The 288358-nt window shown below is 37.3% G+C and overlaps 6 protein-coding genes and 1 long non-coding RNA gene across 14 annotated transcripts; 3 read left to right on the forward strand and 4 right to left on the reverse strand.

The window, feature by feature from the left end:
- Positions 1-2894: 2894 nt before the first annotated feature.
- On the reverse strand, positions 2895-7140 carry LOC109056087 (glucose-induced degradation protein 4 homolog). Of its 2 annotated transcripts, none has more exons than XM_042720855.1 (6): positions 6735-7140; positions 6241-6300; positions 5070-5177; positions 4832-4933; positions 3593-3723; positions 2895-3501 (listed from the first exon to the last, which is right to left on the reverse strand). In XM_042720855.1, the coding sequence occupies exons 1-6, from the start codon at positions 6909-6911 to the stop codon at positions 3438-3440; spliced, it is 642 nt and encodes a 213-aa protein (XP_042576789.1). In that variant the 5' UTR covers positions 6912-7140; the 3' UTR covers positions 2895-3437. The 2 variants fall into 2 exon arrangements, with proteins under 2 accessions (XP_042576789.1, XP_042576788.1); XM_042720854.1 differs by having other exon boundaries at positions 6723-7129.
- Positions 7141-7553: 413 nt separating this feature from the next.
- Positions 7554-11796, reverse strand: drc3 (dynein regulatory complex subunit 3). Its single transcript, XM_042720856.1, is given in 13 exon segments — positions 7554-7825; positions 7986-8117; positions 8280-8403; positions 8496-8566; positions 9317-9448; positions 9552-9726; positions 9820-9932; positions 10082-10205; positions 10385-10527; positions 10677-10843; positions 10917-11033; positions 11256-11445; positions 11646-11796. Coding segments are annotated over 12 exon segments (1563 nt in total). The 5' UTR covers positions 11410-11445; positions 11646-11796; the 3' UTR covers positions 7554-7714.
- A 434-nt stretch (positions 11797-12230) lies between these two features.
- LOC109056083 (TOM1-like protein 2) lies at positions 12231-42563 on the forward strand. Of its 6 annotated transcripts, XM_042720848.1 has the most exons (17): positions 12231-12344; positions 23731-23815; positions 27779-27857; positions 28163-28312; positions 29201-29335; positions 29429-29590; positions 31233-31349; positions 31839-31972; positions 32200-32242; positions 32440-32448; positions 33149-33332; positions 33480-33594; positions 33698-33773; positions 35704-35769; positions 38964-39023; positions 40855-40891; positions 41491-42563. In XM_042720848.1, exons 1-17 carry the CDS (start codon positions 12293-12295, stop codon positions 41637-41639), a joined length of 1653 nt encoding a protein of 550 aa, XP_042576782.1. In that variant the 5' UTR covers positions 12231-12292; the 3' UTR covers positions 41640-42563. The 6 variants fall into 6 exon arrangements, with proteins under 6 accessions (XP_042576782.1, XP_042576784.1, XP_042576783.1 ...); XM_042720850.1 differs by lacking the exon at positions 35704-35769; XM_042720849.1 differs by lacking the exon at positions 32440-32448 and having other exon boundaries at positions 12232-12344.
- A 3200-nt stretch (positions 42564-45763) lies between these two features.
- LOC109056082 (sterol regulatory element-binding protein 1-like) lies at positions 45764-65032 on the forward strand. 2 transcript variants are annotated; one of them, XM_042720858.1, is made up of 19 exons: positions 45764-45885; positions 50988-51500; positions 53573-53754; positions 53852-53998; positions 54189-54407; positions 54582-54696; positions 55350-55504; positions 55678-55855; positions 55939-56123; positions 56218-56479; positions 57578-57744; positions 59060-59228; positions 59338-59446; positions 59655-59764; positions 60033-60165; positions 61496-61661; positions 62943-63125; positions 63764-63875; positions 64667-65032. In XM_042720858.1, exons 2-19 carry the CDS (start codon positions 50990-50992, stop codon positions 64885-64887), a joined length of 3324 nt encoding a protein of 1107 aa, XP_042576792.1. In that variant the 5' UTR covers positions 45764-45885; positions 50988-50989; the 3' UTR covers positions 64888-65032. The 2 variants fall into 2 exon arrangements, with proteins under 2 accessions (XP_042576792.1, XP_042576791.1); XM_042720857.1 differs by lacking the exon at positions 45764-45885 and adding an exon at positions 46188-46640.
- A 3391-nt stretch (positions 65033-68423) lies between these two features.
- On the reverse strand, positions 68424-116762 carry LOC109079991 (retinoic acid-induced protein 1). Its single transcript, XM_042720860.1, has 5 exons — positions 116634-116762; positions 74321-80074; positions 73795-73888; positions 73067-73116; positions 68424-69194 (listed from the first exon to the last, which is right to left on the reverse strand). The coding sequence occupies exons 2-5, from the start codon at positions 80054-80056 to the stop codon at positions 69171-69173; spliced, it is 5904 nt and encodes a 1967-aa protein (XP_042576794.1). The 5' UTR covers positions 80057-80074; positions 116634-116762; the 3' UTR covers positions 68424-69170.
- A 9832-nt stretch (positions 116763-126594) lies between these two features.
- fam20ca (FAM20C golgi associated secretory pathway kinase a) lies at positions 126595-187258 on the reverse strand. Its single transcript, XM_042720861.1, has 10 exons — positions 186166-187258; positions 183519-183700; positions 178804-178882; positions 143644-143736; positions 140112-140227; positions 137735-137915; positions 137364-137473; positions 131833-131914; positions 130330-130389; positions 126595-128634 (listed from the first exon to the last, which is right to left on the reverse strand). Exons 1-10 carry the CDS (start codon positions 186717-186719, stop codon positions 128370-128372), a joined length of 1722 nt encoding a protein of 573 aa, XP_042576795.1. The 5' UTR covers positions 186720-187258; the 3' UTR covers positions 126595-128369.
- A 3552-nt stretch (positions 187259-190810) lies between these two features.
- On the forward strand, positions 190811-192841 carry LOC122136893. Its single transcript, XR_006154381.1, has 3 exons — positions 190811-190842; positions 192167-192282; positions 192483-192841. It is a non-coding gene; the product is annotated as an uncharacterized LOC122136893 (long non-coding RNA).
- The last annotated feature ends 95517 nt before the right edge of the window (positions 192842-288358 follow it).

Here is a 288358-nt window from a genome sequence, read left to right on the forward strand (position 1 = left end):
TTTACAAAATACAAATAAGTGGAGACATCGGAAATCTTTTCTTTGTACTTTTGCCAATCAAATAAATTGTAAAGAGAACGGACAATTCAATTATTGTTTAAAAAGTGGTGCATAATGTGTAGATGGTATTCAGTATACTGTATAAATCATAGTCCATGTACTAAAGAGATGATACTACGCCATCTAGTGGTTAAGAGAGTCGCTTGCATTCCTTTATGTGTAATACATCAAGAGTAACCCAAATAAATCACTTTCATTTCATTTTCCGTCTGCAGTTTGTGCAAACTATAAAAAAAGGTCAATCAATGTCCTGAACTCACACACACACACACACACACACACACACACAAACACACCTCCAGATCAATACAGGCTTTATTTTCTTATCGTTTTCTGCCAATAAAAAGATCACTCATAATTATAGAGAATGAAATTATTTGTGTACACCACAAACAGCCCTATTATGTACATTCCCTCCTGTACTGTAACAGCATGTGCAGTGGCCTTTCATTTGCTTAGCATTTCTTTAAATAATATTGACCTCCAGGAAGCAGATTATTAGGCGCAGCACACAAACATCTTACGTCCTCATAAACACTTCTTTGTGACCACATTTCTGGTTTTAAGGACAATAAAAGAACGCAAACAGGAAAAGATGTCACATTTACACATATTTGCAAAACATGTTAATTATTGGGTGTGTTTTAGACATTTTGCATTAGAGTTAATTTGCAGCAATAGTGGAATTTGGCCATGGGATGAGCCAAAATAAAAAAAATTCTATGTACAAAATGTCATTAGGAGATCTAAACATAGCTAGGTTGAAATGTGGCATGAACCTGTTGTTAAACACTTGCTAGTCTACAATTAAAAAGGAGGTTTGGTGGATGAGGTACAGCAATCTTTCATTTTAAACTCCTTTTCGTAACTCTCTCTTTCTGTACAGAGCTTAAAACGAATTATTATAAAAGTGGTTTAAAGACAAATCTGACTTTTAAGGCAAAGGGTTTGACTAAAGCTTAGATGGATGCATCTGGGTTTTGTATCTTAAATGTGTCTCCCAATCTTTTAGCACCTCGCGAGAGGTTCCTTAAAGCCTCAGCCATTACATTGTGTGCGTTGTTAGGCTGTAAGGTAGATCACCAGAGCTGCCGTAGCATCAGATCACGGCTGTCAAAAATTGCGCCTCGAGGCTGATGGGTAGTTTAAAATACAGTGTTGTCCACCATCTGGACTGTTTGCTTTGAAAAGTCTTCCTGAGCCCTCCAATAAAAACACTTGCTTATTCATTATGACATCTTCTGCAAGGACTGAAAGCCACGATACGCTTCTGCAGTCTTGCGTTCCGACACGCCACGTGACATTGGTGCCAATACCAATCAATACTCTCTGAGCTATCAATATTAAAGTGAACAAGTGAGAAGTGATTATTCTCAAACCTAAGAGACTCGTAAGGAAGCCTGTTTCCACCTCAGAATAATAATAATAATAAAGTTAATTGCGAATTTTTAAAACACTATTCTGACTTTATTTCTCTCAGTTCCAACTTTTTATTTTCTCAGAGAAAAAGTCATAATTATGAGATGTTCATTTAGAATTCCGGGAAACAAAAATTTAGAATTGTAAATTTAAAATTCAAACGAAAAAAGTTATTGCAAATTGCAAGATTCTAATTCCAAATTCTGGGACAAAAAGTGGGAATTGCGAGATACATACTCGGAATTCCAAGGAAAAAATCTGACTTTTTCTTTCCTTGAATTCTAAGATATAAACTTGAAATTCCAAGGAAAAAAAAATTAATTGCGAGATGTTAACTTTGAATTCCGAGATAAAGTCAAAATTGCAAGATATAAACTAAAAATTATTGGATTTGATTGTTGGAGCAAAAAAATAAATAAATATATTAATTGTGAGATTCTGTGTTTTGAGATAATATGATTTAAAAAAATTAATTTATTTAAATTTAATTCTGAGATATAAATTTGAAATTCTGAGGAAAAACTCAAAGCTGTATGATATAAACTTGTATTTACAAGGGAAAAAAATAGAATTGCGAGATGTTAACTATGAATTCTGAGAAAAAAAAAAAAAGTCAGAATTGCAAGATACAGGTTTGGAAATGTCAAAATCGCGAGATGTAAACTTCCAAAATTCAAAGGAAAAAGGTAATTTGAAAGATGTTAACTCTGAATTTTTGGGGAAAAAGTCAGAATTGCGAGATACAGACTCAGAATTCCAAGAAAAAATTCTGACTTTTTCTTTCCTGGAATTCCAAGATATAAATTAGAAATTCTGAGGTAAAAATTCAAAGCTATGAGATATAAACTTGAATTTCCAAGGAAAAAATTTGAATTTCAAGATTTTAAATCTGAATTCTGAGAAAAAAAAAAAGTCAGAATTGCAAGATAACAGATTTGGAATTGCAAGAAAAAAATCTGAATTGAGAAATGTTAACTAAAAATTTCAAGAAATACACTCAGATTTGCCCGAAATAAATTAAGAATTGCGTAATAAAAAAAAGTCAATTACCTTCATGTTCACATAGCATGGTGGAAACAGGCTTCCATATACTTGAGATTCTTATAAGCTGAGATTTTTCAGGTTGCATAGCAAAACAAGGAGCGTAAAACTACCGACAGATTTTTTTTCCAAACTCAGAAAGAAATGTTTCATCAAAAGCAGCTTTACAAATAGCTTTACCACCATGGGATAATATATATATATACCTCTTTCCAAAACACCTGACTCCATTTCATCTCATAATAAAAAATATATCACACGTAGAAGCGAAGGTTCCAGCTGCTATATATGTGACTTTTGATGATACACCTTACGTTAATAAAAAAACAACGTCTGAGGGCCAAGCAAGCCGCAGACAAGAGCAACTCTTCATATCCATCATATCGCACACTGTATCTTTAATACGTCTTCAACAGACGTCCCAGTGTCTGTATACAGCGTCCCGCTCACAGTCTTTTCATACAGAATGATTAAAAATAAATTAAAACAAATTTCAAAACTTCTAGATTGGCCATGCTCTTTTATCAAATTACAAGGCAAAAAAAAAATGAGACAAATATCCCCATTGGCTCTTCCAACCAGGCAGGGCAAAGAAAAACTGTGATTTTAATCCCCAAACCTTAAGGATAAAAATAGTTTTCTAAGATGATCGGAGGACAGAGGCGTTAAAAACTCCGAAACATAAAAGGAAAAACAAAACGCTAATACTGCTGCGAATCCCCGAATCCCACTCGCTTGCTCGGCTTGTGTAGAGAGTCTCCTGAAAGAGTTCCTTCCTCCGTCATCTGCACCTCCGGTTATTCTTTCACTGAGGGGAGAGGACAGCCGAGTCCTGGGCATAATCATTACACAGTTCCTCTCGTCCTCTCATGTCCATTTCCTCTGTCCGCTGTAGATTCACCTCGAGGACTTCAGTGTCACCGGAACTCGTAGATGGGTGCGCTGTGTTCAGGGACGTGTGTGAGGTTCAAAGACTGATACCTGATAAGAACAGGATTAAAACTGGGTTTTTGAGGTGATATATATTGAAAATTTATAATAAAATAAAATAAATTTTTTTTTAATTCTATACCATTCAGAGCTTCTGTGGTAGTAGTAGCCCTCTATGGTGGCTGTAGACTTCTGGAAACAGATGTAGTAGAAGCCAGCGAAGGAAGCACCGCTGATATCTTTGATTGTGTGATCTGGAACTAAGAACTGTTCCTGAAACAAACAAACACAACATTTGATTTAAATACACAATTTCACTATTTATTTAACTTCTATGGATGCGTAGATATACACTACCATTCAAATGTTTGGAGTCAGTAAGATTTTTCGGAAGAAGTCTCTTATGTTCACCAAGGCTGGATTTATTTGATTACAAAATACAGTAATATTGTGAAATATTATTACAATTTAAAATGACTGTTTTCTATTTCTATATATTTGAAAATGTAATTTATTCCTGTGACACAAAGCTGAATTTTATAGCATCATTGCTTCAGTCTTCAGTGTCACATGATTCTTTAGAAATCATAATAATATGCTGATTTGCTGCTCAAAAAACATTTCTTATAATTACCAATTACAGTTGTGCTGCCTAATATTGATACATAAAAATTTTGGATCAATATATAACGTTTATAAGAACAGCATTTATTTGATATACAAATCTTTTGTAATCTTACAAATGCCTTTACTGTCACTATTGATCAACTTAAAGGGATACTCCACCCCAAAATGAAAATTGTCATTGATCACTTACCCCCATATCGTTCCAAAGCCATAAAAGCTTACATCCACGCCACAAGGATGCGCTGTTTTCTTTCAAATCAAAGCTAAATACACGTAGAAACAGCGCATCCTTGTGGCGTGGATGATACAGAAGAGTATACGCAGCATACGGTGATGTGGAGAGACACAGAGGAGACTGTTGACAAAGGAATTGTTGAATGAAGTCGCTATTTTTGTTTTCTTCTCTTACAAAAAGTATTCCCATCACTTCATATAACCCAGATTGCACGTCTGACGACAGATGGAGTAATCTGATGACGACTTTCATACCTTTTATGGACCTTGAGACTGTTATTTATTTGGTAGTCTATGGGACAGTCACAGGCCTCCCGGTTTTCATCCAAAATATCTTAAATTGTGTTCTGAAGACAGAATGAAGCTTTTACGGGTTTTCATTTTCATTTTGGGGTGAAATATTCCTTTAATGCATCCTTGCTGAATAAAAGTATCTTTCAAACATCAAGTGAAAATCTTACTGAGCCCAAACGTTTAACAGTACTGCATAATATGGTTTTATTCATAAAATATAGTCTACCTTCCACCGCATGAAGACGTAGTCACTGTTCTTTAGTTCTTCATAGTCGAAATCATCCGAATTAAAGCTTTTTGCGTACTGATAAAATGCTTGAAACTTCCCCTGAGGAAAAAGAAGAGAAGAACAGATTTAGCAGATCAGGTTCTACTCACATCTGAGTCATGATGCATAATGATTCATAATCATAATTTGCATAGAGCATTATGCTCACACACTGAATCATGACATTATTTATTACCCAGTGTTTTCGGTCGACATCCTCATCCGCATCCCATTTCCTGGTTAAAAAAGGCCGTTTCTTGCTTATGATCTCCCCAGCAAAGAATGTAGTAAGCGTGGGATATTCCTACAGAGAGCAGGAGAGCGGGATGAGTAATGCTTTCCCTTGATCTGACACACATTTCTGACAGTCACACTAATTATTCTCCAAAAAGAAATGTAAAGATCATCAAACCAAATGAATCAAACCAAACCATTCTTCCTTGTCTCATGACATTTTGATGTTTTAATAGCGTTTCTTATTTAAACTTAAGTATAGCATTAAAGTTGGTTAAGTCCAATTTATTTTCATTAATCAGTTCAAAGTGTCCATTTAAAATAAGTAATTCAGTCTCTGATTTAGTGGTTTAATTGCACCAAATGTTTACTTAAGTATTCATGTAATATTTTTATATACTAGAATGTTTTAATAAAAATACTCTATATTATATTTTTTTTGCATAAACTCATACTTTCAGCAAGAATATGTTAAATTATATTCAGCTTTATAATTCTGTAATAAATTACATATTCTAATTGAAAATAAATATTTTATATTGTATTTTAAATGAATACTGACATAAAAATTATTAAATATCATTCTTTTAAATTTTTAGGTTAAACAATGAAAACCAACAATTCCTTGATTTTTTTTTTACAAATTTTCTCTTCTTCTTTTTTTTTTTTTTTTTTTTTTTTTACATTTTGAATCTGCTTGTCTGGAGTTATAGATGGCTGGACTGGAGGAAAAAAAAGAAATACCCTTTTATGCAATTTCAGGGAAACGAGTTATCAAGATATCAATTGTCATATCGGTTTTATAATTCCTTGACACACTATAACTGAGCTGCAGATCAATACAACGGTTTAAAGTGTATGTAGGCTTCTGTATCTTGATGAAATCATTGACTATCAGTGTGAGGACAGCAGCACTTTAAAGATCCGCGTCCAGACTCACCATGCACTGCTCCAGTATCGCAGACAAACCACAAGACCACAGAAGCAGAAACTCTCAGACAAACAAAAGTGTTTTTTGTTTATCTCACATCCTGTCATCATACACTGACCACCAGCGACTAAATACCACATTACAGATTTAGTAAACAGGTCACAGTATGATGATGCAGTCAGTGACCATGGGTTTGTCTCACCTCCGTCAGACCTTTGATCTTGAGGTATCCACACAGGTACGAGTCCTCCATGGTCACGTGCTGTGGGTCCAAAGCAAAGGTTTTTAATCAAATCAATGATGAACAGATCTGCAAATGTGCAATAACGTTCAATAAAACTATTAGAAAGTGCTAACCTGGCCTCAAACATGAAGTTATGACACTCAAATGGGTAACTGATCCATACTGACTGTAACTCCAGATTCACTGACATACAGTATTAGAAATGTTTATGTTTCACACATAAATGTCACACACATACCAGTGCATGTAAACTACCTAGACAGCAGTTCTGGACATAGTACTACCTAGCAGACTGCCTACTTACAAACAAACAAACAACATTTTCACCGTGAGCTCTCCAAGTTACCTAGACAGCACAGTCATTTGGATTCGCAGGTGTGTTGAACTCCAGAATGCTGCCTAGCTAGGGAGCTCACTCGTTGCTAAGCATACATGTTTACCTGCAGAACTACCTCGACATCATAGGAGTTTCCTTTGCTCTTCTGGTAGCCGCGGAACTGGGAGCCGCTGTAGAGCAGAGAGGTGTTGACGCCGGGCTGCTGGGTATTGATCGGTGGGGGCGGAACGAGAGAGGCCGAGGCCAAGCAGGCCAGCGGCGAGCCCTGACAGCAGTCGGTACGGACCGGCATGATCGATCGCTTCGGCGGGGCTCTCCCCGAGCTCAAGCGGCCGAGCGGCGCTTATCTGACGCGCTGGAACGGGAGAAAACGCGACACTGACAGCGCGAATCGTAAGTTTCGGAGTTTCTCCCGCAGGACGCGCGGTTACGTCCCTTCACAGCAGAATGAGGGCGCTCAACGGCGAGTCATGTGACCCAGCATGCTGTTAACTGATTGGATGACGGACGTCGAGTAACAATGACGCTGGATGCTCATTGGCTGCTTTGGGAAAAGCATGAAGGGATTTGTAGTTCTAACGTTGCTCGATGGAAGCGCTAGTTTAGACATATAGGGAGTCGTTAATGTTCTAGATGTGACAGCGGTTTCTAAACAACGAATTTGCCAGTGAAACATGTTTAACGGTCGTCAGTTTGCGTAAACATATAAGCAGTAACATTCTTGTTGGTATTATGATATTTTTTAATGTGTGATATTTTGATAAACAAAGTACATGAAACACATTTCTCGCAGAAAGGATTGTGTTAGCTATGGGAACTTAGGGAAATTTAGATACGTGTAATTGTAATACTAAATGTATATATATATATATAGCTGCGTACACCCCATTTGAGAAATGCCCTTTTATGAACAGCTCTCTCTTACAGTCAATAAATGGAATTGCTGTAACACTGGAACTTCCCTGTAGATGGCGGCATTGCATAAAATACAAAAAAACATTAAAACTAATGCATCGCAGTGTATACAGATGCATACTTGTTTACTAACAGCTATGTTATTTTTTTTTTTTTAATGAATCTGACTTGAGAAACATTTTAATGGTGCTCAGACATTCGCATGTCCTCCAGCTCATCCTTCACGTAACTAACGTAGTTACGGATCTCTGAGACGCGCTTGCGATTCCTCTTCACTTCTTCATCATGTATCTATTAACACAAACAAAAAGATTCCAACATTTACATTTTATTTAATAATACAAATCTTTGTGAGGGCAGCTGTGTGGTAGGCTGCACTGTGACCAAACAGTATAATATAATATAATTGTTAATGTCTAAAAGCACAGGAAGTGTGTTCATGATCACATACTGATTTCAGCAGTCCGCTCATCCAGCTGTTGATCCGTGTCAGTAGCTCATCCTCCCTGTTATCAATCTTCAGCAGGTGGGTGTCGTGGGAAGCACTGACTGCATTGGTTACTGTGTCTTTATCTACCAACAGCTACATACCAGCATAAGAAATGAGGACAAAGCAGCAATCAATACTAAAATATGTGTCTGGGACATAAATAGTTGCCATGACTTCTTCTTCATTCTTCATAATGAATAAACACAAATTTTTTTTTGTTTCTACGTTATGTGATCAAGACTTTTTTCCACTGACCATGGCCATATCATCAGGTATTTCCTCCTCTAGCTCATTCTTGACCACCTTCTCCAGTGTTGCCAAGGCAATCTCAAGCTGTTGTTCATGGTGCTGGTTCTCCAGGTCTCGGCACTGTGCAAATGTGTGCCTGAGTCAAAGAAGAATTTCTGAATAAATGCATTTGTGTGTGTGTGTGTGTGTGTGTGTCTTTAGGATTTGTTGAAAAAAGGATATATCCCTTGCACATATTCAATAAACCCTCCAACCATGTCTGAGATGTTCCTCTCAAAGTCTTTGAAGATGTCTAAAAAAAGCAGATTTGTGAAACTTCTGTTGGGTTACTGTGTTACGAAATGGTCCATATACAGGAATATTTCTCTCAAAAATTTAAATTTGCTAAAAAAAATAATAAATACTCACCCTCAATCCATCCAGATGTACATGAGTTTGTTTCTTTACAAGATTTGGAGAAATTTAGCGTAACATCACTTTCTCACCAATGGATACTCTGCAGTGAATGGGTGCCGTCAGAATGAGAGTCCAAACAGCTGATAAAAACATCACAATAATCCACGCCACTCCAGTCCATCAATTAACATCTTGTGAAGATGCATGTTTGTAATAAATAAATCAATCAAGATGTCCTCTATCCATAATATTGCTTTCTCCGGTGAAAGTCATCTCGTCTGAATCAGGAGAGAAATATGCAAAGATCAAGCACTGTCAAAAACAGTCCAATCAAACACACAGCTTTTCGCTTCACAAGGTATCACTTGATGGACTGGAGAGGTGTGAATTGCTTGTGGATTATTGTGATGTTTTTATCAGATGTTTGGACTCTCATTCTGACGGCACCCATTCACTGCAGTGAATCCATTGGTGATCAAGTTGGACAGTGATTGGTTTGTAAGGGTTTTTTTTGTTAATTTATCAAAATGTTTTATGTCTTGGATGGCCTGAGGGTGAGTACATTTTCACTAAATGTTTACATTTTGGGGTCAACAATTCCTGTAACAATATATGTCTATAGTTTTTTTTTATTTTTTTATTCTGACCTCCAGTTGGTCCACCAGCTGCAGTTCCAGACTCATGAGGGTTTCAGAGAGCTGGCTGGCCTGCTCCTGACAGGAACTGATGTTGTCTTCAAGTAGCTCGACATCCGTGATCTGCTGCATCTCCACTATTTTCTGCAATAGAACGGAATTCCATTTGTGAGCATTTTGTTGTGTCCAGCTGGTGAGAAACTGCTTGTATCATTTTCCCAGCTTGCCTGAGGGAGAAGAAACTAACCTGCCTCCTGGAGCTTTCAAAGTCAGCTGCTATCTGTGCCGCTTTCTGCCGATTGTCAGCCACTGCCTCATGGGAACAGGTAAAAAAGGATTCCACCTCAGCCGTTCTCTGAGCATGCTGAGTCAAACCCGCATCAAATATCTGCACACACAGAGCCTCCATTTTGCCTTTAAATGTACATGGATTGTCAAGGTAAATGGACTGTTTTGAGGCCTTTCAGTATTTTTAATAGCAGTTCTATTTTATTTGACATTCCTGACAAGGATATGACTCAAGCAACGCTTCCATTCCAGGGAGGAGAGCCAGTTTCTCCCCATCAGGATCTTCATCAAACATGCTGTCAAAGAGCTGAGGTCCATTCAAGAACTCCACGAACGCATCCTGTAAAAGAAGGAAGCAATATTTATTCACCAGTGTGAAGAGTATATATTAGTCCGGAAGAAAAGTATATAAAAAGTATAAAAAGTCTAAATCTGAATTATGAATCCTAGAACATTAAAGACCTTTATCTAAATGGTAATGGTGGCCACCTTGTGCAGCTGAAGTTCCTCGTTGCTGATCTTCTGAGCCTCCATTGCTTGCTGTTCCTGCAGCTCATTTTGTTGCATTGCCTCAACTGCATACTTATACTTTGTATTGGCAGTTTCACGCTATATACATGTAAAATATATTCATTATAAACAGAACTAAAATATAATAAGAATAAAAGAACAACATTAGGACAAATGTTAATCTATCCTTTGTGAAAAACAAGTGTGCTTAATTTTGGTGAAATTTTTATATTTTATTTGTGAAAATTTAAAGTGTGATTAATTGTACTGAACGTGTTCTAATTTAAATAAAGCAGTCTGTAGTCCAGATAAACTAAGTCTGGAAGATACGCTGTCACAAATGTCTTGTAGCTTTCTTCCTCACAGATGGGGTTTCCAGCAAGATTGAGAGTGCGTAAATGCTTAAACTTTCTTAGGTATAACACCTGCGAGATTGGATATGATTTTATCAGGTTTATGTTCGAGTGACATTCATGGATGAATTAGATTAATTGGATAAGTGGATAGCTGCATATGATGAAATCAAACACTCTTTAATCACACAAATTTATCATTTAAAATACAGCTGGCCTACATTTTCAAGTTGAGCGATTGCATTGTTTCCAAAAGAGAGGATGTGCAGGTTTTGCAGCGTATCCAGGTTTTCAATGACAGAAATGCGGTTGTTGAATAAACTCAAGTCCTGAAGTTTCACAAGAGCCTCCAGTCCTTCAATCACTTGAATATTATTAAAAGACAAATCTGAGGAATGCAAGAATTACAGATTATTAGTGTCCGCATCTGTTTTGATCTCAATAAGACAACCTGAACTCACCAAGCCAGACCAAATTAGTGAGGTTTTCTAATCCTTCAATCCTCTCAATAACGTTATTATCCAGCTGAAGTTTTGTTAATGAGGTGAAATGCCACAGGTGGAAAATCTTCAGGATGTCTACAAAAACACATCAATATAATTATATTTTGGGAACCATATTTTTGTACCATTTTCTCATTAATCAGTTCTCATTAATGTAATGTGAAAACATATATAATTTCTCTTGATTTTGGGGTAAAAATGCTTAAAGATAAATAAATACATATCCACAAATGTATATTGAATATTAAGTGAATTAGTTTAATAAAATGATAGAGTTTAGATCAGTGAAGTTCATACTCCTGTAGTCTAGTCTCAGTTGTAGCACGTCTTCATACTGGATGCCCTCTTTCTTGGATATATCTCCAGCTTGTCCCTGAGGTCCCTGTTCCTCAATTGCTTGTTTTAGCATCTCCTCATCTATTACTTTAGGCTCATCCTGTTGCCAGTTCATTTTCCACTGCTTCTGGTGACTGGAGCCGTTTATTACCTGCAAAACACACACACATGGCCTACGGAGATCAGAAGCGCGTCGACGCGGGATCTAGTGCATGTAAACCAATTGCTTATTTTGGAGACCCGTCATCATAAAATGAGTCAAAACCAGTATCAGTCATCATTTCAAAGTTTTTTTTCTTTCTCTGTATTAAAAGCTCATATTTGGTAATAAACTCTCAGTTGAAAACAGACCTGTCTGGAACAAGCACACGTCTGATGGATTGGACACCAACGCAGTTGCTTAGCAACCGCAAACTACCGCTCGCAACTTCCGGAGATTTTAGCGAGCTAAAATAATAAATAGAATTTCGTTACTTTGATTTATTTTATTTTTTATTTATTTAACCTGATTTTAATTATTTGATATGATAGTAGTAACTTTCTGTGGCATCAATGTATCACTTGTTTATTTATTTATTTAGTTAGTTAGTTAAAATGAACCATACAGCGATATTTTTTCGAGTAAGACTTTATTTACATTTGTAAGGTCCTTCATGGACCTAAAAGCAAATGTGTGGATTTATTAGAAATACGATACCCGTCACACAATATGCACCAAATGTTGACGATATAAAGCAAACATGCGCATAAATTCATTTCAACTGGACTTTATGTTTTTATAAGGTCGTTTCCGTACGTTTTCGCCCTCCTATGGTTTTCGCACATATTAGAGCCTTTTTAAGAGAAACTTGATTCCCGTGATGGACAGGAGTATTGACCAATCAATTAAAAGTTTTGCTTGTTTAGACCAATCACACAGCGCTCTGGGCGGGGCTTAGCGCGCTGTCCGCCAGCCTCTCTCTCTCTGTGTGTGTCGGCGGATTGTTGTTGTCATCAAGATGGAGTTCTTGTTGGGGAATCCGTACAGCACTCCCGTTGGCCAGTGCATTGGTGAGTTAGCGGCTTATAATAGCTTCTTCATCTTCTTCTTTGTGTGTTTTTATAATAGTTAATGGGCCATATTCATCCACTGCTCGTGTTAAAATGCTTTAAATGTGTGTATTAGCTAGCAGCATCATACAGTCAGCACTGTTAGCTAAATTAGATGATGTGCTAGCCAGTTTCTTCATCCGGTGTAAACACACATATGTTACTAGGAAACTCTATTCATTTGTTTTCATCATTGGAAAATTCATAACTAGGGAGTGAGAGTGTTTCGCCGGCAGATTTATACTCGGTAGCAGTCTGAGTAGGACCGAAAGGAGAAACTGAAGTCTCTGTCTGACTCTGGACTCAATCAGATCACCTTCGCTTAGGTTAGGACATTGATAACATTTAGTGTGTGGATTTGGACTCAATCAGATCACCTTCGCTTGGGTTTGGAAACTCTGTTTATATATCTCATTTTGATTACCCTCACACATGTAATACTTTGTTTAGTGCTGTAATGCATCGGTTTGACAGTTTGTCGTTATACTGCTGAGGGATGAAACAATACATGTTTTTATATACATAATACATATTTTTTCTATAGTTTTAACCTAAGATCTTGAAGTTGAAAAGTTAATGTTCGTTTGATTTGTTGACAGCTAGGCCTAGTTTAATTGCTTTCACTAATAGTTGAGGTGCAGATTTATTGATGAATGAAAACCAGTTTGTGTTGACATGTCTGGTCCTGAAATTGGTAACAAGCGTCATAAAGCAGCAGTGAACCGGTCATGTGACTTTGGATTTGTTGACAGTGCAGGGTGTGCACACATGTAGCATCTTTGACCACTGTGACTTGGCTTTGTCCCTGTTTTACATGAGCGCTTATACGAGGAAATCTATGTTTGGCAGTATGTTTGCATTTGAAAGTTTTTATTGTGTGTTTGCGGTGTGTGCATTTGACTGGAGTTCCTAGGTAGCATTAAAATCTCTGAGACCAGATTAAATTGTATGATTTGTCTGTATCTTAAACAGTGGTGTTCTGTATGCCTTACAAATGCATGCTGCACATCAGCACCACAGTTTTTAATACAAGATCAGATGATTTGGAAACTTATGTTCAGCTGAAAGAATAGTTTCTCTTTGTGCTGTAGGACATTGATCAATACAGGGCAGTTTTAGAAGTGTATTATGAGCTTTTTTTTTATCAGTGTTGAAGTGCAGTCACGTTTACTGTTGCTCTGCAACATTTTGTGGGTGAAATCTAGTCATTTCAATAGAAATCTGCACCTTCGGGAGTTTCGTGTGAGGCCGAAAAAGTTCCCCATGCAGATGTCATGCAAATTTGCAGCATTGACCAATAGACATCTGCTTGGTTTAAAACGTAAAAGTGACTTACATGTGAGCTGTGCTTCCTACATCAGAATCAGAATCAGAAAGAGCTTTATTGCAAAGACAACAACAACAAACAGAGAAAAAAATAAATAAAAAATTGCAAATAAATAAATTGTATGAACAGTTGTGATGATAATGATAGATGATAATGGAATAGAATAGAGTAAGATGCAGAGATGTACTTGGATGGAGGGGTAACAAATAAATATAAGGATATTGCACATTTTGATTGCATAAGTGGGGAACATTTAACTGTTCATGAGGTAGATTGCCTGGGGGAAGAAACTGTTCTTGTGCCTGACTGTCCTGGTATTTGCGGCTCTGAAGCGCCGGCCAGATGGCAAAAGTTCAAATATGGGGTAACTTGGATGTGAGGGATCCAGAGTGTTTTTCTGAGCCCTTTTCCTCACTCTGGATGTATACAGTTCTTGAAGGGTGGGCAGGGGAGCACCAATAATCCTTTCATCAGTCCGAACCATTCTCTGTAGTCTTCTGATGTTTGATTTTGTAGCTGAACCAAACCAGACAGTTATTGAAGTGCACAGGACAGACTCGGTGACGGCTGAGTAGAACTGTTTCAGCAGCTCCTGTGGCAGGTTAAACTTCCTCAGCTGGCGAAGGAAGTACAACCTTTGTTGGGCCTTTTTAACAATGGAGTCAATGTGATTGTCCCACTTCAGGTCCTGAGAGATGGTGGTTCCCAGGAATCTGAATGACTCCACTGCAGCCACAGTGCTGACTATGATGGTGACTGGGGGGTTTCTCCTGAAGTCCACGATCATCTCCACTGTTTTGAGAGTGTTCAGCTCCTTGTCTGTAAGCAGACTCATCACCGTCCTGGATGAGGTCGATGACTGTCGTGTCATCTGCAAACTTCAGGAGCTTGACAGAGGGGTCTTTAGAGGTGCAGTCGTTGGTGTACAGTGAGAAGAGCAGTGGGGAGAGAACATATCCCTGAGGGGCACCAGTGTTGGTGGAGTTTGTTTTGTTTGATTTTGTGTATCTGTCAGAAAGCTGGTGATCCACCGACAGATAAAGCTAGGAACAGAGAGCTGGGTCAGTTTGGTCTGGAGGACTGTTGGGATGAGGGTGTTGAAAGCCGAACTAAAGTCCACAAACAGGATCCTCACGTAAGTCCCTGTTTTGTCCAGATGTTGCAGGATGAGCAAACTGCAGGGGGTCCAGTAAGGGTCCAGTGATGTCCTTCAGATAAGCCAGAACCAGTTTTTCAAACGACTTCATGACGACAGACATTAGAGCCACAGGTCTGTAGTCGTTAAGTCCTGTTATCTTGGGTTTCTTTGGAATGGGGATGATGATGGAGCGTTTGAAGCAGGAAGGCACTTCACACAACTCCAGAGATCTGTTGAAGATCTGTGAAAAGATGGGGGCCAGCTGGTCAGCACAGGTTTTCAGACAGGCTGGTTTTACATTGCTATGCTATTGACAATATAGGCCTATAATTGGTATTTTTTTGCCTACGTGATATTACGTCTGACTCCACTTTTAAGGTATGACAACATTTAGGAGCAGTTGGGAGTTTCAGGAAATAGCTGGTCATGCAAATTTGCTTTGTTGAGCAACAAAAATCTGCTTGGTTTAAAAATGACTTCTGTGTGAGCTGTGCTTTATACATTGCTAATGTTATAATAAACAATGTGCCTTTTTTGGCCTGCAAAGTTTTGCTAATGTGACCAAACCTTGAGGCCAAAACATGCTCTCAAGCATGCAAATCCAGACGTGAATGCTTAGCGTTATATTGCAATTATATTATTTTATTCTTCAGTTTTATTTTAATCAACTATAACTATGTATCATGTTCAAATGTTGAAATAAGAATCCCTCCTTTGGTTTTGAGAGCCAAGACCATGTTGATGTTAATTTATTAACTATCACCCAGCAAGATGTGAGAAAATGACAAGTTTAGGAAAAGACTATTAAATAAAATCGAAGCGAACAAAGTCTCTCTCAGCTGTCGCCGCATCATAAGTAGGTAAGAGGGTGAATTGTGTTATGGACACTCTGATTTGATTTTGGTAACAATTTGCAAACAATGGCTCACTATTTCTCAGCACCACATGTCTTGCCTCAGGCCTGTAGGTCATAAGTTGATCCAGCAGGTTCAGGATGTGCTGACCACAGGACAACATCCTCCTAATAGATGAGCATTTCATTATGAGTCAGGTATTGGTTTTTTTTCCCCATGACTCAGCTCTTGTACAGGACTGTTGTAAGAACAGAGTCTTCAATTAGTAGAGGAGACAAAGTGACAGTAGTACCGACTTTGGTAGCTTTCAGTACTGAAATTTTAAAAATGTCCATTTTCCACTAAGATTTGAGCGCTGTTGAGTGGATTCTTAAACACCGCTGATTGGCCAATATATTCACGCGCTCAACACATTTGACTGTGATTGGCTACAATGATCATCGCTTCACGCTCTTCACCGAGCGCTCACACAGAAACACACAGGAGCATTTGAAAGCAGGCGTCTGTCAGCAGATCTCTAATATATCTGCACATAGACGGATCCGCTGACAGACGCCTGCTTTCAAATGCTTCTGTGTGTTTCTGTGTGAGCGCTTTCTTCAAAAATAGTGGAGTGTTCCTTTAAGAAAGTTTTTGTTTAAGATGAATTTTTTTTTTATTGTTAATTTTTTTTTTGATTCCTTAATGAATAGAAAAAGTAGCATAAATCAGTTTAAACATCAATTTAATGAATTCTTGCTGAATATAAGTATTAATTTCTTTACAAAAAGAGAAAAGAAAAAAAAAAGTACAGACTCTAAAGTTGGATTGTAGTGTATGTATGAATGAGGAATGCAACACCAAAAATGTGGTACTAATATGGACAAGGCACACTTCAGAGTTCCTGATTAATTCCCTGTGTCATCAGAAGTAGCAGCTCTGAAATAGATAAAGCTGTCACAATAACAGAGTCAATACCAGTAAACACAGCAAAAAAATATTAATATAAGCTTTTAATGCAAAGAAATATAATGGAGATCCTTGTAGTTTTGTCACATAAGTCTAGACTGTTGGGAAAGAACTTAACTACCAAACTGAACCAGTCTCACAGATACTGTAGAAAGACTGTTGTCAGCTTACTTTTTAAGTTTTAATATTAGATGGACCTCTTTTCTGATGGACCTCTGAGGTCACTTGAAATGGTTTCCTCAGACATGTCTTGCTGTCATTTTGAGCTATAGCATGTTCTGTAAGGACACTTTGTTAATGTGGTGATAACAAGATTATGTTTGTCCTCAGGGAGATTAAAGGATGATGGTAAAAGCGTTGGGTCCCGTCCTTTCAGACCAAAGTGGATGTTATTCAGGTCTGAATCTGGCCCACCGAGGCATGAACTTTTAAGGAAGGAAAACACTTAATGAGGCTTCACATAAATAGCTTTGGAATCTGAAGTGTTTGTTAAGCGTTTAGCATGTTTAAAATATTTTGCTGGCAGCCAACTTTCTTTTGAAATCATAAACTTTAATTAAATAAATAATTCAACTTCTTTATGAAATCCAATATGAAACTACTTGAGCTACATACTAGCCGATTTAAACCTCATGATCCTAACATTTCACAAAATCACAAACTTGTTGTTCACGAGTCTGTGACTGGAAGTAATGACTTGTGGTCAGTGTTGTTATTGTTAACTAAAACTGAAACTGTTAAAAATAGTTTTGGTTATTAAAATAAAACTGAAATGATATATAAATATTAGATGAAAAACTTAGCCTAAATGAATATTAGAAATGTTGCTTTGTAACTATACTGAAAAGAAAAATAATTATAAAAATAAAAGATGATTGAATATATGAATAAATATTAGCATATAAATAATACTTAAGTTACACTGCTTTCCATCAGTTCATTCAGTGATGGATTTGATAGACTTAATTAGAAGCGTAACATGAATTTGTCAGTCTTTTTGACCAGTTCATTAAAAAAAGGATCAAGAGTCATTCATGAGTCTCTCTGTATGTTCAGCAGTTCCAGCAGCACTACTGATGAACGTTAGGTTTGGCTGTATGGCCGTGGGGTGTTTGGCAGAGGTTGGTACGGCCGGTGCACGTGAGCTGAGCTGAGTACTCGTTATTTCCCGCCGCAGGGCTTTACTCAGCCATGTGTCTTGCCTGTTTCCCGCTCGCTTTCTCTACCTGTCTAACATTTTCCAGCACACAATATTGTCCAGTTCTTATTATTTTCTTGCTCTTGTTCATTGACTTATTGCCTTGGGTCTTCCACGCCACAAATCTTCTTGAGGAGATTACTGGAGGATTTTCCATAAGAAGTTGCTTGGTTTGTTAACGGAATATTCTGGGTTCAGCTCAAGTGAAGCTAAGTTGACAGCATTTGTGGCCTTATACTGATTACAGCAAGCAAATATTTCAATCTCTCCCTCTTTTTCCTAATAAAAAAACTAAAATGTAGATTCCATGGTTGTAAATGAGGATTTAAAAGCAGAAATGTGAATTATAATATTATTAAAGCACATTAATTCTTCTGTTAAAATGTGTATTATTTGAGTTGTAAAGCTGTTTAAGTAATTTTTACAGCTGTTTATATATATATATATTTATATATATATATATATATATATATATATATTTATATAATCTATAATCTGTATAAGAAAATGGTATATTCAAAAGTTTGAGGTCAGAAAGGTGTTGAAAGAAATCTCTTATCCTCACCAAAGTTGCATTTATTTGATCAAAAATACAGTAAAAATAGTAATATTGTCAGATATTATACAAAATCTGTATAAGATAATATCGGTTTTATATAGACATTATACATTTTTTAATAATAAATATAATTATATAATGTCTATATTAAAATTTATATAATAGAATCGTACAAAATATAATATATTTTAAAATATATTCCAGCAAAACTCAGTTTTCCTTTTCATGTGCTGATGTGGTTCTCATTTCATACAGTTGTTATTATTATCAATATTAAAAACAGTTGTGCTGCTTAATACTTTTGCATTCGCTTAAAGAAAAATCTATCTATCTCCATTTATTAAGAGTCCACTCAATCAAAATGTTCAAGCTTCAAGAAGTTAGTAAAGAAATTGTAAAAATAAAACATGAATTAAGCGGTTTCGTTCAATTCTTCTGAAGAGACACAGTCAGTGCGTATGTGTTATTAAATTAAACCCGTTTATTATGTAAAGTGATCATGTCTCTTCAGAACACTTGGATAAAACCGCTCGATTCATATGCTTTATTTTTACTATCTCTTTATTAACTTCTTGTTTGGAATGTACTTTCAATGGACGGAAATCTCTCTGTTTTCAATAAAAATATCTTCATTTTCTCTTGGGTTTGGAAAGACATAAGGGTGAGAAAATAATGACAGAAAAATTTTGCAAGTAGATATGGAGCTAACACTCTTCTTTCAAGCTAGTCATCTCAAAATGTCCAAATATTGAGATATCAGCTGTACTTATGGTTTTCCAGTTTTGTTTAGTTGTAGTGAAGCACACTTCTTCCTGTTTCCTGTACGCACTCTCAAGGTGAGACTGCAGCCTTTTCAGCCGAAGTCTCCTTAAAACGGCTCCCAGCCAACCTGCAGGTGAAGCAGACATGCTGTAGGACAGGAGAAGAAGAAGAGTGCTGCTGGGAACTCTGTTCTTGTGTCTGGTGAGCAGCAGTCTTCTCTCCGCCTCGTCACATCTGTCAGTTTGACAGAAGAGCAGCTCAGGGGTATGAATAAGGCATGAAGTATTTCCTGCGGCTCTGCAGACTACAGGAAGAGGCCTCACCCAGCCATGAAAGCGGTGTTATGCTCCAGACACTTCCCAGTTTGCCGAGCGAAAGTTCACTGGTACTGCCAAGCTGATGTCCAGTGCTGTGGATTGATGGGAGTTTTGGTCCAGTTGTAAAAGACACTTTGGTGTAGTCTGTATATTTGAAGAAGCCACCCAAAACTGAACATTTGCTGAAAATGTAAACAGCCTCAGGCCATCCAAGGTGTAGATGAGTTTGTTTCTTCATAGTTATTCCAAACTTTTGAACATATTTTAGATATGAGGATAAAATCTACACCAGCTGTGAAGAGATTGAACTGCTGCATGCTCTACATTTGGTTGTTGTTTCACACATCTGTGGTCAGACACCCTGTAGTGACTCAAATCAAACTTGGAAGCTAGCAGATGTTGTAGCCTGATGTTGTATGTATGTTACCAAAATGCAGACTTTGCAGAAACACATTTGATTATATCTTGATAAACAGAAGTTTCAGTAGCTATGCTTCCATCCAAAGTTACGAATTAAACATAGGCGCAAAATTGTAAAATCGCATAAAACAGTTGCGAATAAACCACAGTTTTCATCCAATGAGTTAAAGAGAACAAAATCGTCACTTCCTGATATCCTTGCACTAAATATCACAAAGAAAAATGAAATTTGCTTCCATAGAAGGCACTGTATGTAATAATTTTTTTCACTGAGGACTTGTTATGAGGTCATGTTATTTTGGTGTCGGCGGTCTTAGTGCACTTAGCAAGAATTTTGTCAATGCTTCATATACACACATTGGTTCATCTATATAGGCCTAGTTCACCTATACATGCTCATTTTATTTTGACCTCATTATCTGAATATTGTGACAGTTGTTACCTTTAGGGTCAATCTAAACTGAATTCCTAACTAACTAACTAACTAACAACCATATTTTTTGTTTGTTTTCTGATTGTTTTTGTTTTTTAATATAGTTTTGTTATGTAATTTTTTAATTCTGAGAGAAAAGGTTAGAATTTTGAGATATAAACTTGCAATTTTGAAAAAAATTCTCAAAATTGTGGGATGAAAATTATTTTGTATACCATGGTGTAAACAAGCTTCCTTAATATATATGTGTATATATATATATATGTATATATATATATATATATATATGTGTATATATATATATATATGTATATATATATATATATATATATATTGTCCACTTAATGAGGTCTTATAGAATCTCATGGATTTTCCCTCAAAATCAGCCTAGAAACTGTCAAAAAACGTTTGTGTCCATTGGTAAAACTCTCAGCACAATTTTTCAGTGGTGTGGAGTGTACAGGAAACAGAGGTTGTTTTGAGTTCGGAATGAGGTTTAGAGGCAGATGGTCAGATTGTGAACATGTCATCCGCTCGCTCAGTTCTCCTTTGCTGTGTTTCGTCATCTGTCCCCACCCTTATTCTGAGTCACTCACCGGGAAAGCAAAGCCAGCTTCATGTTGAGCCACAGTAAAATCTCACTCAGGGGTATCCTCAATAAAACCATGTTTTTTTCTGTGGCAACACAGAGAGGTGAAAGCACATTTTAGCTGCAAGCTCTTATGTGCGAGAATCACACCCATGTTACTTCACACCTAATTTCAAAAGATTGTGACACTAGATCTTATTTCACCACAGTTTCCTAAAAGTAACTGTAAATGTTTAAATAATTTTGAAACACCTGTTGGTGAATTCTGTGTTCTTAAAGTACTCGCTGTCTCATTGTGTCTTTTCTACCAAAAGAACACCTTGGAGTTTGACTTGAAGCCTTATCTGTGCTACTGTTGTGTAAGCAGTGAGGAAATGACATCTGACAATTAAGTAATAATCCAGGGCAGGCCTGGTCAATTCAGGTCAAGCCTCCACACAGATGGACAGCAGTAAAGTTGAAATCTCTTCTGCTAGACGCTGATCTTTTCTTATAGTGTTTCAGAAAGAAGCAGTAATGGGGAGTAAACTGAAAGTTGCGTGTTACTTTAGTATCATTGAGATTTTATCTAGTTTTTATTAAGAGTTTGAATTTAAAATTTTCATTTTCCTTTTACATTCATTTTTATATTTTTTTTGTTATTTGTCTAATGTCTATATAGTTGTATTTTTTTATTTCAGTTGTAGTTTCAGTTATTTTAGTACATCAGGTTAAACTAAAATTAAAATGAGAAATATTACCGTGAAAAGTAGCTGAAATAAAAATAACTGCATATTTTTTTAGATTTTATTTCAGTTTACTTTTACTTTACTTTTTTGTGAAATTTAAATATATAACTATAATAATATACTAATATAGCACTTGAATATCATTATTCTTTTGTTGGTTTTGATTGCTTTTATTGTCCTCATTTGTAAGTCTCTTTGGATAAAAGCGTCTGCTAAATGACAAAATTTAAATAGAATGTAAATGTAAATAACAAAACTAAATTTGAATTTTAAAACTAGCACACAAATCAATTAAATAAGTAACACAAATAAAAGAAATCTCTCAATATAAACAAAATAAGGCTTTGTCTGTGCTCTTTTCCATTTAAAATTAGAGTCAACCACTGCATTTTAATCAAGATTTAATCCAAACAAAGATGCTGCACACGCAACACGAGCAGTTTTTAATCTTGATTAGATTTGATTTGAAGGCAGAGTGGGTTTGGTTTGAGTTTTGTTTTGTTATACTTTAAATTATATTATTTGAATGTAATCAGGATTAAATTTGAAGCAGATGCAGATTCACTCTCTGCCAGCAGATGGTGCTTAAAGCGTTTCTTGGTTTCTGCTGTAAACAAAGCAGCGCTGCACTTATGAACTTTAATATGCATTATACAGTGGCAAGACAAAATACCATCTAAACTTTTCTAAAGACAGTAAGTTTCCCCTCAGGCATACATTCATATAAACTCCTCTAATTGAATCGCAATTTGTTTAGAATCTCACCGATTTGAATCGTCACATATTTGAATCGATTTTCAACTGGCTCACGGTTAATCGTTACATCCCTCATCTTAGGTAATTTCAATATTTAATAACACGTTGTTGAAATAAAAAGTTGCAACTGTTATTTAATGAACTAATGGTTATGTTTTTAAACAAAGATTAATAACTTCTGTAGCAAATGTAGCTATTGCTCATTGTGAATGCTAATTCATTAACTAAGGTTAACTAATGAGATCTTATTGTAAAGTGTTACTTATTTATCTTTATAATTATTTTGTCTGTGTGACATTTTTTACTTTATTCTTTTTTTGTGTCTTTCTGTGTGACATTTTTTACTTTGTTATTTTTTTGTTGTTTTGTTATAAGAAAAGAGTTATTAAATCTGTTATACTTTGACAACACTTTTTTGGCAACTAAATGTCAATATCGTGATAATACTGTACACCGTGATAAAAGCATTTGCAAATAATAGCAACATGAAAATTTTTGAGAAAGTTATCTGATTAATATCATAGGATGTGTCATAGAACAGGCTTCAGTTTTTTGGCTTGAAGTCACTTAGCTTCACCTCAGGCAGCTATTCCTTTTTAGATGCTTTTTTTTTAATAACATTGCTGTATCATAATCATAATCTAACAGTGTTCTTATCAGGTTTCCATGTCATTTTTTTTAACATTCATTTTTATAACAGTCTTCAGATATTATCATTATCTCCATTACTCGTACTCGTTTTTGAAACCTATCGATGATCGAAATGAGTAATTGCCAAAAATGCCCATCCCTAATTTATTTACATATTTGTTTGTTTTAATGGAGTGCATGAGATGCAGCAGTTACAATGCAACCATCATGATTATGGACAAAGAAGATAAAACACATAGCGAATATAACCAAACTGCTTTTATATTTAACATCAAAACACATTTCAGATTACTCAAGTTTAGTTCTTTCAAATGTGACAGATTATATAAATTGAAATGTATAATAGAATGATATTTCTATAAATACACATGGTTGTATTATATTTAAAAAAATATATATATTAAATGAATATATTATATTTATTTACAGGAGTGTCTTATCTCATCATACCTCAAACTACTGCAGTATACGTTTCATCAGTGTTTGATGACATTGCAAGGTGGTGTGAATTTTGCCAGGTGCCGTGACCGTCATGTGGCTGGAGCTCATAATTAATTTGTTACGCTGTGTTGCGCCACCAGGATTAAATGTTTTGTCTTGCGTGTGTTTGTTTGTGTCAGTAATTGAGACGGCCTGCTGATCAGTGTGTGTGGTTTGTTTCTCACAGAGAAAGCCACAGATGGCTCCCTGCAGAATGAAGACTGGACACTCAACATGGAGATCTGTGACATCATTAATGAGACAGAGGAAGGGTGAGAGAGCAGCACACAAACACACACTCGCACACAGCGCCTCCTGATGACTCACAGTGACTCTCACTGACTCATTCAGTACGACACTGAGCCGTCTGAGCTGCAGACTGACTGGGAATGTGCTGGCGTAGCGTTGTACTTCATTCTAATGGGTTCTCACAGTCCCACGTGGCCCTGTTTAAAGTGGACTTCAAGAAGCATAAAACCTCTATGACTCTCTTTCTTTTTTCTGCAGTTTTGTCTATACAGTGAAAGTATTTTTTTGCTTTATAGAATAAAGAAATAATCTTAAATGTACAATCTTGGAAGACAACAACTGTTAGGGTAAACATTTTTATTTCTCTTATGCTCACCAAGGCTGTATTAATTTGACCAAAAATACAATAAAACAGTAATATTGTGAAATATTATTAAAATTTTAAAATAACTATTCTCTGTTTGAATGTATTTTCAAATGTAATTTATTCTTGCGATGACAAAGCTGAATTTTCAGCATCATTACTCCAATCTTCAGTGTCACATGATCCTTCAGAAATCATTCTTATATGCTGATTTGCTGCTCAAAAAAACATTTATTATTATTACTACCAATGTTGAAAACGGTTGTTCTGCTTCATATTTTGTCAGAACCGTAATGTATCTGTTTTTAGTGCTATCAAATGATTAATCCCGATTAATCGCATCAAAAATAAGAGTGTTTGTTTACATAATATATGTGTGTGTACTTTGTATATTTATTTTGTATATATAAATTGATTAAACTAATAACTATATTTTTTTTTTATGTATTTTTTGTGTTGCAAATTGGTGGATTTTTTGTAGTTTTTTTGAATATTTTTTAAAATAACTTAAATTTTTTTTTTTGAATTTTTTTTGGGTTTGAAATTCGTGGAAAATTTCCGGTATTTTCTGGAAATTTTTCACCTTTTTTGCAACTAGGGCTGGGCGATGGAAATTTTTCACCTGTCACGCGCATTCGTCAGTAATGCCTTCCTGATTTTACTGCTAAATCGCCATCACCTGCTTTCAAATGGAGTGGCATTTAATAGACAGATTCAGCTGCGATAATGTACCGATATTGCGTAGCTTGTAAATCTACGGCTCTGTCTATCAAATGCCACTCCATTTGAAAGCAGTGATGCCACATTAGCGCTAATCAGGGAACCGGCTTTACTGACGAAATGCACGTGACAATCGCATGCGATATATCGCCCAGCCCTATTTGCGACCCTAAATATATACTTGCATGTTTGTGTATTTATTTACATTTTAAATATACACCGTACACACCCATATATTATCTAAGCAAAAACTTTTATTTTGGATGTGATTAATTGCGATTTATTATTTGACAGCACTAATTGTTTTAAGGGTTTCTTCATGAATAGAAAGCTCAAAAGAAAAGCATTTATTTGAACAAATCTTTTTTTTAATATTACAAATGCCTTCACTGTCACATTTGATCAATTTAATGCATCTTTTCTAAATAAAAGTATTAATAACTTTTACTTAAATAAAAACAAGAATCTTACCGATCCCAAAACTTTTGAAAGGTAGTGAATGTAGTCAAGTAACCAGCTAGATGAAAGTAGTCACAGTCCACTTGCAGTTATATATTTGCAGTTATATTTGGTAACTGTGTCTCTGCTGACCACTTGTGATTGGATCACCTGAGATTAATGTTCATACTAGGTATAAACAGAGCCTTTACACAGAGTCACAGTGCTGTTCCAACTACATATGATTCTTCACTTTCTCTTTTTCTCTCACACACTACAGGCTTGTCTCTGTTCTGTGGGAGGACTCTGTGGTGCTCTACTCTGTTTGGGCTGTTTTTTTCTTGGTGCTTTCAAAGTTGAGGGTGTTTTAAAAAATGTAAACAATCTTTCCTGTTTTTTAATGATGCATTCCATTATTTGCAAATCGCCTCTTTAAGCAGATTATGCCAGACTAACCATACATTTGGACTAGAATAGTGCGGTCTTAGGCTATAATATTGATAGAAAGTGGATTTAAGTAGTCATTATTCCAATTGCCACATTCTGTCCCATGCAGTTTTGATTGCCACTTCTGCTATTTTGTACTTCCCAAAATGCAAGAGAGTATTACTATAGCTCCTCCTCTCTGGTAGTCTTTTCTGCACATGATGGCTATATCTGAAGTCACATACTTCCCTAGTATGGAGTAGGCGAAAAACAGTATGTGAAAAGACTATTCATTAACAGTAGGTGAAACCTAACCAGATGACAACATGCTTCCGGCGAGATCCGAATCTGATTAACATTTTCCTACAGGATTTGTGAATTGCAGTGAAGCAGCACACATGACAATGACAACATAGAAAATGTAATACATCTGTATTTCATTCATAATAAATGCATTCATATTAAAAATAACATACTTTTTAGTGGTTGCGAATTACTTACTTATTCAAAATTAGTACTACTGAGGGAGTATGCAATTTGAGTGTGAGCAAATTTCTTTTTAAGACAAGTCAGTTGGCAGACAGCTTCATGACAGTCCTTATCAAAAATGCTGATTGTTTCTTTTAACTAAGGTGCAATATTGAGCATCATTTCTCCTATTCATTTTTACAGTTAAATTGCCTCTACATCGAGTTCAGTTTTTAGTCGCTGATGTTGTTGTTCTTGCTTACGAAAGCTTATAAAAAGATGACCTGGGAGCTTTGATCCCACCATGGGAAAAAACAAAGCTGGGAGCGGAGTTGATGAACTTCCTGTCAATGAATTACAGTGTGTTTTTGTAAGAGGGCTTTCAGAAGTGGCGCTTTGGTGGTGTCTAGTCAGATTGAGTCTTTTAATTCCTATCTTGAGCTCACAGAGTGCTCTGCTAAATTGCATGTTATAAAATGGATAGTTATAATCCTGGATACTGATTGGTCAATCCAGTCATGCTGAAATACACAACACCGAAGCGTCTATGATGCAAAACAGCAGCTTTTTACAGTAGCTACTTGTAGGGGTTTGTTCAAATCCTTAACCCTGAGTCTGAGCAATACAACTAAAATGGTTAATACGTGGTACAGCTACTTCAACAGAGTATGTTCATATCAATAGCTCTTTAAAGCCTGTTCACACCAAGAGCGATAACTATAGAAGTAATTATAAAAGCGATAGTTCAGCCAAAAATGTAAATTCTGTCATTAATTTATCACCCTCATGTCATTCCAAACCCATAAGACCTTCTTAGTTCATCTTCTGAACACAAATTAAGATATTTTTGATGAAATCCGAGAGCTTTCTGACCCTCCATAGACAGCAACACAACTGACATGTTTATGGTGTAGTTAGGTAGTGAGGTAGTTGTTAAGTTAGTACATTTTTAATATGTTGTTTATGAATAATATTATGAAGCTACGACAATACTTTTTGTGTGCAAAAAAAAAAAAAATAATAATAATGATTTTATTTGGCAGTTTCTTCTCCTCTGTGTCAGTCTTCGATCCGACAGTCTGCGTTTGGGAATTTTGTGTGAAGGCGAAAGATTTTCCCACAGATTTTTCTTAAAGATTTGTCTTGTTGATTTGCCATGTTAATCCACAGAAATCTTGGTTTGAAAAGTGACTTCCTAGTGACGTTACATTCTTTACAATAGACACCTTTTTTTCTTGTGAAATTTGCCAAAATTTTGCTAATGTAACTACAAGTGTCTCACTTTAAAAAATATAAATAAAATACGATAAAAGAGAACAGTGAAGTCCACACCACAACTATAAACAATTTTTAAGAGCATGTTTTTTCCCAACCGATGAATGTTAAAAACACTGACAGCCAATCCAAATTCATTCAAAGTGCCGGCTGTAGTGTTGACAGAACATAACTGAAGCTTACTCTTAGAATAAATATACTGTTAAGTTCTGTTGTGCGTGTGAGAATATAGTTATCGTTGTAGTTATTCTTGGTCAGCTGTTGTCTTAATCATCTAAACTGTGTGCCCCCACAGGCCTAAAGATGCCATGCGTGCGGTGAAAAAGAGACTCAACGGCAACAGGAACTTCCGTGAAGTGATGCTGGCTCTCACCGTGAGTGACAGTGTGCTGGACATTCTCTCACTTACACATAAACCCTTGTGTTCATACTGTCAGAAATGAAGGCGGAGGAGCAAAATCTGGTGTTTTGTCTGGTGCTTTGCACCATTAATAGTTAATGACTACTAAGTACTTTGTAAACCCCACCTTCAGGCCTGCCGGAGGCTATTTTGACATTTAAAGAAGGTATTTTGTGAGGATTTGAATGCATTACGCTCCTGTTTTTTGTGGTCATCAGGGAGCTTCAGCTTGTCTGAATAATCAATAATCTTAGCTGCTTGTATAATTGTCTTTTCTAGGTGCTGGAGACTTGCGTGAAAAACTGTGGCCACCGTTTTCACGTCCACGTCGCCAATAGAGATTTCATCGAAGGTGTCTTGGTGAAGATCATCACTCCGAAGACCAACCCTCCTGCTATAGTACAGGACAAAGTGCTGTCACTGATTCAGGTGAACTGAGTGAGGCAGACGGCCCAACCCAGATTACAAACTTCCTTCTTATCTCTTCCTCTGTTTCTGCAATAAATCCGTTCAGAATCGGTGCGGGCTGGAAACTAGGTCTGATGGACTTGGTCTGTGAGGCTGCTTGCAATTGCATTAATTCTAGTTGACTGGAAGACATTACTGAATCATATAAGTCGCTTTGGATAAAAGCGTCTGCTAAATGACTAAATATAAATGTGGTCTTTATAACTACCACTATTAGACAACAAGTGTATCCCTGACCTACAGAGCATATTTTCCGCCAAATTTGGCAATTATAAACATTTTCTAACCTAGTGTTTTTTCAACCAGGGACCCAGGGCCCAATAGGGGGCCTCAGCAAACTTCCAAGGGGGTCTTAAGATTACTTAAAATTATTTAAAGACAAAACAAGCTAAAAACGACAACAACAAAAACAAGTTATTTCTTATATTAATTCACCCTTAAAATTTGTGGAAGTAGTAGATATTTTCAAAATACTTATCTAATAAGTCACGTAAAACTCATGGTGCATTTTAATATTGTTGTGAACAGAGGAGGGACCAGAAATCAAAAAAGTTGATAAATAACCTGCTCTAACCTTTTCCATCTGCTTGGACCTCAATGATTTCCACTTGTGTTCTGTAAATTTATCAAGAATGGTCATTGGCAAGAGTGATTAACAAAATTCAGTGTGCACATGCATTGAGTTGTGAGATCCTTTTACCTGCTAAAAACCTTGAATTGCTAATGGTTGAAAACTTTACCTGATAATGTCGTTAAGTGTAAATTAGGAGTCACTTCCTGTGAGATGGCTCTTGAATAGTTCCACTATACATTAACCAATCACCTCTCTGTCTTTGTGTTTCGGCCCAGGCTTGGGCAGATGCGTTCAGGAGCAGCCCAGACCTCACTGGAGTCGTGCACATTTACGAGGATTTGAAGAGGAAAGGAGTTGAGTTCCCCATGGCAGACCTGGATGCTTTGTCACCCATCCACACACCACAGCGGGTGAGAAACACACAACACTCACAGGGTTAAGTAGTGGGTTCTTCAGTAAGTTTTCATCCATTTCGCTTCATCCTTTCTTGTGTGTCATTCTAGGGAGTCCCAGAGGTAGATCCAGGCACACACAAGTACAAAGCGCCTGCTCAGCCCAGCACAGCATCTCAAACGGCCTCTAAACCTGCAGCTGCTGCAACAGCTGACTTCAACCCCACCCAGATCCCACCTGTATCGGGACCCATCACAGCAAACCCAGAGCAGGTCACACTCACCTCAGAATAGACTTTGCTGTATTCAGTGCTAATATTAAGTGTTTTGTGAAATTTTTTGAAAACCATTTTACTGAATTAATGAATTTACTTACTACATGTTTTCTGTTACAAGATTTTTGTGATGTGCAATTCGGGTGTTTTTATTTGTTAGAGTGACACAAAAAAGCTGTGCAAGTAATCTAAAGCGATAACGCGAAAGAAATATTCACTTCACTTTTGGTGTGCACACACAATTACAGCTAAAAACAATTTATTGTATTTATTGAATAATGCTTTAGAAATAATCTTAATCTGAGACATTTTCCTAACTTCCATGCAAAAGTTTGGGGCATTAAGATTTTTGTTTTAAAAAAATGAATACTCTTATTCAGCAAGGATGCGATAAATTGATCAAAAGTGACAGTAAAGACATATATATATATATATATATATATATATATATATATATATATATATATATATACATATATATATATACCATTTTATATTTATATATGTTCGAGTGACACAAAAAAAGTTTGGAAACGCTATTTTTAATGTTTTTGAAAGAGTCAAGCCTGCATTTATTTCTACAGAAAAAAAAGTAATATTGTGAAATATTATTACAATTTAAAAGAATTGTTTTTAAATTTATTTCTTTAAATTATCATTTATTTCTGTTGCAAAGCTGTGCACTTTAGAAATCATTCTAATATGGTGATTCATTATCAAATTGGAAACAGTTCTGCTGCTTAATAAAACAACTTTTTTAGGATACTTTGATGAATTGTAAAAAAAATAAAATAAAAAAAAGAAGCTATGTTTTTTAGAAATATTTTTGTAATAACTATACACTACTGGTCAGTAATTTGGGGTCAGTAATTTTTTTTTCTTTCTTTTTTTTAAATTCAATACTTTTATTCAGCAAGGATGTGTTAAAAAGTGATGTAAAGAAAATATATTATTAGAATGTTTTTTTTATTTTGAATATATGCAGTTCTTTTTAACCTTTTATGCATCAAATTAAAAAAAAAAAAAAAACTGTTTCCAACACTCATAATAAATCTTAGAATGATTTCTAAATGATCATGTGATAGTGGATGTTACATGTGATCTGGAGTAAAATGCTGAAAAATTCAGCTTTGCATCACAGAATAAATTATTTTTTGAAAGTATATTCAAATAGAAAATATTTTAAGTTGTAATAATATTTGTATACTGTTTTTTCTGTATTTTGATCAAATAAATGCAGCTTGATGAGCAGAAGAGACTTCTTTCAAAAACAAAAATAGTAATGTTTACAACTTTTGGTCTGTACAGCATGTAATATATATATATATATATATATTTAAATATTTTGTATCACAGTATCAAAGTATCATTTCTACAAAAATATTAAGCTTCAACAGTTTACAGCATTTGACAATAATAAGAAAAGTTTCTTGAGCAGCAAATCAGCATATAAGAGTGATTTCTGAAGAATCATGTGACACTGAAGACTGAAGTTATGACGCTGGAAATTCAGCTTTGCATCACAGGAATAAATGACATTTTACAATATATTCACCTAAAAGCAGTTATTTTAAATTGTAGAATTATTTCACAATATTACTGCTTTTGCTGATTCTGAAGTGTTTTGTTTCTGTCTACAGATCGCAAGGCTGAGAAGTGAGCTGGACATTGTGCGTGGGAATATTAAAGTGATGTCGGAGATGCTGACAGAGATGGTGCCAGGCCAAGAAGACACCTCTGATCTTGAGCTACTCCAGGTCCGAGAGTTTTCCCACTGCACTCAAATCTTTTGTACAGAGAATATGCGTATAAATGATGCCATATGTTCACTTAGAGAAGTTGAACACAAATGAAATCCAATGGATCTGTGGCCCAGCACATAGCATAGCTTCTCGGACATATTGAGCTGTGGTGCTCATGTTGGCTATATGTGTTCTAATCCAGCATGCAACATCCCATTCTCCTTTCTTTTCAACAAAATGTTCCATGTTCTTAATACTCACCACTACAATAAAAGACCATTGTGAAATTTTTTTTAAAAAGTCCAGATATTTTTCATCTAAACATCACCACAAGGGGGTGTAACGATACAGTGTTTTAAAACAGAGAACCACCTCATCTACTGCATGCCTATGATTCTGTACATCATATAGGTCTCTATGTACATTATTACATCCTTTCTATACTCCACTGGGAAAATGTTCCATAATAATCTATTCTAGACTAATAAGAATAACTTGTGTCAGGAGCTGAACAGGACGTGTCGAGCCATGCAGCACAGGGTAGTGGAGCTCATCTCTCGCGTGTCTAACGAAGAGGTCACCGAAGAGCTGCTACACGTCAACGATGATTTAAACAACATCTTCCTGCGCTACGAGAGGTGAGAAGAGGTGTCCGTCACAAAAAGTTTCCCTCGTCAGGCTTTATCTGACAGCTCTGAGAGGAAGCTCTGACTTAACGTCTCCGCACTCAGCTCAGGCTTCCCTTTGATTTCCCTTCCTTTGCTTTAGAGCAGAGCGCACAGGGTCTAAAAACACATTAACATTTCTTTCATCTCCATAGTGAAGAGTGTTTTTGATGTCTCACCGGTGCTCTGTGTTCTAACAGGTATGAGAGATACAGAGTAGGCAGAGCCACACAAAAGAACGGGGTGAGTTTGATACTGCGGTACTGCCTTCTTAACACAAAATACTGTCTGTATCATTTTAAAAAAAGTTCATCTTTTATTTGTTTGTCTTTGTTGTTGAGTATTTTATTGTTTCTTGTATGGTACATATATGCCCTGTGATAATATTTGTCTGTTAAGTGCATGCTCTTTTTTTTTGTTATTGTTTGCATGATGCTTAGCTGAAAGAGGCAAGTATGATGAATCATTGTTGTGTAGATGTGAGTGAAGTAGAATGGTAATCAGCTCTAGAGATTTAGACCCTAGAAATAAAACTATTGTTTCTCATTGTCTTCATTACTTTTCCTGTTCAGTACAGATGTTATATGCCTTGAATCTCTAGCAATTTTAACAGTTTAACCATTAAAAAAAAAAAGATCTCAAACTCTAGTTTAACCATTAAAAAAAAAAAAAAAAGATCTCAAACTCTTTAGTCTGAGAGAAGTGTAATCCTCACCTGTGTATGAGAATTTGCAGATTTATTATATTATATATCTATATATATATATATATATATATATATATATATATATATATATATATATATATATATATATATATATATATATATATATATATATATTTTAATATATATTATATGAATATTTTAAACTTACATAATTTATTTTTGTTATTGTTTTAATTGTATTATGTTTTTATTTTATTTTATTTTTTCTTCTATATATTAATCTCAAATTAAGCTGAAATATTCATCTAAAATAAAATTGCTTAAAAAATGCAATGATATTCAAGAACTATTTAATGAAAGGGACTATTTTCCCCCCATTTCTGAATCAAGCTGTATTATTTATTATGCCACTATATAACAGGTGAAGTAAGAGAGTTGGTTTGATTCTGATTGATAACTACGTGTGTATTGTGAATGCACAGGTCCTGAATGAGGCTTCAGAGGAGGATAATCTAATAGATTTGGACCCTGCTTCTCCAGCAGTGGTCACTCCTCGGGTCAGCACTACACCCACTCGTACACCCACATCCACCCTGCAGCCTCCTGCTCCTGCTCCTGCTGCTGCTGCTGCTGCTGCATCACTCTCCACACAGCTGGCAGGACTTGGTGAGGGTCTCACGCGCACATCTTAATTAGGATGACAGTATAGACTAAATACAGCCAATAAATCAGTTAATTTAAAACCATATACATAAACAAAAGTATTTAACATGATTTTTTTTATGACTTCGTCATGATTAACTCCCGGTAGAGTGGGTGCAGACAGTGTCAGCAGCACTCTCAGCTCTCTGACCGCTCACAACCCTCAGGACGACTTTGACATGTTCGCCCACACCAGGTCCAGCTCTCTGGCTGACCAGCGCAAAAAGTGAGTGCCATTTCCACACCACTATAAACAACACTATTAACATTTTATGTTAAACCACATAAAAAAACAACAACTCTAAACTATTTTCTCTGCTTATTTCCAGCGTTAAATACGAGGAACCTCAGGCTCTGGAGGGCCTGGCGTCTGCTTTAGACATCAGACAGCAAAATGCCACTGGGGTGAGTTTCTTACTGCATGTATATTGATAGTGATGAAGGGTTTGTGTTTTGTGGGGTGCTAATGGCTGACGAGACTCTCTGATCACTGCATGTTATTACTTAACTTAGACCGCACTGTTTCTCAGAAGATGGGCACTCGCACTAGTTTTGAATGGCAACTTTAACACATTTCTAGTCCTCTGCCTTTGCATGTCATTCGTTGTCACTTTTGGCATAAAAATGCTCCTGTTCTCATGTATTGGCACTATGAAGTCTTTATGAAAGAATATAAGTTGCTGCCTTCATAAGACCATAGTGCTATGTATATTCCTTGTAAAATGTCACTGCAATAATTGTTGCTGTAATTCAAATGTGATGATTGGTATTAGCCATCATTCAGCTTAATGCCAAAAAAGTTGTTCTAAGTTTCAAAGCTGTCTCTGGGGTAATACCACAAGCTAAAAGGTACATCTTTGTGCTGTATTGTCCCCAAAATTGCACATATTAGTACTTAAAAAGAAGTACATATTAGTACATTTTGAAAGAAGATGTGTCTGTGGTGTTATAACAAGATATAAATTTTGAAACTGTAACACAGTTTCAGGGTCAGTGACAAATAAGGGTGTCCACAATAAAGAAAAGGAAAATCTTTGTCATGGTTACACCACATAACTTTTTGAGAACGTTTTTCAAATATTTTGTTTTGTAATAAATAATATATAATAGTTAAATAATAAAATAAATAAATAAAAAATAACACATACATATAATTATTAAAGCTTATGGAAAGTTATTTAATAAGGTTTTCATTCTTTTGAAGAGATAGTTCACCTAAAAATGAAAATTCTGTCATTAATTACTCACCCTCATGTCATTCCAAACCCATAAGAATTCGCAAGACCTTCGTACAAATTAAGATATTTTGGATAAAATCTGAGAGCTTTCTGACCCTCCATAGACAGCAACACAACTGACACGATCAAGGCACAGAAAGTTAGTAAGGACATTGTTAAAATAGTCCATGTGACATCAGTGGTTCAAGAGAAGAAATTGCTGAATTAAGTTATTTTTGTTTTCTATGCGCACAAAGTGTTCTCGTAGCTTCATAATATTACAGTTGAAGCACATGATGAGGGTCAGAAAGCTCTCGGATTTCATCCAGAATATCTTAATTTATGTTCAGAAGATGAACGAAGGTCTTATGGGTATGGAACGACATGAGGGTGAGTAATTAATGCAGAATTTTATTTTTGGGTGTAAACTATCCCTTTAAGAATTTTATTCTTTTAACAATGCTTTTGTATCACAGGACAGTTGTATCATCTTGGCAAAAAAAAAAAAAAAAAACCTTCACACTGAATTTAAACTGAATTTACACATGATCATCCTCAAGTCAAGTGGTGTGTTCAAGTTATTGTGTGCATCATTTTATATTTATTTATGAATAAATGAATAGATCTGGGCACAAAAGGAGCACCAACTTATTGACCCTTAAATAAAATCCCTTAATATTATATTAGTGGTGTTTGCTAAGGCAGTTTAAGGCAGCTTACTCAGTTTTTAACTTTAACACAAAAGCATGTTTTTGAAAAAACTTAATATTAAGAATTATGAAATCTTCAAGAGTGATATTAGGAAATCATTATAGACTGATTGTATCTCTGGTACCAGACAATCATGTGCTGAAATCAGCCAAAGTTACATAACGGACGTGGTTTAGAAGTGCAATTCATAGCAATCAGCCCATGGGTCAAAGTTTACACCTCTTTTTTCCTCCTCTTTGTCTGTTTGTTTTTCCACTCCATCTACCTTAGTTCATTGACTCAAAGTTACTTTCTCTTGCCTTAAATGACACCCGATTCAGTTCTCCTGAAGATGGAGGCGTATTTATTTGTGGTGGGTGCTTTTGTTCTTCTTCACATCTGTAAGGTGTTTTCTGTTGTTGATTTAGCCGAATGTAAAAGGTCCTAACGCTGAGTTGGAGCCCATAGACAGCTGGCTCATTACCCAAGGAATGGTGAGGATTTCACCAGAACCACTGTCCCCTCTGTGTCCACCCACATCCGTCCACTCAGCCCAGACCTCGATCTCCATCCCTTACCTCCCACCACCACTAAAACACACCCACAGTAAAAGGGAGAGGCGCTCTCTCACAGCCTGCTGCGATTTGATATGAGGAGGAGCCGCTCGCATGTGTTAAGAGATCAGCCAAACATGAAAAATCTGGCTTTATTTACTCGCCCTCATGTCGTTCCAAAGCTCTGTGCTGTGATTTTCCCAAGAAAACAGCTCTTACATGAGAGTTTTTAATGAAAACAGCTGTCAAACTCTACAGAAGCACTAGAAATGTATATAGTGCAACAGTTGGGTTAAATAAGTAAAAACTACACATTTTCTCTATAGGAAAATGGATTTTTAACTGATGAACGTTTAAATGAAAACTTCACTCAAAAATGAAAATGCATTCACCCTACATCCAAGATGTAGATGAGTTTGTTTCTTCATCGGAACAGATTTAGAGAAATTTAGCATTACATCACTTGCTCATCAGTGGAGTGAATGGGTGCCGTCAGAATGAGAGTCCAAACAGCTGATAAACACATCATAATAATCCACACCACTCCAGTTCATCAATCAACATCTTACGAATGGAAAAACTGTGTTTGTAAGAGACAAATTCATTATTAAGACAACTTCAAACTATTATTTTTTGCTATTGAAGTTGTTTTATCTGAATCAGGAGAGAATTATGCAAAGATAAAGCAACATTTACAACAGTTTTAAACAAATATGAATTTTGATATGAGATGACAACAGGGGACTTTTTCACTGGAGAAAGTGTTTGGATTATTTTGCTCAGAAATGATGGTTTAAAGTTAAAACGCCTTAATGATGGATTTGTTTTTTACAAACATGCAGCTGTTCTGTTCACAAGATGTCAATTAATGGACTGGAGTCATGTGGATTACTTGTGAATTATTGTGATGTTTTTATTAGCTGTTTAGACTCTTACTCTGATGGCACCCATTCACTGCACAGGATCCATTGGTGACCAAGTCATGTTTTTATTTTTCATTGTATGTAAAAAGCAGCTTTTTTTTTTCATTTTCTGTGATATATTTGATCTTGTGAGTCCTTTTCTAGGCTCTTCTCTTTGCTCTGTCCCTTTTACTGTGAATTTCTTCATCACCTAATTTTCATTGATCATCACAGGTAGGAAACCCTTGCTTTTTTCAGGGTAAAAGTAGTAGATTTCATCTTATCTGTTTCATTTCACACACTGGCTAGACCCTGGACTTTAACATGAATTAGCACAGTTATAACCGGCCCATGGAAGGTTCTGGATCCTGTGTTCTGTACAGCTCCAAATTCAGGGTTTCAAAAGACGTTCACACTGATAGAAATTCGCAGTAGGAAAGTTCCCTGAAGTCATTCGTTTTTATTGAGAGCTGCTGATTCTACGTAACATGTGCAACAGTGATTGCAGTGTGGATGTGTCTAGTGGTGCAACAGTTTAATTTTATGCAGATGAGATGCAACACCAATAAGAAATTAAGATCTTTCTCCTACAGGAGAATGTTAGTTTTAGTGTTCAGCCCATCAATAACATTACGGCAGTATAATGAACACCAAAAATGCACTACCGTTCAAAAGTTTAGTGTTTTAATGCTTTCTTTTGCTCACACAGGCTGCCTTTATTTGATCAGAAATATGTTTAAATTTATTTGGCAATAAGGTTTATATGTTTAGGCTGATTTTATTTGTTTTTAAATTTTTATATAGTTTAATTAAATATTTTTACAATTTAAAATAGTTTTCTATTTGGATGTATTTTTTGAATTGTTATTCCAGTCTTCAGTGTCACATGATCTTCAGAAATCATTCTAACATACTGATTTGCTGCTCAAGAAACATTTCTTATTATCAATGTTGAAAATAGTTGTATGGCTAAATATTTTTATGGAAACATCTTTTTTTTAGGATTTTTTGATGAATAGAAAGTTTAAAAGAACAGCCTTTATTTGAAATAGAAATCTTGTGTAACATTAGACACATCTTTACTGTCACTCTGATTAATTCAATGCATCTTTGCTGAATAAATGTATATAATCAGTAAATAAATAAATCTTAGTGACCCCAAACTTTTGAAGGGTAGTGTAAATAAAAACGCTGTCAGTGTGAATACACTTAATGCTTGTCCAGTAGTTTGGTTCTTCATATCTTAAACTGGACAGCTGTGTGGTCAGAGCCTTTCCATTTACATGATCTCCATCATCACTACTATTAACAGTAACAGAGAAAAACTCCTCCTCACCTCATTAATTCACAACATCTAATTGAAATGGAACTCCTCTTCTCACATTTGTAGTTTAGCAGATTTAACTTAACCAAAATAACCAAAAAATATAACCTGGGACGAAATAAATATGAATGAATGGGTATTTTTTATTGGAAGTCCTCTTCTCACATTTGTAGTTTATTATATTATATTATATTATTATATTATATTATATTATATTATATTATATTATATTATCCTCCACGTTTGGCTGCTTTTATTATTTCTTTGCTCATTGCAAACATTAAAATAAATAAATTACGTACACATACTTACTAAGACATTACATAAGAAATTTACATTTTCTTTTTGTAAAGAAATTCATACATTGCTACAATAACATAAGAAATGACACTGCAAACTTCTTGTGGCAGTTCTATTTGATTTTCAAAAAAAATAAATAATAATTACTATGTAATGTACAAAAAGTACAAACAATTCTGTCCTGTCCAGCAGAAATAGATGGAGAAATGTTCACTGTAGGGGGAGCTCTAGTGCCGCTGTTCTCTTGTTGCTGTCTTATCAAGCTCTGATTAGGGAGCTTCTCTCACAGAATCTCTTTCACCATAATCCTATATTCTTAATGATAAACACTTCTGCATTCATTCAGCAGCTTCACACTGCATCTCTCCCTCAGTGTCTTTTCATTTTTCACTGTCACAGCATGTGAAGCAGTGTTGCTCCAGCTCTATGTGCAAGTGTGTGGAGTGCGTGTTTTGGCTCGGTTTGACATTGATTGGATTTTTCTGTTGTTGTTATTTTCCTCTCAGAGCTTCTGGTGATTTTATTGTTTGTGTTTTTGTTTGTCGGGGGGGTTTTTGTTCTTTCGTGGCTTTGGGGGTCTTTGGTTTGTCCATGGCTTTGCTCCATAGATCCCCGTATCGCAGTCCTCTGTCATGGATGACATTGAGGAGTGGCTCTGTGCTGATGTGGTGAGACTTCTTTACCTTGATTTCATTCGCTCTGTTTTTGTTTCCATGGTAACATCACGTCAAATCTTACTCCCTTTCATTTAACCAAGTCTGTTTGGTTCTATTTTCGGATTTTTATCCCACCTCAGTACTATACTAATCATTCATTTCCACCAATCATGTTGTCAGTCCACCATATGCCACTCATTCACATGATACTAATGAACATTAACTAGGGATAAATTATTAGCAGTTTAAGATGTGGTGAAGCTCCAGTCTGTGGTGTTGGAGTAACTCATGAGCGTGTTCAGACGCACAGAAGAGTGATGTTGTTGAATGTTGCAGTTCACTGGTGCCGGATGCTTTCTCTCATCTGTTGTTATATGTCATCTTATGGAGTTGTTTGTGTACCGATATTCAAAGAGCTGTGTAGTTTGTTGAAGTCAGTAAATGTGATGTGAGATAAGTCCATTGAACAGTGTTGGGGAAGTTACTTGACGCAAACTACAGGGATTCAGAATTTTCCCGAATGTTGTTATGGTATAAAACTCAGCGATGTTTGTTTTTAAATAGCCAATACTTATTTAGTCATAATACCTCGGACCTAAACAGAATTATGTAGAGTTTTAAGCAAACTCCAAATTCATTCAAATTTACGAAATTTTTAAAAACAGAAGGATGTGAGCATTTGCTGACAAAGCTGATCCAAAAATGTCCAATAAGTTGATTTATTTGGCCTGGTTTTTGAAAAAGTAGTTAGAAATACTACAAGTTACCAGTTACATTGAAGCTATTTAAATGTATGTGTCTTGTTAGGTAATTGTCAGATAAAATATAGCAATTAAAAAAAAAAAGCATAGTATTTTTAATTTTTAAATTTTTTGTATTTTGGATTATGTTTTTTTATTTATTTATTTATTTATTTATTTTTATGAATTACATTTATTCAGCAAGGACATATTAGCTTAACCCAAAAGTGACAGTAAACACATTTATAATGTTACAAAACATTTCTATTTCAAATAAATGCTATTCATTAAAGTATCCTGAAAAATTTTATCAATGATTTCCACAAAAATGTGAAGCAGCACAACTGATTTGAACGTTGATAATAATAATACAAGTTTCTTGAGCAGCAAATAAGTATATTAGAATGATTTCTGAAGGATCATGTGACACTGACGACTAGAGAAATTATGCTGAAAATTCAGCTTTGTGCATCACAAGAATAAATTATATTTGAAAACATATTGCAATATTACTGATTTTACTGTATTTTTGATCAAATAAATGCACCCTTGTTAAACATAAGAGACTTTCATAAAAATTAAAAATCTTACCAAGCCCAAATTTTGAACAGTAGTGTAAATATACATAGAGCTGGTATTTGGCAAATCTAAACAGTAGAATTAAAATAAAAATAAAAAATAAAACCTTGACCTGATGCTCACTGAAGACAGAACTGAGTGATTTACTGAAATAAAACCATTTCTCAAAAGTACATATGACATAAGTGAATGCGTTTGGTCACGCTACACTTGTATTTGTTGGATGTTACCGGAAAAGCTAGACTATTTAAAAAACATCTTAACTATTGTCACACTTCGTTAAGTTAGTGCCATCACTTTCAGTGAGTTTCTCCCCAACACTGATCTATTGTCATAAATAATAAGGAAAATGCATACATACATATGTACCTTTGTTTATAAAAATGTCACGCTGTAAATGGTTTTCCAGCAGAATGGTAGGTACTTGTTCATTCTGTGTTTTTATGGCACAATGTGGTGTATAAGTAAGAAAACTGACTGGTCTGATGTGTTAATAATTTTTTTCTCTTTACTTCCATAAACAGAAGGGTGAAGAGGCCGAGGAAGGAGTCACGAGTGAAGGTACAGTGTGAGAGCTAAAAATGTGGATTTATCTGTATAAGGGTACATTACAGAAATATTCAAATTAGTGCCGTCAAACGATTAATCGCGATGATGGTAGAGTGTGAGAGATATCAGTTTTTGTTTACATGTTTATATTTATTGTTTATATTGATTGATTATATTTAATGATTATATTTAAGTTTATATTTTAGTTTTTTTTTTATATGTATTTATATATGATATAAATTATATGAATATAAATGTATACATGTAAATATTTTCAAAGTATATGCTGTATGTTTGAGTTTTTATTTATACATAGTAAATATACACGATACACACACATATATTATGTAAACAAAAAATATTTTGGATGTGATTCATCGCAATTAATTGTTTGACCGCAATTAAAATACTTTTTCAAATTTGCTTTAACTATATAAAGCATACTGTACCATATTTGATATTCAAATTTTTTAAGGACTCTGAGTTCACATTCATCTAAACATTTAACAAACAGATCCATTTGGAATGAATAGATTTTTCGGACTATTATTTCATGGCAAGCTTTAAACTCATGAATGCAGTTGACAGTTGTTCTCCTGATGTCTGTTTAGAGTTTGACAAGTTCTTAGAGGAGCGGGCCAAAGCCGCAGACCAGGCTTCACCGCTGGCCGCCGCCGGAGAGCCCAGACCTCCAGTGAGCACGTCTAGCAGCAACCGCAGGAGGACACAGCAGACGGAGGACAATCTCTTTGCCTTGTAGAACAGTGACGGGACAGATGCTCTCGCTGGTGACCGCAACCACATTCCCTCCGGCGCTCCACCTGTTCCTTTACAAACCTACTGATGTTATACGGCAGCAAGACCCCTGTCTAATATCCCCCCCCCCACCCGCCTGATAGAGCACTGTGAGAATCCAGCTTCATAACCGCAGACTTTGAGCTGAACGGCGCAGTCAAGCGATGGCTTAAGCAAACATGTAGCCAAAATGATTCTCTTTAGAGAGCTTGCGTCTTTCATTCCTGTCAAATAGTAGTCGAATAGAGCTGATTGGTTTGGTATTTATCGTTCATTAATCAACTAAGGCTCTTTAAGTTTCTCATTCCATGAGGTGAGGTATTCATTTGGGTCAGTTCTTCTGAGTCAGCTATGGATTGTGATTCAATTTGTCTCTGTGGTAAATAGAGCAAGGAAATGTTGGATCTTAATCAGGCGTAGGAGCCCATAGACAGTGGGTCGTCGCTCGTGATTGGCTGTCATGTTTATGAGGCTCTAGTGAAGAAAAGTGGCTATATTCTTGTAATCATCATGTGCGGATTACCAAAGACAGAAGAAGAAACCTGTTTTCCATCGATAAAGGTTTTTGTAAAAATATTTTGACTCTTTCCAAAGAGTTGCGGTTTTACGGTTTTAAAGGCACCGTTTGAGGGCATTTTAAAGCGTAGATCAGTTTAGTGATCCAAAAACATTTGCTTTGAAAAAATGCATCCTAATTTTGCTTATGATGTAGGATTTACTGGAACAGGCTCATTTAAAAACAAATGTCAGATTTCATCAGTAAATATTTTGATCTCTACAAAGCTGTTTTCAACATTGATGATAATAATAATAATAAAAAATAGTTTCAGCTATTTTCAAAACTGTTTTCAACATTGATAATAATAATAATAATATTTTTCAGCTGTTTTCAAAACAGTTTTCAACATTATTATTAATAATAATAAAAAATATATTTCAGCTGTATTCAAAACAGTTTTCAACATTATTCATTATAATAATTTATATTTTCAGCTGTTTTCAAAACAGTTTTAACATTGTTATTATTATTAAGAATAATAAATATTTTTCAGCTGTTTTCAAAACAGTTTTCAACATTAATAATAATATTAATAATAAATATTTTAAATTGTTTTTTTAAATTTTTTTAAAATTGGTTTTAAAAATTGTTATTATTATTAATATTTTTATTATTATTTTTTTTTATTATCATCACAGTTTTGTATGAACTGTGGTTATTATTATTATTTTTTTATTTCTTGAGCAGCAAATAATCATGATTTCTGAAGAAATAAATTACATTTTGAAATGTATTAAAATAAAAAGTTATTTTAAATTGTAATGATATTTCACAATATTTCTGTTTTATTGTATTTTTTTTAATCGAATAAATGTGGACTTTTGAGTGTAAGGGACTTCTTTCAAAAACATAAAAATAATTAAAAAAAAAAAATAGGTGAATCCAACCCTAAAGTCATAATGTTAAAAATGTTTACACCACCAGTATTTACACTTTTCAGAGCAATTAACCTACAAAAAATTATTTAGAATTTACTCATAATTAACTTCTAGCTTACCTAAAGACTCCACATATTTAAACTGATGGAGGGAAAAAAATCGGCTTCATTTGCTTGATACAATATATCATTTCTGAAATGTCTCCTTTTTTGGGGTTATATGAAATATGACAGACATTTCTTCATAAAACTCGCCCTCTTACTGTATCTTTCTGTCAGATTCCTATTTAAGGATTGATTTCAGTCAGCAAAAATTGCCAGATTTGGCAGTGAAGTTAGGAAATAAATGGATATTTTGCTTTGTCCTAATTCTTGCTAGACCTAACCAAGAATTATATTAGCCTAATGGCGTTTGTAAAATATGTATCCATACATATACAAAAATGTGTATATACAATAGAAAATTGTGTATAGTACTTAAAGTTTGTATTAAATTTGGTGTAAAAAATCTAAATGTTTAATTGCACCCCCCCCCCCCCCTTTTTTTTTTTGGTCATGAAAGATTTTATGCCATGTGCTTTCAGGGCTTTGCAGGATCGCCAGTGGTTCTCATTCCAGTCCGTTTACAGTCACTAACAGCTGTACAGTACAGCTCTCCATTGGAATCATGCTAAATGTTGTGCTGCTATCTTCCCAACAACCTGAGGAAGATGTTCACTTCAGTCTTATATGTATATAAAGTACCTGCAGCTAGATCAAGCATGATGCATTTTAAACTCCAAAACCTCAATTGTTAAGCGTCTAATGATGGGAAGGGCTTACATTTTGTTGCCAGTTATACAAACAAACCTCCATCAATCCCCCTAAATCAGTACATCAGCAGATAAACGTGTAAAACACTGGAGGGCCGTATGCTTTACTTGAATATAAGGCACAAGTCACTGTGGTTTTGATTGAAATGAAATTGCAGCATGTTCAGGAATCAATAATGGCCTGATTTCTTAGCCAAGGCCATTTGAAAGATAGCCATTTGGTTACGCCATACTCTAATAACAGTCATTACTGTTAATCTAAAAAACCTGCAATATCTATTTTTGTTTCCTGCCTTCTAATTTCTTGTAAGAAGACCTGTTGGTAATATCTGGCTTGTTCTAAAGAGCTCTGCTTTCATCCGGTGGCAGTCATTATTTGGATTAACTGCTTAAGTGAATGTTGCCATGTGATATTAAAAGTCTTGAGTATTTTGATTATTTATCTCATAATGTCTTAAATGTATTTTAGAATAATGAAATGTAATACATTTTCCTATTGTCAGATTCATTGTTTAATCCAAACTATTTTATTAAAGTGATTCATTTGCTTAATGCAAACATTTCCCTGCGTGATTCATTTTAACAAACTCAAAAAAATATTCAGTTATATCCAGTTTTTTTTTAAATATATATAGCTACTAGTGCTCTTTCCATTGTTATTTTGCAACGTGGAAGTAAGCTATTTTCTGTGAAAGTATGAGACATCCGAATTATTAAACGGTAAAAGTATTTGCGCTACAGACTAGTGTGTTTATGATTAGGATGGTAAATTAAAACAATGTGTTAACAAATACGGACTATTTTTGTACAGCTACCGGAAGTCTGGCACACAACTCACAAATGGCCACGCACTTGTGTTAAAAAATGTCGGTCAAAATTAAAGAATGTTTTTGATAAACCACGTGTAGCTACTAATAGAATTGAAAATTACACGTCTACAATGCAATAATAAAAACTAAAACAGAATATTAGACGTGTAGCTTGTTTTGTGGTTTGTGGTTGTTTATTTTAATTTGTAATAATTATAATTAAACGTATTAGCAGCGTTGATTATGTTAACAACAACAATAATATAATGCTAGTTTGCGTTTAAATTATGTTCTAGTATTAGCTACAGGAGTGTCTTTAAGCACTGATTGGCTTCATGGAGAAAAGCCTGAAGGCTCGGGACTCTTTTGGCTCCTTCAGCAAACACTTCGTGCATGTATTTCAGAGTTTTTTTCCTGCAGGCAGTGTTACTCTCGGTCACTGACCCACTTCCCCTCAGTGTGCTGATACGAGTTCAGTGACACAGCATTATTTAACTTTGTAAACACAGAGTCAAATAATCATTTAGGCCAGATCAATCCATCCTATTTATAATAAGTTCTTGATCAATTTGTGGGCGTATGTTTTCATTGTTTAGTGTATAATATAATTTGTGCATATATTGGATGCATTTCATTTGTTTTATATAAGAACGTGTTTTTTATATATTTTTATGTATATGTTTTCATATTTTTTTATATATTATAATTTGTTATATTTATATATATATAATCATTTAATTTGTTTTATATAAGAACGTTTTTATATATATATAAATTTATCAGATTATTTCAGTTTTATTTAAAATAAATACCCATTTGGGTTTATTACCCTTTTTCTATGAGAAATACATGATGTAATCACGGAGCCCCGCGTGTGACGTCACATCACCCCACTCGCTCTCTGGCTGTCTATTGGTCGTTTTCTCTGGTTCTACAGGCGGAGTCCTCACTGCGGCTCAGACAAACTTGACCGCGCAGCGTCCTCCTCTGCGCAGCTCTGATTGGCTGACGGAGACAAGCCCACTGACCATGCCGTTGCCGACTGAGATTTTGTAAACAAAAAGGGGCTGTTTATTCGGCGCTTTACAGTGAAAATATGTCGAATACTTATATTCTTTCAACACATATTGACTCTCAGCGTATTAATTAAACAGGTCAGTATAACTATTAACGTGTTTCAATAGCTGACAAATACTTTTAAACATTTAGAAACTTGAAACATGTAATACGATAATAAGATATGGGGGGAAAAACTAAAACAAAAATAATAATAACAATCCAAAACATACTCTATTTTAAGTAAAACAAATTACTCTAATTACTTAATAGTCAACCTCAAAAAAGTGACTTTAATTACAGTTTCGTATCTTCCCAACTTTACATAACAGGATACTTGAATGGCAGAACCGAGAGCGCGCACGTCCCGTGAAAGAGCGTCTGCTAAAAGAGCGCGTTCTGATTGGTCGAGCGGCGTGTCAATCACTCACAGCGCGCTAGGGGTTGTCTGGCTCTCGCTGTTAGCATGCTAATGTGTAAAGCAGCAAACTCTTAAGTCAACTTTGCCTTGTGCGGCAGCATGGAAACGAACGCGAGCAGGTAGTTGACTGAATCAGCAACAAAGTTGAATTCATCGAAAATTAAGCGGACGGATCCTACGAAACGCAGCCAACAAATGTCCGGGCATATTTGCTCTCCCGACAAGTGCAAGAAGTTCCTAGTTTACATGGAATAACGCTTGCTGTGCTGTGTGTGTGTCGCCGGGACTTTAATACTTCTGAAGTCAGCTTGAAAGAGCATTTGAGGACGATGAATCTGTCTTTTGACGACCCGTCACTGGACACCCTGGACTCCAGTTTGTCTTTACACGATCCGAGTGATATCGACACGGCTCTGCTCAGTGACATTGATGGTAAGAGATCGTTTGTTTACACTCGCAGTGCTGGTTGTCAGGCCGGACGAAGTGAATTGTGTGTTTGTAGTTTAGGGACGGATACATCTTTACACGCACGTGTTGTTATGGTCAGATGTGTTGGTGTTGTCATAAGTATGTGAGTGTTTGTTAAGAGGTGAGAGTAGAGGATGCCCGGGTGCGTTATTTGCACATGGTTATTGTTGCTTTGTGTGTTAGATCTCGTTAAAAAGTGTCTTAGATTAGTGACAGTGTTCATTGTCCGGCAGAAAAAGTAGCACCGAGAGCGGCCCCGCCCCCCTCCAGCTTCACGTGGGGTTACTCTCGGCCATTCCCTCACATTCTGACCCAGCGACACAGTTCCGTTATGATACACATTTAAGACCTAAAACATAAAACTGACAGGTGAAACTTCAGCAGATGTGTATGTCATGCCAAAATGTGGTTTAGAAAATGTTTCGGCACTGAATTATCCTCAAAGTGCGAATATGCCTCCCTGTGTGTATTTGTTTACTGTTATATTCATTGCATTGTTATAGCTTTTTGTATTGATATTAGTAATGGTTTAGTCGTAAATGTATAGTGAATGTATGTGAGGTGACCGACAGTAACCCTGCGCTGAAGCGGACTGTGTCCGATAGTAACCTCATAGCGAGGCGCTTTCCAGGCCTCTGATTGGCTGAGCGCGATCACCTCATACAAACAGTGCTTGTGCACGCTGAAGAAGTCTTATGTTTTATTGGGTCTCATCACATGTATGTATGCAAAACACATTTTGAGCAGTGAAAAAAAAAAAGTGTGTGTACATATATTTATGTGTGTGTGTGCATGTGTTATTATAAATGTTGAAAACGGTTTGGAAAACAATTGAAAATATTTATTATTATTATTATTAATATTGAAAACTGTTTTGAAAACAGCTGAAATATATATATTATTATTATTATTATTTTTATTATTAATGTTGAAAACTGTTTTAAAAACAGCTGAAATAAAATATTATTATTATATTATTATAATAATAATATATAATGGTGAAAACCGTTTTGAAAACAGCTGAAAATATTTATTTATTATTATTATTATTATTATTATTATTAATAATAATAATAATAATAATAATAATAATAATAATGGTGAAAACTGTTTTAAAAACAGCTGGAAAATTTATAATTTTATTATTATTATTAATAATAATATAAATGTTGAAAACAGTTTTGAAAACAGCTGAAAATATTATTATTATTATTATTATTATATTATTATTATTATTACCGTTTTATTGAAAATTATATTATTATTAATGTTGAAAACCGTTTTGAAACCAGCTGAAAAAAATATATATGTATATGTGTGTGTGCATATGTGTATATATTTACCCTGTTGGGAATTATCTTTCTCTTTTATCTTTACTCTTTTGGAGAGTTACTTGGGAAATGTATAAAAAAATAAGTTTTCTTTTGACCTCCCCCCCCCCAATTTAAGCAATTACCGTTTATGTAATATAAGTAACATTTATCACATTTATATTACATTATATGTAATATGTCATTTTTAAAAAATTTTTTATCTCATATGTTATTTTTATTATTTTTTTTTTTTAAGATAATAATAATGTTGTTGTTTATGTTACATTATATGTAATATGTCATTTATAATAATAATAATAATAATAATAATAATTGTATTATTTAATAAAAAAAATAATGTGGTGATTATAATTATGCTTTGTTCCAGTTGTCCCTTTAGGGTGTGTCTAGAGTAAATTGTCTATTAAAGTCAAGATAATTAAAATGTCATTATGCTGGCACAATTAGATGAATTTGATTATGTGATCTTGATAAATGGTCACCCAGTGATATCATTAATTATCAAACTTTAATTTCCTCAGTGTTTTTGTAGCCTGCAGGTTTCTGAGTTACATAATCAGTAGTTCAAACATTTGAGGTGTCATGATTTCCTCTAATGAATGTATTTTATTCATTGGGCTGAAGGAGATTGTGAGGCGAATAATCTTGACCAGGCTGTGTCTCTGTCCTTGTTCGAGAGGATTTGCAGTGAATGATGAAACTCTGTAATGGGGCACTCTGCAGTCAGATCAGCGTCTCCAGCCTACAGCTGAATTAAAGCCAGGCTGCATGAGCTGAATTGGTTTAGTGCAGATGTGGGATCAGACCCGATGAGTGTGAAAATGAATGCTCTGTAGATCTCACAGGCCTATTGTGTGCTATGTGTGTTATACTGATCATCAACTCTGTTCATATTATTAAAGTTAAAGCATTTCTTGGATATTCAAGGAAGAATGATCACAGTTGTGGCCAAGTATATTTCACATTAAAAAGGGCTTATTTAAATAAATGTTTAAATAAATATATGGCACCTTCATAGAATTGGCAAAAACAAACCCCCACAAAAAGTGCCCATATAATGTCACGGGCATTTTTTTTATTTTTTTTTTATTTTTTTTTTTTTTTTTTTTTTTTTTTATGGCTGGTGGATGGTGTATGGGATACTTATTTTAATAGCCAGTAACTTTTAGTTTACCTCATAGCCTGGCAAAACAACAACTTGTACCATAAAAGAAAGCAATGAAGACGCTTTTAAAATGGTTGAATTCAAAATACTTCCTCTGCAAACAACTCATGGTTCAGAAAGAAAATAAAATGCATTATGTGCTTATTGTGTGCCAAGATGATCTGCTTCATGCTATTATTGCAAGCCAGGCAGGGGATTTTAAGAACATTTTGTTGGACAAAAATGTGGGCAAGATGAGTCATCTGTATTTTTGGTCCGTTTTCCTAGAAGTGAAATCTTTTATTTTAATCAGAAAGGACAGATTAAATTAATAGAAAAAGTGACAGTAAAGACATTTCTAATGTTACAAAAGAATTCTATTTCAAATAAATGCTGATGTTTTAAACGTTCTATTTATCAAATAGGCTAAATCTATTTCATCAGGTGGCAAACCAATTTCTTAAGTACTATAAAAGTCTAAGTTATTTTGTAGTTACAGTCATTTAATAGGTGGTAGTTTATTGTTCGTATGTAATTGCATTGGAAGTTATATGTTATTTTGTAGTTACAGTCATTTAATTGCAATATTTTATTTTTCTGCGATATATATTGCGATATGAAATCTAATCTAATTTTTTCTTACAAACAAAAAATGGGGTGAGCACACTTACATTCTCATTTTAAATGATTAAAAACAGTCAGAGTATTATTTAAATTAGAGTTAATTATTGTGTTTGTAACTTTAGGATATGGTTTGAATTGTTAACATATTAACTAACATGAACTTACACGAGCAATACTTTTGTTACTATATTTATTAATCTTTGTTTGTCTTAGTTTATAAAAACACAGCTGTTCATTGTTTGGTAATGTTACTTCACAGTGCATTAACTATGTTAACAAATACTGTACAACTTTTGATTTCAACAATGAAGGCTATAGCCTAAATGTTGAAATAACAATGTTGTAGAAGTGCAGTTTAGTAATAGTAAATGTATGTTAATGTAGTTAAATAGTTTAATAAATAGAACATTATTGTAAAGTGTTACAGATTTTTTTATACACCAATTCAGACGTCTCGTGAGTTCAGTGTTGGACAGGTCAGTTGTTTAAACCATTCATTAAATTGAATCGGTTCAAAGGAATCATTAGTTCGCGAATCAGACGTGTACGGCACGCGTTGTGTAATTATCTCGGCAGTTTAGGATATCGCACAATATTTGACAACAAAGAAAACATTTAATCTCTGGATAGTTTTTTTTTTTCGACACCATCGTGTCAATTGATTTTGATTAATATGCGCGAGGGAGAGAGAGCAAGACAGCGCTCGTGTTGTTTGAAGACGGTGAAGGTGAGCCTCACTCTCTCTCTCCTCGTTCTTATATGCGCCCTGTTAAACTGACAGGACTTAAAAACACATGCAAATGATAAACTTTCACTCTATGATGGTTAAGCTGTGCAATTAATCCGCGGATCACATTCGTCAAGGGCCGTGGAGCAGCTGGCCCGTAAGGTTAATGAATAACGGATCAACTACGACAGCCTACATCGCACATCCTGCGATGTGACTATCGTGGATTCGATACATCGCGATATGGATGCTTAAACGACACATCGTGCAGCCCTAATTTGTTTTGATTGATTTATTTGGTTGTTGTTTTTTTTTAGTTTTTATTTGCATGCGGTTTTATTGGATTGATGTGGGTGATAAATCATATCCTTTTTAAGTTCATGCATTCCCTGGGAATAAAACCTATGATCGTGGTGTTGCTTTTAAACACTTGGAGGAACCCATTGCTCACTGTATCCGTCTCTGTTTCCATGTTTTAACAGATATGCTCCAGTTTATCAACAACCAGGACATAGAGTTTGGAGGGCTGTTCGATCACCCTACATTTCCTGCCCCCGCAGCTCCCACGCAGGACCTCTCAGTCCTGCCCCACTCCAGCCCTTCCTCTCCTCCACCCAGCTCTTCTACACCCACCAAAACCTCCTCCATCCTCAGCAGCAGCCCCCACCTGGATGCCCTGCTGGGACCCCCCATCACCCGAAGCTCCTCCATCCCGGACAAGGTGTTCCACCCTCCCACTTTCCAGCAGTCTCCTTTGGCACAGCTGACCTCCACCCCCGCGAACCCCACCACACTACAGACCACGCAGCCCAAAGCTCAGCCTGCTCCATCTCCCAGCCTCCATCCTTCCACCCCGCCAGCCCCGATCCAAGCTGTCCCAGCTGGGAAGAGTCCTTCCTTTGGTGCTACCCAGCAGGCCCTCTTCAGCTCACCGACACCCCAACCACAGCAGCAGCAGCCCGTGGTCACTTACCCCAACCAGAACGGTTATACTGGTAAGTTTTATTATGTAAAAAAAAACAATATGATCAGTAAGTGGGCACTTACATCAACTAAAAATGGACATACTTACATTTTAGCTTTTCATTTACACAACACCACCATTTTGGGGTCCTGAAAACTTTTGAAAACATGTTTTAAAGTGCAATTTTTTTAAAACAGTACTATTATTGTCTATGTGTAAACTACAAAAATGATGAAAACTGTGACGTCATGTGAATGCATATTACATGTTCAGTCTGTAGGTATGTGTGCAAACTTTGATGTAATTTGATTCGTTATTTGATTTCATTTTTTATGTTTTGTTTGTAGGTGTGTGTTGTTTTTATTGGTGTTTTTATCATCAACTACCCTGTACGCGAAGCTTTTAAAAATATCAAAGGAAAAACTTTTTCAGTTTTTAGTACATTGTTGTGTAAACATCGTAAGTCTAAATCATGGTAACATTTTTTTTTTTTTTTACTGTAACTCCTCAAAATAATTTCATCAATTTCAATTCATTGTTTAAGTTATACATGACTAGACAACTAAAGTTGGCAGCTAGACAACATCTTTAAAATGGAATTGAAAAAAAAGACAGTAACTGATTTCAAGTTTTTAAGATAAAATTAGGTAACATTTTTGTGCAGTATGTTTTTGACATTGTTTTTTTAACATGTGGCCAAACACAGCACTTTTAAGAGACAAATCTCTAATTTGTGTGCAAGATCTACCAGTGAAAGTAAAACTGCAAGAAGGAACTTTCAGAAACATGCCATGTTAGACTTATCTTACCATAAATGTGTAAGTTACATCTATTGGCACTTCATCTCAAAGGGTGTAAATCACAGCTAACTGAGAAGCTAATTGTTCACACTTTTTAGTAGTTGTCTTTAACAAGTAACTACTATGTAAATAAAGCATTGGTACAGTGAGGGCGAAGTGACTCGCTCTAATGTTTTACATGTTTCTTATACCAGTAGGAAAGCTGAATAGCCTCCCAATAAAGTGGGTATAAAATTAATTTTTTCTAAATACTTCACACTTTAATTTTGATTCATTGGCCTTTTAAACAGTAAAGTGTTAATGTGACTTCAGACAGTAGAAACGCTTACAAAAACTAAACATTCAATATTGAACATTGGCACCAAATAAAAAGTCAAATTAAAGTCCATTTTCTAAGAAGTGTGAAAATGCTCTCTTGCTTTCTTATACTTGATAATAATAAGTTATACTTGCTAACAATGTGTAAGAACATTTGTTGGCTCAGCAATAGTGTTTAAATTAGCATTTGTTCTAGTGTTATCATATTATCACAGTCATTTTTAAATCAGTGCAGTGCTTACATATTTAATTGAACGGTTGAATCAGATGTGTGCTTTTATGAAAGCATGTGCTTATGACTCACGAAAACACTTTATAGTAACTAGATTAAATGTTGTCATTAATCTTTTTTAATTAACGATTTATGTGTTCTTTCCTGTAATGATTATACATGTTGTTCATGAGTAATGCACGGTATGAACATTGTTCATGACTACCACTATTACTAAGACTGTAAAATGCATCACCTTTGATCAGTCATATGTCAGAAGAGGTAATTTAAGTTCAAGGTGTAGACGGTGAAGTCACTGTTGTCAGTCCTGGAAAGCTAGTGAACTTTTACCGTACATTGTGTTCACGTGTAAAGCTGCCCAGTCCACATTCTTTCTTTGTATATGGTTTTATAATGTCCTTTTATACTGCTTATCGTTTTTATACCTTAGGTAATGTCACCACCAGGCCAAAGAGAGAATACAACATCACACTAGTGTAGATTAAAGTTCAGTCAGGGTGAACTGAGTTATGAATCAGCGGATCCTCTGCAGTGAATGGGTGCCGTCAGAATGAGAGTCCAAACAACTGATTAAAAATATCACAATATCTTCCTCATTGTTGGTGTGTTCACCTATCAGTAGATTTCAAACAATAGTAATATTTCCTCCAGGGTGGAACAAAGGCTGGTTAAGATTTCTGCCTGAATGCTATTCGTTGTTTTAGTGCAACTTCTTGCCTTTCTTTCCTCTCATGATCTGATTGGTTCTTGCAGCTGTCACCCAGCAGAGCTCCCCTCAGCCAATCTCGAGTCTATCCACATCTCTACAGAACGTTCAGCCAATGGCCATCCAAGCCCAGGTGCAGAGCCTCTCGGCTTCGCCAATCCTGACCACCTCGTCCAGCCCTCCAACACAGACCATCTCCCCTCAGGTTCAGCAGGTTCAGCAGGTTCCTGTAAGTGCTGTTATTGGCCTGCTGATGCCCACATGCACAATAACTTACATTTACAGTCTTAATTGTGTGCACTAAGCGTTCTTCATGTGTTTTGCAGGTTTTGTTGCAGCCGCAGTTCATTAAGGCAGACTCTCTCTTACTCACAACTCTAAAGCCTGATGCATGTATGGTAACAACAGTCGCGTCACCCTGCATCACATCGCTGGCTACATCCACGGCACCAGTCCAGAACACCTCACTGCAGGTACACAAACACAGATTTGCTTCAGTTTGTTGTTTTGTTCTTGGTGTGAACTAACAATGTCAAATTTTAACCATGCAGAAGTATCATTTTTGTTTATTTATTTGAAATTTTCTCACTTTTTTTTTCTTCCCTAATGCATTTCTGAAGACCTTGGTTTTTATTTAGTGGATCTGTACATCTCTTGTCTCAGGCACTAATGAGTGGAGGCACCATCCTGACCACCGTTCCGCTGGTGGTGGACACAGAGAAGCTGCCCATCAATCGCATCACCATCAGCGGGAAACTAGGCGGCCAGCCGCACAAGGGCGAGAAACGCACAGCCCATAACGCCATTGAAAAACGCTACCGCTCTTCCATCAATGACAAGATCATTGAGCTCAAAGACCTGGTGGCTGGGACAGAAGCTAAGGTGGAGCCAAAACCCAATTAAATAACTGGTCATAACTGGTTTCCTCATCTTAGTGACTTTAACCACATGAGTTTAACTAGATGAGCTATCCTAGATTAGACGAATTGTAGATCTTATTTTAACCTGGAAGATGCGTTTAACATCATTATAAGATGAATTTTTTGTCTTATACAGCTCAATAAGTCGGCCGTGTTGCGGAAAGCCATTGACTTCATTCGCTACCTTCAGCAGTCCAACCAAAAACTAAAGCAGGAGAACATGGCACTCAAAATGTCCATTCAGAAGAACAGTAAGTTCTGTTTAAATGTATATTAAAAGCAATATGATTTAATATGTTGAGTGCCCTTTTGACCCTCTATAAGTAGGACTAGCTTAAGGCGCATTTTTATATGTAGCCTAATTCATAATTACTTCTGTTGTCTTTGATTATATGGTTAAAGTACTGAATGTACTGACAATCTTTGTCGTTCTATAGAAACAGCATGCATATAATATATATTTATTTAAGTTATTAATTATTTATTTATATATAATTGAGTTTTAGTACATTTAATTCTATAGAAAACTTTAAATGTATTATCAAATAACACATTACAAATAAATGATAATCAAGTAACTCACATTTGCTTTAGTATGCAAATCAACATTAAAAAAAAAGTGTAGTTTAAAGCATGACAAAAGTTTATTAAAATATGATGTATAAAAACCTCTAATTTGACATTATTACAAAGTGCACTTAAGTGTAAAGAATTATAGTCATGCAAGTGTCTCTCTTTAAGTACACCTAAAAGGCCCTTTATTCTAGTAATATATTATCTGAAAGTACGTTTTTCTTAAAGTATACTTTTAAGATTTGAAGTCTCAAAAGTGCACATTCAGTACAGTTAAGCTCATGGGGAGCGTGGTTCTCTTTGCATTGACTTGTCTCTTCTCCTCCTCAAGAGTCTCTGAAGGACCTTGTGATCATGGAGGTGGATGTGAAACCAGAAATCCCCACCCCTCCAGCATCAGATGTCGGCTCGCCTCAATCCAGCGGCCCCTTCTCGCACCACGGCAGTGACTCAGAGTCAGACAGCCCGATGGAAGAAGACAACAAGGTAGCATAGATCCTCCAGAGCTCCTATCATGCCTTTAATGAATTGGCTTCGGTCATGAAGTAATTGGATGTGTTAGTGTGCGGTGGATAATTCGATTGCTTGTGGTCAAGAACTTGGAAGAATAACCATGTAATGATCTAACGCCAATTTCTGTTTCCTGTTCTCTCTATTAGCCTGTGGTTGAGAGGGCTGGAGGAATGCTGGACCGCTCGCGCATGGCTCTGTGTGCCTTCACCCTGCTCTTCCTATCCTTTAATCCATTGGCGTCTCTGCTGTGTGGTGGCTGGAGCAGCTCTGGGACGACTGTCTCTGGACACACAGGAAGGAGTATGCTGGCAGTGCAGGATGCAGGTGCTAATACTCCCGATATGTTCAGAGTAGCGTCCCATCCCTATCTAAATGCTAACAATGCATTCTTGCTTTGATACGTGTAGCCGAGTCTTGGGGTTGGTTGGATTGGATGTTGCCCACTCTTCTGGTGTGGCTGTTGAACGGTGTTCTGGTCGCTGGAGTTTTGATCCGCCTGCTCGTGTATGGAGAACCTGTGACCAGACCTCACTCAGAATCATCTGTCCTCTTCTGGAGACACCGCAAACAGGCCGATCTGGATCTAGCCAGGGTATAAAATGCTTTCTTGCACTCATCTCTTATTGATATGGAGGTCAAAGTCCACCAGGCCATCTGATATCTGTCTGTCTAATGGTTTTCTGCAGGGCGACTTTGCTCAGGCCTCTCAGAACCTCTGGACGTGTCTCAAAGCTCTTGCTCGCCCTCTGCCCACGTCTCAGCTGGACCTGACCTGTGCTGTGCTGTGGTCCGCCCTGCGTCTGTGTCTGCAGAGACTGTGGGTGGGCCGCTGGCTAGCCAGCCGTGCCGGAGCCATCCGTTCCAATCGCCCCCTACAGGAAGATGCCCGTAAGAGCTGCCGTGACGCCGCCTTGGTCTACCATCGTCTACACCAACTCCACATGACCGGTAAGTCACTGTAGCATATAGAGGAATCAGGTAACCTTGTGAAGAGCAACTGTTAGGCCACCTTTTTCACCTTATCTCCAACAGTTTTCGCCCCTTAGTTCACTATAGTATAATGAATATATGCATATATCCACACAAACGTATGATGGCCAACATGTTTGAAAGAAAACTGTGGTTTTCTAGAGCTAATCATCGCAAATAATCATTTAACAATTATAAAACTAATTATTTTGGGCACAATGATTCTATATTGCAATTTTTACAGAAGAATACATAGCCCCGGACATGATATATGGAGAGAGAAAATAAAATATATTGTGGCCACGAATTAAGAAATTATTATCACTAGTTGCTTGTAAATTGTTCCCTTCTTTAAGTTAAGTTATGGTCACATTGTACTACGTTTTCCTTGTTTTAATGTAGTTAAATTATGGCCATGATTGAACTAAAACAAGAACAAATGATTAAATCTTGAGAATGAATTAGTACAATGTAGCCACTTAAAATGAGGAAACAAATGAATAAATTAGTTCAAAAGATTCATCTTCTTTTTTTTTTCTCTCAGCATGTCATATGTGGAGTGTCTTGAAAGAATAACGTTTAGTTAAAAAATTGGTATTTCTCACTTTTCGCTAATAGTTTTTTATTTGAATGCATCACATCCAGTCAGGTGGTTGTTTAGTTACAAATATAGTTCAAATATTTTTCTAAATTTTTATTTAAGTTTTTAATTTTTTTAGTACATCAAGTTGAATCTAATTTTAATGTGAAATGATTCCTTCAACTTGTTGACTTTTTTTGTATTTCTGATAACATTTATTTAAAGCAAAAAATTTTTTTCTTCTGGTTTTAGTTTCAGCTAACTATAATAACCCTGTAACTGAAGCTCAAATTGGACCCCAAAATTCTGTATATTTATTCATATGATCGCAGCTCTGTGCTGCTCCTGAATGACTTATGGTCTGTTATTTGTTATTTGTCAGCGACAGCTTTAGAACATTAAGTTCTTCTGCAGGAAACCGTGGCACACCTTAATCAGACATAACACATGATAAATCTTCTAGCCATTCATCGTATTTGCTCATGATGTGTGTGCAGGCAAGCTCGGAGGAAGCCACCTCTCTGCAATCCACATGGCACTGAGCGCTCTCAACCTGGCCGAGTGTGCAGGAGACTGTCTCCCTGTTGCCACACTGGCAGAAATCTATGTGTCTGCAGCCCTACGGGTTAAAACCAGCCTTCCCCGCCTACTTCACTTCACTACTGTTAGTACACACAAGTGCACACTCACAGCCCTGATCCAAAACCTAGCCAGCAGCTCTGCTGTCTACTGCATGCAAATATTTACAAAGATCGAACCACAAAAGCAAGTGTACATGGGAAGCAATTGACTCAGAGTTAAGTCTATATACTTCCACATCACAGTTAAGACATACTTAAGACAGTTAAGTATATGTCAATTTTTGCAAGTATGCTTAGGTATGTACACAGTTCACGTGACATACATCTTCTCATCAGCACAGTGTGTGCTAGGTGTGGGCGATATATCGGAAGACACGATTAACCAGTAGAAATTTCTCAACTGGTAGAGATTTTTGACTATCGTCTCTACAGTTACACACTAACGTGACGTTGCTGTGCTACGCGGTCACAGAAACATTGTTAGCATGTGTCTTTAAACAATGCAGTTTAAAAACAAGTGATTTTAAGCCGATGAATCTGCAGGGAAATAGAACTGATTTTGGTATGTACACGCACAGTCTGAGAGACTGTTTCTGAGCGCTGTCAGTGAGCACACGTGAAGTTGGTGCTCATAGAGCATGGGAGTATTGAACGTTATTTTGAAGTTGTTTTTTCCACTCTATAGGCTTAAACAGTTAAATACACACACTTGTAGGCCTATGTCAAAATGCCCATCTTTGCAAGTATCCTTGTAAACAGTAATTTAGGTCTTTAGTGAAAGCAAAAAGCTTAGAAACACACACAAAAAAAAACATTGTGTAACAGTATATTGGATCCGGGCAGCTCTTTTAGTGTGAGAGGTGTGTTATTTTTGTTGTGTGTGTTTTTTGTTTTTATAAAAAAAAAAGAGAGAGAATATCTCGCTGTTCTTTTGGTATATATCTTTTTTAATTTAACTTTTATGAGGAGAAACAGTGAAGAATGTGCAGTGTTTTTATACATTTGTCCACTTTTTTGATTCATTGCAGTGATTTTTTTTTTTTTATGAGTAATTTTCATTATTAAATGAATTTGACTTGAAATCAACATTTCTCTCACATGGACTTAGGTTCATTTTTTAGATTTTGTGCCAAGGAAACATGCAGTGCTGCCTTAGACTTCGGCCAAAATGTGATATCTTAGAAGTGCACTTGGCAACATTAGTGTGCATGTGACACCTAAAATGCTGGCTTGGTAGGAAGCTCACTAGGTTTTAGAACAGCAACAGACTCGGTCTTTTCATACAGTACAGTTATTTGAATGGCACTTACTTTCATATTAGTTTGATAGTGCATGCATATTCTGATGTGGGCTGCATATGGTAAGTGGAGATATGACTTTTATATTTTCTGTCCTCAGCGTGTGTTCTTGAGCAGCGCTCGGCAGGCCTGTCTGTCGCCCAGTGGCAGCGTCCCTCCTGCCATGCAGTGGTTGTGTCACCCGCTGGGTCATCGTTTCTTTGTGGACGAGGACTGGTCCATTCGCAGCACCCCTAAAGAGAGCATCTACAGCCAGGCGGGAAACTCAGGTCAGCGCCATACAGACAAAAGCAGGCTGAAGGGATCATGTGTTTATTAAAGTGCTCCTGCTAACAATTCCCAGGGCTCACCCTTGTGTGTTTTTGTGTTTGTCTGTAGTTGACCCGCTGGCTCAGGTGACCCAGGCGTTCCGCGAGCATCTGTTGGAAAAGGCCCTGTACTGCGTGGCACAGCCGCGAGGCGACAAGAGCCTCTCTGATGGAGATGGGTGGGTGATCATTCTCAATGCTAGTTTACACACAATCTCATCTAGGCTGCTGTAGGAAATAGAGCTGCACTGCTTCCTAGACCTGCTAATAAAGAGTTATGCAACTTTTCTACACCTTTTATAATGTTTTGATATCTGATTTCACCTGAATCGGTCTTATAATTGTATAATCAGAGCTGATTTGTGTTGTGTGTGTGTTTTTTGACAGTGAATACTCAGACTCTCTGGAATACCTGCAGTTGCTCACCAGCGCCTCAGACGCAGCAGGAGCCACGACACAGTCCTTCGCCATCGGATCAAACATGGCCACTGTCACAGGTCAGCTCTCAATGAAATTCTGCTCTGACACCGTGTGTTGTTTTGAGGACTCCTGGATCATCTTAGCGATATCAGAGAATAAGATTTCAGACGAGTCACTGCTGGGCTCTGTTTGTACAGCTCAGATAAGTTTGTGTTCAGCTCAGCACATTTCACATCACACTGCGTTCATCTCAGCGTGTTTCCACTCAAGCAGATGTTAGTTGGGGGAATGAAGGACAGTTTGTGAGTGTGTGTGTGTGATCACCATTGTGTCCTTGACCTCCAGGATGTGACCCTCACTCCAAATGGTGGTCATCGGTTGTCGTGGTGATCATTAATTGGCTCCAGGGAGATGACGTGGCGGCAGAGAGATTGTACCCGGCGGTGGAGCACTTGCCACGCAGCCTTCAGACCGCTGAGTGAGTGACATGTGTCAGTCAAAAATAAAAGTAGTATTATTTTATAAAGGATCTAATTGGTTGAATGGTTCATCAAGTTCACACAGGTTTCCTGGTAGTAGTTCATCATGTTGTGTGGACAAACATAATGTTGTGTTGTTTTAGTATTGTTGTCTGGACAAACAATATTTAAATTAAATTACAAAATTGCAATTAAATTAAAATTTTAAGTTTGTTTTTTGTAAAAACAAACTTTTAATATGTTTGATAAGTTTGTAGTTAAATTTAATGTTTTTGTTGTGTTTTTTATTTTTATAATGTTTTATAATTTTATGTTTGTATCTGTTTCTGCACAACTGGTTTGAACATTGATTATAAAATAATCAATATATTATTATATTATTCTAGTGTAATTTACATGTTGTTGTTGTTGTTATTATTATTATTATTATTATTATTATTATTATTATTATATTATTATTATTATTATTTAATATTTTAAGTTTTTAAACTTTAAATCTGTTGGATTAAATTTGTTTTATAAATTGCATGGAATGTATTTGTTTTTTTTTTTTTTATTTTATTTTTTTTTTTTTGTTATAATTAATTTATTTTAATTTATTATTTTTTTCTATTTTTTTATTTTTTGTTTTTGTTTAATTTTTTTATTTGTTTTTGTTTGTGTTTTTACTTTTTTAATGTAATATTAGCATTTTACTGCTGCTTTATTTCAAATAACGAAAACAAATTTTAATAGTTATAATTTTATCATTTTAAGTTTAGTTACCAATAACAACACAGATGTCACAAGGTGTGTGTGTATACATATAGTTTTGACATTTGAAGAATTTTGGTTGAAAAGTGGGATTGTGCTGTCTTTCTTTAAAACAAACACTGCTTATGTTTTAATGTTTTTATTTCATTTATAATATATTTTAAATACTATATTATGTTTTATTTTTTTAATACTGTATATAATACTGTAATGCTATATTTTTAATACTTTCTCTCTTTTATATATTATTTTTATTTTTATTATTATTATTATTATGGTGGTCTCTCCAGGAAAAGCTGTGTTGAATTCATCTCGTAATGCCACTCTCAGACTATATTTACTTTTAAAAATATTATTAGCACAAGTAAACAAAGATGGAATTGGTTGTAAAGAGACTGCAGAGTTATCAGTTGCTCTCATCAGAGTGGCTTTTCCTGGCGAATTAGTCTTTGTGGATACAACCGCATTTATCTTTCCACTCGCCGTCCGGGAATAATGCTTGGTTTGATGTGCATTTTGTGTGGGTTTATTGCTTTTAGCTCTGTCTGTGCTAAGCACATCCTGTTTGTGTTGCAGGAGTCCACTGCCCAAAGCCTGTCTTAACACTTTCAAAGCGGTGCGCTCCCTGCTGGCCAAACCAGAGAGCTACCAGCTCAGCCTCAGCTACTGTGAGAAAGCCAGCGGCCTGTTCAGAGACAGCCTCAACCTCGGCCCACACTACAGCACCAGCACACTAGACAAGGTAGATGCGCACATGCACTGTGTTCTGGGGAGCTGTTAGTTTGCGCTGCGTGTTTTGTCTTGGACAGGGCTGTAGTGCATTGTAGTTGCATTGCATGTGCCACAACTGTGCAATGTTCCTGCAGTGCAATACAGAGCTGGACCGCAGTGACTCCTCAACACACTGTTGTTGTTTTTTAATTACTTTTAATTAACCGGTCCCAGGGTGATGCATGAAGTCAGTTCTCCTCAAGTTCACACAGACGTCATGGAAGTAGTTCATGATGTCGTTTTTGACATTCACAAAACAGTGCTATCTTTATTATTTATATGATATTGTAGATATATGATTTTAACTTTTCATTAAAAATTATAGTTGTGGAAATGTTGTTTTTGTCATTTTTATTTCTATTAAACATTAATTTCAGTTTTATTTTTAATAATTTTTTTCAGTTGTTCCGTCATTTCTCATTTTCATTTAAGTGTTTAATTTTAAGTTATTCATTCTTTTTTATGTTCGCTTTATTTCAGTTTAAAAAATCGATTTTTAATAGTTTATTAACAATAACAACGCTGGCGCAAAGTGTCACAATACTTTATCTTGAACAATATCTTTTGTTTTATCACAGTGTTTTAGTTGAAAAATGTGTGCTGTCTTTCTTTAAAATAAACAGTTTATGTTTTTAATATTTTAATAACAATAATAAGTTTATAAGGTAATAAAACCATAATTATTTATATATTTGTTCTATTATTATTATCAAAATAGTTTATTATAAGTATTATTAAATTTTAAATGTAAACTTTCCAAAACCATTTATACACTTAAGTGTCTTAATATGTTTGTATATTTCCTTTTCAGTAAAATTGTCATGATTAAATGTTGTTCAAAAGGCATTTAGTTTCATTTTAAGTAAAGAAAATTCAACTCAAATGAATGAGTGAATTCAATAATTTTATATATTTTTTATTTTATATTTTGTTGTTAAAAAGGCTTTTATTTTAATTTTAATTTAAGTTAATTTAAAAATACATACGGGGGGTGGGGGGTGGGGGGGGGTATTTGGGTGTTTGGAAGCGCCTAATTATAATGATATTAAACCGATGTCAACACATCATTTGTATAACAACACTTAACACATTAACCTGTTCCTTATTTAAGCATGTTGTTTTTTGCTGTCTCACACACACACACACACACACACACACACACACACACACACACACACACACACACACACACACACAGATGGTATTAGTGCTTTTGTTTTGAGGTTGTCTGATTTGTCTGTCTGTGCTGTAGCTGGTGCAGTTGCTGCTGTGTGATCTGTTGTTGGTGACGCGCACTAATGTGTGGCGGGAGCAGCAGGTGGCGTCTCAGCAGAGCTCCTCGACAGCCGCCTCGCCGGCAGAGCTGCAGGGTTTCCAGCAGGACCTCAGCTCGCTCCGCAAGCTCACCCAGAGCTTCAGACCAGCCATGCGCAGGGTGAGAGGCCAGAGTCCACACTAACAACATGACCTGCTCATATTTATGTCTCGGGTTCATTGAACTAAGAAATTATCTATTTGAGCAAACCATTGCACACAACTTGTCCTGGGTCAGGCAGTGTGATCAAAATCTTATATAACCATCAAACAGTATATACCCACGCTCTGTCTCAGACACAATATATATTATTTTTTCTTTTTTTCTTTATATATATATATATGTGTGTGTGTATATATGTATGTATGTGTATATATATGTATGTATATGTATGTGTTTTATATATATATATATATATATATATATATATATATATATATATATATATATATATATATATATATATATATATATATAAACAAATATAAATATATTTAATAAATATAAATACATTTATTTATTTATCAGCTTTTTATATTTATATTTTACTTTTTATGTTTTTATTGTCCGTTGTTTGTGATTTATTTTTTTTAAGTGTGTAAATAACACTACATACATTATTTGATTTGTTTTTTTTAAAGGTTTTTTGAATATGTTTGACATCAAAGGCAGGTTATTTTCTTGGTTTAACAGCCGTTCTGCAGGCAGGGTAATTTAGTGTGGTTTAACACAGTCGCTCTGTTTTTGTGTCTCTGCAGTTGTTCCTGCATGAAGCCACAGCTCGGCTGATGGCGGGAGCCAGTCCAACACGCACACACCAGCTCTTGGACCGCAGTCTGCGCCGCCGCGCCACATCTGGAAGCAGAACAGGTGAACATGCAGAGCATTTCCAAGCAGTTTTGATATTTAAAATGTCTTTATTTGAATCAAATTGATAACATCTGAGAATTTTGTCCAATTTTCCAGTCATGTGTTGTTTTTGTTTATATTTTCAATTCATTTGATGTGTTTTTTTTTTTTTTAGTATCACTACAGTATTAGTATTATTATTATTATTATTTTATCATATCACTACAGTTGAAAAGTTTGGGGTCAGTAATTATCATATCACTACAGTTGAAAAGTTTGGGGTCAGTAAGATTATTATTGTGTGTGTGTTTATATATACATATTAAATATATACAGCGCACACACACACATTATGTTCAAACTTATTTTGGATGCGATTAATTATATTATATTATATTATATTATATTAATTATATTATATTATATTATATTATATTATATTAATGCTACCATTCATGGGATTAGTTATTTATTTATTTTTTAAGAAATATATTTTACCAAATTGCTAAATAAAAACATAATCATGCATATAATGTATAATCATGTTATATATATTATATAAATGGTATTTTACAGTGAGAAAAAAAAGGGTTTTTAAAAAAAAAAAAAATAAGTGCAGGTCACAACGTTATTACACTTGACAGTTTGATTTGAGTAACATCATCATTCTGTCATTATTCCAAATTAATTTCAATCAAGTCATTGTGTTGCAGTTCCTAATGAAGTTATCACCCAAAAGATGAGGACCTTGTTGTTGTTGTTAGTTTGCTCCCTACTTACATTTACTCTTATGTATGTGTGTGATTGCGCAGAGGAGTGTGAGATGCATCCAGGCCAGCGGGAGCAGGCAGAGGCCGTGATGCTGGCGTGCCGCTACCTGCCCCCTTACTTCCTGTCAGCTCCGGGCCAGAGGGTGGGCATGCTGGTGGACGCCGCCCGGACACTGGAGAAACTAGGCGACAAACGCACCCTCCACGACTGCCCACAGATGATCATCAAACTGGGCAGCGGAACGACCGTCACGTCCACCTAACCGACCACACACACTAAAGAGCACTTTACCAAACACACCCCAACACGCTCTTTATTTCAGGCCTCAGTCAGTATCATCAAACAATGCCAAGACTGTTTCGAATCTCCCCAACAATTCACAGCAGCATATTCAGAACCAATGACGAGATGCATCCCCAACAATTCATAACAGCATATTCGGATCTAATGAAGAGTTGAAGGGGGAATATTCGGAACCTGAGGTTTTTTTCTTCTTCTTTGAAATGGCTTTATGAAACGATGCACTGTCAGTGCTGACTTTGGCCACTAGATGGTGATTTGGTGGGCTGAACTGGACGCTGGGCCGTGGTAGAGTTGGACACATACTGTAGAGCTTTGCTTTACTGTTAGCACCTTTTGAGAGAGATGAACATTGCGATCCCAACTGCAAGTTGAATAAAGTAGTTCCTACTTACAGCATGTTATCGTCTGGGATGAATTCTACAAATTGATTTAATTAAGGCTTTATAAAAGTTATTTTTCTTTGTATATATATATATGTATATTTTTTTTTTTTTAAATAAGTGTATTTATGATTTGTCTGACGCTGTAGGTGAGCAGTATTTGAAGAGGGGCTGATGGTACATTTTGTCGAGCTGCTGCTGCTGCAGTTGAACCATAAGAAAAAGTCAGCAGAACAAAGAACGGTTTCCACCAACAGTCACAGTGTGATATTGTTCACTGGATTTGTGTCCATTTGCACTATTTAGTGAGTGGGCTCCTTGGTCTCCTACCGACAAGAGAAGCCCACCGGTTGCTACTGAATCCATGGTTTAGTTTGTATTTTCAAACCAGTCTTCCATTGGAGTTAGTAAATCCAAATAATTTCATCTGCTCGAATGTTATTGAAGTATTGACTCTAAAGCAAAGACATCAGCGTTAACATCTTTATCCAAAGATAAGGTTTGATAGCGGTATGAGGATCTGCTTGCAGCTATTTATATTTCATCTCTAGTCACAGTTATGTACGAACTCTGATTTCTAGACACATTTTCTATTCACAGTAACCGAGAGATTTGCAATTGACATTCATTACTTGTACGCTAACTTTTCTGTAGTGCTTGTGATCGAGTCTCAAAGACGAAATGTTCAAACTTGCAGGCGCACACATAGCATATCCTGTTGTCTTCTGTTTGATTTATTCTTAAGAATGTAAATAAAAGTCTTTTGTAATGAAATCTTTCATTGTGTTGTCTGCATTTTTATTAATTTCGATATTTTTTTTCTGCACAACTTGTGTGCTTTTCCTGGGCGAGTCGTAAGAGAACTACTGCGCTAATACAGTCTCTTGAACGAGCACATATATGTCATTTTCAAAAGCTTGCTGTTGATCTCCATGCACTGCCATTATGTGGATGAGCACATTTAAACATTTAAAATCTCTTTTTTTTGGTCTGATAAAGAAAAAAAGGGCATATGGCAATAGAACAGCATCATGAGTAAATGATGACATGATTTTCATTTTTGGCTGAACTAACCAAAACTTTCCTGGAACGTTATAATAACGTTCTACAAACCAAAAATAAGCGTTCTACTTTCTTTAAGAAAACTTTCCTGGCTATCCAAAAACAAACCATAAAAATAACGTTCTGGGACTGTTCTAGGAACCAAACATTGTTAGCTGGGAGGCTAATGAATTGGGAATGAATTAGTAAATCGTCCCCACAATTTATAAATCGTGGAAACGAAATAGTAAATCGTACAGAGCCCTGCATATGGCATGCAGAAAAAAATAGTAGGCTAAATCGTGTGCACGATATACTATTTCGTTCCCTCGATTTGCTAAAGCGTGCACACGACTTATAAATCGAGAGAACGAATTTGTAAATTGTGCGCACAATTTAGCAAATCGAGCTCACAATTTAGCAAATCGGGGAAACGAAACAGTAATCGTTTGCACGTTTTAGTACATCGAGGGAACAAATTAGTAAATCGTGCGTACAATTTATTTATTTTTTCTTGCATGTCATGTGCAGGGCTCCGTAAAATCGTGGACACAATTTAGCCTACTATTTTTTTTTTCCTGCATGCCATGTGCTTGGCTCCATAAAGTCAATCATCCAAACTAAAATTCCACTATTACCATTTTTGCTATAACTGTCGGATAACCAAGTTAACGCAATAAAAAGACACTGATATATATTCAGAAAAGTCAGTTATATAATGAACTCAAATTTTAGCTAAAACTTTAAACTGTGTGTGTACTCAGGACAAAGAGTGTTTTATATATGTAACTGTGGAAATATTTACAGTATCTGTGTATAGAAGTAGTAAAGAAATGTGCAACTAGCCTCGGTCTCCCTTATAATGTTTAGGTTTTGTTTCTACACTTGCAGAACTGTGGATTTTGACATTTATTCCAGGGCAATCCATTAACTGCCTTTATAAGTACATTTGTGTAAATGCAATTTTTCACTTGTTTTATATGCTGTGATACATATGTATGAATATTCATTTTGATACTAAAAAAAGGTATTATTTCCAGAAATCAATATAGGAAGTCATGTGTGCCGGTGGTGAGATGTTCAGATGTGCTGAACATTTGTGCAAGACTCTTTATCCTGAAACAGAATGGTTTTGTTTTTACCTTGCTAAACCAGCTGAAGCGCCCAGCAGAGTAAATAAAGGTGTTAAGAAAGCAAGCAGGCATAGATCTGTTTCTGCATGCCTCCAGATGTAATTTCAGACCACAGACTGTGAGACAGAGACATCTTTAAGGATAATAGCACTGCATTACTTATGTTGAGTGCCAACAAAGACGCACAGAAAAAGAAAACAAAACGTGATTTTGATCTCAATTCCAAAGACAGCTGTTCATGTTCACACATCCATTATATTTCATGGCAGCGTTACATAGAAAAACATCACAGCAGTATGAGCTGTGGACAAATACAATTCCAAAAAATTCCTTTTGATTCAATGTTTTAATAACTTTTGTAAGCAATAACAGATTTGTTTTATAGAAAATAAACATCTCTAAGAAATACTATACACAATTATAATAGTACATCACATCTTACATTTAAACAGCATCAAATACTTATATACACAATTACTTAGAATCAGGAATCAAATAATCACGTGATGGTTCTGTCATCTCTTACCTGTTATACTGCAGTGAAGTGAAGGCTATAATATGTTAGTCACATATACATCTGATTAAATGACTATGAATTCTCATTTTCAGTTTTTACGTTGTCTTCTCATCATTTCAGAAATGTAAAATCTGTTCGTGGTATAGATCTTCACATTGCTGAGGCTCTCGTGAGATCATAGGTCAACCAAAAATTACAAATCTGACATTGTTTACTTGTTCTGATGTCGTTTCAAACCCATATGACTGACTTTGTGCATTTGAGTTATTTAGAAGAATGTAAAAGCTGCCCTTTTCCAAAAAAAAAAAAAAAATTACAAATTTGAAAAAAGTAAGTGGGGGTTAGTGGGTGTTCAAAAATGAAAAATATGTACTTTAAATTTTTTAGATTTGTGGGATGTAATTTATGTAAATTTATTAAATTTTTCTTTTGTGTTTGTTTCACAGAAGAAACGTAGGTTTGGAGTGACATGAGGGTGAGTAAATGATGACAGAATTTTCATTTTTGGGTGAACTATCCCTAAATGCTGAGCAGCTGATACACATAACATGAACGCAGAATATTTTAGTCATCCGGATGCACAATTGGACATCTCAGTGGTGCTGTTTTGTCTTCAAATGCACATGAAAATAAGCCTACATCTTGGAGTAGCAATATATTATAATAATGCATTTATATGTTCTTTTTTTTTCATGATAGAATATTTAGACCTGTAAAGCACGCCATGTACAATTTCATTTTTTTTTTCTTTGTAACATGTAAGTGTCCATTGAAATACATCCAGTGAGTGCATGTTGCATGACATCTTGAAATTTCAATTCCCCTTCCATGGCGGAAATGCGTCTGTGCCAGCCAGTGCTCGGGGCAGCAGGCCAAATCTGCCACCAGGTGTCCCCAACTGATAACATCCGCTCCAAAACACAGAATAAAAATGGAAGAATGGCACATTCGGATTCATAACAAAAGCATCTTTCCCTTTTTCTGCGTTTGGTCATGAAGGTTGTTGTGTTTGGACCAGGTTGGATGGATTCTTGGGTTGGTATTGCTACAGTATCTTTGTGCTTCGACTGAAGCCCCAGTTTTTCTCTGTGTTTTGGGTGTCCACAGCACCTCGCAGCACTCAGGCAGACGCATGTCCTTGTTCTACTGCATAGGTGACATTCACCAGTCCTCATGCGCCGGGATATTTCATTGACTGAAAAACAGAACAATTTGAAATGCGTAAGAGTGGGGAAGTATTCTGGTGCTTTCTGAAATATTGCTGGGTCATAATACATCTTCAAGCCAACCCATACCCCCCCGCCCCCATATGTCTTAATATACAGAATTAACAGTTGTTTTTTTTTTTTTTTACGAGTAAAGTCATATTAGTTACACATCACAACTGAATTGAATTTTAAATTATTTAGGTTCCCCTACTCAAATGGAAATGTTGCAAACAATGCTTTTTTATTTTCTTGGAAATATGGTTGTAATATGTATAATTTTATTTTACGGCATCATCAACTTTCCATGCTCCAAGTCTTTAACTGACAAAAGCCAATTCCTATATGGCATCATTCTCCAGAAAGTGACATCCTTTTGGAGGGAAAACAAAAACAACAACAACAACAACAACAAATAACAGTCTAAGCAATGGATTAATGAATTTGTGGGACTGGTTGATTTGTCTTACTTTAAAACATATAATTATACAATTACATATTTAATACAATTACATTAAACATTTTTTAAATAACAATATTAAATAACATACTTAATAAAGTTACAGAAACATAAACATTACTTTTAAAATGGCAAAATTGTATTAAATAATGTATTACTCATGTAAGCTTATGCCTAATTTCTACCCTGTTCATTTTCTTGCCATAAAAATATAGTGCTGGGATTTGATTATTTATTTGATTTTTTTATTATTATTATTTCTTGTTTGTTTATTTAAATACAATTTAATACAATAAAATAAAATTAAACAAGATATTAACCAAAAATTAGCAGCTAACCGCTATAACAAAAACAAAAATGTGATGCACACTAATTTGCACAGTATTTAATTTACACAATATTTAACTCAGTAATAATTAAAAAAATTGTAATATAATAATAATAGCAACAATAACAATTAATATAACAACAACAACAACTATTATTATTATTTTTAAAACATCTTTGCAATTATTATTGAGTTAATATTAGGCTATTTGTATTACTATTGACAGATATTATATATACGATATTTTTATTGTTGTTACATATCTGTAATCTCTGCACGACACGTGTGTTATGTATGTGGCAGCAGAGGCGCACTATGCACATAGGGCACACACGCATTGCACGAGCTCTCTAATTGCCTGCGCAGGAACAGTGGCCGCTGCGACGATATGAAAGCACCGTCGAGCCAGGATCTACAGCCGGCCCGCTCTCTGAAACACACTGCAGGACCGTTTCCTAATTGCGCTGGCATGGATGCTATTTTTGTTTTATGTATCTCTCCTCCTCCGCAGCTTTTCTTGCCGTTGCGCTCGTTCTCTTTCTTTTCCTCCTCTGCTCTGGGTCCGATCCCTCGCTTTCTCTCTGATCTCTGAACTAATCCTCTTGCTCTTCATCGCTGGTAATCAGCATCTCTCTCACACCGCGACGCAACCGCAGCTCTTGTTTGCAAGGAAGGACTGCACTGATATGCATCAAACGTTCTGCTGTTCCAAACAAACGTCGGCGATTAGTTCAGCCCGAAATGCTTAATTTAGGATGTGTTTACATCTGGTAATATCACCCATCTCGGGTAATCCGATCACAGCTGTAATAACAGAACTTCGGATGTGCTTCACATGATCTGCGTCACTGTATGCTTTGAAGTCCAGATTTAAAATGTTAACTTTTTTTTTAAACTGAGGAGAATCTCTTTAGAACATACACTGATAGAATGTTCCGCACTCAAAATCAGAATGCAACATTTGCAGTAGTGTCGTTTTTCTTCAATATTTTGCATAATAAATTCTGACTGGTTTTTACTTTTTTTTGCATAGGATTTAAAATTTTTGCCACCCAGTCAGTGCAGTAACTAGAGATGATTCCTGGAGATTGCAAAACGATATGTTATTGGAAGCAGCATTTACTTTAGGAAATTCAAATGGAGATTTTCCTTATGCAAGAACAGGGGAAAGAACGGCATCGTGCTCTTGCCCTGCCTGTTGCGCTGCCCCCTTCGGCCTGACCTAAAGCATCACCTGTGCTGCAATGCTGTTTTCCTGTTCTCAAGCCAAGTGAACCTAAAACAGAGCTCGCCACTGAGTGCTTGTGAGGACAGAGGAGAAGAGGAAGATGAAGAGGAGGAGGAGATTTCCTGGGAGACCTGGACGGGGGTGGTATCTCTACCGCTCGCTCTCATTAAAGCAGCAAATTGGCATCCCAGAGACCCAAAGCCCTTAGATCCCCCTGCTGATGTGTGCTCTGCTTGTTCTGAACTTTCTCCTTTGCTCTGTTTGTCTGTCTCTTTCTCTCTCATTCTGTTCTCCTCTTCCTTTGTCGTGGGAGGGCGAAAGAGGAAGGGAGGGGGAGAAAGGAGGGTGGGGTGTTTTGATCTCCATCCAGGTTTTGTCTCGCTTTCTCCGAGAGGAAGCTGTACTACTGCTGAATATCATTTCTCTTTCTTTCTTTCTGCCATGCCCATTTTCTCCTCGGTCTTTCTTGTTCAGTCTATCTCTTTTCCTTTCTCTCTCCCTGACCTACCTCTGTTGTAGTTCACAGATTACCTGTAGGTGGCACATGGGCCAGCGAAATGGAACAGTATAAAAAGAATGAAGAGACGTGAATCTAAGCAAAGGTGACCATTATGAATATTACTGTGTAAGCTTAGGATAGGGATTTGAACAAACCACTAATCCTAAGCATTAAACTTGGACTTGTAACTTGCCATCAGTGAAAAAATTCTAACGCCGAGCTACGTAGCCGTCTCGTAACAACCCACAACACCCTAGCAACTGCGTAGAGTAATGCTAAAAAACACTCAGAACACCTTTGCAACCACAACTGGACTGACACAACAACTAACAAGTAGGCTAACTGGAAATATGTATATTGACCAACATTATGCCACAAGAGTTATCAAATGAGCTTAATTTGTGTTGAACCTGGATTATTCCTTTATTCCTGGTTAAATATGCTTTTTTTTTCAGTAGAACACAGAATAAAACATTCTGAAGAATCTTCATGCAGCTCTTTGAAATACAACAACATTTTATCAAGCTCCAAAAGAACAAAATACCATAAACACAGCACACAGAAGTAGTCCTTTTGAAGTCATGTTATAACCAGGACCAGACTGAGCAGTCATCTACAATGGCACCAAAATGGCACCTTGACCTGGATTGATGTTATTGGTTCCCACTTGTGTTTTAACGATTCTGAATGTAATGCAAAAGTCATATGGACTTTGCTATGGTCTTTTTTGGTACTTGACATTTGTGGTGAGCAGTGGTTGTTTGGAAAAGATCTGTGTACAGATTCTTCAGAGATGTTCCTGTTAGTGAGTTTGGAATGACATGAAGGATGAGTAAATAATGCAAAATGTTTTGGGTTTAGGAATTCTAAAAAATCAGTATGAGCTTGGATTTGAGCAATTAAGTTTTTTGGATGGCTTTCTGCTTCAGGCAAGATCCAAGACCCTGAGTGAAAAATTTGGCCGTTCCACATCGAGTAATAATCATCAGGCAGCACTTCTAAATGTCTTCTTTTTTCTGCTCGTTAAACTTTGTGGCTCCTAAAGGGGAACAAGGAGACTGAGAGAGCCTAGAATGTCTAATTAACATCCCTTCACTAACTTCTCCTGTCAGTGGAGAACTGCCCAGTCAATAGAAGACAGATAAGGGTGAGATATGCTCAGGGCTCGTCTGTTGCCCTGAGAGATGGTGCTGATGAGGAACTGTGCTCTGCTGTCAAGTTTCACTCCTCGCTGTTGTTAGGGTGGTGGTGGAATGTTACAAGGACACTGAAGTTCATGGTATAATGGGGGTGTCTTTTATATCAGAGATGTTCTTTGCTGCATGTGAAACCAATTCACCTGCTTACCTTGTGTTTTGGACACCTAATAGAGAAGGTCTCTTCTTGAAATGTGCAGCCTAGGAAAAGATACAGAGGAAAGAAAGGCAAAGAATTAAAGGTAGAATTTGGAAGATGCCATTGGAAATGCAAAGCGAGGCCAGTTCGCCCTCATTTCTGACTTAACCCATATCCAGTGATGTAACCACCACTTTCTATGATGGCAATGTCTGATGGCAGGGAGAAATTCATGATGGAGGGGAACTAGTCTCAGCCTTGGATGACACGCCATGGAGCATTCATGAACCATCTGGTGCTTATTGTCCAGAGCCGACGATATCTGCCAGTTCCATTTCTATGCAACTTCTGGGATTTGGAGTACACAGGTTTTTATCAGTCAAACCAGTTCCCAGGAAGCTGCAGTAAGAGCTTCCAAGGAACGACTAGTCAAAATAATTATAGTAGGTAAACTAGATATGATCATGTATGCGCATAAGGATAATTAAGTGAAGTACCTTATAGAAAAATTATTGTTAGCACAAGTGTCAAAATTTACCTATAGCTAAAAAAATGTAACCTTCCGCTCAGTAAGTTTATAGTTGAAAGTATGGTATATGAGTCTAGGATGAATCTAGTAATTATATATGCTTGCATACCTTGCATAGTTCCTAAACAGAGCTTCATGGGTGGAGTCATTAGATAGACAGTAAATATTGTACAAAAACACAGAGCACACTTTTAAGTGTCAGAACTCTTACCCATCTCTTTGGCGCAGACATAATGGTACCTCTGAGTACAGCTCTTCCAGCTACAGCAGATGGAAGCTCCTTCACCTTGGCACCTGGAGCACTTCTGTGATGAGACAGAAAGCCTGAGGAGCTTCTCTCTAGTCTAAAATACAGACTCTTTCCCTGACAGCCCCCTGAGCCACCACCAGTTTCAAATAATACAGTATAACTAATACAATTCCAGAGTCTATGTATATATTATTATTATTACTGGGTTCTTTTTTAATATAGATCAAATCAACCTCATCTCAGAAATGTGGTTATTTTTATTTTTAATCTAATTATGTGTGTGTTCTGTCAGAGTTTAGAAAAAGCTCACACATGACATTACAGTTGTTCTGTTTTCATTTGAGTCAAGCACATTACATTGTGGTATACAGTGTGGTGTATATTGCTATTTCTGAGTATGCTATTTCAAACATCAAAACATGTTCTGAAATCTGCTCTGTACAAGAAGTTATTAATGAAGTGCATTTAATTTAAATGAAACACTTACTGCATGTGCAGCTTTCTGAACAGCCTCCATCAGCCCAAAGAGTTTGCCTTCTACAAGTATTATGCCTGTGGTCCAGACAGCACATGCTTCATGAGCCCAGTGCTCTTTCGCCTCAGCCTCCGTCTGCAATCTATGAAGAGCCGTTGCACTGCCCTCCTCACCAGCAGAGGGAGAAGTTCCACTAAGTCTTCTCTGCAACAGCAGCAGTCTTTTGAACCTCATCCGCAAAGTGGGACGGATTCTTATCTGTTCCCTAATTGCCCTTTTGCCCCTCCTGGGATGCCCACTGTGTCCTTCACTTGCCCCTTCCTGATCGGCATCCTTCTCACATGCACCCTGTGAGTTCATTTGCTCTGTGATGCAGCTGACCTCTGTCTCATTTGCACAGTTGCTGTTTTGCCTGAAATCATTCCTGTGTGTTGACGACAGCATTTTTCGTGGTATGCAGTCCTCAGGATAATAGGGGCCGCACAAGTCCCCAAGCTCTCTGTAATTTGCTGGCTTTCCACATAGGCAGCACGTTAGACACCTGTCATTTAGGCTTTTGTTAACTAAGGGCCCCTGGAGCATTACTGAGGAGTTTGATACTGCCTTGGTAACTGTGACTAGATTTTTCATTTTAGCTGCACACTTTTTTCTTGCCTGGCTGAGGATCTGCTCTTCCTCAGGCCTGTTGATGATGGTACAAAGAGATGCTGGCTCCAAAGAGCTGTCAATGTGTACATATGGTCTAAAAGAACATTTGTTGTTACTCATTGCTGAATACAAGTCTGATAATGTTCCTTTCACTGTTGGGCAGAGATCATTGCTGCATTTTGTCTTTATGTTAGGCCTCTTCACTACAACTTTGAGGACATTCATAACCTTTTTTTTTGGCCCAGGCTTTTTTTTCTCCTTTACTTTGTCATCTTCTATTTGACTTGAGAGTTCCTCCTGTTTGATTTTGAGTGATGGCCGCCTGCCTCGTTTGGGTTTTATTAGTGGTAAGCATAATTCTGTTGGTGGCTCCTCATACTGTGTCTGTTCACCTGTTTCGGGTAAAGAGAAGGTGGGTGGAGGTGAGGGCAAAATATCAGTCTGTATAGGCTCCTGTTGCTCCACAATGGGGATGCTTTCTGGTGGTTCAGTGCCTTTTCTTCTCCTCTTTCGTTGCTTCAGATGCATCTCATGGTTGTTTTTAATGGCTCTCTGTTTGGCTAGCCTTGGTGTGTTGATAACCAGGCTCCCAGCCTCCAGGGCTACATCTGGTGCATCACTGCTCTCTACAGTGGCCCACTTTCTCCTCTTTTTCCTTGGAGTTTGAATTCCTATATTTTGGGTCTCTTGTGTACTTATTGTACTCTCGCCCACCTCGTGAGTCACCTCAGGGGTGTTCATCATCTCTTTCTGCTCCGATACCTGTGGCACTGGTTTAAATGTTGATTCTTCTGGTACAGTATCTTGTTGGATATTTACAGGTTGCTTTTTGGATCCCGGGGATGTGATTTTCTGAACCATTGCCTCATATTTAAGTCCCCTGCCTTTCCGAGGAGGCAAATATTTGGTTTTAGTGGGACACTGAGGAGGGACAGAAGACATGTCACTGACGTCATCAGTGGGAGGGTTATCAGTGGTCACAGTGGTGCTTTCAGATTCTGTTTGCAAGTGTTGTCCTCTCTTTCGCTTTCCCTTTGCATTACAGACTCCTGTGACTGTATCTGATGGAGGCTCTTTTGTCTTCACTTCACTTTCTTGCACATCTTTCTTTCTCTTTTTGGTTTCTGAGGACGGTAAACTGGATTTTGTTTTGAGGCAAACCACCTCTTCATTTGGTTGTTGAAGTGAATCTGTAGAATTATCCTTCTGCTTAGGTAATTCAAGATTTGAAGATTCAGTCTTACATGACTGATCCACAGTAGCATCCTGTATTTGTGAGTGTATGAAAATTGCTGAAGGTTTCTCAGTTGATTTATCAATCTCTTGCTCTTTAACTTCAGTCAGCTTTTCTCTGGTTTGTTTCCGTGATCTCAGCACCATGGACTTTTGATTTCTTGCCAAGGACTTCACACAACTGCTGTCTAGAGTAGATTCCAAAGTGGAACCCACAGTTTCATCCTTAATGGTGTCCACAACACCCACAAGTGTGTCCAAAGTTAATGCTGTGGTCACATCTTGCAAAATAAGTTCATGTGTACAGTGTGTGTCCTTGGTATGGTCTTTTGTAATCTGAACATTTTCATCTCGCTTTATTGATTTGATCTTAGAGGTGATCCCTCTTGGTCGGCCTGGTCCTTTAGGTACTGAGCCCTCAATTGTCTTTGACTCTGCGGTGGTTTTACTTGGCTTTGGAACAAGTATTTCTCTTGCTAAAGCTGCAGGATTTGAGCCTAGTTTAGAAACAGATTTAGGACCAGGTTTAGTACCTGGCTTTAAAGGAGATTTTGGACCAGGCTTTGCATTTTCTGTGGGTCCTGTGCATTTTAAACTTGGTTTGGGACCAGGTTTTACACTGGGCATAACGTCAGGTTTAAGTCCTGGTTTTGGACCAGGTTTTGAAATTGATTTTGGACTAGGCTTCGGTCCAAGTTTTAGATTTGATTTTGGACCAGGCTTTGGACCTGGCTTCACACCTGGTTTTGGACCAGGCTTTGGACCTGGTTTCTTTCTCTGTTGAGGGCAGACTTTTGGGCTACTTTGTGAACCGTGGGAGCGAGTGCACATTCGTGATGGTAAACTCTCTGTCACAAGTTTTGGTGTTTGACTGATAATATCCTGGTGGGCAGTTTCAATCTGGTCAGGAATAAGGGTGCTTTTGCTGGAGGGCATACTGGGATTTTGGGCAGAAGCACTGTCTCCTTCTACACTAAGCTGCCTTCTGATTCCCACACTTGAATGCATTAGTCTTCTCCTGCCCCGTGCATGTTTCCTACCGAACATTCTTGTATGTGCAGATGGGGCCATAGGCTCTGGTTTGGCTGAGGGAGTCACTGCACTGGGACAGCTGATCCCCAATTCCATATCCTCATCCCCTTTTTTGGGAGAGGGTGGGGTGTCAGCCCAAGATGGTGCAGAGTGCAGTATTGACTTGCCCGGCAACTGAGGAGAGTCAGGCTCCAGTACCTTTGCATCACTACGATCGATGTGATGATCCCTAGCCACAGCCAAAGGTGTTGTTTTCTCATTGAGAGCTGAGAAGCCACTCTTGCCAGTGTGAGGCTGAGGTGCAATGTCACATATGGCTGACCTCCTTTCGTTGCCTCTGTGTTGTGTGTCCTGGGCAAAGCATTCTGCAGTTTCTGTGTTGACTTGTGGCATGTTTCCCATTTCCTCAAGTGTACTGCAGACTTCTGCAAAGGACTCTTGTGGTCTTGCTCTATTATTAACGACCTCCTCTGAGGTTGTCAGACTCTCCTTTTCATCTCTCACCTCAGTGGAATTATGGGAGAGGACAGACGGCTGGTCCTCAAGGGTGTCCACTGGTCCTTCAGTGCATGTGAGGTTCTCTATGGAATCCTCACTCTTTGAATTTTCTTCTTTCTCCGGCAAATACAGATCAGTTCCTGAATTGCTGGATGATGTTTTCACAAGCATTTCAGCATTGGTCAGTGGTTCTGATTTGAAATTTTCCGATTTTATTTCTGTGCCTTCATTACATTTGTGGTTAAGTTCAGAAAAACAGTCCATCTCTGACGAGTTTTCTTTTTCTGAGTCAAATTTGTTTTCCAGCCCTTGGTAGATATTTTCTTCTGTTTCATAAGAGTAACCTTCCTCTAATACTGCTTTGTTTATTTTATGAAAAAGAGAAGGACTTTTCTCATCCTCCAGCCACTTCTCTTGCTTTTCCGCAATCTCTGCTTTGCACTCATGCTCTGCAGACAGCTTTCTTTGTCCAATTTCCTCCTCATCAGCCATCCTCTCAGTCCATGCTGACTCTTCAAAGTTATCCTTTAGAGTGCTCTCTGAATGCTTTATGTCTGGTGGTGAATTGCTCTCTTGTTTCATAGGACTTGGAGCTGTTACACTGATAGGAGACCTCTCATCTCTAATGCAACGGAGAGAGCTGTTGGGCTCTTCTCCAGTCAGTACTTTCTGTACTCTTGGGTCACAGTTGAGATTATCCTCAGACGCTACACTCTGGAGACTTCGAACTGAGTCACCTGACCTAACGGATACATCGTCAGCTGAGTTTAAGGAGCAAGTAGACACTGTGTCAAGGCTGAGACGTGAGTGTGTCTGGGTTTGTGTTTGACCTTTTTCCTGACCAAAATAGTAGTAGCTCCTTTCCATCTGGTCCTCAGTGCTGCTAGAGTATCCACCCTCCTGCAGTTCTGCTGTCATGGACCTGGAAATGGTGTAAGCATCGGATGGAGGAGGACCATGTTGGTTATCAGGACAAGATGACTCTTCCATACCTTTTAACTGACCTCTATAGTCTTCTCCCTTTTTTGGATGATTTCGCTTGCTGGTCTTTTTGTTAGCAATAAGGGCCTCGGAAAGCAGCAGCTGCTGAACATTGTTGGAGATGTTTTCAACCTGAGACGTCAGGGCATTGAGGCTCCACAAACTTGGGTTGGACAAGAGCTTTTCCGAAAATCGTTCTTTCATGGAGCCAGAATAGCTCTGGGACTGATGGTTCACACTGGGTGATGAATGAGTATGAGGAGGCATCAGCATATTTTGATCTTGCAGACCTGTAGATGATGAAGCCCCTGGGTTGATGGGAGGTTGGCCATACTGAAATGAATCAGGGTTTGGCATTAAGGGGGAAGGTGTGGAATTGTATGAGGGAGATCTTCCCACAGACCTTGCAGGTGAATGACTAGAGCTTGGACTGCAAGTCTGATAGTACTGTTCTGGTGACCTTACAGAAATATCTGTTATGCAGTAGTTTTGCTGGGGCTGATTGTAGTGCTGGAATTTCTGAAGGTTCTCTTGTGTACCAGACATTCCTTGCAGGGAACCCTGTTCAAATCCAGATCTTGATGGAGTTTGCTGATAACCGTAATTATTCGGAGGTCTGTATCCACTCTGCTTTAGACTGCTGTGATTGCCGAGTTGTCTTCCATACTGGGCATTAGTTGGTATACCATAGCTTTTGTAGCTATGTGGAATTGCATTACATTTCTCCATATATGATGACGAAGATGAAGACGGGTGTTGCGAGTGCTGGGGGAAATTGAGGTGACCCTGTGGATACATTAAAGTAGATGGTGCTGGATTGGATGGGAGGCCCTGTTGATGAGGACTTGTATAGGTTGGGGCAGAGGACTGTGAAGGTAGATGGCACTGACTTTGAGAGATAGCTAGCATGTTCTGCTCTAGGTACTGGGATGACCCACTGACCCCAGACTCCAGCCGTCCTACCATGTCCTGCTCAAACTGGGTCATCTGAGGTGACTCATCCCATTTTTGCTGCAAGTGACCTTCATTCATGTACTGGGCTGTGTATCCAGTGCCCATGTGATTGCTGTAGCCAGCCTGCAGATGCTGGTTTGGAGTTTTGGCTCCTCTATAAGGTTTTTTCGTCTGAGTACCACTGGTGCTGGTGTAGATGGGATAGGTCTGCTGTCCATAACAGTCTTTAGAACCTGCTCCTGCTGTTGACATCCCTGCAGCAGCTAGAGAGTGTGGCTCGTAGCCCTGTCTGGACTGGCTGTGATGATGTCTATAACTCTCAAGTTGTGATAATTCTTGGGGTTCCTGCTGGTAGCAGTGCTGGTTGCCATGGAAACCACTCCGCTCTCTGAAGGACTGCATGACTCCGGCTAGGGGGCTCTTTGGAAAGGGAGAGAAAAAGTAGAAAGAGAGAGGCTGTGCTTAGCAGTTGCTTCTTTTTTTTTTTATCAGTGATCATTCTCTCATTCAATTAATTTGAATTCATTGCTGTGTTTGTCCTAAAACAAATCATATTAGAATATACACACACTCAGTCATTCATAAAATCAAATCAGATATCTTTCAATGAGACTATAAAATTTACTCTCCCTTACTGCAGCTACAATCAATCATTGTTGTATTTTATTGAATCTAGGAATCTGAGCCTATCTAGTCTACGTTTTGGTGGTAGCATCCTCTGTGGTAAATACCTATGATAGGTGCAGCTACAGTATTATTATTAGGTACCACTTTAGTATAGGGAGCAATTCTCACTATTAACTAGTTGCTTATTAGCATGCCTATTATTAACATACTGGTTGTTTACATAATTATAAAACAAATATTCTGCATGACCATATTCTACATTCCTAATCCTACACAAAACCTATACTTAACAACTACCTTACTAACTATTAATAAGCAGCAAATTGGGAGTTTATTGAGGCAAAATTCATAGTAAATGGTTTATTAATAGCGAGAACTGGACCTTAAAATAAAGTACAACCTTACTATTATTACTATTATTATTATTAATTTTCTTAAACACACAATGGTTTTAAAAGATGTGTTAATGAGGACCACGTATAAGCATGTATTATTGGTTCATGAAGTGTTATATTAAAATAAGCCAGCATTATATTTAATATTGTGCATGTGAAATAACATGATTCTAATATTGGTGTTACTTTGATTTTGATCTGCACTATTTGCATATATCTTGCCCAGTAATTTGATACAGTTGGCATTGCGATTTTCTGGTAATATTATTTTCTCTCAGCAGTGAGTTCAAAGTAGCAAGTGTGTGTTTTGTAGGCATAGATGGAGGCTGTTCTATTTCTCCACTCCAGTGCTGTAGGCCTGTCGAGGGATGGCCGCCCAGTCCCATCAGACACACACATTATTCATCTCACTAGCGCACTGTCTGAAGCCATCAGGCCCAAGAGCAACGTGCTCCCCTCTTAGCAGCCTCCCGAGAGGCCCCACCATCTACTACTGCTTCAGTTGTGCTTGTTTGCTGCTCTGCTTGTTTACACAGTGACCCAAATAGGTCCACTCGGGATCTATGCTTTAAGCCTTTAAAAATGCATACAGTATGTGGTGGAATGTACAAGCTGGCCAGAGTGAGCAAATGGCATGATTGATCCTGCTTTCCCGTCCGCATATTATTGCAACTGCATTAATATGTTGAAGTTAAACATTAAATTGGTTCCCTCACAAAGACTTTTTTGTGGAATCATTGGCATTCAGATCATCTTGCTTGAACATACTGCATGACATACACTGTGTGCAGCTGATTAAAGACTTGTGTGTGGCTGTGTTGCTGAGACCATGGTCTAAAAGGTACAGTAAGTTTTCTAGGTCTGCTGAGAGGGCAGAATTTGTCTCCTGGGGTGCCCAATAATGATAAAGATACTCTTACTGTAGAACTAACCATGACTGTAGCAGCATGGACTGGCCCATATCCAAAATGAGTCAAAATCTATGGCTATATTTCTCAAACTTAGTTTCCGTAGTGCTACAAAGTAGGTGTGAATGGACACCAGCTTTAAAAATGGTATGTTGGTAAAATTCTATTCCTGTTTCCTTGATTCATAGGAGCTGTTTGCAGTGTTTCTCCTTGGTGTTGTATTTTTTAGGCTTGCTGATGCAGAAACAGAGACTGTGGAGGAATATGTTTAAGCCAGCTGTGAGTGCAATGAGCTTCTACGTACTTTAAGGCAGAATTCCCCATGAGATTTTTCACTACAAAATGCAATCATTCATTAACAGTAGAGTGACTGCATGTATAAATAGAGTATGCTCTGTTATGTCTGCATGTGTGTTTATCTCAAATGCAGTCAATAACCTTTCCTTGATTACATCACCTCTGGAGGCAGGTTTCACTGTCACTCTCAGATTGAGCGTTGGGCAATCATGTCTCAATTATGCATTTCCCATGCATTATGCAGGGAATGTGGAAAAGTCTCTTAAAAATATCTAAAATTTCTGAAATATATGAAAGAAGTGAAAATATCTGAAAGAAATATCATTTGTAACTCTGATTTATTATTTAGTACTGAAAAGTACTTTTTTTAGTTCTATTCTTTTAGCATTTGTTTATGTCCACTACAGTCACTTATGACGTTCTTATTTGATTTGGTGGATTCCTATGAAGGCTTCATATTGTTTGGAGCACATGCAGTCAAGAATTGTATTAATATAAATTCTCTGCTTTAGAAAAAAGGTGAAGGAATACTCTCACATTGATGGATTTGAGAAATAATAAATCAATAAACCAGCTCTCTGGCATTTTCTGAATCCTTCATAAAACAGCTTAGTTATGAGATTGAGGGGCACAAGGCGCAAAAAAACAATCTGCACATAAGGAGCTTTTCAACCAAAGCAAACATTGAGTCAGGAAAGAAGATGCCAAGAAAGAAGGAAAGGAGGTGGGAGTGAAGGTCAGGGTAGGGGGTCGATTCAATTTCTGCGCAGTCCGTTAAGGACATGAACTGAATTTGAGGATCAAATTTAATCTGTTTCCTGCAAGAACTGCACACACATATACAAGTTAGATGCATTCATGTAGTAAAAACGTACTTTACAACCTGAATCCAAAGGCAAATGGCATGTTCTAGAGATGATTTGGGGTTAAAAATATTATTATATAAGGTTTTCCAGAGATGGCTCATATGGCTTTGTATGGTTCACAGTGGACTGAAAGATGCTAATCAGATCGGAGGCTTTTAACTGGACTTTCTGTCTTGGCCAGGCATGAGGCCTATCTCTCAGAGATGTCATTTTGATTGACATCACTGCAGCTTTTTACTGACCTTTAAAAGAACAGAACCATACAGAGAAACAGCAGTCTCCAGAAAATAAAGGGTGAAAGGCATTATCCGCAATAGACACCTGGAATGTTTAGAACATTCTGTTCTTCTTCACGGTATTTCAAGTGTTGTTTTGCTCACCAATTTACCTTGAAAAAAATGGAGTAAATAAGCATATCTGGTCACACTTTATTTTAAGGTCCAATTCTCGCCATTAACAAACCTTTAACTATGACTTTTGTGTCAATAAAGTCCTAATTTGCTGCTTATTAATAGTTAGCAAGGTAGTTGAATGTAGAATATGGTCATGCAGAATTCTAAGTATCCTATTAATAAACAGCCAATATGTTAATAATAGGCATACTAATAAGCAACTAATGAGAATTAGTCCCTATACTAAAGTTTTACAGCATATCTATTACAAGACAAAGGGAAAGGTCAATAAAGAGTACATTATTATAGCTTTTCTTAATTACAAATGAATCAGCTTCATGTATTTTCAAAATAAGTTAAAATGTCCCAAATTGTACTTACACATTTTTTACTTGAGTTTACTGTATACCCAATTTGTGTCAGTAGTCACTGAAAAAAAGATATGACTGCTTATAGATATTATGTGATAAAAGGATTACGTAAGACCTTTTCAAATGTGGCGATGTTCCACATAACTGTTTTTTTACTCACAACCTCGTCATTCAAAAATCATGAGTCATAATATCAACAATGTGATAATGACTGCGTCTGACTGCGGAAGCAGGCGATACTTTAGAATGACTTGCACAGAAGACACAAATCCTCCAATTAGCTTAGAATTGCACTCAATGCTTTTCCTCCCGAATACATTGAGTTATTTTGCTCCTTCCTCTATTAAGAGGCTGCAGAGATTGCCCTTTAAATGCTGAAACCTGCCACCGTTGGCATGGTGACGCTAAGGGGAGCGAAAAAGCAAACCAGCCCTCCCTGCAGTGAGGTGCCTGGTGCCCATTTCATCTGTGCCAGCAGTGCCCAAGGCATCACACCTCAGGGGTCTGAAATAAGAGCTGTTCAGAGAGGGTGCTGGGAATGGCATGGTGAGAGCCCTCTCCCTGTGATCGATTTTTGTTTGTGCATTAGAGTATGTGATACTAGGCGAAAGACGTGGGGGGGTGGGGGGTGTTTGTGAGGATGCAGGTAAATCAGCTCTAAAGCTCCTCTCCGAGAGCCCGAATAAAACCTAAATAAGATTGAAGTGCATGTTTGCACCAGTGCGATAGGCTTTAAGCTGCTTTCTGGTGGACTTAAGAAACATAAATTCCGACTGCTGATGGCGCACAACATCTCTCATTTCTTAGATGCAGAGAATGACAGATACAGCCTCCGTGGCAACAAAGAACAAGCCTGTATGTGTGCATATAACCAGGCACACAGTATCTGGGGAATTGCAAAGCTACATTTAAAAAGAAAGAGCTGCTATAAATTGGGGCGCAAGGCTGATTGATATTCTCCAGCAGGTCTGCGTGTGCAGGAGAGGGCATTAGCCTAGCGAATGGGTGAGGTGCAGCAGATGTAGAGAGAGGGAGGTTTTGTGGCAGGTGAGACCGCTGCGCTCTAGTCTCCCAGTGCTGCGCTCCAGTGAAGCAGTGCTCCGCTTTGATCTCACCCTCTCTCTGCTGCAGCGCTCCGCTGTGGCCACGCTCTCCACATCCCAGCCAGCACTCACGCTCACTGCGTTTCGTTCTCCCAGCGCATTTTCCGTCCCAAAGATCGCTTACATTGATCTTTCAGACGGAATGAGAAGTCTCAAATGGTGGCGTGCCGAGGGATTATTTTCTTTGAGACAGACTTCATCAATAACACTGGTACAAAGGCACAATGACATTACTGGCCTGAAATGCTATACGCCTTGCTGCGCTCAATAAGGGCACAGTCATTTATTTCTCCCTGTGAGGCACGCCACTTCGCGCTCACTCCTGTTCGGTGCCACTTCAGCTCGGCTAATTGATGATGCGAAGCGGTCGCAGTGTCACTCACGCTACCGATATCTCTCTTTCACACATCTTTTCTTTCAGTCTCATATCTCTGTACTGCACCCCTGCTCTGTCCTATTTTGGCTCCACCTTAACTACAGATTAACCTTTCTACCCTGAAGTGGAGGACACGCTGGCAGTGACCTTGAGACGACGCCGTGTGTTGTTGCATTCAGGAGCTGTGGAACAGTGACAGACAAAGGTCGGCTCAAAACCAGTTCAGCTGCCTACCTAGATGGTGTTTCTGGGCAACACACGCATTGGTTCTTAGGTGTTTTCTAGTGTTTTCTTAGTGGTTCTTAAAAATGCTGTCTAGTAGGCTTTGATGCCTAAAAATTCTGCACGGTATCCAAACATGCTGTCTACGCAGACAAGTCACTATCTTAGCTGACTGCCCCAAAATGCTGCATTTACATATGGACCCCAAACATGCTGTCTAGGTTAGCTCACTAGATTTTGAAACACAGCCCATGTTTATCCACACACCTATACCCCTTTTGTGCTTTAATTCATCGCATTTCCCATCGGCAGCTTTCGATTTTTCCATTGCTATCAGTTCCCAACGTGGCATAAGTCACATTTCCATGACTCTTCAAATTGAAATTGAAAAAACGCCTTAATGGAAACATGTAAATTTTGCCAAAAATCCCATACATCAAAAAAAAGTTCTTACGTTTGCATGAGGTGGTTTTTCAGGCAATTCGGAAAAAGGAATATTTCGCAAAACTGCAATTAATTCCAAGAAACATAATCACATAACATTGGTTAATGGAAACACAGTTAATTCTCAAAGGGTTTTTTTATTTATTTATTTATTTTTTTTTATCAACATTTATAAAATATCTCCTATAAAACCTATAATGGGAACCTGGCTATAGATATCTATCTATCTGTTTACCTCCCTGCCATAATTGTCAGATGGGCAGTTTAGTGGAAGGACATAACAGTCACTGTACTCTGTCTGAATGACAAATCTGCGTATCTCTGAAGCTTGGCCACAAGATCGTGCCAATTTGATCTATTTTACATAGCAGATCATCATTTCATCTCACGCCCCTCGGAGAAAGAACCATCAGAGAGAGTCGCTCTCTGCTCCAGCAATGACAGCTGACATGGACACTCACTTGGCTTGGGCTCTTAGGTTGGTCTAAATCCAGGATGAGTGAAAGAACTGGGTGGAATTCATGGTTGCCAGGTAGAGGATGCACAATAAAGGGCATTATTATACAATTAAATGAGAAAAGAAGAAAGCAGTGTAAAACTAACTGGTGGCAATGTTTGGGGGATAGCAGAGGTGCACATGCTAGGGTCTTTTCTATTTTGTGGCAGAACCTCGGGCGATTCCCGGAAGGTGCCCTTGATGTTCCCGGTCTCTTCATGCTCCATGTATGTCATCCCAACTTTCTGCCTTATCAACCACCGTCCTGTTACCTGAGGAATGAGCAGGGGAATTTTCTAGTGCTGAAAATCCAGACGGACTGACACTAAAAGCCTCTCTTTCAGCAATCCACTGACAGCATGGATGAAATCAGAGCAGGGCAAAGGGGTAGACTGCAGGCAAAGCGGGAATGAGATAGTAGATGAGGAAGGGAGGGAGGGAAAGATTGTTGAAGATGAAATGGAGATTGTTTATTGCCAGGCAGTTTTGTCATTGATTTCCCTCCCCCCTCTTTTCTTTTTGGCATCCTCATCTAGTGGAATCAAATTGACTTTGGGAAGAGGCTTCCAATGTCTTGTAAAATCCTGTTTGGGATCTATTGTTTGGTTTCTTTAAGACCCTAATGCTGACCGCCTCCACACGCCTCTGTGCTCACTTCCTTCGGTACGCAAATGCAAAAGATACACGCAACAACATGCTCTTTGACAGTGCGTACGAGTCGTTCTATATTGCCGAGGCTGGGGTGGGTGGTGGAGGAGAGGATTTGCTCTTTGAAAAGTGCCCACCGATCTGATTGATCTGTCAGAAATGCTTTCTCTGATGCTCAGAGAGTCCGCAGCTTGCGAATGAGGTCTAAGACAAAGGGACGCACTGGCTTTGGCATGTTTATTTCCCGCTCTCTTTCATTCGTTAGAATTTCCTTTTTTATTTTTTTTTTTCTCTCTCTGTCCAAATCTTCTGTGCCGCTGTTTGCTAGGGGGCTGTGAGTGTGTATGTGTGGTGGGGGAGTGTGGACAGGGATGGGTGAGTGAAAATGTGCTGGTGGATCTCAGCCAAGCCAGTAGAGGGCTGGGGGAGTCGGGGTTCTTTGTTCTTTGTTGATGGAAAGCGGCATTGGATCTCATCTAGCTCAGCCTGACATCAGGGCACTTCACAAGCAGCCGGTTCACCATGATTATATTAAACCCAGGCCCAAATTACTCCAGCCGCCCTAATTAAACTTTAATCTCCGATACCACACAAATTACCTGCAACGTAATTGACCGAAGATCTGTGATTTAAAGAGGCCTGTGTTTGTGGCTGCAAGCTAAAGGGGCTGGATGCAGGGATAGACTGAAGGTCATGTCCTCCTGCTGGAGAAACGTCTCTTCACTCTCTTCTTTTTTGAGCGGATAGAGGACAGTGGTGTCCACGCTGCTCTGAAAATGGAGGAGTCAGCTGAGGCTACTGTCTGACTCAATGTGCCTTGCACCTGGGTAAAGTCTACACAATAGCACTCCAGTTCTGTCTCTCATCTGCCTGTCTCATACTGTCACCCTCTATCCCTTTCTAATGCTGTCCTTGTGCCAGTATTCTCTCTCTTTCACCAACAGATCTCATTTGGTTATCTTCAAATTTCCTGTGCAGAAATGTGTGTGTGTGCATGCAGTGTTGTAATTAAGAAATACGACTGATTGTTGTTGATTTGACATTGGGCCAGCAGGTGTGTGAAACACCACCCTCAAGCATTTCAAGACCGATTCAAAGAGAAGATCTTTAATATGAGCCAGGCTAGTTTTTTTCTCCCTTAGACACAGTCCTTGAAGACTGCAAAGAGAGTTTCACAGAGAGCAGCTTTGGAGGAAAGGGAGATAAATATGGCAAGAGCAACACATAAACAAGACAATGAAAGACAACAACCCGTATAAGCATACAGTAACTTGCATAACAAATGCAAATGTTTGTCTTATATATTGCCATGGAGTAATAAGGTCTGTTTCATTATTTGGGTATCTAGCTAAAACTTTCATTTATTCTATAAGATTCTCTTCAAATGTTGCTCTACCATGGTAGCAGCTGACCTGAAAGATAAAATTACCATAAAAGACTTTAACAAATAGCTGCTGTAGTGCCCCTTGTGGCAATGCCAAGAAAGCACATTTTGGAACTCTACAAAGTGTGAAATCGAATTTGCATTTTTGCGTGTAAGTATGTTTCAGGCCTTAGCCTAGCTGCTTTGGAGATTCTGCAGTCATTTTTATAAACTGGACCAACTATGAATAGCAGCTATGAGGGTTTGAGGCTGAGATGAAATGTGTTTGTGTGCTTGTTTATGTTTTCAGGGGAGGGTTGTGTGCTTGTGCATAGTGGTTTGTGCTAGGGCTATGTCTGCACATACATGAGCTCTGGGTGATGAATGTGTGTGTAGTGCATGACAGGTTGTTTTAGGATATTAACTCAGCGGCTCAGCATACGCCTTACAGGCTCCTGACTCACTGCTGTTTGGGTGTTTTAACCAAGTATGTCAGCACAGCTGAGCCTCCCTGGAGAGGTACCATCAATCTGAAAATATTTTTACCCTAAGCAACATTCAGTACCCCTCTTCACAGTGCTATTTATGTGTGACTTTCATGATGCATGTCTTGGGGTCTTGAATGGTTGCAGGACTTTTACACCCCAAATCTGATTCAGAACCAACACAGTCCGACACTTAAAAAAAAAAAACTATTTTTCAAAGCCATTTGACAGCTTTATTTTTTGTGTGGAGAAAGAGTGATAATTGATAAATGCTTCAATTATTTTATTTTTTTGTTTGTTTTAGTTGGAGTAGTGGCAGTGTTCTTATTATTTTTGTTTTTTTGTTTTTTAATGAAAGAAAGTCAGAACGTCAGAACGACATGAGGGTGAATATATGATCAATGATTTTTCAGATTTTTTTTTTTTTTGTTGTGAGTTTAATTTTTAATTCAAATAAAAACCTGCATATTCAGATCAAGTAGTCCATGCAAATCCTGTCTTGTGAGTACGGCTCTGATGAAGGTCTCTTAAAGGCATTGGCATTCATCTGTGCTGGGCGCTTTGACACAGCGCAGCGCAGGAGTCGTGCCTGCACATACATTCTCTGACAGCTTAGAGCTTTGAGGCTGGAGAACACTGTCTCTCCCTCACAAGATCCCAATCCTCACACATGTGAGAGAGAGAGACGGAGAGGTAGCGGTAGGGGGAGTTGTGCGTGAAATGCGTGAAAGCAAATGATGCCGTCGGCCTGCTAAGTCTCTCACCAGAAGGCGCAAACAGCCGTGCCTCAGAAAGCAGCTTAACAGCACTCACAGGAAGTTCAGGGCCGCGGTGCGACAGTGGTGCCGCTGTAGGGCGTAGAGCAGATGCAGATGCCAGCAACTAATGCAAAGACTGGCAGAAGCTATGCCGATCATCGGCGGTGCAATGAGGTGAGCGGCGTGACGGGGGTTGCGGAAGTGTGGGGGGATTTAGCATTATTTCGTTTATTCAGTTGATTGAGGTTTTGTGCGTTTTGTGTGACTGATTGGATGCTGGAGGCACAGCAGGTTTGAAAGCCCCCCTCCTCGCCAGCCTGGCCCATTTGCATAGGATGCTCGATTTGCATACATATGAGGTGAAAGAAAGGACTTGTGTGCAAGAGATATGCATTCCTCTATTGAAAACAGATCGGAAAAGAGAGAAGCCTTTTCATCAATTGTCAAAGGACCCTCCTCTCTCTGTCTATCTCCCTGAACATTGCTAACACCTCAGAGAGCTCAGATGAGACCTCCATTAAAATTCTCTCTTTCTTGGTCCTGTCTGCATGAAAGAAAGGTGGTGACAGTGAAGGGAGAGAGGGAGCGCCGGGCTGACAGCATGCATGTGTGTGTGGGTGTGCGTGCTCCAGCTGGTTATGCGCTGCCATGGTGGCTCTCCGCTGCAATCCCTCAGTTCAAATGCATTGATTCGCTCTGAAACCTCAATTCCCCCCTACAGCAAACCACAACACCTACAGCAAGCATGCGTCCCCTCCCCCAACTTAGACATACATGCTGGTTTGTAGGAAAAGTCATGGATTTAAACACAGCACCCATACGATCAAGGAGCTTTGATATAGTGTGTATAATTTCGATGTAATTCAGAAGACATTTACACCACAAGGCATGAGATGCAGTGCGGTATTGTGAATAGTCACAACTAAAAGGTGTTTTAAAGCATTTTTGCCGGAACAAGTCAGATATAGATCTGGCACCTCTGGAATTGGATCCGGCATGTGTTTTAGCGGATCCCCAACCTCGATTGCCCTCATACATTGACACATATAGATTTAATGAAAAATCAAGAATAACAATATATATCTCCATAAGTTTGTTCAAATTTTCTAAATGCATGCTATTGATATTATTGTGAACGATTTATCCATGCATGTTTATCCATGTCATTTTTAATCAAAACGTGTTTTCTCCAATGAAATGACATATGCAGGACTTCAGTGGGTTGAACCAAGCCCTACATTTTCATTTTTCTGTTACATATCAGATGTATGTCACAATACGGAAGAAAAGTTCTGTAGCTACTTTCATTACATCGTGAGTTTAATCCTTTCTGTTGTCTGTCACACCTTGGCATATATGCACATGAACGCTGTTTGTTGAGGTTGTCTTATTAGTCTATTCCACTAGTGTAGTCAGGAGAAAATGATCCTTGCTTGCAGAATAATCTTATTTACATATTCATTTACGCTAATGCAGGTTATTAGGAAACTCACCACGACTGTGCCAATGCTATCAATGCACCTGTTACACCCAATCGACTCAACTGCACGTTGCAGTGCAGGAAGATTTATTACTCTCCACAGTAATGAACAAAGCTATGTAAACTGCAAGAGCCTGACGTCACACTGTTTACATTGTATAAGCCCCAATTCTGTCTGCTTTGACGATTATAGTGAGAGAGTTGGTTATATTGGGGTGCTTGATTAGGTGTTAAACACATTCTCTCATATCACAATCTCACCTGCCAGATTCGTCACTTCCTTAAACCTGCTTGATCCTTCACCAGTCCTTGTTCTGGTTCCACTATTTACAAATTAAGCACTGAGCACAATGCACAATACAGCACAGTCTCGAAACGGCAAAGTTCCAAAAACAAACATCATGTATATTTTGAATGAAATCTACAATAAATGCAAATGCAGATATGTGTGACAAACACACACGCCAATGAGATCGGTAGCTTTGAGAGTTTCATATACGTGTTTACTCCATTAGGCATACAGGCTCTCACACTTTATCAGTGGGTGGCTGTCTGTTTCTCGCTCTCTGTCTCTCTCTGTCTCTCAGCCCTCAAGCTCATTGATTTTCTTCCTTACCTCCAGCCTGCCTGTATTAGCCCTTCCCATCAGCGCCAAATCACTCCTCATCTGTGCTGGCACAGTTTGTGCAATTAGTCGCCCGCGTCCATGGGGATGAACCAAGGAAGCGTGTAATACTGATGCCTCTCTGGCTCCACAACGACACCGCCTGGGCACAGAGGCTGGAGCTGGTGCCAACCTTGCCCACTTTAGCTCGGCTGCTACATCATGTGGCATCTGCAGTGAATCGCCCACCTGGCATGGAGACGGCAAAATACCAGCTGACCAGTGTGCTGGACGCTTTCAAACGGTCTGTTATCGGCGTCATCTCTATTCTGTGAGGTGATAACTGGGTTATTATACTGTAACACCTCAGAGGGGTTGATGGATATTTGTTAGAAAGTTTTGGAGAGGTAGAGTGGTCATAAAACACAGTATGTGATGCCAAGATCGAGGGGTTCGAGTATTCAAGATTGAGTATTGAAAATTGTATAACTGAAGTAGATTCCAAACCTATATTTCTTAATTTCTCGTAATTCAAGAAATTAGTAATTTCTTCCATGGAACACAAAAGGTTAATTCTCAAATATCCTGGCTGCTCTTTTCCATATAATGAAATTAAATGAGACTTTGTCTGTCAAGCTCCCAAAAAATATCATCAAAGTTGTTTATACGACATATGGACTGTGCTCAGAGGAAAGGATTAAAGGTAAAGTTGTTCACTGATAATCTTGCCCTCTGTGGAGCTCTGAAGCAGACATCAAAAGTTGTATGTACTACAAAAATTCTGTGTTGCCAAATGCCATTATCACAGGACCTCGGAATTCGGGGAAATATGGTAAGTCATTTGCGGGGGAATTTTTACTTTACAAATTACAGACATGGCTGATTCGTATGAGATTAAGATCACAGACAACCTCTGCAATTGTTGCAAATAGACTAGAGATCACCAGGTAATATTAATTCTATGCGAATAGAACATTTTCAATTGTTTGTTAAAACAACTATAGGTTGGAGTATTTGGAGCCCCTACAGTTATGTGAGTACATTCACTGTTGTAAATACATCACTGCCATAATTACAGTGGATAGCTGTACATGTCCATTTCTTGCACCCCTAAAGGAATCCACGTAAATTTCACATAATTTTTGTACCCTCTCATCCAACTTACATACTCCCGAAACAGACGTTTGGCATAAGCGAGGAAAATAAACAGATGCCTAATGGCTTTCTAGACATCAGTATTTCATCATAATGATTTTGAAACTGACATTTCAAGGTAAAAAACAAACAAACAAACAAACAAAAACAGTCAAACAAAGTCACATGCAGTTGCTTTAAGTCAAACTTAAGTACATTTTTAAAAGGTAAACATTGACGATGTCAAAATAAAAGTTTTACTTTAAAGTAGCCTAATTGTTTTAATCGTATGGGTATGAGTTTGGTAAGGTGATTAAATGATGACAGAATTTTCTCTTATGTGAGAACATCCCTCCTGTGGAGAGAGAGTGTATGAGGGGTACAGTACCGAATTACATGAGAGATAGAGAGTGTGTGTGTGTGTATGAATTAGGGCAGCGGTGAAGAGCTGGGCCACAGCAGGACAGCTCTGTTGTTCCTGAGGGAGGACCTGCCATGCAGCATGCCGGATATTTTTAGGAGGGTGACTCTGATGCTAACCTCAGGTACTTGTCTAAAAAAAAAAAAAAAAATTGGGGGGACAGAGGGAAACAGAGGGGCATTTCTTTACATTGTTTTAGGCCTAAGCGCTTTCCAGCCATTAGCCTACATAAAAAATGCCTTCTTATTTTGCAGCACACTACTCGTTGAAATCCAGGCTAAACAGCGGGAGAGCTCATACATAAAACATTTAAATCAAAGGCATTCTCCAGTCCTTCCCATCTGTGGCAAAATGAAATTCTTTCATCTCATCATGATTATTTCTCCTTGATGCAAAAAAAAAAAAAAAAAAAACAGTCGCTGCATCTTTGAAAGCACCAAGGGCTCCAAACGTGAAGACAGAAATTTCTGGGTTTGTGCTTGGTCAACCCAGTGACTTGCACACTCTGACATCTGACATATATCGCCTCCAGACAGCGGAGCAGCCCCGCGCTCAGTGGCAGCAGGAGCTGACTGCGGTCATTTCATATCCGCCTTTTATACGCGTTTATTTTTGGCTGCGTACGTCAGCGCTGGCGTGCGCGCTCGGCGGCTGAATCACACGCGGCTTTGACAGAGCGCATCTAAAGTCCTTGTTATCTTTAATTCGAGCTGTTTTGATTTTCACATGCATGCAGGTGAAAGCGCCGCAGATTGACGTGTTTCGCAGCAACGAGACGTGTGTGCTTTAATCGTTCCCTCTAGCCGAGCGCTCACATCTGCTCGGGATCGCCTGCCCCCGCGCGCCAAGCGGCTTGAGCGCGCACACTGGCCAGAGATAAACAAGCGCGCTCGCGTCTCTGGGGAGGTAACCGTGGCAACCGGCGAGCTCATTTTGAGCTGCCCGTCCTAGAGGCAAGACAATAACAGGTTTCAAGGCCATTGTCACTGATTTTTCAAAGGGAAGGCAATAGAGAAATATTGCAAACAAAACAAATGTCGCCAATTGATAAAATTGATGTCACGGTTAAAACTTACTAAACAAAACAGACCCAAGGTGTGACGGTGAACATTTTAGTCCCAATGGTGGCTGCTAGCCATGAACACCTACTCATACACACCTACTGAGTGCTTTATGGCTTAATATGTCCAGACCTGAACATCATCACCACCACCACCACATTCGAAACTACCTGTAATTCTCTCCTGACATGTACTCGCATCGAAAATGGAGGCAGTTTTGATCCGGTGCACAAAAGCGAAAGAGCTGTCAGTGTGATGCCTCGACCTACCTTCTAATGGACATGAAGACATCAGAGAGCACTCAGACCTCAAGAAAACTGAAAGGGGAGAACAGAGATGGGGAAAGAGGTATATACGCTCCAAAAACCATTGTCTCAGTCAGTGGTTCTGTTTCGGTTTCCAGTAACAATATCTTTTAAAACATTTTACGTGAGACCTTAACATGACTTGTTTTTTTGAGAATCGACTCTGCAAAAAGTGCTGACCTGCAACTGTTACATCACAGAGCTATAATTTGATTTATCATATAAAAAATTGTTTTGTTGGTATAAATAAACATATGTAGGTTAAATAAATCTAGATGTTAATTTTTTTTTAGGTTACCACTTTTTGCAGTGTACCTTGAATTAAAGGGATAGTTCACCTGAAAATGAAAATTAGTCCAAGATTTACTCACCCCCAAGGCATCCTAGGCATGTCTGACATTCCTCTTTCAGACGAACACATTTGGAGTTATATTCGACATTGTCCTGTCTGTTCCAATCTGTATAATAGCAATGAATGGAGCCCCTGTTTCTGAACCTTTCAGTGAACAGTTTTTAAAAGAATAATATTTTCTTAGCGTGAAGAACATTTTAGAAATCTAAAGAACCTTTTTTTTCCACTATAAAGAACCTTTTGTGGAATGGAATTGTTCCATGGATGTTAAAGGTTCTTCATGGAACCATAGATGCCAATAAAGAAGTGTTTGGAATACTTGTTTAGTTCACTGACTCTCTCAGGAATGGGCTACTTAAAGATTTTGATTTAGCTTTGCCAAACCTATTCAACAGAAATACTGTATCAGAAGTTAAAAGAACTCATCACAACTAATCTCACTATATTAAAAAATACAAATTAAGAAAATGCCGTGTACAAGGACAAAGGAGGTGAGATGGGAAAGAGACCACTGAGATGAGAGGCAACTCGACAGAGGGAGGGAGAAGTGATTGGATATTCAGCGCTGGTGCTGTAGCGCTCGCAATCCATATCAATGCATCTGTCCATCCATCCAAGCCGCGCAGCCTCATCTCCCCTGTGATCTCTCTCTCTCTCTCTCTCTCTCTCTCTCTCTGTGTGTAATATCTGAGAGAGGGGAAGGAGGGGGGAACAGCAATAAAGCAGAGAGAAGCCGCAGCTCTGAGGCAGGCTGGATCAGGCATAAGTCAATAAGCTGGCACATTGCTCTTATGACTTAGGATATATTCTCAGCCTCCTCTTCGAGCCCTGTAGCAAGGCTAGCCTCATTAATACACTAAGCACTAAGTCAGTATTATTAGCCAGCATTTCCCTGACCAATTCTCATTCAAATTTCCACAGGAGAGTGTTGTGATTCTCCAAAGGTTGATAGGGGTCACAGCGCAGGTACAGCTTTGGGATTTGTGCATTTGATGCAGCTTCAGCGCTATGCATGATAATTTGCTTTCTGCACCGAATAACCCAGCCTCAAAATCAGCTTGAACCAACCCGGCTAGTTGGTCAACTAACTAGAACACTTAGCATACTTTCCTTTTTTTTTTCAGCAGGACATTCTTCCATTTTTTTTTTTTTCGGTTTTTTTTCTTTTTTTTTTTTCCGTTTTCAGTTTTAACAATCGATCCACAGAAGGGGGTGTTTATTGATGTTGGGTGAGCATGCTGGCTGGTGTCATGTTGACAGTGTCTTAAACAGAACCGCACGTATAGACATGCATTGGTAAGTGTGTGTGTGTGAAGTGTTTGAGAGTGCATTGCAGTAGGGTTGCAGTAATTACCTTTTGCTCCAGCAGAGGAGGAGGAAGTTTAAACACAAACACTCCCACTAATAAGCCTCATATCAGCACCATCACACTGTCGTCATGGATCACCTCATGAATACTAAATCTAATGGGTGACCTGTCTACTGAGAAAAAGGTCAAGTTAAATAAACGTAAATACTATTAGAACTCGGATATAAATGTGGAAATAAGACAAAACTCAAAGGAGACGTTCATCAGCTTGTGAAAAAGAAGTACGCTTATTGCTTATGGAAGTGATCTATTTTAAAGGAATTTACTAAATTTAGACTAAATGTAATGTTTTCAGATACTCAACTGCATGCTATTTACAATTTATTCACAAAGATTTATAATAAATGCAATTAGTTGAACTTAATGATTCTTTGGCATGAGTAGGACTTTAGTTTATCTTTATGTAATTTAATAATTCTATTGTCTTTGAAATATGGTTTAAGTGTACTGCTGAAAGTACTGACAAGCATTTATGGTAAACTAAAATACTGTATGTCATTTATATAATAAAGTGGTTTCTCATGTATTTAAATATATTTGTTATTACACATTTGTAATGAAGTTTCAATTTAGTTAAAATATATTTTGTTTAAATGTAATACAGAACAACACTACAGTTATTATAATCAAGTACTTTACATATAAATGTGTTAGACAACACTTCACATAAGTGTATTTTATAAAGCATAGAAAAGATTATTAAAACAAAATGATTCAAAATGTACTTTAAAGTAAAACTTTTAATTTGAGATTATTACAAAGTGCACTTCTTAAAAGTGTACTTAAGTGTGTTAAACACATAGTCATAAAAGTGTACTCTTTTTAAGTACACTTAATTGCCTCTTCGCAGGGATTGACAGGAGATCTGTCCAATCATAACGCAGAATCTGCCAGACACTAGAGTATATTAACTTTTGTGGACTTGAACTTGAAAAAATGGTGTGCACTGATGTCTTTCCGAAGTTGAAACAAGATAACTTCTGATGTTCTTTCATGTTTATTTCATGAAGAGGAAGAGGTGATCAGTTCATGTGCTGACTAGGTGCTAGAGCGACACCAATAAACAACCCCAAAATGCTATTTATTGTTTGAAATTTCTTAAAAAATTACAACATTTGAAAACTTGGTTTCATATCTACAGTAACCTGCTTTGTCTTGTCTTTCGGTACGCTGGAACAAAGTGGAAACAGAGTGGATAAAACAGAGCAGGTTACTTCTGATATGGAACAAAGTCTCAGCTTTCAAACTGTATAATTTTTTAAGATATTAAAACAAAAAATACAGTTTCGTGGCTCTTTAATGTCTCATGACAGATTGTTGTAGTGCCTCAGTTCAAGCGTCACAGAATCGATCGTCTTTTCATATTCAGTTAAAGCACAAAATAAACATGAATGTACATCAGAACGTATTTTATTTCAACCGCGGAAAGACGTCAGTACACACAATTTTTCAAGTTTAAGTTAATCTACTCTCCTTTCTGATTTGTTTGTCGGACAAAATGGTGGATTTGGCATTATGATTGGTCAAATCGCCTGTCTGTCAAGCTCTTTGCGAAGTTTCAGTTGCAAGTACTGTTTCTTAAAAATACATTTTTAAGATTTCAAACACTGCACATTTATTAAAATTGAGTGCAATTATTTTTCACAAGGGTCTAAAGACCTTTTAAAAATGTGTAGGCAGTCATTTGAATATGGGCATGATGTCTGGTCCTCTTTGCAACTTATTGTAACCAAGAACTACACACTTGGACAGAAAAGGGCTGGCCCACAGTAAGTTTGGTTTTTGTGTGACAGGCAGGGGTGAGTACATCTGTTGGACATAAGACAAAAGCTGTGCGCAACGATCCAGTGTTTAGTTCTTCCTCAGAAATGCATTTAGCAGACTGGTACCATGGAAACATGTCTTTGTATTCTGGCACACACATAAAATGTGCATTTAATTGCAGTTTATGTGTAATATGGATCATATAGTCCCAAAGAGTCCTTGGGTGTGCCATATGAGGCTGAGACTAGGATGGACTTGGCTCAGAAACTCTAAAGTGTGAGGAGGAGAGAGAGAGAGACACATTCCGACAGTGACCTTGGATCTGTCAGCGATGGATATTGAGGAAGGACTGCGTAAAGATTCAGAGGCTGAGCTGAGGGTCCATAAGCCAGAATCCTGTCACGAATATCACCTCCATTACTGATGTGAGGAGCGGAGGGTGTGGAGAGAGGCGACGCACTTAAAGTGATTTTGTTCCCTCCTGTACCTCTCGCTATCTGTCTCACTCCACCTCTCGTCTGTGAGGAAAGTGATGTCATCCCGACTCTTGTTTCACAGAGGCAGGGAAGTGTGTTAGCATGAGGCACATGCCAGCGTCTGGTGCATGCATGCACAACAACCCCCCCCCCCACACACACACACACCTTTTCCCGTCTCACTCATTCTCTCTCTTTCTCAGTCTTGGCTCGTTCCACAGCACTCCACCTCTTTACCTCATCTCCATATTTAAAAGTGCCAGTGTCATTGTGTAGTGCCAGGAAAATGGAGTGATTTAATCAATGGGATAGAAGAAAGAGAGGGAGAAACAGACAGAGATTAGATCATTGTACAGATGTAAGTGATGTAATGCGCCTCGCGCACAATAGCATTCGTATGCGCCGCCCATCCCTTTTCTCCACATCCCTTTATTCAAGGGAAGCAGGTGAACAGGTCAAGAGAAAAGCGAAGATGAGCACGAAGCCGCAAACCATATGTTTCACACTCGGAATGCAATCCGCCGTTAGAAGTACAAGTGACAACACTTTTAGACTGTTCTGGAAGAGAGAGAGAGAGATGGGGCTCAACTAAAAAACAGGTCATCTTAAGCTGCACTCTTATGCAAGGTGGTCTCGTTTTCACACACAAACTCATAGAACTCTAATCTTATTTAACAAAATGTACCGTTTTGACCTTTTGAACTGTGTTTGTAGCCCATTTTAGATCTGAAATGTGAGTGAAAAGGATGTTTAATGAGAAAAATCATGCAGTTCATTACTTGATTTTAGGATTTGACTGGGTCATGAAAGCAGTCTGTATGGGAGGAGATTGATACGCTTGAAAACAATGAGTCTTCTGTTATGTCATGCGAAAGGAAAGTCATTTTAGGCGTTTATAGAATCATTGTATTTTGATACAATACAAAAAGACCATTTTTCCCTATAGGATAACTTGCACCAATGAGATCAGGAATGCATTAAGAGAATTATAAACTCAGTTTTTTTTATTTTAAGCTGAATTTAAACTTGTTTTAGATGATTCCATATGACCTTATTTATATTTGAATGCCTATGGCTGTTTTTCATTTTTGTAATTTGGCTGTATTTTTGATGATAAAGCCTTCCTTAAAGTATTACTTATTATCACTATACACTATTAGTTTGTTACCTTTTATGACTATTGTTTTATTACTGTATATGCATCACCATTCAAAAGTTTGGGGTAAGTTTTTTTTATTTTTTATTTAACACTTTTATTCAGTTAGGACACATTAAATTGATTAAAGTGTCAGTACATACATTTATAATATTACAAAAGATTTCTATTTCAAATATATGCTGTTCTTTTTAACTGAATCAGACTGAAGTAATGATGCTGAAAATTCAACCAATAACATTTCAAAATCACAAATTGGTGCAAACATTCTCTCTGGTGGTGCATAGTAAAGCTTTACTGCTTATATTGTGAAACTAGGCTACTCTATAACACACACACACTATACAATTACATATACTTCCCTCACACATGCACTGCTCCACCTGAAGCTTCTTGAGTGTTAATCAGGCTACAATTATCTACTATAACTCCCACAGCCACCATGTGCAGCACTCATACACATACTGCCTCACAAATGTCATCAAGATGCTTTATCTGAAGCCACTTACAGTATGCTATCCTCATGTACCTCAGATATTTCACTTACACTCACTTACATGTACAACAGCACATTTCTCACTTATAAAACATAAATGGAAGAGACACCAAATTCATCAGACATAGCACAAAACACCCAACCATACAGATATTTCGTGCTTTCCACAAACAACACACGTCTCACACGATCACCGAGTGAAATAACAGTGTGTGTGGCATGATTGTTTCTAATTTTGAGGCGAGCTAGATGAAATGCAGTGATGGATCTTGTGACATTGGGCTCTCAGCGGCACGGAGGCTGGATTGATCAAGGTGGGAGGATGGACGGATAAAAAACAAGGAGTGAATGAGTGGAGGAGGGGGTCAGTCTTGGCTCTGGGAATTGGTGGCAGGGAAAATGGGGGGAGGACAGAACGCTAATGGTCGAGAGACGCAGCTGGCTACAGATGCTAAAGGACAGAGAGAGACCTAGAAAATGACATTATCCTTTTGTTTTGTGTTGCTTTTAGCTGCTGATTTGCTTGTGAGAGTGGAGCGTGTGGAGGCGCATGTTAATGTCAGATCGCAGTAAAAGAGCAGTTTGAACGCTACTGCTCTTAAGTGACATAATTAAAGACAAAGTCAGAGTATAACGAAGCGTGAAATCCTGAAATCCTAATGAGAGCAATGAGTTTGAGCTTTTTCTGTTTGTCTCTCTGTCTCACAAGCACAGTATTTTGAAGGGTTTCTGTTAACAAAATGACGCTAACTGACAACCCATCCTCTATAATTTTCTTTTTTATACTACACTATGTTAAGCTACACCTATGTGGTACTGTATTATATATGCTATAATATGCTCTGCTATGCTGTTAACTGATAACAATACTGGTTCTGGTTCAGTATTGCTATTGTTAGCTAAAACTGAAACTATTCAAATTCATTTTGGTGGGCCTAATTGAAACACAGTTGAAATAAAAATAAAAATTAGATGAAAAACTTAAGCTTTAAATTAGAACTGTAATCTTGGCAGCTATGCGAAATAAGTTTAGGTTAAATTATTAATATGACTAAAACTACAACTAAAATAAAAATAAAGTTAAATGGCAAAAGCACATAACACAATTACAAAAAATTTAAAATGAAAATGAAAATATAAAAATACATTTTATTCAAAATATTAATAAATACTATAATAGTATAAAATAATAAATAATAAATAAATAACACTTTCTGGTTCCACTTTATTTATAAATAAAGTTCTGCTTGTTATTGTTAAAGATATATTTCATCACAAATTAAAATTCTGTCATCAGTTTTAAAATGACTTCAACTAAAATAAATGAATGTTAAATAATGTTAAATAAAAAAAAAATATTTTAAAAAATCAACAAAAATGAAAAAAACCTAAATTTACCAAAAAAAAATTCACAATATTAATAAATATTACTATTAATAAATAGTATTTAAATAATAACAAAACCAGCTTCACATTATTTATTAAGACAGTTTCTGCTTTGGATTTGTGAAAGGTATATTTAATCTAAAAATGAACATTCTTTCATTATTTATTCACCCTCATGTCGTTCCACAGAAGAAGATATTTTTAATATTTGTTAAAAATAATACCTTTTTTTATTTATTTATGGTCTAATGTTGTTTGGACCCCAACATTCTTCATAATATCTTCTTTTGTTCAAAAGTGGAAAAACAGGTTTGGAAGAAGGAGTGAGTAAATGATGACAGAATATTCATTTTTGGGGGAACTATAATAAATGCACTGAGATCATATGTTGATACCATACTATACTATACTATACTATACTATACTATACTATACTATACTAACTGTTCATGTTTGCATGTTATTTATGCAGAACATGTTTTGGCTTTTGTTGTTTACTGCTGCCCTGATATCAGCTCCTTTGTGTTAATGCTGCGGCGAACCTCTATTCCCATCAGCCACCTCTGCTCTGAGACCAGCGTGCGCTTCTCAGCATAACACAGAATAAATTATCATGCCGTATTGGGGTGATAGGGTTTCAGAGCTACATTTAGAATGAGGAGATAGTGACAAGTGCGAGAGGAATGAATCAGAGTGAGGGATGGTGGGGTGCATGCACATGAGAGATGCTTAGTGTTAAAATTGGCAGCTAGACGAGAGAACGAGTGCGGGAGAGAGTGAGACAGGGTCATAGAGAGAGCACCATAGAGAGAGAGAGAGAGAGAGAGAGAGAGAGAGAGAGACGTGGAACGGGAGAGGAATTGTTATCGCAAAAATAGATAGAAATGGGGAAAATGAGATGAAGAAAGAGAAAGGGGGAGATGGAAACAAAAGGGTCAAATAGTAAGAGAGAGAGAGAGAAGCAGACGCAGAGGGTGAAAGGGAAGATGGGTGGTTTTAAAATAGAGAGACGTGAAGGGAAGGCAGAGGTGCTGTTTTCTGCTGTATTAGTGTGTGTCTCTCTCAGCATCTACCTCCCTTTCCATTACACACACACACACACACACACAATCACACTCTCACAGACAGATTCACTTTCTCAAAGACTCTCCTTCTTTTTCTTTAAATTGCTCGGAGGCTGCCGGGCTCACGTTGACCGCGCGGTAGCCCAGTGCACAAGCGTCAGACTGTGCCTGTTTGCCAAAACACCTAATAAAATCAAGATACTACATACAAGCCATTCAATGTTTTTCGGAGTGGTTTCTATACTGCTACAGTATATAAAGGTTTCAGAGAAGATTTTTAAAAATGTTTTTAAAATCTCTTATGCTCACTAAGGCTGCATTTATTTGACTAAAAATACAGTAAAAACAGTAATATTGAGAAATATTATTACAATTTAAAAAAACTGTATTCTATTTGAATGTGCTTTAAAATGTAATTTATTCCTGTAATGCAAAGCTGAATTTTCAGCATCATTACTCTTTATCGTCACATGATCCTTCGGGAAATAATTTGTACTGATTTGCTGCTCTACTCTTTCTGTATAAAAATATAAATTTCTTTTAAAAAATGCTTACTGACCCCAAACTTTTGAACAGTAGTGTTGAGAAATGCCACCAAAAATATTAATTTGGCTAATAATAATAATACCATTGCTACTACTGTACTAATATCTGTTCTTTTCTAATTATAATTGTTTTATTTAAATGACTCAGCAACTATATTTTTATGCTATGAAGAGTTGTGGTTGCCTGTGAAAATTTTTTGACACAATGTCATTGTTATATGGTTTCTAAGGTGTTCAAAGTGGTTGTTGGCATTTTGCTATGTAGTTATGGTGGTTGCTAGAGCATTTCTTTGTAGTTTCTTTGAGTGGTTACTTGCATGTTTGCTATGTGGTTTGGTTTCTTAAAGAACCAACAATTATTTTACAAAGCATTTTTTTTTCTCAGGTGTTTAAAGAGCTCAGAAAGCAATAGACTGATCTGAAAAACATCTTAGGAACTTACATAGTTTTTAATAAAGAGCGGGTTTTTAGACTAATGAGAAATGTTGCCTTGGCAACTAACTGAAATAAGCTTCAATACTAGTTCTAAAATGACAAAAAAAAATGACAACTATTAATAAAAAAGCTCATAACCATATTATTAAAAATTTGACTAAAATTAACATTAAAAAGTTGAACCTTTATTTTAACAGTGTGTGTTTATATGGCTGCGTATGTGTGTGTGAAGAACATGAGGTTTATGTTGATTATTATCTGAGCAGCTTCAGTATGACTCACAGCCATGGTAATGCTGTCTGCCTCTACACACACACACACACACACACACACACACACACACACACACACACACACACACTAATCATTTAGACCCCCCATCTGTCTGCCTCCCTCTCCCATTAGAGATCTACACACACACAGACACACACTTCATTTAGCCCAACTCACCTCTCTCCAATCAAACCTCTACAGATACAAACACACGGGGGATTCATCAACAGAGCACATCCTCTTCACATAATCACACACATCATGCACAAACGTACAGACACAAATGCATCCGTCCGACCGCTTTCTGTGCCTCCCCCCGCCCTTACATCTGTCTGTAGTGCTGCTGTGTGAGTGAATTTGAATGCGTGTCTCTTTAAATTGCCCTGTGTGAATGCGTGTGCATGGCAGCACTCTGAAGATGTATTTGTATGTTCACACCAGAATTACCTTGCCATTTGTGTGTGTGTGTGTGATATATACCGCCCTTCTGAGTGTGTCTGTGTGTGCACTTAACACTCTGCATATGAAAACAGTGAGAGGATTAATATCTTTAGACACATGTCTCTCCTGCAGACACACATCTACGCACTATGGCACACTCTCATCTGTCCTGTAAAAAGATGTGTGTGTGTGTGTGTGTGTGTGTGTGTGTGTGTGTGAGAGAGAGAGATGCTGTGATTAATCTTGCTTGGATTCTAGGGTACTGCTGTTTTTTAAATAGTATGCAGTATGCATTATGCAACACTGAACATTTCAAACAGCAATATGTTATTATTGTGGCATGATGCATGTTTTTTTAGTGATGACTAGTCTATGAAAATAGGTTAAATAGCATGCAAAAAATAATATCATGACCTCATCACAGTGCTGTCACATTGTTTTTTATTGGAGATTAAGATTTTGTTGCATTTTTATTGAAATTTCATGTAATAATTAATGTAAGAAGCTAAATTTAGCAATTTGACTATATACTAGGTTAAAAAATAGGTTAAAATTCTGTCTGCAATTATTTCTGGTTCATTCATCATACTGAAAATGGACGGTAAACACATTGCATTATGGGAAATATTATTTCACACAGGAATCTCTGTTGTATAGTGCACATTTCAGCAAATTTAGAAGGCCATTGGAGCATACCTTGCATAAAGAAAATATGCTCAATAATTAATACTTTTAGAAATAACAGTAGTTATTAGTATGCAATTCCGAACATAGCCAAAATGAGCTCTGTTGTTTACAATATTTGGTGAATATATTATTTTGGTATTCCATGCAATGCACCTTCATGCACAATATACTGTACATACTGTGTACTGCAGAAGTAGTGTGATAAGTATGTTAGTATGGTATTCATAGTATGTTAGTATGGCATTATAAACATGGCTGCAGTGAATGCTGCACATTTTGACAGCTGTAATAGGTTATTTTTGTATTCCATGCATACAAGCTCTCTTCATGCACACGTATACATGTCACACCAGTAAAAACTGTATAGCCACAGCGTTCTCTATTGTATACTACATGAATACCTGGCAAATGTAGGAGGTCATTCTGTTTTTTTTTTGCATACAAACTCCCTTCATGCACAATATACAGTGTATATATTATAGAAACAGTGTGAGTACGGTGTTAGTATACTGTTCTAGATATAACGGCAGTGTGTTCTGTTGTATACTGCAGATTTTTGTAAATGTAGGTTATTTCGGTTTTGCATGCATACAAGCCCCCTTCATTTTAGTGGTATTTTGGGTTATTTTGGTATTTAATTTTCATTTTAGTGTTCTTCTTTGCATACTACACGTTTTGGCAAAGTAGGTCATTTAAGTATTCCAAATTCCAAACTTTCTTCATGCATAATACATACTGCAGAAGTAGTATGAGTAGTATTGTAGTATGCTGTATTTTCAAGCACAGCCTACTTCTCCAGAGGCACACAGACAGTGTTAGTGTCGGACTGTGCAGTACTCTACACCCTGATAGCTTGTAGCAGTACATGGGTGTTGGAGATGGCCGAGAGTAAATGAAACGCTCTGTTTGCATGGCTTAGTGTGTGCGCGGATGAGTCCAGACAGACTAACTGCACCGTGAGTGTGTCCGGAGTATGACTGACATTAATAATGGAAGTGCGGCTAGTTAGCGTCAGACGGCCGAGAGCAGTCTGCGGTGTGACAGCGTGCTCTCTGACTGGCCAGTGTGCATGTGTATGCGTGTGTTTTGTGGAGGAGGGGTGCGTTTCTGTCACTCCAGCTTTTGTGGTGTTCACTTTGATGGGCCCTCCCAGGCGACAGAAGCACTACAGCCTACACGCACTCATAATTACACACACATCTGCAGACGCACACATCTGACAGACAGACAGACAGGCAGTGGGTTGGGCCTCTCTGCTCCCTGCGTCCCTTCATCTGCAGTGTGCTCTCGTTCTTTCTCTCTTTCACTGTGTTTTTATGTAGCGTGCGTGTGCCGGCAGCATGCCTGCACCATTATCAGCACTGCCGGCGCAGCGTGCCCATTGTCTTTGCCGATGGTGAAGTGCCGAGGGCATTGTTTTCTGCTGGCGGTGGGCCTGTATTCACACACACAGCAAAGTTCAGAAGCCTCGTGCCCCCTCAGATTTTTTTAGCTAAGTGGATTTTGAATGCAATTTAAAAGGCAAAAACTCTCTTTAATAATTAAAGTGATAGTTCACCCCAAAATATTTTCTTTTTTATTGTTGTTCCAAACCTGTATAAGTTTCTTTTTTCTTCTTTTCTTCAAAAGATATTTCGAAGAATGCTGGTTACAAACCAGCTGCTGGTAGCCATTGACTTCCATAGTATGATAGTATGGGGGTAAAAATACTATGGAAGTCAATGGTTACTGGTAACTTTTTGGTTACCAACATTGTTTAAAATATATTCCTTCATTTTGAGTGTTAGGAAGAAGAAAAAGGTTAGGTTTTTTGTTTGGATTGAGTTTGGGGTGTGTAATTGGAGAAATTTTTTTTTTTTTTGGGGAAATGTTGCACCTACTGTATTTAAGACAAAAAAATTAAAATAAAAAAACTGTCCAAAAATCGTTGTAGGAGAAATTACTTTGTATGTCTAAATTGAATCTGTCCAAACACCTTCCACAGACCATTTGCTAAGTTAACTCGTGAAACTAAAAACCTTATTACTTTCTTAACGGCAATGATTCGTGATGCATATTTTCTCAAAAAACAAAGGAAAAAAAAAAGTCTTCTTTGAAATTACTATCCTTGTGAAGAAGTAAAAGAAAGTAAAAGAAAGTTTTTAAAAGAACACCTATTATGGAAATAATATACTTTAAAAGATATACTTCAGTGTGAACTGACTGTAATATTTTCATAAATTTAATCATGCTATTTGCAATTAAATGAAAATGTATTATAGCGTTTTTTTTTTTGCTTAAATGTTTAGTTTAAATGGAACTAGTTGAACTTAGTGATTTTTTAGTACACTTTATATGTAGTTTATATGTAATTGTACATATTTGTCATCACACATTTGTAATAATAATGTTGTTTACAGTTTACATTTTAAATATATTGACTTGTAAATATAAAAATATATTTTTAAATATTAAAGAGTACATATTAAATGTGCTTTAGTATGTAGTCAACATCAAGTACGTAAGTACTTTTTAAAGCATGACAAACAATTATTAAATCACATCAAGTAACGCTCTTAATTTGATATTATTAAAGTGGACTTTTAAAGTGCACTTAAGTGTGTTAGATTTAAATTGCAGTTTTATTTAATGTGAAGATAAAATGTAAGACAGGATTTTATATATCACCAGAAGAAGCCACATATTTGCAAATAAAATAATACTAATGAAATAATAAGCCGCTTAAGTGTACTTCAAGATAATACAATTACATGACTATGCTTCTTAAACAGACATCTGATATCATTTACTCACCCTCACGTTGCTCAAAACTTTTTTAGAAAAAGCACAACCGTGACTGGGGCCCAAAATATGTGCATGACACCCCTGCCAAAGCTGTAGAATTGCCATGGAGGGTTGTGCATTAGGTGGATGTTTTTCCCTCCTTCTCTTCCTCAATTTCTACTTTTGATGCCTGCAGTAAACCATTTTATAAGGCTTTAATTGTATTTTTCTTATAATGGTAGATGGATCCAGTGTGGTTGCCATGTGGACAACACATCAAAATAGAGATTAGACTTAGATTAAAAATAGCACTACGATTCATTTTGGCATTGATGTATCTCTTGACATAAACAGCTCAAATAAATGTAGATTTTCAGAGTAAATATCCTTCCATTGCAGGGTCCAAGCAGTCTGATTCATCAGTAGGCAAATACCAGAATCTTGTGTTTTTGAGTAAAAATATATAAACATTCTGAAAATAAGATACCTTTATAAGAAGCAAAAGTGGGTTATAAATGTTATTTCACTCAAATAAATAAATACATCAATAAAAAAAATCAGTGGCTTTTCGATATCACAATAATAAAAAGCCATACTACCTTAATAAAGTCTTCATATAAAACAAAAATGCTTGAAAGTATCCTAGCTGATTGTATATAAAATATTCAATTCTAGTTTTCACAAAAAGAAATTAACATTTGACTAACAAATTATATATTTTTTTCTTAAATTTCAGTCAAAACATTACAGAATAAATAATGATCAGTTTCAAGAACTACCATTATTACTAATTCCATATCAGTTTTCTTCATATTCTTCATAAAAACTAATTTTTAGTAACGGAGTACGTTGGACACATTTAACAATTGAATTATATTTTTTTATTAAATTAAGTTTATTATTATTTTGCGTGTTTTACATTGGAGTTTTGCAGTGTATTGGTTGTAGTTATTCATATACTAAATTTTTAGTATTTACATTTACCCAATTCATAAGGCAGATTTAAATGATTACACAGCTTTAGAATTTACTCAATATTTTTTAAGGTAAAAATGTTTAAAAAGTAAAGTAAATGATAGTTTTAGAGTGAAGTATATAAGCTATATATCTAATAAATTAAGCTTTTTGGAAGTTTTAAGCATAAATATTACTAAATTGTATTCAAGATGTATTTTCTGGAAACAAATCGGAAAATCATGCAATTTTGCTTCTCAAGTAAATTTATTGCGTTTCAATGATGCTACTTTTATTGCAATTAAGAAAAAGAAGGATGAAGTTCTACAAAAAGAGGACATAGAAATGATATATTCTGCACTATTCAAGAGATTTAGCAGCATTTTCCAAATCTAAGACGGAGGTGTGTTTTCACGTCCCACTTTACTGCACTGTCGCTCCTCAAGGGTCTCACGATACACACCGTCCCCCAAGAGATCGTCTCTGTCCTCCCCCAACCCCGACACCCACCCACACAAACACACACCAGCCAACCGCAAACACACCTGCATGTACCTAAACACACATGAACGCTGCCCCCAATAGGTGAAGGCCATTTGATGCAGCAGCTAGTCAGAGCTACGAGATCTTCTCAAATCAAACCGTCGCAGTTGTCAGCTTTTGTAGTGCTATGAAAGGACTAGTTTTTGGTTCATTTTCAAAAGCAGAGCCCGTTTTGACTACAGCACCTTGTTGTGTGTTCTTTACTACAGCGAGGGGCTTGATGCTAACATTAGGCTAAACGCCTCTCGCCCTCTTTCTAACGGTTATATAATTCAAACGGCTGTTTGAAGCTGCAGAATTTTTCAAATGCTTTTGGTGCTGCTGTGATCACGGCGAGAAAAAAAAATCATCTGCGGCAGCATGGCTTAAAATCACAACCCCTCTCATCTGTTTCCGGCCCCTGAGAGCCGTTAAAAAACCCACGCAATCCGCTTTGTGGCGTCCAAAAGCAGCCTCCGAGATCAACCGACGCCACCCAAAATCTCACACCAGCGTCTACCTGTAGGTGCCCTTGATAGTGTCGCACTCTGGTAGGCCAGGATGTGCTGATGCTAGGTGGTAAATTGGTCTGTGCAGCTGGTCTCTCCTGAGGGGATGTGGTATGGATCACATACAGTCAGAATTGGGACACAAATAAATCACATGCAAATGCTTTCGCTCCTACTTTTGAACCTGCAGCTCTGCATCAACCATTAGCTTCGAGCTTTGCCATACATGCAAAGTGTTTTTTTGCCCTTTTTCTACTTATTAGTCTCCTTGGTAAAGCACGCCTATTATTGTTGCTCATACTTAGGGTTAGGGGTTTGTTCTACCTATTATTTAACCTTAATTATTAAACCTCTGCCCATAACGCTTTATTGTTTGAGCCACGGACATGAACCTCAAATTACACGGCTTATTGAGGAAGATGTGGTATTATTATAACTCCCTTAGACTTACACAGAAACAGTCATATCTAGATATCAGCGTATATCACAGAAGCTTGGTAGTGGCCTGTTTTGAATAAACCCCATAGTAACCACCAAGAGCCAGGGTATTATTTTTTAAATATTTTATTTGATTTTTGTTTCTACTTTTCAGTTATTATTATTAGTTTTGCTAATAAAATATAATATTTTTATTTAATTTTCAGTTTATTTCTTATTTTAGGTCAACTATTTTAGGGCTTTATCATATTCAAGTTAACTGTATCATGTTAAATGTTTAACAATGTTTAAAAATTTCTCATCAGAGTCTAGCAGTTTTGCTATTTAGTGGCATGTTAATGTTAGGCAGGTTGTAAAGAATACAAGTTTTAAAATAGGCTATACCAAGTATCCACTTTTTAATTTTAAAATCTTGTTTAACTTATTTTTGTTAAATTTTTGTGTTTTTTTTTTAATTCAATAACAAATTTAAAAATAGTTTTTTTTTTTGTTTTGTTTTTTTTTTTATTTTTTTCTTATTTTTTTTTTTTTTTTTTTTTGCTGTATTATTATATTATTATTATTTTTTGCTGAGTTTTCTAGTTTTATAAGTATTATAACCTTTTTTAGTTCAGGGCTAGTAAAGCTCACTGGTATCATTCAGCGTGTAATAGTAATACATTTCAAATCACAGTTAGGTTTAATGTTGGAAAGTTGTACAATAACATTAACAATCAACAACTGAAACTGATTTTAATAAATCATTCTTCTCAATCATTTTATTTTAAATTCATGGACATGTATTTGTTTTTGCTTCAGTTTTCCCTGTTAAATGAGTTAAAATTTTTAATAATAATAACTGTCCCTATATCACCGGAGGCAGGCACCACCCACAATGTCAGAAGAAAGGGAAACGAGAACATTCTGGAATCAAAGACACATTGCCCATATGAGTGCTGCAGTTTCAAAGCAGCAATGCTAACCGCTAAGTCATGGTAAACACTGAAAAAAATAAGAAACTGCAAGAACATAAAAGCCTCTTTTTTTATTAAGAAACCGTTTCTCAGCCGTGAGGTGTGTCAGGAAGCAGGAGTGTTTGTGTGCGCATGCGTGTGTGCACTAGTGTTCTGGCCCAGTGGACTGGTAAATACAGCGGCTGTGGAGTGGAAATGAAGGCTGGATCTATTTGGAGAAACGCTAGATGACCTTCCTCTGAGCTGGATGACATCCAAGTGATTTCACTGTGCTACCACCAACGCCATACGTCACGCTCCCAATCGCACACAGATGTGTATATTCAGACACACATGGACGTTAAGGGAGTAAACACGCACACAAACATAAACAACAGGCCATGAGTTCATTAAGCACAACCACACACATACACAAACATGCACATATACACTTAACAGCCAAGAAATGGAGCGCTAAAGACTAAATTGAAAACCCTTTTTGTATTTAGTTTAATTGATATTCTATTAACTTTACACCATTAGCCACCAATATGTGTTGAGAAAGTATCATTTTTGCTTAGATTACCCTGACAAATCATATCATATGTCACATAAAATCATGGAAGTGGTGCACAGCAGTTTAAAAATAACCGATTTTTAGGTGGATAATGGTTTGGTGCGTCACAATGTCTTGCCTCGCGAAAAAGTGTGCATAGTGTTATTTAACTGAGATCCCAGAACAGTTTTTCTATTGCTTTTTTATTTTAATCAGTTTTACAAATATGCACACATTAGCATTTGCATATTTATATTAGCAAAGCAAATTTATACTTAGTTTTCCCCCTGCTGTAACGAAACCATACCGAACCATGACGTCAAAACCGAGCTACGTACTGAATATACCGAAAGTCATGTTTGTGTACCATTACACCCCTAATATAGATAAATACATAAAGATACATATATATATATATATAGTAAGTATACATTTTTCTATGGCCATAAGCAAGTGGTTTCCACTGCGACACTATCAAAATATCGCTGTTTAAGCATCCTGACAAAGCAATATTGACCAATGCTGTGAATTTAGGGTGGGACTGTCTGTATGATTCGGCCAATGGCAGACAGAGGGAGTGTTCTGGAAACCTGTTTGGAAACAATTCGTATTTTTGGTCTCCATTTGATGCTACAACTGCGGGAGAAATCGCACACGTCAGCATCAAACAAATCAGTATTTTTTTTTGTCTGTAAATATGACATTCGTTGAACACGGGTTGTTTTGCGACCCTTGGTTGCGGATTAATGCGTCTGAGCCCAGTGCATTTGCGAAACGGTGTCGATTCATTACGGTGTCACATATCTGACCCCCTGACCATCGAGTTTGTTGTTTATTTCTTCTCTCCATCCATTCAATTTCTGTTCCCCGCTTGTTCAGACCAAGACTGCTGAGCATAGTGCTGCAGAGACAGCAGCATCTGGAGATAAATAATTCCTCCATCGCTCCTCTCCTCTCTTCCTCCCTTGCGCGCATTGCCCCGTCCTGACCTTATGGATCTGTTTTGAGCCGTTCCAGATTGTTGTTCAGGACTCTCGCACCTAGAAAACAGCGGAAGGGGGAGGGGTGCTGTCTTTCCCTCTCTTCACCTCATATCCGTCTGTCTCTCTCTCTCGGTCTACTCTCCCCCCCCTGCCTCTATCTAATTTCATTCCTATCACCTTCTATTCTTGAAAGAGCCGATGGTTTCCAATCTGTCTCTCTCTCTCGCTTTCTCTCTCGTTCTGTTTTTCATGGTTGTTCTCTGAGTGACCCTCAGGTCTGTGACAGTTTCAGGGGATTGCATCAGCCTCCATGCTACATCGGTATAGTCCTGACAAAAAATATAGGGCCATGGAGAGCTGGGCGGCGTGATGGTATATACCGTGAGATGGTAGAAATTTGTCAACCGCTACAGATTTTGCTAGAATGCTGTATTTGCGTGGGTAGGACTGCATTAGGTTTATACACATGAGAAAATGTGGAGTAATGCAAACAAGTAAAGATGACAAAGAACTTGTTATTAAGGGCGGTAACGTGAAACAGAGTTTAGCTGTTTATGGTTGCCGAGCAACGTCGAAACTGGCCGCATTAAAATAGAATTCACCTGATGCATTTATATCAGCTATTTTACAGCAGCTTCGATGTGGTTCATCCAATCAGAATTCAGAGTTGCTCTAATGCTAGTTTTAGTATTGTGTTTATTTTGTGAAGCTGTTTGTACTCTTATGCTAGAAGTGTTTTTCATTTCATAATCTGATCTTTTGATTTCTTTTTGTTTTGTGAAGCTGTTTGTACTCTAATGCTAGAAGTGTTTTTCATTTCATAATCTGATCTTTTGATTTCTAGTTTTTTGGGAAAAAACTACCGCCCCCCCCCCCAAAAAAAAAACAAAACAAAAAAACAAACAAACAAACTAAACATCCTAAAAAAAAGGAACATTCATTTTTAGTTATTTATTTGGCTATATTTATCTATTTATTAATACAAATACTTTACTAATACTAATATTAATATTTAGCCTATTTTAAAATCTTATTTTAAGCATAAATCTAACAAAACAGTAAGGTGTATGTTTAAAAGAAGAACATACATGTCACTACAGTGAGAAACAGTTAGTAAAAAGATATTCTCTAAAATGTCTGAATATTTTGAATTCAGAATAATTCTCATTTAAATAATTGGTTAGATATTAAAGGGGTCATATGATGCAATTTCAAGTTTTCCTTTCTCTTTGGAGTGTTACAAGCTGTTCTTGAACAGATAAGATCATTAAAGTTTCAAAGACTAAAGTCTCAAACCCAAAGAGATATTCTTTATAAAAGTTAAGGCTTGTCCACGCCCTCCTAAAACTGCTCATTTTAACATGCCCCCCACATGTCTACGTCACAATGTCGGAAGATTTGCATAACTCGAAACTGCTTTGTTTGCCCTTCTAAAAGAGGACACAACTAGAAATCAGTTGTTAAGTTGTATTTACAACACTGTTCCAGAACAGTGTTGTAAATACCTGAACCTGAACCTGAACTTGGGAGAGTATAGCCTACAATGCTTCTGTGCACAAAGGTTGTTTCTATAAAGTGGGACAGTTCCAACTTCGCAAGGACAGTCTTGCGCTTCTGATTCAAAGCCTGTAAGTACGTTTTCATATTTAAAGAATTTGCCACTGATTATTCAAATGCTTGTTTTGAACAGTGTTTTGTTGTTTGTTGTTTCTCTGATCACAAATGCAGACATGCTTTTATGTTTACGCGGTGCAATATGCAATGCAACGCATAAAAACAAGACACTATAAGTCATTAGAATCATTAATTAAGTCCCCACTGGATGCAACAAATGCCTAGTTTGTAATGGGTTTTATTGGTTTTGTCTCGTCTCGCCAGGACAAAGCAATATAGTATGGTAAGGTGCGTAACATTTCCGTCACACGCTCGAGGTATTCAGCCAATCACAAAGCACTGGATAGCTGGCCAATCAGAGCACATCTCGCTTTTTTAGAGCGATGAGCTTTGTAAAAATCGACATGTTTAGAAAGGCGGGGTATAGAGGAGAAACAATAATGTGCATTATGTGGAAAATAATGTTTTTTGAACCTTACACTGCATAAACACATTTCATTACACCAAATACACAAAATAATGTTCTTTTAAGCAACGTCATATGACCCTTTTAAATATCAAGGGAATATTTTATTGAAATATATATATTAACAGATTAGTGTTATATTTTGGTTTGTATCCATCAAGTTCCAAATACATAATAATGCTAATAATAATAAATGTGAAGTAAATAATTTATAATAAATAAGTACCTTTCACTTGGGAAATATTATTTAATTTACTGGATTATAAAAAAAGCAGTCAGCGATTATTATATATTTATCTATATTATCATGAATTATGACGAATACTGATTGTATACTATAAAAAATTATTTATTTTATCTTTAAATTTATCATTAACTTTTAATAATTAAAATTGTCAAGTTATATTACCATGATATAAAATGACTCATAGCATGATATAAGATTGTGGTCATACCGCCCGCCCCCTGCAAGCGTGTGTGTGTTTGGCACATGATCTCGTCTGCTGATGTCTTGGGTTGTTTTACATGCAGACTGACGCTCTTAACCTTGGAAATACAGTTGCAACGTTTTTTTTTTTTGTGGATTTATCTAGTATGTTATTGCAGTTATGTTAGTATCAATTTTTCCTCCTTCTCTCTAATTCACTCACATATTCATGTCATCCCTCCATTTTTCTCCCCTGCCTTCCTATTCCTCTCACCTCTCTCTCCGCTCCGTATCTGTCCGTCTCACACATACCAACACACACACACACACACACACACACACACACACACACACACACACAAACACACACACACACACACACACAGCGCTCTCCGCCTGTCAGCACACATGCGCATCGCACGCACACACACACACACGCACACACACACACACACACACACACACACACACACGCACGCACGTCTCTAAATGGATTCTTGCAAGAGGGGCCGTCCAGAGCATCAATATCAGTCAGCTGTGACACTGCAGTCTCAGTGCAGCGTTTAATAGGTTAGAGCTGTCTTACTCCCGTGTTTCCTTGATCAAGGGCATGGTGCATGCAAAATAATACACACACCAACAGAACGAATTCCCTTGAAATGCATGTAAATAGACTTATATGCTTTCCAGAACGTCTCAATCACAAAATCATCCTCATAGTATCGTATAACCACAGGTTACCATATAAAACGCAACACACACTGCATATCATATGTGTGTGTAATAATGTGTCGTCAACATAAACACAAGAGCATGTTGAGTACGACGTAAACGCACAAGTTTTGTGTTGTTTTTGATTTCGGCTCAACACGCAGCCCTTGTTTAGCACATTCTAGAATCTCTAACATTCTAGAAAATCTTCCTTGTATGATCACATAAGCACAGGTTTTCATATAAGACACACTGTATATGCATAATGCATCTTTAACATAAACACAAGCGCATGTTTGTGTTTTACGCTATAAATTTGACTGTGGTTTAGTACATTTCACAAACAGTGTGTGAATCACATCTAGTCTGAAGCTTAAAAATGCCTTTCTTATTGTTAAAATACTCAAACACTCTTGAAAATAAAGGTTCTTTTTTTGGCATGTATGGTTCCATATAGAACCTTTAACATCAATGGAACATTTCCACTGCAAAAAGTTACAATTATTAAAATTAAAATGATTAAATTATTCAAATTAAAAATATTATTAAAATGTTCTCGAAATGATGGCACTGCCATAGAACTTGTACAACATACTAAACACAGTTTTGACTCAAACAAAATAGCCCTCTCGTAATATCTATTGCTACTAAAAGTTGCCAGATTTGAGATCAGCTCTGTAGCTTCTGAAACGGAATTCGCACAGAAGCAAACTGAACTCCGATCAGGCTCGGAGCGCAACGGCAAACACATGGGCATCCTGTTATCCAACACGCCCCCCTGTCCCCATATATGCGGCTCTGGAGAGGCACAGCAGCGCTCCGTCCCGCATTCCCTGTCCATCCATCCATCCAACACTTGCACTGACATTAAGCCCCTTAAATGCTGAGAAACATGCGTCTCTACCTGCGGTGGTGCCTGTGCCTGGATCCCGGTCCTCTGGATCAGGGCTGCAGCCTCCTGCAACGTGGAAAATGGCAGATATTCCCTGTCAGTGGCAGACTCGTCTCTCTCTCTCTCTCTCTCTCTCTCTCTCTCTCTGATTTTGTGTGTTTGGTCGTGTATTTTTTATTTTTCTCTTTCCTTTTGCTGCCATGTTCGGAGCGGGGTGGGGGCTAGGGCTGGGGGTGTAGTTTGGAGGAGCGTAAAGGAGAGAAAGGGGGCTCAGGGGGATAAGAAAGCAATTAGAGGGCAGTCCTCTCTTACTTCCAGACAGAATGTATAATGGAATTAGCTCAGGGGGGATCACAGCCCTCCGCAAGCCAGTGAGAGATGGATGGAGTGAATGTATGTGTGAATGCTGATTTGTGAAAGGGGGAGTCGATTGGAGACCACCTGCTCTAGGTGGGCGAGAGAGAGAGAGAGAGCGAGAGATGGAGGGGAAAGATGTCAGCTTCAAAGGCTACCTCAGAGGTTAGAGATCTCTCATCAGAGCCACTGTGTGTGTGTGTGTGTGTGTGTCGAGAGAAAGAGTGCGGTGTGGATCAGGCAGGAGCTGAAAGAGTTCACTTAGATGAGGAGAGCCCCACAGAAAAGAAAAATCACAAATGAGATCTCTTGAATATTTCAATGATTTTTTTCCTAGACAGCCCTGAGACTGGATAGAGGACAAATGGAGACCCGTGAAATCAAAATGGGTCGTTTATATGATAGTGTACTCCTAAACGTGGATGCAATTAGGCCTAACATTTAGCATTTTAAATGTACCAAGTCGATGATTCATCCTGCACTCACAGGATTATGCATACTTACGCCCAATCAGATGGCCTCTAGAATGAGAATGTCCCGCCCCCAAGTCATCTGCAACCAATTAGCAACAGCAAAACATGGATCAAGGCTGTAAAGTAAACAAAAAGACTGTAGGCTGTTTAAAAATAGGGATGATCAATTTATGATCCCTGCACCAACTTCCTGTTTTAAAAGGAAGTACATCAACACAAGAAAAACCAAACTGCCCTTTTCAAGCCATTTCTTGATGTCTTCATGTCATCTGACCTATCTGTAATGTAGCATAATGTCATCTTGTAGTGTACTTCAAATCTTAAAAGTATACTTAGAGATTAACCAGATACTATAATATTTTTGAAATAAAAGGCCTCTTAATTCTGTCAAAAGCACTCTTAGTTTCAACTAATTGTATTCAAATAATGTAAATTGTATTTTACTTGTAACTTACATTCAAGCATATGTTTTAAAGTGCATTTTTTTCTCAAATAAATACTCCTTTTAAAAGTGTTTATTTATTTATGTTTAGCAAGGGAAGATACCAAAATTAGAGATTTTAATATGAAGTCTTCATAATTTCCCACAAAATCCACATGAAAGACCAAATTATCTTAGCTATGTTATCCACATAATATAATAATAATAATAATAATAATAATAATAGTAGTAATATTTATGAAATAAAAGGCATTTTAAGTGTGTCAAAAGCACTTTTAATTTTAACGAATTGCATTTAAATAATTTAAACTATTTTTTTTTTTTTAAATCTAACTTTTAAATATATTATTTTAAAGTACACCTTTTCTGTAATAAATACTCTTTTTAATATTTGTTTGTTTGTTTGTTTTTTAACAAGGGAAGATGCCAAAATTTTAATATGAAATCTTCAAAATTTCACAAAAAATCCACATGAAAGACTAAATTATCTGTGTTATGTTATCCACATAATATTTATTATATATTATTTTTTTTATTTTTTTTATTTTATTTATTATTATTATTATTTTTAAATTTAATAAATAATTCTTTTTTTTTTATGAATGTAAATATATTTTATTTGTGTATGTTATTACTAATAAAGTATTTTAGGAGAAACATCTGAGACGTAGAAGATACGTAAGTGAGATCTCCTGAGCTATTTTCCTCCGGGGAGAAACACAGAGGCTGTGGGGGGAGGCTGGAGAGATTTTTATGATGCAGAGGCTCGTGCCAGTGACTGTGAACTATGAAGGTGTGTGTGTGTGTGTGTGTCCTCACTGACAAGATAAGAAGTGTGTGTGCGTGTGTGGGTCACAGATTGTGCCATGAATAAGAATAAGCCGAGCATACTAAAACCTTTCTGCCTGTAATTACAAGTCCCCCTCTTTCTACTCTCTTTAGCGACATCAAATCAGAATCCAGAATGCATTCATCAGTATTGCTGCACAACAACCTTCATTTCTTATTCATCTCCGTCGTGAGTGCAACATTCACATTAAACAACCCGTCCATATTAAACGACTAGGTTGCTGCGTGTCTGATCGTGCCCTGACAGTGTTTCTCTCTTGAAGTTTACTGTCAGAGCCCAGAAGAGTAACCGATTGATTTGGGATTTCATTTCTCTCCAGACACGCGCCACTGTGCGACCTTGACGACGCAAGACAAGACTGATATTTTACATGCGTTTTTTTATCTAGAATAACAAGTCATAAAATACTTTGAATGAATCTGCTACTTTGACTTTACATTCTTTGATGGCATAACATTTTAAAAATAATATAATGCACACATTTAAAAAAATAATAATAATAATAATATTGAGAAAATTCACAGTTAATATAGACAAACTAAATCAGATCTATGGCTTTAAATATTCTCTAGTGAAGTAAACACATTTTTTCTTTAATTATTATTATTATTATTATTATTATTATTATTATTTTATTTTTTTTTTTTTTTTTTTTTTTTTAACAGAGGATAATCATTCCTGGTTTCAGAATAAAAAACCCAAAATAAAAGTTCTGTCATTATTAACTCATCTTTATATATATAAATTTCCTGGCTGCTCTTTTTTGTAAATTTAAATTGTTTAATGTTATTTGGATTAGGTTTAAATAAAATAAAATAATTAATAAATAAGTAAATCATCATACCACTATAATAAATGTAATGTAATCCATTAAGACTCTATATTACTCTATATGCATACTAAGCCTTCTTAATCTTTTTTGTTGTTTTTAGATAGATAGACAGACAGACAGACAAACAGGTAGACACAGATTCATTAATTAGATTCACAGGCTCATTGAAGGGGAGATTTTGTCACATTCGTCTCTGTTTGGGACATACTAATGAGGCCACCGCGCAGCAATTAATGAATGTCTGTTTCTTTCTTCTTCTCCATTTACTTGCTCTTTTTAATGGTGAATGGATGCCTGACACAGAGGAATCATGTTAATGAGTGCTGGGTACGGAGAGAGAGGGATCTTTGGGTCAGACGCTCTCATGAGCACATGAGCCTCATGATCAATGGAGAGGAAAGATGTGTGTGTGTGTGTGTGTGTGTGTGTGTGTGTGTGTGTGTGTTGGGGGACAGGGTGTCTCACTGTTACCATAGAGACGAGAGGACAGTGGTCTTGAACATCACTACTGAGCAGGAGGGATGCTCATACAAGCTTTGGGAAAGGTTAAAAACGCTGGTGTGCATGCAAATAAGGGTTCGGATAAGACGGAGGACGTGGTTGTATTGAGGTAGAGTTAAAGCTGATCTATTACTAGTGCAATAATAAACATTTCACACACTTGATATAAAAGGTCCAAATACATTTTTGTTGGCTTTGTAGCTACTGCATCAACGTGAAAAGGCTTTAGTGTCGTGTTCATCGAGGCATATATGTGTAACTTTCTTTTCTGACACGTTTATTGGAATCGTTCATGATGTTGTCGTTCATTTGGCAGATGTGGGAGAATATGTGTTTACTACACAGTCTATGACTGACTAAGTAAACACTGCTCGAATGATACAACAATAACACACGCGCTGCCATCTAGCGGTGACACAGTGATACAACGCTTCTGATGTGTGGAAAATATTTTGATGAAGATGGTGTTGATGATCCAACCAGAACTGTAGACAAAACTCTGGATGCGTCCATGCAGTGGCTCACATGTAGAGCAAAAAGACTGACTTGCATTTGAGGTATTTACAAAAATTAAGAAATAAATAAAAATTTAAGCGTTATTGACAAGTCCGTTGACTTCAGTTGCCATTTATTGATTTCAGTCGCCATCTAGTGGACATACATGGGAAGTGCTACAGATTACACGACTTCGAGATAATACACTACTACTGTCTTTTTGTCTTTTCTTTTCTTTCTTTTTAGAAATTCTAAGCAAATTAGCAAATGAAACTAAAATGAATATTTCATTTCATATTGGTCCTACACATCTTTGTAGGCAGTATTATTTTTGTATTATTAATAATGTTTTGAATTAGTTTTTATTTTTATATTTTTAGTTTTCATTTTAATTTTAGATTAAGTTTTAGTCATTTTAGTACTTTTTTCAGTTAGTTACAAAGACAACAGTTTTTTGTAATATTTTTTTTAAAGTTTACGCTTCTCATCTAATATTTATATTTTGTTTTGTCAACCTCATTTAAATAAAGAAAAGCTTTTCTGTTTATATTTTGTTTTCATTTTAATTTAGTTTGTTTTAGTTATTTTGTTATGTGCTTTCGTCAATTTTATAAACCTTTTTTTGATATAAATATGATAATTTTGCTCATTTATGTTTGTTTTAGTCATTTTTAGTCAGTACTTTTTCAGTTAGTTTTTAAGTTAGTTTTTATGATTTTATTTTTTATTTAATTTTTTTTTAAGTTTACGCTTCTCATCTTATATTTGTTTTATTTCATAGCTTTATTTAAATAAAGAAAAGCTTTTAATATTTTTAGTTTTCATTTTAATTTTAGTTTAAGATTTAGTAATTTTGTTATGAGCTTTTGTCAGTTTGATAAGCTTGTTTTTTTTATAAATATTATTTAGCTTAAATTTATTGTAGTTTTAGTAATTTTAGTACTTTTTTTAATAGTTGCAAAGACAACATTTCTAAAGTTTTTTTTTTCTCATCGAATATTTATGTTTTATTTACGTCAGCTTTATTTAAATAAAGAAAATAGTCTAATAGTTTAGTTTTAGATCTCTGAAGAGTCTAAGTATGCAAAATGCAAAACAAAAGTTTTCAAGGAAAGAAAATAAATAAATATACAAATGCATTGGTTTATATTCATTACCATACTGTTTACATTTCCCTTAATATACAACAAATTTGAAATAGTGTCATGTGGGCTTTTTCTATTCAACAGAGCTCCTCTTTTGTTCCAGATATAAAATAATCACAACACCCAACCATCATGACAGAATATTCATTGTACAGTACAGAGTAGTCACAGAACATAAATACATATTATGTTATTGAATATAATTTATTCTTAAATGTCTTCGAGGATCTGTAAATCTCTTACCCAGTGGGTGTTTTTTTTCATCTTGTGTCACACATCATAATCTCTCCAGGTGGTCAGATTAACACATTTACTTATGAAATGGAAGGCACTCATCCTCTGAAAATCACAGCTCACATCAGACCAGACCTGCTGTCACTGAACTGACAAAATATTGTCTATGTAATATTTCTACTCAAGATAACAGTCATTAGCAGTGGTGTGGTGTAGCCTTATATTTAAAGATCTGAGCTGTGTGTTCTTGATCAAGACAACTTCAGGCTACTCTAGGGGGCTTAACTTGTAATTAGCGTACTGTAATTTGCATTTAAGCAATAACTAAATGACTAATTAGTCACAATTAGAGGTGTTAAGTTTATGTGGTTTTTGCGCTACTTAGTGGAAGTAGTGTATTAAAGTAGTAAAGCATATTTTTAAACAACCTTTGCAAACGCCTTTCATTACACCCGTTACTCTTATCCTTTCGATATCTTAGTATGTTATCTGGGGCTTGACGGTAAAGAGTTAACATATGTGGCAAGAGCTTGAAGTTTAGCTTACCTGAGGAGAAGAAATTCTGCAAGTGACACCTAAATATTTCATCAAATTCCTCCGTCTTGTAAAATCTCTGCCACATTGTTTCACAACGTTGTCTTTCTCTGTGTATTTTAGCAAGTTTTCGATTTTTTGCTTCCACTTCTCTAATGAAATCTGAATTTGTTTTGCTACTCCGGCAAAACACCCATTGGCTCAGCTTGATGCAGTAGCCACGCCCCAAACTCTCGCTATTGGTTGATTCTGAAAGAGATTGACAGATCTGAGCGAACGCTCTAATGTTTCTAAAAGGTTCCCGGGAGGCTCAATGAAAACTCTTTTTATTGTTTATTAAAAACAATAAACTGGATTTAAGAGAATGTATTTTGACATTAAAAATATGGCTTTCATTATTGACACTTTTAAACCTGTCAGTTATTAGCCACAAATGATTTTGAATAATTTGAATGTGTTTCTTTTAAACTGGCATAATAATAAATTGGTAGTCATTTTAATGACCTTAAATTAATAATTTAGTAAGTTATGGTATCATCACTGGCTAATATTGGGACAGCAAACGCAAATGAGATCTTGAATACTTATGATTTACTCATTGAGGCATTATAAATCCTGATTTTTTTTTTTTTAAAGACTTGACTTATAGCGTGAAAAAAAGAAAAAGAAAACCAATATTGCATCTCTTGAATTTGAATAAATAATTTTTCAATTGGTTGCAAACTCCCCAAGCTTGACTTGCACCCTCAGGGCTGATGACACATGTAAATGTAGCTCATAAGTAATATTAATCAAAAGCTACACAATCAAGCCACCTGTCTGTCTGATGAATATGCATGACCTGTTTACATGATTTGTATATTAATTTGTCACTGTCACAGCATGAATGCTCCAACCTCTTTAATATTAAATACCTTGTTTTTATGTAATATTTCACTTCACTAAACTTAAAAAATAACCCTTCACATGAAAGTTAATCTGTATTAGACAGGAAAATTCACTGCCCTTCAAAACTAATTTCTATCTTGCATAGGAAAATGCAATTAGGGAAGAGCAGGGCCACATGTTAGTAATGACCTTGATGAATAAAATGTACTGTACATTTCATTTTCAATCCTAAATGGCTGAGTCAAAAGCACCGTGAGATCTAATGCAAGTCTCTTTCAGTGTGAAATACCAGCTTTGAGAGTTGCAGGTAGAGCTTTTTAATGTCAGAGGAAAGGTAAAAAAGGCTTTTTCCCTTTTGAAATGCAACCTGCTGTTTAGCAATAGGGGATGAATACGACATCAACATCTCAGTTTTGTTTACATGTGAGATATTGCCTCACAGTGCGCCACAAGCTGTTGCCTGGAGACAGCAGTTGGGCCTTCCGACATCTTGCCGTCTAATCCGTCCAGCGGGGCGCAGGTTTAGAGGGGTCCATTTCAGGACATGAAACGCCTCCTACTGTACTCCTCACATAAAAGCCTCAGGATGGTTTGGCTTTGTGAAGGCAATATTCTTTTAGAATTTAAAAGAGAGAAGGCGGCATCCTATATTTGCTGTGATATGATAATGCATATTTAAATCACTTTTTTTTTTTTTGTAAAACGTTGTACCGCCATCCAGTGGTCAAGTAATAAATTGCATGTCCTCTAATGCACAAAAAATATATTTAGGCCTAAATTTAAGAATTATGTCTTTTGGCATTTCAATCTTTTATACATAAATTGAATGTTTTTTTATTGATAAAAATTATATTTATGTGATTTAAATACGCAATCACCAGGTTTCTACTGTATATCTATCATCAATAAATTCAATTTGTTTCAATCTCATACATTTTAACTAGCTGAATAATGCTTGTGTGACAGCTATTTTATTAACCATGCTATACCAGCTATATTCTAACCATGTGAATACCTTGACATATGTTCACAATAAACTGATTTATGTTGATTCTAAGCAGTTGGATAATAAGTCTGTTTTGCTCTTTATCAAATGGTGACAGACACCAACAGATGTAATTGAAGACTAGAACTTCATCTTCATGGTGCCGACAGGAAGGTTTTTAAGGTCACAGTGACATTCCTGTGTGTCCTGTAACTGTTTCAGCATGTGAATGATTATTATAACGTAATAGAAGTGTATATAGCAGGATATGGGTGAGAGAGATAGAGGGTTTACGGATTAGAGGGGTATTATGTATCGACTCAAAAGGTATGTCGTTATGTGACCTGGCAGAGTGTCAGAGTAAGAGCAGCTTCACATATCTGAAGAAGCACAGATCTGATAAATCTGCCTGCTTTTGAGGTTCGTTTTACGGATAGTAAAGCTGATAAATGTGCCTGCTTTTGAGGTTCGTTTTACGGATAGTAAAGCGGCTGAGTTTAAGATGGTTGTGCTCTAGTACCACAGAAAAGAAGGTCAACACTAGATCCCTCAGTTTGTAAAACCATCAAGTCTAAGGAGCGATTAACATGAGACCAGATGAAAATCATTTAATGGGATTATCTTTGTAAAGGTTTTATCTGCTATTTAATAACTCCTGTTATGACTAGGTAAGACTAGTAAACCTGATAACTTTATATGCACAAGGATATCAGAAATTTACTGTTCAAACAGAGAAAAGTCCAAGCATACATCTATAACCGCTTGTGAAATAGAAGTGCACTTCAGCATATTTCTAAAAATAGTAATTGTTATGGAAATAATATACTGAACTGAGTGTCATGTTTTGTACATTTTATTGTGTTGTTTGCAATTAAACCAAAATGTATTATAGCTTAAATTTATATTAAAAGCAGTCAGAGTAATGCTTGACCCACTTAAATAGGGCTTACATCTTTATATGTCATTTCATATTTACTTCTATTGTCTTTGAAATATGGTTTAAGTACACTGCGGAATGTATTGACAGGCAACTAATATATATATGTATGTATGTATGTATGTATATAAAAATGTCACTTCTGTTGAAACTACTATGTCATGTATTTAAATATATGTAAAGAGTTTATTTGTAAAAACAGATACTATTTGCTTGCTTTTTACACAGAAAAGAGTTCAACAACATAGCTTCATTTATTGCACACTTTTATCATTTTGCAAACAGATTTTCACAGTAACAATGCCTAAGAGAGGAAAAGAAAACTGAAGCATTTGTTTTTGCTCCGAAAACAGCCTCTTGGATGAACGTATCATATTTACAGATATGTACAGAAAAACTGAGAGTATTGGGAACATTTTTAAATCTGTTTGGCTAAGAGAAGCCTTGACCATCTCATAATTACTTACTGCCAAATAAAAAAATCACCTTTGAGTCCAGGCCATGGGCTACTAAAAGGTCCATTTGTGAATAATCCCAAAACATTCAAGTTTCTTGAGCATTGCACAGGCACTGGGGTTAAACACAAAACACACATGTGGCCCCTCACTTTACACAGAGCAGTCAGACTATCAAATCATCTTTACAATGTCTGTGAGGAACAGGGACTTCATTTAAAGGACACACACACACACACAAAATCTCAAATGCAAAGTAAGACCTAAAACCCAACAAGATTTCCTCCCAAATGTACTCTTTCTTAATAAATAGCATTTTGAGCTTTTAAAATACAACACACAACTACTTCCGAAAGGTTCATTTAGAGATCAACTAAACCTTCTTTAAAATGCGATGGTGTGAATATGAGTGAATGAACGAGACTGGAAGTGGCAGTCACCACTGCTATAAAGATAAAAGGCACTCTTTTGCCTTTTTTTGGCCATGGTTTACACAATACAAAATAAGTGAGAGCTGAAACATTTTTTTTATACTGAGCAATGGAGTAATAACTTTTGTTGAAAGGTCAGTATATGTGAGTAACGCTGAAAAACAAAACAAAACAGTAGGAAGGAAACAATGTCCTATTATAAAACGATCTATCAGCATTACACCACGTCCTATAACCACTTTCCACAGGCAAGTAATTTGCTAATCAGTGCTGGATTCACGAATGATTGCACGAGTAATGTTCTTCTTAACTGTTATTTTCTTTCTATTTTATAAGCTATGAAAAAAGTGAGAATTTTTTTTATTTTTAAAATATATATTGTAGTTTTTTTCTTTTTTATTGTTGTTTTGTTCAGAGCTGATAGGTAGCGGAGTGGGAGAGAGAGGGGTGGGGGCGGGAATCGGGAAAGGTCCTCGAGTCGGGTTTCGAACTCGGGACACCTGTAACGCAACGGCATTGTATGTCGGCGCACTGCCCACAAGGCTATCGGCAAAATGTCTAAAATCATATTTGGAGTAGTGCAATGGAACGCCACATTTGTGTAGAGTAGATATGGATATATGATCACGCTAACATTGCAGCACACAGGGAGATATACACTGTTAATGCTAAACATTCGACTGTAAGTTAATGCATTAATGAGTCCACGTTCCCATATTTCATGATAATAAAACCAGAGAAACGTGTGTAAAACACTGTGATTGATCCTCTCTGTTAATAATCACAGAACAACAAATGCTTACACTGAGTGCTATTATGTAACCTCCCCAAACTCCCGAATTTCTAGGACACATCTTCATAGACCATGAAACACCGGAAGGAGCATTTGGTTTGCTATGTTATGTTCTCGGAGCAATGAAACGGATGAGAGATCAGATCCCACGTCTGACTGAATGGAACGCAGCATAATACACAAATATGTGAAGCAGGATTTCGGACCAGTGAGAGTTCACTGTTGGCAAAGCTAAAGAAATAGACTCAGAAGAAAAAGAAACCAACCAAAATGTCTTGTACAGAGGTGTCCAATCCTGCTCCTGGAGGGCCACTGTCCTGCAGAGTTTAGCTCCAACCCTAAATAAACTCACCTGAACCAGCTAATCAAGCTCTTTAGGCCTGCAAGAAACACCCAGGCAGGTGTTTTGTAGTACATTGGAGGACAGTGGCCCTCCAGGAGCAGGTTTGGACTCCCCTGGTTAGGACAAAAACTCATTTTAACATGAAAGGACTTATCGTTTGCTGTTTCCTGGTTAGGACCGATTGGTTTGTTTCATTCCCTCGAGCCTGTGCCCTACTCTATAATCAAGCACTGAAATCACTCCACCAGAAGAGACTCGAGATACCTGCAGTGTGAAGTACGACTAACATCATTATGAACTTCCGCTAGCATAGCATCAGCCCGTCCTTAAGGTTCTCATTTAGAGGGCGCAGGTGTATTCAGCATGAGGCCTGAGATGAGAAACACTGACTGTGGGCACAGGACGCCTGAAGAACCAATCAGCGGGATTCTCTCCTTCTCCACAGAGATGTTTAAACACGTGCTTCACCACTGAATAACTGCAAATGAAGCGCGCACTTCACCTTAAGTGAAATAACAAACGTGCCGAATCTGACACGATGATTGAAGGCTTGATGGCACAATGTGCAATTGAAACGATGGCTTAGTTCAGATGGCAGGAAATGAAGTCGAATTGTGAACGCACAGGGAAGGATGCGTTGAAGTGTCCTTGCACAGTAGTACTGCACTGCAGTACTATCATTAAAGCTTGTTTACGTGCCCTAACATCAAAGACCTACATGAGCACATTTGTGTTTGAATATATAGATCTGAGTAACAAAATCATCTGTTTCAGCTTTTGGTACCAACTTGTCTGTACACTTGCCAACTCGAAATATGGAAATGTAATAAATGATATCAGCAGACTTGTCAAACAGATCAGGATGCAACAGAAAAGCCTCGGCCATCCAGAAACGATGTCTTCGTCCCAGAGTTCTGCATCTACACACACAATAGGGTGGCTCCTCAGAGGCATTGGTGGTGTGGAATTCACTGAATTCAGAGTGTGACTCGAGCACAAGCCTCGGTGGGGCTCATGGTGGGGGACTGACTGGCGGGAACCGAGGTTCAGGCCTCATTACCTCCCTCCGTGCGCCTGGTGGTGGTGCGAGGAGGGCTGTCCGTCCAGGTCGTTCTCTACCACTGATGGGAAGCCTTCTTTCTCCATGCAGTCAGCCAGCACTTTGAGCACCAGGCGCAGTCGGCGGTCCATGGCCTCTAGGTGGGGCTGGATGAGGATGGGTGCCAACTGGTCCTGCAGTAGCGATTCCTCCATTAGAGAGCTCAGCTTGAACTCCTCTTTGGCCAACAGCTGTAGCCGCAGGTACGTCGACCTCTTCACTCTGAGAGAGAACGGTAAAAGGTATAACTCAGCAAATCAGCTAATTTGTTTAGTGTATAGGGCTCTATGATAATACAGACAGAATTGTAAGATCCAGTTATGAAAATGGAATTTAAAGTATAAGGTAGACTGTCTGGAAATTCGAACACATGAACTTAATCTCTAGAGCTGCTCACTTCATAAGCACTTCATTAGATAAAACATTTGTCAGACAGACACAAACAAAAACTCAAAGGTCTTCATGACAACCCGTCAAGTTAAAAGTTGCTTTAACTTGAAGTAACCGATTGAAATCTATTACTATTGTAGACTAGAAAGTAATAATAATAATAATAATACTATTTAAAACTTTATTATTTAAGGAATATCACACAAGTTTTCTTCCATGTTTTAATTTTAATAGTCAACCTTTGACACTTTGTTTGCCAAAAAATAAAAAGAATTGATACATTTTAAAAGATTAGTTAAATTGTTATGGATTATGCCTTTATTATATCACCACCATTTGGGATAATATATTTGTATTATCATATTTTCAGAAAAATTAAAATAGACAACACATATTTTGAAAGAAAAAAATTTAACATTTCATAGAGCCTTATTATTGTAAAATAGATGAATACATTTTTATTTTTATATTTGATTATTAAATTTTTATTAAACCATTATGGTATCCAGAACATTTTAAATGAAAAACACATATTTTGGGAAAAATAAAATGGGTTTCATCCTTCAAATATTATTTTGGTGACACTTTAGTATAGGGACCAGTTCTCACTATTAACTAGTTGCTTATTAGCATGTCTATTATTAGCATATTGGCTGTTTATTAGTACTTAAAAATCATATATTCCGCATGACCATATTCATCCCTAATCCTGCCCAACACCTAAACTTTACAACTACCTTACTTACTATTAATAAGCAACAAATTACGAGTTTATTGAGGCAAAAATTTGTATAGATAATGGTTTGTTAATAGCGAGAATTGGACCTTAAAATAAAGTGTGACCATACTTTTTTGTTAAACTTTTAGTAAATTATTGTTAAACTCATATGAGTTTATGATCATAAAAATAATTAGAAATTCTTTTGAAATATTTACATTTAATTTAACCATTAAAAAGGAAAATTGTGAAAAAAGTGGAACTTCAATTCCAATAGGAACGTTCACACAGAGAGCAGTAGAATTAAAAACGAACTCTGGAGATTTATTTTTACTGGATTTATTTTAAACGAGTGCCAAATGAGCATTTTTAGAACAATGTGTTGTGCGTGAGATTCTGCGAAAGACACACGGCATGAATTCAGTAGACAACTGTCTAGTGAATGTCTGCATAGAAAAATAATGTGAAAGTAGTCGAGTGGAATGCAAAATGTGTTTTGTGTGAATGGCCCCTTTAGCCACATGCAGAATGTTAGCAACAAAGTGGAGTGTACTACGACCAGAATTATGCAAATTGGGACACAGTCAGTGTTTTTTGCAGCCATTAATATAGATTGTTCTTGCAAGAAAACATCAGCCACAGGAAATAAATGTAAAAGTGTAATAAAGGATACAGCTAGAATGACAGCAGACAGCAGGATGTGGTTGTGTCGGTGCTATACTGAATTACTGCACTGCAGTCACTCTCTCAGTTGGGAGGCTATTGCCTCAATTCAAGAGATGTCTGAAAGTGGAGAAAAACAATCTTACCTGCAGCACTGAGTCAAAGGGACCAGGATGGACATTTCATCGTGTGAATGCTTTCCAAATCTGTGGGGTTAGAGAGAAACAGAAGTCAAATGTCTGATATTTTTAAATGGTCCACTTGTGAAAATGTGTGCTTAATTGTATTTAATGTGTACTTGTAGTGTACTTCAAATCTTAAAAGCATGTTTTAAAAAAAAAAAAAACTGTACTTGCAGATAATATAATATAAATGAAATAAAAGGCCACTTAAGTACACTTAAAGAGAGACACTTTCATGACAGTTAATTAATAGTTAATAGTTTATATGTAATAAATTACAACTTTATTATTACAAGTGTGTACTTACAAATACATGACATACAAGTTTCAATAGAAATTACGTTAGTTCGCCATAAATGTTTGTCAGTGCATTCAGCAGTAAACTTTATTTCAAAGACAATAGAAAAAGATGTACTTGAGTCTTACTTTATGGCTCAAAAAGCACTTTAAAGTTCAGCTAAGTGCATCTATTCCACATTTAAAATATAATACATTTTCATGTAATTGCTATTAACGTGCAAATAAGGTTCTGACTTCATTACATTCAATTCACACTTCAGTATATTCTTTTATATCACTGCCATAACAAGTACTCTTTAAACGTATGCTAAAGTGTACTTTGTTTTTACTAGGGTAAAGATGCTAAAACGCTCAACAACCATTTCCAACAAACTATTCTTATCTTTTACCAAGACATAAAAGTTAGAATATGAAGAGCTCACCAAATTGTACATTCAGGTCTATATTTAAGAAGAAATTAAACCCAGCTTATATCACAGTCACTTTCTGTTGTTATACATTCATTTTCACTATTACTTTCATATTGGTAAGTCAAATTGTACAGCACATTACTGGTGTTTTCAGAGGCCATATCTTACATTTTACAGTTTTATTCTTATTTATAAGTATAATAAAATGTATAGATGAATAGCATCTTCAACAAAAGTACTGATATATAAAGAATAGTCCTCTATATAACTTCATGACAGGACCTTGAACCTTATTTGTAGCAGTACACAACCCCATCAAACATTCAGTTCAGTATAAATTTCACACAAATAGAAGAAAATAAATGTAAATTTTAGTCGGGATTTCGATTAATCTGGCATTGAGAGACCTATGGCTCTACACAGTGGCCTACTTCAGTAACACATGTAGAGAATGAAAAAGCAGCCACTTCATTCGGGCAGAATGTCAGTTTAATCAAAATCCTTTATCTGTGCGAGCACCTGTGTGACTTCTACCCACTGTGAGCCCTTCAACGGCACACATATTACACCCTGAGCCATGACGCCACATGAATCTGACCTTCCACTCAACATCTACATATTAACGCCTCTTAAGATAGAAACACTCTGTTTCCATGGTTTCAGTGTAAAAAGGAAGTGGCTGTGGAGTCGTGTGGAGCTTTGAGGAGCGAGGTGTGAAGGACGGTGAGGACGTTACACTATAATAAAAACGGCTTACCCTCTGCCGTTGTCCAAATGAATAATGAAAGTCTCATTTCCAAACTTCTCAAAAGTCTCGTAATGGTGGCGATCCATGTTGCCTGCGAAAAAGGAGAGCGGGAGAGTGAAATACAGGATGATTGATGTTGGATGTTGAAGTAATGATAAAAGATAGTCCATTGCTCCTTTAAGTTAAACGTGAAAAAGAACAACCCAGTATTTTTTTTTTTTTTTTATGGTAAGCCTTTCTCTGCAAGCTTGTGAAAAACAAGATGTTCAGATTTCGCTCCCTCCATGACGTAGAATGGGGATCTGATCATAATATTACTGCCCCTTAATCTGCAAGTTCCCACCCATGGCGCCGCCATTGTGTTTTTCAAGTGAAAGTAACACCATAGTTGTTCTGTCTTTGGCTGCACCGATGAGCACAGATCACTATTTAGAGTCCCAGCCTCAGAGGAGACAGTTGATTTATTGATTTGTTTACTGTATATTAAGCTGAAATTTATCTAAAATAAATATGCCATTTCTTCCCCAGCTGTTTACCTTCACAGACATAACCGACTATTTTTGTAACTCGTGTGTTTTTAACATAAACTTGTGTGTACTTGGCAGTTTAAGCACAATAAGACATGAAAGAGAGCTTAGTTTAATACTCACATGTCGTGGCCGCGAGGTATTGACTATTTTGAATGTTGGGATATTTTGTATATGTTGTGGCCACCAGATATTAACTTGTGGGAATGTGATATTATGTCATGGCAACGAAATCATTTTGTCGAGTTAACGACATCTTTATGTTATGGCTTTGAGATGCTATTACTGAGTGAATGACATTCATTTCTCGTGGCCATGACTTCTTATGTTGAGGGAACTTAATGCTTAAAGAAACCTGTGTGACCATAGAAACCCGGGATTATCAGAGAGAGATAAAACATTTTTATCCACCCCACAGTCTTGCACAGTAAATCCATTAGTTGATTGTGTCTTTTCATTTAATATTTGTATATTATTATTATTATATTAACTGGTAAGTGGTATATTTTTATACTTATTGTGTTTCGCTTTACCTAATAAACGTTCTTTGCTAGTAGGCTTAACTGCTATCATATATTTTGCAAATACTGTAAATTATACCAATAAAGTTTTGACTTTATGATTGTATTTATAGATATTGTAATAATATCTTAATTGAAAATAACATATTAATAATTCCATCTCTGATAATCTCGGGTTACTATGATCATGCAGGTATGTTTACACCTTTAACTCGTGGCCACGAGAAAAATTTTTCATTGCCTTAACATAAGAAGTCATGGCCACGAGAAATGGATGTCGTTACCTCGACAAAATGATCTTGTGGCTACAACAACATATTATCATTACAAGTTAATATGTCATGCCCACGAAAAAAACTAAGTGAACCGAACATGTCCCCTCCTGGTCACCGTACCATAGACATGGCAATCAAAATCAAACAGATGTTTTTTAGTTAGTATCTGAGGTACCAGCTGTGAAAGCACAGCCTTGTTCTGGACAAGGGGGTGGGGAGCTGCAGCTCATTTGCATTTAAAGAGACATGCACTAAAATAGCGTATATCTGCTTCCACTCCAGATAGGCTTTTTCAAAATGATATAATAAATGATCTGTATGGTAGCTGAAACTTGCCACACATTCTGGAACTTACATTTCATATTGTAGGCTAAAAAGGTGCATAGTAGGTCGCCTTTAAGTTATTTTCAACACATTCCAATTCTGCAGTTGATAATTTTAGTCGTTTGTATGACTAATGTTGACACTTAAAACTATTCGAGTTGACACTTGAATCAGAATCTATATTTATCCACACACAAGTTGGGCTGAAGGAGTTGATTTCTAAGGTGTTCACACAATGTCCTCACAGAAAAGCACCAGGAGCTTCTGATGAACAGGGGAAATTCACATAGATCAACCTGAGGTTAACAGTCTCGCTCAAGGGAACACGGTGCATGAACAGATCAAAACACTGAAGCTCTGAAGACACATCCAGAGATCACCCACAGACTGCTTTTAATCTCACAACCGTGAATTTATATACTGCAACTGTGACAGTATTGAAATTGAGACTTTATACTTAACATAGTCAAGACTTTATATCTCTGTCTTTATATCTAAAAAAGTTTTTATCTCTCAGAGTCTTCACACTTCTAGTTGTGGCTTTATATCTTGCAGTGTGACTTCTTCATCTCACAAAATGACTAAATACTTTCTTTTATCCAAAAATGTGACACTATATCTCTCTATATGACTTTATCACACAAAATAACTGTCATTATGTATATGACTCCTGTAATTCTGACTTTTTATCTCAAAAATGTTGTGACTTTATTTCTCAGAACTGAGACTTCATATTTTACTAATTGTGACTTCACATCTCAAAACTGACTTTATTTCTCAAAATTGAGACTTTTTGCTTTTAGTTAGTGACTGTATACAGGTCCTTCTCAAAAAAGTTGCATATTGTGAAAAAGTTCATTATTTTCCATAATGTAATGATAAAAATTAAACTTTCATATATTTTAGATTCATTGCACACCAACTGAAATATTTCAGGTCTTTTATTGTTTTAATACTGATGATTTTGGCATACAGCTCATGAAAACCCAAAATTCCTATCTCAAAAATCATGAAAAGGTTCTCTAAACGAGCTATTAACCTAATCATCTGAATCAACTAATTAACTCTAAACACCTGCAAATGATTCCTGAGGCTTTTAAAAACTCCCAGCCTGGTTCATTACTCAAAACTGCAATCATGGGTAAGACTGCCAACCTGATTGCTGTCCAGAAGGCCATCATTGACACCCTCAAGCGAGAGGGTAAGACACAGAAAGAAATTTCTGAACGAATAGGCTGTTCCCAGAGTGCTGTATCAAGGGCACCTCAGTGGGAAGTCTGTGGGAAGGAAAAAAAGTGTGGCAAAAAACGCTACACAACGAGAAGAGGTGACCGGACCCTGAGGAAGATTGTGGAGAAGGACCGATTCCAGACCTTGGGGGACCTGCGGAAGCAGTGGACTGAGTCTGGAGCAGAAACATCCAGAGCCACCGTGCACAGGCGTGTGCTTTTGAACCAGAAACAGCGGCAGAAGCGCCTGACCTGGGCTACAGAGAAGCAGCACTGGACTGTTGCTCAGTGGTCCAAAGTACTTTTTTCCGATGAAAGCAAATTTTGCATGTCATTCGGAAATCAAGGTGCCAGAGTCTGGAGGAAGACTGGGGAGAAGGAAATGCCAAAATGCCTGAAGTCCAGTGTCAAGTACCCACAGTCAGTGATGGTCTGGGGTGCCATGTCAGCTGCTGGTGTTGGTCCACTGTGTTTTATCAAGGGCAGGGTCAATGCAGCTAGCTATCAGGAGATTTTGGAGCACTTCATGCTTCCATCTGCTGAAAAGCTTTATGGAGATGAAGATTTCGTTTTTCAGCACGACCTGGCACCTGCTCACAGTGCCAAAACCACTGGTAAATGGTTTACTGACCATGGTATTACTGTGCTCAATTGGCCTGCCAACTCTCCTGACCTGAACCCCATAGAGAATCTGTGGGATATTGTGAAGAGAAAGTTGAGAGACGCAAGACCCAACACTCTGGATGAGCTTAAGGCCGCTATCGAAGCATCCTGGGCCTCCATAACACCTCAGCAGTGCCACAGGCTGATTGCCCTCCATGCCACGCCGCATTGAAGCAGTCATTTCTGCAAAAGGATTCCCGACCAAGTATTGAGTGCATAACTGAACATAATTATTTGAAGGTTGACTTTTTTGTATTAAAAACACTTTTCTTTTATTGGTCGGATGAAATATGCTAATTTTTTGAGATAGGAATTTTGGGTTTTCATGAGCTGTATGCCGAAATCATCAGTATTAAAACAATAAAAGACCTGAAATATTTCAGTTGGTGTGCAATGAATCTAAAATATATGAAAGTTTAATTTTTATCATTACATTATGGAAAATAATGAACTTTTTCACAATTTGCAAATTTTTTGAGAAGGACCTGTATTTTGCAGAGTGACTTTATATACTTTTTATTCCACAATATGACTTTATCTCACAATGTGACTGTTATCATATGTACAACTATTTTAATTGTGTCTTTACAGTATCTCTAAAGATTGCAACTATTTCTTGAAATTGAGACTTTGCATCTTACCACTGTGACTTTACATCTCGCAGTGTGACTTCTGCAATGTGACTTCTCACAGTGACTTTTTTTATCTCCCAGTATCTATATTTCTTGCGATGTTAGTGTATATCCCACAACTGTGACTTCTCCGCAATTCAACTTTTTTTATCTGACAGTGTGACTTTTTATAATCTAATAGTGTGACTGTTTCTTGTAATTGAGACTTTATGTCTACCAATTGTTTCTTTTAGCTTGCAAAGTGACTTTATGTATCACAATATGATCTTTTTAAATCTTGAAGTGTGACTTTATATCTCACATTGATTTATTTTTATTTCTTGTATTTCTGTATATTTCCCAACTGACTTTCTCACAATAAAGCTTTTTATCTCACAAATTTTTTTCTTCTAATCATGACTTTATATCTTGCTAATATGACTTTATTTCTCAAAATTGACTTTATACCTCCTAGTTATGACTTTATATCTTGCTGTGTGACTTTTTTATATCACAATGTGACTTTGTTTCTTAAATTTGCAACTGTGTATCTTCCTATTGTAACTTTATATCTTACAATTTGATTTCAAAATTGTGAATTTATATATCGAAATTAAAACTTTATATCTTCCTGTTGTAACTTTACGTACATCACAGTGTGACTTTATATCTGCCAGATGTGAGTTTATCTTGAGATGTGACTTTATATCTCAGTGACATTCTTTAAAACCTTGCAATGCAACTTTATTTGTATGGCCTCACTCTTAAAAATTCATACAGTTTTTGCTAAATCATACATATTTTATGAGTTGCACAATTTGTATGAATCTAACCCCACCCCTAAACCTACCCATCACTGGGGTCTAGACAAATCATACAAAATTGTACAAGTGTACGAGTGAGGTCGTACGAATTTGTACGAATTGGCATCCTCGTAAAATACGTAAGAATTGGTCGTGAGATAGAGTTGGTTTAACTTATCTCTTAATGTTACTGCATATCTCCTAAATTTGACTGTTTATAATCTCTTTTTTTTTGCCTCACATTGTGACTTTATATCTCACAGTATTCCTGTTTCTTATTTTTAAACTTTTTAATTTTAAAACAATTTTTTATTCTGTTTTTTATTTTCATAGTTCATTGGCCATATTAAGCAATGTGACTGGCTGGCTATTACACAACTTCCAGGAGACAGAATGCATAAGTTTTTATTAGTTGCCACTTTTTTAGGGGCATGTTGTCACAAAAATTACATCCAGTGAACTGTGTCTCTTTCCTGGGCGATAATGGAAAATGTTACATTTTATATAAGACTTCATGAGTCTACACAAACATTTAATTCAAAAAGCAAAATTGTATAAACACGTTTTTAAACATGTTCAATGCTTACCCATTAGAAAGTCAAAAATAGTCATGTCCATGATGTCCAGGAGTCGTGTGCCTCGGTCATACGGAGGAGTCTGTTTGACTTCATCACAATAGTCCGGATCCACTTCCCACCTTACAATAGAGAAAACGAATAAGAAACTCATTTCACCTTTAAATTCGAGCTGCATTTTGTCCCTTCTCACATATAACCCTACTCGCCTACAACTTCCATCTCAAACAGGATGGCCCTTTGTTTTACTGCACAGATAGGATTTCTCTGAGAGTAAGTGAGAACCACAGTAGTATTTTTTGCTGATAAAGCCAGACTGTAGTTTAATGAAGATATGGGGTGGTGCGTGGAGACCTGAGATAAAGCAGAGAAAAAGAGCTTACTCAGCTTTCTTGCGTTTGTGGTAGGAGCGGCGCCAGGGGTTCCTCCAGGTCTTGCGCTTAGCTAGTGCCAAGTCAGGAAGAAATGCAGCCAGGGAGCCCTCAATCTGGTCGGGCTTCCCACATAGGGCATGTTCTGTGGAGCAGTAGTAGGAGCACTCACCATAGAAGCAGATGTTGTTGGCTGCAGAGGTGAGGAAGAAAAGGTCTTAGAAAAGAGAAAACTGTTCTTGGGGGTTTTAAAATGGACCACCAGGGAAGCAAAGAGAAAGGAAAAGTCCCTCTAGAGTAACATGGGGTTAAGTGTCTTCAAGTACACAATGGTAATAGCTCATTGATTGCCCATTACTGGGTTTGAACCTACAACCTTTCGGAATTCCCAGATATTTAAGTCAAGTTTTATATAATGTGAAGCAGCTGTTTTTCACTGATGCATTGATTTTTAATGAATAAATAATCATATCTTTTGGTTTGCGCTCACAAAGTTAAATAATAATAATAATAATAATGAATTATATATCATATATTAACATTTTTCACAAAATAACTATTTTGTGATACACACCATAACTATGTAATGTGGTTATTTATATAAGCACAAAAGGCTTAAAATAGTAAAACTCCCCTTAAATCTTAAAAGCATATTTAACTAAACTGTGCTTGCAGATATATTTTATATTAATTAACATTGCTGAAAAACAAACAAACAAACAAACAATAGAAACCATCACAGATTTTGTAATAATGGTTATAATGGGAATTGTACTGGTTTTAATGGAAACTGTAATGGTGCCTGTTGGTCTCTACTGGTAATTGGTTGTCTTCTATTGGTGGCTTGTTAAAACCACTAAATCCTAATGTAATATGTCTCAAAACACACTACAGGAAAGGTTGTTTTTTTAAATTTTGGTTTCTATTGGTAATTTGTTTTTTTATTCTGTTTTGAAAATAAATTAGAACTTAAGTGTATTTAAAGAGAGACACTTTCGTGAATATGTTTTTTAAGGTGCTTATAGTATGTACATTATTACAGTACCTTTAATAAGTGCATTTTTAATAATGTCAAATTAAAAAAGTTTTACTTTAGAGTACATTTTAAATCATTACACTTAATAATCTTTTGTCTTGCTGTGATTATTTTGATGTGTTGACTGACCTACTAGAGCACATGCAATGTACTTGATTCTAAATTATTTAAATACATAACATACAAGGTTCAATAGAAATAACATTAAACTATATTTTAGTTTATCATAAATGCTCGTCAGTACATTCAGCTACACCTTAACCTTATTTCTGCACAATTGAAATAATTATGAAAAGACAAAAATATGTATTAAATTCTACTTAAGTGGGTCAAAATCACTCTAAAGTTTAGCTTATTGCATATAATATAAATTTAAAATATAATACATGGAATTAAATGTCCAAAAGCAGCCTTTCTCAGTAATAGCCACATAAATGTATCTATGTGGCAGGAAAAACAGTTGGCACATATGTGTATATCATCATAACACCAAGCCATACTGTCCACCATCAAGATGGTAACCAAATTTGACAGCAACAACATGCTAACTATGGCAATCTTTTGTGCAGCAGCCTCGTTGTAACAGTTTGCAGAAGATGTTTTTGAAGTAGGTGACTTGTCCAGATGTGCCTTTATTTGATGAAGGATGTCAGTGATCTAAAATGCTCGGATTCTCCAAGGGCTCATTAAACACTGCTGTTTAGCCAATGATGAATCATTGTGTATAACGCCTTTTTCAAATGTTTCCTGACATGGCTCCCCGGGGGAAGCAGAGCCCTTTCACTCGTTCCCACAAAAACACATTTGTCATGAAAAGAGGAGGCAGAATGCTAATGATAGCCCTGCAGAGAAAGAATATGGCCAATCTGTGTGCCTCATCCGAACACTTACATCATCTAAATGTTGGTAATTTAGTTGCCAAACTTGCTGCACGTGTGTTATTGCATGCTTGTTACTCCCTAATTAAAGGCTGTAATTAGCCTAGCATCTTGGCTGGGTGTCGTTAGCTGGTCTATTGCTGGTCTTCTGCATGCTTTTTGTGCTAATATTTGTCACAGCACATAATTGGTTAGTTTAATGGCTCTTTATAGACATTTTAAGCTGTTAAAAAAGGAATAAGCAGTCAAAAATACACACAGCGAGATGCTAACATGCTAAACTATGCAACAATTTTAGCTAAATGCTAACACTTTGACATCACAGGGAAGTTTGTCATGAAACTGAATGACTGTCTGATTCTCAGAAATGTGGATTTTCCCATTGTCTGAACTCTATATGCGTGAGAAGCCAACAATCAGGGGGAAGCATGGCCTGATGGGGTAGAAGAAAAGGCCTTGCGGAAGCCACTCATACCTGGGGATACGAAGAATGTCCGCCAGAGCTTTTTGTCACGGGTCACGTCTCGGATCTCACGTGTCATGTTCACCAGCCTGCCGGCCACTGGGGGAACTCTCCGGAAATCCAGGATTCTGTGCGGCACAAACAAACGACATTGTCAAACGATTCATTTGCAATGTATTATCAGATACAACACCTGTGGCGTTTCTTCGCGCAGGCGTTGCACAGTTCACAGGCTGCTTTATGAGAACAGTGACACCAGACATTAAATCTCCTGCCGCATTCAATAATGAGGAAGCAAACTAAAGAGCGCAGAAAATCCATAGAATAAAGCCATTTCTAAAGTGGCTGGGTAATGATTTTTTCTTCAAGGTGCTACTGCTAAGCAACTGAGCCCACTCTTTACTCACTGGCTTTATGACACCTCCGTGATTGCTCTTTATTAGAATTTTATTGGCGTTTTAGCATCTGTCCACACACCGCAGGATATAAACACCCTCTAGTTTCTCTCTCATTTTGTCTTTTTTTGTGTTGGGCAAAAGTCAGAATTGGCTCTTTTTCAATTACGTTTAATTAAATTTAATTAAACTGAACACAGGCCTCACAAGAAGTTGAAATGGAATGATAGGGAGAAAAAATACATCATGCAATTTTCAGAAATTCAACATAAGACTTCTAATAAAAACACACAAATATGCATTATTTATACAAGGTTTTTATCCCTTACCATGTAGAATATTTTTCCTCAATTACTAGACATACTTCTCTAAACTAAGTTTAATAATGTCAAAACAAATGACACATCAAACTGATTTGAATTTTGCCATACAGCATCCACATCTAAAATGAGAGTGAATTTATTAAATGTAAATACAAATTAAATATATAAAAAAATTAAATATATATATTACTAATTACTAATTTATTACTAGTTAGCAAGGTAGTTGTTAGTTTAGGTATGGGGTGGATTAAGGGATCTAAATTTTGGTCATGAAGAATATGTGCTTTGAGTACTAATACACAGCCAATATGTTAATAATAAGCATGCTAATAAGCAACTAGTTCATAGTGAGAATTGGTCCCTAAACTAAAGTGTTACCATTTATTTTTATCTCACCATGATCAATTTACTACTATTAAATTAATTAATACTAAATATAAATATCTGCAGGAGTGTCAACCAATGATTCTGAATAAAGTACTGCATATGTTGTGTGTATGATAATATATTTATATGTAATTGCTACTAAAAAATACTGTTGTGTGTATATTTAGGAGATTTTACGTATTTTACTTATTTTGATTTATTTTTAACTTCTTTAAATTCAAACTGGAATTACAATTTGAATTTGCATCCTGTTTGCAATTTCAACTCAAATTACAAAATTGAATTGTAATTTAAAATTCTTTCTGAATTCAATTCTGGATGGTGCACACACATGCTGGTGGGTTTGTTCATTTTTAAGTCTTTGTCTGTGTTCAGTGGGCCGCCTCAGAGAAAATCCCACATCGTGTGGTGCATGGGCTCCTGGCCCCTGAGAGACAGAAACCCAAGCCTTTGAGATGAAACCACTCAGGGGTTGCAAGTTGCAGAGTCACTCTGGATGCAGGCGACAAAGAGCCCAGTGTGGAAACAGCGCATTCTAGGAACATTCTGTCAGACCTTTGTGGAAATAAGCTACAGTATAACCACGAGGAAGCGGGCAGTGGAAGAGGTTTGCATTAAAGTTGAGAGTACTGTAGTATCACAACATTTCTTGTCAAATTCAGTTGTTTCTCTCAAACTAAGCGAATATCAATATACCATTTCACTAGCAAAGCGTTATCACTCAGCTGACAATGAATTGGCATATAATGCTTTTTCCTCCCCTAAATAAAATACATCATGGACATGACAGGCGCCTCAAATGAGAGCAACAACGTTCTGGAGGAAATGGAGTGGGTCTCACAAGCTCAATTAGCTCTCAGACTCCACAAAGCCTCTCTCTGTGGGGCTTCTTGTTAAAGTCAGCGGGGAGTTTCTTCTGACTTCTGACTGCACTCACATGCACCTTGTTACTCTCGGAGTAACTGTAAGGTGTATCGACTCTATTGACTCTAAGTGCTTTTCAGGCCGTTGTCCAAAATCTTGAGTGACATATGCAGAGCGGCGAGAATATAATAAGAGTTGGTTTGGCTTTCTGACATCACAATGGTGCGAGCGCTTTGGTGTGTAAAAGTGAAATGTGGAGATGTGTGTGTGTGTGTTTATGGTTTCTTTTTCCCGGCCAATGTCCATCCATTCTAGAGCAGTATCAGAGCAATACAGGTGTTTTCAGTGAAAGAACTGGGAGGAAGCCAAGCTGAAGGTCTCTGTAAGGGGAATTTCCTCTTAAAGGCTACTGAGGTGGTTGAATGGGGTTTGGATGAGCGTCATGCAGTCTAACCAGATTTACCAGACTTTTTCAATATATACCATAAAACAATAATTTTCAATAATGTACTATTCTTAAAAACTTTTCAGTTTATTGTGGTATACCTGTATTTTAGTGGTAAAATAAAATAAAATAAAATAAAATAAATTTTAATTAAAAACTTTTCAGTTTATTGGTGGTAAAATAAAATAAAATAAAATAAAATAAAATAAAAGTAAGCGTTTACAACATGGTTCATTAGTTAAAAAACTAACAATGAAAAATATTCTAATTTCTAATATTCTAGTATTTATTAACTCTAGTTAATTTAATCTCGGCATTACTAATGCACTATTCAAATTTGAATCTATTAATATTATTTAATGGACCTGAGCTGACATGAGCTAACAATGAACAGTTATAATTTTATTAACTACAGAATAATAAACGCTGTAACAAATGAATTGCTCTTTGTTAGTTAATTTTATTTAACACATCGACTAAATTTAACTAATGGGACCTTACTGTAAAGTGTTACCATTGCTTTTATTATTATTATTAATAATAACATTTAACATAATAACATTTACCTAAAAGTAACTACAAAACATAATTAGTTTATTAGGTTATTTTGAATCCATAGCCATGAGCCTAGAGCCATAAGCAGTAGTAATAATAATGCTTGTCTTTGCTAAGCACAGTGTCAAGAATGATGGGGGGAAAAACTGAAATAATGGAAAATACATTTTAAAGTTCAGACAACAATAAAGACATTGTCCAATACCCTGGCAATCTAATATTGTCTCTTCTGACCTTATCATTAAAGTCAGACACCTTAAAACAAATTCCCAGACCTTTCATATCTAAACACTTCCAAACATTTCTGTCAAACGAAGATAAAGGCAGAGTAAACACAATGTAAACACTGTGGGATGCTAAGCATAAACTCTTGGCAATGCTTAAGGTCACATGATCTCATTGTTATTCAGATGGTACCAGTTTGTCTCTGAAACAGACAGACATACAAGAAAATAAGAAATATAGCTAATAGAAACTGGAAACAACTTCCCAAAACTCTCACAAGTGACCACTGGGACACCCTACAGAGCCCTGCAAAAACTCTCTCTTTCTCTCTGTAGGGGTTTTATTCTTACCTGTCCAGATGAAACGCAGCGATCTCTGCGTTGTGTCGCTCAAAGTCAGAGAAGTAGAAGAAGTCTGGGGGTGTTTCTTGCTCCCTGGTTTGTCTAGAAGACAGAGTAGAAAAAACAAGATTGATGTTAGTTTCCACCTAAATGTCTCGGAATGCAATACTAAAGTATTGCTTACAGTGTTCAACTTAAACTGTATACAATATTCAACATTTCAAAGAGTAGCATGCTACATTGTTAAATAACTTTACTGTTGCATGTTGAATAAATAATAAATGCGCACATTTTGCATTTATGATCAAATTTTGTGTAAAACTATTCCAACTTTTAGCAGTCTCATCAAAATATAAGTATAAAATATGTATGTACCTGCATGTATAAAATATGTTAAAAATCATTGCTGACTTTGCCTCCAGGTCGTTAACCACAATGGCTTTATTTAGAATAACATACTACCATACTACGCTTGCTATTTATGCATTATGCAGTAGGCTATATATATCGGTATGCATAAAACAGCTGTATGACCCACTACTGTAAATTTGCCATAATGTTTAGTAAAAAATTAATATACTGCAGAGCTTCCACTGTGGAGCTTCTAATTATTTGGTCAGAAAATATGAACATTTATACACAAAACTGGATTATATGTGAGTTCACTGTATTAATATTTAATCTTTTAGCCTTTTAATTATACTCTATTACATATTACAAATATAAATGCATTTTTTGTGTGTGTGTTGACAATCAAGAGCACTTAGCCTGCAACAAAAGAAAAAAGGCTTTCAGCAGTCTTGTTGTGTCAGGTAGCACTATGCTAGCTTTAGTTAGTTGTATTTACAAGCAGACATCCTGACACTAGCAGACAGACAAATAGACAACATGGACGTCTGCCGAGTGGCTGGATCAGCAACTGGAGGAATGTGTGTGTGCACAGAACAGATTTTGGCAGGAAACAAGCTGCAGGTGCATGTTCTCTCCACGTACCTATGCATTCAGACAGACAGATTACAAGACTCAGACAGACAGGCGCAGGAAGAAATGCCATAGAATCCTGACAGACATGCACCAAACCACAGATCTTAACTCTCAACCTACTACAGTGATATCAGTCTCAACAGCTCATGGTATCTCTTACACAGTGCTTTCCTGAAACAACTGTAAGATCTTTCCTGGATGCGTTACCGAATGAGGCCAGAAAATGGCAAATCAGAGCTATGCTAGGCTAATGTTCGCTCAAAACACATCAGATTGTATGCGACTAACAAACACAGAGGACAATTGTATTGCTTAAAGGTTGCTCATAACTGAATGGGGTTTCATTTAAGTATCAACTTTGTTGACAGAGAATAGCACTATAAAATGAATGTGGACATCATAATTTATATTTTAAAAGAATCTGATGAGAAATGTTTGAGTTCCATTTGAAATGTCGACTTTGGTCTCTTGGCAAAGTTTGAGCCATCATAGAGATCTTTTGAGAGAAAAATGTAAAATTACTTGCGTTTTTTTTTTTTTTTTTTTTTTTTTATGCAAGAGAATAAACTGAGATATTAAAGAGATCTCTACAGGATGTCCTGGTTTTTTAAAAAAAGCCCCAGCCACCAGATCTCAATATCATGAGATATTATATTAACTTTTAAGTCCCCAAATTCCCATTTTCATCCAGCCATTAACTCTAAGTGCTGCTTATATCCTCTTCTCTTGCCACTGTCAAAACACTAATGGAAAATACTTTTTGTGACTTCATATATTTTCATTTGAGGGACAAAGCAAGCTTTTCACACTGAAATCCTCCTCCACCATTATGATCCACTCAATTTCCTGGATCAAAAGGGAACTAATGGATTTTTATTTGCCAGATGAAGCCTAAAATGTACTGCTGATTCAGGCGACCTCTATGGAGAGAGAAAAGGGGCAAAAGCTTTTGGCCCAGAATGAAATGAGTTGGATGCTGATTCAGGCGACCTCTATGGAGAGAGAAAAGGGGGAAAAGCTTTTGGCCCAGAATACGTTTTTAAAGTTAAGCGGACAGTTTCGCGTTGCAGAATCGTCAATGATTTGATATAACGTCATTACCAATATCCACCGATCTCACAGTAATATTTTACTAGGTGGCTTATCGAATGACCACACCTAACCCCACCCCCTAAATCAACCCTCACAGAAATCCGATGATTTTTTATCAACGTCATTTTGGATCGAACCCGATAGCCGATGCATATCGCAATAATCTACCAACTGACGTAAACGCAAATCACAGTGCAAATAAAAGAGTACAAAACATTAATTGAAAACGACCTTTTGCCGATAGGGGGCAATTGTAGTATACGCTCTGAGTCTGGACAAACTCCGTATTGTTGGAGGCAGGTTGGAAATTTTCAACTCATTTTGGCCGATAGCCGATGTATTTCCTTTTTTTAATATGCCGGAAATTATCGTAGATCGTAGGAGAGATCTTGAAGCACTACTTGCTGATTAAGGACCTTGTGAAGAAATCCCAGAAGGTGCTCTTTGGTTGGGTTTGAAGCAACTATTACAAAAAAACAAGAATCCAAGGCACTTCTGGTCCAAAACAGTTAAAAAGCCTTTATTAACATTCTGGCCATCTCAAAAAAACAATAAACATCTCAATAAAAAGCTTATTTGTTAGAATTAAATAAACAATACTGAAGTTATTTTAGAATGACAGTACATTAAAAGTTTTAAAAATAATTATTAACAGTATATCTCTCAATCACTGCATTTTTTTTCAGAAGGATGCAGTGGTAACCGTATTATTTTAAGATTTAACATTTGTAGATGGTCTAAGGCAAACAAGTTGTAAAAATTCTGAAAGTCTTCTAATGCTCATAATTAATTAAAAAAAAAAATGTATGAACAAATCTGTATATATAAAATTATTTAATTTACAAGTGTCATGTTTGTGATTTGTTTTTATTCATATAAGCTATAGCTTCTGACCTTTAAATCAAAACATACTAATTTTACAACATTGATACTACTTTATTTGTACAGAAACAGAAGTTTCTTAGTGAAATTTGTGTATTTTACTTTTATTTTGTTACAAGCAGCGATCTAAAACAGTGAATCTAATCACCATTTAGGCAAAAGTTTGCTTAAAGTATGAGCCACACTGCTGACATGATCTAATCTCTAGCACACCCTGAACACATGCGAGTTAATCCTCTTATCGGCAAGACATAGCAGCATAATTTTTCATATCGGGGTGATGCCGATATTTACATTTAAAGCCATTATCGTCTGATTCTGATATCGGCCCGATAATATCATGCATCCCTACACTTAAGTATACAGTAAATGCCCTTTGTAATAATGTAAAACAAACAAACAAAAAAACTTTAAAGTACATTTTAAATCATTGTTTTAACAGTCTTTTGTTGTGCTTTAAAGAAGAACACTTATTTTGATTAGTTGACTAACATACGTGAATGTAAATACTGTAAAATAATGATGATAAAGTAAAATGTAATATACACTACTATAATTTTAATACTATAGTACTATAATTTTAACTTGGTTTTTGATATTACATTTAAAGTAAATACATTTCAAATTGCAACTTTATTATTACAATTATATTTAAATGCATGACATACAAGTTTCGGTATACAAATGTGATTAGTTTATCCTAAATTCTGGTCAGTACATTTACAGCAGTTCATTTTAACCATATTTCAAAGACACAGAATTGTGAAATTATATATAAAATGCACTTAAATCCTATTTAGGTCTACTCAAATAAACACTCTTAAGTTCAGATAACTGTATTTACTATACATCTAAACAATAAACTAATATTCATTTAATTGTGAATAACAAACAATTACTAAATAACTAAAAACATTACATTCAGTTCACACTTAAGTATATTCTTTTAAAATATTTCCATAATAAGCACTCTTATTTAATAGTATGCTAAAGTGTACTTAATTTTCAAATGGGTCAGTGTGTTTCAATGTTGTTATGCATCAAAACATTTTTTTTTTCAGAATATCTCATGTTCCACAGAAGAAAGAAAGTGATCCTTTTTTTTTTTTTTTTTTTTTAGTCTTATTTTTATAGTTTTAACCATATTCATTAGCAAAAACAGTCAAGAGAGAATAGGGAATGATTGGAAGATGGAGGAAAGGGGAATAAAACAGGCCTGATCTGCATCACCACGGCACGTGTCAAAGCAAGTGCATTAGGCATGACTATGAAACATGAATAGAAATGACTTTGAAATGTATATTAATGTATATCTGTATAGTTATGAATATCATGCAAATTTGCAGCAGAGAATAGCATACTGTAATAGACAGTGACTCAATTTCTTACCTAACATGCAAAATAGTGGAAAAGCAATGCTTTTTGTTTCTCATTATGTCCTCACATCCCCCATAACAAAACACAAGCGATGTTTATTCAAATGCTCTTGACATAGTACATCTCTGTCACCTAGCGCTGTGGCTAAAAAGTGCTCAGAGCACTTTACTGGATGCGCAGTTGCCTCTTACTGGGCTGTGATTGGCAGGACGGTTGCCACGGTCACCCTGACCCTGTGTGCAGCCTCCAGTCTGGGTAGAAGTCTTGGCAGTTTGACATGTGACAGCTCATGGCTCTAGGGTATGGTGGGTGTATCGCTCAGTGGTCGAGCCATATTAATGTGCTTTTTCCGCTGAAGAATGGGCAGATCAATTATGCTGATATAAATCTCATTGGCAATAAAAGCAGAAGACAGCCTGTGTATTTGTTGTTTGCCAAGCGGTAGCAATATGTTTGTCACTCAAAATGGATACACAAGTCCCTGTCCGCATAGGTAAACAAAGATGGGTCACCTCACAGTTAAACGGTAGCCTGCTGAGAGCACTTCAAGGACATTCTGTGACAACCCTGACATGAAACATATCACCACATACAGTAGCAGAGCAGTCTAATTGATATCACCTCAGAGAAACGACACCTAATTTAGTTTTAACTCCTGTCACATAAAACTGATGTTAAACACTTTTATGTATGTCGTCTGAACAGCAATTCAGGGTTCAAGCCAGCAAACAAAAATGTGCAACATGTCCCATTACACTGGTAAAATGATATGGACAGAAGTATTGGGACACCTGACCATTACATCAACAGGGACTTTAATCACATTCCCTCAAAGTTTAAAGCATAGCATTGTCCAAAATGTCTTGATATAATGATTAAGATTTCCCTTCACTGAAAGTAAGGGGGTAAGTCTAACCTCCATACCATTATCCCTCCAATACCAAACTTTACAGGTGGCATAATGGAGTCAGACAGGTCACGTTTTCCTAATATCCACCAAAACCAGACTCGCCCATCAGACTGGCAAACAGAGAATTGGGATTTGTCACAGAACAGGTTTCCACTGAGTCCAGTAGCGGTGTGCTTTACACCAATCCTTATGACCCTTGGCATTGTAATTGTGACGTGAGGGTTGCATGGAGCTGCTTGGCCACGGAAACCCATTCCATGAAGCTCTTTCTGCACAGTTTGTGTGCTGATATTAATGTGAGTGGAAGTATGGAGCTCTTCAAGCTATGGAATCAAAAGAGCATTGGTGACTTTAACACACCATGCACCTCAGCACTCCGTGACCCTCTCTGTGACTTCACATGGTCTTCTGCTTTGTGGCAGAGTTGCTGCTGTTCCTAAATGCATCCACTTTCCAATAATACCACTTATAGTTGACCATGGAATATCTAGCAGGGATGAAATTTCATGAACTGAATTGCAAAGTACCATGCTTGAATTCACTGAGCTCCACACAACGACACATTTTTTTTCATAAATGCAGACTGCATGGCTAGGTACTTGATTTTATACAACTGTGGCAATGGGTCTGACTGAAACGCTTGAATTTAATAATGAAAATTAATACTAAATGCATCTTAATACTTTTATCCAAATATATGCATATTTTTGTGTACAAATTTCACTCATTTCAGTAGGAATCCAAATGACTGGGAACTTTATGCAAGGACAAAAGATTCCCTCATACAGATTTCACAACGGGTTCAAGTTAGTAATGCAAATTCACTGCATTGACCAACAGAAAGCTCACTGGTTTACATTGACTTGTGTGCATGTTCTGTTTTATATATCACTAGTAGTTTTCCAAATTTCCAAAAATGTTACAATGTGACTGCAACTTAACTCATAGCCACGTTGATTAATTTAATTTTTAATATACATCTAATTTGGTATATTTTTTGGAGTTCGACAGCCCTTGGTCACTTTCTATTATTATTGTGTGGAAAAGATTGATCATTCTTCAAAATATCTTCTTTTAACATCAACTTAAGAAAGAAAGTCAGAATTTAATAATGCATTAGTAAATGTTAAAATTAACATGACAAATAAGATTAATTAATGCCTTAGACACACACACACACACACACACACACACACACACACACACACACACACACACACACACACGCACACACACACACACACACAAACATATATATTGTATTGTTAGTTCATGTTAACTAATGCAGCTAACTAATGTTAACATTGTTGTAAAATTTTACAATTTTTATTTTTGGGTGAACTATCCCTTTAAGAAGAAAAAAATACATTAAGCAATTAATCCTCTTTAGAGGCTCTTTTAGTTTTGATGGGGCAATCTCTTGATCTGGGAGAGACAGACAGAAGGCAGGGCAGGTCAATCAGACACACGAAAACCTTGCGAACAGAATATGCTGAACTGGCTATATGTGTAATTGTCCCTGCGATGTAAACCAAAATACTAATAAAATCTCTGGTCTGGAAACAAGCCTTCCAAGAAGACAATAAGGAATGTGGCATGGAAGTCATAAACAATATTGACTTTAAACTAAATTATATTTTTGCTGTGTCACTAAGGTGACTGAGACAGCCAAATTGTAATTTAAGAAAATACAGTAAATGTATGAATCATCTTTTTGCCACTGAGTTTTTGGACAGTAATGTTTGTGAGATCTGAATATTGCAATGTCAGCAAACAGAGATGCTAACTTATTCAACATGCAGTGTGAATTTTCTCTCTTCTCCTACTCTTCAAAAAGGTTTTTTTTTTTTTTCTTTTTAAAGCAAACCAATTTCTTTTTAAAATTGGTACTGGCACTTTTTAGGAGAAATGTTTTGCCATTACACGCATAAGAGTCTACGCAATTTATTTTAATAATACTTTAAGAAAGGATAAGCAAGAGATTGCACCCAAAAACGCTGTAAACTGTTTGCCGTTTTGATGGCATGAGTGCAGATTAAACGTCAATATGAAAACATTCCCAACCAATTCTACTTCCAAAATGTGACACACTTCTACGTGAATCTGGCTATTCAACACGTAAAAATGTACGACGGGCCTCAGTGTTATCCATTGGAAATGACAACGTTATCTCACGACAACGGCTACCTCGCTATCTTATACATATTTTACAAGGTGGCTTATACGTACAACATCACTCGTACGATTTTGTACGATTTGTCCCCAGTGACAGGTAGGTTTAGGGGCAGGGTTAGGTGTAGGTCATTCATACAAATTCATACGAAGTGCCAACTCGTAAAATCTGTACAAGTTAGCAAAAATCGTATGAATTTGTACGAGTGAGGACGTACGAATTCATACAAATTAGCCACCTCGTAAAATATGTATGAATTGCCATGAGATTGGGCTAAAAATGATTAGATTGTGAATGTGACCTCTATGACAGGTGGATGGAGAGGGGAGATTGAAAAAGAAGAGATCCTGATTTCATCTGAAAAGATATTACATTTTGATTAAATATTACAAAGACAATTTTCTTTCTATAGAATAACATACACTGATGAATAATCATGAATAGAGCCATCCATGTGTATTAAAAAAGTAAAAAGGATCATGTATAAGCAGATTGATGACCAAATGAAATTCATCTAGACATCACAAAATGGCGTAATTCTTCAAATAATCTGCCTCAAATTGTCAATGCATAACAGCACTTTACAGAAACCTCACTAGGAAGTTCCACCGAAGTTAGCAGGGTTATGAGTGCACATCCTCAAATAATAATGGGATATCATCAAGGAATAGCGACAGCTGTCAGTCAGCTAAATCAGCAACACATGACAGCACATCCAGATGGTTTTATCCCGCCACAGATGTCCCAACCATGCACTGAGAGTGGCAGAGCTTCGACGCACCAATTCTTTTTCTCCCATTCCTGTTTTTCCTCTCTGTTTTTGCTCTCCTGCAGTGTCCTCCCAGCGTTTCCCACAGGTATTAAGAAGTCAGTGCCACCTGCTCAAACTCCGTGACCCGTGGTGCTGTTGGTGCTGGAGGGGCCGAGGGCAACACCTCAACACTGTAACTAACACCTGAAACCTTTAAGCAGGTCATGAATTCTCCCTGAGCGCTCAAACACACAGAAACGAGCTCCAGAGCTTGGCCTGCCTGTGCAGAACCTCCTTGAATCCTGTCCATACTCCTGCAGGCAGATCCAGGGGAGGGATCTATGATTCGGGCGTAATCCCGGATATGGTTACTGCTCCAGTGACAGGACTGATTGTAAGAGCCCATGTGTAGACTGTGCTGGAGGGGGCAGGTTAGCAGCTCATGTTTGACCTGAGCTCACCATCTTTCACGTCGAGATAGAAAGAGAGATACAGTTATATTTCACGTCGGGATAGAAAGAGAAACCTAAGTAAATATATAGGGAAGTATGAGAAAAACAACCAGTAAAAAAGGGTTAGAAATGATCCAGAAATGATAAGGAGAAATGATAAGGCTACACTCTTAGAAAAAAAGGTTCTTTGGAGTTTTTTATAGAACCTTAGGGTTCTTTACTCAACTCCAAAGAACCCTTTATGCTAAAAAGGTTCTACTGTATATAAGGAGAAAGAACCCTTTTTGGCACAAAAGGGTTCTTTGGGCTAAACCATGCTTTATGTATTTTTACACATTAGGCTATTTAAAAATATTATACTACATTATATTTGTAATTTTATTTTAATATTACTTTGACACACCTTTGCTCCGAAGAAAATAAACTTAAAATTTACCTCTGCACTGTCAAGTTTAATAGAAAATAATTGCCATGTGATCCTGTACACTGAAAAAAGACCCCAAATCTAAATTAACTGGTTTACTTAAGTCTACTATCACTGAATCAACCTAATAATTTATACCAACAAACTGATCAGCTAGAAATACATGTGTACTAGCAGCATATAGCAATCTGGACAGTTGTATCCACTTATTAATACAGTAAGTAGGCCTACACGCTAAAATCTGCTATTTAATGACGATTACAATGGTAAGTGAGAAAATTTCAGCTTATTTCAATTACTTTTACTTTAACCCTTGTCACTTTTAGTTAGCCTAACGTTACACGTTTATTTCAAGAAGCTAAAAGAAGAAAGGTGGTTTATCACATTGCCCAGGCCTGCACAATTCTCCGCCGGGAGGTTTGTCATTTTTAACATGAATCCCTAAAGTATCTTGATAAAAAAAACTGTTGTGAATTGATCAATAATGCTGGCGAGAGTTCATGTTATATCCTATTTTTATTTATTTATTTCTGCCCTGTAACGTATTGGACCTATACGGATAGGAAAAGATGAAACAAAGTTTCGGTCAAATCAATGTCAGACAGCCGTTATAAACATGAATTCATACCAAGAAGAACAATGAGAGAAGCTGATGGAGATGTTTCCATTTTTCTGTGGATAACTGTGAGTATTTGGTGTTTGCAGTTAATTATTCATTTTGCTGAAGTAAATGTATACTATTCTAAACACACTGCATTTGGTTGTTGTCAATGTTCCTCTGTCAGATAGCACTTTTAAAGTTTTACAATCACCTTATCAGCGTGCTGAAAAGTGGAAGTCAGAGTAAACATGACCAACTTGCTTCAACACAAAAGGTACATTATTTCTTTTTCCTCATAGTACCAACATTGGGAAACTTGTCAATCAGCTAATCTGAAGTTACTGATATCTTTTATTCTTCTACTTTCCACATTTTATCATGCAGGTTGTTCTGACTGACTGATAAATAAATAAATATTTTGCACTGTCACTGCAGGTCTGGACTATTGAGTGCAGCATTACCTGTTTGGTCATCTACATTCAGATGAAAACACCACACTCCTCTCTAATTCAAGTAAGTTTTAAGATTTGATTGATATGTTAGAGATTCCTTCCTTTTCCTGTTGTACTCTACTCTCCATAGGTCTAATAAATGTTTCTCTGACTTGTACCCCCATCTTAGGATGTCAAGCCTACTCATCGCAAGGAAAGTTAGCATTAAAATGGATGTGTCAATGACCAATTACACAGAGATGCCAGAAGTAGTTTGATGTCTACTTTTTATTCAGTACTATGGAGCATCCAAAAGCCATCACTCAGTTAATTTCAGTCAGCACTATTTAGCCCTTCCCAGTGCTGAAATTGTCACAGGCCCTTTGTTTTTATTGTTTAAATTCTTGTAATGTAAATGTAATGTAAAATTAACATTTAATGCTTATACATTTAAAAACAATACTACTAGTTAGTCTTTTCAGAAACATGTGGTTCACCATCTCTTATGGGTTACAGAATTGGCAAAAATTGCAGTAAACAAAAAAGTTAGACTACTTGGTTTATAGGAGAATGTGGAGTAAATACTTGACATTTATTTAAGTTAAAGGGTAATGACCTGGTGGTGAGATGCAAAATAAGACTGTCATTAATATACTATTTGATAACAAACTTTTCACATTCTCATTATATAGAACCTTTTCTTCTAAGAGTGTAGGCAGGTCAGTAATACAAAGCAAAGTTCTACATCCATCCTGAGAGATCATCGATTTCAGAAACTAAAAGAAAAGAAAATCTCTATGGAATAACAGATTTGTGCAAAAGGCCTGAAAATTTAAAGACGAAACATTAGTGTCTTCAGAAGGCTTACCCAGGGCTTACATAAGCCAGCGCAAAGCATATTATACAGTTTTATCTGCTTATGAGGTTCCCAATCTAATTCAGACAAACAAATCTTTCATACAACTGTTGTAGTTTTTTTTCTTCTGTTCTTTATTCTGTGTACCCTTTGCTTTTACATAAAACCTAATTATCTTATGAGTGAATTACGCATAACTAATGTTTTGTGAATTCACTACAGATTTAATTAAAAAAAAAAAAAAAAAATAAATAAATGCGGATCTTTTGAACGTTCTATTCATCAAGGAATCCTGGAAAAAATGTAGTAGGGTTTCCAAAAAATATTAAGCGGCACAACTGTGTTTTGAATTTTACTGAGCATCAAATCAGCATATTAGAATGATTTTTGAAGGATCATGGGACACTGAAGACCGGAATAATTCAGCTTTGCCATCACAGAAATAAACTATATTTTAAAATGTATTAAAATAGAATTATTTTCCAAATATTAGTTACATACGGTACTGTAAGAATAAATAAATTAAGCAATAGTGAGCATAAGAGTAAACAAATTTTTACACAGTAGTGTATATTTAAGATTTATAAGTTATTGGATTATTAAACTAAATACTGAATTTTTATTTATTTATAAATAAGATTTTGGAGCCATTTAAACCTAGTTTCATATGTACATGCAGCTAAACGTTTTGTTCTCCTCAGAAAGGAAAGCTACATGAAAAACGAATGTAAATCAGTTTGAAATGACGTCTGCCATATGTTTGGATAACTGGACTGGGTGCATTTGAAAAATCAAAGAAAATTGACACATTTTCATAAGCTCTGTATTTAATGCAGCAATGATTTTTAGGGTCTAATTTAACTCTGAGATGCAATTAGGTTTCGGAAGCATGTTCAAGGCTCCGACCTTAAAGTGTGATGAATAACTAGTGAAGAGGTTAGTACTGATTGGATGCTGCAACATCTGATCAGACATGCAAGAAAAGGAGCGGATGTTTCTAGTGACATTTTTGTCGCAAACACTTTGCTTCACGACTTCAACATACATTAAGAGACATACAATAATTAGAAGCAGTGCAAATTACTGCAGTAATTATATTCCAAGGTTAAGAGAATTAAGGGTCATTGTGATTATTAATTAGAATCACCCTAGGGCGCCCTAGAAAGAATATAGTACATTGATTTAATTTCTCTCTCTCTTGCCGTGCTAAACCCTTTTCTCACCAAATATAATTGCCATTTTCCCCAGGCTGTGGCTTCCTGGTGGGTGGAGATTCAAGCTTGTGTCAGTGTTAACTGCATGTCGCAGTTCCCACCCAGCATGCCTTGAGGCGTTTCCTTCTGTCACCTTCATCATGCTGACCAGTGTTTCCCTTTTGACGTTGACTTAAATCTTTAGCATTCTCTCTAAGTCTGCTGTCACTTTAGGACCCAGACCGATAGACTACAAGGATCTGTGTAAACAAAGCAATCCAACTAGTGGCTGCCCTGCTGTAAATTGGAGCGGCCCCCAGACATCCCAGCATCCTCTGTGGCCCCCTGCGTCTGTCTGAAAGGAGTGTGAAGCCTGGACATACCGTATGTCAGTAGGTTATTTTTACTACTAGTGTGCCACTGTGAGAGCACATATGGATGACATGCTTCTCAAGGTCTCTTTAATTAACAAGGGAGAGAGTGAAAACTAGCTGAGAATCTAAAGGGGAAAAAACGAAATGAATGAGGAGATGGAGCCAGACTCCTGCTCAGCACTCGAGACCCCTGAGGCTCAAAGCACTAATTGCAATTCACAGACAGACTCAGAAATACCTCTAAGAACAGACTGATCATTGTCTATTCCACACACAGCATTACATTTTCTTTCCTTAAATATTCTTAGTATGTTCTAGTCAGCATTCTTTGCATCAAATTAGGTTATTTTTCCATACTTTTTGACACTTAGAATCAAAACAGGCTGTGTAGCTACTGTATCTTTAAGAGTTCTATATGCATATGACCTCTGTTATGATTAGCTAACTTCCGCATACCAGTATAGTTCATCAGGGGTGTGTTTTCCAAAATCTTCGTTAGCCAACTATGATCACAAGTTTTGTTGTTTTCAACACAGTTCAACAATTCAGTGTTTCCCGAAACACATGAATAGTCGCAAACACCATCGCAAGCTTCTGTCGTTAGAACTACAGTGCTCATGATGTGATTACAAGCATGGTCTTAAATAGATCATGCACGATAAGCAAAACAACAATCAGTTCAATTCCATATCTTTCATTCAATTTAAATTTGAATATACAATATATCATACAAATCACAGTATTTACGTCATTCAAGTCACCAATTCATTAAAAAGTAAAATAGTTACAAACTGCCATAAGTTTATGTTGATTTTAGCATGACCACAATCACTGTCACTTAAATGTTTAAAAGCATAAGTTAACTCCCAGTGTACAATGCAAGAAGAAATCTGTGATGAATAAAACAAAAAAACAAACAAAAAAATTCGTTACAGCAGCATTTCAGAGAAATTATGTTGAGGATAAAGCTGCCTAATGAATGAACCACATATACTCCAGCTTTCTTCAGTTTTGTGTAAATAAACTATAGTACTCTGACATTAATTGCTATCGCAATATGTTTAATTAGCAGAAGTTATTACCATCTGTGCATGTCAGTAACGACCATGTTACTACAATTTTTGGAAATTGCTGAAGCTAGTTGATTTTTCCAGCTATACATTATACTATGATAGCAAAGCAGCGAGTTACATCGTTGAATGGGAAATGCGCCCCAGGGCAGGCCAAGTTGTTGAATATCGAATGCACCTGAAGTTAATAATTTCGTGTTACCATTAAATGCAGTGTGCGACTCTTTTTGAGAGACCAATTTCTTCTCCCTGCATGCATAATGGAAGGGAGTGGGTAGGGAATCCTGTAAGATGGAAAAGTCACAAGGCTTCACAATTTGACATTTGAAAAACTTTGTAAGAGAAATAATTCAACTAGCTCCATCCTGTGAGACTTGATGGATGGTTGCTTCAACTTTTTCAACATCGTCGAACTCGAGCACGTTTCTTTACTCTGTTCACAAGGCTTGCTGGAGAATATCAAACCCTATGAAAGCGTCTTTGTTGCTTAGAGCTTCCCATTCGCTACCACAGACCCTCATCGATCTCTGAGGAAATATTGTGCACCATATCTTCAGCAGGGACCTTTCCATAATTCATAATCCTCATCTTGAAATGGATTTCTTGGAAGGCAATGGTGGCAAATTCTTTTTTTCTTTTTGTTGGCAGTGCATAGAGCAATGAGAGGAAGCCAAGGTGGCATTAAATGAGCTACCGACTGAGCTACTGAATGGAAACAAGTGTAATACAAACACATTCCACTTCATTCCAACCATACAGAGATGGATCAAATTAAAGTTGATTATATTTTTTGTTTAGTGACATTTTATGAATGCTGAGATTAGTGGCAGTGGACACAGTGTGGCAGCATTCAATTAATTCATTGACTCAGAGATCTGGTTTTAGTTGTTAACAGTTCACTGTAGAACAAAATCTGTGAACTGGGTTGATGACATGACTTTGTTTCACTTTTTTTTTTTTTTTTTTTTTTTTTGAAGATCTGTTATATTGCACATATTTATTTTTCAAAACATTAAAAATGCAGTTTATACATACCTTTAATTCAAATGACTTAGAATGACTTCTATTACAATCCCTCTATCTTTAGAATATATTGAATTTCTGAATTAATATAATGTGGTGTGACTGCAAAAAGCTTTATTTTTCTAAATAATTCATGATATTTGTAAAACAATAGTACCTTGAAAAATATACTGTAAAAATATTTTTGAAAATCAACACTTAGGATGTGTACACGTACATGTATTTAAAGGGATAGTTTACCCAAAGTTGAAAATTCTGTAATTAATTACTCACCCTCATGTCATTCCAAACCCGTAAGACCTGGAGCTTTATTGGGGATGAATATTCTTCCCCCAGATTTCCCCTATTGCTTTCCACAGAAACAAATATTATCATACAGGTTTGGAACGAAATGGGGCTTAATTAATAATGACAGGTTTTTTCACAACTAAAGATGTTCCAATACACAAAATACAAAAATATAAACTTATAATGTATAACACAGCATTTTTAACATTTATTAACATTCCATCAGAAATACCAGAAACTGCTGGAATAAAACGGCACTACATTTTTAGTTTAAGCAGCATTGTATCCCCAGAGTTTTTACATTAAAAAACCCATGTGTTTACATTACTCCCACTTATTTATTTCACAGATAAAGCAGTTCTTTTTTTCTGCTGTTCATCTGTTATCGCCCCGCACTCAAACAACGAAGCCTCTCAACTGAGCAGCACAGCAAGTAAATAACAAACGGCGCTGGAAAGTTAATGGATGTGTATTGTCAGCCAAGGAGGGAATGGCGGTCCATTGAAGATACACACAAGCGAGCCATTACAGCAGGACCAGATAATGAAAGCACAATCACAGTTTAAGAGTGCCACGGGCTGGTCATTTTTCCTCGTTCCTAAGCTCTTTGTGCACAGAGCCCAGATTTACCGGAATAATGGGCAGCACAGATCCAGAAGAATTCCCCTCCCGAGAGCCGCAGTCAAAGGCCTCAATCCTTCACGGCTTCAGAGAGCACACAGAAGGATGGATGAGGTGTTAGAGGAGGAGAGGGCAGGCGGGGAGATTCTTGGTGTTTTAGCTTTACTTCCCGGGCTAACAGCCAGCTTTGGTATTAAAATATGAGTGCCCAACTAAAGCAGAGAGAGGCGGCGAGCAGTGATCAGGAGCATTAATGATGACAAGCCCAACCACTTCCAGCTTCTTAACTCTGATAGCCATCTTAAGCACTTTTCCTGTGTCTTTCCCAGCACACAAAATCAATTGGTGTTTATCAAGCTCCTATCCCTGTGCCGTCTTGTATATCGAGTTGCGGCCTTTTAGCATGCAGTGTGCACCGGTCCAGGGATTGATGGCAATCCGAGTTGCTGCGCCTGGCGAAATTGCAGGATCTGCAAGAGGCTCATCTGAGCGCTTGACAGCCACTGGGAACGAGTATAAAAAACACCCTGTTCTTCCACCTGAGGGCTGACTTTACATTCTAATCTCACAAGCATTTTTGGTTAAATGAGAAAACACTACAAACGAAACGAAGCCACGCTTCCATCACGCTTTTTATTTAAAGGTGTCGTTGTTGCAGGGAGCATGCAATTTTCAGGGGCTGATGGAACATGCCTCAAACTGTCTCGCCGCTGTACATATTGGACTACCGTTCTTACTGCAAAGCACACAGACGCTGAAGATAGAAAATCTGCCTGATGGGTTCATAGAGACAGAATAGACATATTAGGAGCGGAGGATGAGAAAAGCAGAGGAACATAGAATGACCATAAGAATTTCATTTCTTAATAAATGTCGGTGATCTTTTTGTGCACAATTCATCAGTGCATGTTGATCTTAAGAAAAAATGTTTCTCATAATCTTTCATCAAAATGTAATCACTTTCTCTGCATCTGAAACAACTTGATGCTGATGTAACCAAGGTTGCACTTGGAAAAAAAAAATAGGTAAGGTATAATGTACAGTCAGTAATGAACATTATTTTCTGCTGAATATTCTGCTTTGCTTCAGAAATACACCATTTTATTGCATCACACATGCAGTTTCATGTTGTCTAATACTACAGAAGTGAAGCAAGGTTTAAAGCAATAAATGCAGTTGCGAAAAGCTGGATATTGAACTACCAAGCTGCCTTGGTACGACCAGCTGGTAGCTGGTTTGTTGCTGGTCAAGCTAATGACCAACTTGGGCAAACTAATGGCAATCTTAGAGCAGCTAATAATAACTGACTTGGAAGAATGAATAACCATTTTAGACCAGCTACTGGTAATCCCTGACCAGCTAATGACCAACTTGAACTAGCTACTTACAATCTTAGAGCAACATAAATAAAATAAAATAAATAAACAAAAAATGCTTGGATCAAATAGCCATTTTATACCAGCTTATGTCCAATTTTGACTAATTAATAACCATTTTATACCAGATAATGACCCGCTTGGACCAATTAATAACCATTTAGGCCTGCTACTGACAATCTTAGTGCACCAAAAACTAGTTTGGACCAACTAATAACCATTTTATTCCAGCCAATGACCAGTTTGAACCAATTAATAACCATTATAGACCAGCAAATGTCCATCGCAGGCAAGCTAGTGACCCACGTGGACTAGCTAACAACAATTTAAAGCAACAAAAACAGCTTGGACCAACTAATAACAATTTGAAACCAGCTAATGACCGTCTCAGACCAGATCATGACTAACTTGAACTATCTAATGAAATTTAGAGCAGGACTGCCTAAACGCCATTTTACACTTGCCAATGACCACCTTGGGCAATTTAATGACTGAATATCTGATATCTGAACCCAAGAATCTGAATTTTGCTTCAGTTGCTTGCTGAGCTGTAAAGAGGCCAGTATTAACTGGAAATAATCTGAATCTCATTTGGGCTTTTGAGTCACCAGGTGTGCTCTGGCTTTGCCATCTCCTCTCTAAAGTTATCCTCTCAGACAAGCTCCTCTTAACTTTTGACTCTTAACATTTGACTAATGAATCTCAGCAGAGTTGTTCTCTTCCTACATGCACGGCGCTGAAGGCTTTTGGAAAGGCTTCATGTTTTGAACCAAGTTTCAGGAGTTAGAAGACTTTTGGGAGTTTTGACTAGATGAAGTCGAAAGCAGTTTCTAGATGTGGGAATCTGGCAACTGCTGGAGTCTGATCAACAAATCTAGTGAGAATGAGAAAGACAAACAGCGACACAATGAAAGAAATAGTGAGAGAGGGAGAGAGAGAAAGAGATACAGAGAAAACATATTCTGTTAACTCTCCCTCTGTGTCTACTTAAACAAACTGGATGTGCCACAGAAACGACCACAATAACAGTGCGGCTTTTCACAGCTTTCAATTTTGGGCTGTTTCCACAGAGTTCAACAACAACAACCTAAGAATACACCGCGCCCCCCCTCGCGGCAACTGTCACTCTCTTAATTAAAACAGCCTGCTGCTCATTAAAACGTCATTTACTGGTAATAGAATCGCTGTTGATTTAGAATCTTTTATTTAGGTGACAGATGAATGGTTATTTTTTTTTAAATGCAGATGTTTCTTGTTTTGTAACATTCAGTCTTCTATGATCCAAAAGTGCTCAATTTCAGACCCTGAACAGCAAAAGTGCTTGTCACTTATGGCACAATAGGGCAGAAATGCATTTAGCTAATTAATTTTAAATTTAAAAGAGAGAGAGATATTAATCATCATTCAATATTATAACATTACTTTCATAAGCACTTCCAATCTATTGTAAACATTGATTGCATTGCTATACTGTACGTTGCTTTTCCAATGCAATTGGGTATGAATGCTTCCAATATATTGGAAAACATTCTGAGATTTGAACATCTTGAGGGGGCCTTTCTTTTTATTCCTCTGGTGCAATGTTAGTGAACCCATCATCTTCTCTGTACGGTTTCTAAAACTGTATCTACTTCATAAATAGAACAAATGCATAAACAGCATTTAGTGGATTGTGGTCTTGGTGGAATGCGGGCGGATGGTGGTGGCTTTCCAGGATAAAGGGCTTTTAAAAAAAGACTAGACTTGTTTTTCCCTTTCGTATACTGAGAACTGTTCACTGCTGGAACTGAATTCGAAGATTCTTTCAGGCCCTTCTGGGTATCAGAGTTATACTGCTACACTGAGGTCCCTGGAAGGTATTTTCGGTCTAGGCTCCAAACACAAGTAACACTCTCAGGCCTCTCAATGGTGTTTACTTGATTACAGCAAAACTTTCTCCTTTAGTTCCAGGAAAAGCACAAAGTGCTTGAAGAACCTGTCGGCAATTGCGAGCAAGGGCTAAAACACTTCTCAAATAAAGCCATTTAAGCAAGATTGCTGAGGGCCTTTAGCACCATTATAACACATCATTTTGTTCCACCTCTAACTGTGAGCTGAGTTAGGAAGAAAAAACTTCTCTGTCCATAGCAGTTCAGCTGTGCCTTGAAGCATAACAGTTCAGTTCAAAAGACAATGGCCAAATGTCCAGGAAAACTGCAGCTAGGATTAAGCGATGTATTGAATATTCACAGTATGTTTGCTTTGGTTGTTCTGACAACATCAAGTGAAGCAACATGTGATCATTTTATAGAGCTTTTTATTTGGCCATTAGGTTTTATAAAGACTTGAAAGTATGTGAGCATAAAAATTAATGTTTTAAAAGTGTCTCTGAATTAAATTTCAGTAGCACAAGCTGTGTTACTGTTTAATTCATTAATTATTTCAAATTGTCCTTTTTTATTAACTGAATCAAATCACTGATTTAGGCTTTAAAATGTTTCTGAAAATTATTTTCTTTATTACTGTATATAGTATGATTTACTGTATAGTATTAAATATTATGATGGTGAATTTTGTTCATCTAACGGAAAAAATGTGGAAAGCATGCCTTAGATATTTTTCGATATTACATATTTACTATATATTTTTGTTCTAAAATACTACGAATCTCCTGGCAACAATGGCTGTTTGGTTAAATCACCTACCTATAGAAATACACATTTACTTTCAGACCAAAATCATAAAAAATTCTGAGAAATATTATTTTAGCTTCATTAACCAGCACTAATTGCAGCTCTGCAGAAGTAGGGTGAAAAAGCCAAGCTGTAGGATAACATTACTTCAGCTTTGACCAAGTGATACCTGACCCAATGATCAGAGATCTGACTATATCCTGGCTAGAATGAGCAAAAAGAAAGGGTTTGTGTAGAGATAATGATTGCTACACTCCTTCATGCTTGAGAAAAGAGCATAATTAAGATGTAGTTGGAGCATATTCCAGTACTATTGTATCTTTGAGAAGTCTTGGCCTCTCTTTACCTATTCTTCTTCATTAAGACGTTGTTCTTAGTCCCACGCTTAAGTGTGGGATGGTATTCCTTCATTTATTAAAGTTTTGTCATTTTACTTGGAGGTAAAACGGCGGTTAGAGATATTCAAATGCTTTTTTCTTCTTGTAAATGGAGATAAGAAGTGAAATCTACTGCCATGGCACTGATTTAATGATCACAAAGTGCGGGAATGAATCCATTTTTTTTTCTAATGTGCGCTGAAATTTTCCTTGGCTAATTTAAATGTATTCATCCATAACATTTAGCATAATTGAAAATGCCACACATCTAAATGAATCTACCATTAGCATGAGCGGAAACACAAGTTACATTTTTTAGCACCTATGCACGATTAATTACACAAACAGGTTGACATAATCACTGACATTAAATCTCCCCGTACAATTAGAGGGCAATTACTGATGGAAATTTTAATAAAGCATGTACGTTACAATGTGAAGTGCCTTAACCTGAGTGGGTCTTAAAGATGTTCTGTCTATTCTGTAAGATATTACTGGAAACACATTACTGTTCTTTGTCCCTAACCTTATTCTTTAGAGTCTCGCTTATGAGCTGAATGTGAGGTTATCGCACATTTCTGCACATCCCAGATTACTGGGGCCTGACGTGCTGTCAGGGAAGCTGTATCTGTTCTTTCCATTAACATGAGAGGATTAATGAACTTGTCTGGAGATAATCTCAAACTCAAAGCCCTCTATCACTGATTTGTCAGTTCGTGTGGGCCATTATTATACACTCCATCCTTTTTCTCATTCAGTTTCTTGAATCTGCTAATAATGCAGAGTCACTCGAAAAGATTTCAGAAAAAAGAAATTGGCAAAAAAAATAAGGGGCTGTCAAGGTCCAAAAAAAAAAAAAAAAAAAAAAAAAAAAACCGTTAATATAGTGTAGTTTTGGTGCTTTTCTACCATCTCCATTTGTGTTTTAAAGAACAAAGTAAAATGCATGAAGAGTAAGTAAGATTTTTAGGTGAACCAGTGCCATTGGCTTTATCAAAATCTGTGCTGTGTAGATGCCATCAAACAAAGAATGCATTGGGTGGTCATGTACTTACAGTGGAAGTATGCGGGTCAATGCACAACACTTCCCCATAGACCTCCACTGTAAATATATTTCTTTCAACATGTTTTTTGTTTGTACTAACTGGAGATGAGTCAAAATGTGGTAGTCAGCAGCCAGCCACATATTGATTGAGCTTGATTTGTATTAAATCCGGAGAATTCCTTTAAGCCACCAGAAACACTATGTGGCTTAACACTTGCACACTAGTCAAGTCTAGTCAAGTAGCTGCAGTACAAGATAGGCTGTATGCATTGCTTTTCATAACTTAAACAACAGAATGGAATAGCATATATCTGTAAATCTTACAAAAGAAGGGTAGACATTCTGGAAATAGTTTTGAATGATGCATACAAGGTGATATGGGTTGGAAATAAAAACATGAGATGAGACAAAGACCTTAGCCAGAACACGTCCTGTTTTAATGACACTGAAAAAAAAAAGGAAGATGGAAAGAAATTTCAGTTGAGGATTGTTTTGGTAGCACAAGATGATTAGAATTGTGAGTTTGACTGGCATCTGCTGTGATGAGAGAGGATGGACAGATCAATCTTAATGCAGCTATAATACACAATGGGCCATCTGCTTTCTCAGCCATCATTTATGATGGGTAGATCACAGATGGATCAGGGTAGATGCTATAATGATATGACAAATATGCTCAAAACTTTTCAAAAATCTCATTACAATGTTCTGGAAACGTTTTTAAAAAGCATTTTGATGACTGGAATGAGATTACTGTAAAAAGTCCCTTAAGTCCACACTGCTGTTTCAGTGCTTCAGTAGTTACTCTTATGTCGTTGTCTGCAGGGTGAGATTGCTGAGGTCGCAAGTGAAAATTTGAGACAAAGAAAAAGAGCTGAAGAGAAAATATGAGAGACAGTTAAAGAGGGTAGGAGAAAGAGACAGGTAGAATAAAGGAAGAGAGACAGGAAGGAGAGAAAGACAGGAAGAGGAGGAAACAGGTGAAGAAGAATAGAGAGAGAAGGGTAAAGTGGGAGGTGAGGAAGAAGACAAGTAGACAGGTAAAGAGAGAGACGGGTAGAGAGGAAGGAAGGGAGGAAAAGAGAGAGTGAGACAGACAGGAAGAGACAGAAAGAGTGATAGGAAGAGACAGACAGGTAGAGAGTGAGGAAGAGAGAAACAAGTAGAATGAAAACAGAGACAAGTACACGAAGACAAACAAGTAAAAATAATGGATAGAGAGATAGGTAGAGAGGGAAGGTATGAGACAGGTAGACAGGAAGAAAGACAAGTAAAAAGAGTAGAGAGTGATAGTTATAAAGGGAGGAAGAGAGCGAGATGCAGATTGGAAAGAGTGAAAGGTAGAGAGAAAGAAAGACAAGTAGACAGAGAGAGAGACAGGTAAAGAGTGAGGAAGAGAGACAGGTGAACTAGAAGGAGTGAAAAAGTAAAGAGAAAGAGATAGGTAGAGTGGGAGGAAGATGAAGGGAAGAAGACTGATAGACTGGTAGAGTAAAGAAGAAGAGAAACAAGCAAATAAGACTAGAGAGAGAGTAAGAAAGAGGGAGAACCAGGTAAAGAGGGGGGCAGGTAGAGAGGAAGAAAGACAGGTGGAGAGAGATGGGGGAGAGAGGGACACACAAGAGGGAGAAAAACAAATAGAGAGGAAGAAAGAGAGAGAACCATGTAAAGAAGAAGGGAGAGTTAAAGAGGTAGAAAGATAAGCAGATTGAGAGGGTCAGAAAAATAACTTGAGAGGCAGTAAGAAAAAGAGAGATAGTTGTGGAGAGGGAGGATAAAGTTGTGAAGAGGCTGACAAAGAGAGACAGGAAGAGAAGCAGAGAAAAGGAGAAAGAGACACAGAGTGGGAGGGGATGGTTAGTGCAACAGGTAGCGAGGGAGGCAAGTCAAAAAATTAGGGAGAGATTTGAAAATGTAGGGACATAAGAAGGAAGACGGAGTGAGACAGGTATGGAGGGAGAAATGAAGGCAGGTAGAGAGACAAGTGGACATAGAGATAGAGAAGTAGACAGGGACAGAATGAGACAGACAGGGAAAGAGGAACCGAGATGACAGTCATACAAAGTCAGTGAGCGTATGCTCATGAGAGAGGAAGAAAGAGAGAGGGTTGTTATCTGAGTGTGTTTTGACTGCCTGCCATCTTACAGATGGAATCACAAAGAGGGGAATGAGAGATGGGGGGTGGGCAGAGGGTCACATTCGCTGAGCAGCCCAAACTGAAACTAAAACACAATGCTGAGATTGTGAAGCAGGAACTGCTCGGCTCTACAACAGACATGGTTCCCAGCATTATATGCGGCGTTTGAAGCATGACTGATGGGGGAGGTGTGGAGGAATCTGACCAAAATAAAACACAATATGTGACCAACATGTTTCAAACATCCAAATCAGATGGTTCCAAGTCAATCACAACATCTGAAGACGCTAGTTTCACAAACATGCAGAAGACAGTCTTCCCTTAACAGTTTCCCAGTAAAACTATAAAATAACACCATCACACAACAGCCAGGAGAAGGAATTCAAAAAAAATAATCCATCACCCCTCCCATCATGTTTTTAGTTCCAAATGAGAAGAAGAAACTTCATCAATCCCAACTGATTCCCCAGATTTATTTGAACAAGTATGTATTGCATTCCAAAAGACAGAACTAACAAATTGATCTCTAATATACCAATAAAAGCCACAGTGAATAACTAATTCCCAGGCAGCAAGGTGAAAACTCTCTAACTGGACAATCGTCTGTGAAATCTGACTCTGTGGTGTTTGATAGCACAACTCCGGTTGGTTGGCTCCCTGGTGCATAACAACATACTATCAGGGAGATAAATTGTACTGGGGTGTTCTCAAGGAAGATGAGGAGGAACTGAAAGAACAAGGGCCAGTGCTCACAGAACTCATAGCTAGCATCAGATTTCGCCTTCGTCATTAAAGCTGAGTCACCATAGTGCAGCAAGACTGCCCACGTCCTGTTCCTATTCATATTAATAGGAATAAGAAAGAAGAAGAAGAAGACAAAGGTTCCTTTGAAAAGGCAATGAACAACTCATGAAGTATTGTGAATTATGCAATCAAATCAGCAACAGTATATAATACTTTGCCATAAATCAAGGGTGTCCAATCCTGCTCCTGGAGGGCCACTTAGCTCAACCCCAATTAAACACACCCGAACCAGCTAATCAAAGTGATACTAAGCATACTAGAAACTTCCAGGTATGTGTGTAGAGGCAAGTTGGAGCTAAACTCTGCAGTACAGTGGCCCTCCAAGACCGAGTTTGGACACACCTGCTATAAATCAAAATACCATAGCAACTACACCACAGACCTCACTCCACTGCCCTTAAGAGGCATATTAGTGTCTGATTCTACTGGCTATTTTTTTCTGTGCTATCCTCCTTGTTAGCACACCTGCATCTCAGAGAGCTGGTTCAAATCCCACCTTTTAAGTTTTAGGGGTGAATGTAACAGAGGCTACCCAGAAAAGGCTGTGCAGGTAAACCTCACTCTGCTGGTCTCGAAAGGTGGGTTAGTGACTGACATTAGAGGATGCATCCTTTATTCTTCCATGCCGGTTGATGTTGCTTTGAATCCCACTCATTGCTGCATGAATTAGACCAATTTCAGTGGTGCCATGACCCGGATGGGAGTGAGCTTTTGGGGGATGAATGTAACAGAGGCACAGAGGCTAGCCAGAAAAAGCTGTACCAGTAAACCTCACTCCTCTTGAATCAAAAGGCATGTTAGTGACTAACACTAGAGGCTGCATCCTTTAGTCTACCATGCTGGTTGATGTTGGTTTGAATCCCACTTGTTACTACACAAATAGGACCAATTTCAGTAGTGCCGAGACCCAGATGGGAGTGAGCTTTAGGGGGTGAGTGATGGAGGCCAGCTAGTAAGAGGGTGTGCTGGGGACTAACACCAACGTCTGTGGGCTTTAGCCACCCATGCAGGCTGACCCTGGTTCAAATTCCATTCTGAGTGATGGTGTGAGTAGGACCAGATACAACTAAAGCTATTGAAACAACTGTAAATCTGTGGTAACCAGGGGGTCAAGGTGGGGCTGGTTAGCATGACCTCATTAGCCCCTGCTGGTGCATTCTGAAACTATACCATCTAGAAGTTAAAGCATCTTTTGTTATTGACAGCCATTTAAAATTGTAAAATAAAGTATTCTGAAAAAAACTGAAAGCAACATTTATTAAATAATATACTTTTTTACAAGTGCCTGCTTTTCCAGTTATTATAGACCTTAATATTAAGTATAATGAGCAAAACTATTGTATATTTATTAACTACAGTTACAATGGTAATGCCTTTGCAAAGAAAGTTTTTCAAATTGGGAGTTTCAGCCTTAAGATCACAACACTTGCGATTGACCACACACACACACACACACACACACACACACACACACACACACACACACACGCACACACACAAGAACACACACACACACACACACACACACACACACACACACACACACTCCTAGTCCCCATTCAGCTGAGCAGAGAAACAGACTTCCCTCTGTGCACAGAACCTGGATCAGTGCAGAAAGCCATGCAGCTGTGCGAGACAGCTGTCAGGAATAAGGCAGACAATGCACTTTGACATGTTGATTCACTGCTTCCTGGCTACGAGCAGCCTGCATCGCTTCAGAAATGCATGCATTAATGGAGGTTTCTTCCACCCTCCTCAGGGGCTCCAACATAAATGATTTCTGCTTGGAAGACTTGGAAAACATACAGACACGACTGGATGGCTTGGGTTTAACCACAGTCTTTGGTGGGTTGTTCTTGTGGCAAGCAGGCAAACCAAAATAAACTGTAAAATCAGAAGCAGGAAGATTCTGACACAAACATTTGTCTTCCTTTTACAGATATGAAAGTGATGTGGAAAAACCTGTGACATTGTGGAAGATAATAAATGTGAATGAAATTGTGTTTTTATTTAGTGAAAAGTTATTGTTCATTAACAGATGGAATTCCTGATGGCAAAGTTCATTTCACACTTTCAAGTGCCCTAAAAAAAATAAAAATAAAAATAAAAATGGGTCAAACACAAACATAAAATGTTTTAGTGGTATATATTGCTTGCAAAACGACAACAACAAAAACAACAAACTAATAAAATAGGCAGTATACATGTATACTTTTGAAAGGCCATTAATGGAGAAAGAAGCTAATGGTAACCATGCCAAACCTTCAGCCCTTGGTCCATAGATTAAACATTTTGTCCTTTTCTCATTAGGGTTTACCAGCATTTTTATGTTGTCTAGATCTGACTGCCTCATCAACAATCTGTTGCAGTCAGATTTGACATTTTGTAATCCCCAAACATCATGCCTTTCAACAGGTCCCACGTCTGCCACTCTTAAAAATCCTACTCTTTGCCACATACAATGCATAAACTTAACTTCCTGTCATGGCTGAGGGCTTAGACAGCGTGCTCTAAACATTACCCAAGTTGTCATATTTCATGGAGTTTGACATGTGAACTGCCGTAACAGGATTTGAACCTAAAATATTCTAAGCCTCTTTCACTATAGCAGAATATTTCAATATGAGATCCAATAGAGTGTGGCAAATGTACTGTTTTATTTATTTATTTTAAATACGCTTATCCATTGACCATAAAACATTTTTTTTATCATGCATCTTTTTTTATTCCTGCCCATATTTTTAATCAGCAAATTCTCTCCCTTTTTTCATTTTACATGACAAAACGCATCTGATTCTGTGAATAAACCTGAATTTTCCAACTGGAATTTCCATCTGCATTCCAAAACAACACAGATAAATACTGCTTAGTCTGAAAACCTGCGATGCAGGTTTTGACATGCATCGTGCTTTATCAAAATGATTTCCCATGTCATAAATAATGCATTAATAACATAAAAGTACATGCAATCTGTCCTAATACGTACCATGAAGACACTTGATTGTGCACAGCCCACAACAGAACCAACTAGAAGCTGGAACCACAGAGATACCATTGAGTTACAGTGACAATCAGATTGAGTATGGGGGTGATTGTATCTCCCTGGGTGAGCTGCATGTAATATTCTACATGACATGAACATATTCTGCATTATAGCGTTGAATGCACAACAGCTGTAGCCGAAAATACTTTCTCTGTTGCTGCTGTGAGAGTTCATATCAAAGCACTGTAGCAATTTCAGAACCAATATGAGGGGGGAAAAAATCATTAACATCAAAGGAGTGGAAAACTCAAACTTGGCTCTTAGCTTAAAGATCCACAAGATATTTTGCTGTGTGAGAGTTTTTGTTCCTGTTAAGGCACATCTAGTCTGACATACATTTTAAAGAGCTTCTCAGTGCTCACCGACCAAACTTGTAGCTTGTAAATAAATGAGAGCTGTTTGAGGGCTCATGACAGTGTCTAAAACAAACATGCTTAGTGGGACATGTTTCTCAAGCAACAACATTTACGGTCCTGGAACAATATTCCTGTTAACCAGTCATTGGCCTTTTAGAGGTTATGATAAGTTCCTGGAGTCAGAGATTGAATTATGGATGGATCTGATAATAAAAATTATCAGAGGATTATAAAAGGAAGACAAAACAAAATGTTGTCGTACATATGCACTTTGAATGCTGTTATCCAAAGTACCTTGCATTTGTATTCAAGGCATGTTTATCAGTTCACATTTTCCCTCAGAATCAAAATGAGCAAAAATAAATATCACAAGCCTGAACAGAATAAATTGATAAACACCACTAGATGCAATATAAATGATAAGAATAAATTGATATAAATAATAATGTATATGTATATATATATATATATATATATATATATATATATATATATATATATATGTATATATATTTTTATCTCAAATCTAGTGGTGTTTATGAATTGTGTGGCCTACACACCTTGTTTTTAGACTTCTATTAAAGTGTGGTGCAGAGTCTCTGGTTGTTGTTTTGCCCTGTGAATCAAACCTTTGACTTTGGCATTGCTTACATCTCACTCTAAAAATGGGAATATGTGAGTATTTACATATTCATATTTTGGTAACCACAAAAGTTAAGATTACAAGTCACTAATGCTAAAAGTCATGTTCGGTTAATGAGATTTCTGTTAAAATGCATATGGACATACATTGACAAAATCATCCATCATTATTTTATTGATGGTATATGACAAATATGGTTTTAGATTTGAGTTTCAATACTTGTTGTTTGATTAACTGCTAGGGGTGGCACAAGACAATGTGGTTGTGTGAGATAAATTGACAATACTGAAAACTAATGACAGACAGCGAACCTCTTTTAAAGCTTTTGAAGAATGGCCTGGAGGAACTTTCCCATGAACCAATCATGTTTAAGTGTCATTGTTAGGGTAAGCGCTAATGCTAGCACTAGTTGACAAGAATGTTGTTACATGGACAACAAAAGATGTTGATTCAGGAACATATCCTGGGTAAATCATGTTGTGTACACATGCAAACAATCTCAACATCTGATTCACAGTCTCTCATTGTTGTAACTTGACGGATCACTGGAAGGAATCTTGATTGTCAAGTTTGTAAATCTACCCAAAACAACACCGTGTCTCCTTCCTTCTCTTGTGAAAGAAGTGCACTTTTTTTGTATCTAATGTGCACATTTTAATCTTAAAAGTATGTTTAAAAACTGTACTCACAGGTATTATAATATCAATAAAAAAGCCACTTAAGTGTATTTAAAGAGTGTGCACTGTTTTCAACACACTTGAGTAAAGTGTGACTTTTACACTTGACTTTTAAAGATAATTTTGTAGAAATGTCAAAAGAAAAGTTATACTTTAAAGTACATTTTAATTATAAATCATTGTTTTAATAATATTTAAATACATGATATACAAGTAATTTCATATAAAATTATACAATCATCCTTTTTTCATTTAATTGTAAATTACATGCACTTAAGTGTCTGAAAACATTACTGTCACGCCCCACGAGCTCCATGACCCAGTTTCTCCTCCGTCTAATTAGTCATTCTGTTCACCTGTGTTCCTCCTAATTCCCTCGTTATCCTGTATTTAAGCCCCAGTCTGTTCATTCTGGGTTTGTTGGGTCTACATGTTGTGAACGTGTGTCATCTTCCCTTTCTGGTGTGGATTTACCCTTGTTTGGATTTAATAAAATACTGTTTGCTGTTCAACGTCTCCATTGTTCCTTCTGGCAGCATTATGTGACAGAAGACCCGAACGAGTACCGTTAACCTTGAGTTTTTCCATCCGTTTGTTTTCTGCATTTTTCCAGTGTTTTGTTTTCTGTTTTCCCTGTTGTTTCCCTTATGGATCCCCTTGACGCAAGGTTTACTGCCCTCACCTTTCCCTATTGGAGTATGCGGTTGAGTTCAGCCAGCTCAGCCATTCAATGATGCTTCGCTGAACGTGTTATTCTGGATCGGAGCTAATTACTACCGCCCCGTAAACCTCCCAGACACCACTGGACTGAGTTGGAGGGAAGCGATCATCTGGTGTCTGGAGAGTGTCTACGTCCGTTCCAGAGCACAGCCAAACCCAGAGCCCAGCCCACCATCTCCCCGCTGCATGGAGCATTAGCTCGAGCCCACCGTTGACGGAGACAGGGTGAGATAATATTCTGGTTTGATGGAGTTTTTGCTTGAGGCTGCGGTTGATTGTGTGACTGATGTTGCTGTGTTTGGCGCGAGAGGGATGTGGTTTCCATGTCCTGCCCAGAGAGGGCTCCGGTTCCCAGTCCAACCCAGTGAGGTCTCCTGTTTCCATGTCCAGCCCAGAGAAGGCTCCCATTCCTGAATTCAGTCCTGAAAGCCTGGAGGCTCACAAATGCCCACTTCTGCCTCCTCCTCCGCTGTCATCTGGCAGGCCCTCTGCTCGCCCTCAGTATCCCTTGACTTCGCTTCCAGCCTCTAAGCCTCTGCCCGTTGACCTGTTGGCTCCACCATGGGTCCTAGCTCCCTCTTTTCCTCAGTCCACTAGCTCCACTGGGCTCCCTCGTCCCTCCAGCTCCGCCTTGGTCTGGTGTCGACCATCTTGCGCCTCATCCCTCCGCTCCTCAGGCTCCTTCATCCCCTTGGCTCCACCTCAGTCCTCTGTCACTCCAGCTCTACCATGGCCTTTCAGATCCACGCCTCCATGTCACATGCTCCAAGTCCCTCCTGTTTCCTTCCTGGCTCCTCCCTTCATCTGATCAGACCTGGCTCCTCCCTCCATCATAACCTCCCTGGACTCTGTCTGTTAGCCCCCTCCCAGGTGTCTGTCCTCCTCTTGAGCCTTCTCCCAAGTTCCCACCCATCCCTCCTTCTGTTGTTGTTATGGTGCGGGATGGGCCTTCCGGGAGTAATGAGTAATGTCATGCTCCTGGACTTTGTGTTTTCCCTCATCATGTGCTCCATGACCCAGTTTCTCCCCTGTTTAGTTAGTCATTCTGTTCACATGTGTTCCTCCCAATTCCCTTGTTATCCTGTGTATTTAAGCCCCAGTCTGTTCAGTCTGTGTTTGTCGGGTCTACATGTTGTGAACGGGTCATCTTCCCTTCCTGGTGGATTTACCTTTGTTTGGATTTAATAAAGACTGTATTTGTTATTCTATGTCTCCATTGTTCCTTCTGGCAGCATTACGTGACAATTACATTCAGTTTGAACATGTATATTCTTTTAAAGTATATTATTTCTGTAATAGGTACTCCTTTAAAAGTGTACTTCCTTTTCACAAGGGCTTTTTCTAATCTTATCTCTCTCCTTTCTCATTCCATGGCGATCAGCAGCATTCATTGCTGTGGTGTGGAATAATTAAACCATTCAGTGAGCATGGCTTTCCTGTAAAATACAGCTACTCCTTCCTCATTTTGATGGGATGAGTGCTTTTCCATGGCACAAGTCCCACCGGCTGGTCTCTGAATGAACATGGAGAAGGTAGAGTGAAAGGTTGCACAATGATTTATTGCTGCATTTGCACCTAGATCCCAGTCAGATAACTCAAGTTCAATAAATTCCTCTCACATACACACACGCGTGGCTTTCTAAGATGGCAGGAACCAGAGCTGTTATCCCTCCATGTGCCTGCAGATAGATTAGCATCCCGCTCAAAGCAGCAGCACATCAAAAAAAGCTTTGATGCTTAGTACGGCTGCACAGAGGGGCAGGTGAGGGAAAGGGTGGCCCCGTGCTGTCAATGTGGATTTTGGGAAATACTCCCAGCTTTTAGAGCTGGAGAACTCTATAGCCTTCTTGGAGTGGGAGATAGATGTAGAGCCTGGGAAAAGGGGAAAACCTGCAGCTTTATTTGGGATGACAAAGCACCTGCTTGCTGTGTTGAGGATGGCCGTGTGCTCTGGATGTTCAGTGGTTTGTATGGGACCATATGGAATGCAATTCATGTCAATGATATGATGAACAGATGATTCTTCATGCTTAGTACTTGGTATTTGCTTTTTAGCAGTGATCGTTCAAAGCATAAACGCAGAAATGAATGCCAAGAGTTACATGAATGACAAAAGTTAATTGACACTTCCAAAGTATAATTGCTCAAAACTGTGAAATGCAGCTTAAGAGAACTCTGTGTTTGTCAGTATAATCTGTCAGTTGTTGTCTCTGTCTAAATTATTGTTTAACTACTGCTTTTATTACATGCATTGTTAAACACTCCACTAAAATATTGTCTCCTTTCATGATCTTTCTTGAGAACTAGATGAAAGCTGGGATTTCAACAGAGAACATACAATACACAGTGTTTGTTTTTTGTATTGATAGCATATATTATCCTAGCAAATGTGTATCATATAAATACACAAAGACAGCGACCTTCTCAGATCTAGTCATGACCTTAATGTCAAAGAAAAGCTATTTCGATACAGTAATGTGACAATTTTTTGTCCCGTGTGAAAAAAAAAAATCTTTAAATTGAGGATTTTAAAAAATATGTCAAAAGTAGATTTTAACAATTTACTTCTATTAAAGGGAAACTCCACCCCAAAATGAAAATTTTGTCATTAATCACTTACCCCCATGTCGTTCCAAACCTGAAAAAGCTTTGTTTGTCTTCGGAACACAATTTAAGATATTTTCGACGAAAATCGGCTCAGTTAGGCTCATATTCTCCAAAATGGCGCTACAGTGATGCGGAGGGACACAGAGGAGACAAATTGTTGAATAAAGTTGTTATTTTTGTTTTCTTCGCATACAAAAAGTATTATTGTCGCTTCATAACGTTACAGTTGAACCACTGATGGCAGATGGACTATTCTGATGATGCTTTCATACTTTTCTGGACATTGAGAGTGTAATTTACTTTGGCAGTCTATGGGACAGTCACAAGCCTCCCGGTTTTCATCCAAAATATCCTAAATTGTGTTCCGAAGACAAACTAAGTTTTTATGGGTTTGGAACGACATGGGGGTACATGTTTAATGACAAAATTTTCATTCTGAGGTGGAGTAACCCTTTAACTACTTGTATTAAATAAATTAAATCAACATTTGTTATGAGCATCCTTTGCTTTCAAAACAGCTTTTGTCCTTGGTACACTTGTGCACAATTTTAAAATTGCAGTATGTAATAATGACGGCTAGTATTTGAAATGGGTTCTGTGATCCAAATTAGAAAAAATATTGTTTCTCCCCCTCCTCCTCAGACTCAGTGCTCACGCAGGTTGTCAGATTGAAGACACGCAACATGACCAAGCGCAACTGACAATGGAAGGTGACGAACTTTACACTGTAAAATGATGAGTTGATTTTAGCATGCCTTTGGTCATAGAGCTTTTAAGATGGATGCCAAGGCTTATTAAGTCAGGTAGTATCTGCAATCTTTGACCCAGTTCGTTTGCTCTCTTCCATGGCTGCAGTATGCTTCTGAAAACTGGCAACCCAGACTGTCGAAATATTATTGGGTAAACTGTAATTGGGTGGAATCACACAGACCAAAACAAAAACAGACATTCTGACATGGAATGCTGATTTTCAAAGCTGAATAACTGGCTGTAGCATTGTTTTTCAAAAAACAAACAAACAAGCAAAAAACAAGTATGTGAGCTTAGCATGTTACCTAAATATCTGCAAATGTATTATAGTATTTTTATATGTTAGCACAGTCAAAAAATTACATACAGGACCTATAAGGTATATTTACAGTTATATTTCTCCAAGCGTCCTGGAAATATTGCCACGGCTATTACGGATTAAGTGTTTCTCATTTTTTTATGAGAAATTTTAAATTAAATTACTGTAAAGCTGAATTACTCCAAATCTGCTGTGATGAAGAAACAAACTCATCTAGATCTTGGATGGACTGAGGATGAGCACATTTTCAGCAAATTTTCATTTTTGGGTGAACTATGCCTTTTATGGACTGTTTGAAAATCACAATCTCCTACTGGTACACTAAAGCAAAAGATAAAAATAACCATCTTAAAGAGAGAGAGAGAGAGAGAGAGAGAGAAAAAACATCTGACTTGCCTAAGATTTCTGCACAATACTGTATTGTACACTCCTACATCAAAACAGAAGTAATTAATCTTGGCCTAAGCCAGTAATTTTTTTCAGCAGGGAGTGCTAATCCAAACATGCATACGCCACCTTGTCTGGTGTGTGAATTGCACATCTCCTGATGCTACTGTTGTGCAATAACTGTGTGTGTTTTTAGCCACCAACTGTTTGTGTGTGTACCCACCAAGAAAGACTAAGAAATCACAGATGGCAATGACAAAGCATAATCAAAGAAAACAAAGACAAAAAAGGTTTTCTTCTGGGTGGAAGCAATCAAGCATCCCCTAGCAATTATCTGATCACAAATGAGTCAGGTAGCCCTGGCAGTGTTGTTTCAACAGAGGGAATATGGCAGACACACTCCGTCGATCCACCCTGTTTTATGTGTGGCTGTTACAGCTTCTGCTGGCAAATATCCCCAAGAGTGTGTGATAGTGTCTTGCAGTTTTTAATTAATGCGTAAGTCTGGCGATGTTAATTAAAACCAGACTGATCATTACCCACCAGGAAAGATCATATGGATACTTGTTCTGCCAGACAACAAATGTCGAACACGACTGAGGAGTTACTCTAATAAGCATTTAGCACAGGTACAGTCTTTAGGGGCATTAAGAAATACTTTTTTTTTTTAATGGGGATTTTTAGGTAAATAACTACTTATTCAATTAATCTTTGCTTTGTTAAATATCCTAATAAAGGGACTTAAAGGGACAGTCCACCCCAACATTTTACAAAGTCACTGGGTAAAAATTATTTCAAACTCGTATACATTTCATATTTTATTATTTTATTTCCATGTAGAACACAAACATAGATGTTTTGAAGAATGCTGGTAACCAAAACAATATTTTATAGAAAGTTGGTAACCAACAAGATATTTTGGATAATGTCGGTAACCAGAAAAGATATATTGAAGAATGTTGGTGACCAAAATATTATTTTTAAGAATGTTGGTAACCAAAAGTATATTTTGATAAAATATTTTATATTTGATAGAATGTTGATTGGTAACAAAAATAGTGGTAACAAAAATTTGATTAGAATGTTAAAAAAAAAAAAAAAGTATATTTTAAAGAATGTTGGCAACAAAAAGTGTATTTCCAAGAATTTTAGTAACCAAAAATATATTTCGAATAATTTTCGTAACTAAAAATATATTTTGAAGAATGTTGGTAACCAAACATTTAGGTTCAAAATGACTTCCACAGTATATTTGTCCATATCATGGAAGTGAACATGACTCAGTTTGGTTATCAGCATTCTTCAAAATATCTTTTTGGTTACCAGCATTATTCAAAATATCTTCTTATTTTACCCCACAAATGAAAGAAACACATATAGGTTTAGAATGAAATGAGGTTGAATAAATGATGACAGAGTTTTCATTTTTGGATGGACTATCCCTTTAAGGCCTAAGAGTTAGAAAAATGATGTGAGTTTAAACTGATTGTGTAATTTGTTAACCTCATTCTATTTTTAACATACTTCTCATATTTTACAGATGTAGAAAGACTACATCTACATACTGTATACTATAATCATCTTAGACAACATCAAAAAGCAGAACAACATGTTTTTGTTGAAACACAAAAGACTTAGTCCACGCCTCTTAAATACACTTAGAATGAAAGTATGCAGGGTAAATTCAGAAGAAAAAAAACAGGTTCTCCACTGGGTGTGCATTCTTTAAACTGAAAGATTGCAATATCACTTACTTCATAGGTTTGAACAGTGCTTGTCCATAGTTCTGGAATGACATGATGAGCTTCAGCTGAGTGCCACCTGACTTCATAGCTGTGAAGGAAACATAATTACTGTAACACCAGCCGACCAGCTTTCTAAAAACAAGACAATATGCACCCACACACCCCCACACACACTAACACAATCTTCTCTTCAGCATTCATGCTAAAAAGCTTTCGCTCTAACTCACACAAGCATGTATTAGCAGTGATGGTTTGCAGTCTTGTAAACAGCACTGATGATTTCTTAGTGTATTTCATCAGACTGTCAGAAAATCTCATGAATATATGAAAATCCCCTTGACTAGTTAAGCAACCATCTGCTGTTTATGAGAGTAGTAGAGTTAAATGGTTGAAAAATCAGTAACGAGTTATGGCGCAATTTTTTTTTTTTTTTTTTTTTTGTAATTTGGTACTTGGTTTTGGTTTTAACAAAAATAGTAAAAAGCTAATCTAACAAAAAAAAAAAAAAAAAACACACACTCAAAATATTTAATTTAAGAATTTAAATTCATGAGGATATATTTACTATATATATATATATATATACACACACACACACACACACACACACACACACACACACACACACACATATATATATACGTATATATATATATATATATATATATATATATATTAGTGCTGTCAAATGATTAATCACAATTAATATATGTGTGTGTACTGTTACACACACATGCATGTATATATTCCAGAAAAATATGTTATGTTTATATATTAAATATTAAATGTTTATATATAATATAAATTATATGAATATAAATATATACATAATAAATATACACAGTACACACACACACATATATTAAGGATTACACACATATACACAGGTATTAAACAGCCCCTGATATACCTTCAAAAGAAGGTAAACAGACTTTCATAAGAATGAACCAATGAACCATATGGACGTTTCATCACAAATGAAGTCCCTTGCAAGTGTTCACAAGCGGTTTGTGTATGTATAGGCCTTTGGCAGCTTAAGTTAGTCACAACAAATCATATTTACTACAAAGCGAATAATCCTCCAAAATTACACCATACTGTCTACAGTGAAGTAATGTTTCTCACGGCTTTCCCAGCAGGGGCTGTGTCAGTGCATGTCTTGCAATTTCTTTTTAAATGCCAGATCCAGACAGTCTAGTTCTGGAAGTCTTAAAACTATGAGAGAACTCAGGATACTGACCTTAGATGAGCAGAAAACAATTTTGTCAGGCTGATTAATGAGATTGGACAGCAAAGATGGCTGATACGGCTTTACGTTGAGTAATCCAAAAATTCTGTATCATATTTCCCCAGAGGGCACCTGTGCAATTCTACAGCAGTAAAGTCTTATTGAACTCATTATTTGAGCAGAGACACGTCAGTTGAAACCAAGCCATAATGCCGTAGCTCTTACTTGTTATTATCTGGTGGATCTGGGTTTACACATACACAAATAAGTATTGTTAAACCACATATCTTTTGATTTGCTTCAATCCCTGGAGAACTGCTCTATTTATCTGATTAAATCTGTCCTATTTTTGCTAAATGTTTCCAGTAAAACACTATTTTAGAGTCAATTTTGAAAGCACTGCAATCACAACAGAGTTATTCACTGAGTGCTAAATTTATAACCTTAATTAATCCTAATATGACTGAAATTACCTCCAGGAAAGTGCTATTTGTTCCAGACGCTGCACTGAACCACACTGTAAAAAGTGAACAAAGACAATTCTTATTGTACCATAGGGGGTAAAGAGTGATTTTTTTTAATGTTAAATATCTTCTCCTATCCCTGTTTAATATGCAGAAAACTACAATTAAGCCATTTGTAACTTTATGAGAAGTGAATATATTTGAATGTACTAAATTACAACTTTATCATTAAAATTTTTGTAATTACAAATATATATTTTAATACGGAATTACACTTTAACCATATTTCATAGACAACAGAAGTAATTATGACATTACATATACAGTAAGTGGGTTGAAAAAACCCACTAAGTTTAGCTAATTGATTTTAATACAAATTTAAACTATAATACATTTTCATTAGCTTGCAAACATTCATCTCACACCTGTTCTTTTAAACTATATTATTTCCATAACAAGTACTCTCTTTATAAGCTAAAGTGTACTTCTTTTTTGCAAAGCTGGTGCAGAAATGACTTCACTATTAATAATCTATTTTCAATAACCCTTAAAATTACTTTATTTGCTGTCAGGTTCATTATTTTTAATTCAGATAAATCCTTTTCATTTAGATGATAGCTACCACACAAAGCAAAGGGAATTTGATGTTTGTAGTTATAGTTTCTTAAATCAGAGACATAAGAGTTCATAAGAATAAGAATAAGAATTCATAAGAGTATCACAATGCACAGGGCTGGAAAAAATAAGTCACTTAAGATCTTCAGGTGGACTTTCAGAGACTAATGGAGAAAGAGTAGTTGTCAATCATACTCTCTCTTGGGAATAAAAGGACGCGTGCATCTGCCGCTTCTGCCTACAGAAATAGGTCCTGATGCTCACTAGCCATCTCAAGTGCCTTGAGTGCATGCACACATAAACATGTCTATGCGGATCATTCTGTACACCTCACAAGCTTCTAAAAAAATACTTCCAAATGACACTTTCCATGAATTGGGGACAAAATACGGTCTGAAACTCTTCAAACTGAAGTAAAATGTTTCCTTTTTTAAGCAACTGAAGAGGGAAAAATGCTTCTTATCCTTCAGAAATGTCAACCTCAAACTAAATATTATATTATATTAAATATTATATTAGCATTATATTATTTTAGTAAGTATAGAAGTGGAAATTATGACATATTCATAAGTCATTATTGTAGGGCGAAAAAAATAAAATTATGACTTGCTAAATCGAAATTATGACTTTAAATTAGTCATAATTATGAAATAAAAGGTTGAGATGATGACTTTAAAAATAATTATGAGGAAAAAAGTCAAAATGACATAATGACTTTATATTGGTCTGACACAACAGAGTGATCTAATGAATTGTGAAGAGTAATATGTGGGACATTCTAAAATGAACTGGCTTAAAACAGTTTGGAGGACAAAGTTCAGTACACACCTTATTAATAAAGCATACTATTTACAGACAAGCAGAATATACCCCAAAATATGAATGCAATGCATTGAATTTGCACGTTAAGCATTTTTCTTCCCCATATAAAATCGTTATAAAGAACAAAACACTTAACATGGCTTAATGGAAAAAGGCAGCGATATAAAAAGTCCAAATCTTTATTTAAAATATATACTGTATACAGGTGTAACCCCTCTCTCCCGGGTCCTCACCGCCACACCTCGTTCTCGTTCCGAGTGAGTCTTGAAACCGGGTCTCCGGTGTGGGAGCCACACGCACTAACAAGGAGGCTAAAGACTGCAGCCACTAGCGTCAGTCACTAGTGCGTCTCTTGAGATTGGGGGGTGAGGTTTTACCTGCACATCACCTACTCACTGGCCCCGTTACACTCACCCCACTAAACCTCACTCCCATCCGGGTCATGGCACCAATGTAACCCCTCTCTCCTGGGTCCTCACCGCCACACCTGGTTCTCATTCCGAGTGGGTCTTGAATCCGGGTCTCTGGCGTGGCAGGCAGATGCACTAACAAGGAGGCTAAAGACTGCAGCCACTAGCGTCAGTCGCTAGTGTGTCTCTTGAGATCAGTGGGGTGCGGTTTTACCTGCACAGCACCTACTCGCTGGCCTCCGTTACACAGGCAAGCAGATTATTAAAGTTTTCTTCCATTAAGCTTCTATGGGTTAGAAAATGCTACCCTGCAATTTATTCTTCTTGTCTGTAAATGGTATACTTTATTAATAAGGTGTGCATTGAACTTGGTCCTCCAATGTCACATTTTTAAGCCACATTAAGCATTTTTAGAACATCCCACATATTCCTACTCTTCACAATTCATTAGACCACCATCTTGTGTCGTGTCATGTCAGACCAAAGTAAGACCAAGTTAAGTCATAATTTTCACTAGTAAAGTCATGATTTTGATTTAGTATATAATAATTTCATCAGTATGTCAAAATTTTGACTTTATAAGTAATAATTTTGACTTTTTATGTCAATTTTGACCAGTTATAATTTTGACTTTTTATCTCATAATTTTGTGTTTTTTTTTTTTGTTTATGACTTTGGTTTTTGTTTTTTTTTTATGACTTAAGTATATGTATGTGTTAGTTTTTTAGTGTTTTTTTTTTTATTTTTGTATATTGTATTAATTTCATTTGTTTAACCTAGTTCTTACAGTAGCTTTGGTAAAATGGTTAGCTTTATTGATACGATTTTATACAATAAAAGCTTATACTTGAATACAAATGTACAGTGTTTAGAAGGGTTTAAAACAAGCCATATTCATGTTAACAGCAAATATTCTCAAACAGTCCCAGTTTCCCCATTCCACACGCACACAAACACTACATTGCACATACAACCAAAAAAGCCCATCTAGCCCCTAAAATTCATTGTAATTCAACCACAATTACACTTTGCAAATCATTGACCTACTTGGCTCATGTCATTCCTATAATAGCTCTAAACCACTTGGCAATAATTGCTTTTGGGATGGCAGCACCGGGTCTAGAGCATTTCCACTTCAGCTAGGCTGCTGCATTAAACAGGAGCAGGTCCTGCACCCAAACTCACCTACGCTGGTGATCTTCTGGGAGACCAGGTCCTTCAGCAGGGCACCGATGACGGGGTTGTGTCTGGAGTAGAGCTCGTATCGGTTAATCCCGATGTGGAAGCGGAGCCAGTTGGGATATGACTCAGCAGTGGCCTCCCCTGTCGGACTGTACTCCTCCGCCTCCACGTTCCCCTCGTTATGCCTGCCGGTAAAGGACGGTGGAGGACATTAGTCACTATCATCACACATGCTGCCTGACAATACGGAAAATATATTTGAATTTATTTTTAAACATACAAGAACCTTTTAACATTTGAGAAATTCAAATGAGGGAAAAACATCAAACTTTGTAAGGCCTATTGAAGAAATCTTGATATATTTATATTTGAATTACAGCAGTATAATATTGCAGTATAAGTGTGTATATAATTACTAGACCCAGATCGATTCTGTATACATTTCCACTGATTTGCTTGGGAAATCAGTTCAGTGGATTTCGACATGATAAAACAAAGCTGAAAACACTTAATTTTCATTTCTCGCTAAAAGCAAAACTGAATTAGCCAAAAGAAGTACACGTTAGCTTTCAAACAGAGCACTTATTATGGAAATAATATACTTTGAATGTCATTTCTATTGAAACTTGATGTATTCAAGCTTCATGTACTGTATTTGTAATTACACATTTGTTATGATGAAGTTGCCATTTCGTATATTTAAAATATATTAACTTTAAAAGTAATATGAAATAACACACTATAGTTAAAATTACTTTACACCTGCTTTAAAATACAAATCTGCACGGTTTTCAATGTAATCAAAAATCAGCTTAATTTGAGTTAAAATTACTCTACGTTTATCTGAAGAGCAGTCTTTTTTTTAATTGTTTGATTTATTCATTTATTTATTGAAATTATATTAAAACTGAGCATGTTTGAATGTGACTGATGCCATGCACAGATAATACTGTGATGGCAGTGGAATGACTGACTACATCAGCTGTACTTCATTTCTCTGAGGCCCCTGACCTCACAACAATACACAAGCTTGAGTTCAATCTATTAAAACATTGTGTCCTATCAAAACATGAAAAGAAAAATTTAAACAGTAACGTGACAGCATCTGGATGACAAGCTTGTCACATGCATTTTCAGTGATTAACAAAACACTGTTAAATCGGCCTTTTAACTCAACTACTCATGTTCAGTTCATCTGGATCTGGATCCGGATCAGTCAGACATGTTAAGTTAATTCAGGCCTGCTTAAAGGCAGTGAGAATAAGCTATCCCTGAAGGACGCGAGAGGTTGCCGGGTGAAGAACAAAAAGAGAGGACATAGAACAAACAAAGGGCATGACACCAACAAAAACCCCTTCAGCTTAATGCATCTGACAGTTCTGAAGAAAACAACACATCACACCAGAGGAACATAGATGAGTCCTAGCAGCAACGCTTTTAACACTCACAATGAGTCAGTATGAACTGGAAATTATAAAAAGCGCCCAAGCCACAGAATCACTTCTTTCCACAACATATGCGCTCTTATTTTTACCTCTAAATTTAAAAGTACATGTACTTCTCTCCTAAATTATTGCTTTTAATCTCTATTTCCATTGAGAATCTGACTTTATTATGACTATTACTATGTTATATTATTATGACCCCTGGGTGTGATGTGAGAAACAATTCTTCTTAGCTGAAAGTTGTTTGTGAAGCTCTTAATTTCCCTGGTGCTAAACACATTTTCAACACTCTTCTCAGTTTCTGTATATATATTGAGAAACAATTCTTCTTAGCTGAAAGTTGTTTGTGAAGCTCTTAATTTTATATATATATATATATATATATACACTATACACACATACAGTAGGTTCTTGACTATAAAAAAAAACTATACCGGGGCATGTTGTCACAATGGGTGACAACACAAAGTGAAGACGTATTTCTCCACAGGATATCTCTATTTAGAGTATTTACCACTTTTCAGCTTAATTTAAATAAGAAACCACACAATACAAAACAATTCATGAAACAACACAAATTATCCCAATTATCTTAATATGACATTTGGTTGATACCAACATATATATAAAAAGAAAATGCTGCAAGATAAAATTTGCAGTTTGTCTAATTGGATTTTTGACTATAAAGCTTATAGTTGTGACAGCTTAACAACTAGAACCAGTCTCCATTCATATTTTAATTATACAAATAACTGGGATATAAAAAAAAATCATTTCATATGCATAAAAATATGTATGCATGCCATTCTTCTTTTCCAGCTGCTTTGAGATAAAATATGAGCAATCACCTTTAATGCTTTTCGTTATATATTCAATTTAGAAGGAAGACTGGGCAAGTTGTCACAGTTTTAATGCTGTGAATATTTCTCAGCACGTTAATTTTCTTATACCAGACACACCTGGTTTTGTCAACAAACAAAACATTGTGAATCATTTAGCAAGGTATGCTGTCACTGGAATATGTGGTTGTCACAATGAAACCTGCAGTTTATTATGACTGATTTAAGAGAAAGTATCTTTGTTTGAAATATGAAATCTTCTCCAGCACCCGGTTTCTTTTAATTATGCACATAACCAGGACTTCAAAGCTCATTTTTATTCATATAACAGCATGTATTTCACGCCAGGTTTAAAGAGGCACTTGCCATTCTTGTTGTCCGGCAGCTTTGGGGTAGAATCTGACATCACTGTTGAGGTTGAACAAGGTGTCATCGTCAGAGAGATGAGGCAGGTCGGTCTTATAGAGGGGTTGCTCATAGAGCGCCTTCAATCTGGAGGAACCCTGGACAGCTCTCTGCTTCTGTCCGCTCACCGTATCTCTCATCAAAACCCTCTTGTCCGAGCCCAGCTGCGGCTGTCTCACTCTCTTTTCAGACTCGGCTCTCTCTGTCACCTTTTCCCGCGAGTGCGAAGTGAGGTTGGAGTTGGGTTCATTGCTGAAATCCTGCAGTAGTCTCAAAGAGTGTTTATTAGGCCAGCCCGGATCGGCGGCGGCGGCTCTGGAGCGCTGTTTGGCCCAGGATCGAGGCTCCTCGCCCGGTGTGTGAGCGCAGGAGCAGCCGCCTCCACCTCCAGCGCTGGAGCTCGATCCCGCCGCGCGCTTCTCCAGCTTGGGTAACAGGTCTATCATGATGTGCATGGTGCAGGCGACTAGAAACACCATTAAAATCAACACGCGAAATTTACGAAATAGGATCATCTTTATACCTAAAGCACTTGCCACAATATGATACAGGCTATATAATAAAGAGATTCAGGGGCGCATGTGGTGTCCTACTGTAATCCGCGTTATGATGGGAGATCCATGTTCAAATAGGTGCGAAAATCTTCTTCTGCATCCCGCGGTTTCCAGAAAGATATAAAGAAAGATTTCTTTTCGGCATAGTTGCGAGTAGCGCGATTTTGATTTTAGGTGAGGTTCAGATGTCCTGTCGCATCCTTACAGGTTCATGATAATGCGCATCTGTAAAATGTCCCGGTAAATAATAACAAAACACGAGGAAATCGCCGCTGTGACTTCTCAAGAACAGCACGGATGTCAGATCGACAGTCCCATGTGTGGATATCTTCAGTATGTGAGGAGCGAGATAAAGTGCATTAGTTCTTCATGAGGAGCAGTCAGTGACAGGTGTAGATGTATCAGTGCCCCGTGTGTTAAATATTGGGATCCTGCCTCTCCTCGTCACAGCATTCAGATTGGCTGAGTCCATGAGACTCTAGGAAGAGCGACTCAAAGATATTCGGCTTGGAATGTCAGTGTAGTTCCCTCTTGTGAAGACAGAGTGTGCTGATGCGCATCAGACTGACATTATTGGTGCCGGTAACTTCCATTTATGGAAAGCTAAATAATGCTTAATAGATCACAACATTATGACTATTAAGGTTAATATATGAGCCAACGGCTCTTGGTATTTTGAATGTGTATCTGTTAAAGAAATCAGTCAAAATAAAACTCACATCATTTATTTTTTCCTCACTGAGGAAAGAAATTCATACGGGTTTGGAACAGCGCAAGGGTGGGTGATTGAATAATGTGTGTTAATGTTATTCATGAAAGGTTTCAGTGTCTGGTGTTTTGGGATCTGTTCAAGCTCAACATTTAAGTTTTAAAGCCAAATACTGTATTGTGATATGCAAGAGCTGTCCATAAACGCTGAGACTTCTGGTTGGGAAAGATCAGTTTAAAGTACTTTATAGACGATTTGAATATAATTTACCAAACTGATAGTCACCAAAGAGATTTTGAAAGATTGGCCTTAAAAGTGGAGAATTGAATCCAGGCAATTGTCAGCATTTTCATCAGAACAATGGTAGGATTTGATCAACATTACACTACACTACTTGATTAAGAGTTATGAATTTGATATGGCAGTCTGCCATGGTTTATGTCTGGGGCATGTATTTTGATGAGAAAGCATTTATCTTCTTTGCTTTGTCTTAATAAGGATTATTACTGACTCAAAACAAGCAGAGGAAAAATGATGTCTCAGAATTAATTACAGTTGAACACAGAGCCCTGGGGGTGATTTAAATGTAAAATTTAGAAAAAAAATAATTGGGGAAAATCTATGCAATTATGCCAGAAACAATAGGTGATTGTTCTTGAACATCACCTTTTGAGCTCCAGGAAATGTTTGAAAACATGATTTAAATCAGAAAAGTAATTTCACTTTTCCTGCTTTATCTCATTATGTTTTTTTTTTTATTATTTTTTAATTTTTTTTAAATTGTATTATTTGTGTTGATTGTGTTGTTAGTGTTTTAGTGTTATATGTCAGTGTTATAAGTCCTGCCATACGTGTTGCCTCTATTCACACCCTCTTCCCTTATCTGTGCCGCAGGATCTAGCAGCTGTTGCTAAAATTATCCCTAATATTTCCTAAATCTGCTGTTGAAGTATTTGCTGGAAAAACAGCCAAAATAGTTTTGCAGAAAAACACGTGTGGGTGTTTCTTCAACTACTTTATTAAAACTAACAGATAAACTGAACTTTTTGTTATGTGAAGGTCACATTTGAACTCTTAAAAAGTACATATTTTGTAGGAGAGATATGAATATGGTGTAGGAGAGATATGAATATGGTTTCAGAAAATCCACCAAGACATGATGTGTTCTGTCTACTCTTGAAAGCAGAATACTTGTAGTATATAATAAATGCTAGTTATATCTTCATACAGTTCTCAGTGGGAAAATATGAAAAGACTTACAGATTACATACCTGTATGGTGTGCTTATTATGTAAGTATTACAAAATGTATTCTCGGTTAACACTGTCATACCTGTGTAGTCCTAGCTCATCTTGGAGGATAAAACTCTTACTTTTTCTATATATAGAACACATTTATGAATACAGCATGAGGGTGAAATAAATCAGGGTTATATGTAGGCCAGGACCCCTTTGTTCAACTGCTAAATGACTTTAATGAACGTTTCCATATTTTGCACTGGCCTCCTTAATGTAAGCCAATTTCAGCTCCTTTTCAAGATATAACAAAGGATCTGGAGCAGTAAAGATGTTATCCTTTCTGCTTCTATCCTTCACTGTTATGCTCATCTGACATGATCCGAGAAATCTGAGAGCTTGTAAGTACATGCCATTGTGTTTATTATGAATCACAGTAGAGTGCTTCATTAATAGCTGGCCAAAGGGAGTGTAACAAAAGGAGAGCTCCTTTTGTCCCTCTCATCTTTTGACATCATTTCCTCATCACAACCTGCATATTAAACATGTTTACCATGTACATTGGCTCGTGATACTGTCCATGTTGTAAAGTTTTCAGTTGGTAAGTCACAGCCCAAAATTGCACCAGTGGTCTGTTCTGTTTAGACAAAAGGAAAACAACAACAACAAAAACAATGCTTATTGCAAATAATAAAATGCAATTAATCATAATATCATTAGGCTAAAAAAAGGAATAATTTTTAAAGGAATAGTTCCAAAATACTCACAAATACTCACAAATTTACCCACAGGCCATCCAAGATTTAGTTTTTAAAGTTTGTTTCTTCATTTGTACAGATTTGGTAATTTAGCATTACATCACTTGCTCACCAATGGATCCTCTGCAGTGAATGGGTGCCATCAGAATAAGAGTCCAACCCGCTGATAAAAGCATCACAATTATTATTATTATTATTATTATTATTATTATTTTTAACTTCAAACCATTACATCTGGCTAAAAAACAAGTCCATAATCCATTATATTGCTTAAGTGAAAATTGTCTCATCTGAATCATGAGAGAAATACGCGCAGATCAGACCTTAAAATGCTAAATTGAAATTTAAATGTTTTTTTTTTAATTTAAATTGATGTACTGATTGATGTACTGAAGTGGTGTGGATCACTTGTGGATTTTTATGATGTTTTTATCAGCTGTTTAAACTCACTGCAGGTGATCCATTGGTGAGAAACTGATATAACTAATATAAAGTTAAATTTCTCCAAATCTGTTCTGATGAAGAAACAAACTCATATACATCTTGGATGGCCTGAGGGTGAGTACATTTTCAGCAAATTTTAATTTTTATTGCCTTTACATCCATTTTTTAAATGAAATGCTTCCAATATATTTTACATCAAAAACCATGTTAATTTAAACTCCGTACTTTCAGTATTAATAGATTTCAATGTTTCACTTAAAGGCTATTTTTATAATTTTTTAAAAACAATTTTAGTACTTTTTCAAAGTAAAATCTGGGTCCTGAAGCGAAACAATATGATTATAAGATTTTTTGAGATATGATATATTCTGATATATTCTGGGTTTGGATAGCAGAACTCGGCCCCTGAGATGTTCAAAAGAGCAATGTAAAGTCATCTGTCACTACATTCATGACATAAAGCAGAATTAAAAGAGGTACAGCATCATTCATTTAGATTCATATACCAGTTTTATGGGAGCAATAGTAATTTCTATGGCTTAAAATCCTGCAAGGAAAATAGAACAGGTTTTCTGAAGAGATAACTAGAAAATGTGAGTAGTGCTTGCCTAAGCAAACAAGTCACCACCACTATGCTGGAGTGCTGTGGGTGGTTGTCAGAATGCTGTAGTAATGTGGTTGCTTAGCTTGTCAGTGTGGTTTCTAGCATGTCGGTATGTTAGTATTGCTATAATGTTCTGGGTGGTTGCTAGAGCAGAGCTACAAGACTGCTAAGATGTTCTGAGTGGTTTTAGCATATTGCTAACATGTTCTAGAAAAAATTATATATATGGTTGCTAGTTTTGCTTTTCTTGCAAAACTGTCAAAAAAGCTGCCTTCTATGTGTTTACAATGTTCTCTTCTCTAGATATGGCTAGTACCCCTTCTTCAGTGTAAAGGTACAGTCACATTACAGATTACACATTACATACAGTTGCGCTGAAAAATTCCGCAGTCATTTCAGTAGGAACTAGGGCTGCCCCTTATTAGTCGACTAACTGTTAGTCGATGAGAAGAGGTTTGGACGACCAAATTTTTATTAGTTGCTTAGTCGCAGGAAAAAAAATTCCACACAAAGTGACAAAATCATGCAGTATGTGACAGACAAATCGTTAACGGCTGGTCTGTTTGGTAATATAGTACATGGGGCAGGACATCAATACGCTCAACTAACACCTCAAATATGTCTTATAATCTGAAATATGTATGTAGTAGCAACTTTACATGGCAGCTCAATCTAACGTTAGCCTAGAAAAAAGTGCACTGTTCACGTGCGGAGTGTGGAAGCTGAACAGGCATGCTACTGCATGACAGATGGAGACGCCACTGCGATCATTTGCTCTTAAAATACTTCGTAATTTTTGGTCATACAGATAAGAGTAATGCATCTTTTGTATCTGTAAAGACTCGTTTATTTGTGTGCACTAAGAATAACAATGAAATATTGTGCTTTTGTAAAATAATTACATGGCGCTTTCTGCCATCTGGGACTCTATGAACTTGAGCGCGTCACTTCGAAACTCTGTGTATTCTTGTCTTATTACAGACATGAAAAATACATCTATAGAGAGTGAAACTTTTAAATAAACCAATTCAAATAGAAACCAAATATTCTCAGATTATGTAAACCATATGAATCATACATGGAGGCGCATACTGCAGAGATGACGAGTCAGTGTCGCCGACTTCATCTCTTTATCCCAAAACAGAAAGCATTAGTGTATCAATAAATTATTAAAACGTTAATGCAGTGTACTTGCTGTTTTTCCCTAACAAATTCATAATTATTATATTTGCCTGATGCGCTGTGACAAGTTTTTTTTTTGCATGCGCTTGAGCGCTTATTAGGCTATGTAGGCAATTTAAAGGCTCATGATTTATTACGATTTATATGGTTTATTAATAAAAGTGCTTCTAATAGTCGACTTGTGCTTAAAATGAACGACTACTAGTCGAGCAGAAAAATCTTTAGTTGAGGGCAGCCCTAGTAGGAACCCTTACGATCAGCAGTTTCATGTGAGTGCAAAAAAGTTGCCCACACAAATTTCGCTCATGTTTAAGTTGGTCATGCAAATTCGCTGAATTGAGCAACAGAAAGCTTCTTGGTTTTTTATGTGAGCTTCAGGCATTGTTACACTAATGGCGTTTGACAATCGGCATTTTTTGCTTCTGAAATTCCGCTAATGTGAGTTACCTTAACTGGGATGTTTTGTGTCTTTTCAGTGTCTGCTGCCCACACTACTGAAAGTGACGAGTGAGAAAACAGCAGTTAAGAAAGCATTTGATAACAGTAATGTGGATATGTTCGCATCAGCTTTGCAGTTCAGCACTCCAGTCCAGTAACGTCACATTTATTTATATAGCACTTTATACAATATATTGCTTTAAAGCAAACAACTTTACAGTATTAAATATGAAAAACAGTGCCAGTTTCACTTTTAATTACAATTTTAATTTTAACTGACACTGTGACTTCAACTTCTACAATAAAGCAGGTCTCCATTGTGATTGTATTTTTCCTTGCGTCTGCCCTCGACAGACTGAACAGATGAGATGAGCTGGATTTCCACATCAAAGGAGGCGGAGCTCCAGAGCCACACCTACCTATTACTTAATTGCCATGGACCAATAGAAATTCAAAGGTGCTTACCAGCGAAACCTTGCGGAAAGTTCACTTTGGCAAGCTGTTTTGAAGTCCTGAAACAAGCTCCAAATGAACTTTTTTAATGTCCTGATTTTGTTCAAATGTCACACCAATTTGTTCTTTGATTTCGCAGGTACTTTAGGGGTCATTTAAATCCAAAAACCTAAGTGTGCAAAAGTAATACTGATATTTGCCTTAAAGGGATAGTTCACCCAAAAATGAAAAATTCTGTCATTAATTACTCACCTTTATGTTGTTCCAAACCTGTAAGACCTTCATTCATCTTTGGAACACAAATTAAGATATTTTTGATGAATTCCGAGAGCTCTCTGACCCTCTCTTAGACAGCAAGGGTACTACCATGATCAAGGTCCGAAAACATAGCAAGGACATTGTTAAAACAGTCCACGTGACATCAGTGGTTGAACCGTCATTTTACGAAGCTACAAGAATACTTTTTTGTGTGCAAAGAAAAAAAAAAAACGACTTTATTCAACAATCTGTCTCCTCCGTGTCAACCTGTAGCGCCATTTTGGAAAGTGTCACATATGTAAACAACATATGCAATGTATGTATGCGGCTATGTTGTTTAAGTTACGATCAAAGCGTAAACAACATTTCCAAGTACATGCGTACATATGTGATATTGTCCAAAATGACACTAGGGTGACGTGGAGGAGACAGATTGTTGAATAAAATTGTTATTTTTGTTTTCTTTGCACACAAAAAGTATTTTTGTAGCTTTGTAAAATTACGGTTGAACCACTGATGTCACATGGATTATTTTACTGGTGTCTTTACTATGTTTCTGATCGTGGTAGTACCCTTGCTGTCTATGGAGGGTCAGAGAGCTCTCCGAATTCATCAAAAATATCTTAGTTTGTCTTCTGAAGATGAACGAAGGTCTTACAGGTTTAGAACGACATGAGGATGAGTAATTAATGACAGAATTTTAATTTATGGGTGAACTATCCCTTAAAGGTTGTAATACACTACAAAAGTTTTGCTAAGATTTTTGCCAAAATTTACAGTTTGGAGGAGTCAATGCTAGTTACCAAAAGTCAGAGCCTGTCTAAAGATTTGAATTGATAGCTTTTGCAGTAAATCATGAATTGTATGATGGGAACAGACACTAGGAAAACCAAACATGTTTGACATTTTGAGCTGATTTTAATACACATATTGTTTTTATTTGCCATGAATGTACTAGCAATGAGGCGCATGTTTCTGTGTGAGTTTGTTGTGTTTGGAATGACTTGAAAATCATGTGTAATCCTTACTCAGTGTAATCGTCTGTAATTCTTACTCATTTATATGATGCCCAGCTTTTCTCTTTAACCATTTAAAAAGTCAACAAGCAATATGATGTCTAGTGTTTTTGTGTAGTGTATTCCAGCTTTTAGCAAGCAACAGAGACTAATTCTTATTTTGATGCCCACATACTATGATTTAGCACTATGAAGACTTCCTGAGTCACTGAGGGGTGTATGTTCGCACTCATCCCAATGGAAATTATGTTGATGTTACACAGCAGGTCTGTTCAACAACTAGGGATCTATCTTTTAGAATCATGGTAAAAACCTAATCCAGAATGCATAATTCCCATATTTGTTTTGCATTGTGTTTTAAAGTCTCTATTTTATGCATGCCAGTAAGCGTTTTATAGAGAGAGGTCAATGAGGTGAAACTTAGCATTTTTCCATTCGCCTCCTCGACTATGCTTTTCCCAGGGTGATGTCAGAGTGTCATATTTATAAATTGTTGTCGCCAAAGGTTGATGACCTTTAGTTTTCTACGATGAGTGCGAGCTAGAGGAGAGGTGGCTCATTCTTGGCATTGATCTGAGGTGGACTCTTTGCCAAGTCTGGGAGGTATTTCAGGAATGGATTGTTCCTCCTCCAGGAGAAGAAAATTGGAATGTGGGAATAAAACTTTGAAGAGGGCTGGTGTCAGTGGATCAATGTGTATTCATGATTCCACATCATCCAGGTCCAGCTGGGTCTACTTCAGAAGAACTCTCAGTATCTCTATTGGTTTTTTATAGTCCTTGCAGGGTTTCAGTGCATCAGTTTGACTGACATCCAGACTGTTTAGATGCAAGTCCCCGAGTAAAATGGGGTTTATTGCAGCATTGTGAGGTGGATAATTGAATTTCTCTCATGTTTTTGTGGCCTTTTCTCTTCGTCACACAGAGCATAATGTTCCTTTTTCACAGACTTTGACATGACAGTCTGCAGTGTTCCCAGCTGTATTTGAAGTCCGCAATGTGAGCTTTCTGACAACTTGATTGAGTCCTAGGTACAAATTGTAGCTAATCTTCAGATGTTGTTAAAAAAGAATAGAGTGGTCCAGAAAGAAGTCGCAATTAAATTAAATAATGTCGGAATTGCATAACAAGTGTGCCCGAGGAAAGTTTTAGACAAAGGTTTTTTTTTTTTTTTTTTTTTTGCTTGCCACTGACAGGTCTGGGGGGAAAAAAAATTAATTTTGGTCCCTGGTGGAAGTGATAAATCAGCCAGGAAGGAGCAGGTACAGTGGACACGAAAACCACAAATCGCTTACATCTATAAAGCGTCTGCAGGATCATATTACATTCAAGTCAGAATCTGGCTGCTCATTTCCAGTTGTCTCACAAGAACAAAGAATGAAACAAAGAAAGGAAGGAATGGAAGAGTTTAATAACTGCCATGATCTCAAGGGCTTCACTTTCACTTTGGACTGACAAATGTCAGTTTGAGCTGGCATTTATTTGTCTCTCTGTAAACGATGATCTCAACTTGAGTTTCAGCCAGAGGCAGATGAATTCTTTACATTATTGATAACTGCAGTGGCTGACCTTTTACATGCATACAGACACCATCCGCAGAGCTTTATTTATTTATAACCAGCTGAATACATTCACTGTTGGTTGAAAAAAATAAAAAATAAATAAATAAAAAAATCTATTTTGCATTATAATTGTGATGAAAATGTGTTTGTATCATTGGCCAAAAGGTTTAAATCTAAGAGTCCTCATTCAGGCAAGATTATGAATTTCCATGCAAATAGTGCTTTAAATAGCGTATAAATAACACAATCATCATACCATCAAGTGGTGACCTTGACTTCCGAACACATGCATACACTGAACATGCAGCAATGAAGAGCATCCGCACACTCAAACGTGGCAGCCACAGGGTGTAATTTCTCACATATAGAGCCAATGTGACTCATGCCTTGCCAGTCTAACATCATTTCATCCAAGCATCCATCAACTAAGATGAGTCCAGCTTTCTTCCACCATTCATCTTCCCTGCACTCATCACAATAATGAAGCCTACTTAACAGTACAACACTTATGCCCTTGATGAGCAGCCATATCTAGCATATGACAGCACTCTCATTTGATTAGTCTTTAATCTGTCATTTTTTACATTTTGTCATAATATTATTATAAATATTTTATTTACTGCAATGCATATATAATGCATTATTAAAAATAAAATAAAATACGAAATGATTGAATGATTTACCGATTAAATCATTGCATGTTCTCCTCAAGGTCCTGTATAGGTCAAAGCAGTTACGAAGACTTCAACAGCCACATTTTTTTATTTTGTCTTTTGTTTGACTGCTTTGTTTTTTTATGTTGTACTTGTACTTGTTTTTGTTTTGTTTTGTTTTGTTTGATGGGTTTCTTTTTCTTTTTTTTTGTTTCATTGTTTATGATACACTTTGTTTTGTTTTGTTTTTCTTTGTTTTGTTTTGTTTTCTGTTTATGATTGCAAAGCAAAGACTCTCATCTGTAGGTTATCTCTACCCCAACCCCACTAGTCACTATTGTCTCTTGATATCAGTGTCTGATCAGGACATGTGTGTGACACTGGACAGCTGATCGGTGATAGCTTTCGAAATTGTTCTTTTCAAATACCAGCGGGTTGTCGCTGGAGATTGTAGGTTGTTTAAATCTGAGACTCCGAGGAGGGTTAAACTAAAAGAGCCTAAAGAACAAGTCATTTCAGGTTGGTACTGGTGTTAATCCAATTGATTCAGCCGTGAGACGAGTAAAGTATTATAGAGATGTCGGCAATAGACGTAAACTGACACAGTGTAGTTCATGATCAAGACAATAGGTGGAAAAGTCATATATGTAAAAATGTATATGATAATGACATAAAAAATATTAAGCAAGAATGCATTAAATTGATCAAAAGTGACAGTAAATGGATCATGTGACACTGTAGACTGGAGTTATGATGCTGAAAATTCAGCTTTGCATCACAGGATTAAATTACATGTTAAAAATATTAATTTTTATGTTATTAGCATTAAAATTATTATTTTAAATTATAATAATGTTTCACATTATTACAGTTTTTACTATATTTGGAATCAAATAAATGCAGCCTTGGTGAGCATAAGAGACTTTTTCAAAAATATTATAAAAACCCTGCAATGTATGTTCCAGGTTCCATACCCTACATATGACAAACAGTTTGGACAATGGATTAACAATTGTTAAAAATCTCAATAAAAAATAACCCTTACCAACTGCAAATTTAGAAGATCAATTTTAGGCTATGTGATATTTTAAATGTTCAGGCCCCCTCCCCCGCCCACACACACAGTTTTCCATTGCTGAATGCATGTGGATAAGAAGATCTGGACAATGGAAAAACCTTTTGAATTGAGAAAGGATGACATACTAGAGAATAAAAAACAGATTTTGACTTTGATCACTCCACATCAAACGAGTGGCACAGTGCCATGTCATTGCACTGTGTACAAGTGCATGGTGTTCAAGAAATAAATATATGCAGGCGTGCTTTCTATTATCTCCCTACCTAAATAAAAAGAAAATGTCCAATATAATGTAACATTGCTCAGAAGAACAGAGCTGCTCAAGGTCATATTACTGCTGTCATGGGTCCGGTCTTAAACTGGCAGTCTCGTTCAAGTGTTCTGATTCAGTCGTGAAATGAGGCGGTGTGTCCTCCCAGTGTACTTTAGCTAAAGCCTGGGATGAAGAAAGGGACAGAAATCCCCTCAGTTGAGGTTAAATCCTGTCATTTTAACCTTTCTCAGATTTCCAACAGAACATCTGCAGTGCAAAGGGCAAAGCAAATCTTTTTTCTCTACCAAAGGGTTACACTATATTGAGTAGGCAGGTGGCTGTGGAGAATTTAATACTGCCCAGTGTTAAAAAAAAAAAAAAAAAGATTTAATAGAACCAGATTTTTGCATTTTCAGATGACGTGTGCTAAGATACTTAGATGTACAAAGAGTCGCCATGAGGGTGCTATATGGGAATTGCTAATAGGGAGGTTGCTGTTTCTAGGATACTGATGCTGTAAAGCCAGACATATAATATAATAGTCATAAATAAGTAAGTAAATAAATAAATCAAATGTTTATTATTATTATTATTATTATCATCATCATCATCATCATCATCACCATCATTTAAGCAAAATCGTAAAAACAAAAATTGCATATATATTTTGATGAGTATCATCTTTTATAGATCAGGCTTTTGTGGCTCATATAATATTGTAGGAGAATATGAAGCCCATTTCTCTGGACCCAAACTGAGCAAAAATATGCAGTTTGGTGCAAATGGTGGACATTCAAGAGTCATGACCTGACATTTTTGATTGAAGGACAGACTGACCCAAACTGTCTCAGTTTGAACTTCAATCAGTCAACATTTGCTCTGATTAAAGTATCGTGATAATGCAGAAATGGATCCAGGCAGTCAGGATCATATGATGTGGCAATCCTGTGGGCAGATATTATACAACCGTTTAGCACCGACTTCCTGTCAGACAAATGTAAGAAGTGGCCGTTGTGAAACTGGCTGGGCTCAGCCACAGCTGCCGTGGGCTGCTTCCTGCTTTTTTTTCTACTTGTGTTTATATATGGGTCGGTGTGGGACGATCTCACCTCCAGACTCACATTCGACATCATCGCTCACACGGAGCATGACTGGAGCGGAAGGAAAGGAGAGATGGTCTGCTGAAAACAGCGGATTGTGTCTCATGTGTTGCCAGTCACTGGCATGTTGTGCTGGGCTTGGGTTCTCCCTCCTGCACCGAATGCCCCATAATTAGAAAGGAGCGGATACTTTCTCAGTAGGAAGAGGTTAAGATGGTGTTTGCTTTATGGTTTGTGTGGAATTAGAGGGCTGAGCGGTCACAGGAAGTGACAGGATGTGACAATACCCATATTAGCTAAAAGGAAAGGGAAGTGACTGCAAAATGGCCAAAAAAGGTCAGAATTAAATGATTTTGAAATAATTCTCTTATGCCCACAAAGGCTGCATTTATTTGATCAGAATACAGTGAAAACAGTAATTTTGTGCAATTTATTCCTGTGATGCAAAGTTGAATTTTCCTCCTTTACTCCAGTCTTCAGTGTCACATGATCCTTCAGAAATCATTCTGATATACTGATTTATTATAACTAATTATTGGTGTTTTAATATTAATAATGGTTCTTTTTATTGTCAGTGTTGAAATCTGTTTTTGCCGCTGAATATTTTTGTGGAAACTGTACAACATTTTTTTTTCTTTGATTTCTTATTTCTTATTTTTTGCATTTTTTTTTTATTAACAATTTATTATTATTATTATTATATAGTATCAGACTTTACTATAGCTTTTGATTAATTTGATGAATAAAAGTATACGTTTCTTTTTTTTTTTGTCCATTTAAATAAATAAATAAATAAATCTCACTTATCTCAAACTTTTGAATGGTGGAATACAGTTTTCACAAAAAAATATGAAGAAGCACAACTGTTTTCAACATCAATGATAATAAGAAATGTTTCTGAGCAGCAAAATAAATGTTTTGTTTGTTTGTTGTTTGTTTTTTTAGTTTGTCAGTATAATAGACTGATTTCTAAAGGATCATGTGACATTGAAGACTGGAGTAATGATGCTAAAATTCAGCTTTACATCACATGAATAAATTATATTTTACAATATATTTAAATAGAAAGCAGTTGTTTTAAATTGTAATACCGATTCACGGTATTTCTGATTTTACAGTACAGTATTTTTGATCAAATAAATGCACTCTTGGTGAGCATAGATTTTGAATTATTTTAAGCTTTTGACCTGTATTATAAATGATGTTGTAAAACATTGTTTGGTATACTTTTAGCTTGTGGGTTTTTAAATTCAAGGTTATTATAAATAAGTTCAGAGCGGATAACCAGACAGTTCAGCTTTACATTGTGTCATAATCAGGTGTGACAGGATGAAGAGACAAGCAATAAATCCTATCTCTTTCATTTAAGTTTTTGTCCTAACCATCTGTGACAAGCAACGTGACAAGACGTGTAAGGGCCGTTCACAGTGACATTGATTAAATCAATGGAGGTCACTCTGTACTCTGTACTCTGTTTCTAATAGGTGTTCATACTCTGACGTTTCACGTGAAGTTCAATGTTGTCATTCTCCATTGTGTCACTGCACAGTTTTTTTTTAATGAAAACTCTGCTCAACTTTGCAGATTGACAAAGGTCACTGTCACTCATGTCACCTCAAATGACCAACTGTCATTGAAAATAAATGACTTCCAGTCCTTTTGTTTCTGCATTTTGCTGTCATTGTTGATGCCCCTGTAGATGCTCACTGGCTATCTATTCCTGTCATGGTCTGACAAAGTGAAACTTCAGTGGTCTAGAGATTCTTCTTCACAATGTAATGTGCAATATGTTATTACTGGTTGTTGTGTGTGTGGTTATTTTAAGCATACAGTTACTGTGTATACAACCTTGTGAAAAGAGAAGTGCACTTAAATGTACTGAATCTTAAAATTATATTTAGTCCTATTACCTCTACTTGCAAATGACAATACTAATGAAATAAAAGGCAAATTAAGTGTACTTAGAGAGAGTACAATTTTAGGACTATTACTTAACACACTTAAACTTTTATTGAATGCACTTTTTAATATAATCAAATTAAAAATTTACTTTAAAATACATTAAAATCATGCTAAATAGAAATGACATTAAATTTTATTTTAGTTTAGGACGTCAGTGTACTGTCCTACTTTAGTGGTTCAAAAATTCACTTGTAAAATGTAAATTAAAACACCTTTTCCTTTGATTTTGATTCAAATGCAATTAAGTGTATGTAGGAGAGATATGAGGTCTTTCAAATTATGGCAACAAATCCGAAGGATGGAAGGAAGAAAGGAACGAAGAAAGAAAGAAATTACAATATTTAATTTAATAGTGGATATTATTCTAAAGTTTTCTATTGAACACAAATGTAACAAAAACACCATACAACTTTTGCACATACAGTTTTGTGCAAGGAACAAAATGGAATAGGCTACGGACCACTTTTAAAATGTTTCTTTCTTATTCTTCCTTTTTTTAAGCTGTAAAGTTTTTCATCCACTCAGTTTTGGGTGAACTATTTCTTTAATAATGATTTTGATAGGGACAGCTACCTGTAGACACAATCAAAATCAAATTGCTGGAACGTTCAGTGCTTCTTTTAACATTAAATAAATAAAGAAATATTTTTTGGACTTTCAAAACCAATTGGTCACAGCTATCAGCAAGGGACACATGGCTATGTTCACACTGCGAGCATTAGTGCTCAATTCAGATTTTTTCTCAGATCTGATTTTTTTTTCTTCTTTTGTATAGCTGTTCACATTGTTATAAATGTGGCCAATATCAGATTTACAGTGTGAACAGATCATGGTTCTGAACTGACTGAACTGAACTGATGCAGCACGCTGTCATATGGAAGTAAACATGGAGGATATAAAGTAAGCTATTATGCATTTATTCATAGTGTGATTTGCTGCAGAAGCCAGCGAAATTGTGCACAGGCAATATGAAAAATAAAGACAAGGATGTGACAAAAGACTGCAATGTTCTGAAACTTTAATGATTCAAGCTCTCATGTTTTGCTTGTATATGGAGTTGTCAATGACACATCACTGTACTTCCCCTGACTCTCTTTCGCAACTGTCTTAATAACTTTGGGTATGTAAAATCTTTTTAAGTGTCTCCCGTCTGCACGGAATTATGACGAATGTCGATCTAGAGTGACGTAAAAGTCAAATGAATTCCAACATGACTCTTTACACTGCGGTCCCATTTCAAAACATTTGACCTGTATCATACTGTATTTAGTACCATATATGGAAGTGGCACAGTTCGGAATTTAAAAGATCAGATTTGGTTTGTGCTGTTCACACTGTTCACATGTGAGCAAATAAATCGGATTTGGGCCACATTTGCATGTAGTGTGAATGTAGATATAGTGTAGCGTTGAAGTGTTAAAACTAATATTTAACAAATGTGTGATCAAAGACAGGCTGTAGACACCTGAGATTCAGTCTTTTTGTAATAAATTCAATAGGCAGTTTATTACAAATAAGTGTATTTTGAATAAATCCCTTTAGTCTTGAGGCCTCCACTTATTTTTTTATTTTTTTGTATCTCCTTAGTGAATTGATTAAAAATGCATCTGCTTTAATATATCATTTAATGTTTTAAAAGATTACTTGAACCCAAACTGTTTAAAATTAACTTTATCACATACTGTTTTATCTTTAGCTGACACTGAGGTCATCTCTTTCTCTACCTATAAATCAATAAGTCTTTCGATCTTTGCTGTTTGTGTGAGAGACTGATATTCCTCGTTGGCCTGATGGGTGTGAGTTAACCAACCAACCTAGACATTAGTTTTGATTCATCCGATCTATACAGACCTTCTTCTTACAACAGCTGACTATAGGATGCCTTCTCACAAAATAAAATGCTCTGGTTTCCATTTCACTGAGGAGATTTGCACCCTCCCTTATTGGTCATCCTGGCAGCCTCTACTAGGTCATGATGACCTGGTGACCACGTCCTGTCAGTAAACAACAAGCAGGATTAGTTGGTTCCTGTGGCTATAATGTCACTTTTCAGTTTGATAAAATAATCTGGATTTACTATTTACTTTCCTTATGGAAAAATGCTATCATACTGTCATAATACAGTGTTTTGATAGATGCATGGCAAGCTATGTTGCACTTGCCATAATTAGTGTTTTGTTTGTGTATATGTTGAAATTTGAATTAAACACAGGGACTTGAACAGTTACACACCTTTGTGCCATTGCTGACACAGATCCAAACACATTGGAAAATACCAGGTATGGTTTGCTTGTTTCAAAAGTAAACCACACTGGTTTGTTTTTGCGGCTTCTTTCCATAGATTCAAGAAAAAACTGCCCCTTCATCAGTAGTCATGGAGCTTTTACCATATTTGAGCCCAGTGTAGTTGAACATTTGATTTTAATAATATTACACAAGGCAAGAGTGACGTTTTTCTGTTTAATAATATTACACAAGGCAAGAGTGACGTTTTTCTGTATATTAGTGCGTGAGCAAAAGTAATATTAATTTTATACAACAGTTCATATATATATATAGTAATAGTATATACTGTATATATATCAAAAAGCCAGAGCAGAACATTTGTGCATCTCAGAGCAACACTGCAGTGTTGCATTTGTGCATCTCAGAGCAACACTGCAGTGTTTCACTACTAAATGAGTCAAAATTGAGTCAATTAAAAAAAAAAAAAAACCTTTGCTTTATTTCCATTTTTAATTGACCCATTTGAATTAATGATTCTATGAATCACTCATTCACTCATTAAGGAACTTGTCGCCACCTACTGGCAGTTTTAGTGTCATATTTATTTATCCATGACAGGCCATAGTACTAGCATAAAAACACACTAAGCAAAATATTATTTAATAAGTAATTATTGTCATGATGTTTGTATTGTTCTTTGAATTTCTTGGGGCGAAGATTTCCTCATGGAGATTTCACAACGTGAAATTCATCACATTGACCAACTGAAAGCTGTTTGGTTTGAAAGTTACTTCTGAAGGAGTTCTTCATGCGTCCCTACACTATAAACAATGGACCTTTATTGTCCACAAAATTTAGCTAATGAAAATACATCTAAACTCATATTCCAGTATATATCTTATATATATATTTATACACTTATATATCCAGACCACATATGGACTGACATATGTGGCCAGTCTGACTTGTATCAGTTCTTGTCTTATGAAAACATTTTTATGAAATAAAATATTTGAAATAAAAACATTTCCACTTTTTTTTTTAAATTTTATTTCAAGGTATTTCATTTTTTATTCATACCGACAGAATGACTGCACAGAATAGAGTCTAATTGGAGTCTTTCAGTCAGAAAGGACAATGAGACACTTTTAGAGCTGGATTCTGCCCAATATGGCGCCCTGTGGGTGAAAGTACACCGGCAGTCAAGTGTAACTCATTAACCACAAGGACAAACTGGTTCAGAGGATCCTGATACAAGCACAACCTGTATACATTACCCCTTTACAATGCCACATTTGAGTTTCTTTTAAAGCTGCTGGGGATAGCCTTCAATTTTTATCACACATGGACAACAAAAACAACCTTGATATGGTTAAAATGGATTGCAAATATTTCTTCCCAGAGGCTAATATTTTGATATTTAGAAGATAGACTTGTAAGAATAGATAATTATGCATGTAAATAAGTAAAACTGTGTTTACAGTGATTGGTTCAACTTCTCTGTAAGTGTTTACTAAGGGCAGCATCAAACAACCTATTAAAGTGAATCAAGCAATATTTCTTTTGACATGCAAAGTGTGCCATTTGTTCAGCCCTTCATATTTTCTTGTTTACCTCTAGGGAGTGTCTCAGAGAAATAAGCATGTTAAAATGTATAAGGCTCATTCAGGTTAATATTTCTTCATATGCTTCAACTCTCTGCTGTGTTCAAATGCTCCAGCAGCTGTTGTTCCTGTTCAATCAAAGGGAATCTGTTGAGGCATTGGATAAACATGTGAGTGACAGGTTCAACAAGCCAAAAGTGAAGAGCCAAATCGAAAGTTAGAGGGAAGAACTGAAGCTTTGACATATTCATCAAAGTAGCAAAAGGAGGTTGAAAAGGTTGATATTGAAATATGGTAATGTCAAGGCAAGCTATTTCGGCTTTCAATATTTATGAAAAATGGGGAAAAATTAGGTTTGTTCTGTTTGATTCAGCATTCTGTTAGTGCACAATGACATGCGCCTCCTTTCTCAAACTCTCATTTCAAAGCTCACATCAAGATATGCTGGAAAGTTTTCAAATCCTTTGCATTTTCAGAGGCTTAATGCACGATTTAGATTTTCAGTTGCACATTATTCAATTGGCAGACACATTCTGATCAATAAACACATTGTAAGTCATTGTTAATCTTGATGCATTTGATGGTAAATGTCTTTAGATGACGTCTTGTGTCCACACTCAGGGTCCTTTAATGTTCCCCTAAACTGTTCTAATAAACTGCAAAAAGGTCAAGTATAATTTAAGAAGGACGTCTTTGGGCTGGCTTATTAAAAGCTAATTGGCTCAGATTAGCATGCTGTAAAATATGGTTAATGGTCTTAATTGTGTTAAGAGCAAAGCCATTAATCCTGTTCCATATTCCCCAGCCTTCCATTTATACACATTTTTCTTTCTTAGTGCCCAGGCAACATGCTTAAAAATTTTACCTTTTAACATAACAACAACACCAACAACAACAATTTATTATTATTATTATTACTATGAATATGCCATATCCCATATGCAAATTGAATATGTACATATGTTTATTTCCATATTTACATTTAGTCATTTTTTATATATTTTTATATATTTGGAATTCACTTTTATCCAAAGCGACAGCGATTCTTCCCTCCTCAGGTCACCTTGAAAGACCTACCAGTGAGATAGGATTCAAACCAGCGAAGTGGAATCCCTGTGATGCCCAGTGATGAGAGGGCAGACAGGAGGATCTCATGATTGACAGTGTCAAAAGCAGCAAACTTTTTTTTCAGCAGAATAAGAACTGATGATTTGGAATTAGCTTTTGCAGTCCGCAGGGCTTCCTTGACTCACATTAGTGCAGTCTCAGCTGAATGGCCACTCCTGAAACCTGGCTGGTTAGCGTCCAGTTTGTTGTTCTGTGAAAGAAACAATGATACCTTGTTGAAAACAACTCTTTCGAAGGTTTTCACTATGAATGGAAGGAAAGAGACAGGTCTGTAGCTATCTGTAAGTGAATTGTTTAATGTAAGTTTTTTGAGCAGTGGGGTAACCCAAGCCTGTTTGAATGCAGTGAGGAATGTGCTTGTGAGGAGAGATGTGTTGATGATGTGTGTGAGTGCTGGTAAGAGTGTAGGAGAGATTGCTTGGAGAAGGTGTGAGGGTATTGGGTCTAGAGGGCATGTTGTAGGATGGCTGGAGAGGAGAAGTTTTGATACTTCTGCCTCAGTGAGGGGACAGAAGGAGAAGATGGGAGTTTTAGCAGTGGGTGTGGTTGGTTTGAGGTCCTGTGTGTGTGGGGCTGAGAATTGACTACTGATTGTTCTAGTTTTGTCTGTGAAGAATGTGTCGAAATCATCAGCTGTTATAGAAGCAGTAGGAGGTGGTGGAGGGGGACAGAGGAGAAAATTAAATGTTTTGAGATTATGTGTGTCTGGAGTGCAGTTAATATTGTTATGGAAGTATGAAGATTTGGCAGTATGGACTTCAGCAGAGAAAGATGAAAGCAAAGACTGATACATACTCAGGTCTGACAGATCTTTTGATTTGCAGCATATTCGCTCTGCTGCCCTGAGTTTGGTCCGATGCTCACGGAGAACATCGGATAACCAGGGGTTAGAAGGGGCAGCCCGTGCTGGCCTGGAGGAGAGAGGACAAATATCATCTAGATAAGAGGTTAAAGTAGAGCATAAAGTGTCAGTTGCTGCATTCACATCCAAAGATGAGAAATGGGTATGTGAGGGAAAAGAGGAGGATACTACAGAGGAAAGATGGGAGGGGGAAAGGGAGCGTAGGTTTCGTCTAAAATTAACCGGTATAGGGGTTGGTGGCACACAGGTAGCAAAATGTAGTTTAAAGGTAATGAAGAAATGGTATGGATGTACAGTGCAGTACACATGCACATTCAATACAATTAAAAAAGTGCACTTCTTTTTCAAAAGGGTTGCCATATTGTTTTTTTTTTTTACCCCAAAAATAAAAATTCTGTCATCGTTTATTCACCCTCAAGTTGTTCCAAACTTGTGGGAATTTTTCTTCTGTTGAGCACAAAGAAGACATTTTGAAGAATGTTGGTAACATAACTTCCAATGTAATCAATGACTTCCATAGTTTAAATAAATAAGTAAATAAATACTACTTTGAAAGCTGCAGCTGTGAAACTATTGCTTCAATGCTCAACACAATACAGAATTATGTGAACTAAGTATTGTTTGTACTTTTTAGTTTATAATTATCTTAACAACAAGCAAACATCAGACTGCAAGTGTTTCGTGAAACGCGTGAGTGACTGTTAACAGAGTGTTTCAAATCAGTCACTCAGGAGGTTTTAGTGTGCTGCTTTAGGGGACGTAGACAGTAGGTAGTTCACTATGTTTTAAAACAATGCCAGTATTCTATTCCTTCCTCTATAGCACAGGAGAAATATGACAAAACCCATCGTTGACTTCTGGTTTTGGTCCATCATAACTACTTGAGTGACACACACCCAGAGGCTCTGCAGTCACTGTTTAAACCACAAGGCTTGTTAGGCTGGTCTGGTTTGATGATTTTAGAGGAGTTTTGGAAACTTATAAAACAAATAAAAAATTAAAATAAATAATAAGACTGGAAAAAACCCTTTAGGCTGGTATACACTGGTTCAGCAGAGCTTACTGTATAACAAACAGGTAGCAAAGAGCAGAGAGAACGAAGTATATTCACATAATTCTTATTATTCCTTATTAATTATTATTCATATTATGAACTGACAATATTTACACATTACTGTTCAAAAGTGACTTACTGTATGCTCACCAAGGCTACATTTATTTGATCAGCAATACAGTAAAAACAGTAATACTGTGAAATATTATTGCAATTTAAATGAACTGTTATCTATTTAAATATATTTTCAAATGTATTTTATTCCTGTGATGCAAAGCTGAATATTCAGCATTATTATTCCAGTCTTCAGTGTCACTATTAGTTAATTTTATTATTATTTTTCTTAATTAAAAATCATACGGGACCCACACTTTTGAATGGAAGTGTATATTTGTTAAGGAATTGTCAATGTCTGTAAGCAGCCTTGGATGATTATTAAGCTAAACTGTGTTTCCCCCTCTATCCGTCATGTCTGTAAGTGTTGAATTCAGTGCAAAAATATCTTTAGAATGGTTGCCATAGAGCCGGACTCATTGAATTGATGCAGGTATTATGTTGTGATGATATTGTTTGACTTGTTTCTATAGTTTCTAACATTACATTTCATTTGCAAAGTAAATAATTCAAAGTAAATTAGGAACAGAGCATTACATGGTTAGTCTGTAATATTCTGATGAAAACCTTGCTTCATTTCTCTTCTGAAGAAATTAAATAAATATGAAATATGAATCCAAATGAAGCTGGCCAGATGCATTGTGCAATGCCTTTTACAATTCTCTTCACAAAACTGAATTATAAATACAAAATAATTATTATAATTTAAAAGATGATAACTTTATGTCATATATGTAATATGATATTTATTGTGGTTTAATGTCTGCTGTTTTACTACTATTTTCCAAAGATTAGTAAGCAGTATACATTATATAATAACCAGTAAGTATTAAGCTAGTATTACATCCACATCACAGCTTGCTGATTTCCACTTGTTTGGAAGTGGATGGGAAATGTTGGGCCAGCGGGTCGCTTTTAAACTAAATACTGTTAAAATGTAGTATGTGTGAAATCCTTAAACGCTTTCTGCCAGACAGATTCCTCCTCCATACACAAACACACAATGATGCTGATAATGGGGAAAAGTGATATTCAATATTGCTCAGCTTGCTGAAAACCTTATCGTTCATGAGAAACTAAAGATAAGCATTGCAGGAGCTGCTGGCTAATGCACTCTAGAGGTTTGAAAGTGGGAAAACACTGAACAGATGTTTCTGAATACACCCCTAAGTCAAAGGATCACATTATGTGCCACAGCTGTAGAATATCTATGTGATTATGGAGCTGCAAGATAGGGAGTATTTTATAACAGGTAAGGTGGATTAGTACTGATGTGACCTGTAAAATGCAATATACCTCTTCTACACAAAAATTAGATTGCCTGTTTATCATTTGTCTCAACTGGTATCTCTCAAATACTCACTGAATCTCTCTGACAACACTGATGAAAGAGAAGTGAAAATGTTTCTCTGATGAAATAAAGATCTGACTGCTTGCTTTCCCTTGTGAAAAAAACACTTAATGGGATACTCCACCCCAAAATGAAAATTTAGTCATTAATCACTTACCCTCAAACTTTGTTCGTCTTCGTACGTCTTGGAAACACAATTTAAGATATTTTGGATGAAAACAGGGTGGTTTGTGACGGTCCCATTCACTTCCAAGTAAATTACACTGTCAAGGTCCAGAAAAGTATGAAACACATAGTCAGATAAGTCTACCTGCCATCAGTGGATCAACCGTAATGTTATGAAACAACAAGAATACTTTTAAACGCGAAGAAAACAAAAATAATGTCTATATTCAACAATTCATCTCCTCTGTGACTCTACGCATAACCTTAGCGCCATTTTGGAGAACATCCACTGAACGCAAACTGCGTACGCTATTCTGTGTCAGCCGCGACACAAGAATATGTTTTCTACATGTATTTACGCTTTGATTTGTACGAAAACAGCGCATCCGTGCAGCACGGCTGACACAGAAGAGCGTACACAGTTTGCATTCAGCTCATATTCTCTAAAATGGTGCTACGGTGATGTGGAGAGACACAGAGGAGACAAACTGTTGAATAAAGTCATTATTCTTGTTTTCTTCGCGTACAAAAAGTATTCTCGTAAAAATGTATTCTCACAAGGGCCCAAATCATTTTTGGGGCCACTTTTTTTTTGGGGGGGGTTGTTGTGAAAATGAGTACATGTTTTATGGGGAATAGCATGAGTACCTTATTCTGTACTCGTTATTAAAATCATGAAGTTACTAACAGGTGTTAGGGCTGCTGTTTTGGTCTTTGGCGAACTAAAGTAACTGTTGTCATTGTTGCTGTGTCAGTATATGAAATTTAAGTTATTGGTGTCTCTGTGACAAGGTACATCTTTATTTTTTCTCCCTTTCTCTCCTTGCTGGAGGGCTGACTAGCTGGTAGAGGTGCTGTCAACATTAATGTGCCACCCACTTAACAAATAACTTAGTAATTTGACACTGAGATCGGAAGTTTTTTTTTTGTTGTTGTTGTCAAAATTCAGTATTGGTTCTGCATGCCTGATCTTGTGTATGATTTACAGGAGTCATTTGATGAACAGAAACAAATATTTTTTTCCAAAGTAAGTTCTGGCTGGCTTTAAAATAAACTCTGTAAACACAAGGTTAATGAATTTCTCAGTTCTGTGTAATACCCATCTGTGTTACGTACACAAACGGCTCCTACATCTCCTTTCTTTGCTATTAGCCTGCTATTGAGGCTGATTCCACGGCTTTGTCTTTAAAGTTGTTTCCATATCCCCAAGGCTTTTCTTGTTTGGTGTGCGTGCTTCTGTTGAAGCCCTGGGGAGAAAACTGAAGCTCACAGTGATCCTACATGCTGGGGCTGAAATTGTTGAGAAGCCAAAAATAGCCTCCCTTTGGGTTTGTGCAAGTAAGCGGCACTGCACAGCGCTGATTGTTCTACCCATATATCTCACATTATAAGGAAATGCATTTAAATGGTTAGCTTCTAATGTACCTATAAACTGATAATGACAGGTCTTATAAAGTGTAAATGACAAAAGCAAGGACCTTTCCTGCCTCGTCGTCATACTGACAGAGTCCAAAGCAGAGGGGTTTAAAAGAGAATATTTGCATGGAGAAATAAGGGAGGAAAGCTAAGCCCAACTGCAATTAATTTACTCCAGATCTGCTGTAGCAGGCACTCTCTCTTTCTCAGCAAGGAAAATAAATTTTACGTTTTTCTATTTTAACCAATTTGATTTGTACTCCATGGAGTTTGCTAGACTGGCTAAGCAGCTCTGCTAAGTAATAAATCCATTCTCTTACTGTGGCACATTTTGCTAACCTTTTGCATTCATTATGCACATCTGATTATTAAGAAAACTCAACGGAACGTTTTAGGCTGATGAATTAATGCTAAAATAAAATCTCTTAATGTTTCTGTGGTTTTTAAAAACATTACTTTTGGTGTCATTAAAACTTTAGGCTACGTTTATACTAGTGCATTTTAATTAAAAAAAAAAATAAAAAAACCTTTTGCTACCGTTACGCCTGTCATTTACACTACTCTGCAGACCCCGTTATAGTTTTGTTAGTATCGTTTTCATTTTAAAATAAAATTGCACTAGTGTAAACAGGGCCTTAAAGTCATTAAAGTTCTAAATCTTCTCCTATAACACAAGAAAATAACATTCTCCTATATGGTGTTATAGAAAATGTAAAAAAGATAATGACATCACAGGACCTCTCCATCATACGAAGAGCTCTGAAGGCATTATAAGAATTTATTATGGATCTCCAATAAAATACAACTTATGCCGTTTTTTTTCCTATGGTGTTACTGGAACTAGGCATCATGGGAAAATGGTTATCCAGTTATACCATTGTTAAAAATATCACCCCTTACATCATATAGATTCTCCACTAAAGGATTTTAGTTGTCTCGTGGGATGTTTTCAAATGGCATTAGGTTAATACATTTTGGAAGCTATGTTTTTAGAGTGATGATGCACTTCTACAATAAAAGCACATACTCAGATCCTCACAGAGTACAAAGAGCATGATCTACAGGCCTTTCAGGTGTGGAAGAGTGATGCTGTCCTGTTCCGCTTAAGCCAAACTCATTTACAGATAAAACAACACTATCAGTTTCACAGTACCAATGCAATAAATATTTGAAGGAAACCAAACTATGTCTCTGTAAGCAGTAAGGTGATGGAGAAGAAAGACTCCATGTGGAATTATTACTGCATGATACTAATTAATTTGTCAGAATTTTTTGCATGCTCAGCACTTGTGAATGTTGCAGTGCTGTACATTTAAACACTACTGTGAGGGTCAAAGCTAAAAGTGCTGAATTTGAGTATCTGAACAGTGACAGATGTCAAGGGGCTCTGTTCACATTCAATCATCCCTGCTGACCCCTTGGATAACAGTTTGACAGGAAGCATGTTTGCTGTGTGTACATTATATCAGGATGCCCAGTTGACTTTTTGCCACTCCTGTCAATGATGGCAACTGTATTAAAAATGCATACATTACATCACATACACTATCAAAACCATACTATCCTTCGTATGATTAGCTTTAAAGAATGTATCATGCAGTAGTTTCTAGCCAACTGCTAAATCCATTTTTTACATGTCATTGGCGCTTGGTGAGTTCATTTTGGACTCTGTCTATATGTACATTTTACCTGGGGTGGTGGAAATGTGCTGTTTTTTTAAATGTAGGAGTGCCATGCATGTGTGTCTGTATGTTTTTCTGTTTATGTTGCTGGTCACTCTGAGGTCTGAGGTTCAGGACAGGAATGCAGACGAGTGGGCAGCTGTGGCAACTTGTGGATTTCCCCATCCTTTGGTTCATCTAAAACTCTGCCTTGAGAAAAACCACTTGCCTTTACTTTCCTTGGCATCTGTCCACCACAGGCTGCCAACGGGAAAAAAGCAGCTTTCATAAAGAGGTTTTGGAACTGTATGATATTTACCACAGCCGGTGAAAGAGTGGCATTGATTCTAACGTCAATAGGAGGTGCAAGGAATTGACAAATGCCCCCTTTCTGTTTTCTGTTGGCTGGAAGGTTGACCGTTCTGTTGTCTTTGTAGATGAGGTGGGGAATATGGAGGCACGGGGAGTGATAGCAGTGGAGGCAGCAGCTTTTTTCTTAATTACACGGGGGACTGTTGATTGACGTGACTCGCCCCTGCAAGCTGGCATTTCCGCCCCACGTCTGGTTCCACCTCGTGGCTTGGATGGGGTCAGCTCCAACCCCGAGGAGCCCAGCTGGAGAGTACAGAGTTATAGTAGCAACAAATGTCACTGTGAAGAGAGGTGATGTGCAGGAGCAAATTTAAATGTTGAGGAAAGTGAAAAGAAGAAAAGAAAGTGTCCAGAGCTCATCTAAATGAGAACAACTCAGAGTTAAATGTTATTGCTTTGAGATTTCTCCTTCATAGCTCAGAAGACTTAATGGTTAGGTTTAATTTGAGTAGTAACTGTCTCTGATGTTTCTGAATTGAAAACAAATTGGCCATGTTCACACAATAAGATTATAGAGTTCTAAAATGAATGCCCAGTTCTGTCATGAAACTCTAGATGGTGAAGGCTGATGTATTTTTAATGATATTCACAGTGTTACTACTTGGCACAAGCTGATTGGTTCATGCTGCATATGCAGCAATTGAGCTTACTGCTTTACATTTAAATGGCTGGTTAGCATCCACTAGAGAATTTCACAGCGCATCCACTAGAGAATTTCACAGCACACTTCCTCTGAAACCCTCCACCTCCCCAGCTCCACCTGTTTAGATCTGCTATTAGTTATTATACATGCTACTTGTGCAGCACCAGTATGTCTAAAATACTTATAGCACTGTTCATTACTTTATTTGCATTTGTATTTGTATTAGAAAGTTGCTATAACCATCAGCAGTACCAGCATAGCAGATCTATTCCGTTGAGACCAAATACATTAATTATAGTATATGACTTATCAGCTCATTAGTAGAGACTCTAAAACCTGAATTGGGTGTTTCACACAAAGGACACATTCAAAATGTGCAGTGTTGGGGGGCTCCAGGAACAGAGCTGGGAACCACTGCTCCATTTATCCTGATTGTTTTCTAAGGTAAAGATGTCCAATCCTGCTCCTGGAGAGACAACATCCTGGATAGTTTATTCCAACCTGCCCCAGCACACTTGCCTGAAGGTTTCTAGTCATCCTGAAGACCTTGATTAGCTGGTTCAGGTGTGTTTAACTGATGAGGCTACACTCTGCAAATCAGTGGCTGCATCCAAAAGCTGAAAAATGCTGCCTTCGGAGGATGCATGTTAGCTTCACTTTTTCTCTCCTGGGATGCCTCCATCTGATCGATTTTATAAAAGGCAGCATAGATATATCCTTCTCTGACTTTGATGTCCCACAATCCTATGTGTTCCACTCCATGATGTTTGAGTTAAAAACCATTTAACTCATGTCTTCATTCGCAAACATTGTCTACAAAGTCATTGCCTAATAAGGCAGCAAGGCAACAAGTCAGCAGACTAAACTTTCTGATGCAGCTTGTGACGGTCCAGGAGCAGAACTGGACACCCATGTGGTCCACCTACTTATACAATGTCCTATACTCTTTTGTGTAGAAAAGTACATACTTTTGAGTATGTAACAGGAGAGTGTGACATGCTGGTGAAATAAATATTTTTGTTTGGGATACTTTGGGATGTTAAGGATAATTGGTAGTCAAATTGGGACTCAACACCTGTCTAGGGCAGGGGTTTCCAATCCCACTGCAGGATGGCCTTCCAGCAGAGTTTGACTCTAGCTCTAATTAAACACACCTGAACCAGCTAACCAAGGTCTTCAGAATCACTAGAAACGTAGAAGCAGGTGTGTTGGAGCTAAACTCTCCAGAAAAGTGGCCCTCCAAGAGCAATATTGGACACCCCTGGTCTAGGGGAAAGCTCGGTTTAACTTGAACATGAGCCAGGGAATGTCAAGCCTTTTTAATTATTTTATGATTTAATTGTCACAAGGCTGTGTTTTCACTCCCTCTACCTGGAGACACACCAAAAGTACACATTTTGAATGTTTCCCATATCTGATCCATTCACTTCAGTTCTTGGATTATCTACTAATGAGCTGATGAGTTCAGGTGTGTTTAATTATGAAGAGTTTGAAAATGTGTACTGTCGAAATGCCTCCAACAGGGTTGGGAAACACAAATCTCAACAGTAGCTATGTTTCCATCACCTTGTTTTCTTTACGCATTTTAAAATGACAAATTTTGGAAGAAGAAAAGAAGAACTTGCAAAATGTTTTTATGCTCACTTGAGGTTGTTTTTTGCGAAAAAGAGTTAATGCAAATAATGGGAGATGGAAAAACATTTATCAGATAAATTCCTCCATGCACATCATATGGCTTTGCACGATGAGATTGCATAAACTTAACTAACCAGCAGAGTGATCTCATTGCACAGCGTCTGAAATGTTGTTATGGTCCTTTTGAAATGCCTGAACAAAGTCTGTCATCAATGTATTTCTGTGTAATTGTCTCGTCTTATACAAGTTCCCAAACAGGAAACATCTGCCTCCGAAAAAAATAACCACATTTATTATGTTTCGTCTGCTTGCTTTGAGGGCAAGCAATTTAGTATATTTGAAAATTAATATATTCAGTCAGTGGCTTCTCCTACTTTTCTTAGCGATATTTAGTCCCTGTTTATGAGGAAGTGACAATTTTGTTCTCTTTGACTCATTGGATGCAAACTATGCTTTATTTGCAAGTTTTTTTTTTTTTTTTTTCGATACTTCAATTTTGCGCATAAGATAAATTCACAACTTTGGATGGAAACATAGCTAGTGAGCAATGACATTATTTTTTTATCATTCCTTTGACATAATGTTGAGTACAACTTGATAAACAGCTTTCTGTAATAATACGTCATGTGAATTGTCCAGCAATCATTTGCTGTGGTCAGCGGCACCTATTGATGTGGATGCAGCATCAGTTTTCCGCTATTGATGCCACTGTATGAACGCCTTTGTACCCAGACATGATTGATATATTCCACAAGCAAAAGTGTCTAATAACAGGGAGGCTTACAGAGAAAAAAGAAGTATTATTCAGCTTTTTATATGAACTTAATGTGTTGGTCCTCATGGGACAGCTCTTATGAGGCCACTTTGTAAGAGTATACATTCTTTTCAACAGTAAAAAAAAAAGTGTTACTGCACCTTTAAGAGATATCTAAGTGTGTTTCATCTGTACCTAACCTTTATTGACTGTCAAATATCCTGTGACTTTAAAAAAAAAAAAAAAAAATGCATGGATAAAAACTCATCCATCCCAGCATAACCCTCTTTCAGATCTCTTTGATGTCATGTTACTCCAACTGAGAGAATAACGAATGAATTGAATGTACTGCCAGAAAATTGTCAGAGGGGGATGGGTTGGGTAATTTGCAGGGATTTTTCTGTCGTTCATCGAGTTCATAACTCTGGCCATCTTGGCACAATCTGTCCGTGATGAGGGGCTAAATGGGTCTATAACTCATTTATACAGCATGATGATGTGCAACACAAACAGATCCAGTTCCTTGCTTGATAAATGGGCGAATCTCCCTTTACTTATATGTAGAGAAAGGAAATATGAGGTCTAAAGTGAAAATTGCCTGGAAAATTGCAGGAAATACATTTCGTAGCTGAGGCTACAAGATGTACCCATTGTGGCTGAGAGAGTCTCATCTGATATCCTTATCACATTGGACGGTAATTTAGAAGAGTGATTGTGTGTGTAAGCCATAGTGATTGGAATAATGGTGAAATCTGATAAAACTATCAGCCCATGAAATTTTATCGCTCACATTTGATGTTGATTTTTATGGTTTTAAGCGACTTTGCTGTGGAGCTAAAATGGTGCTTACCATTCTTAAATGTCTAATGTCCCTGATAATGTGCCTTTTTGGAGTATAAAATCATATGAAGTATGTTAAGCAAAGTTTTGCCCAAAGGAAAATCAAGATCAATCTCTTTTTTATCAGTGGAAAAACCATAAAAAGCATCTTAAAAATACTCCACATGACTCATGCTCTAAATTTCAAGTCTTCTGAATTCATGTGTTACCTTTGTGTGATGAACAGACAGAAATTTAAGCTATTATTCACAGATAATCCATCTCCAGTGGGAAAATAATTGTTTTGTTTGTGAACAAATCATTTAAATCACTTTTGTGTACTGGATAAACTGATTCATTTAAAAGATCTGACTTCAAAGAATGATTCATTCACGTTGGACCTTGGAACTTCTCAATAATATGCCAGGAATAATTAACTAATAAGTCAAAAACAACAAATTATGATCATTTGTATTCAGAAGTCATCAAATATGCTGCACAAGGCATATGAATTATTCTATTTTAATGGTGTTTTTGTCATTTTCGAGTGTGGCAGCTTCTTATTTATATAAATGGAATATTCTTCAGGATATTCTTTAATAGAATCACAGTTTGTGTCTGTGTGTCTGTGTGTGTGTGTGTGTTTTAAATGAACCATTCCTAGAGCTAATATTAACAATTTGGAATGCACGGTGGCATATTTTCATCAGTGATGGTAATTTAACCAACGCAGTTTGGTAAAATGTCTCTTTGCTGCCAAATGGTTTCTCTTTACATAATGGCTTTGTTCTCTAATGCATAGGAATTGAGTTCTTGGCTCTGAAGATCTCAGTGCCCGTGTCCGTGAGACTGACAGTGGGAAGAATTAAATATATGTTCTGGAGGCCGCTGTCAAGTTCCATTGTGTTCCCCAGTCACTAATCTATTCATACCATTCTGCTGGGGATGTAATTGGACGTTAAAAATGTGACTTATAATCCATGGCTGGATGCATGAGTATTGACCGCTGTTGGTGTAACTCTCATGACTAAATGTCAGCCGTTATCATTATCTGATGACTGAGCCTCAGGGTCTCGTGAACTTAGGTGGCTCTCACAGAGAGGTGAAAGCCCCATCTCATATGTTTTTACCTATCATGTCAAGGTCAAAATTGTAATTGCTGCTGTGGGGTAATGCATTCTTTTTATTTTATTGGGACTTTTGTCAAATCCAATATGTGAAGCCAAATATCCAAAAGGACTGTTCTGTTGAAGCTTTCCACCAGATTTAGGGATTCTGGGAAGAAAAAACTGGATGGATTTTAAAGGAAATTATCCAAAGCAAAACAGTCTTGTTAAAAAGGCCTGTATAATGTGTCCAAACTGGATTATTAAAGGATTAGTGCTTTCAGAAATTAAAATTCTGTCATTGTTTGCTCACCCTTGTGTTGTTTTAAAACCACAAAAGGAGAATATTGACTGTTTTCCATGGTCTTTTCAATAAAGTCACAAGGTTCAAAAGGATGCAAAAGAACTATAAAAGTGTCGTAAAACTACTTTCATATGACTCATGCACTACACTTTGAAACATTTGGATTCATTCGACATCTTTGTTTGACAGACTGAAATATAAATTGGAATTCCTGGGGGGGGCACAAGTTATGCACTTGTGTATAAACAAAACAAAAACACACACAAAAAACGTAAACTTTACACAGTTTTATTTAGTTTAACTTGAAAAAAAAATAAATAAATGAAAATAGCTGAAAACTATACAATGTTTTTAAATTATATAGACATATTACATTAAAAAAATACTTGATAAAATTTTCACCAAAAATTCCAATGAAACAGATAATAAAAAAGTAAAAGTAAAAGTTCTAACTATTAATAAAAACTACAATAGTATCTAACAACACCAAAATAATAAATTATTTTAAATAAAAGCCCAATTTAGTGTACTTAAATAGAATTGCATGGCATTGTTAACACACTTAAGGATACTATTTTACTTATGTAATTTTAAATTATGTTTTAATAAATTTCGCCATGCTTTGCATGATTTTTTAAAAGTATGCTAAAGTGTACTTTTCACAAGTGCGGTATCATGTCATTTGCTTATTTGGATCATATCAAGATGAAAAATTGAAAGGAGTCGAGTCGAATATCTCATATAATGCTAAGGCAGAATAGTTTCATATACTGAAACAGTATTTTAAAAACACCCATGCATTACAGTTCATGTTAAAACTAAGCACTATAAGTTATAAGGAGTGCTAAACTGTGATGCTTTCAATCAATCCCTTTGGACAGAATGAAGTGACATATGCTGACCACACAGTGCCAGTTAAACACGTTTCGACTTTCCTCTCAGTTTCAAACCTAATCTCTCCTTAAGAGCGCATAGGTAATTGATTTCATTTGTGCAACACAAGCTAATATTCCATCACTGCTAGCCCTGACCTTTGGAGTGTGAAGCACTTAGCTGCGCTAATTCCAGCGCCATTAGAGAAGCATTCTCTTCTGAAACCGCCTTCTGCCACAAGGCAATAATGGGTTATCTGCTTAGCCTGTTAAATGAGGTGTAAAATGAAATGGCATGTGATTTTTTTTTCGTAATTATAGAATTATTTTTAGAATGAGATGGCAGTTTTTTGTAAATGAATCAACATTAACTTGGTTCTGCAGTCAGGGCTTCATTGATTCAGTTAAGTTTAGATTAAATATATGGATTTCAAAATGTAGATGGTAGCTGGGTCATTTATTTATTTATTTAAACTTATCTATTTAAAATAAGTTTTTTTTTTTAATATATTCATAAAATTCATACAAAAAGTATTTAAATTTCACACACATAGACACTGCCCAATGTTGCATGTTCAAATAAATGTGAAGCTGTTGTTTGATTTCAGATTTGTTCAATGTAATCTGTAATCTACAATATCTATATCTTTTTATTTGTGCATAATAATATATGTATTTCTGTATTATTTATTGTTGACAATAAAGTCAGAAAGGTAAAGGTGAAACTGTTATGATATAATAAAAGAAAGAGATAGTGGCAATAAAAGAATGAGAGAGAGGAAACATTAATTAGTTTAGTACAATATTTTTCTATTATTTCTTAGACAATAATAATAATATTTTAACAAAGCTGCTTTACTGTATATTAAAAAAAAAACATCCACCAATGATTTTTATGAATAATTCATAATATTTAAATATTTTAAATATAAATAAATAAATAATACCTTGAAAATATTTTTAAAAATAAGTTAGTTTTTTGAAAACAATGATGAAGATGTGAACATTAAAATGTACAGATAAAAGTAATTAAATCATTAAATTGAAACATTTTGGGAAAAGATTATAAACTTATAAACAAATTCTTAGAAATGTGCTTCTTGTTTCATGTTGGTTTATATATATATATATATATATATATATATATATATATATATATATATATATATATAAACCAACATGAAAACAAGAAGCACATTTCTAAGAATTTGTCACATTATTTAAACTAGATTGTTGCTTTTCTTTATCCTAGACACTCATGATTTACCTGTTTTAATGGACAACTGATTATGGATTATTCTTACTGCAAAGTCATTGCATAACTTACAAAGATGTTATGTTCCCATAATGATAGTATAGCTTTGTAGAATTTAATGCATACTTTTGACAGACTGATTACAGTGTAGTGTGTTCTCACAGGCTACTCCCAGCTTAAACTAATTGTAGGCTTTTTCCTCTAAAAATGTGTTTATTCTCTCTGGTCCCAAGGGAAATGTTAGGCCGTCTCCATCTACTGTAACATTTGCAGAGTTTTTATTTTGCTTTTTATTAGTGAGGGGTCAATAGTTTCTCTACACAGATATCAGGAACATTGTGCTCCTGCCAGTACGTGGTTCCCACATCAATATCCTGTCTATCCAGTTTTTTGATGTCAAACATAAAGCACTAAAACCTTAACCAGCATTAAATCAATCAATAGTGTAAATGACAAGGGCACAATACCAAGAGCAGAGTACAAAGATTTAAAAGCCATCATTTGTCCAGGCCATTCTCCACCGAGCCACACACTTGTTTGACACGTATGCAGGATGAGGTGTTCAGTTCCACGAGAGCGATGATGCTTTGATATGAGACGCTGTGACATGCTTCAAAGATAAAACACGCAACAATAACATCCTCAGATAATACACATCAATGCTGAGAGAAGGCGCACTCTCCTTTATTGGATACCACATTTCATATAGAATGTGGCTTAGTGGTTAAACATCTGAGCTGGTAAACCAAAGCATGTAGGATTGAACTCCAGAATGGGAAATTCATGAGCTACCACCCGTGTGCTTCTGATGACTTAAAGGGATAGTTTACCCAAAAATGAAAAACCTGTCATTATTCAAAGGCTGTTTTTTTTTCCGATTTTTGCCACGATCTACAGTTTGGAAGAGTTAAATAAATGTTATTTTTTTTAGCTTCAAACTATAATTTCTTCCAGTTGGAGTTGATCAAACATGCTTGATATTTTGAGCCAATTTTAGAACACATACTGCTTTCATTTGTCATGCATCTCCAAGTTTGAGGCATGTGTTCTTGTGCAAGTTTGTTGTGTTGTTGTTGCGCCCCCTTTTTGACTTTAAAGAAGATTGTTTTGTGTTCTAAAGAAGAAAGAAAGTTACACAGGTTTGGAATGACATGACAGTGGGTAAATGATGACAGGATTTTCATTGTAGGGTGAATTTCCATGTGCACCCATCCTTGTAATACTGTACTTGTAAGCTGCTTTGGACAGAACTGGCGACTAAATTACTATACTGTACCTGTATATAAATGTGTCTTTCTTTCACCAGTTCTTCATACACTATGTCTGTTTTTATGTTTTGTTTTTAAAAGGGTAATTCACCACTGGAAACATGGGCCTTTTTGAAAACTTGGCTGTCTGTACAGTAGAAAAGTGTTTTTTAATTAATTAATGCATTTTTTCTTATTTTCAAAGTACCCCCAGCCCCCATTTATTTATTTATTTTTCTTAAGTGTTATTATAATGATTTATTTTTTATTTTTTCATTATTATTATTATTATTATTTTTGTAAATGGGGTACATATTTACAAGGACAACAATGTGGCATAAAAGCTGATCATCATTTGAAGTAAAATATGCAGTTTTGTTTCATGGAGACATAAAATTCACCGGAGTCTAGGAATGACCCAGATTCAAAAATGCAGAAGTAACATTTGTAATTTTCACAGAAGTTCTGGAGCTGTCAAAATTCCCCTGGATGATGCGTTTCTAAACTGCAATATCTGAGAGAAAAAGAGCACATTGTTCCTTTATAAATAATATTGATATTATAAAAATACAAAGCTTGTTAAAAAACAGAGAAAAAATGAAATATTCTGTCATCATTTACTGACCCTCTAGCTTGTTCCAAATCTGTATTCTTTCTGTTGTTGAACACAAAAGAAGATATTCTGAAGAATGCTGGTAGCCAAACAGTTGCTATAGCAATTGACTTCCATAATATATATATATAATTCCATACCATTAACTGCTTTAAATCTTTCAAAATATTTACTTTTGTGTTAGAAAGAAGAAGGAAACTCAACTTGAGGGTGAATAAATGATTATATCATTTTCATTTTTAGGTGAACTATCCCTTTAAGTCTGCCACAGGCCTCCAGAGATGAAACAGCAGATAGTGTATTGATGATGGTGTGAGACTCAAGTGGTGACTGACAGCAGTAATTACAGTGAGGCCTGTTTAATGTGCCGTATGTACTGGAGGTGTGTGTTGAGCGCTGGTCCAGACGGGGCGGAGCTTCCTCCTTGTCGTAAGCTGTCATCTATGGTAAAAGTGAGAGGTGATGATAGACTGAGATAGAAAGCTAATAAAAGCCCAGACAGAGATAATGTCAAGTTTGCTAGCTAACACCATGAGGGGATCTTAACAAAGGAGGGGAACCACAGGCGCGGCTGACTAAGGGAGTGTCTGTCTCACATTTTTAATAATGTACCTGTAAGAAACACTGTTGTCCACAGGGGAATACTGTTAGAATATACTAACACAATCACATGTATTACATTTATAATATTCATGTAAACATTTCCCTTGTGGAAAATAACTAGGGTTATCAACATTTAACAAAAGCAACTGGAAACTCTTCTTGATATGAAAACCTGAGTCCTAAAATTACGTTATAATGACATATTATTGTAATACAATATTGCAAGTTGTTTTTTTTACTTAGTTATTTCCAGTCAGTGTTTTAATGTGTTTTATGAAAACAGCACATTCACTAAGTGACTTTCTGACTAGCACGTAACTTAGTTACATTCACTTAGATTCATTTTGTTCAGATGCAACAATATTACAGTACGTATTAATCCTAATAATTGCAAAAGTTTATGACAAATTAAAGTAATTCTCAAGTAACTCGCTAGTTTTACCAAAGTTCATTAACTGATAAATTCATTCAATCCACCACATTATTGACTATGATTGATTATTTGAAAGAATCATATTCTTTTAGACTTAAAGACTTCAATAAAACCAGAATTTAACCCTTTGGGGTCAACGAATGAGTGCTACATTTTTTTTTTCTGTAAAGTTTTAATGTTATTTTTGCTTTAGGGATGATAGTATATGCCCTCATGATGTACTTTAAACTTCACAGCGGCTCTGACAATAGTTTAATGATTTCTGCTGAAAGAGATGGTATTAAACCTTGGTATTAAATGGTGCCATGGCCCCACTGCACCGTCTGGCTCTCAATCACTCACAAAGACCAGATGAGAGCTCCATTGTGGGTCAGAGCAAGTGGGCACTAGAAAATGATTTTTTTTTTCTTCTAGGATGAGACCTTATTGATGATCCTTGAACCACAGCTGAGAGAGAAATCATGTTTTTTAATGCAACCAATGCATGGCTACACCTGTAGAAAATTGAAGTCTCTCTCTTATGTTCACCATCATATACACACACAATATTGCCACAGTGTTCCCCTGACATTCCTATTGCAGCAGATATGAGTTCTGGCATAAAGATTTTACAACAAAAGGCTTGGTTGTGCTCTCAGAGGCATCATAAAAGCACATCAAGTCCTGTAAGGGAACAAAAACAAATCAAGGTCAGATTGTGACCGCTAGTGGAGCCGTACCTGTGCAAAAGCATGTTTTAGAGCCATTAAAAAGTGCACTTAATTGTAAATAAATGTGCAATGGTAGTGTACTTAAAATCTTAAAAGTATATTAAAAGAACGTGTATTTAAAATTGAAATTTTTTAAAGTGTGTAAAAAGAGTGTATTTAAAAAGAGTAAACTTTTATTTTACTTTTATGTTTTTTTAACACACTCGAGCTCACTATGTAATAATGTCAAGTTAAAAGTTTTACTTTAGTCTTTCTTTACATAAGTGCACTGATTTTGACAATGATTCTAAAGCACATGTAAAGTATTTGATTTTAACATTTGAACTGCAGTGTATTTTCCAGTATTCAATGAAATCACTACATTTAATAAACACCCTGTTTAAAAGTATGCTAAAGTGTACTTTTACACAAGGTTATGATGCAAATGATAAAAGTTATAGGAAGCATCTTCTTCTTTCTAAAGCCTAGAGTTTTATCCCAATATATTCACAAATGTATGATTGGTTACATTTTATTATTTACATTTAGAATAGTTTTTCTTTCCTGTGACCCATTTTTGTACTGTGACATACTAATTCACTAAGGGATTCTTCAAAAAATTAAAAAATTAAATAAAAAATAAAAAGTCAAAAGTCAAATGCAAAGCTTTTTCAAGCATCTCTACAATGTTGCTAATTGGGGTCTCTGAAGCATCACTTCATCTGCCATTTCCTGCTTCCAGCAAACCCACTTCCTCTCTGTCCCCTTCCATTCTGTGTAAGAAGTCACTCTCTCCAAACATGGTTCCAGACTTGTGCACAACTGGGACTGAGAGCCAATTCTGCTCACCAAAAGCTGTTTTACTGAAAATTGCATCCAGGACCACGTCTGCTGTGAAAATAAAATCAGGACCACGTCTGCTGTGATTTACCTTTAGTTTTCGAAAAGAAAAAAATAATTTCTCTATTCAGATTAATGGGGGTAAAACCAGGAAATTATATCTTGCATAAAGTAAACAAAAACATTATTTATTAAAATTTATAAAGATTCATTATCTCATGACTTCATATTCATGAAAATTTTGCATACTTCCCATCTCAAATTTTATTTACTTTATTAAGCAAAGGTTTCATTATAATTACTGTAATATGATATCAAAATGCTTAATTATCATGAAAATATCACAAGGCAAAATATCTTGGTCATAAGAATAGGATTAATTTTCTTCATGCAAAATAAAACAACAGCTATAATATATGCAGAATTTTCAGCTTTATTTTGGCAACCCAAGAGAAAACGTATAAAATAATGCATTGTAATATAACAAAGACAAAACGTCTCTCCTGAGATCTGAGGAAATAAATATAGCAGTTTATATAGTGAGGAATTTAGGATATTTTGCATTTCAAGGGATTAGATTGCATGACTAACTCCAGTGTCAACTGAAGTAGATATTTACTTGGACGATGCTTTCAATAAGGGAGTTGGATTTTGAAGTAAGTCTCAAGTCTTAACCTTCAAAGTCTCAAGTAAGTCCCAAGTATTTTTTTCTTGGGCAAGTCAAGTCAAGTCAAGTCACAAGGCTATGTCAAGTCAAGTCAAGTCAAGTCCTGTAGTAGGTCAAGTCAAGTCCAAGTCAAGTCACCTTACTGTTGTAATTTTACCTGCAGAATCTGATCTTAATAAAGTGAAAAGACAAGATATCAGTAACTGTCAGTAAATTAAAATAATTTGGATTTGCATTGTAAATACTCATGTTCAGTAAAATACATCATGGAATCAAACAAAATTGTTACTTCATAAAATTATTTATTTTTCACTTCTGCCAACAGTGTTTGAAATGTTTTAAATTTTCAATATTGAGTCCATAAAACAAATAACAGCTTAACATCCAACAGACTCCCCTCTGAACACCTTCCTCTCTCTCTCAAACACAGTTTACATACAACATTAAACTTTGTTACATTTCTCCTCTCTCTCTCTCTCACACACACTCTCTCTCTCACACACACTCACTCTCACACTCTCTCACACACACACACACACACACACACACACACACACACACACACACACACACACACACTTGCTCTCGCTCTCTCTCTCACACACACACTTACTCTCGCTCTCTCTCTCTCTCTCTCTCTCACACACACACACACACACACACTCAGAGTATATCCATAAGTCATTACCTCTTTACAAGGTATTGCACTTGCAAAATATAAAGATTCGAGCTTGATTGTTTTATTTTATTTAAAGGAATTAATTAATTATAAAAGCGATTTAAGGAATAAAGAAAAAAGAAAGAAAGGCTTATTGTATTAGTGAAATAATTGTAACTATTTGCAAACTAATATTTTATTTTTAATTATGCATGCATTGTCTCTAAATTAATAAAGGACATTATAGCATATTTTCAATTCAAAAAGGCAAAATGTAATAAATAAATAAAAATGTTAAATGTTTATCTACTTAAAATTTACTAGGCATTCGTTCACTTCAATCATTTTGACAATGATGAGCTAGACCGCTGAACTTTTAGTCTTCCTAACAACAAACAGAGCGGTGCATAGTCCTAATGGAGTTCATCAGAGCAGCATCAAGAATATCAAATATTTTTCAGTGAATCTCTTATTTGCATCTTAAGTTTATTGCCAATAATAATGACAGGTTGTGCAAGTGTGGAACTCGGTGAGCTCGCGCAAAACACATCTTTAGCGCAGCGACTCATTTGCACGTCTTTTGATTGGCCAATGCGTTCAACAGACATGTATGTGATTGGCTACAATGCTCAACGCTGCAAAAGCACGTCGTGAGTACTTTTAATGCAAAGGGAAAATATATATATATAAAACTGTAATATGCACTTTTCATGATTAGGTAATCGCGGCAGAAGCTGTAGTCTTATTCACATTTGTTTTTCTGATTAATTGTTTTGCTCTATGAGAAAGACAAGGTAACAAAATATTCGGGGCTTTATTATAAACATTCGGGGCTTAAGCCCCCTTCGACCAGCCCTAGCGCAGCCCCTGCAAGAAACGCGTTTTTTTGACGGCCTGCTAGCGGATCGTTAGGAAAGATTAGATGAATGTGATCATTTATTTTTTGGGCCTGAAATCGCTGATACAACCTTTAATGGCTACTTTAGCTATTATTACATTAGCTAACTACCAACTAACCAGATAACATTAACAAATTGACAAGCACTTACTGGGCAGAATGGCTCTTCAGATGACGCACAAAATTGGAGGTTGTCATCTGGCTGTCCGAGATTTGTATGTTGCATGTCTTGCAAAGCGCTGTTCTTCTTTTGCCATCTTGCAAAAAATTCTTTAAGCCAAAAGCGATGACCCTCGGTACCCCTCCGGCTGACATGTTGATGTGATGTGATATCTGATCTAAGTGGGCGTGGTGTGCGTAAGGTACGAGAGGGCATGACTGTTGATAGTGTCGTGATCCAGTGATGACAACGCTATTCTCAGCCTGCGCTCCAGCCAAGTAATCAACTGTATTTTTAAAAATAATTCATATATTTTATATTCAAACTGAAAACATGATGTGATTAACACTCAAGTCATTCAAGTCATCGTGTCTCAAGTCAAGTCAAGTCCCCCGAGTCTTTAACTTCCAAGTCCGAGTCAAGTCTCAAGTATTTTAGTTTTTGTCAAGTCAAGTCACAAGTCATAAAAATAGCGACTCGAGTCGACTCGAGTCCAAGTCACCAAGTCACAAGTCCCCATCTCTGATATTTACTAATGCAGAATGCAACTTCTGTTTCTTTTGATTTTGGGGGTAAAATATAATCCAGAGATTTTATTTAAATTAGTATTGTTTTATAAGAGTGCAACGAGGTTTATGTGTGTATGTATGTATATAAATATTTTATTTTGTTTTGTTTTTTATGGGTGTTGTTTGGTTTGTTTTTCTATGTAATAATGCAATGCTTCATAAAGACATGACACATAATCATACATTTCTCCAGCACGCTAAACAGACATGATACCGTACCTCTTTCTTTGGTAAAAGATTTGTCCACTCACACTTTCGTCCAATGGAAAACAGACGTAGCCTGATATAAAGTGCATGTTGTCTCCGAAAATCAGTTTTGTGAGTGAGATGGTCTTAGATCCTTTTATGAATGATGCATGATCTGACTCAAAGAGCTGGCCTCCACATGAAAGACATAAAATATGTGAATATGAATCCAATGGCAAACAATGTTCAAAGCTCTGCTCTGGAAAAAACATAAATACACTGCCTTTGTTGTGTAGAATATGGAATACATAGTACAGAGCGTGAAAAATCAGGACAGTAGATTTCATTATGTCTTTCTTATATAGAATACTTAAAGACTTTCTCCAATGCGCCATCCAAACCAAATATAAACCAGAAAACACTTTACATAAGTATACAAATGCAGGCTTGAATAGCTGGTCACACATTGCAAGTGCAACTCACTAACAATGTTATAGCTTCCTTGCATTACTGCGTAATAAAATACTTGTTATTTGTAAGTTACTTGCAATTAAATGCATGTAGACTTTAGTCTACTTTTGAAAGACTGTCAATGGGAGAATATGTTTTTTGGCCACACAAGATGTAGTTACAAGATGTTGTAGTTTTCCATGTAATGATTAAATGTGACCAAATAAATAAATAAATAAAATAAAATTGACGCTTATGACAATTTTACGATTTTATAAAATTTGATATTTTGAGGTCCAGGATCACAAATATAAACACTGCGATGACTGAGACTCGAGAATGGTGAGTGGCGCAGGTGTCGTGCATTATCATTAACTCCACCGGCCTCGCTCCATTCCCATGGCTCTCGGCCCCGCCCCTATCATCACAATGACATTTCCACAAAATAAATTTAGTTGCACATTTTGCGACAATTTCAAAGTAAAATATCCTCTAAGTGGCACTAAAAGCATGTTCAGTTTTATCTCAAACAGATGACGTGAATTTGGCAACGTTATTTTATGTTGGATATTGTATGTAATAGGATGTTTGGAAGTGAGTGAGTTGCGCTAAAAGGTTAGTGATTTATCACATTGGAAAATAACATACTACCTACACTAAACCGCACCCTTAATTTAAACAATAGCGTTAACAAAATCAAATGTGAGAAAAATGGCCAGGTATTTTAGTTTGCTTAAACAAGTTTATGTGGCCTTTTATTGTAAGACTCGTGTTGCAAGGAAATCGTACCCGGACTATCTGGCGTCACAGGTGCAATGCTGTACCAGGTGAGCTACTGAGCAATTTTACTAAATCATAAAAATGTCATACATACGGAGCTGGTTATGTGCTGGAACATCAAAATGTAATCACTGGCCAGATAATTTTAATTTTTTTTTTTTTTTTTTTTATCCAGGCTTATTGGAAAAATGTGCCTATGACAACATTTCTGCAAAATTAAATTATGTTGCTTGTTGCATGTTTTGCAACACTTTCAAACTGAAATGTCCAGTAAGTAAGCGCTAAAAACATGTTCAGTTTGATCTGAAACAGATGACCATAAATCTGGCATTTTATTATGTGAGATAAAAATGCATTTACTGAAGCAACTTTATAGCTTGCTTAAAAGTCTTTGAGTTCTTTTATTGTGAGACTTGTGTTGCAGTGGACTTGGTATCACAAGTGCAATGCTGTACCAGGTGAGCAACAGAGCAAGTTTACTATGTCAGAAAAGTCATACATATGGAGCTGGTTATGCGATGGAAACTTCAAATCATGATAAAAGTGTTTTGAAGTCATAACATAGTATTGTTATGTAAAAACAACTTTTGTAGTTGTTGAAGGTTTACTGCTACTAATGTTCATTTTAGTCTGAAATTTCAGTGAATTGTACAGGAACATTTTTTGGAGTTTTGGCACATATTTTTCCAATGAGCCAAAGTTGGATTTTTTTTTTTTTTTTTTTATGTAAGTCCCAATCATTTATTCAATGAAGTACGTAGGTGACAAATCATGGGGTACTGGTGCTGCTTCAACTCCTCTCTCCCTCTGTCATCAGACTCTATCTTACATTGGTCTACACTAGTCTTATCCAGAGGGAATCCTGTCTGGTTTAATGTACTGTCCCTCAACAGATTGGACTTCTGCCTCTTTTTGATATTTCTGCTCCAGTGGAGAGTTAAATAAATGTCCTGCTGGCCCGCAGCTCTAGACTCAGCCCCAGCACTTGCCGTTCCAGGCTGCACTGCTTTTCCAATAGCCTTTTAATTTGGGTCAGAGTGATTTAGAGGCAAAGCTATGCATGACAAATTAAGTACTTCGGAAGCAAATGTCTCCCCTGTACCCTGAAGAGAATCTGCTTGGTTACACAATAGACTTCAACTCCGCAAGGTGCAAGTGGCAATAAAAAGGTTCTCAAACGCAGCGGCTTATACAGAAACAGCCTGTGTTCTGAGAGAATATAAATGTTTAGCCAATTCTGACCATGTGCAATGGTGGGTGAAAGCCAACCACTGTGTTGTAGATCTGCATATTGTGTTTTTTTTTTTCTCGTGAAATTCTCCTACGAGCCTCACCCAAACAACTCTGACGGGCTGCATTTATCTGTGTTCAAATAAGCATACCTGAGTGATGGGAGATGCTTATTTATGTGCGTACAAATATGAGCAGCTATGCGCAAGGGGCTATCAACCATAAATGCAATGCATTCATTTTCCGTCCCTTGCAAGACACTGTAAGGTCTTCAGGCACCATTCAGCCCAGTGCCCTTGAAGGAGCACATCTTTCTTGATTACAAGTGTCTGTAAACTGATGAATTGTATATGTTGAATGAAGGGTTGCTCTTGATCTATTGTAGTCTAATTTTCAAGGGCTCTCCATCACAATGATGATGGTTGAGGTTGAAATCCCCCTTAGTTGCTGGTGAATTTACTTACATTTCAAGTAGCTATACATTTTAAAAGTTAAAATGTGAAACTTTATTAAACTGAGGAAGTATTTCCATAGAATTAAACAATTTCTGGAACAAATCAAGCTATATTTCAATATATCCAGCTATATGAAATGAAATGCATGATGCAATGAACATGTCTGTTTTTGAAAAGAAAAATATTTATAGATTTATCAAAAAGTTGTTTTCCAAAAAAAAAAAAGGAAAGTAAATATTTTGGTTTCTTTAAGGGTTAAAGCATAACATGGCAAAGGAACAGTCTTTTAGCATGGTTATCAGCAATCATCTGATCAGCACAAATGCCACTAACAATGATTTATACTTATTAGCTGTGGCTACAAGCTTTAAGGACTATTAAACACTGCACTTAACACATGCTGTAGTAGCCGGACATTCCTATCCTTATTCACACAGACGAATGATTAAAGTATGCAGTTTCCAAGAAAATCCATCCCTACAGCTCAAAAGTATGAATCATTATGATAGTCTTATCTTGGTGCATCACAGTAAGACATAAGTACAATTTAAAAGATGGACACAGTATACTTGATCATCAATGACATTTTGTTCATTTCGAACAAAAAGGTGTCCTTTGAGTAAATCAGGGCTGTATGGCAGTAATGCAGTGGGTTTGTCAATTATTGTTTTATTGCAAGCTGTTTTATGGATAAAATGAAAATATGTGTATAATGTTCAAGGGTAGTTCACCCAAAAATGAAAATTCTGTCATTTTCTTGCAACTGTCAGTTGACAGTATCACCATTAACGTCAATCGTATTATTAATTTTTATTTTTCCATATGGACGTTAAAGGCTACCATCAGCTGTTTAGTTACGAACATTCTTCAGAATGTCTTCTTTTGTGCTCAACAGAGGAAAGAAACTCATACAGGTTTGGGACAACTTGAGGGTGAGGAAATGATGAAAGAATTTTCTTTTTTGAGGAGACTAACCCTGCAAGTTAAGTTCAATCAAAACTAAAGTTCAGCTAAATTTCAACCCTCAGATTTATAGTGACTTCATTCTTCTATCCACCAAAAGTATCATTGGCTCCTAAACTAAATTACACAAGCAGAAAAATTAAAATAATTGTATGCACTGTACACCCATCACTGTTTGTATGTACTAAAGGAAAGACATCAACAGCTTGCTGGATATAGCTTACAGTATTCTGAATGAAAGACATGTTTGATCAGACAATCCTGCTTATATACTCGTCAGAATATCTCTTCAATCTAGAGTTTAACCCCTTTAAAACCTCTTTACTGAGTCTTTCTGAGAGACTTTCTTTTTTGAGTGTGTTTTACTTGCATTTACATGCATTTACTAGAAAAACACTCTGACGATATTTTTTGACCATTGCTGCTGGGTTTTGCATGGTTGGCTTGTTTCCATTATTTTTTTCTTTGTCATTGTCCTTCTTTACTGAAGCAAACAACTGATTCATTGGATACATTCCTAATTATTTGTAAATATTTTTTTTTTTCTTTTTGTAACTCAAATTGTTTAATTATTGGGTAAATGATGAGTTGTGTGCTTCTGCTTTAATTTGTTATTTTCTGTGCTTTATTTTTGTGATTTTTTTTTGTAAGATAAAAATATATTTAATATATTTAAAGTCAAAAATTCATAAACTGTATGTAAATGTAAACTGTATGTATACAAATGTGTATGTAAATATATATATATATATGTGTGTGTATATACATGTAAGGGATAATGTACTGTACATCCTGTCGGTTGTTCTCTCAGAATAAACCCCAACAAGGTGATCAGGTTCCTGACGCGAAGCAGAGGGGTCTTGTATCAGCCTAAAATGTGTTTTTTTATCAGGTTGATGTGTTTTATTTTTAGAGATTATTGTGTATGTATTTGCATTATAAGTATTTTTAGATGGCTGCTTGCGAGATAGCGGCAAATTCAAACTAGATAGACATTTAAGGGAAACGGTCCAGTCAAACCACTTATTACACAACATTTCACCACAAAAATAATTAAGGCAATATATATAGATTGTTAGTTATCTTAATATAGTGTTGTATAGTGTTGTAAATGTTTTATATATATATTTTTTTTTTTTAAGAAATTTCAATGAATGAGGGAGTGTTTTGACTATATCATTGCACATTGCCACTCACCCTCCTTATAAATAACTGTTGTGGTGACACTTGTATCTCAAATCATAAAAAATGCTTTATTTTTAACCTCTGTGCACTTCGACTGGGACTCCATTTATTAGTTGTTTTTCTTCACTTCTGTGTCACCTTGTATAGATCAATTGCTCATGGGAGGAGAGCAGTCCAAGTGTCTAAGTGTCACTCAGACTATCTATCAGCGAGCACTCTGGGTAAACCGAATGCTGTGTTTGCATCAAATTAGACGTGCGTGTCTCCGAGGGAGCTGGATGCTTGTCTTTTGTCTTTTCCCCTTCTCTCTGTCTCACTGTACTGAGAAGATAGACGTGGGAGTGATGGAGGTCTTTCCTCTGTGTTGTGGAGATAAGTCTAATTCAAGTCTTGAATGCATTTAGGACTCCGCTCGCCGATAGAGCTCCTCTGATGAGCCGATTCAAATCCTTAAAGGATGCCCTACTCCACCCATCCCAATGTCGGGCAGATTGCCACCCGATTGTTGCATAATCTTGTCAGAGCGGTAATGCCTCGTTTTTGATGTGCAGTATCCCATTATTTCTGGGTGGCTGATAGGAACTTAATTAGAAACATAATGGATCTGCCGCACATCAGACAAGGCTAATTAAGATGGCCCGGCGTGCAGGGATAATTGGGGTTTTTGTGAAGACCTTGGGTAAGATGGACACTTTTTTAAATTCCAGGCCCCACTGGTCTGCAATGTTCAGGTCAGCCACTCATGAGATCTGAGAGAGCACAACAGGCAGACGATTCCTTAAACACTTGCCAAAAGTCCAGAGAAAGAGAGGTGTTTTATTTGAGATGTGAACTGTGTAATTTATGTCTATGTTCATATGTTTTCACCTATACCAGTTAATGTTTACCGGTTGCATTGTGTGCACACTGACATATATATTGACTATATTTCGCTGATGAATTTTCTGGAGTCTGAGGAGGACATTTTTTGACATGCCCTGACATTTGTGCTTATTTCAGTTACTTAATTATTTTAATAACTAAAGTCTGATTAAACTTTACAGTTTTGAATGATGCCTAACTCTTATCTGTATAAATATAAATGATGGAGCATTTAATGTTCTTTCCACTGTTATGGAACTGTTGTTTCCACTGTTCAGGAAAAAAATGCAAGTAATGCAAGTGTGCCTCCATCGAGAATTAACAACCATAATGCAATGCCTCAATAGAGAAACTAACTAGCTAGTTAGTCGTTTCCTGAAACCTTAGTAACGGTCGCACATCTGTCAGTTGAACCATGTAGGTTCAACAATATAGAGCAGTTGTTAAAAATGTCATTCCTCAGGTGGTGAAATAATAGCTTATGTTTATTAATGAGTTTTTCCACCTAAGTCGTGTCTGAGCCTTTAATCAATTGAGTCCAAGTCGAGCCTGAGTCCAAATTGTGCCTAATCGGACTCAAGACCAAGTCGAGTCAGAGTTCAACTAAACAATACTGTTGGTCAGTATCTTAGTAAATAGGACCTGAAGAGCAGAAAATCCAACTCTTATCTCTGATTGTGGCTGTGTGTGTTTTGGGTTTTATGTAATGAAAGGTTAGACAAGGTAGACGGCATTTTGAATTTTTCTTGGAGGAAATGAGGCTGTGAGGGATGGCACATACGGGCCCTAAGACAAGAACCAAGGCTTTCTCCACGTCTAAGGCACGAAAGCATCGCCGCATGACCATGATCATGCGAAGTGGGTTGCCCCTCGGGAAAACCCCTTGGTCTTAACCCACCACGGTAGGGGTCTCATGAACAGCAGGCCAAAAGATATCCCTTTGAACACAGCTGCCATCAGACTCAGCAGTTCCTGAAACTGCCTGACAGTGAGTGACCGGCCTTCTTTCACTCTTGCAACTGCTATGAGGATCGACTTGATCTGAACAGGAGACAAACGTGCCTGCATCGCGGTCGAATCCCACACCACGCCCAGATAAGTGGTTCTGTGTAATGGATAAAACACACTTTTCTTGGCATTCAGTCTTAACCCCAGCTCTTTCATGTGGGCGAGAATGACATCTCAGTGCCGAACCACCGTCTGCTCCGATTAAGCGAATATCAACCAATTGTCGAAGTAATTCAGTATGTGGATGCCCTGGAGTCGCAGTGGAGCCAGAGCAGCATCCACATACTTGGGGAAAGTGCGGGGTGAGAGTCTGGCCGTGAAATATATTACCCGGTAGAACCCAGTATTGGTAAGCTTCACCCCCAAAGCGAACCTCAGGAACTTCCCATGTTGAGGAAGGATGGAAAGCATACAAGAAGTGACGCTCCACAAATGAGGAGTTGGATCAAGATCCAAGTGAAAAGTTTCCACTTCAGGGTTTAGTAGGCTTCCGAACCCCGAGATAGAGCACTAGATCTAGGGAGTGCAGGTGGAGAATGGGCGAGCCCGTCTCCAACCTGTCCGCAAGATACATGTGCGATACCCATGATCTCAATCAAGGCCTGCCTCAGCAGCAGCGGGACTGTAATCGCAGTATCACAACTGGGACATTTTACTGGGACAGACAACAATAAATAAAACTGACACACACAGAACACTTCGCTCAATGACAGAAGCTGCCTCTGTATCCACCGCACATGCTTTTAAGCTCCCTGGTCTCTACGTCACCCCGCCCGTGATGTCTCACCCATCCATTCGACTGATTACACACGTGATTCAGAGCATGGTCACGCAACTGGAGTTCCTGAAGGGGAAATAATAATTTCAAAGCAACAGCAAAAACTAATACTAAACTAATGTAAGTGGAACACTACTGGTTGATGCAGGAGGTAGAGAGCTCATGACGAAACAGATAAACTTGAGTCTTTTAATGATAATCCACAGGCAGAGGAAAGTTACATCCAAACAGCACGAAATACAAGCAATACCCAACAGAGACCAGAAGAGAGTGTGGAATTTAAGTAGGGTGGCTAATGAGGAACAGGCAGGCTAGGATGATTAACGAATAAAGACACAAAAAAAGGGCAAAACTAGGTCAAACAGGGAAGACTGAGACAATCAGTACGTTAACATGGACAACAGTAATACGATTTTTATTCCAATTAAGACAATACTCTGATTAATAATCTACCATGTAAACAGAGATTTTTGATTTCCTTAATCTGGCTAAAGTCATACTTGAAGTAAATGCAAATCGAATTAAGACATGTGGTGTATTCCTATTTTAGTCACATTATCGAAGAGCAGCATAGACAAGTACACACCTTTATCAAACTATTACCGTTGTGTAGGACTTTTCCCCACATTTTGCAACAGGATACACACATGGCAGTGGTCAACCGTTTGACGGCAAACAAAAAAGCATGGCTTCAACAAGCCATTGTCTGTTTGCATGTATAGCATGACAAATAATTAACTGCACTCGAAGCTTTCTGTAGATTTTAAGTGAAAAAGCTTTAATTGTATTTGTAATGATAAAGAAAAAATGTTTTTGTTTATATGTGAAATTCTGGAGTAGGCATCAGATGGCGTCTCGTGGGGACGTAATGATGTATGTAATCAATCAATCGATCTATGAACTATAATAAGTAAAACAAGAACATGAAAGAAATATTCTAAAAGCAACTAATGTAAACACCTTAATCATAATATTGTCTTATTTAGAATAAGGAAAATAATTAGATTACTGATGTCCATGTAAACGTAGTCATTGAATGACAAAGACTGTGATAGTAAGTAAAACTTTCTCAAGCTAACTGAGGGCAAGTAAACAGTCTAATAATTAATTACATGCAAAATTATAAATAAATATATAATGTATATATCAAAAATACAAATGAAATAGTTAAAAACAAAGCGTATCGTAAATAGTAAAGAGAGCAGTAGGCTACTACAGAAATAGCCTACTACAGACATTTAATGAAGTAATAAATGTAAAAATTAAACAGTGCACAATCTTCATTTTATACATTAAATATAGATGATTCTTATTAAAGTTACAAAAGTGGTTCATTCAAGGGAAGTGAGTGATTTTGTCTTTATCTTTAGTTAACATTTATGATGCAATCGCGGGCAGTAGGTTCATGCTGCTGTTGCTTTTAGACCTGATGTACAGATCAGATATTTTAACACATCCATATTTTCCCCAACTGTTTAGGTTCACTTAAGACAAAACCTACTACATTTACATGAACAGTGTCCAAGACAGGCATTTTGACTACTTTTGGTGTAAGTGTGCAGCAATAACATGCAAAAGAGAACTTAATTCGCTTTTAAAAGGATGCATTGCAATATTGGGTTATTCCCTAAAAAGGTAACTAATTACATTACTTAGTAATGTTTGGAACGTAATGTTACATTACTTTTAAATTTGTATATGCATAGAAAATATATGAAAGATGTTGATTGTACTGCATGTTAACTTGCTTATTTTATTCAAGAGTCTCATCTATTTAAGTCCAGAAGAAACTACGATCTAAACCACACTGACAGATGTAGATCCAACCACCCAACTTTGTGATGATGTTAATGAATGTTCATTGGAACTATGCTTTCAGGAAACATTGAACTAGGTTGGTCACAAAGGAATGTGCCTCAAAAGTTGGCATAATGATGCTTTTGGGAAAAGCACATCAGTGGAGTAACACTAGCTCCACCAATGGTTTTAATTTATGGCATAAGTCTGTGTTGTCTCTTTTCAAGTATTGGTGATCATTCAAAAAGAACCTGGTGACTCCAAATTAAAAGAATATCACCCAGCCATACTGCCATCATTTACTCACCCTAATGTTGTTGCAAACCTGTATTGCTTTCTTTCTTCCATGGATCACACAAGAATATTTTTAGGTGTGATGGTAAATGTATTCCTTAAAGTTCTTGGAGCAAAAATCACTGATATATGCACAGTATAGAAGCAAATATTCAATACACAACAGTCCAACGAAAGGAATTGGCAGTGAAACAAAAACAATAATTATTAAATTGTTATTTTGCAATAATCCAGATGTTGACTTCTTCACTTTTTCTAGACCGTGGCTCAGCTTGGCTTTTCTTCTCTACCAACTTTCCTCTTTGAGTCTCCTCTTTGAGAGGACCCCATTGTGTTTCATTGTGTTCTCTAGTTCCTCCAGTATTGGGTTTGTTAGAGCTTTCAAGATCTAGCGTGGTTTTGGCTTTTTCCAAAAGTCATATTGCAGTGTATTCTGAGATTTTGCCTTCAGACCAGCAGCTGCGTAAGAGGTTTAAAAATGGTTTTGGAGAGCGGTGCATGCAGTACGTCTGCATCATCAAGAGTTTGCACTCCACACAGGAGTGCTGATAATAATTGGTGATGCTTTTTAGAGTTGTTATGGCACTCGCAATGTACTTTACAAAAATACACGAGTAGTTATATAAATAAATTGGATTTTTCTGCCAGTAATTTCAATCAAAAACAGATGACAAAAACCTACAATATGTATGATAATACTTACAATAACCATTGCCTAGACAAATTTCTTCCTGTATCAGACTGAAGAAAATATTGACCAACAAATATCACCAGCAAACTGTTGTAATAAATACAATTTATTTATGATTAGCAGCACCTCCATCAATTTCAGCAGGACAAGATGATTTTGTGACATTAGGTTACACTTTATTATAAGGTGTCCTTATTACAGTGTAATTACACAAATTAAGCATAATTTACTGTTATTACTATTGTAAATACATGTAATATGTAACAAGTAAAATAACCTGATATCTTGTTTATTATGTCTTGACCTGTTACCTGTAATAAAAATTACTTTTAGATATAATCTTTTAATCTTTAAGCAGCTTTTAATATTGTTTACTCATACTTTAATGTGCATGCTTCATATCTAACATTTACCACATCTATTTATCCTCCCTAGAAAGATTATAAATGTTGATATATATATATATATATATATATATTCCTCACTAGATATATATATATATATATATCACATCTATTTATCCTCACTAGAAAGATTATAAATGTTGTAATATAACTTGTATTAATCAATAATAAATAAAAGATGGTTTACTTTGTTTTCTATTTGTGCTTCTAAAACATTGGGAAATTAGCAGAAAATCTTCAAAGCTACAGTATTTCTCCTGGTGCAGGCTTAAAGCTGAATCTAACCAGATTCTTATGGGAGGAAATTAGACTCAAAATGATTAATAGATGCACACAAAATTATCCATGTACTGCATACATTTTAAACATGTATCTTACTAACCACAAACAAATGCCTTTCAATTTGAGTCTGTGAAATTCTGGATTAAATGACTGTGCAGCGATTTGTACAAATACAGACATGTTTGCAAAGAAAAAAATTCTGTTCCGCATTAATATATCATAAATTGCTCATGCAAAAATGAATCCATGCATATGTGGAACAGGTAATACAAGTGCATTAATTGATGTCTAGTAGATTCTACACTGCTACAAAAAGAGAATACACACTAACATCACCTGTGCTTTATTAGAACAGTGTGTTATTGAAATGGCAGTCCGAATTATTGCATGATGATGTGTAAAATGATATATTAAATAGCAGGGCCTGGGATTTCAAAAGATAGATAATGCTTTCCCCATTGTGAAAAGAGAATTTATTTCACAACATGAGATGCAGGCAGGTCTGTGAGTTCTTGGAAGAGATTTCTATTACTTCACTGAGTGAACAAAATTAGGGGGCTGCAGTTTTGCTTGAGAAACCCTGTGGAGTTCCAAAGCAAGCAGCAGTGATAACAAGATCATGTCCAAGCCTTTTATCGAACAGCGTGAACGGCACAGGGGTTCAGAATCAGTGTCTGGGAAAATTCATTATTTTTCCCTGCTAACAATGATCAATGGCTGTCAATGGACACACTGAGACCAGGCCTCGCTTAAATAGATCTTATTGGTCTGATTGGAGCGTGCTGCGGATCGACCGCTCTCCTCTGATCAATACCGGTGAGATGGCCAGTGAGAGATTGCATTTTTGAGAAACCTGGGGGTGTGCATCTTTGTGTGTCTCCATGTATTTGTGGATGGCGGGGGATACAGCAGGAGAATAAGCCTGGGGAACAAGTGCACAGGAGAAAAATGGCTGAAACCCAGGTGACAAAGAGGCCTAATTAACTGTAATGGCTGCGGCTTTTATATGATCACAAAAGGCAATTATTGGGCAGTCGCTCCCAGAGGTGGAGTTTTGGCATAGCCTCACATAGTCAGGATCTCTGCCAATCACAAAGACATACTGTACATAAAACAGGAATATGAATTCAGGCACAGATGCTATGTGTACTGCGAAAACTGGCAACTGGTTAGTTACTCCCTTCAGAGTCATTTATCACTAAGTGGTCATAAAATGAGCAATAATCGAGAAATAGCAACAAATTAAGTGCTGGGTTCTTGTGGTGTATGTTACAGATCATGTAGAAGACCAATATGCAAAAAAGAAAATGAACTACTAAATTTAAAGCATTAATGTATAATTTTAAGACACTAAATTATTGTGTGTTATTATAGGATACACCATTATTGTATTTACAATGGCCATTCAAGCAGAACAAAAGTAAGTCGCCGGTAAAGCACAAACCAATGTCTTTGACATGGTTGGATGAGTCATAAGCTATCAAGAGAAACCATTGCGATTCTCTGCTCTCTTTTAAGTTCAAGTGTCTGACCTCTTTTCGACAAAAGAAAGGCTGTCCACGGCCCCTATTATAGCTTTACATGACCGTGACAGCCCTGTGCTCTGTAATATGACCCATCTATAACACATGTCACACACAGAGTGCCTTAAAATGGGTTTTGTGTGTCACCTGGTGGGTGGTGGATGTGAATAATAATGACAGGCATTGTACATTTATAACGCTTTCCTGATCGTGGTTATACAGTACACAAATTATAACAAAAATGTTTATAAAGTGGGTATAAAACAGTACACGTACTGGTTAAAATTGCAGCTTTTTGAGACATTTTTTCCAAGATCAAGTCATGGTAGATATTTTACGAACTCTAACACAATATTAAAACCAACAATATTCAAAAAACAAGCAAAAATAGAAACAAACTAAAATAACCTGGTTGCACAAGTGTGTACTCTTCAACTTATATTCAGCTGAAACTCCTTTTGCTTTGAATACAGCAGCAAGCCTTTTTGAATAAGAGTCTACCAACTGATTTGTCAATTTCCCCCCTTCTTCATTTCAAAAGAGCGCCATATCAGATTGCGGGGGATCTTATGTGTACCACCCTGTTCAAGCCATTCAAGTTTTTCAACTGGATTTAAGGCTAGCCTCTGACTGAGCCATTTCAAAACACTTTTCATCGTTTGAAGCAGTTCCTTTGTTGACATATAGGTTTGTGTTTGAGGTTATTATTATGCTGAAAGATGAAATTTCTCTTAATTTTAAAGTGGTCATATGATGCTTTTTTAAAGATCATTATTTTGTGTATTTGGAGTAACAGAATATGTTGACATGTTTTAATGTTCAAAAAACATTATCTTTCAAATACTGTACATTATTGTAGGTCCTCTATGCCCCACCTTTCTAAACACATCGTTTTCTACAAAGTCCCTCCTTCTGACAAGCGCAGTCTGCTCTGATTGGCCAACTGACCCATTGCATTGTAAATGGCTGAACACCACAAGCACTCATCGGAAATGTAACGCCCCTTTCCATAATCGTGCGTTTCATCTTTCAAAATAAATGTAAAGAGAGTTAATGTCCTTAGTTTTACCATCAGTTCAAGCCTGAAAGAGGAACAGAGTCATGTGACAGACACAGTGATGAAGCTTCTACGTGTTTTCAGTACACGCAGTTCAAAACTCTATACTTAATACTTAAACTAATAACAAAACATATTTACAGTTGCTGATTCAGAAGCGCCAGATTGTCATAGCAAAATCAGAATTATCTCCTCTCCTAGGTTCACGAAGTGGTCGTCCATAAAATACGTTGCTGTTCTGTTGTAACTAATCTTAAAGCTTGCTAAATGCATCTACTTTCGGAAGGCCAAATAAAGTGCTTTTGCTTTCGCCTAGATACACACAGCATCTCGCTGACATGGCTGCTTCAAAACTAGCTGCGGTTACTGAAACCCTGCCTTCTTTCTTTACATGAACATTTGGGCGGCATAACGCAAACCTTCCCACACAGTGACGTAAACATGTAAGGCCGTGTTAGAACGAGCCGTTTTAGGGGGGTGTGGCAGAGTCTTAACTTTTAATAATAATAATAATACATTTTATTTAAAAGCCTTTCAATCAAGGACACCTTACACAATTTTGTCTTAACTTTTCTTTGGATTTGAGACTTTAGTCTTTGCAACTTTAAAGATCTTCTTCATGCACCAAGAGCTTGGAACACTCCAAAGAGAAAGGAAATATTGAAATCGCATGGTGAAAATGGTCTTACATTTGGAACTATCTCTGATTCCTTCTTGAATAATTTGCAAACCAAATTATTTGCAATCCTTCTTAACTTAATTTCTTCTTCTTATCTGAATAGAAGCAACCCTATAGCATGATGCTTTGCACCACCATGCAAGCAAGAATGTCCTACAGAAACAATAGATCTTTATTCAGGGTTAATCAGCATCACTTAAATTAGAGGATTATAATTACGGAGAGTCTATTTACACTAAGTGCAAATAGCCCGCCTTGTTGTTTCAGAGGCTATTTACGTTAACTCCACCCACCAATGTGTGATTAGTCAAGTCAACACTACAAAAGACAATTGTCAAACAACAGCTACAGTGTTGTAGATGGTAAAGCATGTGCTATAGTCATTTTTGATGCAATCGACCCAAGTTCGAATCGGCCTTTTGCCGAACATTTTTCTATCTTTTCAAATCTCATATCACATCGAAAAAGCATTTATTTTCAATAAAAATGATGGCAATAATCAAAAGCTGAATACAAAGTATCAAAGTAACGACAAACATCATAAACCCATCTTTTTAGACAAGAACCAGATATGCATGTCATGTAGGCTAATCAAATATTTTTAATTGGACTGAATTTGTAATTAATGTGATTGCAATTTAATAAAACATTAGAAATTGATCATTATAATGTTTCATTTCCATGGTTATTCAAACAGTGAGTAAATTATAAAGAAAATGAGTGAAGAACTTTATCACTAACTTTGATCTATCGCAAATGTAAGCTCTCAAAAAAACAGAAATGGAAGCATAAGCGTAAGTTCTACTAGGAAGACTAAATGTCACGTCACATTACAATTAAGGTCTAGCCAATCGGCTCTCAACACGATGGATATAAAAGCGCACTACTCACATCCTATTGTGTTTGCAGATACTGCTGCTGTCATTTCCCTCCATCCTCCCCACCACCACCAGGTTGGCCCTGTCCATGCAGGGGGTAGGCTCCGCCCTGCCTTCGTTTTCGGCAGGATTAGCTGGTATCTACAAACTTCAGATCCACGCTACAGATGGGGCCTACGCCAAAATAATTATATTTTTCGTGTTTTTGTAAATAAATACTTCAGTCTTATCTCTACCTCCTGAGTCTTTCTGGTAGAACTATCGTTATAATTTCTGGAGCTGTATACACTGTGAAATGATTATCTTATTACATTGTACGTACATCTGCGCTTTGTTTATGAGAGAATTGAGGGTCCGAAATTCAGTCAGCGAGCGTGCGCGCTCAATAAAATCAATGACTCATCTTAATGTCTCTGATTGGCCATTGCATTCCTAAGCTCAACAGGATCATGTGTGATAATTATAATCCGCAACACTAAATTATAATGCGCAAAACTAAAAACGCTTTAAAAGGAAAACGGTGAAACATGACCAGATCTTAATTTAATGCTGCAATCAACACTTTCCATTCACTTTCAACACAATTCCATTTTCACTTTGTTAGAATTTAAGGTCCAATTCTTACTATTAACTAACTATTAACTTTTGACTTTTGCATCAATAAACTCATATTTTGCTGCTTCTTAATAGTTAGTGAGGTAGTTTTTACGTTTAGGTATGGGGAAGGGTTAAGAGATCTAAAATATGGTCATGGAGAATAAGACATTAATATGTGCTTTATAAGTAAACAGCCAATATACTTGTGATATGTATGCTAATAAGCAACTAGTTATTAGTAAGAATTTGTCCCTAAACTAAAATGTTATGTGTTCAAAATTTCTCAAAATTTTTCAAAATCTGAGGTGCACAAAATTTCAGAGCTTGGCCACTTGTTGGCATTGTAACAGGACAAAACATGAACAGGACATGACATTAGTTTTGACCTTGGAACCGTTGGTCTGATCGGCTTAAGTTCTACACTTTGTCTTGTCTCTGTCCAAGGTCCCATAACTAAATGTGAAATCAGTACATATCTCGACAAACACCGAACAACTTTTTTTTAGCAGCTATTAGACATTAAGGTAACAAATGCTGATCATAACAAAACTTTGTGGAACTGTTTGACTAACGCCCCCACTACTAATAATAATTGTAAATAAAGGACTTTGTGTTGAAATTTGGGTTTGTTATAATTGGGTTTTGGTTTACTCTAAATAAAATGTTGTGATTTGGGTTTGTTGTTATTGGATTTTTTAATACACAGTCAATAAGATTTCATAGTCATTTGCTAACTGGCCACAATACTTAAGGTCCATAAAAGCATTTGCCTTTACTTTACAGCATGAAATGGCAGAGGCAGCTGTTTTTTTTCTATGCTCCTAGTTAGCAAAGCAACATGAAGAGGACTGGTGAAGTCTGTGGGGTTGAAAAGTGAAATTTAAAGTCTTAAACTAGTGGGACACCAGCTAGTACAGGCCATTCTTGCCAGGAGGGTATAAGTTTGGGTTGGTTGTGAGCATTAGCAGTCAAGCTCAGCAAGTGCCATGCCAGCAGATTGTGACCAGCCTAATGCAATTACATGGCCAGTCCTCCCAGGCCCCAGCCTTAAAAAACAGTTAGTGATTTGCCCTCCACTCCAGTGGTCAGGCTAGCTGCCATAACCGGCTAATCCCCATATTAGACACATGCTGGCAGAGATGAAGAAATAGCCCAGTGACTTACGGCAATGGATATAGACCCTGTGACGGCATCCAGTGAAGTTTACTGACGTCTGAACAGAGGGACCTGCCTGGATCTGCATTTCCCTGGTTCCCTTGAAATACATGAAGCGAGTTAATCCAGTTAGCCATGGACATGTGTAAACACACACTTACTATTGTGCGTGACAACCATTTAAATTCCACATACAAGAGGAAACTGAGGGGAAATTATTATTATTATTATTATTTTTTTGAATGCATGAAGTAAAAACACACATCACACTACTACTTCCTCTATTTTAATAATTCCACTTTAGCAATGCTTTACTCAAGCCTTTATATACTGCATTATAAATGAATACATTATAGGATAAATAGACATCTTACTTTTATGGAAGCTTGTTTCAGCCACGGGATCAAAAAAGAATAAAAAGTAATTGTGACAGTTCTTTTTTTATTTTATTTATTTAATTTTTTTTGGCAAGTTTGTTTCTTGCAGTTCTTAGGAAAAAAGTCAGAATGGCAAGACGTTAACTCATAATTGTGATAAAAAATTGTGAGATAAATAGAAAAAATCACAACTGTCTTTCATGACAAGAAAAAAATCAGAAGATAAACTTTTTTATATATATCTTGCAATTCTGACTTTTCTCAAAATTCTGAGTTTTTATATAATTTTTTTTTCTTAACAGTATTTCAAGCTTATATCTCAAAATGATGCGTATTTTTCTCAGAACTGTGAGGAGAAAAAGTTAGAATTATACGACAGACAATTGCAATTACCTTTTTTTTTTTGAAGGGAGGTGGCAATCTCTAATAAGATGTATATTGCATATTCCATACACCTGTAAAAAAATATATATATAACTGAACACTGAATTACGAACTGTCTGTTCAATGTGACATTTATTATCAGTTTTACAAATGAGAGGATAAAACCCATTAAACTGAACTAATTTTACCTCCACTGTTAGCTATCAAGCTAAAATTCAAATGGGAAACATTTAAAATGCACTAAAACTGTCCTATTCTTGGTTTGAATATCTGTAATAAAAATAAATGAAATAAGGTGCTAAATGTGTTTTAATGCATTGTTCTCTTAAAAGTATTGAGTGTTAAATATGTCAGGTGTGAAACATTTTGAATGCATTATGCATAAAAATATGTTTTATACAGGCTTAAATGGCAATATTATTAATATTAAAGAGATATTAGGGGATTTTATATTTGTAACAGTTCTCCAATTTGCATAAAGTGAGCAGTTGACATTGCTGAAGGTGAACGAATGACTCCATGAGTCTGGGATACCCACTGAGATTGCTAATAATTGCTGCTTTGATGCTAAAAAGAGCATATTAACCGATAGCAAACTCAGCAGTGTGCCAGCCAAATGGACAGCAAGTTAAATGAGAAAAGATCAATGTTAGCGTTCTTCGTTTTAGAAACATACCGCTTTCTAAATTACTGCACGATGGGTCAAATCTCACAAATTACTTTTGAAAGGTTTTTGCTCCTATGAGACAACTGGATGTGCGCGTTGCACTGCTTCCGCCAAGATTTCATCTTTTGCAGTCTTTGAAGTTAAAAATATCACGTTTTTGGTGAATTAATGTTGAATAGTTGTATTTTGGAGTTTTGTACTTTCACAGGTCTTTGTTCTGAAATTGATGTGGATAAGCAGATATATTATGGATTACATACAGATGCAAAAGAGTGCACATCTTGAGTGAATAATTTTTAATGCAAATGCACTGATTACATCTAGCTTTATTTGAAACACAAGTTTAATGAGCTGTCAATTGGAAGGTACTTCTAGCTGGTGACACCTGCCTGAACTGTAAGGGAAATAATCTGATCTTTATTATTTCCATGCTAGACAAAAACTAACTCATTACTAAAGAACCCCCAGTGTTAATATGCAGTAAATGCTTCCTTCACAGGGCGCCAGCTTTATCATTTTGATCTCTCACAGCGGGCAGCCTGGAAATTTGTAAGAATTCACCTCAAAAGCCTGCTGAAATTGGACATCTCTGTTAGAATATGTAGTGTAATTTTATAGAGCTCTAAGCAGAACATTTTCTTTCAGATCACACAGAATCTCTTATAACGCCCAGGTTACATAATTTCCCCTCCCTTTTTTATCTAACCATCTCAGAGTGGATGTATTCCAATGCTTGCTCCTGCAGAGCCTAACATTCCTCTGTCAGATGGGTACATTACTGTCCACTAATAGAAAGTTATCCCTGAGTTTTCCTTCTCACATACTGGCCAATCATAAGGCAGTTAAAGGAATAGTTCACCCAAAAGATGAAAATTTGCTGAAAATGTACAAATCTCTGTCAGTCCCACATAAAAATAAACAAACATATGTAATTAGAGCTGTTTTGGATAGAGAAAGGAAGTTCTTTTTTTTTGGGGGGGGGGGGGGGTCTTTAATCTACAAGTGTACTTATGCTAACTTCCATCAAATGCCACTTGGTTTGATATCTTTATATTTAATGCAATTACATGTAGATATTTTTAGGTGTGGCTTTAAGTGTAAAAATATTTTTTAAGTCACTGGGTACATCTGAATACACTCACCTCACACATGACAGGGGTCACATAGGTCAAATCCAGCTTGGCATTTTCAAAGGGAATGTTCATCCTCAATAAAAATAAACTGATCTCAGGTGCGCCGCTACAACTTCTGGGTCCCTGGACAGCATGTTCACTCGGTTCCCTCTCCATACAGATCGTGTTCTGGGGGGGTCCCCCTTGGTAGAAATCATAATCTCGTTTCCCCCTTGGGGGCCCCCTCCCCCTCCATCGTCGGGCCCTTAGAATTGTCCCACAGTGCCCCTGACTGATCTCATGAATACTTTTAGTTTCAAATCTCTGTTGTACTCTGCTAAAGACAAAGTACTGTTTCCTCACTGAAAAACACAAGAGCTTTTCCATATTTAATGCAGCCATGAGAATAAAAAGCATTTTTTTTAGAGAGAGAACAAGCACTTAAGTGCTTAAAGTATCATAAAAAAGCAGCGTAGAAAGAAAATACATGTTTTCATTAAACATATTAAAGGGATTAAGAGGAACCAAAATATCTATTCGAATTTTTATTTTTTTTCCCCTTCCATAACTGCATGTTGTTAAGTGTATGCATACTTCCACCACGGCTTAAACCTTGATTAAATGAGTAATTTTCCTTGCTGTTAATAACTAGGTGCTAAGTCTGCCAAATTAAACTTTTCCGGAAGACTTTCTGCCATAATAAACCTTGCATAGAGTTTACCTTTTATTTCAGCTCATAAATTTGCCCCAAAATCTTGCATATATTTGGTCAGCTGTGACATATGTTACTCTTTTCCTCATTATCATTCTTTATGGAGCATTGCAGCGGCTTCTTTATGGCCCACCATTATGCCCCCCTCCCTCATTTGGCTTTTCAGAAATGAATAAAAGTTTGTTATCCATTCCCTGGTGGAGACCTTCACATATCCGTGAAACAATGCAGTATGTGAAGAAATCATGAATGACATCTGAAGCCTTCGCTATTTGAAGTGTCCTAGAAAATAGGGGTGCAAAATTAATTTTCTTTTTCTCCTAAGTGCTCCAAAGATAAATGACAACTGAAATATGGGCCACATTTGGTGCAGTTGCACATGTTGTCGGCCGCTTTTTCTTACAGTATGTAGGCTTTCTACCAAACTGAAACCATGGTGTCATGTTGTATAAAGGAGTGTAATCAGCCAGCGAATGTATCTGCCTGCAGGCCGACCCTTTATTATTTACTAAAGTAGGTAAAAGTAGGTTTGACATTGCTGGCAGACATTATACAACAAGCAGCAAGTAGTACATCAAAAAGACTTTGTATGTGAGCCTTTGCGTGCTGGGAAGTCACAAAACTCCGTCCCATTAGAATACGGCTCACAAATAGAGTAGAGAAGGTAAATGGGATATTTATCAGTGGTAGGCACCAGGGAAATTTCTTTGAAAACAAACAGCTGTGTTTTATTGAAGGAAAACACACTGCGTCTTAGATGCAACCATTCCCATTTGCAAACACAATACTGACCGAATGACCTGTTTGTTTTCTGTTGTTTGGAAGACTTCAAACTTTATAATGCAGCCAACTTTTCTTCCAAGGAAAGAAAGAGGGAGAGAGGGAGATAAAGAGAAAACTATTTGTTATGCATTGGCAAGGGTTACCACAGCCGGTTTTGCTGGACCCATGTTTGGCAGCTATCGATTGGGGAACATTTAGTGGTATCTGTTGGAGGCTTGCAACTGTATCCATCTGTCGGTAGGCATTGACATTCAGATAAAAGGACCACAGTATCTATATCCAATTATGTTCATGTGTAATTTTATTGACAAATGTCTCTGAAGACATTTTGAGCTTTTCCCTTAAGAGAATTGCTCTTTAGAAAGGCTCAATAGTTTTACAAACTCCAAAAGAAAAGTGGTGCAGGATAACATTAGGTCTATGGTACATTAAAGAAACTATTACAGCACTTTCAGGAAGCAGAACAAAGGTACTTTACTTACTATGAGTGGATTTACAGAAACAGTTGGATAAGTAAGACCCCATTAATTTGCTCCATTAAGTAATTGATTTTTAGTGAAAACACTTTAAAGACTGTACTAGAGTGAGCCCCATGGTTATAAAATGATGATATATGCTTAGAAAATGTGTATTTTTCCCCTTTAATTTGTAAAAAATCTGGTCAAAAAAGCATAATCTTCCACTCCCATGTAGCACTGAAAATGGCATAAAATCGTGAATATAAAATATTGTCTGCACCACCTCCCTTTCAGTAGTTTTATATTGTGACATTATTTTTCATTCGGCAACACCATTTACAGTGCTTCATGGGATGAGTAGTTTGCTCCCCCAAAAAGGACATTAACTCTTTCCCTACCAGCGTTTTTGAAAAAAAAGCAACATTTTGAGCAAATAGCTGAGAAAATCGATCTTTTATCAAATACTACATCTAGGGATCTTGTGCGTTGTCTGCTTGGGAGCAAAGCACCCAAAATCAGCTCTCAAGGGATTCACCTGCATTGCGAGCACCTGCCACTGCGTACGCTTCGCTCCCGGAAGGCTGTCTTTGAGGAGGGAGCCTTTACCAGCGTTCCTTGTGGTGCCGTCCCCGATTCCGCCGAGGCAGAGCGGCGGTTGCACTCATGGGGTTTGCAGATGGATCTGTTGGAGGTAATGGAGATGGGCGAGTCCCTTTTTTTCTTTCTCACCCACCAGATTCAGCGCCCGCTCTCTGGGATCGGAAGCCCACTCAGCGGTTTCTTTCACCCAGAAGAGGGCTCGACGCTCCACCTGTTTTCCTCTGAGGCGGTTGACGTGCAGGGCGGCAATGAGGACTTGCCCACTCTGTCGATGAGGACTGTGTACTACATCGAGCTTGGTGGGCAAAGGGTACATGGCAGTGGGTCAGGCTGGTGCATGTTTGCACACTATGGCAATGTTACAAGCGTACCAAGCCAACCTGCTGAAGGAGCTAGACGAGGGTGAGGAGATTAAGTCTGGAGGACATCACAGGGCTCCGCAGAACCGCTGATTTGTCTCTCCGCGCTACCAAAGAGACCGCCCATACCATCGGCAGATCTATGGCAGCACTGGTGATGGCAGAGAGACATCTGTGGTTGATCCTGTCTGACATGAAAGAGAAGAACAGGGTCTTTCTCATGGACGCCAAGCTTGCATCTTCTGGCCTGTTCGGGTGATGCCCTCATTTCCGTCATTGACAGGTACCAGGAGGCTCGTAAACAAGCAGCAGCGTTCCAGCAGTAACTTCCTCACTGCTCTCTAAGGCCGGGTTCACACCGCAAGCTGCAGCAGAGCGGAAGCAGCGCGTTAGCAGCAGGTAGGCAGTGCGGAAGCAGCACGCGGCTATTTTGCTTTCACACCGGCAGCAGAGGCAGCGCGCAACTGAACAGCGGATTTTGGACAGAGTACTGTCAATTGGTTCCAATTGAATCAATTTTGTTTTTTCTTGAAAAGAACAATAATTCTACAGTTTCACACATTGGTTTTATGTAGCCAACACATGTTTTCTGCTGAACATTCCAATGTATTAGAGGAAAGTGGCAGGCTTTTGAGGTTGCGATGAACCTAGAACTGTAAGTACTTTGACATATTTTAACATTAAATAAATAATAATAAAAAAAATAAATAAATATATATAATATATATATATATATATATATATATATATATATATATATATATATATATATATATATATAATTTATTATCTGAATTATATTTATTATATATTACCTTTTGATATTTTTAACATTAGCTCTTACCTCCATAAAAAAAACTATTTTATATGTTGATACACAGAATATCTGACACATCAAATACACACATTACCCATCATAAAAAGCTTATAGATAATTCCTAAATGTATACGGCAAACTTCTTAACAGAGACAATGTAAATGAGCAAACTCTCGAAAATAGAAAAAAAGACGCAGATCATAGATGTCTATAGCTACTGTTGCTATGTGTGCTAGGCCTGTATTAATCTATGCTATTTGCCTATCTATATTGAGTTGTTTGCTCGTGTGCCAGCGAAAGCGTCAAAAACACTATAAAATTACTTACCATCTGCACTAAGAGCCGCTGAACATCCGTTCTTCTGCCAATATATAGGCCTAGTTATAAGAATACGACTACTACTAATAATAATAAATAAATCTCTAAGTCTAAACTAGCAGTATAAATTATTTAAAGTTGTTTTTGTATTTCGGCCAAAAAGTTTATTTTTGGATAGAACTTTAAGTACTTTGACAGATTTTGTAAAAAAAAAAATATATATATATATATATATATATATATATATAAAATAGAAAAATATGTGAATTTAAATATCATACATTTTTAATGTCATTTGCTAAAAACACTGGGGAAAATTACTTTTTCGTGTCAGTACATGTGTATTTTGCCCATGATCATTGTCACTTTATCTTCTATACATATTTTTAATATAAATTTTCTTTCCTAACATACTCCAGTTCTTGTTAAAACACCCCTAGATGTGCTTATTTTGTGCATTTAGAGCACTTTTGGTGTGAAATCATATTTATTTTGTCCATCAAAGGTGTACTTTCACTTTAACTGAGCGTCAGCAGCGCAGCAAAAATAGACCCATCGCTGAAACGATCGCGGCATTGCTGCTTCTGCTCTGCTCCTGCAACGCTCTGCCACGCAGCCTCTGCGTGCGGTGTGAACGCTCTCATCTGTTAACATAGGCACCCGAAAAAAATATGCGCTGCTTCTGCTCTGCTGCAGCTTGCGGTGTGAACCCGGCCTACATGTGGGTCGTAAAGAAGGGGCAGTGCTCCTGCTTTTACTTGCTCTCCGTTCCCGATGCTCAAAAGTTGAGCGTCACCTCCCGTGATCCCACGGTCTAGGCCAGGGACTTCAAACACAAAGGTGGATCTGCAGACTGTTCTTATGTCTAAGAAGACCTCGGCCAAGAAGTCCTGACGATTTTGGCTAAGGACTTTAGAGGGCAGGTGTACATGGTGTTTTTGGCTTAGTTATTTTGTGGACATGTCTCCTCAGTGCCCTCAGGAGATCGATCTGCCAACCCTGCCACCCATGGTGCTTCAGGGTGCAGCGGTCTCCAGTGAGCACTTCTTTCAGTCACCGCCCGGAAATGTAGTGGTACTATAAGGCTCGGTACCTCTGCAAAGGTCTCTAGAGCAGCTAGTTTGGCCGTCCCCTGTCGGTCGCCAATTCAGGGCAGTGATTACACCAGAGGTCAGTCTCGAGAGACTGATTCCCCTAGTAGACTATCTGGCAGCGTGGAAACTTCTGCCAAATGTGTCTCAATGGGTCCTGCACAATGTAGATAGAGGCTACTCCTCTGCCTTGTTTCAATGGAGTCATTCCCACCCTGGTGAGCCCTGAGCAGGCTCTGTTAATGGAACAAGAAGTAAACACTCTCTTTTGGAAGGAAGCCATTGAGGTGGTCCCTCCTCGCAATGAGAGTCTGGGTTCTACAGCTGGTACTTCATCGTTCCAAAGAAGGATGGAAGGTTGCGTCCCATTTTAGATCTGTGTCAGTTGAACCACTCAGTCATGCGACTGATGTTCAGGATGCTCACAATCAAGGAAGTCAAGTTTCAGATCAAGTCCGAGGACAGGTTTGTCATGATCCATATCTCCATCCTTCCCCATCACAGGAAGTTCCTGGGGCGAAGCTTACCGATATCGGGTTCTTCCCTTCAGCCTTGCACTGTCACCCTGCACTTTCACAAAGTGTGTGGATGCTGCTCTGGCTCCTCTGCCTTTCAAAAACTGCTGGGTCTGATGGCAGCTGCGTCCAATGTGATACCTTTTGGCCTGCTGTACCCTACCCCTACAGTGGTGGCTCAAGACCAAGGGGTTCTCCCCAAGGAGACGCCCACTCTGCATGCTCAAGGTCACGTGGCGATGACTTCGTGACTTAGACATGTGGAGGAAACCTTGGTTCTTGTCTCAGGGCCCGGTGCTGGGAGTTCCGTGTCGCAGCATAATGCTAGCAATGGACCCGTCCCTCACCGGTTGGGGAGCAGTCATGAGTGGCCGCTCAGTCTGTGGAGCGGTCACCATCTCACGTGGCACATCAACTGCCTGGAGATGCTGGCCAAGTCTCTAGCATTGAAACACTTTCTACCAGACCTGAGAGATCAGCATGTATTGGTGCACACTGACAACACAGCAGTGGTCTCTTATATCGACCACCAGGGAGGTCTGCATTCCCGTCCCCTTTACAGGCTGGTGCACCAGATCCTTGTGTGGTCCGAGGAGAAACTCCTCTCGCTGAGAGCAATTCACATCCCTGGGGATGTCAGTATGTGAGCAGACATCCTGTCGAGGCAGGGGCCGAGGCCCGGGGAATGGAAACTGCACCCCGAGGTGGTGAAGCAGATATGGAGAGTTTTTGGCCAGGCTCAGGTGGACCTGTTTGAGACTTAGGAGACATCACACTGTCCCCTCTGGTTCTCTCTGACTCATCCAGCTCATCTCGGACTTGATGCTGTGGTACAGACTTGGCAGAGGCTTTGTCTGTATGCCTTTCCCCCGATCGCTCTGCTCCTGGGAGTTCTGGAGAGAGTACACCATGACAGGGTCCGTCTACTGCTAGTGGACCCCGTTCTGGCCGAACCGAGTATGGTTCTCGGACTGATGTCCCTTCTCGATGGTTCTCCATGGGAGATTCCCGTCCAGAGGGACCTCCTCTCTTAAGCGGGGGGCACCAAAGTTCACCCCTGCCCAGAGCTCTGGAAGTTATGGGTGTGGCCCCTGAGGGGGCACATCTCGTAGCTGTCGGTCTCTCAACCGAGGTTGTTGAGACCTCCTCCAATCCAGAGCTCCCTCTATGAAGAAACTGTATGCATTGAAGTGGAAGCTTTTCACTTCTTGGTGCAGAGACCGCCAGCTCGACCCAGTTAACTGCCCAGTCGGTACAGTGCTGGAGTTCCTGCAGGCCCGTTTCTCTACAGGGTTGACCCACTCCACCTTGAAGGTCTATGTGGCGGCCATTGTGGCCTACCATGTCCCTCTCGGTGGCCAGTCAGTGGGCTGACACCCCCTAGTTACACTATTCCTCTGTGGTGTGCTGAGGCTGAGGCCTCCAGTACGATCTTGTGTCCTCCCATGGGACCTGGCTCTGGTGTTAGAGGCTCTCTGTAAACCTCCTTTCGTGCCTTTAGAGGAGATCGTCATCTCACTATTAAGACTACCTTCCTTCTGGTGATTTCTTCTCTCAAGAGAGTCGGGGATCTGCAGGCCCTCTCAGTGGCCCCTTCCCACTTAGACTTTGCACCCAGTCTGGGCAAGGTTTTTTTCTACCCTCGAGCGGGTTATGTACCTAAAGTCCCAACCTCTACACCACAGCCAGTCGTACTCCAGGCCTTCTGTCCTCCTCCCTTTCAGAAGCCTGACATGCAGAAACTTAACTGTATGTGTCCATTGTGGGCACTGGACATATATGTCCACAGAGCTGCCCTGTGGAGAAGGGCGGACTACATGCTAGTTTGCTGTGGTTCCCCAAAGAGAGATCTTCCTGCTACTAAACAGACCTTCAGCCGGTGGATTGTGGATTGCATTTGCATTGCCTATGAGTCCTCTGATCTTCCCTCATCTTTGGGGGGGGGGATTAATATAATTATAAATACATTAAAATATGACTTACATTTCCAAAAGAAATAAAATGAACAGAATTAAATTTTAAACCATAAACACTTTTCAATACATTCAGAAGTACACTTTAATCATATTTAGTGTCATGTACATTACATTATCATGCCAAACCCTCTGAGAGTTGTCATGATATAAATTTATATAATTATAAATACATAAAAATATGACTTACATTTCCAAAATAAATTCAATTAACAAAATAAAATTTTTAACCATAAACAATTTTCAGTACATTCAGAAGTACATTTTAATCATATTTAGTGTCATGTACATTACATTACCATGCCAAACCCTCTGAGAGTTGTCATGATAGAAATTAATATAATTATAAAAATATTAAAAATATGACTTTGTGACGAGTCTCATCAAGAGTAAGATGTCCACCTGTTCTTCCCTCTATAAAAGCTTTGGTTTTGATGGCGTGGTTGTTGCTTGTTTGCTCCCGGTTGTTTTGTGTTTGCTTTTGGTTTAAGTTTGTTTATTTTTGTCTGGCCCTATAACATCTTGTGTCAGACAGAAATGGTAGTTAATTTTTGTTGTTTCCTTGTTTTATATATTTTCCCTTTCTTATGTTAATAAATATTTAGTATTATTTAGTAATATTTAGTTCCGAGGCGCAGCATAGACTGTTGTCATGGGGATCACAAGTGGATTTAGCGGAGGGATCCGAGACAGTCTCATCCTTTTCTTGGTCCTCACCCGCTAGATCCACGTGTATGAGGAGCTCGTGGAGGTTGTGACACGTGCTGTAGCCAAATTAAATATCGATTGGCCAGCTGAGAAACAGGACGCTCGTCCAAAGAGTAAATTAGATGAGCATTTTCTGAGATCCAGAGCACAGCCTTCATGACGGGGCCCAATTTTTCCCCGATCTCCATGCTGAGGTGTCAAGATCGTGGGAGAAACCGTACTCATCCCGTATTTACAGCCCCACAGTCGCAAACTATTCCAACATCATGGGACTGAATGATAAGGGATATGGGGCGATGCCAGTGGTGGAGCAGACGCTTGCGACCTATCTCTCCACATCCTTAGCATAGTCCCTGAAGGGCCCCAAAGCTTCCCTCCAGGCCCATTAGACTGACATAGAGTCTGGTTGGGAAAGCTTATACGGCAGCAGGTCAGGCTGGTGCATGTTTGCACACCATGGCGGTGTTACAAGCATACCAAGCAGACCTGTTCAGGGACCTGGTTGACAGGCGGGAGGAGGAATCCTACGTAGTAGCCGAACTGCGTCGGGCCACAGATTTGTCCTTCCGGGCCAAGAAATGGCACCTGTGGTTAAATCTGTCTGAAATGCAAGATAAAGACAGATTCTTCCTCCTAGACGCCCCGCTCTTGCCCTCTTGCCTTTTTGGATAGGTTTCAGGAGGTGAGGAAGCAAGCGGCGGCGTTCCAACGTTTCCTCCCTCGTTGCTCCTAGGCCAGTGGGGCTGCTGAGCAGGAGCAGCCCCAGCCATCAACTCCTCATACCACCAGTCTCAAAAGCAGAGTGTTGCAACCCGCACCCCTCCACAGAAAGATTGGGGGTTGGGGCGACACTCTCAGTTGGGTTCTTCTACACCGAAAACGGATCTGCGGACCGTTATTTTGTCTAAGAGGACCTCGGGTACCACGCCACCATCGTCAGGCCCCTGAGGGCAGTCTTACCTGGGGAGGAAAGGATGACACCTCAGTATACGGTGCCCAATCCTCCTCAGTGCCCTCATGGAGACTCGTTGATACCCCTGCCACCCTCGGTGCTTTAGGGCTCAGTGAGCTGCGACAACCGAAATTCAGCTGCCGCCCGGCGACGGTACAGCAGTCAGGTCGGTCGTTCCCTGCCGGTCATCTGTTCAGGACACCAAACTGGCTCCTCTAATAACACCAGAGGCCAGCCTCGAGAGGCTGGTTCCCTTAGTAGATTTTTTGGCAGCATGGAAACTTCTACCAAATGTCTCGAAATGAGTCCTGCAGATTGTAGAGGAAGGTTACAGAATCCAGTTTGGTTCTCATCCGCCTCATTTCAACGGGGTCATTCCCACACTAGTGGGCCCCGAGCGGGCTCTGGTAATGGAACAAGAAGTAGATACTCTCTTGAGGAAGGGGGCCATAAAACAACGGGGTCATTCCCACACTGAGGGTTGCGTCCACTCTTAGATCTCCGTCTTCTTAACTGCGCATCAAACGGCTATCAGGCAGATAATATCTCAAATCCAGTCCAAGGACTAGTTTGTTACGATAGATCTCAAAGACGCTTATTTCCATGTTTCCATCCTTTGTCAACACTGGAAGTTCCTGAGGTTTGCTTTCAGGGGGCAAAGCATACCAATATCGAGTTCTTCCGTTTGGCCTGTCACTCTCACCCCACACTTTCACCAAGTGTGTGGATGCTGATCTCGCTCCACTGTGCTCCAGGGCATCTGCATACTCAACTACATCGACAATTGGTTGATACTAGCTCAATTGGAGCAGTTGGCGGCTCGACATCGAGATGTCGTCCTCGCCCATATTAAAGAGCTGGGGTTAAGACTAAATATCAAGAAAAGTGTGTTTTCTCCACTAAAGAGAACCACTTGTTTAGACATGGTGTGGGATTCAGCCACGATGCAGGCACGTTTGTCTCCTGCTCGTATCGAGTCAATCCTCACTACAGTCAAGAGAGTAAGATAAGGACAGTCACTCACTGTCAAACAGTTTCAAAGTCTGTTGGGTCTGATGGCAGCAGCGTCCAACGTGATACCTTTTGGCCTGCTGTACATGAGACCCTTGCAGTGGTGGCTCAGAACCAAGGGATTTTCCCTGAGGGGGAATCCGCTTCGCATGATCAAGGTCACGCGGCGATGCTTACATGCCTTGGACATGTGGAAGAAATGTTGGTTCCTAGCTCAAGGCCCGATGTTAGGGGTTCCTTGTCATCGTGTAATGCTAATGACAGATGCCTTTATCACGGGTTGGGGGGCGTTCATGTGTGGCCGCTCTGCCCAGGGTCTGTGGGAAGGCCATCATCTCACATGGCACATAAACTGCCTGGAGATGCTTGCCATGTTTCAAGCTCTGACATACTTCCTTCCAGCACTAAGGGGACATTATGTGCTTGTCCGCACAGACAACACATCGGTGGTCCCCTACATCAATCGGCAGGGGGGTCTGCGTTCACGCCCCTTGTACAAGCTGGTGCAACAGATCCTTCTGTGGGCTCAGGGGAAGCTCCTCTCACTAAGAGCAGTACATATTCCTGGGGATCTCAATCAGGGGGCAGACATCCTGTTGAGACAGGGGCTTAGGCCTGGGGGATGGAGACTCCACCCAGAGGTGGTGGAGCTCCTTTGGAAGGAGTTTGGCCAGGCGGAAGTGGCTCTATTTGCGTCACAGGAAACGACACACTGTCTGCTCTGATCCTCCCTCACGCATCCAGCTCCTCTTAGGCTGGATGCCATGGTGCAGACGTGGCTGAGGCTTCGTCTGTATGCTTTCCCCCCGATCATTCTGCTCCCAGAAGTTCTGGAGAGAGTACGCCGGGACGGGGTCCGTCTGCTGCTAGTAGCCCCATTCTGGCCGGCCCGAGTATGGTTTTCGGACCTGGTGTCCCTCCTCGACGGCTCTCCACTGGAGATTCCGGTCAGGGGGGACCTCCTCTCTCAGGAGGGGGGCACCATCCTTCACCCCCACCCAGAGTTGTGGAAGCTGTGGGCATGGCCCCTGAGGGGGCACAGCTCCTAGCATCTGGTCTCTCAACTAAGAGACCATTCTCCAATCCAGAGCTCCATATACAAGGAAACTGTACGCCTTGAAGTGGAAACTGTTTACTTCTTGGTGCGGACAGCGACTGCAAGACCCAGTCAACTGCCCAGTTGGTACAGTTCTGGAGTTTTTGCAGGAGTGATTCTCTGCAGGGGGTTATCCCCTCCACTTTGAAGGTGCCCACTTCTTTACCAGAACCCATAGTACTTCAGGCATTCTGTCCTCCTCCATTCCAGGAAGAAGGCCAAGAAAGGCTTAATCTGCTCTGTCCAGTTCGAGCACTGGACGCTTACGCACACAGAGCTGCCCCATGGTGTAAGGCAGATCAGCTGTTTGTTTGCTTTGGTCCACCAAAGAAAGGATCTCCGGCGACCAAGCAGACTATGAATAGGTGGGTGGTCGAGGCCATCTCACTAGCCTACGAGTCCTCTGTCCTCCCGTCCCCTATGCGAGGTCAGAGCACATACTACCAGGAGTATGGCGGCCTCCAAGGCTTTCAGCTTGGGTGTAGCCTTGCAGGACATTTGTGCTGCAGCGGGCTGGTCCTCTCCGCACACCTTTGTCCACTTCTATAACCTAGACCTGGCATCTACCCCAGGGTCCCAAGTTCTCTCTTCGTGATGTGCTCAAGAAATACACACACAGGCAGGGACTTGCTCGTATGGTGCAGTGGGTATTCTCGTTCCCAAAGCGTTTCTCGATGCAGCTCGAGTTCCTGAAGGGGAATGTCTCCAGGTTACGTATATGCGCTTTTATACTTCCTGGTTGCTCACTATTTAGAGGGAATTGCTATTCCAACATTTTATACTTCCTGGTTGCTCACTATTTAGGGGAGTCATAAATTTGTCTTTGCAGCTGACTAGGGAACAGTGCAAAATGATTTGTAGTGCATGAGCATGTAAACACACACATATTACTGAGTCTTTTGTGTGATTATGTACACACAGCAGTGAGTATGAAAAGTGTCTGGTGCTACAGGTGGTTTGTACAGGCCCAGTACACACAGCAGTGAGTGTGAAAAGTGTCTGGTGCTACAGGTGAATTCAGACAGTTTTTCTGTGATGTGGTAAGGGTGGGGGGTGAAGGAGGTGAGATGGTCCATGTTTCAGGAGGTAGGGGTTGTGTGAGGTTTCAGAGGAGGGCGGGTTGATCTGAGTTCAAGGCTCTCACAGCCTGGGGGTGAAAGCTGTCAAGCAGTCTGGCGGAGTGGGCTCTGATGCTCCGGTACCATCTTCCTAATGGTAGGAGCTGGAAGAGACTGTGGGAGTGATGGGTGGGGTCCTTCTCGATACTGTTGGCTTTGCTGGAGCATCGTGTAAGGAAAATGTCCAGGATGGGGGGGGGGTGCATGGATGAACTTTACAGCTGGGTTCACTGTCCGCTGGAGGGTCTTGTGGTCTGGTGCACTACAGTTCCCGTACCAGACAGTGATGCAGTTGGTCAGTATGCTCTCAATGGTGCCCCTGTAGAATGTGGTGAGAATGGGTGGAGGGAGACTTGCCCTTTTCAGCCGGTGGTGTGCCTTCTTGGAGAGTGACATGGTGTTGGTGGTCCAGTTGAGATCCTCTGTGATGTGCACCCCCAGGAATTTAGTGCTGCTGACTCTCTCCACAGTCGAGCTGTCAATGTTCAGTGGGGGTTTATCAACTGAGTTTCTCCTAAAGTCCATCACAACCTCCTTTGTCTTCTCCACATTGAGGGACAGGTTGTTAGTGCCACACCATTCAGCCAGTTGTGCCACTTCCTCCCTGTAGTGCAATTCATCACTGTTGCTGATGAGACCTACCATCGTTGTGTCATCTGCAAACTTGATGATGTGGTTGAAGCTGAACTTGGCAGTGCAGTCGTGGGGCAGCAGTGTGAAGAGCAGTGGGCTGAGCACACCGCCTTGTGGGGCACCCGTGCTCAGTGTGGTAGTGCTTCAGTTGTTGTGGCCGACACGGACTGACTCAGGTCTTCCAGTTAGAAAGTCAAGAATCCAATTACAGAGGGAACTGTTAAGGCCCAGCAGGTTTAATTTATTAATGAGCTGTTGTGGGATTATTGTGTTGAATGCTGAGCTGAAGTCGATGACCAGCATTCTAACATAGGAGTCTTTATTTTCTAGGTGGGTAAGAGCCAGGTGGAGGGTGGAGGAAGGAAATTGCATTGTCTGTAGAGCGGTTTGGACGGTATGCAAACTGGAGCGGATCGAGTGTTTTGGGGTGGCTGGTTTTGATGTTGTGCATGACTAACCTCTCAAAGCACTTTATCATGATTGGAGTCAGCGCTATGGGACAGTAGTCATTTAGACAGGACACAGATGATTTCTTTGGTACCAGTATGATTGTTGTGGATTAGAGACATGTGGGGATGACTGCCTGGCTCAGCGAGGTGTTGAAGATATCTGTTAGGACATCTCTCAGCTGTGCAGCACAGTCTCTCAGTACATGGCCAGGTATGTTGTCAGGACCCGCAGCCTTGCATGGGTTGATCCTAGATAGGGTCTTCCTTATGTCGGCTGGAGACAGACAGAGCGCCTGGTCGTTGGGAGGTATGGGCAGTTTTTGTGCAAGTGTGTCATTCTGCATTTCAAACCATGAATAAAAGTGGTTGAGTGTATCCGGGAGGGATGTGTCATTATCACAGGCCTGTGGTGGGGGCTTGTAGTCAGTGATGGTCTGAATGGCTTGCCACAGGCTCCGTGTGTCTCTGCTGTCTGTGAGGTGACTGTTGATTTTTTGAGCATATGACCGTTTTGCATTTTTGATGCCACAGGACAGATTGCTGTAACGTAACAAAAGATGAGGAAGCAAGTGCAAGAGTGAAACAAGAATATTTTTTAAAGTCAGGTATACAAATAAATCCAGGTGGAACAACAGATGGTCGCGGCGATGACTGACGGTGATCCAGGAAGTGGCAGTGAGAGGTGAGGCAGCAGGAGAGCGGTGACACAGGCCTGAGATGAGCAATCCGTGGTGGTGAGTAGTTGCATCTGGTGGTGAGTAGTGGAATGGGTTTGGTGGAGAGTGGGAGGGGTTATGAGGGTCAGACGGAGAGAGATGAAGGAGAAAAGAGGAAAATAAATGGGAGACTTCATACAACGCTCTGACAAACACAAGACGAAAGACAGGGCAATAAGCAGGGATCGGGTAATGATTAACAGCTGGTGCAGATGAACAATCAAGGGGAGATGCCCACATGAAACAATCAGTGCTGACGAGCGACACACACAAACTCCACCCACATAGTGCAAACCCAAGACCACGGTTTACCAACCGTGACAATTGGCTCTTGCTGTTTTGAGGGCTGCTTCATCTCTGGTCTTTAGCAGTTCACGGACCTCTGCTGTCATCCACGGCTTCTGGTTTGCACGCATGGTGATGATTTTGGTGACACATCATCAATGCACTTTTTAATAGAAGCACTCACAGTTTTGGTGTATTCCTGCAGGTCTGTGTGGTTGTTGTAGGTGGCTGCCTCTTTAAGCATAGTTCAGTCTGTGCACTGAAAGCAGTCCTGTAGTGTTGAGGCAGCATCATCTGGCCAAAATGTGATGAGTTTTTGAACCGGTTTGGCGAGTTTCAGAAGTGGTCTGTATACTGAAATTAGCATAACAGAGATGTGATCAGAGTACCTGAGGTGGGGGCGGGGTAGAGCCTTGTATGCATTCTTTTCTATTGTGTAAACAAAGTCCTGTGTGTTTTTTTTCCCTTGTTGTAAAGTTCACATGTTGGTGGAACTTTGGCAAAACTATCTTTAAGTTTACGTGGTTGAAGTCACTGGCTATTATGAAAAAGCCGTCTGGGTTATTTGTTTGTTGTTCGCTGATTGCGCTGTGCAGCTCGTGAAGTGCGTCCTTGGCATTTGCACATGGGGGAATGTAAACTGCGACAATAACAATGGCTGTGAACTTCCGCGGCAGATAGAAGAGTCGACACTTCACAAACATAAACTCCACCAGTGATGAACAGTGTTTTGTCACTACCACAGCATTGTTACACCACTCTTTGTTGACGTACACACACAAGCCACCCCCACGAGTCTTTCCAGACAGTGCTGTATCTCTGTCCGCTTGGTAGCAGGCAAGTCCGGGCAGCTGAATAGCTGAGTCCGAGATGTTGTCGTTTAGCCATGTTTCAGTGAAAACAAACACACAACAATCCCTTGTATCATGCTGTGTTGAATTAAGTCCAGTTTATTTTCCAGAGAGCGAACTTTTGAGAGCATGAGTGATGGAATCGCTGGTCTAGTGGGGTTAGCCCTTAGCCTAGCTCATGTGCCTCCAAGCTTGCTGTGCTTCTGTCCCCTCTCACACCGCCAGCATCACCGTTTTGTAGCATCAGTAGACGAGGCCGCGGTCTCGGGTATGGCTTGAGCAGTAGACAGAGGCTTCGTAGCTTCCCAGTAGTCACCGGTGAAAGCTGATGTTTGTACACACTGCCGATTTCCAGGAGGCTCTGTTAATCATAGATGTGTTTCTGAGTGTTTATCTGATTTTGCGATAAGGTGAGACGAGAAAACGAGACTAGAAGACATAGAAACACTGTTTTTGGGACCCGGAGTGGCCGCTGCATCCGACCGCACCATCGTCTTGGATCAATCCAGAAGTACACTTTAATCATATTGCAAGTTGACAGTATTATGCAATTATATAAAGATGTACTGAAGTCCTACTTAAGTGTTAAGTGTGTTAAGTGTAATAATAAACTTGATATAAATTTGAACTATAACACATTCTCATTTAATTACAAATAACATAAATAAATGATGGAAAACATTACATTCATTTCACACTGAAGTGTTTTTGAAGTATATTATTCCTTTAATATATACTCTTTTCAGTTTTTATGCTAAAGTGCACTTCTTTTACACAAGAGTAGTTTCTTCTGATTTTCTAAGGAAATCTTATGGGGAAATGTGCAATGGAAATTGTTCCACGGAAATGTACAATGATAATACAATGGTATTATTTATAGTAGCTTGGAGCACCATATGAAATACAAAGGTAAAACCATCTCATGCATTACTGTTCCATAGTACCACCACAGTAAGGGTCAATGCTATGCTTATCGTTTCAAATCTCATTAATGAGTGGTAAAACAAAGCGGAACGTTTAAGTTAATGATGAACATATAGGAACAGTGCTGTTTATGGGGTTTTCAGTGCAATGACCTTGTGTTGCAGAGGAATATTAATCTTTGTTAATAAGTGTGCAAGAGATTTACTGCAATGTCCATGACAGAGTAAGAGAAGGTCACATGACTCTAACACCAATAATGGAGTGATTAAGCCCATCTTCACAACCGTGTTTGGTTTTAATAACTTATTGCAGTAACATTAAGTGTGTACCTGAGCAGAGATATTTCAGTCCTCATAGTATTAACAATTCTCATCAAACCTTTTAATGGGGAGGGGACAAGGAAATAAAGTTTGGAAGGAAAGCTGTGTTCCAGATCCCAGTGAGCTGCCTATAAACAGCATTCTACTGTATGTCAGGCATGTTTCAGATGTCAAGATTGGCATGTCCCTCATGGATTACACAATCCCAATGTGTGTTTCGTATTTTTGTGCTCACTATAGAATCATGTCATTAGCTTAGCAACAGGCGTCCAACTTCATAGGAATCAATTGTAAGCACTAATCAAGTCAAGATTGCATTAATGCATGTTGCTGCCTAAAGCCTGGTTCACACTTCACTCAAAGAAAACTTACATGGACTCATGACAGAGCCTAGAGGTACACCAACAAACACCTACAGGTAAACACTGACTCAACAACTGTGTATCTTAGAGTTTAATGTGATAGTATGAATTGGCCTCTAGACAGGTTTTGGAACAGAGCTGAATTAAACAAAACACAATTTAATTTAGGATTTACTTTGAAACAGTTTTCCCTCAGAAATCAATATGATCAATAAGTCATGTCAATATGTTCTTCCATTACTTATTTACAACTTCAAAACAACTGATAAAGCAACTATATCATAAAGCAAACAGTTTTGCATATAAAACTCGACTTCACAATAGAGTGCACACAATCTCTGTTTCTCAATATAATAGAGAATAAGCTGGATTCTCTTGCCGTTCTTTGAGATTGAATTCAGGAGAGTAAGACGCTCCCCGGGTGTCTATTGATTTTAGACTTGTTCTGATAATATTACTGAGGACAGTTCATCTCATACCACCAAAGGAAAGGAGAGATGAAACTGCGCACAGATGGCCTGACACTCTAGCTCATATTGATATTCCTCTGTTATTTGAAACGTACAGTGAACAACCGTAAATAAAGATGGGCATGTAGGCATTTTTCATTACGCACAAGCAGTGGCTCTATATTCCATATGGTGCATATTCTATGTTACTTGAAACAAATTTATCTGACTCCTATACCACAGTTAGTCAGTCTTTCTTCAATGTGTGCTTCTCTGTCTTACTTTACATTTATGGGTACTTCAACTTGAGGCAATTTTAAGTTTCAGGGGTTGATTTTTTAGGTTTTAATTTTCTTTAGTTATATGAAGGTCACTTTAAAACTGTTTTGACAGTGTTTTACCATATAAAAATTATAACCTAAAAAATTTATATTTTGTTCCTAAAGCTAAAGATACTTACTTTTGCAAGCCATCTATTATTTTTTCACATTCTTGTTGGTGAGAATGCATGACTCTTAATTGTCACTATCCTTGACAACATTGAACCTTCCTTGCAGGCTATTTACAGCCTTGCCTAAGCATTACTAAAATTTTTCATAAGCTATTCACCTTGGCATTCACAACATTCATTAATTCTTTAAGGCCGTCTTTAGTTCCATTCTAAAGAAGCTTTGAGGAAGCAGTCTTATTGTTCATGCATTACTACTGTGTCAGGCCTGATAAAAATATGGAAAAATATGGGAGGACAAACTCTAATCACAGGTATCACCAACCTAATTCTTTGTGACTTTTACAGGTTTTTGCTCAGTGAAAGTGAGGTCCTTACACATAGCTGTGAAGACATATTCTCACTGTCTCTGAGAGTCACAACTCTGAGAGTGCCTGTGTTTCAGGAGCCTGTCAGAGACAGTGAATTTCCACCCCATCAACTCACCTCTACAGGCGCTACGTAAGTACTAAAATAACTAGGATTATCTCATCAGAAGAGTTCAACCACTTTCAGTCTTCCTGGATGAGTTTTGAATATTGAACACATTCTCAAGTCACTTTATATATTAAGAACATTTTAAATAACAGAGTTTAACCGAAGTGCAGTGCACATGGATGCAGAAACAAAGAATGAATAACCAATAACGGACACTGGTTACAATTATGCAATACAATATGCAGAAGTTAATTTGATTATGAAATGAGCTTATTTTGATATTGATACCAGGAATATTCTTGTATACACTTTAGAGTTTAAAGGAATAGTTCACTCGAAAAAAAAAAAAAAAATGCAGTGAATGGGTGCCGTCACAATGAGAGTCCAAACAGCTGATAAACACAATAATCCACAAATAATCCAGATGACATTAGTCCATCACTTAATGCCTTGTGAAGTGTAAAGCTGCATGTTTGTAACAACAAATCCATCAAGACATTTTTAACTTCAAACTGGTTCTTCTGGCTAAAATATCCATTGTCTGTAATATTGCTTTCTCCAGTGATAAAGTCATCTTGTCTGAATCAGGGGAGAAATATGCAAAAACAGTTATAAACAAATATGTTGGTGGATTTTGATGTGAGAGGACGCCTTAATGATGGATTTGTTTCATACAAACATGCAGCTTTTCAATTCACAGGACGTTAATTGATGGAATGAAGTGGTATGGATTGCTTGTGGATTATGGTGATGTTTTCATCATGTGTTTGGACTCTTGTTATGATGGCACCCATTCACTGCAGAGGATCCATTGGTGAGCAATTGATGCAATGTTAAATTACTCCAAATCTGTTCCAATGAAAAAAAAAAAAAAAAAAAATACTTATTTGTGTCTTAGATCGCCTGAAGAAGAGTACATTTCAAGTATTTTTTTATTTTTTTTTGTTAAATTAACCCTTTAATGTTTGTCTCTAAAATGATTAAAAATACAATGTGTTAAAGGGGAGTTGAAAACAAAAATCTATTGATACTTGCTACAGTATTTTTGGTAAAAAAAAAAAAAAAAAAAAAAAAAAAACCTTTTAAAACTTTGAGGAAAAAAAAGAGTGGGTCTTTGAGCCACTATAAGAGGTATCAAAGATATCAAATACTGATTTTCAGATATGTGGCTGTAAATCTGAATGGTGTAATTTCTGCACTGAGTGTTATCCTGGCTGTGTCAGACACGTTTTGCCACAACTCTGCCAGAAAATGTCAGATGACTGAATAGTTCTCCTTGTACAACTGCTATGAAAAAGCTCAAATGGAAAATATTGTACATAATGACATCTGTTTCTTTAGTCTGAAAAAAAAAAGAAGAAAAAGAAACATTAATCAATTAAGGCCATCTGTCATTAAACAAAATTTATAAATTACACAGTTCAAAGGACATCTAAATGCATTTCCATCTCTCCAATACAAAGGTGGTAACAGTTGTTACTGAATAGCAGTTCTTTTCATAAATAAAGCATCTAGGAATATTTTTATTCAAATGCATCTTATTTAAAAGACCAAACATAAAAACAGGTAAAATTTCAAATTTGCTGTGAATATACAAGTCATGTAATTTGATTGTTTCTTTTATTTTGGTCCACAAAGGAAAGGAACATTGATTGTTTTAACCCAACTAAAGATTAACTAAGCTTGCTGAAAAATGTGTATAAAAAAATAATTCTAACAAGGTTTAATATTACAGGAGCTCTGTAAATTTTTATTTAATTTCAACTTTGGGGGAAGGGGGTCATTTTGACACGATTATGACTGCGATATGGCTGTGAGTACGGGTCCAATTTATCCATTTTAAATTCTCAAGAAGCAGAAGCAGCCTCTTGAATCTCAAAAATAAAATAAAAAGAAAAACGTTGATTTCACACTTTGCCTCTGCCCTCAGCTGGGTATCAGTCTTTTTGTGGACTCTATGCTTAACAGCATTAATAATATTAATAAAACAACTGGAAACTGCCATGCTGTCTGCATGCATAGCATAACATCTTACTGCTCTTACTGTTGAAGCAATATCACACTTGCAAGAGTGTGTTAGGGCTGTACATCAGCACCACAGGTAATCGCAGCCCTGCTGATATAGGGCCATAAAACACTCATGCGAGTGTGATATTGCTTTCCTACAACAGTTCAACAGACAGGTACTGTAAATAAGTAAGGAAAATCAAGGAGTGTCATAAAAACCCTCTCGTGTGTGTGTGGCTTCCGTTAGCCACTGTAACAGATAGTAGGGTTTCATTGCTGAACAAATTGGTTGGAAGAATGATACAATGACTCATTTTTATATAGGGTTATAATATTTTCGCAGTAAAAAAAAAAAAAAAAAAAATCATCTCATTTAAAGAATCAGCCTTTTTTCTAATTATTTGAAAGAATTATTTAATTAATCACTCATTAAGACAGTACATGTGTGCAATTCCTGAAAAAAAACAATTGAATTGAATTGAATAGAATTGTTGAATAAATTGATTGAATTTAATTGATTCTGTGACTCATAATGACAGATACTTGTTGCCACCTGCAGAAGCCCACAACTAATGCACAGACTGACACAGTCAGAATGATGCTGGAATATTATTTCCCACAATGCAATGAACTTGACTTTACTTTCCATTTTCAATGTGATGAATGAGTCGGTAACTAAAAATACACAATAATAATCTGTTATCAATTGAAAGAATGACCTAACCTACAAAGGGACATGAGTGTTATGAGTATTGGAAAATGGGACACAGTGAAAGTGCTAGGACTCATTTGTTACACACACACACACACACACACACACACACACACACACACACACACACACACACACACATTTTGTTATTTATTTACCTTTTTCTTTAAAAATAATAGGTAAACCCTTGTGAAAAAGAAGTGCTCTTAATTGTACTGAATACTTATTGTGTACTTCACATCGTAAAAGTAAATTTAAAAATAATATTATATTATGAAACAAAAGGCTACTTCAGTGTATTTAAAGCGAGACACTTTCATGACTGTTTCATACTTGCAATTGCATTAAATTGCATTTAAACTATAATATATTTTCATTAGACTGTACATAACAAACAATCAAGTGTCTGGAAACATTAGATTCAGTTGGCACTTAAGTATATTCTTTTGCTAAAGTGTACTTTTTCACTAGGGCACAGTGAGTAGAAGTGATGTTTAATTAACAAATTTCGGGAGAAGCATGCGTAGATAATCAACCTGACCAATTCATTATCAGTAATTACATCATCTATCCAACCAGCAAGAGAGAGAACCTCTATAAATAATCATAGCAATCTTACCTTTATTCTTTCTTGAGGTCTGCAAGGCCATCGGGTCCCAACAGGTTCGTACATTCGGGCCAGGCTTGGGCCATTTTTTTTTTACAGATCAGGCTTGGGTCGGGCTCGGGCTCATTTAGCTTCTCTCCTTTTATTGTGCCCATATATGCGCAGAGCACACACAGGCTACTGTATGAAATCAGAATCAGAATCAGAAAGAGCTTTATTGCCAAGTATGCTTGCGCATACAAGGAATTTGTTTTAGTGACAAGCTTCCAGTACACAAAAGACAACAACACACAGTCAAAAAAAAACAAATAAAAACCCTTTTCAGATAAATAAGTGTATAAACAATTGTGCTATAAATGATAATGGAATTGGATTGAGTAAGATGCAGGGATGTACTAGGATGAAGGGGTAACAAATAAATATAAGGATATTGCACATTTTTTATTGTATAAGTGGGGAACATTTAACTGTTCATGAGGTAGATTGCCTGGGGGAAGAGAAACTGTTCTTGTGCCTGACTGTCCTGGTATTTGCGGCTCTGAAGCGCCGGCCAGATGGCAAGAATTCAAAGATGGGGTAACTTGGGTGTGAGGGATCCAGAGTGATTTTCTGAGCCCTTTTCCTCACTCTGGATGTACACAGTTCTTGAAGGGTGGGCAGGGGAGCACCAATAATCCTTTCAGCAGTCCGAACCGTTCTCTGTAGTCTTCTGATGTCTGATTTTGTAGCTGAACCAAACCACACAGTTATTGAAGTGCACAGGACAGACTCAATGACGGCTGAGTAGAACTGTTTCAGCAGCTCCTGTGGCAGGTTAAACTTCCTCAGCTGGCGAAGGAAGTACAACCTTTGTTGGGCCTTTTTAACAATGGAGTCAATGTGATTGTCCCACTTCAGGTCCTGAGAGATGGTGGTTCCCAGGAATCTGAATGACTCCACTCCAGCCACAGTGCTGTTCATGATGGTGAGTGGGTGGAGTGCAGGGGGGTTTCTTCTGAAGTCCACGATCATCTCCACTGTTTTGAGCGTGTTCAGCTCCAGGTTGTTAAGACTGCACCAGACAGCCAGCTGCTCAACCTCTTGTCTGTAAGCAGACTCGTCACCGTCCTGGATGAGACCGATGAGTGTGGTGTCGTCTGCAAACTTCAGGAGCTTGACAAAGGGGTCTTTTGAGGTGCAGTCGTTGGTGTACAGCGAGAAGAGCAGTGTGGAGAGAACACACCCCTGAGGGGCACCAGTGTTGGTGGATACAGCTGTTGGACATGAATTTCTCCAGTCTCACTAGCTGTTGCCTATCTGTCAGAAAGCTGGTGATCCACTGACAGATAGAGCTAGGAACAGAGAGCTGGGTCAGTTTGGTCTGGAGGACTGTTGGGATGATGGTGTTGAAAGCCGAAATGAAGTCCACAAACAGGATCCTCACATAAGTCCCTGTTTTGTCCAGATGTTGCAGGATGAAGTGCAATCCCATGTTGATTGCATCATCCACGGACCTGTTTGCTCGGTAAGCAAACTGCAGGGGGTCCAGTAAGGGTCCAGTGATGTCCTTCAGATAAGCCAGAACCAGTTTTTCAAACGACTTCATGACGACAGATGTTAGAGCCACAGGTCTGTAGTCGTTAAGTCCTGTAATCTTGGGTTTCTTTGGAATGGGGATGATGGTGGAGCATTTGAAGCAGGAAGGCACTTCACACAAGTCCAGAGATCTGTTGAAGATCTGTGAAAAGATGGGGGCCAGCTGGTCAGCAAACCAGAGTTTTCAAACAGGCTGGTGTAACGCCATCTGGGCCTGGTGCTTTTCTTCTTTTGTTCTTCCTGAAGACCTGGCGCACATCATCTTCACAGATTTGAAGAGCAGGAGGTTCGGAGAGGGGTATTGCAGGAGGTGTAGAGAGATGGTCAGAATGGGTGTTGGGGGTTTCAAATCTACAATAAAACTCATTCAGGTCATTAGCAAGTCGTTGATTAGCCTCAGTGCAGGAGGATGGTGTCTTGTAATTAGTGATGGCTCTCAGTTCACTCCACACTGAAGTTGAGTCGTTGGAAGTAAACTGGTCTTCCAACTTTTTAGCGTAGGTCTTTTTAGCCGCTCTAATCTCTTTGTTCAGTGTGTTCCTGGCCTGATTGTACAAGACTCTGTCCCCATTTCTGTAGGCATCCTCTTTGGCCTGACGAAGATGTCTGAGTTTTGCTGTAAACCATGGCTTATCATTGTTGAATGTTAAATAAGTCCTGGTAGGAATGCATATATCCTCACAAAAACTAATATATGATGTTACGGTCTCTGTGAGTTCGTCCAGATCGGTGGTAGCAGCTTCAAAAACACTCCAATCAGTGAGGTCAAAACAGGCTTTTAAATCCTGCTCTGTTTCGTTGGTCCATCTCTTTACAGTCTTTACTACAGGTTTAGCAGATTTAAGTTTCTCCCTGTAGGTTGGTATAAGATGAATCAGACAGTGATCAGACAGTCCCAAAGCTGCTCGTGGAACAGAGTGATATGCATCCTTTATTGTGGTGTAACAGTGATCCAATATATTACTGTCTCTGGTGGGACATGTAACATGCTGTCTGTATTTTGGCAGTTCACGGGAGAGATTGGCTTTATTAAAGTCCCCAAGAATGATTAAAACAGAGTCCGGGTGTTGTTGTTCTGTCTCTGTGATCTGGTCAGCGAGTTTCTGTAAAGCCAGACTTACATGCGCTTGCGGAGGGATATAAACACTCACCAGAATGAACGAGTGAAACTCCCGCGGCGAATAGAACGGCTTGCAGTTAATGAAGAGTGTTTCTAGATCTGAGCAGCACATCTTCTTTAACAAAGTTACATCTGTACACCACCGTTCATTGATGTAAAAGCATGTCCCGCCGCCGCGCGATTTCCCCGTTGATTCTGCGTCGCGGTCCGCTCTGAACAGCTGAAAGCCCGGCAGATGGAGCACGCTGTCCGGTATGGCGTCATTGAGCCAGGTTTCTGTGAAACACAGAGCAGCAGAGTGTGGGAAATCCTTATTTGTCCGAGAGAGCAGAAGGATTTCGTCCGTTTTGTTGGGTAGAGAGCGGAGATTTGCCAGATGGATGCTAGGCAACGGCGTTCGAAATCCGCGCTTCCTGAGTCTAACGAGCGCACCAGCTCGCTTCCCCCGTTTGCGCGTCCTGAAGCGTTTGATCAGCCCCGCTGCTCCGCCGACAACAACGTTCAGTAAAACGTCTGAATAATTGAAATCCGGTAAAAGATCTTGTGGTGTGTCCTGCCAAATGTTCAGCAGTTCTTCCCTGGTGAAACTGATCGTGTTTGTTAAACAAAAAACAGGAAAAACGAACAAAAACAGTACAAACACTGGAGAGCCAAGCACTGAAGCAGCCGTCTGCGGCGCCATCGAGAGCTACAAATACTGTTATAATGATTATATTATAAATATTATACATCATCTACACAATACGCAATGCATATATGCACGCATTAGCATACAGGTGACCATGCAGAGTAACAGGGAGAAGTTGGAGCATGGGGAGTTATTAAAAGTTCCCAACGCTTCAAGGAAAACTGAATTTTGAAAGAGTTTTGATTTGATTACAACAACAAACAACAAGCCAATTGGTTATGTGCAGTGCTCGCCATCTCCTCATTAGACGCACCTTTAAGAAATGCATCTATACGGATTATGATTATAATAAAAGAGTTTTTGTTTTCGATATGTTTTATTCCATTAAATTCTTATTTAAAGCTTTCTATAGATATATTTATCATGTCTGTGAGGCATGTATTCACTGAGTTTCGGTTAATTTTTGTGAAGTGGCTCCTGTTCAAGACCAGACGGCAGAAAGCGTATCATGTTTGTTTTCTTTATTTTATAAAAGCACAACATTTTGTTGATACTGTGAGTGAACAAATATAAAAGTAGACCCTTTACAGTTACGAATGATTAATTACTCTTACCTTATGAGCAAAAATCATGGAGTATCCACGGAAAACATGCAAGTGATCAAACCCTGGTGCCTCCATGTCCTGCAAAGCGTGCTTTAGCTTCCACTCTCTGCACAAACTATTGGATATAGCGCACATTTATCTGGGTTTAATGTTTAAAAATTGTTATATGCTTGAACTGTTTTAGTATATCTATAGATTTTATTTTAGCCAATTTGTAATGATTTGAGAAGGCTAAACTAATCAAACATATATGATCAGCTCACTGTCTGCCCCTGGCCGCTTGGTCATTACTTTAAAAAACAAAAACTTATTTTTAACGAACAAAAAATGCTCCAAACGTTTTCTTTTAACTTAAAAAAAAATGAAACGAAATGCAATCACTTTGCCATTACATACAAAACTGAACTATTTTTAATAGCTGAAACAGTAGTATAAGATGTTTTGGGATAAGGGGGGAAGAAGGCGGGCTCGGGTCGGTAATTCTGATAAGCTGTTGGACACAGGCCGGGCTAGGGTGTAAATCTGAGGCCCGTGCAGGGCTCTAATTCCCTCTAGTCTTTCAGCATCCCTCCACCACCCCGACTCCTCACCACTGACCCATTCCTTCCTGTTCAGGCAAATACCAAGCTCGGAGCCCTCTCCCCTGACAGCACGCCAAATATGCATACTATTCTTCTTGCTTTATTATCTGCAAGGCAAACTCGTAAAAGCTAGTATTCAACTCCAAACATAGCATCTGGCTTTGTAAGTCTCTTTTACTGTTGGTATAACCATGAGTGATTCTGAATTTTGGCCTGTCTGAATGCTAAAGCCACAATTCAGCTCTCTCAATCAGAGGAACAAAGAAACATTTCCAGATTGGTCATTCTTACTTGTCACTTCAACTGTCCATGAAGGTCAGCTGATTGCATTGCATTTCCTTCCTGAAGTCAAATAATAGCAGCTGTATTGATTACTTTTCTCACAATTTATTCTGGCATCAAAGAATTGCAAAAATTTGTGAAAAAATGGGCTTTTCAACGGCAGATTCTTAAAAACTTTACCTCTGGTCCTTCTAGTCTTCACTATTTGGTTATATCCTTGATATTGACATAGAGTTTATGGGAATCAAAAGTTCTTCCAGCTCAGTGACAACATTGCATTACTTTCAGAGACATTTCATACTATATGATTCAAGAGAATTGCTGATAACATGACATTTTATTCTAAGGAAAAACAATAGCATATGTTGAATAAGCTATGATACATTGGGACCAAAGGGTTTGGGGTATGTACAGAAAAAAAAAAAAAAAAAAAGTGTACAAAAGCTGCCACTGCAGTGGTACCTTTTCAAAAGGTACTTCTTTGTACATTATTTAGCCTAGTCCTAAAAGTGTGTATCAGTACCGTAAAAGTACAAACAAAATGACAAAATGTTTTACCCCTTTGAGGGTAGCAGGAGGGGAGGAAATAGCCCAGTGTTCCTGAGTACATTTTTCTGATGTGACATCATTCTATACCCTCTCGGTGGACACATATTAATTATCTGCATTTGTTTATTTATGACTTTGTGGCTAATTTCTCTGTCTTTCCCCACACACTGAATATTTGACCTTCCTATATTGCAGTTTTAAGAGTATCATAACTCTATAGTCTCAGCCTATCAACCTCTCAAAACATTCTCAAACATTATTTACAACTTTGAAAAATTATATTTTACAGTGTAGTTACATATTGTATTTTTAATTGAATCTCACAAAGTATGTAATATCAAGTGAAATACACTGTTAATAATAAAAAACATGGTTGCATGTATATGCATTACATGTATATATACAGTGTGATTCAGATGTATTTGCGTTTTACAAGTTTTATGTAAAATCTGGTGATTTTGTGATTCAGCATGATTTGAGAAAGATGAAAGCAAGAACATGTGACTTTCTATACAAATGAGTAACAATGTCACAAATTTATTACAGAGTGCAGAATTTAAAAAAATATGCAATGTGATCACATAAACCGTGGCCCCACTTTATTAGAGGCTAATTAAAAAACAAAAAAACAAAACAAAAAGGGTTATATTACCAAATATTACATCAGATTTATTTAGATTAATTATTTTAATCTATTAACAGTACAAAAACATATAAGCATATAGGCCCAGTTTCACAGATGGGGCTTAGTTTAAGACAGGACTAGACCTTAGTTAAAATAAGATATTTAAGCAGCTTTTATAAAAATGCCATAGGTGTGCATCTTGAGACAGACCAATGGCATTGACAAATTTTATGATATGTCAGAACAAGATATTTTCAGCTCAAAGATGTATTTTAGTCTGGGACTAGCCTTAAGACTTGTCTGTGAAACCAGGGATAAACAGATATGGCAGCAGATATAAGTCATTATTTCTTCTTGTTCAGATTATGCAAACATTCATCTATTATTTTTTTCTACCCCTATGCAAAAATATGCTCCACAATAAACAACTGCACAACTAAACAATAAACAAATTGTACAACTAAACCTTACTTAAAGCTCACTGACGCAGCTTTATAGAAAATGGGTCAACTCTTTGAATGTAGGCCAAGGGTTTTTATCATCTCATCAAGCTACAGAATTCATAAAATATCTGGAAACCAACAGATGTTTTTCTTGTTTGGATGCATATAACAGCACACAACAATTCAACATAAGATGCTTTACTTGGACACAGTATTTTCATAATGCACTTTAGAAAAACGTGAGACTGAGGGCCAATAACACAGCTCATTAACAGTGCTTGTGAAACCGCCATGCTTTACTGCTTTCGAAATAATAAATAAGAAATAAGAAAACGAGAGACGTGAACGACCAAAACAGAAGGTAATATATGTAACGATAAAGCACACTAGAGGAGAAATACACTGCTTTCTCTTAGAAGTGTTTCTGCAGCGTAATCAGTAATAATAAAACATCTGTGATTCTAAAACAGATGGATGGAGTCCATATTCAAGAGCTCTGTGGCAATTTCAGAGCTCAATTACAGCAGAATATCTGCTTGAGTTCTCGATAAATCGCTGAATTTGCATGTGATAATGCCACAAGGGAACATTTAATGTGGAGGAAAGTGTTTAAGAAAGTCTGCTGTTTGAAAATCAGCATCTATTTTTTGAAATGTCACAAAAAGGTTGATGTAAACAAAAGGGGGGAAACAAAGTGACCCTTTCTAGTCCGTCACAAAATTATTGCCCACTGCTACATTTATGTTTCAAATAAGATTGTATAAGGTTTGAAGTAGAACAGAAAACATCAAGAAATCATATAATACCATTACTGTTACCCAGCTGAGGGCAGAGGCAAAGTGTTAAAATCAAGGTTTTTATTTTTATTTTATTTTTGAGATTCAAGAGGCTGCTTCTGCTTCTTGAGAACTTAAATTGGATTAATTGTACCTGTACTCACAGCCATATGACAGTGATAATTGGGTCAAAATGACCCCCTTCCCCCAAATTACCTTTATTAGGCCTTTCCTGAAGTGTTAGACTCTTCCCACTGACAAAGAGGAGTTTGACAGTCTTGCCTAGTAAGACTTTGACTATCAGCATAAAGTCTGTCTACATTCCAGGCTTATATTACATATATATTACATATAAAGATGTACATAAGTACTAATGTCTAAAAAAAAAACACATTAAAATGCAAATTTAAAGTGAAATGCATTTTCATCTAATTGCAAATGACCTGCAAGTGCAACCCAGTTGACATTTCTGCTGCACCGATATAACGTGCATTATTATTATTATTTGTTTTTAATTTCACAAATTTCCAGTGAGTGGTGCTAAAATGCGCATTAAAAACCTGACCGTGGCCACTGACGCTAAAAGGTGAATGCTTAATCATGTTGGAAAATAACATACCCCTACACCAATCCCAACCCCAAAACGACTCAATAGTGTTAACGAACGCAAAAGTGAATAAATAAATAAATAAAAACCTATTCGCTGATGCAATTGTACTATTTTAACTTCCTTCTACGTGAGGCATACATGTACAGTATATAGCACGTGCAGCAATCGCCTGGCACTTATTGGCATCTATGCATGTCTTTGCGAAGACTTTGTACGTAATCTACTCGCACAAATAATTAAATTCGCTTTTGGTGTGCATACCACAATACATATAAAGCTATATATGTGAAGTTAACATTCAAGTATCAGTTTTAAAATTTGAAATCACAACATAATACAGTGCAAGGAATTGTGTGCAAATTTGGCTTTCTTAATTGAAACTCTGACCAATAATAATTTGTGTGAAAAAGAATAAACGTTGTTCATTTCAACTGGAAACTTCAGCAACTCATACTGCAGGTATAGATACATAAACATCACGTTCAGTTTACACTTAACTATTCTTTTAAAGTGTATAATTTTTTCCTAACAAGTACTCTTTTTAAAGTATGCTAAAGTGTACATTTTCATACTGTACAGTGCCATATCTATGCATATGCTAAATTTATGCAATAAAACTGCATTTAAACATAGAGAGAGTCTGGAATATAATTTAGATGAGTTTGTAGGAGTACGTGCATACAACTGCTGTTTATGAACAAACATGCATGAGAGAGTGCAAGTCAGACTTACATGGTCTTTAAAATGGTAAAAACAGCCTCAGTTGAGTAACTTTACAGCATACTCAACTGCATTTATTTAAAAAAAGCCAGCAATCTTAAATACAAAGCTCTATGTTTTAACCAAATGGAGTTTGGCTCCAAGAATAATTTATTCAAGCTGAGGCGGATTCCAAAGAGATATTTTGCCTTTTCAAGGTACTGTGAAGGACAGAAGACTGTGGTATCCACTTCTCCATGTTTCTCTGTCCCTGCTGACCCAGAGGCAACTGGAGTAGGAGAGTTCGGACTGATTCTCCGTGACTCTCTCCCATGTCAGTTAACCAGCAGGTACTCGGACTGATGCACTTACTAAGAGTCCGCAGGCGGAAGCGACTCTTTTGAGCCCACTCCAACGCTAAATTGCATTCTGCCCTCTTCACCCGCAAGTCCCTGCAAACAACACAGTGGCATTGAGAGATATGAGAGACAGGAGCTTGCTGCTCCTTCTCCAGTTTCCACTGCCAGGACTACAATTTCTCGCATACCGGAGAGAAAAGGTTGAGGTACCTTCGGGCTTGTGCGAGGGTTGGGAGAGCTCTTATGTGCCCTTTTCTACATCTCCCATTTCTCTCTCTGCCTGTATTCTCTCTGCTCACTCTCATTCACTTTGTCCTTTTCTTATCTTAATGCTTTTTTCATGATTTTCCCTGTGTGCCTACGTGATTTTACTTCTACAGTGATAAGAGATCCAGGCTCTGTTTCTGATCTGCTTATGCATTTTATATCTAATCAAAGTCAAAACAGCACAAAATCCACACACAGTGTCCTTAAAGAAAATATCACGAGTGTCAAGTCAAGTCACCTTTATTTATTTTTTATTTTAGCGCTTTTAACAATACAGATTGTGTCATAGCAACTGTACAGCATTAAATTAGGAAAATAGTGTGTCAATAATGCAATACTCATTGAATTCAGTGATGTCATCATCCAGTTCAGTTCAGTTTAAATAGTATCTGTGCAATCAAGTCCACGATATCGCTGGAAATTAACTGTCCCCAACTAAGCAAGCCAGAGGTGACAGCGGCAAGGAACCAAAACTCCATCGGTGACAGAATGGAGAAAAAACCTTGGGAGAAACCAGGCTCAGTTGGAGGACCAGTTCTCCTCTGGCCAGACAAAACCAGGAGTTATAAACATTATAAAGCACAATAAAGTTTCTGTGCACTGCATTTCATGTGTTTTGAAGCGTTCTATAGTTTATTGGGAGGTACAGATGAATATTTAAGTCAAGTCCACATAAATTCTTGTCTCCGCTGCAGCTGTCTGTCATCCTCCATTCAGCATTCGAACTGCGCGTCACGTGCGCGTTCGGTTACGACAGCCAAGACAATTAAACTCTCTCGAAGATGATTAAATGTGCCTAATGTTATACTTGATCTGTAAATGGTTTCGCATAAAAGGAATTTATCTTGCTGGAGTTTCGTGCTGTTTCTAAATCGTGTAAATTTTTACCAGATATCTGGTTAGATCACAAGACCGGAGTAGAGAGCACTATGAATTGTTCTTCACGAGCACAGTAACTGAAATTTAAAACTGTGAAAAGAAAAGGCTCAATAAACGAACGCACATATTTAATACGCATCAATATTTCTTCACTTTGTGCTTTGAACTTTTCTATGCGCTGCGCCGTGAGAAAATCTGTGAGTGAGTAAATCAAGTGAATAAATCTGCGCACGGGATGCACACAAGCGCTTTGTGCCACTTTGTTTGGAGCCTTTAGTATTATAATACTTTTGCCAGTGAAAGATTATTAATAGCCTTTCTTGTTCAAAGAAACAAGATCAAAAAGAAGAAGTGGATCAAAAAAGTAAATCAAAGTTGTCCTAAGACAAAAAACGGGTATTGTTTTGGTTTTAGGACAACTTTGATGAAAGATTTTGATCATCCACTTCAAATGCTGACTGCTATCATGTACATTTATATATAAGTATATTACTTGTTTTTCATGAATGTATTTTACAACAATACAAAGAGGAAGGCCTACCAGATTTACTCCTACACTCATTCATTTTTATTTGTTACCCTTTCTAAGTTTTGGATTTTTTTTTTTTTTTTTTTTTTTTTTTTTTTTATAGAGTAACTTTTGCTATAGAAATATCCATTAACCCAGTTAATAACAGTATTTTTGTTAAGTATTTTTGTCATAAATTATGATTATTTTTGTTTTTTTTTTTATTTTTGTTTTCTTTTTTTGGTGGTTTGTGTGTAACATACAAAAGATTGATGATCGACCTACGTATTGAGTATAGAAATTCTATGCTGATTTAAAAAAACTGTGCTGGTATCGGATTGATATCGGTATCGGCAGATACTCAGATTTTTTGGTATCGGATCGGTATAGATTCTGAAAAAGTGGTATTGAGCCAACCCTAGTAACCCTAGTCTTACAAATTTGTAGGTCAGAGTACTCCATACAATTGTATGCAATGGAATGTGAAACTTTTTCATATTAGTGTGACTTCTCCTTAATTTTAATGCTTATTAGAGTATGTCATTGTTAGTTTAGCATCTTGCTAATGTAAACACTATTGAAATCAATAGTTGTGTTCCAAATGGCATACTTGTAACAATCAGTCCACTGTTGGTGAGTTTGATGAACCCAAGTACAGTTTATTAAACTGACTTGGAAAAAAACAAACATGTAAGGTGACAAAAAAATTAAAGGGAGATGATTAAGTGGAAGAAAGTTATAAAAGAAATTGGGAATGTGGGTTATATGTATGTGAGTTATAAAGAAACCAGTCAGAGCCAAAACCGAACCAATGAAAACAAGACACAAAAACAGGGGAACACATGACGGGATTGCATGAGGGGCAAGGGAATCACATGACAGGAAACAGGAACCATGACTGTGGCAAATATCAAAATAAAAGACATAAAAATGTGATGTACACTCTAGTATATTCTATTAATTTTAGATAGCTAGTTTGTCATCCAACATCACCCTGGCAGCCCCTACCCCTACACAATTAAAGCTGCAGCCTTTAAAAGTATATTAAGTGTCCATAATTTCACACTTCATTTTTTTTTTTTTTTTTTTTTGTAAAATAAGTGAATCATCCATGTATCTGAAGTGCACAGTTTTCATGTGTTCCGTCTCAGTTTATTTAAACTATTTATGTACTATGATAAATCAGTTCCCAAAAGAAATAAGAATCAACCAAAGATTTGGTGATAAAATAGCATAGTGAGAAATTATTATATATTGCATTTTCAAACTGAAAGATGTTGTGTAAGAATAAACTGTCGTTATAGATATTTGAGTCACTTACCCTGAAATAGAAAAACGCATCATAATCAAGGAGAAGAAAAATATGCATGATTTACATATTGTATGCTATAGGAAAACTGCAAATAACTGTAAATGTGCATTTCTGTAAACTTGCATTTGCAATTCCACCTGTGGCAATTATTCAAACTCTACCTGTTAATATAGCTACACGTGTATTAAGGGTAGAGGTCATGATGATTAATCTAAATCACAATTATACTTAATTTTTTATTTCACAGTAATAATCTAATGCTGTGGACAGATTGCACTACTTTCCCAGAAAGACTCATGGATTAATATTATGCTGCAGTGTAAATAATTACAGCAAAACAGTCTTCCCGTAGCTTCCTTTAGCTCTGAGAAGAAGCCTAATCAGATTTATCGCAGGCTGCTTCTGTAATTATTTACTCCATTAGCCATTAGTGGCCAACACAAAGTGCACTGGTTTGCAAAATTAGAATCCTTATCTGAATGTTCCAGAAACTTCACTGTATCCTCCACCCAAATGTGTAAATTTAATGGTATATGCAGAAGTTTGTTTAAGGACATACTAAGGACATTCCAGTATCGGCTGCTGTTCACCCAGAGTTTTAGGCCTTGTTTACACTGCAGGTCTTGATGCCCAATTCTGATTTGTTGCCTATATCCGATTTTTTTGGCTGTCCGTTTACACGTTCTTTCAATTGCAACCCATATCCGATTCATGTGTTTACACTTGCTATACCACCTGAAACATCGCACATGCATTGTTGTCATTTGCCGCCTCCACATGTGCTTCCTCATGAGAATACTGTGACCTGTGCTGACAAAATGAGTCACAATGAGCAATTAAAAAAACAAACAAAAAAACAACAACAACAACAACAAAACCTTCTCCATTAAAAGACCTTCAAAATTATTTATGATTTGTTGGAATCGGACAAAAAACGACTGAGCCACACCCATTTTAAGTCAATATGTGAAGTCCTCCGTCTTTTATTATTAAAAATTACTATATTCATAATCACAATAGAGATTATTTTATTTTATCTCTGCTATTACAAATAAGAACATATGCAAAAAAACAACAATAAAAAAAGAAACAAAAAAACAAATAGCCTAGAGATAAACAAATAATGCATTATCTTTATCATTTTATATCTAAACTAAAGCATTCATGTACGAAAAACAAATAATCAAACGTAAAAATAACTTAAGTGTGTTCTTTACAAATAAATTGATTATTCAAACTACAAAAGCAGTTCAATGAAGTGCAGTGAGTGATTCCCTCTTTTCTTTTGTTGTAAGATTGACATTATGATAATGATACAGATGTCCTACACTGTAATGCACAGATCTAATATAATGTTACACATCAGATGGTTTCCCCCAACAGATGATGTTTGTGTGAATTCTGAAATTCTGTAATTCTGTATATGTGAGTAGGCTATTTATCCGGATCGCGCACCGTCAGAAGCGCCATTATATGCACGCACTTCGGATTACAGTCAGCCAAGTGGAGAAAAGGTAGCTACTGTAACATTAATCCTCTCAGAAAATGTAAAAATAAAGTTCATTTTAGATGTTTAATTACTACTTGGAGCATTTTTCCCTTTTTTTGCCTGTAGCTCAAAATAGCCTGTGCGAATTTACACTCATTTTGCCAGTACAGGTCACATATGACGTCATTAAACCGCGAAGAAGTACCAAGTTGTCGCAGTTTTAATGACGTACAGAACGCAGTGCATCAGAAAATCCGATCTGCCTGTTTACATGACAGTCGCATTGGCACATATCTGATTTATATCCAACTTATTTACACATATGAATGAGGCCTGAAACGGATCTCGAAATATTCGAATGCATGTGCTTTTTTCCTGTCATAGAACAGATCCGATCTGTCACATATAAGCAAAAAATCGGAATTGGGTCACATTTAACTGGCAGTGTAAACGAGGCCTTAGACAGGAGTTGCATGTTTGCTTACAACGGAGGAAACCAGGAACATACAGGTGCTGGTCAAATAATTAGAATATCATCAAAAAGTTGATTTATTTCACTAATTCCATTCAAAAAGTGAAACTTGTATATTATATTCATTCATTATACACAGACTGATATATTTCAAATGTTTATTTCTTTTAATTTTGATGATTATAACTGACAACTAAGGAAAATCTCAAATTCAGTATCTCAGAAAATTAAAATATTACTTAAGACCAATACAAAGAAAGTATTTTTTAGAAATCTTGGCCAACTGAAAAGTATGAACATGAAAAGTATGAGCATGTACAGCACTCAATGCTTAGTTGAGGCTCCTTTTGCCTGAATTAGTGCAGCAATGCGGCATGGCATGGAGTCGATCAGTCTGTGGCACTGCTCAGGTGTTATGAGAGCCCAGGTTGCTCTGATAGTGGCCTTCAGCTCTTCTGCATTCTTGGGTTTGGCATATTGCATCTTCCTCTTCACAATACCCCATAGATTTTCTATGGGGTTAAGATCAGGCGGGTTTGCTGGCCAATTAAGATGGTCCTTAAACCAGGTACTGGTAGCTTTGGCACTGTGTGCAGGTGCCAAGTCCTGTTGAAAAATGAAATCTGCATCTCCATACAGTTGGTCAGCAGCAGGAAGCATGAAGTTGCTCTAAAACTTCCTGGTATACGGCTGCGTTGACCTTGGACCTCAGAAAACACAGTGGACCAACACCAACAGATGACATGGCACACCAAACCATCACTGACTGTGAAAACGTTACACTGGACCTCAAGCAACATGAATTGTGTGCCTCTCCTCTCTTCCTCCAGACTCTGGGACCCTGATTTCCAAAGGAAATGCAAAATTTACTTTCATCAGAGAACATAACTTTGGACCACTCAGCAGCAGTCCAGTCCTTTTTGAAGCGAGACACTCCTGACGCTGTCTGTTGTTCAAGAGTGGCTTGACACAAGGAATGTGACAGCTGAAACCCATGTCTTGCATACGTCTGTGCGTAGTGGTTCTTGAAGCACTGACTCCAGCTGCAGTCCACTCTTTGTGAATCTCCCCCACATTTTTGAATGGGTTTTGTTTCACAATCCTCTCCAGGGTGCGGTTATCCCAATTGCTTGTACACTTGTTCTACCACATCTTTTCCTTCCCTTCGCCTCTCTATTAATGTGCTTGGACACAGAGCTCTGTGAACAGGCAGCCTCTTTTGCAATGACCTTTTGTGTCTTGCCCTCCTTGTGCAAGGTGTCAATGGTCGTCTACTGGACAACTGTCAAGTCAGCAGTCTTCCCCATGATTGTGTAGCCTACAGAACTAGACTGAGAGACCATTTAAAGGCCTTTGCAGGTGTTTTGAGATAATTAGCTGATTAGAGTGTGGCACCAGGTGTTTTCAATATTGAACAATATTTCACAATATTCTAATTTTCTGAGATACTGAATTTGGGATTTTCCTTAGTTGTCAGTTATAATCATCAAAATTAAAAGAAATAAACATTTGAAATATATCAGTCTGTGTGTAATTAATGAATATAATACACAAGTTTCACTTTTTGAACGGAATTAGTGAAATAAATCAACTTTTTGATTATATTCTAATTATATGACCAGCACCTATATGTCCCAGTCCCGGGTTATGAAGAGGACCTGCTTAAATGTATCTTTATAGTTACCTTGAGACAACTTCCCAAATGTGACATCTAGCCTTGGTTTCCCCAATAATGGATACATTCTAGAATATAAATGGTAATTTGAGGAAATCATTTTAAATACAGAAGTCATACCTAGTTTTTAATTTGGTATATTTTCATTCAGGAAGCTCCTGATGGCTGCCAGATGGATGTGATCCATACATGCACCCTCAAATGCTGAGTGTCTGCAGGCCTGTCTGCTGTTGTTTTCCATTTGAACTGTTTTATCCAAATTCCATTACTTAGAAGCCTTTTTGCCTTCAGCCTTGTATTCAGGCAAGTAAAACATGCTCATTTGGATTGAGGTCAGGTGCCTGTTTTTCCAGCCAAGAGCAATCCACATTTTGGCTCAGAAAAAAAAAAAATCCTTAGTTGTGTTTACCGTACGTGTGATTGTCATTGCTCTGCCACAAAAAAGAACCATGCAATATGTTGTCATGTTTTGAAATATTACGCCAGATTTAAGCATATAAGATGTTCTTGGATACTTTAGACTTCAGCCCACTGTTATTGTCATCCTCAATAAACAGTCACATCACAAGACAAGTGTACAGGTTTTAATGGCAAGCGTACGTGCTAAAGGCACATAATGAGCGGTTGTGTTTTCTCTTCTCTTCTTTATTCGATCAGTCTAGTCCCAGGGTTTTAAAAGCGGATTCCAGTATAATTTGAGAAAAAAAATATAATAAAAAAACAACAACTGTCAAAGTTAATGTGGAACTTAAAATGTTTATTAAATATGCTTAATGCAATAATTTATTTTATTTATTTTTTATTATATTTATTGTGAAAAATAATTTACAAATAGATCTGAATTGAGCCGAACTTTATGGAAGTTTAAACATCTAATGTTAATCTAATATATATTAGTATATTAGTATTAGTATAATATATATTAGTTACTCTAATATAAAATTGCAGTAAAATATAATTACAATTTAAAAATATAGCTGCAAGCAGCAATTACAGGGCCAAACACTCCAGAGGAACATTGAGGAGCTAAGCATGGCATGTAGCATCAGACCAACTGTAACAATGAGTCACTGAAGCCATTTTAGGATAATTTTAGTTAAAACGGCTGAAATCATAAATACAACCGCTAGTAATATGATTTATTGGCTTATCACATTTGACCAATAGGTGGCGCTGTAATCAAATCAATGTGGTGTGTTCTGTGTGAGTTGGCAATGGCACACACAAAATTTGGTGTCAATGTGCCAAAGTATTGCAGAGATACAACCTCAAGTGACAATTTAGCATCATGCCTCAAATTCGTTGCTGTGGTATGCGAAAACGGTTTTGTTTATCAACACAAAATCCATAACGTTTTGTCAGCATGGTCTGAAGATGTTATGATTTAATTTTGGTGAAAATCTGTCTAACAGTCTAGGAGGAGTTTGAAAAAGTAGATTTTCAAAGAAAATCAAAATGGCGGACAGGAAGTTTGGCTGACTATGGCATTTTATAATTTTATTATAACTTTTGACCACAAGGTGGGACTGTCTCAAAACAATTTGATTACTTTCAGGTCATTGTCTCAATGGTACATACAAAGTTTCGTAATGGTCACCAATGCATTCGTAAAATATAGCATTTTATATAATAATACTCTATGTGGTAAATGGTAATTTCATGTTTTGTTTAATTATAGCACCACCAAGAGGCACAATCCACACACATTTTTTCATGTGTCCCTAGAGTGTGACCATAGATATGTGTGTCAAATTTGGTGAAAATATCTCATTTTGTTTGGGAGTTATAGACATTTTATATATGAGAACAGGAAAAATGACTGGTTGCTGACTTTGTTTGCATTTATTTGCCACTTACTATCAAAATTTTGGCAATTGGGCATTAGCATATAGCCGACACACTATGTTTTTGAATTTCCTACGGTGGTTTTGTGTCAATCTGAGTAACGGTTTCTAAGATATTGTCAAATGTTTTTTTAAGAGCTAAAATGAAACGATGCACAAACCATAAGGCAAAACCTGGCATGTTTGGTATCTCTGGACTCAGCAAGGATTCAGGAGTTTATAAAGATGACTACTGTGAAAATAAGTTGACCACACCCAAAGTTATGAGCATGTGAATATTCGACTTTACCACTATGTGGCACTAGCTTTAAACTTCTCAGGCTCCTTCAGGGCATTGTGCTGATGACCCATACCTAGTTTTGTGATGATACATCATTGCATTTGTAAAATATAGCATTTTACTACAAAATTCAAAATGGGTGACGCCCAAAATGGCTGACATGGGAAAATTGGATATCATTTGATTCGGCATGATGCACTGAATCTAACGAGACCAGTTTTGTGGGCCAAACCATTCAGGAGTTATATGCAAAAATATGCATTTTTCATATCTCCTGACCACTAGGGGGCACTCCTTCAAAACACTGCAGGTAGACTCAGATCATGCTTGTTATAACACACACCAAGTTTGGTCTCAATAAGCCAAACCGTTGCGGAGATATAGCCTCACATCCATTTTTGCTTTCTTTTCATCTAATTCGTTGGTGCGTCATTCGGGAATGGTTGGACAAATCAACTTGAATTCCATACATTTTTTCCAGCATAGTCTGAAGATGATGTCTTTCAATTTTCATAAAAATCGGCACAGGACGAGTTCGAAAAAGTAGTTTTTTCGAACAATTGAAAATTGTGAAAAAACTAAACCTTATCGATTTTTGCAAATTGCATTGTGTGTGTGTGTGTGTGTGTGTGTGTGTGTGTGCAACATAGTCTATTTTGAAACAGGTTTTCTGCCCTAATACATTTTCACACAGTCCAGTGTCTTCTTGTTTCTTATAGACTTTTCACATTGTGTTACATTGGTTCATGCTAAAATCTGGGTAGGCACAATCCCAGACTACATGTATCTTGTTTCATGTTTCACACTGCTCAGTGTTTATCATGGTTTAATAATTATTTAATCCTACTGTATATATTCACAAATTCTGCATTCAGCAAGTATGCAACCTTTTTTAATAATAAATGCTTGTGGAAATGTCATCACAAGTTACTCTGGCTGTATTAAATCTTCTGAAATATAGCACAAAAAAATAAGTGTCTTTTTATCTCTCCTGTTAATGTTACTATATGCTATGTCGCTGTTGAACATTTCTAACTGTTTCCTTCAGACATGGAGACTAAACCCAGTCGAAGTTTATGATTATTTATTGAGGTATGCACTTACAGTATGATTGGTTTGTCTGTTGCTAAACAACTCAAAAATGTGTACATGACCATATGATGCTGTTACAACTCATTCCCCTGATACACCTTAGGCATGGAAAGGCACCAAGACGTTATATAATGTTTTTTCTGTGACAATTTAATTTTGAGCAGTCATGCATATTACATATGGCAATGGCAGACGCTCTGTGTTAGAACACATTTTGATATAATGCCCTTAAAATCTCCCAGCCACTTAAATCGCTGAAAGCTAAGAGCATTCGGAGGGAAGGTTAGGTTATGGCGTGCCTTTGTCTCATGTCTTTCGGCCCTTTCGCTTCAATAAAGGCCTATGTTAAGTGCTGAACACAGAAGCAATTCTTTGGAGCTTTATACACTTCCTGTGGGGCAACTCTACATGAGGGGAGTGTCCTTGACCCAATTACAAAGAACACATCTGATATTTGCTGGATCATAGCAGTACATGCATGAGTGTTTGACAAAATTATATGCAGTGCAGATTGGTGATTTATTGTACTATCTTTATGTTGATACTGAATTTTTTTTTTTAAATCATTGATTAACAGTAACGCATTGAGACCAGTGGGAATGACAAAATACTCATAAGCACAATGTCTTGTAGTACAGTATTATTCATTGTAAAGTATTTATGCATTTATAGTAGTATTTGTTGTACAATCTCTATGCTAATTGTGAACAATGTTTCACAAAAGCTTTTTACAATAGGAATCACTGAGAATAAAGGGAATAACAAAAATATAATGTCTTATAGTACAATATCTTTTAGAATATTTACACACTTATGGTAGTAATTATACAGTTTACTGTAAAATATACCAATATACAATGACAATCATAAAGGAGAATAAGAAGAATTACAAAAATAATACTAATACTGAAAACAATAGACTGGATGCACGTTATAAAATTTGGATCATCTTGGGGTGAAAATA

Source organism: Cyprinus carpio, chromosome B3, assembly GCF_018340385.1.
Source record: "Cyprinus carpio isolate SPL01 chromosome B3, ASM1834038v1, whole genome shotgun sequence".
Taxonomy (NCBI): domain Eukaryota; kingdom Metazoa; phylum Chordata; class Actinopteri; order Cypriniformes; family Cyprinidae; genus Cyprinus; species Cyprinus carpio.

Bases quoted from the DNA above. Each gene is read 5' to 3' on its own strand.
- LOC109056087 (XM_042720854.1), bottom strand. From the start codon at position 6,911: ATGCCGGTCCGTACCGACTGCTGTCAGGGCTCGCCGCTGGCCTGCTTG. The intron at 5,178-6,240 runs GTGAGACAAACC...TGCTCTCTGTAG, and splicing joins AGATCAAAGGTCTGACGGAG to GAATATCCCACGCTTACTAC. The intron at 4,934-5,069 runs GTAATAAATAAT...CTTTTTCCTCAG, and splicing joins ATGTCGACCGAAAACACTGG to GGGAAGTTTCAAGCATTTTA.
- LOC109056083 (XM_042720848.1), top strand. From the start codon at position 12,293: ATGGAGTTCTTGTTGGGGAATCCGTACAGCACTCCCGTTGGCCAGTGC. The intron at 27,858-28,162 runs GTGAGTGACAGT...TGTCTTTTCTAG, and splicing joins AAGTGATGCTGGCTCTCACC to GTGCTGGAGACTTGCGTGAA. The intron at 28,313-29,200 runs GTGAACTGAGTG...GTTTCGGCCCAG, and splicing joins AAGTGCTGTCACTGATTCAG to GCTTGGGCAGATGCGTTCAG.
- LOC109056082 (XM_042720857.1), top strand. From the start codon at position 46,538: ATGAATCTGTCTTTTGACGACCCGTCACTGGACACCCTGGACTCCAGT. The intron at 53,999-54,188 runs GTACACAAACAC...CTCTTGTCTCAG, and splicing joins TCCAGAACACCTCACTGCAG to GCACTAATGAGTGGAGGCAC. The intron at 59,229-59,337 runs GTCAGCGCCATA...GTTTGTCTGTAG, and splicing joins CAGCCAGGCGGGAAACTCAG to TTGACCCGCTGGCTCAGGTG.
- LOC109079991 (XM_042720860.1), bottom strand. From the start codon at position 80,056: ATGCAGTCCTTCAGAGAGCGGAGTGGTTTCCATGGCAACCAGCACTGC. The intron at 73,889-74,320 runs GTAAGTGTTTCA...GTCTCATCACAG, and splicing joins TTCAGAAAGCTGCACATGCA to AAGTGCTCCAGGTGCCAAGG. The intron at 73,117-73,794 runs GTAAGAGTTCTG...ATCTTTTCCTAG, and splicing joins TGTCTGCGCCAAAGAGATGG to GCTGCACATTTCAAGAAGAG.
- fam20ca (XM_042720861.1), bottom strand. From the start codon at position 186,719: ATGATCCTATTTCGTAAATTTCGCGTGTTGATTTTAATGGTGTTTCTA. The intron at 183,701-186,165 runs GCAAGTGCCTCT...CTTTACCGGCAG, and splicing joins GCTGCCGGACAACAAGAATG to GCATAACGAGGGGAACGTGG. The intron at 131,915-137,363 runs GTAAGCATTGAA...CCTTTTTCGCAG, and splicing joins TATTTTTGACTTTCTAATGG to GCAACATGGATCGCCACCAT.